Here is a 211,545-nt window from a genome sequence, read left to right as displayed (position 1 = left end):
TCTCCTTCAGACTCAGACCAAAACGCTTGCAGACAGGCTAGGGTAAAACAAGTCTGCTGTTGCAAATACACCAGCCCATCGATGCTGAAATTAGAGGTGCTCCGGGTGCAGCAGAACCTCCTGATTTGAAGTAGTTTCCATCTTATCCATGGTTTACAGTTTTGTTGAATATAATAGCTCTCAACACCCCCCACTGTATGCATTGTTCCAGCAGCTCTGCACCAGCCAACGTCAACCGATGAAAAGTAGGGGAGAGGTTGCTGCAAGGTTTATATTTGATGAGCTAGCAGCTGTGTGGCGCGTCTGTTTAGATGGCTGTTTAACGTTCAGCTGAGGGGAAGGACCCTGGGGCGTGGGCAGCGCTACGCTCCGTGCCTGCTCCCGCGGACATGAGCCGCTCGTACTAGTCCTCGGCGGGCCCCGATTTCTCAGCACAGCCCCCTGAGGGAGCGCATCCAGCTTCGGGTTGTGGGGGGCAGCAGCCTCGGCCGGGCTGCTCTGACGGGACCCAACGCGCGCCAAAGCCAAAGGAGGGGTTCGGAGGGAGCCACTCCCCCATTGCTCATTCCCCGCCTCGCGCGCCCGCAGCTGCGCACTCCAGTCCACTCAGCTTTGGCTCTGGACGCAGCCGGCAATTGGGCGGATGCCGCTGAAGCCGGCCCGTAGGGCAGCCGCTGTGCGGGGCAGAAGCGCGGTGAGTGTGGGGCGGGCAGCCTCTGCTCGTTCCGTGGTGACGGGCCGCGGTGGGGACATGGGCCGAGGGGGGCCGGCTCGCTCTGTGCTCCCAGGGCCCGGACAGCCCGCCCCATGGGCCCCGCGACCGTTACCGCTCCGGGACCACAGGACGTCTCCGCGCGCTGCGCCCGCGTCTGAGGCACGTCGCGAGGCGTTTGAGCTGGGTGAGGGGCCCGGGGTGAGGGGTCCTCCGTGCAGGGAGGGACGGGACCTTGCATCCCCTCATATTTAGCACCCCCTTCAGCACGGAGGTAACAGTGCCAGCATGCGACAGATCCTTTCCCCCAGTGCTTTTGAGGTTGAGGCAACAGGGCCTGGCATATAACGTACCCTTTCTCTACTTCAACATGGAGGTAGGTGTGATCTGCACCAATGCGAAGGTAGCTTGACCCAGTTTGTGTCATGCCCTTATCCTTGATGTAGTATGTGGGGTGCTACCTTGAACAGTGCATCCTCTTCTGCCTTTAGTATGAGAGTATTGTGGTAATGGGACTTAGCACATAATTCACCATTTTTTGGAATTATTAATATTAATATTGGAGACCATCAAACATTAATTTAAGCATACATTCCTTTAAATCCAAAGGCCAAATGGTATTTTATACAGTAGCTTTAAAATCCTAAAGGCTGAGCAGTTACCATATCCAATACCACAGTAGTTCACAAACTGTGGGGCATGCCCCCTTTGGGGTGGGGCGTGCACGGCAGGGCCTGGGCCAGACCCCATGGAGGGCGGGGAGGGAGCACTAACCAGCCCAGCTCTGCCCTTAGCCCAGCCCCAGCTCCACTTCACCCCTGGCTCCGTGACCAGCCCAGCTCTGGCCCCAGCGACACCTCTTCCCCGCCTCCAGCCCGTTTTTGCCTTCATTCCCTCTCTGCCCCTAGGCCAGCTCTATGTTTAACCCCAGCTCATTCCCCATCTCCAGTTCTGCCCCCAGCTCTGCCTTCAGCCCAAGCTTCTTTGCTGAGTCAACTATGTGGGCAGGGGGCATGGACAGATTCCATTAATCGTAAGGGGGAGCATGACAGGAAAAGTTTGGCCATCACTGCAATACAGTAACAAAATATTCATAAGCATGTGATTAATATATTACAAATAGGCTGAACCTAGCCAAACTGTTTCATCCTGGTATGCTCAAGCATGATCAGATAGAGTCTGGCAAAGAACTCTAAATTCATTCTTTTTTGTACCCATCAACAAATAAATGAAGACATTCCCAATTAATAACAAGCTAAATACCAATTTGGGCAGTTAGCCTTTATTTCTGGTCTTAATCCAGATAAAATTTACCATCTCCTTTTTCACCAAGGTCTTTCCTCTTAACTCCTCCCATCCTTCTTGCAGACCAACAGTTTTTCTGTTGCGTATGTCCCAATTGTGAGGTAACACTGATATGTGGGGTGGGAAAGTCCATGTTGGCTGCTTCTAAGACAGAGTCTTTGTCTTATTTAAAACCATCTGCAGTCACCCCTATTGGTCATAGGTCTTCTTTTAAAAACTTCCCTTTGTCGTTAGTTACTCTTTGAACCAGGCATCCTCCCTACTTCATTCCTTCTGGGCTTATAGCTCATTATTCTGAATGCCTTCCTTTAAAATACTTATATTTCCTAACCAAACTTAAACTAACTCTAATTCTTTACTTTCATATATATTCTACACCACCTTGATTTAAGTCATGTGCATGCCCTTCAGTGCATAGATTTTTAAAGCAAGAAAGGACCATGCTGATCATCTAGTATGACCTATGTAACAGAGGCCAAAGAACCTCACACAATAATTTTTGTATCAACGTAGCGGTGCAGAGACCCTAAGTATTATGGTGTGATGTGCTGTCTTGAACGGAGGAGGCCCTTGCTTGATGTGTTCTGGTATATAGTGTGTTATCTTGAACTGTATTTCTCTCCTGCCTTCAGTATATCAGCACACGATAGGTCCCAGTGTGCGACATCTCAAAGCATACAAACACGTTGAATATGACAGAATAAAGACACAGGGTCCCAGCATCCAGTATATTGTTTCAAACTATATCCAGTACTGATTCAGCTAGCTGTCAACTGTAGTAAACACTTATCCTCTTATGTTAAACTATCAACAAAGACTTGCGCTCTGTTGGTGTGAGTTACATATTTCCCTTGTCTGAAGATACTCATCCAAGGCTTCTGAGTTCTGTTGGAGTGCAAGCCCCATATTGATGTGCCACTGTTTTAATGGATCATTCTCAGATTTTTGAATCATTTGAATTCTCCATTTGAATCATTCTCAGAGTTTGATTTTGGGGCCTTTAGTGCTCAAACCATAATTCTGTACTGCTTGAGCTAGAAGAATAACTCCATTAGCTGTAGCTATTAGAGGGGGATAAAGATACAACTAATTATTGATTGGAGATCTGGCCCCACACAGACATATTGTCTTGATGTGAGAAGCCTATAGAAAGATAGGCTTCTGCATGTAATACTTCATCTGAGCAGCTCCCTTGGTAATACAGATCAAAGCATTATATAGTGGGATATGTTGTTTCAGAGGGTCATGTCACTGTATTAAAGGTGAGGCTACATTGTGGAATGTGGTGTGCCTCACTCTGGATACTTTGCTAGATGAATAATTAGGGACCTACCAAATTCATGGCTGTGAAAAATGTCACAGACCATGAAATTTGATCTCCCCCATGAAATCTGACTGGGGTGGGGGTGCCCTAGCCAGGGATTCCTACCATGAGCTGGGTACCATCTGCTAGTCCCGGCTCAGGCTGGGGAGGGACGGGACTTGCTCTTCCCTTGCAGGGGCTTCTCTCAGAGCTCTGTCAGACCCACTTCTTGGAACCTCCCTCAGCTGCAGGAAGCTGCACTGCTGCTGGCCAGGACACTCCCAACCCAAGTGGGAGGCTGCAGGTCCTGACCCAGGCGGGAGGCTGTTGGGAAAGCCTGCAGGTATGGTAAACATCCTCCCCCCGCCCAGACCCTGCGACCCTCACTTCTGTGCTGCTGCTGGCGCTGGCTTTAGAGCTTGGTGGCTGGCCAGCAGTCACTGCTCTCTGGCTGCCCGGCTCTGAAGGCAGTACCCCTGCGACCAGCAACACAGAAGTAAGGGTGGCAATTCCCTGACCCCCTTTTGGTCAGGACCCCGATGGTTACAAGACTGTGAAATTTCATGTGTAAACATCTAAAACTGTGAAATTGACTATTTAAAAAATCCTATGACTGGGAAATTGACCAAAATGGAGGTTGAATTTGGTAGGGTCCTGTTAATAATTAACTGTGCTAGAGGTGCATTTGTACCGAGAAGCAGACATCTATGATTGAGTTGTTTGGATTCACTCCTATGATGTTTAGTTTTATACAGTGCTGTTGCTTATCTTGATATTGTTTACCTATCTATGTGCCTTTCTTCACAGCTTCCACCTTTACTTACATGTGCTGCGTTCATTTCTTTACATTACTTAGGTTACTTCAGTTCAATGTGTATTATGTGGAACCATAAAATGTCATAGAGTTTAGGCAATCCTATTGTACTATCATGGTAATTCTGGTTCAGATGAGTTCTGTGCTGAAACGTACTAATGTTGCTTGGTATTTAAACATAGGGATAGAACAGCCAAGGTTTAGCTAAGCATATTTAGCCTACATTGATTATATAGGTTTCAGAGTAACAGCCGTGTTAGTCTGTATTTGCAAAAAGAAAAGGAGTCCTTGTGGCACCTTAGAGACTAACCAATTTATTTGAGCATGAGCTTTCGTGAGCTACAGCTCACTTCATCAGATGCATACCGTGGAAACTGCAGCAGACTTTATATATACACAGAGAATATGAAACAATATTGGGAAAGCCTGCAGGTATGGTAAACATCCTCAATATTGTTTCATATTCTCTGTGTATATATAAAGTCTGCTGCAGTTTCCACGGTATGCATCTGATGAAGTGAGCTGTAGCTCACGAAAGCTCATGCTCAAATAAATTGGTTAGTCTCTAAGGTGCCACAAGGACTCCTTTTCTTTTATTGATTATATACTTTGTCAACCAAAAACCAAGTTGCATGTTAATACTATAAAATGGGCCCAAAAGTTAAAATGTATTTCACAAATGCAAATAATCCACAATTCAAGTTTATTTTGATAATAAAAATGCTTGGGAATTATGTTTGTGTTTTATGTAGTATGTGGAAATTAAAAATTGTGTTCTGAATTTATATCTTTCAAAAACTAAAATGAAAACCAACATATTTTTTTTCAATCTTTTACAGGTATGTTTGCAGACAACCCTCCAGTCTTTTTTGACCTGTTGTGATTACTGGGAGTGCTAATAAGCATGGAGATTAAGTTAGACGTTTTAATTTCTACATGTATCAAACATAGGAAACCTTGGCCTCAAATCTCGTGGCTGGGACAGGTGAGAGTCTGTAGATTTTTATTTAAACCTAACTGTACATTAAACATAGTTTTGATTGTGGCAGTTATTTAGCAACTCAGTTTACAGAAGTTAAGAAGTGCCATACTGGTTATTAAGTTAGGAAGCACCAAGACAAATCACTGGATTTATTGCTGCCATTTTACTTCATTCCTAAGTTTCAGTATTGCTCACAATACCTGATGGAGAACATCTTTTGATAGCTGTATGCTTCACAAGAGTTAACAATTTTTTAATTCCTATTTGTGGTGTTTGGTTATATGCACTGAAAAATATACAGTGTTTGAGATTTTATTCCTCCCATGGGACAAACATAACAGAACTCAACTATTCTGACCTATGTTCAGTATCTGACATTTTTGTAATAATGGGCTATGGGGGATAGCAAGGGCCTGGAGCCAGGAGTGGAAGTTGCTTATTTTACTTTAAAGATTTCTTTAGTTATACATTTACAAGAGTATATACGTGCACAGATATGGGAATGTATACTTAACCTGCTATAGTGACAGACACTATTGCCTTTTAGCCAGCTAGCACCTGCACAACAAATACGCAGTATATTAATGACTTTTTTTGATGGGCACAAGTTTACTGCATCCTTTTCTTTTAAAACAACTTAAGAAATTATGTAAAAAACTAAGTTAAAGCAGTATCAATATTGCATGGTTAAGCATTTAGTAGCCAGGAAATGCTGTACGCAAAATTAAACATATAGCATTAGCTCTCCTTTCTTGCATATATACATTACAATACAGTTTTTACACATATGTTCAAATGTTATCTAACATAGTAGAATTTTTCTTTCTTTCATTTGAAGTGAGCTGTAGCTCACGAAAGCTTATGCTCAGATAAATTGGTTAGTCTCTAAGGTGCCACAAGTACTCCTTTTCTTTTTGTGAATACAGCCTAACACAGCTGCTACTCTGAAATTTGAGAGATAGTATGTAATCATTTAGGGCCTAATTCTTCTTCGATTGAGCGATATAGCAAAACTCCCATTGAATTCAGAAACATAGGATAAGATCTTTAAGGCCTAATCCTGCATTTTCTAGGCACATAGTCTTATTCGGGTAAGTGGGAATAAGGATTGTGGGATCAGGCTAATTAAAAATGATGGGCCAAATTCAACCCTGGCATGAGTGAGTGCTGAATTTGGCCCTGTATTGTAATGGATATGTGCAAAAAGGCAGAGTTAAAGTTTCAGCGCTACATGATTTTCGAATGCTTAACTGTGAATTTCAGTTTAGCCTTTTATATTTACTTAATAGTTCCCCCCCCCCCCCTTTTCTGGTCTTAACACAGTTATCTATATCTGCATCAATTTTCAGGCAAAAATAGAAAATAAGTATTTTTGAAAACTGAAATATTCCTTTTTCCTTTTAACAGGAAAAAGAAGCTATTTATCTTTTAGATGATAAATGTATAAGTGAAATTAACCTGTTATCAGGAAAGACAAAGAAGAAAATTCCTCGACTTCAATCACTGTTGAAAAATGTTGTCGTCTTAGCAACATCAAGAAATGGTTAAGTATTTTCTCAAGTTCCAATTCAAATTTTTGTTTTCATTTAAGATTGCAACAATTTGGAAACATACAGTACTGTAAAAGGCTCTGATACTGTAGCTGTCTCCACACAAACACAGGATCTGCTAGTTCAGAGACACTTGAAGGATTGGGGACAAAATGGGGGAAGATAATTTTAAATACTTTATAGTAAAACAATTTAAGAAGTCTTTCCCCTATGAAAACAGGTGCTTGGTTGGCAGGAATACTTACAACAGGAGAACTATTTCTTTGGAATAAAGACCAGGACTATCTGAAAATTGTACCAGCAGTTGAAGAAACTAGTAAGGTGGTTACAGCAGCACAAGGTAGGACTCTCCAGTTTGTCTTTTTTATTACAATTAAAAGTAGAAAACAAATGCTGACAAGAAAGATCTTCCTCTTAATGATTAAATTTTATTTAATAAATAATGACTAACTTTTATTTGGCAGAAGAGAGAGTTGTAAATCTAATTAGTATTTTGGGTATGCCAAGCTAACCCTTAGCAAACCTTAATTTTTTATTAACAGAAATGTTAATTACATTTTGGATTTCCAAACTCTTAAGATTCTGTCTTAAACAGAATAATTTTTTTTTTTTTGATGGTTGGATGGTGGGGATGAAGGTAAGATAGATGTGCATATAGATCCTTTAATGTTTTAAAGTGCTTTGTTCCTGCTGTTAAAATTAAACAACACTTTGGTTTGAGAGAGCTGTCTAGTCACCTGTGTTAACCACTGGTCACATGCTCCAGAAGGGGAGACTGGCTGAATAATGAAGGTTGATACACAGCCCAAGGCCTGATTTAAGAGTGGATGAATTGTGGGATTCCACCCTAGGAGAGGTGAAGACATGAGCCTTAACATCTGGGGTTGTGCATTCAGTGAGACCAGAAGAGGGGACAGAGTTGCCTCTAGCCCTGTAACCATGACAAATGTAATAAGTGTTTCCAGGGGACTGCATCCTGAAGGGTGAACTTGAAGAAAAATGCCCATTTTGAGGAATTGTGGGTGAACTCAGAGGCAACCATGGGGGTAATGGTAAAGGTCAAGGTAAGGTAGTAAGGGAGACATCTGTGCTTCCATTGAACCTACCACTTGATCTCCTGTCCCCGTGAAATGCCCCTTTGGAATCTCCCCCATTCATCCCCATCCTATGGATGGCCATGAGGAAGGGGTTCCACTTCCCAGCAGTAATGTTGTGCCAATATGCTTAAGGGATCTGCCAGTGCAGTATCTCTTCTGCTGACAACAGGATCTTTGACAGATGGCATATCTTAGTCTGAGATGGGGCTGCTATCTCTCTTTTTCTGCCTGCATCAGGAGCAGCTTTCTGGCTGTCCCTGCCTCTTCACAACAGGGATCAGACAAGAAGACTCAATGTTGTTGCTGAAGTTGGCTTAGTTACACAGATACTTCTGTTCCTGAGCCAACAGCTCTCTAACAAAATGCAACATCTTTTCCAAAGAGATCTAGATCTTAAAGTTCTTCTCTTCACCTCTCTGTAGCAGCCACTCCCACGTCTCGCAGCCAGTTCTCTCCTTTAAAGGCAAAAGAGAGAGGGAAATATTCTTTCTTCAATTAAAACTAAAGATTTCTTGGTGTCATTAGGGTTCATTTTTGTATAACACTTACGAATAAAGTTGTTGACTTTGATTTTGATAGTTTCCTCGGTATTTGGAAAGCTCCTACCACATTTTGGGTGCTATCATTCAGGCAAGATGATCAAGCAGAAAATTGACAGAATGCATTGTTGTTTTTTAAAAGTTAAACACATTAAATTCTCTGTACACAGTTCAACCTCATCTTCCCCACATCCCAGTTTTTAGCTTCAATTCTCGTATCCTTACATCTCTCTCCCAGCATTCAAGCCTGTCTTTCCATATAAAGGAGCAGTTCATTCATGAGATAAGTGAAATAGGGAAGTAGAGGACTTAGTCCTCATAAAAGTGGGTCTTCAGGAGGAATTTAAATAGTGAGAAACCAGTTCAGGTAGGGCATTCTATGCATTGGGGGTGGCATGTAAAATTAAAAAGGTTGTAGCGGAGTTTTTAAACTAAGGGTTGGTGGAAAGCTGACAGGTGTGGAGGAACACATGGTTATGAAAGACACATCCCTTAGGGAAAGATTTCTTAAAGGGGCTACTCTATCATCTTCTATCCTCTCCTCTTTACTATAAAGTTACAAGTAAGAGCTGAAGAGAAACAGTCAAAGGAAAAACAGTACCATTCAATTACCTTCACATGAAGGTAGACAACTAAATATTGACAAATTTTATAAGTGCTTGTGTACAAATCCAAGAAGTCTAAATATAAAGATGGGTGAACTTGAATGCCTGGTATTAAATGAGGATATTGATATAATTGGCATCTTAGAAATTTGATGGAAGGATGGTAATTAATGGGACATAGTAATATCAGAATGCAAAATATATAGGAATGACAGAGTAGGTCACGCTGGCTGGGGCATGGCATAATATGTGAAAGAAAGCATAGAGTCAAAAATAGTGAAAAAAACTTAAACAGTATCACAAAATCTCTATGGACAGAAATTCCATGCTTGAATAATAAGAGTATAGCAGTAGGAACATACAACCAGTCACCTTATCAGGATGGTGATGGCTATTGTGAAATGGTAAGGAGATTAGAGAGGCTACAAAAACAGAAAACCCAGTAATGAGGGATTTCAACTATCCCCGTATTGACTGGGAATATGTCACCTCATGATGGGATGCAGAGATAAAATTTCTAAACACCATTAATGATAGCTTCTTGGAGCAGCTAGTCTCGCGTAAGGGGAGGGACAGTTCTTGATTTAGTTCTAAGTGGCACACAGGATCTGGTCCAACAGGTAAATATAACTGATCCACTTGGTAATAGTGACCATAGCACAATTAAATTTTAACATTTTTGTAGGGGGATAAATGCCAAAGAAGCCTACCACAATAGCATTTAACTTCAAAAGGGGAACTACACAAAAATGAGGAAGCTAGTTAAATGGAAATTAAAAGAAACAGTCATAAAGGTGACATGCCTGCAAGCTGCACAGAAACTTTTTAAAATCACCATAATAGAAGCTCAAATTCAATGTATATTCCTAATTAAAAAAAATAAAATAAATGCCACCATGGCTAAACAACAGAGTAAAAGAGCTGCTTAGAGGCAAAAAGGCATCCTTTAAAAATTAGAAGTCAAATCCTACCAAGGACAAAAGTTTGCATAAACTCTGGCAAATCAAGTGTAAAAGTATAATTAGGCAGGCCAAAAGAGAATTTCAAGAGCAACTAGCAAAAGACACACAAACTAACATCATTTAAAAAAAAAAAGTACATCAGAAGCAGGCAGCCTGCAAAACAATCAACTAGGCTAGTGGGCAATTGAGGTGCAAAAGGATCACTGAAGGAAGACAGGGCTGTTGTAGAGAAGCTAAATGAATTATTTTTCTGTCTTCACTGCAGATGATGAAGGTTCCAGCTGTTCTTTTTAGGTTCCAGACTGAGGTGTTGGTAGAGGAGGTTTTGGAAGAAACAGATAAATTAAACAGTAATAAGTCACCAGGACCAGGTGATGTTCACCCAAGAGTTCTGAAGGAACTCAAATATGAAATTGCCAGACTAACAACTGTGCTTAATTTATTACTGAAATCAACCTCTGTACCAAATGACTGGTGAATAGCTAATGTAACTCTGATTTTTCAAAAAGACTCCAGAGGCGATCCTGCTAATTCGCAGACTGGTAAGCCTAACTTCAGTACCAGGCAAATTGGTTGAAACTGTAGTAAAGAACAGAATTATCAGATGCATAGATGAACCTGATTCGCTGGGAAAGAGTCAACCTGGCTTTTATAAAGGGAAATCATGCCTCACCAATCTGTTAGAATTCTTTGAGGGGATCAACAAACATGGACAAAGGTGATATAGTGTATTTGGACTTTCAGAAAGCCTTTGGTAAGGTTCCTCACCAAAGGTTCTTAGGCAAAGTAAGGCATCATGAGATACGAAGGAAAGTTTTTTTTCGTGGACTAGTAACTGGTTAAAAGATAGGAAACAACGTATAAGAATATATGGCCAGTTTTCACAGTGGAGAGTGGTAAACAATGAGGTAATCCCGCAAGGATCTGTATCGGGAGCAGTGCTTTTCAACATATTAATAAAAAGTCTGGAAAAAGGGGTGAACAGTAAGGTGGCAAAGCAGATGATACAAAATTACTCAAGATAATGAAGTCCAAAGCTGCATGCAAAGAGTTAAAAGGGATCTCACTAAACTGGATGACTGGGCAACAAAATGGCAGATGAAATTCAGTGTCGATAAATGCAAAGTACTGCACATTGGAAAACACAATACTGTGCTAGATAGCAATTGATCTGACTCAGTATAGCCATTATTCTGTTCTTATGGCATGAAGGTTAATGCAGAGATGGTCATAGAGGAAGCAGATAAATGGGACATCAGGTCTGCCATCAGTGGCAGAATGGAGGGACCTACAGTTATGAAGATGGAAATTTAGAGTCTTTAGAACCGTCACTATAAGGTTGACATTGTGATGGTGGAGAAGAGGGTAGCCAGTGGACGGGTTTACATGGTCACTTGAGGCAAGTAGACTTAAAAGCTGTGTGTTGCATGGATTTTGGAAGGGGTGATAAGTGAAGGGAGAAGGGTGAAGATGAGATTACGCTAATCAAGATGAAGACTCTCAAATGTAGCCCAATCACGATAAAGCAATTCCAAAAGAAATTTTAAAACAGGTTTTTCTCTTGCCCCATGTTCACACAGGACATTACTGTATGGACTGATGCTACTATGAAGCTTTTTGTGTCTGCAGTTTACACTGAGATGTAATGTATGCTGCCTCCTTTGTCTTTGGAGGCTTACTTCAACAACAAAGATTGTTTCAATTATTCCACCACTCTTACTTATGCCTCACATACACTAGAGTTACACTTGGTACATATTGTCACAGTTTTAGGCTCTTTGAGGGCACCAACCTAGGGTTTTTGGCTCCTAGCCATCACCTCTCTTGTGTGAAGTGGACCATGGAGGGAGAGAGACCCATGCCCTGTTACGTTTAACACTGCTTGCTGTTCGTGTGTGTCTTCCTTGTATGAAACTCACTAAATGTTCTTTAAAATATTTTTTAAAAACTGGTTTGATTTCAGTTAGTACTCAAACTTTTTTTAGTAAAATCTCTTCATGCACATCTGTGGACGGTGGAAAACCGTCACTTTTCTGACACATTATTTTTCCAGAGTGCTCCATGAGATTGTACCTGTATGTCTCAGGAGATGGGAACAAGGTGCTACTCATTACTCCTACTGCGTGTGTCTTTCTGTGGGAGAGCACAGAATGCGAAAATATATCCTCTCCTAAAAATACTTCACTGGCTGGGCGTTGGTCACAAATTGTTCCTGAGGAATCAGTTATATTGCCTTCCTCTGAAGATAAAGAAACTGGAATGAGTGCTGATTTCATCAAAAATGAGGTAAAAAAAGTATAAAATAGCACTGCATGCTGTGTGCTTTTTGAAAATGTAAAAACAATTAGAATACTTACACGTATTAATATGAAATAGTAACTTCCCTATGTGTGCTTTACAAAGCAAACTGAGTTAGATACTGATTGTGGAGAGTCTTAGCAAACATGGCAATGATTTTGAATTGAACAATAGCTGTTCACAGCCATGAACTTTAGAGTCTGCTTTACGTAGGGCATTTTGGAGTGGACCCTGAGATTCTCTTCTGGTCTTTCAAAAAAGGTGCTGAGGGATATTTTAATTCTTCGTCCCTGTGAGTATTCCACTGTGGGTGTGCACGCTCTCCATGCTCCTAAACTGGAAGATTTTTCACTAGCGGCATTCGTTGGTCCATGCCTGTGCCGCCTCGTTGTGCCAAACCAAGGGCATAAAGGTAGACACAGACTGTCTACCTTTCCAATTCCTTTCTACATTTCATGACCTGAGAGAGAACCCTGAAGTGTTGGCAGCTTCACTGTAATTACTGCTTCAAATCAGGTTTTTTTGTAAATAGTTCTACCTTCTGGATAGTTTTAGTAGTTAGTTAACATTTTGGAATCCCAGAGTTTCCCCTTCCATTCTCCCATGCTTAGTATGTCTAAGATCCCCAGTTCAAGTCTTCCATGGTCTGCCCCCTGTCTTCCTGATGAGTGATTCCCCATGACTTATTTGTATATTGGCTTGGAGAATCCCACATTCCCTCCATATGCAATATTTGTAATTCTTTTCCACCCTGAACCCAGCAATACTGAAAATTCCAGTTCCAAAGACACCTGATGGAGCAGTCGTTGAGAGCGCAGTCCAAACCTGGGTCATCTGCTTCCCGTGTATGCTGGCCAGATGTACTTAGTAGCACCCTTCCTCCTGGATTCTCCATAACTCTGAACCATCAGAAACTAGGCCCAAATACTTTAACCTGCAATGGGAGGAGGGTAAGGACAAATACCCTCATAAGAAGTGGGAGAAATTCCCTCCTGAGGCCTCTATGAAGAGGACTGCATCCCCTCTTCTTTCCAAATCTAATAAGACTCTGTGTCCCATTGTGGATGTGTCAGGAATTCATGGGGTGCATGGATCCCAACCACCAGCACTGAGGTCCAAGAGTGCCCCAAAACCGATAGAGAGAGAGAGGAGCGATTGCCTGCTGCACCAAAGATACCACGCCACAGCAGGAGGAAGGAGGTTTTGGTGGCACCAACATTCACCACCCAACCTAAACTGGCACTGTCTGCTTCATCAAGGGGTATAAGCCCTTCATGTCCCCCACTGTTAGATCCTGGTATATTATCTTTTACTACAGCCTGGATCTGTACTCTGACCCGGAGTTGCGGATAATCCCGGAACTGGTAGTCTCTAGGGGAGATATCCACATCATCAGTGCACCATATGCCATTACTGTATTGCAAGGGATACCGTACCAATGGCTCAGCTGGCAGAATTGAATATTTATTTTTACTTATCTGGTGAGCTAGAAGTTGAGACAGCGACTCCTTTGCCTCTCCAAGGCATGCAGTTAGCCCCAGCAGGGATTCCAGAGTCTCCTGGGCACTCTTGCACTCCAGCAGGGCACACTACTGTGCTCAGGACCAATGAGGAAAGCTATGCTGGAGCCAGCCAGGATGGCCTGGCATACCCTAGCTATTTGTGACCCCATTCTTCCCCCCCGCCCCCCAAAAAAAAAAAAAAAAAAGACAGAGGAAAAAGTAAGGGGGCAGAATATTTGTGTTCACACCATGCCCCAGATTCTTTGATGGTTCAGACCATCACTGAATGTAACAGACTGCACCAGCCTAGGTCTGTTCCCTCTGAAAAATACACCAAATGATTAGATGAAATAAAGCGTTCTTCCTCTCCCAGTCTTCAGTTTTGCATTGTGAATATCATATATTGATTTCTAAGTATGACTCTAACTACAGCACATTGTCTGCATTCATCAAAAAACTTCCACAGGAACTCAAATAACAATTTCAGGCCATCATCGACAAAGGTAAATTGACAGCTAGGTCATCCCTTCAAGCTTCAATTAACACTTGTGACACTACTTCACATGCCAGGTCAACTGTGGTTGTCATGAGGCGGGCTTCATAGCATTGCTCCTCTGGGTATCCCAAGGAGGTTCAAGATACTGTGGAGGACCTCCCCTCTGAGGGCACCAATTTTCTTGGAAAAAAAATTGATGAGTCTGTACCCCTTAAGGACTCATGTACAATCTCTGCATTCCTTGGATATTTATACTCCAGCCTATTGGAGGAAGTACTCCAAACCATCTCCTTATAAGAAGCATTCTGCTCCTGAGCCTTTTTACTATCAGAATGTCAGCCTTTTTACTGTCGTATGAGCTTCTCAGGAGGAACTAGAGCAGTGGTGAGCAAACGTTTTGGCTTGAGGGCCACATCTGGGTATGTAAATTGTATGGCGGGCCATGAATGCTCATAAAATTGGGGTTTGGGATGTGGGGGTGAGGTGTGAGGGCTCCGGCTGGGGTGCAGGGTCTGGGGTGGGGCTGTGTATGAGGGGTTGGGGATGCAGGAGGGTGCTCCAGGCTTGGAGGGTGGGACCGAGAGGTTTCGAGGGTGGAAGGGGGATCAGGGCAGGGGGTTGGGGCATGGGAGGGGGTCGGGGTGCAAGCTCTGGGCGGCACTTAACTCAGTCAGCTCCTGGAAGCAGCGGCATATCTCCCCCACACTTACCACACTCCAGCTCCTATGTGTAGGCATGGCCAAGCGGCTCTGCGCACTGCACCGTCCACAGGCACCGTCTCTGCAGCTCCAATTGGCCTTCATTCCCAGCCAGTGGGAGCTGTGGGGGCGTCGCTTGGGGCAGGGGAAGGGTGTGGAGCCCCCTGGCTGCCCCTACCTGTAGGAGCCGGAGAGGGGACGTGCCTCTGCTTCCGGGAGCCGCGTGGAGCCCTGGCATGCACAGAACAGGGCAAGCTGCTTACCCTGCTTCATGGCTGGAGCCGGGCATCCCCAGCTGGAGCTCGAGGGCCAGATTAAAACATCTGAAGGGCCGGATGTGGTCCCCACGCTGTAGTTTGCCCACCCCTGTACTAGAGGGTGCAGCACAGCAGACAAACTGCCTCATCGTTGTCCTCTTCCCAATCCCAGCCTCCTGCCAAGAGACCGTTTTGATGGGACTCCCCTGGAGTTGCCAAGGCTACACAGCAGAATTTCCTTTCATTCTTCCCACAAAACCCCCTTCCCTGTCCCTCTTCAGGGATCCAACTCATGAGAGGATCCTCAGACAGGAGGTAGACTCCCTAAAGTGGAAACTAGGTCAAATTATGAAGGATGAATATAAACAAACATAAGCATGTAGGGACAAAATTAGAAAGGCGAAGGCCCTTAAAAAGATCACACTATCTAGAGACCTAAAGGGTAACAAGAAGCCTGTGTTGCACGATCTGCTAATGGTTTAAGAAACGGACTCCGTGACTTGGGCCCTTAGTCTGCAGCAATACCTGCTCGAACAGGTCATATGGTCGGCTTTGGAACTGAGGCCATCATCAGGTTGGAGATTGCCCTCAGGTTCTGAGAGTGCTGCCACTTCATGCTGTGGAGCAGGCGCTCCTCTCTCGAAACAGAGGAGCCATTCCCCATCAACTTTACCAAGGAAAAGGTCACATGAGCCCAGTTGACACCACTCCAGGTTTTGGGGTGATTCTTCTGCCTCTCCCAGGAAATACATGGATTGGCATTGAACTGGTGCTGGTACAGGCGCAGACTTCCCCTCTGCCCCATGGGTGCTCGACCCCGCCGCCCCGACCCCGCGTCTTTACTGCCTCCTCTCCCGGGCGGGCCGTGTCCACACTCCTCCCCCTCCCTCCTGGAAAGTCCTAAGCACGACCAAACACCTGTTAGGTGGCCAGGGGGGGTGGTGTGTGTGTTGGGAAGGGGAGGAGTGGGGACGCAGCAGGCTCAGGGGAGGGTGGGGGGGCGGGGAGCTTGGCCGCCAGTGGGTGCGGAACACCCGCTAATTTTTCCCTGTGGGTGCTGCAGCCACGCAGCACCCATGGAGTTGGTAACATTTCCCTGGTAACATAAGAATGACCATACTGGGTCAGATCAAAGGTCCATCTAGCCAAGTATCCTGTCTTCCAACAGGGGCCAATGCCAGGGGCCCCAGAGGGAATGAAAAGAACAAGTAATCATCAAGTGATCCATTCCTGTTGCCCATTCCCAGCTTCTGGCAAACGGAGACTAGGGACCCCATCCCCGCCCATCCTAGCTAATAGCTACTGATGGGTCAATCCCCATGAACTTATCTCATTCTTTTTTGAACCCTGTTATAGTCTTGGCCTTCACTACATCCTCTGGCAAGGAGTTCCACAGGTTGACTGTGCGTTGTGTGAAAAAATACTACTTTTTGTTTTAAATGTGCTGCCTATTAATTTCATTCTTGTGTTATGAGAAGGAGTAAATAACACTTCCTTATTTACTTTCTCCTTACCAGTCATGATTTTATAGACCTGTATCATATCCCTCCTTAGTCATCTCTTTTCCAAGCTGAAAAGTCCCAGTCTTATTAATTTCTCCTCATATGGCAGTCATTCCATACCCCTAATTATTTTTGTTGCCCTTTTCTGAACCTTTTCCAATTCCAATACGTTTTTTGAGGTGGGGCTAATACTTACTGAGTCTTTGTCTCGCTGTTCTTTTTTGACTTTCTTAATTATATTTTTACACTTCATTTGCCAGAGTTTATGCTCCTTTCTATTTTCCTCACTAGGATTTAACTTCCACTTTTTAAAGGATGTCTTTTTGTCTATCACTGCTTCTTTTAGTTTGTTTAGCCACGGTGGCACACTTTTTTGGTTCTCTTGCCTTTTTTAATTTGGGGTATACGTTTAAGTTGAGCCTCTATTATGGTGTCTTTGAAAAGTTTCAATGCAGCTTGCAGGGATTTCACTTTTGGCACTATATCTTCTTAAATTGCTCATTTTTGTGTAGTCCCCCTTTCTGAAATTAAATGCTACAGTGTTGGGCTGCTGTCATGTTTTCCCCACCACAGGGATGTTAAATTTCATTATGGTCACTGTTATTGCCAAGCGGTACAGCTATAGTCACCTCTTGGACCAGATCCTGTGCTTCACTTAGGAGTAAATCAAGAATTGCCTCTCCTCTTGTGGGTTCCAGGACTAGCTGCTCCAAGAAGCTGTCATTGAAGGTGTCAAACTTTATTTCTGCATCCCGTCCTGAGATGACATGTACCCAGTCAAGATGGGGATAGTTGAAATCCCCCATTATTATTGTTTTTTATTTTTATAGCCTCTAATCTCCCTAAGCATTTCACAGTCAGTATCACCATCCTTTCTGTATAGGCTCCCCCTTTCCCAAAAGTTTCCCCAATTTCTAATAAATCTAAACCCCTCCTCCCTATACTGTCATCTAATCTACACATTGAGACCCTGCAGTTCTGCCTTTCTAACTGGCCCTGCGCGTGTAACTGGAAGCATTTCAGAGAACACTACCATCTTTTACTTAACAGCCTAAATATGGTCTCTAGAATCTTTCTCCTATCCTTCCCTTCATCATTGGTACCTACATGTACCATGACCACCTGCTCTTTCCCAGCACAATACATAAGTCTACCTAGATGTCTCGAGAGATCCGCAACCTTCTCACCAGGCAGGCAAGTCACCATGCGGTTCTCCTGGTCATCGCAAACCCAGCCATCTATGTTTCTAATGATCGAATCCCCCATAACTGTTACCTGTCTCTTCCTAATAACTGGTACGCAGTAGGGAGTTTAGAAACCCTACATTGTTGATGCCAGCTCTGGCCTCCAGGAGTCCGGTACTGACGGGGGAGATGCTGGTACTGATTGCTTCCATGTCGGTGGCATACCAGGCAGCTACAGACCTCCTCTGCCTTTCGGTCCCAACCTCTCCTTAGTTTCCAGGATTTTGCCAGGGCTGCGTCAGCTATAACCCCTTTGATTGAACAAACTGCTGAATGCTGGGATCTATCTGGACCACACCCCAGTTTTTCAGTTCCAGAGGTTGTGGAAGTAGGATTGGTACAGGGGACCTCAGTACTGGGAACCTCCTTGGCACTGATGGAGTTGGCACTGCAAATGCTTCTGTGGCAGCTTTCACCGTCCTCAACACTGGTACCATCGGACACTCTGGTACTGCTGTTCACTTCAGGACTGATACTGCTTCTGGGACCAATACTGTTTCCAACGGCAGTGCCTAGTTCTGGTGATGGATGAGTCAGACCTCCTATTTGCTCCCTCTACTCTCATTCTGCTCTTATCTCTGGGATCTTGAGGTTCCTCTGCCTCACTTGGTATGTAAGTGGAACTCTTACAAGAGAACACCCACAAATTGATGGACATTTTACAGCTGTCTTCTCCTGGGAATGTTGCCCTCCCTATCAATGCACTCCTTGAACCGGCTAAGACCCTCTGGAGCACGCTGGCTTCAATAGTGCCTGTGGCTAAGTGCCTGGAAAAGTGCTGTTTTGTTCTTGTGCAGGGATTTGAGGGGTTTTACTCCCATCCTTCTCCAGATTCCTTAGCTGTAACTGTGGTGAACAGCAGTCCACTCCTGAGGATAGGGACTCTAAATGATTGGACCTTATGGGCAAGAAGACTTACATCTCCTTACAGATGCAAATAGCTAGCTAGCAAACCTTGCCGTCCAAGTATGATTTTGTTAACTGGACAGCGATGTAAGTTTGCAGAACAGCTGTCCAAGGCCTTGTGGAGAAATTTTGGCATTTGTCACTGAGGGCTGCTTGGCGGCTAAGATGTCCTTGCAGTCCACACTTGATGTCGTGGACACCTTGGCCAGGGTGATAGCCTCTGCAGTCACCATGAAGAGGGCTTCCTGGCTGTAGAATTTGAGCATTGCCCCTGATGTCCAGCAAGCCATTGAAGATTTGCCTTTCCAGGGCAAAAGCTGTTCTTGAACACAGCTGACAAGATGCTGCACTCCTTCAGGAACTCCAGGGCTCCTTGGGGGCGCCACTACAGAGTCCAAAAGCAGCAGTATCTTCCGTAGTGTATGTTGGGCCAGACTTTCCCTCCTCCAAGGCAATGGGACTATCCCAGAAAGAGAGGTAAGTCCCACCAGAGAAAGTAGCCGTGGTTGGGTTTTGGCCAGTCCACACCCTCTTCCCTGGTGCCTTCCAAGTGCCCATTTTGACTCCTGGGTCCAGAGCACTGTTCCAGTTGCCGGTCCTCATCTCCCCCCTTTGGGGACAAGCTAGCCTGCTTTCACAATGCTTGGGACTCTGTCATTACTGACAGTTGGGTCCTAAGCATGGTCAGATTGGGTTATGCCATCCAGTTCCTCTCCATCCCTCCTCAGGGACTCCTCTCAGGAGTTGCTGCTCCTCAAGCAAGTCCACTCTGCTGGCTTTGAGAGTGGTGGAGAGGGTTCCACCGAAACACCAGGGTCACAGCTTCTACTTCTGTTACTTCCTGATGCCCAAATCCAAGGGAGGGAAAAGACTCATCTGTCGTGCTGTTTAGACTGGCTCATGACCGTGAGTGCCTACATCAGGGCAACCTGTCAAAAGTAGGGCAAACACGCCAAACTGAGGGTGTGTTCTGTAATTAGATTTCACCAAGCCAGTAACAAATGTGAACTCCTGGATTATTGTAACAGTCTTACCATGGAGTCACAGACAATCCCCTTAGACCAGTGGTCCCCAAACTTTGTACCTCACGCCCTTCTTTACCCCTGTCTGTCCCTCCCATGGAGCCAGGAGCAGAGTAGCAGCTCTGGGGAGGGTGGGGCAGGGACGCAGGTAAGAGGGTCGAGGCTGGGGCCACAGCTGGGGGCGGGAGCGGACCCTCGGCCAGGGGCCGAGGCCTGCAACCGCAGTCGGGCATAGAGTCCCAGCTGTGGGATGGGCAGCTGGGGTGTGGGGCGGGAAGCCTCTCAGACCAGCATCTGAGCCTGAAGCCAAGACCCCACCTAGACAAACCTTGCCACCGCACTCTGCTCCGCCTCTTTCGAGCGAGAAGGCTAAGGAAGGGCAAATAGTCTCTCCTCCACAATCTCCTTCCCACCGAGAGCCGCTCAAAACAGGACCCCCTCAGGGGGCATATTATACTGATCCCAGAAATCCTGGGGCCCAGCGATGCCCTTGCCACCCCATTGTGTATACTGGAATCCGTGGGCAACATACTCACCCCCCCCCCCAACAAGGACTGCCTACCATATCTAAACTGAGAACACAGGAATCGCCTTTACCCCTGAGTACAGCACCCTCGGTACCAGCAGGGGAAGGGGATGAAGAGGAAGAAGAATCCTCAGACCAGGAAGGGACACCACCTACGCACCTGTCATTATCCTCCCCAGATGACACTGTCATGCCTCCTCCCCCCAGTATGGGGAATGATTTTAAACAATTTCAGGACCTATTTAAAAGGGTGGTGAGTTTTCTAGACATCTCTCTGGAAGAGGTCCTGGTGGCACAGCACAAACTTGTGGACATTCTGAACATATCCTCCTCTTCCAAAATCGCTCTTTGCATGAACGATGTGATAATGTAACCTGTCAAGTCCATTTGGCAGACCCCTGCAACTGTTCCACCAATATGTAAGAGGTCTGACAAAAAATATTGTGTGCCAGTTAAGGGCACAGAGTTGCTCTTCTCCTATCCAGCACCCAATTCTCTGGTAGTCGATTCAGTCCATGAATGGGGCAACTTAAGAATACAGTTGTTATGATAAGGACTGGAAGAGGCTCCACCTTTTCCGCTGCAAGGCTTAATCCACAGCTACACTGCACCTGCGGATAGCCAACTATGAAGCCTTGCTGATTAAATATGATTATAACTACACAATATTTTGAATTAGTTGACTTTTTATTTCTGATGAGAAAAAAGAACAATTTACAGTACTTGTATCAGAGGGTCAACTAATATCTAGAACAGCCCTCCAAGTCGCCCTGGACTCTGTGGATACAACAGGAAGATGAGTGGTGATGAGAAGGGTTTCATGGCTCCATCTTTCTGGCTTCTCTGGGGAAGAGCAATCCACAGTTGAAGATTTACAATTCAGGGGGTCCAAACTCTTCTCTGCAAAGATTGAAGATTCTCTCCATATGCTCAAAGACTCAAGGGTGATGCTGCGATTCCTGGGTATTTATATACTGTGACGGGGCAAGGCCAGATGGCTATAGACAAGTAGTGGGAGATAGCTATATTAGCTCCAGGCTAAACAAATCCCTGGTACCAGGATAAGTTAAATGGCAGCTGCTCCAGGTCAATTAAAACACCTGGGGCCAATTAAGAACTTTCCAGAAAGCAAGGAGAATGCTAGGTTGATTGGGATACCTGAAGCCAATCAGGGGCTGGCTGAAACTAGTTAAAAGCCTCCCAGTTAGTCAGGTGGGTGTCGATGTCAGGAGCTGTGAGAAGAAGTTGTGTTGTTGGAGAGACTGAGCTGTACACACCGTATCAGGCACAAGGAAGGAGGCCCTGAGGTAAGGGTGAAGTGGAGCCTGAGGAAGTGGGGGCTGCTGTGGGGAAGTAGCCCAGGGAATTGTACGTGTCATGTTTCTAAAAGGTCAGCTACCATAGCTGATACTACTAGGGTCCCTGGGCTGGAGCCCGGAGTAGAGGGCGGGCCCGGGCTCCCCCTTTTGCCCCCACCCCCAGATTAATCGCGGAGACTGGGAGACAACAGAGACTGTGCAAGGAAGGATGGCTTCTCCTCCCCTCCCTCGCTGGCTTATGATGAAAATGGCTCAGTAGACTGTGACCCTTGTCTCTAGAGAGAGAAGGGTTATGTGGAGGGTTACAGTTAGCCTCTGAGGCTGGCGAAATCTGCCAGATAACGCGGGACTCATGGAGACAAGGACAGAGCTCTGTCACAATACCGAAGCTCAAGAAGTGACAGAGGAGTTACTATGTCCCGCAATGCTACCGCCACACACTGTATTCACAACAACAACGGCAGTATGAACCACAGTGTTGAAAACAGAGACCAGTGAGGAGACAATAGCCTACTCCTGCTGCTGCTGCATCACAATCATTGATGTCATAGAAGATTACGGTTGGAAGAGACCCCAGGAGATCATCTAGTCCAACCCCATGCTCAAAGCAGGACCCAACCGCAACTAAAGCATACTAGCTAGGGCTTGGTCAAGCCAGGCCTTAAAAACCTTTTAAGGATGGAGATTCCACCCCCTCCCTGGGTAAGCCATTGTAGTGCTTCACTTCCCTCCTAGTGAAATAGTTGTTCCTAATATCTCTCCTAGACCTCCCCCACTGCAACTTGAGACCATTGCTCCTTGTTCCGTCATCTGCCACCACCGAGAACAGTCTAGCTCCATTCTCTTTGGAACCACCCTTCAGGTAGTTAAAGGCTGCTATCAAATCCCCCCTCACTCTTCTCTTCTGCAGACTAAATAAGCCCAGTTGCCTCAGCCTCTTCTTGTAAGTCATGTGCCTCAGCCCCCTAATCATTTTCGTTGCTCTCTGCTGGACTCTCTCCAATTTGTCCACATCCTTTCTGTAGTGGGGGACCCAAAACTGGATGCAGTACTCCAGATGTGGTCTCACCAGTGCTGAATAAAGGGGAATAATCACTTCCCTCAATCTGCTGGCAATGCTCCTACTAATGCAGCCCAATATGCCATTAGCCTTCTTGGCAACAAGGGCACACTGTTGACTCATATCCAGCTTCTCGTCCACTGTAATCCCCATCTTCAAAAATGCCGCTTAGGTAGTCGGTTCCCAGCCTGTGGCAGTGCATGGGATTCTTCCGTCCTAAGTGCAGGACTCAGCACTTGTCCTTGTTGAACCTCATCAGATTTCTTTTGGCCAATCCTCCAATTTGTCTAGATCATTCTGGACCCTATCTCTAGCCTCCAGCGTATCTACCTCTCCACACAGCTTAGTGTCATCCGTGAACTTGCCGCGGGTGTAATCCATCCCACCATCCAGATCATTAATGAAGATGTTGAACAAAACCAGCCCCAGGACTGACCCCTGGGGCACTCTGCTTGATACTAGCTGCCAACTAGACATTGAGCTGTTGATCACTACCCCTTGAGCTTGACGATATAGCCAGCTTTCTATCCACCTTATAGTCCATTCATCCAACCCATACTTTTTTAACTTGCTAGCAAGAATACTGTGGGAGACGGTGTCAAAAGCTTTGCTAAAGTCAAGGTATATCACGTCCACTGCTTTCCCCATATCCATAGAGAAAGCCATCTCATCATAGAAGGCAATTAAGTTGGTCAGGAACGACTTGCCTTTGGCGAATCCATGTTGACTGTTCCTGATCACATTCCTCTCTTCCAAGTGCTTCAAAATGGATTATTTGAGCACCTGCTCCATGATTTTTTCAGGGACTGAGGTGAGGCTGACTGGTCTGTAGTTACCTGGATTCTCCTCTTTCCCTTTTTTAAAGATGGGCACTATATTGGCCTTTTTCCAATCGTCCGGGATCTTCCCCCCAACTGCCACGAGTTTTCAAAGATAATGGCCAATGGCTGTGCAATCACATCAGGCAACTCCCTCAGCACCCTTGGATGCATTGCATTGGACTTGTGCATGTCCAGCTTTTCTAAATAGTCCTTAACCTGTTTTCATCACTGAAGGCTGCTCACCTCCTCCCCATACTGTGCTGCCCAGTGCAGCAGTCTGGGAGCTGCCCTTGTCTGTGAAGACCAAGGCAAAAAAAGCACTGAGTACTTCAGCTTTTTCCACATCGTCTGTCACTAGGTTGCCTCTCCCATTGAGTAAGGGTCCCACACTTCCTCTGACCACCACCTTTTTCCTAACATACCTGTAGAAACCCTTTTTGTTACCCAATATTTTTAAACTGTATTTATAGTCTTCTGTCCAAGTTTCCACTTCTTCTAAGCTTCCTTTTTGTGTTTAAGGTCACCAAAGATTTCTCTGTGAAGCCAAGCTGGTTGCCTGTCATATTTGCTATTCTTTCTGCACATCAGGATGAGATACCTCCAGAGTACTCAGAGATCCTTACTATCTTGGACTACCTTCTTTCCTTAAAGAAGTCAGGTCTGTATCTCAGCTCACTGCCTGTGCAATTGTCAGCAATCAACACCTGCCTGTATTCTAGCCAAGGCCTCACGTTGCCAGGGAAGACAGAAAATTCCATTCTCTGGGTGTCTGTTGAGCCTTAGCTTTCTGCCTGCAAAGGACAAAACCCTTCAAGCAATCTCCAAGTTCCTTCATTTCTATTTCTGGGTGGATAAAGGGAAAGCACTCTCCTCACAGACATTCTAAATGGATCTCAAGTTGCATCCTGCTTTGCTATGAGCTCCTCAAAATATGCGGGCTCATTCAACCAGAGCCCAGGCTGCCTCATGGCTTCTCTTCAGGGTGTTGTCCTGGAGATGGGTAGAGTGGCTACATGAGGCTCTGTGCATATCTTTACTAGACATTACGATATGGTACAAGCTTCTTCAGCAGATGCATCCTTCAATACAGCAGTCCTGCATGGTTCCTTGCATCCTTCTTGTCAATGAATATTGCTTGCAAGTTACCCACAGTGGAATAGCCATAGGGATCACCCCTCAAAAAAGAAAGGAAAGCTATTTATCTCACAGTGACTGAAATTCTTTGAAATGTGTGGTCTCTCCTACACCACTTCTTTGGATCCTTTTCTAAGTCATTTGTGGTAGAAAAGGAACCGGGAAACAGGTCGGTCCATATCTCCCTTTATGCCTTGAGTTAAGAGCACAAGGAGACACAGGGTGCAGGTGTAGACCAGTGGACATTGCTAGTGAAAAATCTTTTGGTCTTAGGGAGACACAATGTGTAGGCACCTGTCTGACAGTGGGGATTACATGCCTCACTCACTTAGTGTAGGTCTACGCTTACATTGGCATGTAGAGTACAGACACCACTGGTATTTATGCACATGCTAGCTGGGCATGCGAAGATGAGAGGGCACTGCTTAGGCAAGTAGAGTATAGACAAGCTAAAATCTTAAAGTATCCTTGTGTGGCTCTCTACGTGCCAAAGCAGTACCTCCCACGCCCACACTGCTGTTTTTAGCAGTGTAGCGTCCCTCTGCAAGCGTCTTTCCCTGTTGCAATGAAAGGCTCTCGGGTGCGTGCGGGGGGGCTGGCAGGGGAGAGGCAGCAGGGAAAGGATCTGTCGGCTCCCTGTTGCTGGAGTCTTTCTGCACTGCCTCCCCCTTGCCGGAGCCTTTCACCGCCACATGTTGCGGCACACCTCACTGTGGGCGCAACCTACCTTTCACTCCCTCTGTAGCTACATGTCGCTGCAAGTGTAGACAAAGCCTTAGTAAATTCTATTAGATGCCTATCTTTAGGCACCTAAATATCTTTATAAATCTGACCCCTCGTTTGTGAGACTAATTGCTGGCTGCTTAAAAACACAATGCTAAAGGGTGCTGCAGTATGTCAACATTTTCTAGAGGCTGGATGAAGTGTTAATTATGTGTTTGGATTTCGAAGTTTGTCTCTAGACCATGGGTTCAAAGCAGGCCTACATCAGCAATGACTGAACATTCTGTGTTTAGTAGCTATGTGAAATTACTAGTTGTGTGACACAAGTAGAAGACAGTTTTCCACATCACAGGCACCAAACTGGTACTAAATATTAGTTAGGCAAAAATAGATACTTAGCAGTAGACTGTTGAAAAATAGCAAAATGATTTTAAAAATAGTTCTGAAGTTGTTTCCATTTCACAAGGTTCTAAAGGGACCCATTTTTTGCAAAAAAATTTTTTTGCAATTTGTCTCAATTTTTTAAATTACTGAAGTTTTTCTTTTTTTTCTGTGAAAACTGGGTTTGTGGTAAATGAGACACTTTAAAATAAATAAATAAATTCAGTCCAGGGGAAAAAACCTCTCAAAAATGGAAAATGTTGATGTCCTCAATTTCTCATGATGACACTTGCAGCACTGTTTATTTAATCTAATTTTCATTAATCAACACTAGTGTAACTATATCAGTGGTACAGAATGTGCTTACATACGAAAGATTAAACAATTGGAGGTAAAACAGGTCATGGCAATCCAGCGCTGAGCATTCCCACAACTTGCAGAAGGCACATAGTCCGCAAAACTGACAGATACAAATCTCCCTTTTTTATTTTTTTAATCAACTGAAAAAAAGGTCTGCAAGCCATAGACTCTCTAGCATATAATCCTAAAATTTAGAGGTAGTTGTTTTGCTGTGTTTAGTGTGACGTTACACTCCATACTCTTCATACAAATATTGTTATGATATGAATATGGCATAACTAAGATGTTTTTATGCAAGACGAGTCATGTGAGATCCTTGGGAAGGTTATGATTTACTGAATATCCATAGGGACCACATATATCAAAGAACTCCAGTTACTATAAAGTAAGTAACCTTCCTTTCGACTAGAGACCAAGAAGAGAGACCTTACTTTAAAGTATTATCAAAATGATAAGACATTGCTGCAACATACTGTTAATATTTTGCTGTCTCAACTTTTGTTATGAGAACCCAGTTTTGGGCCTCAGTCCTGCAATCTCATCTGCACTGGTGATTTCTTGTACCTGCTGATAACTCCAGTTATTTCAATATGGCTCTGTGCAGGCATGGGGAACTGATTCGGCAGATCTGATTGTAGGATCAGAAACCTGGAAGGCCTTTTCTTCTGGAATCCAGCCATGTATTTATTTATTCTTGATTGAACTGGAAGGGGTGATTACTTCTGTGTGTCTCAAAAAGCTCTGAAGATCTCCCCACTACCCTTCTTCCTGTTTTTAAAAGCGTCAATTTAAGGCTCTGCATTATACATCCTTCTGGCTAAGGGAGACTAGATGGGATTCCAGTATCTGTGGAAAAACTGTGTTCTAATTGTCCTCTCTCAGTTCATGCATCATATATGTATTTTTCCAACCAATTCTTTTTTTGTCTGTACAAATGTAATCTGTAGGATTTATTGTCAAATTAATAATAATTCAAACCAGTCACCTGCACTGTCCTGCTAAAGTGCTTACATACGTGTTGTTATATTGCACTACATGCATAGAATTTTGCCATTTTTTGTTTTAATTTGTTTACTATTTTTCTAGTAAGACAGCAGAATAGGTGTAGGTGTGGTGGACTTGCTCCTATGTAAGGATATGTATGTAAGGATTCATGGAATTTTATCATGTTACCTGCAGCCACCATTTTTAGTTCACTTTTCTGAGAAAGAGCCCCCCGCAATTCCTTTTTAATAAGTATGGAAAGTTTTGGTAGCAAATGAAGATTTGAGTATAGGCAACTCTCAAATACGCTTTTTTAACAGCTAAAACCCATAGCTTTTTAAAGTTTCGGAAGTCTACTGTGGAAACTTACTTCTCAAAGTAGTAAACCTACGAGGGGGAAGTGTGGGACCCTGTAGAGGCCTGTAGTGCTTTCTAGTTTAATTGTACAAACAAAAAATGAGTAATTTGAACTATAACCTCAACTGAATACTAATTCAGTGTGACAAGGTAAATTGCCTAGTAAGATTGATTTATGTAATCTATTACCTACTCAGGCTAGTCTCATATTCAGTTCTTAGGCAACCAAAATGTTGTATCTCGTAAGATACTGGGATAGTTTAAGCGAGGTTACAGCGTGGTTGGCAAATTGCTTTTATTGGTTTGTCCTAACTTCTAAATCTAAGTGAAAAATATTTGTATTACATTTAATTTTAATTGTAGTAATAGGATTGCACTGATCAAGTAAGTTTGAGAGAGAAAAAAACGTTTCTTTTGCAGATACTAGGTGACTGCTGCTTGTGCTCTTTTGTGTTTTGTTCTGGGGAATGCTTGATGCTGACATTTTTGGCACTGCGGTGGCATGAAAACAGTTTCAAATTCATTAGGTGAGTTCAAAGTTATTTGAAATTTTGCCAGTTTTACAAGGAATAGTTGATTTATTTTTGATCAAGCATTTTGAAGTCAAGTTTTCAGAGTAATGAATGGACAACCTTGGACACTTTTATGTCAAACTAGTTTATGAATACCAATACTTAAGGTGAATGAACAAATCAGGTATTTGCAAGCACGCATGGCTAGCCTGCATTGCTTATATATACACATAAGCTAGTCATGCACAGAGATATAAACAACAAATGTACCTCCCTAACTTGGAATACAGAGCCCGTAATGTTTAATTTAAAAAAACAAGCAATTTTATTTCAGAGCAAATTATAACTATATACGTTGATCTGTTTTTACTGTTGATTTTTGGCAAGAAGCTGCTCAGAGGCAATGTCAGCTAATTTGCATAAAGCATAGGAGTTCTGAGCTGAGGTTTTCTGCTCCAATCTTATCTTTTGTGAAAGAGCAACTGCATACACTTAACGAGAGAGAGAGTTGGGGGGGAATTTCTATTTAGAGCCTAATGATTTGGATGTGTGCCATAAACTTTTACTCGTGCATCTCCTGACCTGGAAATGAATGCTGTTAACATGCCTCTGTGCAGAAAAAAGTCAAGGAAAGTGTGGGCCCCTTACTGAATTAGGGAGGCAACCTAGTGACAGAGGATGTGGAAAAAGCTAATGTACTCAATGCTTTTTTTGCCTCTGTCTTCACAAACAAGGTCAGCTCCCAGACTACTGCACTGGGCAGCATAGCATGGGGAGGAGGTGACCAGCCCTCTGTGGAGAAAGAAGTGGTTCGGGACTATTTAGAAAAGCTGGACAAGCACAAGTCCATGGGGCCGGATGCGCTGCATCACAGAGTGCTAAAGGAGTTGGCGGATGTGATTGCAGAGCTGTTGGCCATTATCTTTGAAAACTCATGGTGATCAGGGGAGGTCCTGGATGACTGGAAAAAGGCTAAGTGGTGCCCATCTTTAAAAAAGAGAAGGAGGAGGATCCGGGGAACTACAGGCTAGTCAGCCTCACCTCAGTCCCTGGAAAAATCATGGAGCAGGTCCTCAAGGAATCAGTTCTGAAGCACTTAGACGAGAGGAAAGTGATCAGGAACAATCAGCATGGATTCACCAAGAGCAAGTCATGCCTGACTAATCTAATTGCCTTCTATGACAAGATAACTGGCTCTGTGGATGAGGGGAAAGCAGTGGACGTGTTAGTCCTTGACTTCAGCAAAGCTTTTTATAAGGTCTCCTACAGTATTCTTGCCAGCAAGTTAAAGTAGTATGGACTGGATGAATGGACTATAAGGTGGATAGAAAGCTGGCTAGATTGTTGGGCTCAACGGGTAGTGATCAATGGCTCCATGTCTAGTTGGCAGCCGGTATGAAGTGGAGTGCCCCAAGGGTCGGTCCTGGGGCCTTTTTTGTTCAATATCTTCATTAATGATCTGGAGGATGGTGTGGATTGCACCCTCAGCAAGTTTGCAGATGACACTAAACTGGGAGGAGAGGTAGATAGGATACAGAGGGACCTAGACAAATTGGAAGATTGGGCCAAAAGAAATCTGATGAGGTTCAACAAGGACAAGTGCAGAGTCCTGCACTTAGGACGGAAGAATCTCATGCACCGCTACAGACGAGGGACCGAATGGCTAGGCAGCAGTTCTACAGAGAAGGACCTAGGGGTTACAATGGACGAGAAGCTGGATATGAGTCAACAGTGTGCCCTTGTTGCCAAGAAGGCCAATGGCATTTTGGGCTGTATAAGTAGGAGGATTGCCAGCAGATCTAGGGACGTGATCGTTCCCCTCTATTCGACATTGGTGAGGCCTCATCTGGAGTACTGTGTCCAGTTTTGGGCCCCACACTACAAGAAGGATGTGAAAAAATTGGAAAGCGTCCGGCGGAGGGAACAAGAATGATTAGGGGACTGGAACACATGACTTATGAGGAGAGGCTGAGGGAACTGGGATTGTTTAGTCTGCGGAAGAGAAGAATGAGGGGGGATTTGATAGGTGCTTTCAAGTACCTGAAAGGGGGTTCCAAAGAGGATGGATCTAGACTGTTTTCAGTGGTAGCAGATGACAGAACAAGGAGGAATGGTCTCAAGTTGCAGTGGGGGAGATTTAGTTGGAGAGTAGGAAAAACTTTTTCACTAGGAGGGTGGTGAAGTGGAATGTGTTATCTAGGGAGGTGGTGGAATCTCCTTTCTTAGAAGTTTTTAAGGTCAGGCTTGACAAAATCCTGGCTGGGATGATTTAGTTGGGGATTGGTTCTGCTTTGAGCATGGGGTTGGACTAGATGACCTCCTGAGGTCCCTTCCAATCCTGATATTCTGTGATTCTACGATCAGAAAAGTTTGAGATATTAGACATATTAGATCGTCCAGTCCATTCCCAGCCAAAACTATATTGTTTCCTACAGTATATTGTTCAGTGTTTGGCTAGTGTTTTGTGCAAATCTCAAGAGATGAAGCTTCTATCACTTTTTTTGGGAGATTAGCCTAGAATATAGTGTAACTCACTGTCAGGAAGTATTCCTGACAGTTTTCCTATATTTTCCCTGTCTTAGTTTCTTCCTATTAGTCTGTGATACACCCCCATACACACCTTAGGTAACTCGTCCTCCTCTCTTGCTTCCTTCAAATATTTATAAATTGTGTTTTTACTGTACCCCTGTTCGTCATTTCTAGGCCTGGTCTACACACAGGTTGTGTATTAGAATAACTGTGGTGGTTGCTGGAACGGAGACTTTTTACTGATATATTTCAGAGTAACAGCCGTGTTAGTCTGTATTCGCAAAAAGAAAAGGAGTACTTGGGGCACCTTAGAGACTAACCAATTTATTTGAGCATAAGCTTTCGTGAGCTACAGCTCACTTCATCGGATGCATACTGTGGAAAATACAGAAGAGGTTTTTATACACACAAATCATGAAAAAATGGTGTTTTATCACTACAAAAGGTTTTCTCTCCCCCCACCCCACTCTCCTGCTAGTACCCGCATGGCCCCACAGTACGCTGACGTTTTTATGGCTGACTTAGGGGACGAGAGCTGAGGAAGCGTTGTTCTAACGCCCCTACTCTACTTGCGCTATATTGATGACATCTTCATCATCTGGACCCATGGAAAAGAAGCTCTTGAGGAATTCCACCATGATTTCAACAATTTCCATCCCACCATCAACCTCAGCCTGGTCCAGTCCAAGGTAACCTATTTCCCCTTGTTTTCCTAACCAACCCCCCCCACCCCCCCAACACACACGCAGACAAACCCACTCTCCTGTTGGTAATAGCTTATCTAAAGTGATCACTCTCCTTACAATGTGTATGATAATCAAGGTGGGCCATTTCCAGCACAAATCCAGGGTTTAACAAGAACGTGGGGGGGAGGGGAGATAGGTTACCTTGCATAATGACTTAGCCACTCCCAGTCTCTATTCAAGCCTAAGTTAATTGAATCCAATTTGCAAATGAATTCCAATTCAGCAGTCTCTCGCTGGAGTCTGGATTTGAAGTTTTTTTGTTGTAATATCGCAACTTTCATGTCTGTAATTGCGTGACCAAAGAGATTGAAGTGTTCTCCGACTGGTTTATGAATGTTATAATTCTTGACATCTGATTTGTGTCCATTTATTCTTTTACGTAGAGACTGTCCAGTTTGACCAATGTACATGGCAGAGGGGCATTGCTGGCACATGATGGCATATATCACGTTGGTGGATGTGCAGGTGAACGAGCCTCTGAGAGCGTGGCTGATGTTATTAGGCCCTATGATGGTGTCCCCTGAATAGATATGTGGGCACAGTTGGCAACGGGCTTTGTTGCAAGGATAGGTCCCTGGGTTAGTGGTTCTGTTGTGTGGTATGCGGTTGCTGGTGAGTATTCGCTTCAGCTTGTGGGGCTGTCTGCAGGCAAGGACTGGCCTGTCTCCCAAGATTTGTGAGAGTGTTGGGTCATCCTTCAGTATAGGGTGTAGATCCTTGATAATGCGTTGGAGGGGTTTTAGTTGGGGGCTGAAGGTGACGGCTAGTGGCGTTCTGTTATTTTCTTTGTTAGGCCTGTCCTGTAGTAGGTGACTTCTGGGAACTCTTCTGGCTCTATCGATCTGTTTCTTCACTTCTGCAGGTGGGTATTGTAGTTGTAAGAATGCTTGATAGAGATCTTTTAGGTGTTTGTCTCTGTCTGAGGGGTTGGAGCAAATGCGGTTGTATCGCAGAGCTTGGCTGTAGACGATGGATCGTGTGGTGTGGTCAGGGTGAAAGCTGGAGGCATGTAGGTAGGAATAGCGGTCAGTAGGTTTTTGGTATAGGGTGGTGTTTGTGACCATCGTTTATTAGCACTGTAGTGCCCAGGAAGTGGCTCTCTTGTGTGGACTGGACTAGGCTGAGGTTGATGGTGGGATGGAAATTGTTGAAATCATGGTGGACTTCCTCAAGGGCTTCTTTTCCATGGGTCCAGATGATGAAGATGTCATCAATATAGCGCAAGTAGAGTAGGGGCGTTAGGGGACGAGAGCTGAGGAAGCGTTGTTCTAAGTCAGCCATAAAAACGTCAGCGTACTGTGGGGCCATGCGGGTACTAGCAGGAGAGTGGGGTGGGGGGAGAGAGAACCTTTTGTACTGATAAAGCACCCATTTTTTCATGATTTGTGTGTATAAAAACCTCTTCTGTATTTTCCACAGTATGCATCCGATGAAGTGAGCTGTAGCTCACAAAAGCTTATGCTCAAATAAATTGGTTAGTCTCTAAGGTGCCACAAGTACTCCTTTTCTTTTTACTGATATAGTTATACTGGTACAGTCCTTTGTGAATGCAGTAGAACTGGTATAAAGATGCTGTATATTGATATAGCTTATTCCCCTTCCCATGTGGGAAGCACATTAATAGGGGTATAACTGCATCCACACTATGAGGGTTGTACTCTCATGTTAACTATGGGAATTAAAGTGGTACAACTTTTATGTATAGACAAAGCTTTGCCTATTTAGCCCTTCTTCAGAAATCAATCCCTCCCACCACCTAATCATGAGCATTGCTTTTCTCTGACCTTGCTTCCATTTGTTAATACTATTTCTTCAAGTGATTGTTCATGTTGATTCCAATCAGGTCTGCGCGTGCCACATGAATGGTCGTTGGAAACTTTTTCCCTCAGCAGCTCCTGCTGGGTTGGCTAGGGAGCTCCCTGGAGTGCTGCCCTGATAGCGCTCAATATATAACCCTGCCAACCCGACCCCCTTTCAGTTCCTTCTTACCATCTGTGGCGGCACTGGAACTGCATTTCACTTGCTTGCAAGTGTTCCCTTAGCTGTTCCTTAGTCCTACCCAGTTCTTGTTTTGTAGTTAGTTTATTATTATTTGTAGTTCTTCCCTCATCCCATGTTGGGCTTCGGGGCATGTCTCAACCACAAGAATTTAAATCTTGCAGTGTATGCAAGAAGCCTATGCCCAATAGCGGCCCCACGACTCGTGCCTGTGGTGTCTATGGGAGGCGCAACAGTGTGAGCCCTGCAAGATTTGTCGGGCTTTCAAGCCCAGCGCTAGGAAGAAATGCGACTTCCGTTTGAAGCAGCTATTAATGGAAGCCACACTCCATCCAGCAGCACCTGACTGCCAAGTCCCAGGCCCGAGGTCGGTGCGGAGCACCCCCGGCGTCGGTCCGTGAATCGGTACCAAGGAAGGACTCTGGTGCTAGATGCCCTCGGTACTGGAGATCCCCGGCACTGCAGTGTGGAGCGGCCCCCTGGCACTGGTCAACATCACCGGTGCCCCACAAACACCATAAGAAGGTGGACAGAGGATGTTCTCCTCAGAGAGCAAGACCATCCGAGAAGACTTTGCTCCTCAGAGGAAGGACTCTACTTCCAAGCAGCAAGAGCTCGTGCCGTCGACTCTGGCACCCCAGTTGGCACCGTTGAGCCCGGCACTCAGTGACTCTCTGGCGGGGCAGTGGTTGGTGGAGGAATTGGAACCCCCCTTCCCCCCGCCACCCCAAACACTTTTGAGGCTGCAAAGGAACTTATAGAAGGTACTGTGCCTCGGCCCCTTACTGTTAGAGAGAAGCATCCAGCACTGTCCAGACAGGTGCCATCTAGAGGCAAGCCCACGATGATGCTCTCCATCGCCCGACCGGCACTGTTCCCGGTCTCCATCTCCGCAACACCCCCCAGCACCGGCCCCAGTACAAGATCGCCCAGTGTAGGGAGCGTGATGATCTGTGTCTCCAGCACTGAGGGGTCGGTACTGATCACGGTCACCCTCTCTCGACTGGCACCGAGACACGGCACAGGAACACAGGAGCTGTTCTCGATCATGGGACAGCCGGCACTGATCCTCTACATGATCATTGCAGCAATGATCCCTGACTTCCTCTTCCTGGCACCTTCCGCCAGCTCAGGAATCATCGACACCGCCCTGGTCGTCGTCCTCGGACTCTGAGGCAGACTCCTACTACCTGCGGCGCAGTAGGCACAGGTTGGATAAACGTCAGACACGCACAGTCGACCTGGCAGCCACAGTGGCCACCTGCTGTGCAGTGGCCCTTCTGAACCCACAGGGCTTACTATCAGTCCCTGGCTATCTCTTCCAGGGTTTCTAGGTCTGTAGCATCGGGGCATCCTCCTGCACGGTCACCGGCGGACAGACCTGCCCTTTGTGCTACAGAGGCGACCCGATCGAGACCTCCCCGTCGTACTACAGAGTGGGCAGCAGAACCGACTCCAGACCCACCCATAGCCCGGTCACATCTGACTGTGCTGAACCACTGGACGCCAATGCTACCCAGAGCAACCTGAGCACATAGTGGATCTTGAGGACCCTGTACCCCCACTGGCTTTCTTGTCATCTTCGCCTGATGAGGCAGTGGCAGGAGCGTCCGCTTCAGGTTCTCTGCCCATTGACTACAGGGTGCACCAGGATCTGCTCCGCCGCATTGCCCATAACATGGGCCTACAGGCAGAGGAAGTAATCAAGTCTAAGGACTTGATGGTGGACATTCTCACCCTGGAAGTTCCTTCCAGAATGGTGTTGCTAGTCATTAAAACTATTTACAACTATTATAATACCCTCTGGCAGACTCCAGCCTCCATTCTGCCCACCGCCAAGGGTATGGACAGAGAATACTTTGTTCTCTCCAAGGGATATGAATTCTTATTCTCCCACCCACACCCTTGCTCCCTGGTAGTCTCGGCCGTAAATGAGAAGGAGTGCCAGGGGCAGCACGCGCTGGCTCCCAAGGCTGAAGAGGCCAAATGTATGGACCTCTCTGACAGGAAAGTTTATGCCGTTGGGGGCTACACCTGAGGATGGCTAACCAACAAGCTATCCTCAGCAGGTATAATTTTAACTCATGGGACTCTATGTCCAAAAAGGAGTTGCTCCCCACTGAGTCGAAGGCTGAGTTCTCAGCCACTGCTTTCCCCTCCTTGACCAGAGCCGAGACATCACTGCAGGTTTCCCTTGACTTGGCTGACTCTGCGGCACATACCATCTCCTCTGGTGTGGTCATGAGAAGAACCACATGATTCCAAGCTTCCGGGCTTCCCCCGGAAGTTCAGCAGACCCTACAGGACCTTCCCTTTGGCGGTGCAGGGGCTGTTTTCAGACCAGACGGACTCGAGGCTTCACAGTCTAAAAGACTTGAGGGCAATTATGAAATCTCTGGGGATGAACACTCCTGCTACCCAGAGAAAACCCTTCAAGCCTCAACCCCAACAGCAGCAGAGGCAATACCAGCCCCTCCTGAGGCAGGATTCATACCGCTGTAGGGGCAGGAATAATAGGCGTAGACCTTCCAACCCTTCCTCAGCCAAGGGCAGGGCCCGACCAAGCCATCGTCAGGGTCCAAGAAAGGATTTTCAAGGGATGTCTGAGGATGGCGTACCAGTCACTATCCCAGATCCTTCCTCCCGCTTCTGAACCATCTACCCCTCTTCTACTGTGTGTGGTCCCATATAACATTGGACCACTGGGTTCTTCGCATGGTAGAAGTGGGATATTCTCTCCAATTCTGCTGCTCCTCCCCACTGTCCCACCACCCTTCCCCATCTCTTCTCTCAACCTTTCCAGGCTACTATACCCCTTTCAAGAGTCTGATTTGTCTTGTCTACCCCCAGGTTTCACCTCACTTAAAAACTACTTGCTTAGAAAATCAGACATAAGAATACAAAAGTAGCACAGCACACTATTACTGAAAATTGCTTATTTTCTCATTTTTACAATATAACTATAAAATGACTGGAATATAAATATTGTACTTACATTTCAATGTATAGTATATAGAGCAGTATAAACAAGTCATTGTATGTATGGAATTTTAGTTTTGTACTGACTTTGCTGGTGCTTTTTACGTAGCCTGTTGTAAAACTAAGAAAATATCTAGATGAGTTGATGTATGCCCTGGAAGACCTCTGTGTACCCCCAGATGTACAAGTTCCCCTGGTTGAGAACCACTGATCTAGACAACCCCTGGCAGGTGTTTGTCTAACCTGCTATTAAAAATCTCCAATGATAGAGATTCCACAATCCCCCGAGGCAATTTATTACAGTGCTTAACCACCCTGACAGTCAGGAAGTTTTTCCTACTGTCCAACCTAAACCACCCCTGCTGCAATTTAAGCCTATTGTTTCTTGTCCTATCCTCAGAGGTTAAGGAGACCCCCCGCTCCCCAGACTAAACAAACCCAATTTCCTCATAGGTCACGTTAGTTTTCGTTGATCTTCTCTGGACTTTCTCCAGTTTGTCCCCCAAATCCTTTTCCACAGTACGCTTTCATAAGCAGTCATTGCCGATTTTGTAGATGTACAACTGATTGTTCCTTCCTAAATGGAGTACTTTGTGTTTGTCCTTATTGAATTTCAACCTGTTTACCTCAGACTATTTCTCCAGTTTGTCCAGATCATTTTGAATTTTAATCCTATCTCCAAAGCACTTGTAACCCCTCCCAGCTTGGTATCGTCCATAAACGTTATAAGTGTACTTTCTATGCCATTGTCTAAATAACTGATGAAGATATTGAACAGAACCGGACCCAGAACTGATCCCTTTTGGGACCCTACTCGATATGCCCTTCCAGCTTGAGTACAAACCACTGATAACGGCTCTCTGGAAACAGTTTTCCAACCAATTGTGCACCCACCTTCTAGTAGTTTCATTTGGTTGTATTTCCCTAGTTTGTTTATGCACCATTATTTATCATTTAATATAATTTTTTTTAACAGTTCTTTACCTTATCATATCCACTGGGCACAGCAAGCATGTTCTCTGCCCACTCTGGTTCCAGTGTGTGAGTCAGTAAAGTCGAGAGGAGCTTTGCTTACTGCATTTTCAAGGGATGGACTTTTACTGGCAGTAGCCGTTAATCAAAATGATCCAAAGGTATGACTGGTAGAAAGTAGAGCACTAAAGCTAATCTTGCAAATAGAATACAGTTTGGCAAAAGTGACCTTTATTAAATTGTTTTAGAATTGCCTCTCAGATAGGCTTTCTATTTAATCATAACCGTATTTATAGCTAGGAAGTTCTTCAGAAAAGCATGGCTCTCAGGAAGATGGATCATCTGTTTGACTCTCAAAACACCAAACTTTATATAGAAATTCTCTCCGACTACCACACTATATCTGACCTCCCATTTCTAGGCAAAGTTATTGAGAAAGCAGTGACAACTAAGCTGAAGCAACATGTTGCATCTGCCATTATCCTGAATGCTTAACAGTCAGGCTACAGCCTGAAGCACAGAATCAACACAGCCCGGCAGGAACTGTTCTTTGAGTAATGGTCCCTATTGTATTCCATTGTGGGAGGTTATGCATGTGCACCATGTGCCCGCAGCTGGTGAATTTGAAAAGTGTCTGTTGGTCTGTGCGTGTGACCTGGCTCACCTCATGCCTCCATCTGACAGGATAAAGGGCGGGGCAGACCGCCTCTGCATTTCCTTCTCACCACTACATACTCCTTTTCGTAACGACCAGCGTCCGTAGCTTCAGCTTTGTCCTGCAAAATAAGAATTAGTTTTGTAAATAGTTTTAACAGTTATACAGTTTTTATAGTCTACAGTTTAGTGTTTTATAGATGTATTATAGATTTATTCTCTTTGACATATTGCTCAGTAGCTTTTCCATCAGAGACCCTATGAACGACCTCACAAGAGACAGAAGGTTCAAATGACGTGCTTCCCCATAGCAACAGGCTATGTATCTCCATCTCAGCCCCTACCTTGATGTTGTTTTTAATGGGCGCTTGAGAGCTGCACGTCACTAAGCCCAACACTTCCTGACCCCTACACACTGTTTGGGGGTTGTTTAGCACTCTTTTCAACACCTGAAGTGCAATAACAATGGACAAGTGGGTGGTGAACATCATCCAATCTGGCTAAATCCTAGAGTTTGCATCCCTACCTCCCCCCAAAAACCCTCTCCACCCCTGTTCAGGAACCACTTTCACAAGAGTATTCTCAAACAAGATGAACTCCCTGTTGTAGTGAGGATTGATAGAATTCTTCCCTATGCAGTACAAAGGGAGTGGGTTTTTCCTCTCCTTGCTTCCTGTTACTCAAAAAGAAGGGCAGTTGGAGACCTATCCTCAACCTCTGCCATCTCAACTGCTTCATTCACAAATTCAGATTTCTCATGATCACGTTGGAATATGTATCGTCCCCAGAGTCTTGATCAAGATCTTCTCAGTAGTAATAGTAGCTCACATCAGAAGTCGTGGTCTCATTGTCTTCCACTGTCTCGCTGACTTTCTCCTTGTCACCAGGAAGCCTATGCATCAACTTTTATGATGCTGCACCTCTTCTCTTCACTGGGAGTCAGAGTAAACGCTGAAAACTCCAGTTCCATGTGGCAAACTCCAGTTGCATGTGGCAAACTACCAAGCCCTGTTGGTGAAGTATGACTCTAACCATATTCTGAATTCACTCATTTTGTTGAACATCTGCCACAGGACCAGAGGGAACAATTTCATGCTCTCATTTTGGAGAGGAAATTGCTAGCTAAAACCTCCCTCCAAGGTACCCTAGATTCTACGGACATGGCTTCTAGATCCCTAGCCAAAGCCTTCACAGATCTTTGGACTGTTAGAGGAAATCTAGACCCCAGAAAAGGGAACCCCACCCCCTTCTACAGCTACTTTATCTACACCTCCCTGTAAGAAACTGTTTTTATGTCCTGGACAAGGACCTCAATCTACCTACCTTCCCAGATCATGTGCTGAACAATTCCATCCAACCCCCTTTTGGACATCAGGTATCCCACTTCCTCACTGCCTTGGAATAGATTACCTCAGACAGATGGATTTTGGAGGTGATCCATGTGGGGTATTCCATCTTCTTTCACTGACTGAGATCTCTTGAAACAAGAGGTCCGGTCTCTTGTACTCTTGGGGGCAATGAAGTCATTTCCCCCAGAGTTTGTCAGAAGGGAATTCTGTTCCAACTATTTCCATGTTTCCAAAAGGGATGGAGGTTGGAGACTGATCCTCAACCTAAGAAACCTGAATCCTTTTCCAGGACTACAGGATGGTGACACTAGCCACTATAATTCCATCCTGAGATTGGTTCGTCATCCTCGACCTCAAGGATGCCTAATTTCATATAGCTATCCACCCTTTCAGAAACACAGCCTGCAAACAATTGCAAGGACCTGCCTACAACTTGTGGTCCACATGGCAGACTCCACATTCATCACACTTTAGGCGAGGCTGCACCTTAGGTGCTTTCAGATATGGCTAAGGTCTGTGTTCACTCCAAACAGATACAGTTTTTCCAAACATGTCACAGTACCTCAGAAAGTTCTAAACTCTCTCAGGTGGTGGTGTTGGAAGGTCTGTGTTGGAACCCCATTCTCACATTCCCCACTCTGAGATCCTTATAACAGATGTTTCTCTTCTGGGATGGGGAACTCGCCTCACAACCCAGAGCAAGTGGTCTGCACAAGAGGTCACAGTCCACATCACATCCACATTCTGGAGCTGAGAGCAGTTCATTATGCTTGTCAACGCTTCCTTCACCCCTCAGTCAGTTTAATGCTGGACAACAGAGCAGCAATATAGTCTATCAACCCACAGGGCAGAGCAAGATCCCTATCCTTATGCATATAGTTACTAAGGATATGGTACTGATGCATCACCCATCAGACAGACTGCTGAGATTTCTATCTCCCAGGCCTCCAGAATACAGTTGCAGACTCCCTAAGCACATGTTTTCTTTAGGACCATAAACAGTAGCTCAACAATTCAATCTTCCACAGCATTTGTCAAATCTGTGGTCTCATAAAAGCAGACCTCTGCCAGTCCAAACATTAAATGTCACCTTTTCTGTTCCAATGGAAGATACGGTCTCAACTCATTGTGAGATGTTCTGATAATACCATGGCCTATTGTTTGCTTATCTGTCTCTACCTCAAGACCTTACTCAAACTTCATCAGGAAAGAGTGAAGGTTATTCTCCTAGTGCTATCCTGGCCAAGACAAGTGTGTACTTGAATCTCCTCTACCTGTCTGTGTCAACACTTCCCTGACTTCATCTCAGGAATCATCTCTTATTATGGAACTCTGGGACCCTGATCCATCCCAACCCTTCCTCCTTGAACCTGAGATCGCGGTTCTGAAATGGTTCTCATGCATGGCACTAACCTGTTTGGGTAAGGTCCAATCAGTTCTCTTATCTATCAGGAAACTTAGTACTTGCAAAACTTACCTTCAAAAGTGGAAATGTTTCCACTCCTACTGTTCCGTTCACTCTTCCCAAGCCTCAGAGGTTCTGCTTTCCAAAATCTTGGATTATTTGTTGGATTCAAAGTTGCAAGGCCTTTCAGTTGAACTCAGAGTACATTTGACCATTATCGCAACCTTCCATTCACCCATCAGTGATTTCTCAGTCTTTGTCCATCCAACAACAGTTAGATTCCTCAAGGACTCACACATCTTGTTTCTGCCTGTATGGAAGCCAGCCCATAGTGGGACCTAAATTTGTGCCCTCAGGAAACCTCCCTTTAAACCACTGGCCACCTGTTCTCTCTTCCAATTCTCACCCAAGACTTTGTTCCTCATAGTCATCACTTCAGTTAGACAAAGGGAGAGCTCAGTGCTTTTATGGCTGACCTGCTATGTACTACTGTCTATAAGTAAAGGTTGTACTGCATCCTCATCCTCACTTTCTCCAAAAGGTTTCTTTGGAACACCACGTTAATCAAGAGATTCGCCTGACAGTGTTCTACCCAAAACCTCATGTCTTTAGAGAGACCAGCCTGCATACACTAGACATCGGAAGGGCCCTCACCTATGTTGAAAGGAAAAGCCTGGAAAATCTGCTACCTTCTCGTTGAGTTACTGGTTGGGAGTCTTGTGCCGTGGATCATCAAGAGTCCTACTTGAAGAAGGAGTAGAGATTACTTTGAGATGTTTTGTTTCTGTGGGTGCTTCTGCCCTCCTTCCCTTTGGCTGTGGAGGCTCTGCTCCATGGTTGAGAAGGAACTGAGTGGTGGTAGGCCGTGGCTCCCTATATGTTGTTCTTTGGAGGCATGAGGTGCTGTTCTGCGTAGCCATGAGCCCGTGGACACCTCTTTGCATTCTCCATTTGAGAGCACACACATGTGCATACATCCTACAGTGGAGCACCGAAAGGGACAAACCATTTTGAAGAACTGAATTATTCTAAGATAAGGAACCACTCCTTCCATTCCAAATTCTTGAGGGGAGTGTGCTGTATTGGTCACAGACTCTTCTGTCCCTGTTCCCTTCCAAGCCTCATCCATTATGCCTCTATCCCTTCCAGCCTGTTCCTGTTTCAGTCCTGTCTTTTCCCTCCTCCTTGGCTCCTTGTTTCAGTCCCAGCCTCCCAGCATCCATTCTGCGTGGGACTGTTGTTCCCTGTCTATTCAAGTCAGTCGTCTTCCTTTTTCGTGCCACATGGGAGCCAGCTCTGGTGTCTGGAACCAGAGAGGACTGCAGCACCTGGGAGCAGCAATTAGAGGGAAGTCCAGCTCAGCCCCTATAACTGTGGGATGGAACATGCTCAATTCAGATGGAATCTTTGGAGAACTTTGCTGCCAAACTCTAACAAGTCAATGCTGAGAATATAATGAGATTTTGAAAGGTTTCCAATTTGGCCAAATTTAAGTACTTTTGCATGGGAATAGCAAAAGGCACATCCCTGACACACAGGCAAGCTGCTGCCAAATTTCAAATCCTTGCTACAAAAGTTGGAGGTTCTAGAGCTTTTGAATGAGAGAATTTTTTTATTGTGGGCAAAAGATTCTCAGATATTTTTCCTGGATGTGGCTGTATTGTTTTATCTGAAACTTTCCAGAAAAATTCAGTCTGCGGCAGACACCAGATAATTTCAACCCAAGTGATTAAAGTTTGCCAGACTTTCAAGCAACTGAAAACAAGGTCTTGTAATGGAAAATTTGGGCAGCCTAAGTATAGGCTGCACTGCCAGCTCTGCCTATGATTAACCTCTCTGTTTAACGAATATTGATATTATATGCCTAAATAAAGACATTACAAATCACAAGTTGATTTAATTTAAGTTACAAAGGTAAAAACGTACTTGTGTATTAATAAGCATGACTTATTATTTCTGCATATAGTAATGCAGACAAGATTTCAGTATGTAGTAATGTTTTCAGTACAACAAATCTAAGGCATAACTTGGTATTAGAAGTCTTTATTATGGTCAATTATTTAATTTTTTTTGTGCTTTATTTTTTTCTTCCCAGGCAACTCAGATTTTGTTTATAAATACACTGAATTTTGTTACTGTTTCTGGTAGCCTTAAAGGTTGTAGTAGCAAGAATCATGTGGTTCCATCCAAGTTTGTCAGGTCAGTATCTGAAGAGTAGAATTTAAGTTATTCTAAGAAGTAAAATCATTGTTACCTTGATTTGATAGGAAAGTAGACTTGTAAAGCTATTAATTTTTTCTATCTTTGTTAGGTCATACTGGGTAGGTGACATGAGCTGGACTCCCGACAGCCTTTTTCTGGCTTGCATGTTAAAACGTGGCTCCTTGATCTTACTGACTTGTATGGGTGAATTGCTGACCTTGGTTACTTCTGGTTGCTCTATAGAATTTGGACCAGCAGAGTTTATTCCCTTTCATCCACTAATAACATACAGGTGAGACAACCTGAAAGTTCAGATTTTTTTCTTTATCATTTGATCATATCTTCCTTTCTTACATGTTTTCTACTATTTAAAATAAATTTCATCTTTCAAATTAAGTCTTTCGGTTTCTCTCTTTTTCTCAATATCTGTTTCTCATTCATAGTTCTCTTCTAATTCTTATAATGGCTTTTGTCCTGATGAAAAATTGGCATTGTGGCAATGTAAGTATAAATTATTTGTGGCTTTTAGGGCTGGTTAAATTTTTAGATATTTCAGAGATTAACATTACCTAAAACCTGCATGTTGTTTTGTGATGGAAGAAATTCACTTTTTGTAAATGTTAAAAACTTGGATTAATTTTTAATGCAAGGATAACTTTGGTGGCTGAAGAATTAATTTACTGTAATTTTCTAATTGTGAGAGTTCCAAGATGGAATACGAAATTATAGCAATTGTATGTGAAAATAGAGTGTCTAAACAAAGCAGCTAGTTATATTTAAATAGCCTTTTGCAAGCCCAGAACCTTATTTTTCACATGCAATTTCTCACTCATATAAGAAGTACAGTTGTGCGTGCATTTTTGTTCAGTAGTGTGTATCGCTATTGGAAATTGCTTCTTGAAAATGAACAAAAGGCACTTCTAATATGTTATAACAAGAAATCACACGTACAATAGAAAATTTTATTTAACCTTAATTATAAGTTGCAGGTAGTTACAAAATGTCAATACATACAAGAATCTTTAAAATACTTTTTCTGTGAATCTGATTAATTTAATTAAAGATCGTGACTGTTAGCACTGATGGATTATCGCCAGGTATTGTCTCAGACTACTCTGCCAGTGCATTTAAATCCTTTTCTACATTAATCTATGTATAGTGTTTCAAAATGCCTGCCATCATCATATGTAAGACAGATCAACTGTGTTGTTCCAGTTTTTGTCGTTATTTAAGCAGTGTGTCTGTTGTGGCAGGATGTGAAGCATTTTTAGTGATTCGTTTGAAACCAACAAACTCCTTTTCTCTTGTGACCTTAACTTTGAACCCACAGATCTCCAGAGATGAAAAGATAGCACATTAATTCACCACATTACCGAGCTCCCTAATGCTAAGTCCTCTAGTATCTTACTACTGGCTTTAAAAACCTCTATACTAACCATTAAGTTTCAGGCATTCTTGTAACTTTGTACATAGAGATGGAGAAAAAAAATTGCTGGCCAATAACTTAAAAGAATTTGAAGTTACATGCTTGCAAATGGTATTGCAGTGCACACTTTCGTTGGCTGATTTAAAAATCAGAATTTTATTTTTTATATAGGGGAGGCAGAGTGGCCTACTGAGTAGAGTACACCTGGGTTCTATTCCAGACTCTGCTACTAGACTACTGAATGACCTTGCGCAAGTCACTTCGTATCTCTGCCTCAGTTTTTCCATCTGTAGTATGGGAATAGTGATATTGATCTCCTTTGTTGAAGCACTTTAAGATCAGCTGATGAAGACCTATATAGGAGCTAGGTGGTATTATGATATGTGAAAGACTATTTGTAATCGTAATACAACTGTTTGTTCACACATTCAGCTATTTACATTTTAGAGAACTTCTTAACATTTTAACTGTCAAGAAATGGAAATAACCAAATGTTTCACTGATAATTTGGAAATGCCATGGATCCAATCTTACAATGCATGTGCAAATACAGGGCCCATGGACTTCAATGGGAATCTTTTCTGTGTAAGGACTACAGAACTAGGTTCTGTGCATTGTATTTAAAAATTGTTGTAGAATGGCCAAGGAGTTTATTTTTAAAATAGACACAAAATACTAGTGTTCTTTATTACTTAACATACATGATTTTTATTAGTAGTCATTTAGAGCCCCATCCTGCAAAGATTTATCATGGACTCAACTTGATTAGTCTCCATGATAATGCGTAAAGTTAAGTATTTGCGTAAATCTTTGCAGAATTGGGGCCATATAGAGGACCATAAATTGATATGTTACTATATGATAGGTCTACATAACAAAATTCAAGATGTCAATATTTTGCTGTAGTAATTAGCAAGTAGCTAATTAAGGTTAAAAAAAGGCCCGTTAGTATTTGCACATTTTTCTGTTAAGCTTAACTTCTGTATTATGTCACGTTATATTATAACTTCCAACTTGGTGTTAAATTGCTTACACTATTACTTTGCCATCTTGCATTTGTGCACTTTTTGCTTAAATTTTCCCCTTGGAGAAAAATTGTATAAATTGCAAAAATTATTTTTTAAAACAAAATATGTATGTTTGATATTTTTATTTAATAGTTTTGCATATATTTGCTTTATTTTTTCTGATATATTTTTATTTTATTTGCTAGACCGCAACAGTCTGTGCAAGATTCTAGTCATTCTCTTGGTTCATCTGCCTCTGAAAGTGATCTTATGAGACAGAGATTTTCTGTAACATCACACTCAAGATTACCCTACCTCATTGTCTCTGATGGGTATATGGTTACAGTACTTAGGTTTTCTGATAATCTTTTACCATCTGGAGTTATGAGGTCACTTCTACTTGATTCAGCCCAAAGGCTTGAAAAGATACATCAGAGTCTGATGACACCTAAGGTACTGTTGGGTTGAGTGGTGGTGGTGGTTTTGTTTGTTTGTTTGTGTGTGTGTGGGTTTTTTTACATTAGAGGTTTTTTTTTTAATGATGAATTTTTAGTCAAAAGGAGAAAATAGTAAACACTATAATCTCTTTCAAACAGAGTATTACAAAATGCTTTCAAAGGCAACTGTGGAGTCATGTGCCTGTTTAGTCTTCGAAAGAACAATCATGATATATTCCTTTTAGTGCTCTGTGGAGGAAGGTTTTGAGGCAGACTTAGAATGGCAGTGATTTGAAAATCAGGCTCTGAATTTAAGTGAAACTGGATTTTCTTATATGCCCATGGAGAACAAAAAATGGTAGTACAGCGACTTGTTATACCTCAACCCTGTTCTGCATAGGCCACCTCTAGTGAGTAAGAAGGTAATTTTGCTTCCTTGTCATTTTAAGTCTTTGGTCTCTGTCGAGACAGTCAACGAAGTTTCTGGTTGTACTGTGAACATCATCACTCCATTGAACTCCATAGCAACTGGATTGAAACCAGCAACTCATTTCACATAGATCAACAGCTATTGGAGGGTAACAGTTTTCAGTCACTAGCAACTGGGGCGAAGTTTGAACAAAAAACTTAGAGCTGACAGACCTTTCAGCTCTATTTCCAGCCCCCCACAGAGACTCATTCAATGTTAAGCGTAAAATGGGATTTCCATATATCCCAATGGAAGCTGAAACCAGTTTGCATCACCACCACTTTGCAGGTGCCAGCAAGTATACTTAGTTTATGGAGATGATCTGTTTACTGGGATAAATTGGAACAGTGGGAGAGGATGTGAGAATTTAGGGGTGAAATTCTCTTAAAAGCCTAAGAAGGGATGGAATTGTAAGTATCAGTAAAATTATCTATGGGATCAACTGAGAGATCAAGAGGAGAAGGATTCTTTGAACGGGGATTAAAGGCATCATGTATGTTAGCGAACGAAGAAGACCGTTTAGGAAGAACAAAATCAAATAGGATGAGAGAATGATTGCTGATAGATTTGGGGTGGGAAGAGAAGACGAGTTTGATATGAATTAGGTTGAATACGTGGCGATATAGGTCCATTGCAGTTTGATAAATTGAGAGTATCCAGCAGGGAGATGAAGTTATAGGCAAGCTGATTGAAAGGCAGTCAGCCTGGATGTAAAATTTCCCAGTGCTAATGAACAAGAACATATCTGTCAGGGTATAGATATGTCCAGATTTATTAACACACTGCACCCAAAACCATAGAGGCATAGAAAGCGAAGTATTACATTACTGTGACCTTGTAATTGATCATGATTTTTTTTTTTAGTATTTCAGTTTACATTTGTTGAATAGGAAAACATATTAAAAGAAGTGAATCAGAAGTAGAGCCCTTATTTGAGATCTTAAAAACTTAATGCAGGGTAACACCATGAATCTGAAGATCATCTTTGACTACTTATTCTCCATTTTCCCACTTACGCAAGCTGTACAGAAATCCTGCCAGTTATTCTTCAAAATATCTATCTGTTCCAGGGATCTGATCTCTTCCTTCTATCCTTACAGCTAAAACATTTGTTCAGGCTATCTGATGATCTTCCCTCTTGATTATTGTAACATCTTCCTCCCCTCGGAATACTGATACCTCCAGTATTTAGAAAATACAATTACCAGAGTGGTTTCTTTGCTTGTTATTCTAACCATGTTATCCATCTCTTTAAATTCCTCCACTGGCAGCTTCTCCTATATTACATGAAATTCAAGCTTTTTTCCCTATTCCATCCAGGTGCCTACATAACCTTGTCCTTCCCAACATACTAGTCCTTGTCTCTTTTTTCATTGCCCCCATCTTATCTGAACTGCCAAGGATGGCAGCCTTAACACACTACTTCTCCCACAGGTGTTTGTCTATGTGGAGAATGTGGGAGATTTCTGTATTATTTCTATGAATATTACATGTGTCTCAATTTATCTATCTGATATTAGTCTGTATGACTGCATGGATTTAATCAAAACGGGAAATGAAACAATGACAGAGATGAGATCCCTCCAGAGGGAATGCCAAGGGTCTTCAACAGAACTGTGGGGGAGCTTTTCAGTGGGAAATCTTCACCTGCCTGACCCAAGGCGGATGGCCAGGTTTATTTTCCCAGGCTTGAGCCTAGGATCAAAGGGACTCTAATCCATTAAAGACCCCTGCCTAGAGAGGAAGCGATGGACAGGGGAGCAGTGGCTGAAGGTTAGTCTCTGACAGAGAGAGACTGAGAGAATGCAGCAGTGGTTGATTGTCTGTCTCAGCCCAGGAGTAGGAATGTCCAAAGATGTAAAATTTCACAACTTACTCTGAAACCTGTCATTCTTTCCTTGTAACAGCCATGTTAGTCTGTATTCGCAAAAAGAAAAGGAGTACTTGGGGCACCTTAAAGACTAACCAATTTATTTGAGCATAAGCTTTTGTGAGCTACAGCTCACTTCATTGGATGCGTACTGTGGAAAGTGTAGAAGATCTTTTTATACTTGGTATGTGGTTGCTGGTATTGTGTTGCATACAACACAACAGAACCATTAACCCAAGAACCTATCCTTGCAACAAAGCCCGTTGCCAACTGTGCCCACATCTCTATTCAGGGGACACCATCACAGGGCCTAATAACATCAGCCACACTATCAGAGGCGCATTCACCTGCACATCCACCAATGTGATTTATGCCATCATGTGCCAGCAATGCCCCTCTGCCATGTACATTGGTCAAACTGGACAGTCTCTACGTAAAAGAATAAATGGACACAAATCAGATGTCGAGAATTATAACGTTCATAAACCAGTCGGAGAACACTTCAATCTCTCTGGTCACGCGATTACAGACATGAAAGTTGCGATATTACAACAAAAAAACTTCAAATCCAGACTCCAGCGAGAGACTGCTGAATTGGAATTCATTTGCAAATTGGATACAATTAACTTAGGCTTGAATAGAGACTGGGAGTGGCTAAGTCATTATGCAAAGTAACCTATTTCCCCTTGTTTTTTCCTACCCCCCCCCGCAGACGTTCTTGTTAAACCCTGGATTTGTGCTGGAAATGGCCCACCTTGATTATCATACATCTTGTAAGGAGAGTGATCACTTTAGATAAGCTATTACCAGCAGGAGAGTGGGGTGGGGGGAGGTATTTTTTCATTCTTTGTGTGTATAAAAAGATCTTCTGCACTTTCCACAGTATGCATCCGATGAAGTGAGCTGTAGCTCACAAAAGCTTATGCTCAAATAAATTGGTTAGTCTCTAAGGTGCCACAAGTACTCCTTTTCTTTTTAAGGAAAGAATGAAGTTTGGTTAATAGTTATGTTTAAACCTTCTTGGTTATTGTAACCCATTTCTCTGAATACTGTGTTCTTGTTGGCTAATAAATAATACTTCATTTTGAAGAGGCTGAGCTGTGTCATTGCATATATTTTCTTGTTAAAGCTCCTGACAGAAGACTTGTACAAGAAGCCAAGCAAAATAGGCCCTTCTGAAGCCTAGTATGCAGTCTGAGTGACAGAATTGCAGGACTCTCTTTTGAGGGAAGTGGACCCCCAATCGTATTACTAGGAATGATGCACTCACAAGGGACTGTGAAGGGGTACAAGCGCACACTGTGATCTGTGGTGATCCACTTCTCCCACAAGCATTTCTGCACCTTCTTCCCCACTGCCTTGTATGCATAGAATATCCATACTATGTCCGTCAGTCTGTTATTTCCATGCATTTAAATCCCTCCTGAAGACCCGCTTCTGCCATGATATGTAGGGGAAAAAAACAATTGACTGGTGGTGTTGCCCCTTTCCCATAGCCCTTTGTATTTGCCTGTTTGGCTCTCATATTGTAAGTTCTTTAGGTCAGGAATAATTTTTTATGTTTGGAAAGTATCTAGCATGTTGTGGGTGTTACCAGAGACAGACAAATATGTAATAATATTAAGGTAGTTTCTCTTACTTTTTGTCTCCTACAGTCGAAAGGGAAAAGGCTGCAGTTGCGATCATTGTCTTCTTTAAAAGCTAGCCTACTGAAACAGCATCGAAACCAAAATTCTACCCTTTCTACCATTCCAAAATTCCTGCAAGAAGAAGAAACAGCAGAACTGAGTGAGAAAGCAGCAGATTTACAGGTATTTAACAGCACTTTTGTATTTACTGTATAATTAATGCATCTGATCTAATTTCTGAATATGGAAAAAAAATCTAATTAACCTGAGCTCTTTTTTAAGTCATATTCTGAATATTCTACTCTTACTAAATTTGCTTAAATGATTTTACATTAAACAAATTCTTAGGAAGAATTTTAATTTTATTTTGGCTTATAGGGTCTAGAAAATGCACTGATTTTCTTATCAGTCATTTTAGCAGGATGTTAATGGTTTTCAAACGTCTTCTTAAAACAAATGATTTTTTTCAGAAATTAATTTACTTTTCCAGAAATGCATGCTAATAAAATGCATATTGTTTAGTCCCTTTCTGTTGCTGTTCAAAATCTAGTTCAATTGGGAATTGCACCTTGAACTGTAACAAAGAAATCTATTCTGAGTGTTAAGCTTTGACATGTATTGCTACTTGTGTACTTCATAGATCTTAACATCTCTTTAGGAAAAATGGCTGTATGTCAAACTCACCATGCAGCCTTTCAAATCTGCTGGATACTTTTTTTGAGGATATCTTCTGTAGAAGCAAATTCCTCTTTACCAGCATTCTGAGCCACCATATCTTGTGCTTTGCAGAATGGTTCTTGGACCATTGGGTCAGAGAGATTATATAGCTCCATCCTTATTATTTGGGGCAGCAAATGGAGTGGGGAGTAGAGTCCACAGGCAGAGACACAGACACACACTCTGTGCTAATTGCTTTTTGAATGTTAGGTTATTTAGAATGCATAGAGGTTTCGTATATAAGGCCTGTTAATCTTCACTGTGCCCCTTCATTAGCCTTGCTTTCAAGAAAATAGACACAAATCAGATTACATGTGTGTTTTTTCCTTTTGATTTAGGATTATGAAGAGGAATCTGATGATGACAAGCAGTTTCAAAATAACTCTTCTACTTTCTGCAGCCAGGGACCAAATTCATTTTTCAGTAGAGCTGATCAAGGCCGGTTGGAATTTGCATCAATGTTCGACACTGTTCATGCGAAAGATGATACTGATGCAAAAGATGATTTATCTATGGAACTAAATTCAATTCAGAAAAACCTTCTTGCAGCCTGGGGGATAGGGATTTCAAAAAATGTGCAAGAAAAAGATATGCTGTTGAATTACACAGTAGGCTGCATTACCCACCTTTTCAGCATTCTCCAGTTCAGTAAAAGCTCTTTACTAAACCATGATGCATTTTTAAACCAGTCTGAAAAATATAATCTGTGGATGCATTGCATCTTAAAACATTTTCAACAGTGTTTAACTGTCCTGTACTGGGATGTGAGAGACAGACAGACAGTTGGGCATTTGGTAAAGCTGACATCACAGACTGTAAAACTGATGCTTATTCAGCTCCAAGATCAGTTGTTCTCAGAATACCTTTTGGGGTGCTTCTGTTTGCTGAAGATGGTTGCACATAGTCTAAATGGGAAGTTCACACCTTGTTATGAGATAATGTCTGCATCCTCCAATGTTAACACTACTATAGAGCTTGACTCCCTGATTGTGCCTATTTTTCAAGTTCTTGATGGGAGCAGTGCTCAGAAATTTCGCTCACTGAATTCTCTGCTTAAGATACCTCCTCAGACAGTAAAACTCAATGAAAAGCCAGAAAACAGGTATGATTGTTAATGTGCGTTAAAACTTTTTAAAAATGGGATTTAATTAGTTTCTCATTGTTTTATTAAAGAAGAATTACAGCAGCATTTTATCTCATCACCACTCTATACTCTGAAAAGATTGTGGTAATTTGTTCAAGCAGGCATAGTAATTCCATGCTATTAGAGTGAAATACAGTGTCATATATTTGTTTATTTGACAAAGGTACTGTTATGTTTGTACTAAGTTCAATAAAACAAATAACAGTGTGGGAGCAACACCTGGGTGCATGAGTTAGTATGATTCTTCTGAACACTAAAAGCTGTAAATTATTAATCAACATTCTGCACAATAAGTTTAGTGAACAAAAGGAAAACAATACATAAAATATGGTTCTTAAGAATATCCAAGAAAATATATGAACATGTTAATGAAAAAATTATAATTGGGAAATATAGAGCTGAAAATCAAATTATGGTGGAAACATTCAAGAAAATATTACTTTAGCTGTAATATAATATACAAAATAACAAGTAAGTTTGAGGAATAAGACAGAATTATCCCTCTGTTTCAACTAACCTGTATTTTTTGTTAGTGATAGTGTACTACTTTTTGATCTGCAGGTTGATGATATTGTGGCGGTTATTATATAAACAAGTGCTTTGGTATCGGACTCAACTAAACAGAAAAATATCTAAGGATGGCAAACCATTAACTGAAATGAAGATTGCACATGAAGAATCCATTGTTGCACAACTTCTAGGTCATATACAGGCAGTCCTGCAGTCTTCAGGAGAGACCTTGGAACAAACCCAGAAGCTCAATTCTGTGATTGGTTAGTACATTGGAAGGAACTGTAATCAGATGACAATTGTATGGACTGAATTTTAGATTAGGTACAACTTATTTGTAATTAATAACTGACTTGATCTGTAATTTATTTGCTGAGATAATTATAGTTGGAATTCATCAAACTTCTGAGGACTCACAACTGAAGCATCGTAATATTTTATGGCTAACAATATTTCTACGTATAGTTTAGTGGCTTAATCCAAAACCTGTTGAACTCAATGGAAAAACTCCACTGACTTCAGTTTGCTGAATCAATTTGAAATACTTAGGCATCCTGGTACCACAAATCTGAATCCTGACAAGGTTGAGACAGTTTTGTCTCTTCTGAAGTAGATAAATGGAGTTCCGGCACTTCACTGTATGTTTGTTTTTCAGCTGAGATCTTACAAACAGAGATTGTATTCAAAGTTCCATGCCACTTTCCTCTGGCGTAGGAGTTTGCTGATAATGGTGTCTTTGGCAAAAAGGTTCCATCCTCCCATTGTTATGCTGGTTGTTCACCTGGCTTTCACCCATTACCTCCCAACATTTCATTTATGTGTAGATAGGGCGCTATAGTTCTCATGCAGGCAAAATCCAGTTTACTTCAGTGGGAGATTTGCCTTTTGGATTGAAAGGGAATATTATATAAATTTGAGCTGCTATTATTTATTACTAAAACAACAAAGCAGGTGATGTGAAAGTTGGAAAAAGTAACGGGAAATGCTTATCACCATGAATAAGATATTATATGTTTTTGAACCATAAAGTTTTTAATTACACATACCACAGGGGCGGCCAACCTGAGCCTGAGAAGGAGCCAGAATTTACCAATGTTTATTGCAAAAGAACCACACTAACATGTCAGCAGCCCCCCATCAGCTCCCTCCACTCCAACCTGCAGCGTCTCCTGCTTGCCGACAGCCCCACCAATCAGTGCCTCCCGCTCCCTCCCCACACCTCCCTCCCACCCAATGCGATTAGCTGTTACGCGGTGCACAGGAGGCTGTGGTGGGGAGGGGGAAGAGCGAGGGCATGGCAGGCTCGGGGGAAACGGTGGAGTGGGAGCAGGGCCTGGGGCAGAGCAGGGGGTTGAGAACTCCCCAGCACATTGGAAAGTTAGCATCTATAGTTCCAGCCCCGGAGTCAGTGCCTATGCAAGGACCCGTATATTAACCTATGAAGAGCTGCATGCGGCTCCGGAGTCACAGGTTGGCCTCCCCTGACTTAGCATTTCTGAATTTACTGTTAGTATGCTAAAAAGTTAGTTTATGAAAGCTTTGTGGAAAGAGGTTGTAACCAATTTTAATTCCACTTTAATAGTGATTTAGCAGTCAAAAATGTTTAACCCAAAAAAGTCTGTAATTCAGAATTATTATTTTCACCCCCCTTCTCCCAAATAGTCACTTGTCTGGAATAAGAGTGGTTTTCCAGCCACTGAGAAATTTGCACATGTAGTAGCTGCTGTGGAATTGTGTTACCATTTATGACAGCTTCTCTGATATAGTGTTTAAAAATCATATATTTAATAACAGGCAAAGATTTGAACTGAAATAGAAACAGATATATATTTGTGTGTTTGTATGTGTGAAAAGATGTGAATACTTCACATACTTTGTTGACTATATTGTATTTTTTTTAAAGGTGAGGAACAGTTTCTTCTAGGCTCATATGAAGAATCTGTGAATCTGTGGAAGAGGGCTCTTCAAGAAACCAAAGCAAAAGGCAAGGGAAAAATGGTGTCGTGTTCATCTTTTCAGTTTTCAGATGTTTGCACAATATTCTGACAAGGCTGTTCATACTTCTCTGCTGTAGTTAACACGCTGCTAGCACTTTTTGTAAAAGATACCTATTTTCCAGAGTTATCCTGAAATCAAAATTTGCTCAGGAATAAAAATTGAGTCCAAAAGACTTTTAAGTACTTTTGAAAAACCAAAGGACAATTACTACAGAAGTTGTAAAGTTAAAGGGGGAATTTGTTTTAAATAAAAAATTCTAGCTGAAAATCCATTTGGTGAGCGAGTAGACTATCTGGAATGGACTTCCTGGTTCATTGAGTGCAGTTCCCAGAATTGCAGACAACCCCATTGGATAATACTGTTCATAAGGTTATCAAGCTCTACCTTAAAACTAGCTAGGTTGACCCCACTATTCCTATTGGAAGGCTGTTCCAGAACCTCAAACCTCTGATGGTTGGAAACCTCCTTCTGATTTCCAGCCTAAACTTATGTATGGCCCATTTATATCCGTTTGTTCTTGTAGCAGCACTGTCCTCTAGATTAAATAGCTCTTCTCTTCCCCTGCTGTTTACCCCTGTTGTATTTATAGAGCGTAGAAAGGAGGAAAGAAGTGCTCCAGAATCTTTACATGGCTACCTTTTGGGGACAGCCACTCATATCTTAGGAGAGGAATAGTTCTCAGGTATGCCGAGTGGACAGCGGTTATATAGGAGGTTTTATGATTTTTTAAAATTAATTTTCCTAAAGAAACAATAAAAATGCAAAAAGGTAGATTACTTGCAGCTTGTATTTGTCACCAAATACTGCACATTTCACAGGATATCCAATAAAATTATGCAGTTACACAACTTCACACTTGTCAAAGCTTCAAGACCAGCTAATACAAAGTCAGATAGTATTACAGAGATGTAACTTGTTAGAGTAGGGGTAAATATAAAAATAAAAATAATAATAGCAAAAAACCATATACAAATATGCAAAAATGGAAAGGAGAGGGCAGGGCTGGAAGAGGGAAGGAAAAAGCAGAGGGGTCAGGTGGAATGGAAGTCTGACATGATTTGAGCTATGATAGAATCATATAAAGGTAGAATTGGAAGGGATCTCAATAGGTCAACTAGTCCAGTCCTCTGCACTGAAGCAGCACTAAGTATTATCTAAACCATCCCTGATAGGTATTTGTCTAACCTGTTCTTAAAAACCTCCAATGATGGAGATGCCTCAATTTCCTTAGCTAATTTGTTCCAGTGCTTAATTACCTTTATAGTTAGGAATTTTTTCTTGATGTTTAATCTAAATCTCCCTTGCTGCAATTTAACCTCATTACTTCATGTCCTGTCCTTGGTGGATAAGGAGAACAATTTGTCACTCCTCTTCTTGATACAAACCTTTTACACTCTTTAAGACTGTTATGTTCCCCTTCCGTCTTATCTTCTCCAGGCCAAACAAACCAATTTTTTTCATTCTTTCTTTGTAGGTCATGTTTTCTAGATCTTTAATCATTTTTGTTGCTCCACTCTGGGCTTTCTCCAATTTGCCCACATATTTCCCAAAGTGTGGTGCCCAGAAGTGGGCACGCTACTCTAACTGATGCTTTGTCAGTGCTGAGTAGAATGGAAGAATTACTTGTCAAGTCTTGTTTACAACACTCCTGCTAATATACCCCAGAATGATGTTCACTTTTTTTGGCAACAGTATTACATTTTACTTCAAGGAGGAGAATTAACTCCCATGCAGATTTCTGACTGATAATGCACTGGTTTGCAATAGGATCTCATCTTCTAGAATGTCTGCCCTCCAGTTCTGCTCCCTCTATAACTTATGGATCCTTAGGTGTATCATGTTTACACAGAGGCAATTTCAGGTGAGGGGCATCTGCTGTGTTGAGCCTTTCTGCATCTTTTTTTATGCTCATTTGTTTTTCTGCATACTGGATTACAGCTGCAACTCCCTCTCTGGGAGTGTGTGTGTGTGTGTGAGACTGACTCTTTGAACCTATATTTATCTTCCTTTGCTTTTGAATATACAATTCTGCATTTGTTTCCTTTTATAATGTAGGAGAAAAGAGGACACAGTTTCTTCAAACTAGGTATTATCTTGCTATATTATATTGCCACCTGTATCACTATGACTTAAGTGAGGCTCAGGGGCTGAGCGATCATCTTGTGAGAGAGATACTAAGACGATCTCGGCTGTCCGTAAGGCAGAGAGAAGATTTTTCTGGTATGTTTATCACGTTTTAAAAAAAAAAAATCTGATCCGTTTACTAATGTATGTTTATGTTCTTTAGATAACCTGGTGTCTAACTTGTATGCCCCTGTAAGAACTTGACTCCATGATTCCCTTCAAAAAATTCTAAGAGCTCCCTGCAGACAGAATACATCTTTTTTTCTTCAGGGATGGAAAATGGGTTTTCTGTGTAATTCTGACAGAAGCTGAGAGTTTCTTAATTATTTCCATTCTTCAGCCTCTAATTCCTTAATGCCCCACTTCTGAATCAGTATTTCTGTCTCTCAAAAATATTTGACTGCAGAACGTCTGTCTAATCTGTAATAATTAGAGTGAGTGTTTGGAAGACAGCTTTAATTGTATAATTTTATAGTTTGTGTGTGAGATGATTAAGTTCCTTTTTTTAGAGCCTGATCCAAAATCACAGAAGTTTGTGGGAAGACTTCTTTTGACTTTAGTGGACTGTGTGTGTGGGGTGTGTGTGTGTGTGTATGTATGTATGTATGTATATTATGTGTTTGTGTGTGTGTGTGTAATGTATTAGATCAGAGTTGGTCACAATCCTAAATCCAAACACACAGACTTTGGAAACATTTTGTATTCTTATATGGATAAAAATTTTGTGACTAAGCCCCTTGCTTTATAAAGGGCTGAATCAGAGTCCTAGATCTGAATAATCAAAACTTTGGGAAAGTTCAGAGTCAGTCCCGGATCTAAACTTAGTGGTTTGGGCCCATCTATAGTTGTAAGAAATCTTCAAAGGGAATTGTTACTAACTAGTCATTAGTAGTAAGAGGCTTCTATGTTTTCTGTTTTAAAAGGCTCAGGAATACCGTCAGGGGAAATGAGTAGGACCACAGTTTGTTTATTCAATAAAACAGTTGTGTTGGCTATAATTAAACAGTTCTAGCGCTACATTTTTATAGCAATTTTTTGTTATTGTCAAAAACATTTTAATTAGATATCTCTCTCTTAGATGCTGAACATTCTCAATATGAACTGTGGATGATAAGGGATGTTCATCCTGAAGCTGCAGTGGCAGTAATACGGTCCATGGCACGATTCATGGCTGCCTACTTCACTAATCAGCTGCTTTATATACTTCCCCCACATAAAGTTGATATTCTACCTCCACTTCACATCAACCAAGGTATTCTGTTAAACAAAAAATATTTTAACTGGCTCTGATTCAGTGTTATGATTTATGTTTTTATTTATGTGTTAATGTTGCCTAACTTTAAAAGGGTAAGTATTTTTAGATATGTGATTTTTATTTTTTATAATTACTAGTATTCAGGATAAAATTATACTTTGTTTTAAGATATTTTTGCAAATATTTTTTGTGCTAGCAAAACAAATATTTTGTAGCTGTGGTAATTGCTGAGAATATTTTCATGTTTAAATTATTTAAACTTTCATGTCATAGTTAAAAACTATAGTACAGAGTATTCTCAGTTTATTCTATAATCCATATACTTACTTGGATTGTTTTGCAAATTGCTGTGCCTCATGGATATCCAGAGTAGTTAGTGATCCAAATTTGAGGTTGTTTGAACAAGGGATTCCCAAGATACAGCCCTCCCTAAAAACTATAATAATGTGACATCAAAATTTTACAGTTCTTGCAATGCCTTTTTTTACACACATCTGGGGCTCAAACTCTGGTTCTGCCCCTCCTCAATTTGATATCCCCCAATCAGGATAAATCTCAGCTATTGTCTGATACACACTACCCTTTTGGGGAAAGAAGCAGTATATTAAAGTTTATTCAGGATATAAATTGAATCTACAGTGTGGCTTGAGAAAATAATTTGTGCATGTGCAAAAGGACTGGGGCTCTGTTGCAAGCTGTGGTGTTCCAAGCAGCCTGACATTAGAGTAACTGGCTGACTCAAGCTGACATGCTGTGGCCATTAAATCCAAGCAGCACCTTCTAGGGTGAGTTTTAGTCCTGCCCTTGGCAGCTTTCTGGGAATGTGTGTTTGCACATTAGGTACTCTCTGCCTGCATTCTGCAAGGGTTTTTTTGGGAAGTTTTGCCCTGAGAGCAGAGTTTCTGGTTTAAGACCTGATATTTCAAAGTGCTCTAACATCCACATGCATTCTCTGTTTTCACTTTGGAAGTATTGTCAAGGAAAATAGTTTTAATTAACTAAAGGGAAGATGTAGTAAGCAACATTAGGGTAATGTAATCATACCATATGCTCCTGATGTTATGAGCTTGTAATTTTAAAAATACTCTAACAGTCATGTGCATAGTGATATTATTTAAAGTATTGATTTGCCATGACATTTGCAGGGGTATGCTTCTTGGTGCTACTTTTGGGGTTAGTTCCTCAGACGCATCCCTCACAATAAGGAGCTGATTTTTATATTCACATTGCTGTAAAGCTCACATGCCTTGTCTCGAAAATAGGTACTCCACAACAGAGGATGGGGTAGACTTTGGGAGAGTGGAGAGAAGAGCACCCCCACAAGGTGAATGGATCACTTCACACCTGTCAGGTTGAGTCAGTCTGTATTCAACTCCACATGGTGTTCTGAACACCTTGACTGGAAACACCCAATTAAGATTAATGGGCAACTTTCTACTTCTGCAATCTTCCCCTGATGCTGTGGGTTGTGCGGAGCCCCTTTCTCTTATGCTACAAATCTCCATGGCAAGACTAGACTTGTGGCTTGCACAATCCACTTAACTCAGCACAGAAATAAGCAGTGCATGATACCTTTTGGGTGCAGATATACCTCTCTTCATCTCACAGAGTGAGCTATGGCAAGTAATCCCTGCACCAGTCAATACAGCTGTCTCTCACACAGTGAAGGGCAGTTGGAATCTATGGAAATGAATGAGAGAATACAATCGATGGGACACTTTGCACCAAATAAAATAACTTATTAACATAGTCATTCCTTATGCCTGCTCATTATAGGGCACCCCTTGCTGAAATGTACTTTCCGTATATCCCCAATGGCTCTTGTCTACTGTAGGGAGTAGAGTAAAAGTTGCAGGGGTAGGGGTGGTGTGTATCTTAAGTTATTTTCTTGTTTTTAGAGGCTTAAGTATACGTGCATTCTACATTCTGGAAGGGTACAAGACACGGTTAGTCAACCTGAACTCTCTGTTACAATGACTTGGGGCACTGAATTTAGCTCAGCAAAGAGAAGGTTAAGAGGCAACTTGTTCTGTCCATCTGTAAGTGCTAGACAGGGAGAGGATACTTGATAATAGAGGAAAGCCTATGGGGGCAGATCCTCAGCTTGTGAAAATTGTCATAGTTCTGAGTTTAATGGAGCTATGACAACTTTCCCCAGCTGAGGATCTTCCCCGTATTATTCTTTTAAAAATCATATACCATGTTATAAAGGTAATAAAAGATCAGTTACACAACAAGGTGGTGTGATCAAATGCCACACTATAAACTAAAAACTCTGAATTTATTTTAACTAACCTGCAGGGTATGTAATTAACATTATTAAAAACATATTTTTCTTTCATAGACCGGTTCCCTCGAGTTGTTCCACTACAGCACTCTGTGGTCGCCAGTGCTGTTAGAGACCAGAAACTTTCTTCTGTATGGACCGCTGAATATGCTCTTGATTTGCTCTTTGTTGGTGGACTGATTCCAGAGGCTGTGTGGCTAGCACACAAACTTGGAGACTGGAAAATGTCCGTTTCAATAGGTGTGGCCTATAATCTGTACTGTCAAAGTGGTGGTGACTTCTTAAGGTGAGTTATGCTTTTTCAAATAAGGGAACTCAGAATTATCATCATGCATTATTATATAGTATCATGTATTATCGAGTATTTTACTTAGCAGAGAAGGTAGTGTCCTTCCCCTAAGACACTTCCAGGTTAATAGATACAAGATTTAAATAGATGTGCATTTTAGCCAGTGTGCCTCAGATTAATAATTTTATCTATGGAAGGTTTTGGTTTTTTTTTTTCAGAAAAAGGAAAGATGTTTCCACAGAATTTCCTTAGTTTCTCCACAGATTTTTTGTTTTGTTTTGTTTTTACTTTGTCATTAATTAATAGTTTCTTGATATGCTTTCAGGTCAGAGAAAACGGAATTCCATCTGCCTTTGAACTTGACTCCAAAACAAATTTTTCAGGAAAAACTACAGTCTTTCTTGGGACAGCCAGTCAGTTTTGAAACATCAAATGAAGGAAGTACTAAATATAAACAGTTTACAGGTACATTTAAAATATAGTTTCATCCTATTTACTATCAACTTTATTCCAGTTGATTCCACAAATCCTAGGTGTTCACTTTAAAAATAAATGTCTTTAGCATTATGAAGATACACTTATTATCACCACATACGCAGATAGCTACTGTAAGTGCCTAGAATCCTATAGAGAGACAGGGTGTATGAGGTAGTATCTTTTATTGGACCAATATCTGTTGGTGAGAGAGACAAGCTTTCGAGCTTACACAGAGTTCTTTTTCAAGTCTCTGTAAGCTCTCAAAAGTTTCTCTCACCAACAGATGCTGATCCAAAAAAAGATACTGCCTCATCCATTTGTGTCTCTAATATCCTGGGACCAACAAGGCTACAACAACACTGCATAGTATCCTGTTGCTCTTTTGGCTTTTCCCATGCCCAAGATGGCCCATATCTTCCTTCTTGTTTGGGGAGGAAGATCTAGACATATCAGATAGTCACTTCAGTTTGGTTTGACTATAAAATACTTTATTGGCAAATGTACATATTTAGAGCATAATAAAAATAAGACACATTGAAATAAATGTGAATGTATGAACAGTATAGAAAACATCATTGCAAAGGCACTAGAGTTACAGAACACGCAAGTATTACTTTGGCCTATAGCAAGACAAAAAATGTCATCTTTTTGCACTACGCCAAAGTTGGCTCCCATAGCCAGATCAGACTGCCCTTGGTTCAATGTCCCAGAAAATCTCATAGTAAAATTATCCGTATCCCTTATTCTGCTCTGCTCTTTGAAGTCCATATTTCAAGGCGTTGTTTGCATTTGTGATTTATGGTATTCTTTGTCTTAGCCATTATCACGCTGTTTGGAGTGATTCACGACCATGAGTGCCAACCTTAGGGCAGACTGTTGAAAAGTAGGGCGGACATCTCAAACTGGTGCTATGTTCTGTCATCAGATTTCATCAGCCCAGTTACAAATGTGAACTCCTGAAGTACTAGAATAGTCTTAACATGAAGTCACAGACTGTCCCCTTGGACACTCAGTCTTTCTTGCCACCCCAGGCAAGCTTAATGATAAATGGTCATTTACAGCAAAATGACACAATATTCAGATTGCTCCCAGTCCCAAGAGACCAGTCACTTACCCCATGTCAATTTGTACCCCAGATCTCACAACAAAGACAACACTTGTAGCCAGTCCTGTAGTAAACTAAGTATTAATTAGGAAAAAGAAATGAGAGTTTGAATAAAGGTTACATCAGGCAACATATACGCACACGAGTTATAGTCTATGTTCAAAAAGGTGACAGAGCTGTAGTAAATTGTCAGCACTGAATGTCTTTTAAGGCTAACCCAGGTTGACCCTGGGGATCTCTGGTTTTGGTTCCTAGCTCCAGCCCTGTGAGAGTCCAAACAGCAAAGAGATGAAAAGTTTTCATGTCACTTATAGTCATGAATATAAAGGGAAGGGTAAACCCCTTTAAAATCCCTCCTGGCCAGAGGAAAAATCCTCTCACCTGTAAAGGGTTAAAAAGCTAAACGTAACCTCGCTGGCACCTGACCAAAATGACCAATGAGGAGACAAGATACTTTCAAAAGCTGGGAGGAGGGAGAGAAACAAAGGGTCTGTGTCTGTCTATATGCTGCTTTTGCTGGGGATAGACCAGGAATGGAGTCTTAAAACTTTTAGTAAGTAATCTAGCTAGGTATGTGTTAGATTATAATTTCTTTAAATGGCTGAGAAAAGAATTGTGCTGAATAGAATGACTATTTCTGTCTGTGTGTCTTTTTTGTAACTTAAGGTTTTGCCTAGAGGGATTCTCTATGTTTTGAATCTAATTGTCCTGTAAGGTATCTACCATCCTGATTTTACAGGAGTGATTCCTTTATTTCTATTTACTTCTACTTCTATTACAAGTCTTCTTGTAAGAAAACTGAATGCTTTTTCATTGTTCTCAGATCCAAGGGTTTGGGTCTGTGGTCACCTATGCAAATTGGTGAGGATTTTTACCAAACCTTTCCCAGGGAGTGGGGTGCAAGGGTTGGGAGGATTTTGGGGGGAAAGACGTGTCCAAACTACGTTTCCCAGTAAAGCCAGTTAGAGTTTGGTGGTGGCAGTGGATATTCCAAGGACAAAGGATAAAATTAATTTGTACCTTGGGGAAGTTTTAACCTAAGCTGGTAAAAGTAAGCTTAAGAGGTTTTCATGCAGGTCCCCACATCTGTACCCTAGAGTTCAGAGTGGGGGAGGAACCTTGACACCTATCTATATTTTCCTCTTCCAGAATTCAAGTTGATATAGGACAAGCTTCCTCGCACCTTTATGGGTGTGAAAGGGCTATTAACCTATTCTTTAAATCTTGTTGCTTCACAATGGCTCACTTAGTTTTGATAGTCCTCCTTGGTGGGCAGGGGGTACCACTCTTCCTGACAATTCAGAAGTTCAGAGCAGGCATTTTTATAATTGTAAAGCGAAATTTACATGTTACCTTACAATATGGGATACGGACATTGCAAGTTAAGATTAATGCATGCAGCAAGTGACAAGCATCCGATGAAGTGAGCTGTAGCTCATGCAAGCTTATGGTCTAATAAATTTGTTAGTCTCTAAGGTGCCACAAGGACTCCTTTTCTTTTTGCGGATAGACTAACACGGCTGCTACTCTGAAACCAAGCATCTTATAGAGTCTAAACACATCCTTACAAGTCTAACATCTATCTTAAACACTACTAGCATACAGATGAGCTGGTCTGATTTCCAGCTATGAATTTGTCAGTGTTCAGCTGATGCCTCCAGCCTTGGCAAGACCTGGCACCTGGTCTGCCAGCATCTCAGCACTAAAACACTGATCCACCTCCATGAGCTGCAGAGAAAGGAGAGCAGTCCAGATATCCAGAATTGTGGGAGACGTTGAATAGCAAAAAACAACCAGAGTTAATTATTAAGCATTAGAAGCAATTTTTTTAACACTACATTTATTCACTTTTTCAAATCTTATATTAAAGAAAGTAAATAGAGTTATTCATAAATTCTGGAAAAATGAATGTATATATATAGTAATGTAATGTAATGTAAAATATGTAATGTAATGTAAAATATAGTAATGCTACTTATTAATTTCAGAAGAAAACATTGCATCAATTGATGCATTTACCTATCCGTTTAAATTCTTGGTATTTTTTAGATCCCATTGAAGAGGAAAATGCAAATGTTCTGTTTGGTTCAGTGCAAGAAATACTGAAAGCAGCTGTTATGGCAGATGCAGACATTCTCTCAGACACATTTCAACTTTTGATAGACTCTGCCAAGGACCTCAGCAGAAAATTGTGTGGTTTAGTGCCTGATGGGCTATATCTTCCTGCACCACCATTATACTGTCCTCAACCAGCTTCTCTCAGTGAAGTAAGCGTATTTAGTAGAAGTTGCATGAATGTTAGTTTGAACCTTCTAATTCAGTTTTTCTTCCAAAAAATCTTCAGCCAATTACTTGTGTGGCACCCTAACAGCAAGAAACCTCTTTGAAAAGCTCCTTTCAGTTTTTCCTTCTACTTAGTGAAATCTCTGCTCTTAAGACTAAGAGAAATGTTCTGAAGAGTAGATATTTCATGTGTAGCTCAATTCCTTCATTCTTTATGTCCTCTCAAACTATTGGGCTTATTGTCTTGTACTTAAACTTTGTATTTCTCAGAAAGACTACAATGACTCTCCTTTAAAAATTGAGAGAGATTATCGTCAGAAGGTGTCTGGGGTCCTTCAGCGAATTATGCTGCTCTTCCGGGCTGCTCGTTGTTCCTGCCCTGTGGCACAGTGGTATATTGTACAACTGAAATGGGCAAGAAAAGTAATGCAAAAGGTAAATGATAAACTTGTTTACTTTTAACTCCATTATCTGTAGTAAATATTAGAGGGTGACTCTTTTGAGGGAGATACCCATATCCACTTTAATTCCTTCCTAGTCTGATAAAAGTCTCAGTCTCAGATAGCTGCTGTCTATATTCTTCTCATAGTTTATTCCAGAGGAAACTGGAGCCTAAACAAGTGGGGGGTCCAATGTTTTGGCCTCACAAATAACTAGTGCTATTACTGGAGGTGGGAAAGAAGTGACCATTCAGTTCCAGACCACTCGGGGCTTTAGAAATAATTAACAACACCTTATGGATTCATATAGTTTCCAGGGCCAGAAAGGACCTTTATGATAATCTAATCTGATTTCCAGAATAACAGGCCATAGAAGTTCCCCACAATAATTGACTGGCAACTGGCTGCAAATTTTCAGCCATCTAGAGCACAAAGTACACATGTAATAAGACTTTTAATCTCAACTATTTAGATTTCATTGACTTAAAATTAAGCCTTATAATATAATGATAAAGATTTTGAAACAGAGCAACTCAGGTTTTTCTTAGCTGTTTTATACAGTAGTTATACTAAAGTTCTATCACCCTGGTAATTCACTCTATCATATTAAATAGAGCATTGTAGTTGTCATAGCTTGTACATGTATTAGATGAAAATTAAAAAAAATAAATAAATTTAAAATTCCTTAAAAAAAATTAACCTGGGTTTCAGGTCCATTGCATTACAGGAAATAGAAAGCAGGCCTTTGGAAATATAGTTGATTGTGGCAATATTCTGTCAGTAAGTTAAAGGGGCCATTCAATCCTGATATGAAAAACTTCAGGTGATTTCATTAGGATTTTCACCTACAGATGAACTGAATAATAAAATTTCTAACTAGTAAGCACTTACAAAGGTAATTTGCTAATTTCTAAATTGTCACAAATAAAATTGCTCTCAGTTTATAACATTTTTGTTTTCTTTTCCTGCCTATAGATTCGAATGAAAGGCACTCTTCCTTCATTAAGTTCATTTCCTAAAACTTTGCTTCATTATTCCAAATTTAGTACAATATTCTTTAGACCTGCATCTTCTGGAGACCATTGCTTTGATGATATTTCTTGTAAAACAATAGGTATGTGTATAATAAAATTGAATAAGTAACTTATGGTTGGAAAATAGAACAAGGGATGAGAAGTTGCATGTGCAAGGGCACTATCTAGGTAGGCTTTATTTATTTACTTTTGCATTTGGTTGAAAGTTTATCAAGATACAGTGTCTTCTGCAGTGCTGTATGTTATAAATCTTTCAAAATTTGTGCAGTTTTTGATAACTCAGAAGGATATTTATATTTTTGTATAATTTTAAAATATTAGTATATTAAAATATAGGTTGTAATTATATATTTACAGTTTTTTAGAAAATGATTAATCATGCTTGTTTTTTAAAGACTACAAATGAATTAGTAATGTCGGTCCATTTATTTTAATTTTTTTAACTAAAATTCTAGAGACTGATATGTATACTGGGCTATACTGCTTTGCAGCTCTTATTCCAATTTCTGTGTGTAGTTGTGATTATTTTGAGGGGGGCGGGAGAGATGGCCTTTTTCTCATATTATTCAGAGAATGTACTAACTTGAAGATTAAAAAATTTCATAATGTCAAATTACTAGAACAGATCTTATGTTAGAGACTTCTTTAAGTGTATAAAAATGTGAGAAAACTTTGTCAAGGGCGATCTGTGCTACTGAAAACCAAACTGTAGTGTAGTGTAAAGAAATCCATAGACAATAAATTGGGGCAAATTAATGTGAAAATAATCAGAATTGGTGGTGATGACATTAATTCCTTCGAAGCAAGCTGATCTATGTTAGAGCTCTCCCAATTCTTTAACGCTTACAATCTCTCTCCTTAAAGATTCCAACTGATTAGGAAATTTTACTATGTGAATACAAAGATGCCAAGATCTCTGTTTTCCTTGATCTATGTTTTGCTACGAGACAAGTGAAATGAGAATCTGACCCTATAAAGAAGAATCTATATTAACTTGTGAATAATTATTGACAAATTCTTTTGGCAGAATTGAAAGGCTAGATTCTCAATCCTAATTTTACAAGTGCTTGTCCATATGTATTGCACTTCTGGTGCACATGCACTCAAGTTCAGATTCTTTTGGCCAGCTATGTCTGTTGGGGCCACACTGTGCCCAGAGTGTCCACCTGCTCCCAACCTGAGGGCATAAAAAACAGAGCAGGCCCAACCATTGCTCAATTCCTTCTTACTGCCAAGGGCAGTGAGCTAGAACCCTAGCGGCTTAGACACCGAGCAGCTAATTTCTCCCTTGTATATAAATATTAGTTGGTAGTTAGTGTTAGTTTAGTGTTGGTTAGTTGTTAGGGGCTTTTTCCCCTTTAAAAAAAAAAGGCAATTTTTTGGGGTAATTTGGTAACTAGCCCTTATGACTGACCTGAAGTCTCCTAGTTTCAAGACCTGCCCTTCTTGTGATGCGGTGAAGCTGTTTAATGGCACATCAGTAAGGTGCACATTCCTGATAAATGTGCCATTTGCAGATTATCCATTTATTGAATGCAAACTCAGGCACAGCCCTCAGCTTATGCGTGTAAGTGTATGTCTATACAACAGCTGGAAGGTGTGATTCCCAGCTCTGGTAAATGTACACGTGCAAGCTCTGCTTGAACTAGCATGCTAAAAATAGCAGTGTGGCCGCAGCGGCTCAGGGTAGCCATCTGAGTACACACCTAGGACCTCAGACAGGGTTATACTCAGGTGACTAACCCATGCTGCTACCTATGCCACTGCAACTACACTGCTATTTTAGAGCACTGGCTTGAGAAGAGCTAGCACATGTACAACTACCTGAGCTGGGAATCACATCTCCCATCTGCTGTGTAGACATAATCCTAAGAGACTGAGACTAGTAAAACCAAGAGAGTTAGCAAGAAGAAAGTGGTCCTAGTGTGAAAAGGCAGAAATCTCATCCTGCCTCTTTAAAAGGTAGTTCAAGGCCCAGAATGGGTCCCACTGACACCCTCAGAAGCACCAGTCACTGTGCTTGCACAATACCATTCCCTTGGTACTGAAGTTCTAATTACCAGTACTGATAGCCTCAGTTAGTCCTCCCACAGTACCATCATTTCTGGTACTGAAAACTTCTATGGTTCTGAGCAATCTTATGATTTCAACTCAGCCCAAATCATCGCTGTGGTGAAATTATCCTCCGTCATACTGATAGCAGATAATGTTATAGTACTCAGCATTTCATTGGTGCTGGTCAGGGCAGAGACTGTGACTCTTCCTGAAACTCCAGTTAACATAGCTCCACATCTAGAAGAGGAATACTCATGCTCTTCTTCCGCCTTGGAGCCATTACCTAGCTGCTCTCCAAGGTCCCGATCTCGTGATCCTTTATGTTTCAGATAATGATTCTAGTACTCATAATTTTCTTAGATCCAAAGAACTGCTGTAACTGTCTAAATCTAAAGAACATGGTGGGGCGAGGCTGGCACCGGTTTTAGACTTGAAGCTGCTAAATGCCTTCATCTACCACTTCAAGTTCAGGATGATAAAGCACTGGCCTCTCTAGTCCTCTCCTTGGCTTCCCATGACTAGTTTACGGCTCTCAAACTCTAAGCTTTTTATTTTCACATAACAATCCATCCATCTCACAGGACATACCTGAGATTTCTTCCAATACTGAGAGGACTGACAGTTTAGAATTGTCAAAACGTGATAGACTATACCCCATCTGCCCAAGAGAGAGGAGAAATACAGGCCCTTCAGGCTGATCCACTGCATGCTGTATTTCATAAGGACAAGGTGCTCCTTAGGCCTTGCCCTAAATTCTTGCCAAAAATAATCTTGGACTTCCATCTAAATCAAGTAATCTTCCTTTTTCCTAAACCCAACTCCAACTAAGGGAAAGCCAGGCTGCACACCTTGGATATGCTTAGGGTATCATTCTATCTATAGAGGACTAAAATGTTCAGGAATTTCCCAAGATTATTTGGAACTTTTGCAGATATGATGATGAGTCAGGCAGTATCAACCGAGAAGTTAGATAACTTGATTTGCAATTGCATCAGAATATGCTACGAATTAGCAATGTAGATCCACTGGTAAAGATTAGAGCCAGCACCATCAGTACCCAGCCAGCTACTGTGGTTTCTTTAAGAAACTTGTCAGTTTCTGAGATCTGTAGGGCAACTATGTGGGGTTCAGCACATAAGTTTACACAACATTACTCCCTTGTAGAGGCATCAAGGTCTGATTTGGCAGACCTGTCCTAAAGTCACTGTTGAAATAAACACCAACCACCCACCCCTTATGCTCCAGGTCACCAGAAGTGGATTACATATGGACAATCACTCAAACTAATTTACTCTGCAGTAACTGTGGTTCTTTGAAATGCATTGTTTGTATGTATTCTGCAACCCATCCTCCTTCCCTGCTACTGCAGAGTCCTATAACTCCTGCATTTTGTATTGGTAAAGGAACCGAGGGACACTTGGGCCTGTTCTTCCCTTTATGCCCTCATTTGTGGGTGTGTGAGGACACTTAGGGCATAGGCACGTACCCAGCAGATGCTGCTAGCCAAAAAAAATCTGAGCTTAAGCACATGGGGCACATTCATGCTAGAAGTAAATCTCCTGTGTCAACTTCCCAACATAGAGGACTTACTGAGGAAAAAGTGGGGCATTAAGAGGGAGTGGAGAGGGCTGGGAAGGGGAGCAGAGTGACCATATACAACTAATGTGTTCCATTAGTGACTGACTATAACCAGCAGTTTTAAATTAGAGCATCCACTAGGCTGCCTTAACCTGAATCAGGGTCAGGGCTGTGATTGTAATAGCTTGAGGATCAGGGAAATGTACATGTAATTGCACCCTGATGGTCCTCCTCATGCTCACCTGTCCTGAATCTGTTTTAGTATAGAAGAAAATCTGGCCGAAAGTTCTATTCCAAGATGTTGAACATATGTTTTTATAGATCTAACTGAGATATTAAAACTCATTGCTACAAAGGGTACAAAAATTGCCTACAAAAATCTGACTACTGGTCATTCTTGAAAAGTCAAGAATTAAAACCTTTCCTCTAAGTTACTGTTACCTGTAGTTGAACATTTTAATTAACAAGCTGTTCCTTTTTTTCACCTTTAAGTAACAAGTTATATTGTGTTATTTCTCTTGTAGGTTGCTTCAGAGAATTATGTGCATTGTGTTGGATGCTTCATGTTCGTGAAAGGTTGTCTGACAGTTGCAGATGCTACCAAACTGCAAGAGAAAGTGTGGGTAGTCAAAAGGTAATAGAGGCATTACAGTAAAGGTTTACTGCAAGAGGATACAGTTCTTTGAGAAATGGTCCCTGTGTGTATTCCACCTTGGGTGCACATGTTCTCCATGTGCCAGAGACCAGAAGCAGTGTCCATTGGTCTATGCCTGCAACCCTTTTCCTCATCACGATCTGAACCGGGAGCACAGGGGGTGGTGCAGACCAACCGCCTCTCCACTAACCATGGTCTGAGATGGAGCCTCTTCAGTATCCGCAGCATTATCTAGATTCTTCTAGATCTGACTGTAATTTTATGTAACTAGTTTTTATAGAATAGTTTTAGGCCATTTTTATACTTGTGTAGTTTTTAGTAGTTAGGAGCTGGGTGTGGGGGGGTCATCTCCTACCCCCACCATTGGTCCAGAGTTCATAAGAAAGGGGAGTTGCTCACCTGTATCCTATACCAGCCAGGGAATAACAAGGCCCCCACATATCGACAGCATTTTTCATGGAATTTGAAGCCGCCACCTCCTCTGAGTCAGATGTTAGTGGGAAAGTGTCACCACACGCATCAAGACAAGGGGTCAGCCCAGACAGAACATCCAGAGTCTCTTGGGTATTGTCCAAATCCGCTAAAAGAGATTATGAGTAGCTTACTACTCCGTGAGGACTGCCTTAATTTCCATTAGGGCCTTACTGGGGGTCCAGGGGACCCATACAGACAATATCCTGAATCTACACAGTCAATCCAGACAAGCCTACCCTTGCAAAGAGGATTTTGAACTTCCTTAAGAACTAATGGAGGAATCGGAAGAACTGGATCAGGCAGAACCACCAGCTCCAATGGTCCATCATTATCCCCAGATGAAGTGATCGCACCAGCCTCATCTTTACTTCCTGATGACTATGGGCAGTTTCAAGACCTGCACAGGAGGAGCGCTGATGCACTCTCTGAAGGAGGTAAAGGACACCTCATAAACCTCTGGACATTCTCCAGAGCATTGGTCCCAGTAAGGTGGCACTTCCCATTAATGAAGCTATCTTAGAACTGGCCGAGACAGTCTGGCAGACTCCAGTCACTTATGCCCCCATTCCGAAAAGAATGGAGAAGAAATACTTCATGCCAACTAAAGGAGCAGAATGTTTTATTTACGCATCCTGCTCTTAATTCATTAGTAGTTCAGACTGTCACTGAAAGAAGGAGACAGCCTAGATCCGCTACCTCCAATAAGAAAACTAAATGTTTAGATCTCTTCAGGAGAGAAAAAATGTGACAGCTAACCATTCTGCATTACAAACTATCAAGTATTATTGTCAAAATATGATTTTATTAATTTTACTAAGTTAGCGGAATTCACTCTCAAACTCCCACAAGAGGATAGGCTCCAATTCAAAGCACTCATTGAGGAGGGTAAATTGCTAGCCAGATTGTCCCTCCAGGCCTTAGTCAATGCAGTGGATCCAGCCTCCCATTTGGTGATGACTTCTATGATTGTATGTTTGGCGTTCTGGCTCCAGTCCTCTGGATTTCCCAGAGAAGTGTAATCCATGGTGAAAGATTTGCACTTTGAAGGAAACAATTCTTTTAGTGAAAAGACAGGAGTCATTACGTTCCTTAAAGGACTCAAGGGCAGCCCTCTGCTCACTGGGCATCTACACTCCAGTGCCAATGATGAAACAGCACAGATCTCAGCCCCACAAGCAATGATCAGCTCCTCAATCCTTTTATCATTAGAGGGGTTATGAGCCACCCAGCAAGCAGCAGAGCGTGCAGCGTAGCAAGCATAACATCCCCCACAACCCCTGCCCCATCATCCTTCCAACCCCAGCATCCCACAAAAAAACATGTTTGATAGGAGCTTAGAGAACTGCGAATCAGTCCCTCTACCATATCCATCTGGTACCCAATTTGGTGGCCGCCTAGCCTACTTTTCACAAGCCTGACATCTTAACAGACAAATGGGTTCTGGAAATTAGCACTAGTGGTTACACCATTATTTTCGCTGCCCCTTCAAGAGCTGCCTCTCCCCAACCCCCCGCTGTCCCTCTTCAGGAACCCCTCTCACAAAAGAATGCTCTATCAGGAGGTAGATTCATTGTTGCATCTGTGGGCAATAGAACCCATACCTCCTCAACAGAAGGGAAAATGACTTTACTTGAAAAGCTTCCTCACTCTCCCCAAAAAGAAGGATGAAGACCCACTCTGGATCTCAGATGGATGAACATCTTCATCCTTAACTTAATGTTCAGGATGATTGCCCTGACCTCCATAATTCCCTCATTTTTGAACAAAGGCAATTGGTACACATCTCTCCATTTGAAGGACACTTATTTGTATGTAGCTGTGCATCCTGCACACAGAAGAGTCTTCTTCGAGTGTTTGCTCATGTCCATTCCATATTAGGTGCATGTCCTCGCCACATGAACTGATGCCAGAAGTTTTTCCCTGAGCAGTATCCATAGGGGACTGGCTCTGGTGCCCCCTGGAGTAGCACCCATATGGCATGGTATAAGGGGCACTGCCGGCTCCCCGCACCCTCAGTTCCTTCTTGCCACCAGTGACTGTGGTGGAACGTCTGCTGCTTCGGCAAACGTTGTTTTGTTTTCTGTTCTTGTGAACTTTGAAAACCTGAAATATAGTTGCATATAGTTAGTAGTTTCTTAATTATGAAATCATCCCCAGCCTTAACAGTTCTCAACTTTTACTTAATCCCAAACAGGACTCATTTGGGGGGATGGGGCATCCCCCCATCCCCAGGCTCTAACCTCTGCGATGGCTGCAAATGGCTTATGCCTGTCAGCGATCCACATACCAGATGCTTAAGCTGCTTAGGCAAAGGGCACGTAAGTGCCATATCTGCAAGTTCTTCAAACCTAGGATGAAAAAGGAGCGCAATATCCATCTGAAAGTGCTGCTGATGGAGTTGGCACTCACTCCAGTACCATAGCAGCGGTCCGACTTGGCACCGAGCACCGCACCCTCTGCGCAAGCCGGCACCAGTCCCTCTCCACAGTTCCGGGGAAGAAGTTGAAAAAGACCAGGAGAGGAACGGAGAGGGCTGGGGATGAGCCACAACTTGTGCCAGGCAGCTCAACACCCTCTTTGGGAGGTCGGGCCCCAGCTCAAGTCGAGTGGTGCAGCCCATCCCAGGCTTTGCCTGCGACCCCAGATAGTGGTGCAGGCCCTAGCCAGCTTCAGGAGCCATCGATGCCCGAAGCTCTTTGAGCAGCTCAAGCAATCTTGATGCTCCCGGTGCTGCCCACGCTGGCTCTCGTGGTACCCCGGTCTTTGGGAAAACCCATGTTGGGACCTATGCGTGTGTCCCCACCTCAGTGGTACCAATTCCCATCGAGAGGGACGTCCCACCACTGTTCGCCCGCCCAAAGCCATCACGCCTCAGGACTCGAGAGGCAGGCTCGACGGAGCCCTCTTCGGTCTCCGCACCAGGGGCACTGATTGTGGGACTCGAGGCGTACCTTGATGGTAGATTGGCGCAGACCCTCTAAGGCATGCACCACCCTGCATGAACTCCGGGACTGGCTCCGACCGTCTTCAAGATCGGTCCTGGGACTGATCAGACACCAGAGACTGCTGATCATTGGGTCATCATCACTTGTCTCCAAGAAAGAGGTCCAGGACAATCCTCCTGGCAACCAGCCTGTAGTGGCTCCCAGTCCCGTTCGATGTCCCGGAATTGGTTGAGTAGTGTGAGGTGTGGATTGCTGGGTATCCGATGCAGATCGCTGGGTAGCCACTGAACGCTGTCAGTCTCCAAGAGCCCAACCAAGACAGTTTTTTGCTCAGACAGGTCGGCCTCAGGATGCAGTGACCAGCACCAGTTGGACAAGAGCCACTGTTCAGCCCAATGCTGGTTGCCCGGGACCGACTGACTGCTCCGCTGGTAGCTCCTGCTTGGAGTGAGGTTCCCTGACTGCAGGACAGGTCCCAGTATCAGCAGTGCCGACTACATTATCGGCACCGAAACCTGTCCCATGGCCCTAAGCGCAGTGGCTTGCGCCATGGTATCTGGGGAACCCTTGGGGATTCACCTACCCTTCTCAGGCTGCCTGATCAGTGTTGGGAGCCTTGGAGAGGCCAGTGGCCTTGGTATCGCATCCCTCTCCCGTACTCGAGGCTTAGGAGGGTAAGACCCCGCGAGTCCAGGAGGACCCGGGGAGGAAGCTGCTAGACCACCAGTGGACATGGAGGTTCCCACGGCACCGGCATCGTCCTCATTGTCACCGGATGAGGCTGTTGTGGGGGCCCCCTCACCCAATTCCTTAGGATGATGCCAAAGCGCACCAGGAACTTTTGAAGAGGGTTGCTTCTAACCTGGGGCTTCAGGCAGAGCAATCGGAGGAGCCTTTGACTCTGTTTGACGTCCTCTGTTCCTCGACTCCTGCCCGGATGGCTCTACCCCTTCATGAAGGGGTATCCAAGATCACTAAGGCCCTGTGGCAGACCCCCTTTTCCTTGGCCCCATCTCTAAAAGGGCCAAACATGAGTACTTTGTGCCAACCAAAGGGCATGAGTACTTATACTCACTCAGCCCCCAATTCCCTTGTGGTTGAGGTGGTTAACCACAAGGAGAGGCAAGGACAACTTGGGGTCACCCCCAAAAATAAGGATTTGAGGAGGCTGGATCTCTTTGGATGTAAGGTTTATTAGTCTTCCAGCCTTCAGCTGCGTGGCCAACCACCAAGCCCTCCTTGGCCAATATGACTTTAGTATGTGGCAAGCCATGGCCAAGTTTGAAGGGTTGCTCCCCGAGGCTTCCAAGAAGTTGTTACGAGCGATCCTTGATAAGGGTACGACTACAGCCAGGATGGCCCTCCAGGTAATGTCAGATGCTGCTGCTCGCACCATGGCTTCCGCTATTTCCATGTGTTACCCGGAGTTCTTTCAACCCAAAGCTCTTGGTAACTTTTACTCTGTGCAAGGTGGTGTCAGGAAATAAATTGGGGAGACATGGCCATCCGACCAATAGATGGCTGGCACAAACAGGACAACGCAAGAGTGCTTTCACTTAAAGCTAAACTTTACTTAGTCTCAAGCACTAACACATGTTCGCAAAAGGTTAGTAAAACACCCCCAACCCTTAATAATTACCAAAGCTGAGTGTGGCTCTCGAGTGGCACAGTGGCAGGCTTCCGGTGGCCAAATCTTACGTCTGCCAGTGGCGACTGCAAGATCTATCCAGAGGGAGAGTCCAAAAAGAGTCCAACTACCTCAAACTTTTCCCCCTTATTTATACATTAGTAATAGAATGACATGTCCCTTAAAAAGAAAAGGAGTACTTGTGGCACCTTAGAGACTAACCAATTTATTTGAGCATAAGCTTTCGTGAGCTACAGCTCACTTCATCGGATGCATACTGTGGAAAGTGTAGAAGATCTTTTTATATACACACAAAGCATGAAAAAATACCTCCTCCCACCCCACTCTGTTGCTGTTAATAGCTTATCTAAAGTGACCACTCTCCTTACAATGTATATGATAATCAAGGTGGGCCATTTCCAGCACAAATCTGCATGGCCCCACAGTATGCCAACATTTTTATGGCTGACTTAGAACAATGCTTCCTCAGCTCTCGTCCCGTAACGCCCCTACTCTACTTGCACTATATTGATGACATCTTCATCATCTGGACCCATGGAAAAGAAGCCCTTGAGGAATTCCACCATGATTTCAACAATTTCCATCCCACCATCAACCTCAGCCTGGTCCAGTCCACACAAGAGAGCCACTTCCTGGACACTACAGTGCTAATAAACGATGGTCACATAAACACCACCCTATACCGGAAACCTACTGACCGCTATTTCTACCTACATGCCTCCAGCTTTCACCCTGACCACACCACACGATCCATCGTCTACAGCCAAGCTCTGCGATACAACCGCATTTGCTCCAACCCCTCAGACAGAGACAAACACCTACAAGATCTCTATCAAGCATTCTTACAACTACAGTACCCACCTGCGGAAGTGAAGAAACAGATTGACAGAGCTAGAAGAGTTCCCAGAAGTCACCTACTACAGGACAGGCCTAACAAAGAAAATAACAGAACGCCCCTAGCCGTCACCTTCAGCCCCCAACTAAAACCCCTCCAACGCATTATCAAGGATCTACAACCTATCCTGAAGGATGACCCAACACTCTCACAAATCTTGGGAGACAGGCCAGTCCTTGCCTACAGACAGCCCCCCAACCTGAAGCAAATATTCACCAGCAGCCACACACCACACAACAGAACCACTAACCCAGGAACCTATCCTTGCAACAAAGCCCGTTGCCAACTGTGCCCACATATCTATTCAGGGGACACCATCACAGGGCCTAATAACATCAGCCACACTATCAGAGGCTCGTTCACCTGCACATCCACCAATGTGATATATGCCCTCATGTGCCAGCAATGCCCCTCTGCCATGTACATTGGTCAAACTGGACAGTCTCTACGTAAAAGAATAAATGGACACGAATCAGATGTCAAGAATTATAACATTCATAAACCAGTCGGAGAACACTTCAATCTCTCTGGTCACGCGATTACAGACATGAAAGTTGCTATATTACAACAAAAAAACTTCAAATCCAGACTCCAGCGAGAAACTGTTGAATTGGAATTCATTTGCAAATTGGATACAATTAACTTAGGTTACCTTGCATAATGACTTAGCCACTCCCAGTCTCTATTCAAGCCTATTTCGCCTTGTTTTTTCCTACCCCCCCCCCCCCCCAGATGTTCTTGTTAAACCCTGGATTTGTGCTGGAAATGGCCCACCTTGATTATCATACACCTTGTAAGGAGAGTGATCACTTTAGATAAGCTATTACCAGCAGGAGAGTGGGGTGGGAGGAGGTATTTTTTCATGCTTTGTGTGTATATAAAAAGATCTTCTACACTTTCCACAATATGCATCCGATGAAGTGAGCTGTAGCTCACGAAAGCTTATGCTCAAATAAATTGGTTAGTCTCTAAGGTGCCACAAGTACTCCTTTTCTTTTTGCGAATACAGGCTAACACGGCTGTTACTCTGAAACATGTCCCTTAAAGAAAACTTGTTAAGTAAGCAGTTTCAATAGTCAAGCAAGAGTTTCCTTCTGATTATCGATTAACCAGTTGTGGGTTTTTCTAGAGTTTGCAGCATTGAGGCCCCAATAGACATTCCTGGGGCACATCCTGGTCTTCGAAAATGCATGTATCAGCCGCTTCAACACAATTCTTATCAGGAAGTACGCGGGCTCAAGCTGCCCTTTCTGTGGCACCCAAAACTCCTGCTTTGGTCAAACTGAGAGTGCTGAATGGCTAATTTACAGCCTGCTGACTTGGCTGCTTTTAGCAATAAGCCATAGTGGTTTCAGGCACTTTCCTGGTTTGCCAAAATCTCCCCGTACACATGTGGCAAGTCTCTGGGCTGCTCCTCTCTGGGTTGTCCACTGAGGCCAACCGTCATTGCAGGTCCTGCCCTTCGACGACAGGGCCCTATTTGTGAAGCAGACAGCAAGTTGCATGGCCTCAAGGACTCCCGCTCCACCCTGAAAACCTTGGGTCTCTACGTCCCAGCCTTGGTGCATAAGTGGTTCAAACCGCAGCAGCCTCAAGGCCAGGGGAGCCAGCCTCAGCAGGACCAGCCCCATACACGAGCCAAGGGTTACAAATGCCACCCACCTCCACCCTCTGCCCAGTCGGGCTCGACCCGTAATAAGCAGGGGGCCAAACAGTCATTTTGAGGGTGTGCCCGAGAGTGATCTATCAGACTATTCCCCAGATCCATCTTTCCCAGTATTCTCTGACTGCCTTTCCTTCCAACATGAACTGCTATAACTTCGGATTGCTGAGTCCTCAACACAGTGGAACGTGGTTACACCCTCCAGTTTCTTTCTACCCCCCCTTCATAGAATCCTAGAATATCAGGTTTGGAAGGGACTTCAGGAGGTTGTCTAGTCCAAACCCCTGCTCGAAGCAGGACCAATCCCCCACTAAATCATCCCAGCCAAGGCTTTGTCAAGCCTGACCTTAAAAACCTCTAAAACCTTAAAAACTTCCCACCTGCCTTCCCCTCCCTCTTCAGGGACCCCCTCACGAGATTCTCCTTGCGCAGGAGGTAAAGGGGTTACTACAGCTGGGTGCGGTGGAAGAAGTTCCTCTGGAGTACAGGGACAAGTGGTTCTATTCCTGGTACTTTTTAAACCCAAAAGCCAAGGGCAGTCTACGGCCCATCCTGGACCTGCGAGACCTCAACAAGTACCTACAGAGGCTAAAGTTCCACATGGTCTCTGGCTTCTGTTATCCCCTCCCTGGATCCAGGAGACTGGTATGCTGCCTTCGACTCGAAGGACGTGTACTTCCACATAGCGATATTTCAAGGGCATAGACGCTTCCTCCGGTTTACGGTGGGACTCCACCACTGCCAGTTTATGGTCCTCCCATTCAGCTTGGCAACAGCACCGAGGGTGTTTACCAAGTGCATGTCAGTGGCAGCAGCTTACCTCAGGCGCTGGCATATCCAGATCTACCTGTACCTCGAGGACTGGCTCATCAAGGGCGGCTCCTGGTCTCAAGTCTGAAGGGATGTTGCGGTGCTTCAAGCCATGCGCCGCTCTCTGGGCCTACTGGTGAATGACAAAAAGTTGACATTGGTGTCAGTGCAGGGGATAGAGTTCATCGGAGCAGTCCTTGACTCTACCTGCTACAGAGTGTTCTTCCTGCTGGAAAGGTTCCACACGATGGTGAACCTCATTGCAGATGTCTCCGCGTTCCGTCTGTCTACGCCTTCTGGGCCACGTGGCAGCATGCACTTACGTGGTCCGCCATGCCAGGCTCCGGATGCAGCCCCTGCAACAATGGCTGGCGACAGTTTATTCCCAGTCCAGAGACCCCCTGGAAAAGATCGTTACCATTCATCAGGTGATACGTACCTCGCTGAGTTGATGGACCTACTGCAGGACAGTCCCGGAAGGAATTCCATTTGACAGCCCTCCTCACTCCATCTAGTTGGTGTTGGACACTTTTGGACCTCAGCTGGGGGCACATCTCAGCAACCTCCAGACACAGGGGATGTGGTCCCCGGAGGAGGAGCGGTTAGACATAAACGTCAAAGAGCTTGGAGCAGTCCGGCTGGCATGTGGAGTCTTGCTCCACCAGTCGGGCAAGGTGATACGAGTCATGATGGACAATACAGCCTCGATGTTCTACATCAGTAGGCAAGGGGGCGCATGCTCGTCGGCTCTCTAAGGAAGTCCTCCATTTTGGGACTTCTGCATCAGCTACAAAATATACCTGGAAGATTGTCACCTTCCCGGCATCAGGAATACGCTGGCAGACCAGCTCAGCAGGGACTTCTCCTCTCACCATAAGTGGTCGCTTCATGCAGAGGTAGCCTGCATGATCCCCCAAAGATGGGGAACTCCCTAAGTGGACCTGTTCGCTGCAAGACAGAACAGGAAATGCCACCAGTTTTGTTCTCTAACAGGGTCTGAGCAAAGACTCCCTCTCCGATCCCGTCCTCCTGTCGTGGTCAGGGAGCCTGATGTACGCATTCCCTCTGATTCCACTCATTGGCAGGGCGCTGGCAAAGATCAAGAGGGACCAGGCACAGGTTATGATCACTCTGGCGTGGCCTCGCCAGCATTGATTTGGCACGCTCGTGAGCCTGTCAGCGGCCCCTCTCTGGACTCTGCCCAACCAACCAGACCGGCTATTGCAGGACCATGGTTGGCTCTTACACCCTAATCTTGGGTCCCTCCACCTCTCGGCATGGATGCTGCGTGGCTGAACCTGGAGGAGTGGATCTGTTTGGAAGGAGTCCAAAGGTTCTCCTGGAAAGTAGGAAGCCCTCAACTAGACTGACTTACCTGGCCAAGTAGACAAGGTTTTCCCGCTGGGCATCCAAATGGGGCATTTGTCTCTTGCGTTTCTCCTTACAGGAGCTGGACTGCCTGCTCCATTTGAGAAACCAGTGCCGGGCACACACTCTTCCATTACAGTGCATCTTGCTGCCATCTCTGCTTTTCACTCGCTGATCCATGGACAGACGGTGTTTTCCCATTACATAACGGTCAGATTCTTGAGAGGGCTGGAGAGACTCTTCCCACAAGAGAACAAGAAATGAACAAATGACTGTTCCGGGGGACTCAAGGTCAGGGCTCCAGAGGGGCCTCATTTCTAGTTCTATGATTGGGGCAAATGACATATGCCTTCCCACGCGTTCTGCTTTTAGCTGAGGTTCTGAGGAAGATCAAGCAAGAGGGAGGGAATGTTGGTGAGCCTGATTGCTCCTGGATGGTGCAGACAGTTGTGGTTTCCAAGCGTTTTATAAATATCACCATGCCTGGGCATCCATATCTTGCTCTTCCTGGACCTGCTGACCACAGGACAGAGACAAGATCAGACATCCCAATCTGGCATCTCTCCACATCGCAGTCTGCTATTTCGGTGGATGACCAACCTAGAAAAGACATTCTGGGAAGCAGCACAATCCATTCTTAACAATAATTGAGTCACGGAGTATAAGGCCAGAAGGGAGTACCAGATCTAGTCTGACCTCCTGTATATCACAGGCCACCAACATCACCTGGGATCCACACATGAAAAACTCAACCCAATAGGAAGAATTCCATAAAGAAGTGCCACACAGCAAAATGAAAAAGGTTTTCTGTCTGATTCCAACAGCGTCAGATGTCATCAGGATATTGGCATCCCTGTCATTTTGGACTTTTTCCTTAAAGATTTCACAACTATCTTTTTGTTCCCTATGGGTGGATTTAGCAGTTATCAGTGCCTGTAACCAACCACTTGATCTTCACCCATTCTGTGTACAGTACATTTTCTAGAAGGTGTCTATGATGCCGGCAGACCAGGTGCCAGCTCATGCCAAGGCCTCAGGCCTGACTGAACACTTACAAATGCATAGCTGGAAACCAGTCTTGCTTAGCTGTGTGCATTATTGAAATAGATATTAGATGTTAAGTTGATAAGAATGTGTTTAGTCTGTATGAAATGCTTGTAGGATGCTGCATGCATTGGTCTTATAACCTCTAAAGCCTAATGTATAAAGTTATTGAGTATTTGCATTGTATACTTCTGTAATTGCATAACTCACCAAACAGGAAAATAAGCATTAATTAAGATAAAGTGCTTGTCCTGAATACAAGATAGCCCGTTGAAGGCAAATAAGGAATTGTATAGCATCAAAGGACAGAGGCCCTGTTGAATGCATTTCTAACTCCCTCCGGGAAGGAGAGACCTACTCCTGAGCTTATCCCATCAGTGTGGACTCTGGGGTGGAGGGAATAAAAATACCTGACAAGGAGAAACTTTGCTCTTTGGCTGTTTGGACTCTCACAGGGCTGGAACTACAAAACAGAAGCAGAGATCGCTAGGGTCAACCTGGGTTAGCCCTAAAAGATATTCAATGCTGATGATTTACTACAGCTCTGTCACCTTTTGGAACCGTAGGCTGTAACTCATTTGTGTATATGTGTTGCCTTCTTTAACCTGTAAATAACTCTGTCTTTTCCCCTAGTTAATAAATCCTTAGTTGGTTTACTGTAGGATTTGGGTATAAGCATTGTCTTTGGTGTGAGATCTGGATTACATATTGACTTGGTATAAGTCTCTTGGGACTGGGAACAGTCTGAATATTTTGTGATCTTTGGTGCAAGTAAGTGTTTATCACTTAGTCCAGTTTGCTTCGGTGGCAAGATAGATTGGAATGTCCAAGAGGGCTGTCTGTGACTCCACGGTAAGATTGTTATAGTGCTTCAGGAGTTCACATTTGTTACTGGGTTGATGAGATTTAATTATAGAACATACAACCAGTTTGGGATATGTGCCCTGCTTTTTGACAGTCTGTCCTGAGGTTGGCACTCATGGCTATGAGTCATTTGGGGTAGCGTGAGAGTAATAGTAGAACCTTTCCTCTGATGATGAAGTCTACCCCAACATGGGACCTCAGTCAAGTCCTATCAGCATACAGAGACACTTAACTTTGTTTCTTAGTCCACCTCTAATGAAGATTGCCTTTCTGGTTACCATCCCATCAGCTAGAGGAGTAGATAGCTGGGGGCCTCCATGGCCAATTCATTTTACACTATCTTCCACAAAAGCAAAGTTTTCCTGAGATTACTTTCAAAATTCACCCCTAAAGTAGTCTCAGAATTCCACCTAAAAAAGGCCATTCACTTACCTGTCTTCTTCCCAAAGCCATATGCCACCACTGAGATAGGCAGCTGCGCACTCTAGTTGTTTGTCGAGCCTACAAAGGACTAAACCTTTTATGAAATTATCTAAATTTGTATCCTTTATGGAACATAAGTGAGGGAAAGTGATTTCTTCTGAGCGACTTTCCAAATTTTGGGCTGCATCTTGCTCTGTTATGAATTAATGGTGACTCCTACCAGACAAGATGTTGAGGGCCAATTGACGAGAGCCCAGTCTGCATTGGTCGCCTTGCTATGAGATGTTCCTCTCCTGGAAATCCGTAGAGTGGGGCTCTGTTCAGACTTTCACGAGACATTATGCTCTGATGCAAGCTTCTTCAGCTGATGTATACTTTGGCAGAGCAGTCCTTCAGTCAGTGATACAGCCAGGGTTCTTGCGTCAACCTTTTCAATGAATCCTGCTTGTGAGTCACTCACAGTGGAATACTCATAGGAACCATCATTCGAAGAAAGAAAGGTTACTTACCTTACAGTAACTGGAGTTCTTTGAGATGTGTGGTCCCGAACTATGACCTTCTACCCACCCTCTCTTCTTCCCCTATGCGGTGGAGTCTTATCCTAGGGCTGTTCATGGTAGAAAAGTAGCTGGAGAAGCAATCGGTTCATGACGTCCCTTATGCCCTTTCTTTGGAGTATGAGGAGGAGAGGGGCACGGACCAACAGACCTTGCTACTAAGAATCTTTCAATGTCAGGTGCATGAAGCGCACGTGCATCCACCGTGGGCTACAGACAAGGACCACTCATCTGAAAAAACTCCAGTTACTCTAAGATATGTAACCTTTCTCCCATAAAATGATCTCTGGAGATTTGTTATACACTTTTTATGACCTCTTGAAAGAACTCCATTTCACTCAGTAGTACAAAATGTTACTCTAGGATACTGTAAGCTCATGAGACATCTTGCTGTAATTATGCTAGTAATATATGTTACCAAGAAAAAATGCTGTCCATGTCTATTATGCTGTACATATTTAAAAATGTTAGTAATGTTATTTTTCCTGGGACCTTAGTTTATTTTTAATTTGAATTAGAGACGTACATCACAAGAAATATAGCATTTTCTGCATTTTTGTAGCAATTACAATAATACATTCCATGCTTTTTTATTACGTATATTTAATGAACTCATTAAACATGTATATCACAGATGGGTTGAAAAATATCCAAAATTCCTTGTTTTACCAGTCCATGAAGCTAATCTGGTACATGAAATTAATATAGGTTAGGTCTTAATGGTCAAAGAAACTAGGATGGGGTGGGCAAACTTTTTGGCCTGAGGGCCACATAGGGGTATGGAAATTGCATTGCAGGCCATAAATTCTCACGAAATTGGGGGCGGGGGTGAGTGCTCCGGCTGGGAGTGCAGGCTCTGGGGTGGGGCCAGAAATGAGGTGTTGGGGTGCCGGGGGGATGAGGGCTCTGGGGTGGGGCTGGGGATAAGGGGTTTGGAGGGCGGGAGGGGAATCGGGGCTGTGGCAGGGGATTGGGGTGGGGTGGGGGGGCTCTAGGTGGCTCTTACTGCAAGCAGCTCCCAGAAGCATGTCCCCCCCTCCAGCTCAGAAGCATGGCCAGGGGGCTCCACCCACTGCCCCATCCTCAGGTGCCTCCCCTGCAGCTCCCGTTGGCCAGGAACTACAGCCAGTGGGAGCTCGGGGGTGACACCTGTGGACGGGGCAGTGTGCAGAGCTGTCTGGCCACGCCTCTGTGTACTACGTAGGAGCCAGAGGGAGGGTCATGCGGGCTGCTTTCTGGGAGTTGCGTGGAGCGGGGCAAGCCCCAACCCCGCTCCCTCACTGGAGCTGAGGACCAGATTAAATCATGAAAATTGCCAATAAGTATATAGTCTAGCTGGAATTTTTCATGTATATCAATTAATATATATCTGACCATTTATTTTTTAGGACTGCAAGAAGGCTGAATATGATGCCTCTGTAGTTGAGCATTGTCTCAATGCAGTGGAATGGGCTTGTCGAATGCTCCCTTTTGCTAGGTTTATGAATGTTGAAGAACTTGTTCAAGATATAATTCTGAGCCTTGTTGGAGAATTACCACCAATCAGAAAGGTAAAAGAAGCTAAAACCACAAAAGATATTGAGAATGACAAGGTTTTAGCTTTCTTGCAAATGTTATTTTTAGAGCTATGAATAATACAAGTTTTGCTGGGAGTTTTGCTATAACTTTTTTCCATCAAAATTAACCCTGAAACTGATATATTTTGTACAGGTGGCAGAAATTTTGGTGAAAGCATTTCCTAATTCTGAAGATGTAAGAGTTCCATTAAGGGATAAATATCATGCTCTTCAGCAGCGACTTAGACACTGTACTGTCAGAGGTAATGTACATTCTTCCTCAGGGAATATAAAACGGGCTTAGTGACTTCATTGCTTTTTGGGTTTTCTTATGAACAATAATACTGCTAACATTTCTTTAGATGAGACATTGAATTATTGGCTTTTGTCTAGGTAGAAGCTATGGATATCATGGTGCTTTTGAAATGAGAACTGTAGTGTTCTTGCCAACAAATCAAGTTCAAGGCTGGAATTTTCAAAAGAGCTCAGTGTTGGTTTGACTTTTCTCCCACTGAAGTCAATGGTAAAACTCCTATCAACTTCAGTGGGAGCAGTGTTAGCCAAACACTGAACTCTTTTGAAAATTCTACCAAGGTTTGAGCTATCATTGAGTTAATGGCTGCTCATTTTGTGTACGTGATCGTTGGGCTATCAGTATTCATCTCCTTATTTTATATTTATAAACACTTTCAGATATCATGAATTGAAGGGTGCTGCATAAGAACAGTAGAAGGAAAGTACTATTCCATTATTCTGTAATGTTTAAAACAAAAAAAAAAACTTTTTTGGTATGATGGCAGAATAATTAAATCAATTTTTACAGTACTGCATATAAACACTAACACTTTCAAATTTTTTTGTTGGTGGTTTTTAAGAATTATCCTTACAAATAATGGCAAAAGATATTACTCCAGATGAAGGACTACAAGCTTGCCTTATTTCATATTTAGAACTCAAGTTCAATATCCATCCTTTAAAAGCACCTAATTTAAACTTAGTGTTTTCCTTTGAGTGATGGTCCGTACGTGTATTCCACACATAGGTACACATGTGAAGCATGCACCTTAGTTCAGAGATTTTTAGTAAGCAGTGTTCATTGCTCTGCACATATGCAGTTTTATTCCTCATGCTCTGAAATTAGAGTACAAGTATAAGTAGTGCAGGCCGATGCCTCTCCAGTTCCTTCTTGGTGCCTCATGTCCTAAGTTGGACTCTTTTGTCCACAACTTCTTCTATCATTGCTTCAATCTTTAAATATATAAATTTTAAATAGTTATTAATATTTTAGCATTTCACTCTTAGATTTATAGCCTTTAGAACTTAGTTAGTTCTCTTCCCGTCTTGGGGAAGCTCTCACCAAGGACAGGGTCTGTGCATTAAGAGTCTTGGGTATTAAGAATTGCGTTTTATGCCCCTACTCCTTTTGACTGAGCAACGAACACCAACGTTGCCTTTACTGCCTTGGTGAAGCTTGTGTCTCTGTGCTGTGCGTGGGTAGTATAAATAGCACTGTGCAGTCTGACCGCCCTCAGTTCCTTCTCTGCTGCAGAGCCCAAATGTTACACTCCGAAGCAGAGGGGGGTAGTTGAGCACATCTCAAAGAACCTCAGTTACTGCATAAGGTTAGTAACCCTCTCTTCTTCTTTGAGTGATGTCCCTATGGGTGCTTCATTGCAGGTGATTATAAAGCAGTGCCCCTAGCTGAAGGGTTGGGGCTTCAGAGCGGCTGTTATCGCCGAGGATAGGATCATATGTCCAAGGATGGTGTCCGTCGAAGAATCCTGCAAGACGGCATAATGTTGGGCTAATTTATCAGAGGACGCCCACGTGGCAGCCCTGCATACATCTATTATGGGAATGTTATTGAGGAATGCAATGGAGGTTGAGAGCGCTCATGTGGAGTGTGTCCTGATAGAGGCAGGTGGTTGCTTATTGTGAAGTTCGTAAGACATGTGTCACACCTGCTGCTCTGAAGTCTCATTTTGGTGTGGGAGAATTTATCCCCACAACCAGTGCGGTGTTGGGAAGCTGAGAAGCACTCTCATGAGCATGAGACTCAGTCTTTCTCAAAGTCCACATCAAAGAAGTTGGACTCACTTGTAAGCAAGCCTTCCAGCTTGGCTTATGAGGACTTGGTATGTTCTAAGCCCCAGAGGCATGAGAAGAAAGCCCATAAGCATTGGGCTCTGTTGGTACCAGACCATGTTCCATTGGTACCGTCATCCCTAGCTCCTCCCAAACCTTGGGAACCATCAGCACCAAGAAAGTCTGATCATCACTGACTTCAGATACTATCGTCCTCACCAGCTCCAATGACGCAGACAGGCTGAACTCCTCTCACACTAGGGAGATATGAACCTATTAGCACCTGACAGGACATTTTTGCTCTTCTGGCTGTGGGATCCCTTCCTCGATTGGGCCCCTCTCTTTCCAGGGAGATATCACCTCTGAGAGAATTGATTGCTGGAAGGAGCTTATCACCCCTCTCATATACAAAATACACATCCAGTCCAATTGTAGTGCCCTACATATCCTTCGCTGCCCAAAAGACCCACACAAGTTTGAAACCAGCCTCCACCTCATCTAACTTAGAGCCGCTGATACCCCTTGACATGGGGGCCTCTGCAACCACCTGTCAGCCTCTGCTACGGAATATATTGGGGGGATTGGGACCCATGCAGTATCAATCCAATCTGCCAGGAAGTCACCCCTTGCCTCCCCTCTACGGGGATGCTTAGATCTGCTCCCAGAGCTGACAGAGGAAAAGGAATATTATGCTCCAGATCCGGCAGCTCCATCAGAACCAGCAAGACTGCTATTGTCATAACTGGATCAAGTGGTGACTTCTAAATCCCCTTCTCCTGCCAGTGACTTCAGGCAGTTCCGGAACCTTCTCCACAGAGTTGCTGCAGAGCTTCAGATCCCCTTGAGAAGATCCAAGACTCCCAGCACAAACTTCTAGACATCCTGCATGCTTTTGGACCCAACAGAACAGCTCTCCCCATTAATGAAGGCATACTGGAACCAAGTAGAACAGTTTGGCACACCCCTGGCTCTACCCGCAAAAGGCCGGAGAAGCATTATTATGTGCCAGCCAAGGATGTGGAATTTTTGTTTTCTTATCCCAATCCCAATTCACCCGTGGTCCATGCTGCTTCTGAAAGAGCTAGAGAGCAACATCTCTGGTCTGCTCCTGCTGGCAAAGAGGACAAACACCTAGATGTGCTGGGAAGAAAGGTCTTATCATCCAGCCTCCAGCTCAGGATAGGCAATTACCAGGTGCTACTGGCTAAATAAGATTTCCTGACCTATGCCAAGTTTGTGTCATTTACTGACAGCCTTCCGCAATGGGACAGAGGGTTTTTTTTTCAAGTTCTGATTGGCGAGGGCAAACTGATAGTGAGGATTGCCCTCCAATCTGCAGCTGATGCCGCTGATGCCTTCTCTAGAGCTATGGATACTGATATCATGCGCAAGGAGTCATGGCTCCATGCATCAAGGTTCCATAGGGAGATCCAGAATACTATCGAGGAGCTCCCCCCACCTTCAATGAATTGCACTTTTCAATCAGAAGACTGTCCCCCTCCATATCCTGAAGGATACCAGGGCTACCCTACATTTGCTGAGGATATCCATGCCTGCCCCTAAGAGGAAGTTTCATTGCCCATGGGCCAAATCTAAATATACAGCTCAGTAGTTCTTTCATCAGAGGCCTTATGAACCACCATGTAAGAGACAGGGGGTTCAAAAGTCCTGATTCCTTATGCCGTCTGCAACAGTCTCGGCATCTCAATCCCCAAGAGCTTATTTTTGATGGGAGTTTGAGAGCTAAGAAGCACTAAGCCCAACACCTCCCGACTCCCACACACAATTTGGTGGTCATCTAGCAGTCTTTTTCAACACCTGGAGTGCGATAACAATGGTCAAGTGGTTGCTGAACATAATCTACTCTGGCTAGATGATAGATTACATCCCTACCTCCTCTAAAACCCTCCTCCTCACCACTCTCATAAGACCATTCTTATGAGAGTATTCTCACGGGAGGTGAACTCCTTACTGCAGCAAGGATAGAACATGTCCCTCTGTACTACCAAGAAAGAGGGTTTTACTCAACTTGCTTTCTTATGCCCAAAAAGAAAGGTGGTTGGAGACCAATCCTCAACCTCTGCCATCTCAACTGCTTCATTCACAAATTCAGATTTTGAATGGTCACATTGGCAGTGATAATTCCATCTTTAGAAATGGGCATGTGGTTCACAGCTCTCAATATGAAGGACATCTGCTTTCATAGACATTCATCCCGCCCACAATGCTTTCTCAGATTCATGGTAGACTCTGGCCATTTTCAGTGCAGAGTACTCCCCTTCATAATAGTGACTGCCTCCAGAGTCTTTATCAAGATATTCTCAGTAGAGGCAGCCCACATCAGACGTTGTGGTCGTATTGTCTTCCCCTACCTCTAGGGTGCGAAATCCCACCAGAAAGCTTGTGTGTCAACTTCCAGGATGCTACACCTCGTCTGTTCAGTGACAGTCAGCATAAACATAGAAAAATCTGTTCTCACCCCCACGTAATCTCTGGATTTCATTGGGGCCACCTTAATGCTATCACTGGAAGAGTTTACCTGCCCAAGGACAGGTTCCAGACCATAAACAAAATTATAGCTCATGTCACAAGCAACCCTTGAGTGCCAGTCAAGACATATCTGTCTCCCCTAGGCAGGGGTGAAAGTAATTTAAGGGACTTACTAATACGCAGGGCTGGGGTTCTGAGCAAGAGGGAGGGGTGTGTGTGTGTGTGTGTGTGCGTGCGCTAAACCAGAAGGGGCAGGGCCTTTAAATCCCCGGGCCCTTTATATCACTGCTAGAGCTGTGTGGTAGTGGCGTCGGGAGCCTTGGGCCCTTTAAATCACCGCCAGAGCCTCATGGTAGAGGTAGCTGTGGCCAGGAGCCCTGAGGCTCTGGCGGCAATTTAAAGGACCAGAGGCTCTGGCCGCTGCCGGGAGCCCAGGGCCCTCTGGAATTGGCAGCCTGGAGAAGCTCCCCCTGCCGGTGTGGTTGGCTCTGAACTGGCTCTTGCCAGTACGCTGTACCAGACTGGACTGGCTTACTTTTACCTCAGCTCCTAAGTCATATGGTCTTGTGCACCTATGTCATCCCATTTGCAGGACTCCATTTTTGTTGCCTTCAAGCTTGGCTGCAATTGGTATATTCCCCAAGCTGTCATTCCATGAACCTCCTGGTGACAGTTCTAGCCAAGTTACTAACTTCCCTACTGTGCTGTACAAATCCTTGTCAGGTATATCCCTTTCTCATTCCCTCTCTGGACAGTACCATCATTATGGATGCATCCCTATTAGGTTGGGGAGCCCACATGAACTGCCACACAGCACAAGGTGCCTGGACATCTTGGAGGCCAAGATGCGCATCAATATCCTGGAGTTGCAAGCAGTATTGTAGGTAGGTGAGTACTTTCTCCCGTTCATCTGCGCTCATCATGTCCTTATAATGTCTGACAACGTTATGACTGTTATAGATCAACAAACAAGAGGAAGTGAGAATCTGCCTCTGTGTGTGTGCAGAAGCAGTCAGCCTGTGGAACTGGTATATCAGCAATCAGATCACGGTATTGGCACCTACTTTCCAGGGAAGCAAATCACATTAGCAGATTCCCTCGGCAGACAGTTCAGTCAACCACAAGTGGGAGCTACACGGCTCCGTACTGCACAATATGTGAAAGTTCCTCACATTCGTCTTTTGGAAAGACCATTATCAATTCATAGTCCTCCCATTTGGACTAGCTACAGCACTAGGGTCTTTACAAAAATCCTTTAAGTGGCAGTGGTTTAGATTAGAAGAAATGGCTTCCTATCTTTCCATGTCTCGACGACTGGCTCCTGATGGGCAGATCCAGCAGGTAAGTCCAGTAGCAACCCTGTTCCTACTCCACCTACTGTCTTCCCTGGAAATCTGCGTCAACCATAAAACGTCCACTTTCAGTCCCACAAAGACTATGATTGTGTAGGGGGGACCCTGGACTCAACTACTGCAAGAGCCTGTCTCCCAATGGAGAGATTCTGTGCTATGAACTAATTGATAAAACAGATCACCCTCCGACCTTGGACTACAGTCAGGATCTATCTGTCCGTTCTAGGGCATGTGGCCTTATGCACCTATATAACACCATTCGCCAGGATCCATCTCCACTGCATAAACCTGGTTTCAGTCTGTCTACTCACCATATAAAGATAACATCAGTGCCAGAGTAACATTTCCGGCCAAGATTACAGTTTGTCTCCTGGTGAGCAAACCCGGAGAAGGTTCAGGTTGGAGTTCCTTTCCTAACACCCAAAGTGTCTATCATTACAGATGCTTCCCTCTTAGTTTGGGGAGCCCATATGGACAATCACACTGCACAAGACACTTGGATCCATTGGGAGGCCAGGAAGTATATCAACTTTGTGGAATTAAGGACAGTGTGTTGGGCCTGCAATCTGTTCCTTTCTCTCATCTGTTCCAACATGTCCAGGTAATGTCAGACAATATAATGACTGTCGTTTACATGAACAAAAGGAGGGAGCAAGATCTTTTCCCCTGTGTGTTAAGACAGTCAATCTGTGGAATTGGTGTATCAGAAACCACATAATCTTTTTGCTGGCATACCTGCCAGTGTGTAGAATTCCCTAGCAGAGAGTCTTAGCAGACATTTTTCCACACACCATGAATGGGAGATTCACAGTTCTGTCTTGAACAACATCTTCACCCAGTGGGGAATGCCATCATGGGACCTCTTCACCTCACAGGTGAATAAGAAACTACCTCTGTACTGCTCCAGAGCAGTTCTGGGACAAGGCTCAAGGGGTGATGCCCTTTTGCTAGCCTGGATGGACCACCTCAGATATGGCAACCCTCCCATTCCATTAACAGAACAAGTCCTGTGAAATATTTGAGACAACAAGGTTTGGATCATCCTCATTGCACCCAACTGGCCAAAACAGTTTTGGTTCTCAGACTTCAACATCTGACCATTTCTGGATCTACTGATGTAACACAACAGTATAACCAGGTACTCCAAATGGGGACCACTACAATTCAATGCCTGGTATTTGGAAGGGCATTGGCCATAGGGTGCTCATGCTCAGTAGTGATCCAATTTGTCCTAACCTAAAGCGGGAAGAATTCTACTAGGAGATGCTTTTTGGCTAAATGGAAGCCTTTCTCCCCTTGGTCACAATAGCACCAGTTATTTCTATAGTCTGCTGAAATTCCTATTATTTTAGATTAATTACTTACCCTTAAGATGTTAGGTTTCTCTGAGTTCCCTACACGTCTAGTTCACAGCAATCAATGCTTTTTATTCTCCAGATGAGGGCCATCGCGTCTTTCCTCCAATGATAGTGGATAGTTATCCAGTGACAGGTAGATTCCTGAAGGGATATATTAGAACTTTCCAACCAGTGGTGTATCCAATACCACACTGAATTCTCAGTCTTGACCTTTCAGTTCTCACCAGACCGCCCTTCAAACCATTAGCTACCTCTTCCATGTCCCATCCGTGGATGAAGGTTGCCTTCTGAGTTGCCATCACATCAGCCAGAAGGGTAAGCGAACTGAGAGCTTCCATGGCAGATCCATCATATACCATTTTTCATAAAGCGTCTCTCTGTGCCTCCAAATGGAATTTATCACTAAAGTAATTTTGGAGTTTCACATGAATCACTTACCAGTTTTCCCCCTAAAATCACATACTTCTGATGAGGAGAGAAGACATCACTCCCTAAATGTCTGGTTGGCACTGCCATTCTATCTAGAGAATGAAAGCAACTAGAAAGACTCCTAGACTATTTATCACCCTGAAGAGCGATCAGTGGGTCAACCACTGTCCACGCAGTGACTCTCCAAGTGGATGTCAGGCTGCATCATCCTTTATTACCAACTAGCACACATCCCACCTCCAGAGGGAGTGGGAGCCCGTTACATCGGAGCACAAGTGATCTCTCTGACATCTCTGTGAGACTATCTTTAATAGATATATGCAGGGTGGCTAGCGCGAATTCCGTCCACACCTTTACATATTGCAGACTACTACTGCAAAAACAGCTGTGGGGACGGCAGTATTAGAGATATCCATAGCACCCATCTCCTCATGTCCCCTCCTGATTGACTTCTGCTCACTAATCTCCCATGTGTGGAATATATATAGGGACCCTCACTCGAAGAAGAAATGAAGGTTACTCATCTGTAACTGGAGGTTATTTGAGATGTGAGGTCATTATCTGCATTCCACTCCCCATAGGTGGAGGGTATAATAGGCATGGGGAAGTTAAATCTCTCCTGGTGCAGCCGCTGCCGCCCCACTGCTGGATGCCTGGGTCGTGGTGGCCTCGGCTGTGCTTTGCGTCTTCCTGTCCCTATTCTGCCCCTTTCCTGATGCCCCGCTGCTGCCTGGTGAGTCCCTCTTTTTGTCCACTCCACCTCCCCCGCCCAGGCCTCGTGTGTGGCGGGGTGTGTGGGTGGAGAAGAGGAGGGATGTGGGGAGTGATGGGAGCCTCGCGGGGGGCAGGGGGTGGAGGAGAGGAGGAACGTGGAGAGTGGCGGCGTGGGGCACGGAGTGGTAGGTAAAGTGTGGGCAGGGCTGCAGGCAGAAGAGGCAGGACGGGGAGCTAGTCTCTCCAGAAGAAGCTTCACCTGCTGCCCATGCCACTACCCGCACTCTATTCCTATTGCTGTGGATCATGACTGCATTCATAAGAGAAGGAACTGAAGAGGCATTGATCCACATTGCCCCTTACACCATCAGTTCAGAGCATGAGGAGAACAACAGCGCATGCACAGACCAATGGATGCTGCTTACTAAATATTTCCGAACTCTCATGCATGGTACTCATGCATACCCACTATGGCCGAAACATTAAATAAATATAATTATTTGAGACTTGGTCTCTATAGTTGAGACTACTCAACTTTTTGTTTTTGGTGTGGATCCAGTGTACAAGGAACTGGACTGAGATCTGTTAATTTTGTATAAGTTAACAGGTGATAATGTCTTTTGGTGTCTATTCTAGTCCCCTGAGTCTTCCAGAGCCATATTCCATCCCTAAAATTTGATGATTCAGTGATTTTTAGGGCAGCATACTAAATAAATTAATTACAAAGCTGTAAAAGGTTCGTTTGATGGCACTTAACTATTGCTTTACATTTTTAAATGTACAGCCATTAACTAATGTCCCTAAGAGATGGTAGGTAAAATATTATTATTAATTTTATTTCTATTTTACAGAAATTCAGAAATGTTAAGTGACTTTCTCATTTAAAGCTGCACAGTGAGTCAACATCAGAATTGGGACTAGAATTGGTTCCTTGTGGAATGCTTAACCTCTAATTCACTGCATCATTGACAGCTAATATTCATTAGATTTTACAAAAATTGTAAATTCATTAGCTTTTCAAGAATGAATGGGAGTTCAAAGGCAATTACTCATTTTTGGTATGCATTGTATATTTTGTATGCATTTGTCATTTTGAATATTACCTGTTTTGCATAAACAGTTACCTGTTTGTGTCTGCCACTCATATTTTGCATGTACAATTTTGGGTTCTGTGTTGAAAACTTGTTCTTGAGAGTGTATTTTTCTAAAATATATGAAACGTAACCAGGGAAACAGTCTGATGGACTACTTCTATAGAGGAAATAAACTGATTGTCCACAGAGTGCTGTCATAGTGTAAGCAAACTTGACAATGGGGAAGAATAGAGATTTTTCTTCTAATCTCTTTAGGTTCTAGTAATCTTAATTGTGACTTGAACCAAAAGTAGATAGAAGTGTTTCTGGCAGACATGCAATTTTGAAAGTGATGGTGTTTCTTCAGTTAGAAAATAAATAGTAACTACATGAATCAAAACAGCCTACATTTCTTTATAGCTATATAAATTTACAAGTTGTAATTAAGTAAAAATTATTCTAAAGACCTACTGCATAAGTAGAGTCCCAAATACTAAATAACTTCATCTTTGTTCTGGATATAAGTTGGAATACACTTTATGATTGATTTATGTCCTGCTAATCTTAGAGAATGTGAAATGTATGGACTCCACACTCAAAATCCCATCTCTTTGTCCCCTCTCTCTTTTTTTTCCTTTGGTTAGGATCCAAAAGTGAAGAAATGATGTCTGTTGTTATCCAGGCCACCCACAAAGTGAGGCTGAAAGCACTGAAACGTGTAATAAGGAACATAGGTCCCATTGAAATGAGTATCTGGGAGCCATCGGAAGAGGAGACACCAGATGATGAGGCACATTGCTATGATAGATTCTCATTAGGGACCAGTCTAAGCAGAAGTACGCTCTCTGATTGTGGAAATCCTCAAGTATATAGTGATGCTGAAGCAGCAGATACACTCTCTGAAGCTTTGCTTACAGAAGAAACAAGAAATCAAGCACCTTCACCTCAGAGGTATTAAGAAAGTAACGAATTGAGTTCAGTCAAACAAAACATAAAGCTACTGTCAGATTGTTTTTCAGTACAGTTTCACCACACCTTTCACCTGCCTCCCAGCTACTTAATACTCAACTGAAACCATTTATTACCTTTTTTTCTTGTCTTTATTATTGCATTTGTTACAGTCAACAAATACAGACTGAAGGAAAGGGCAAACTTGCAGAGCCAGGCAATCGGTGTGCTGGCAGGGAGTGATGGTGGGCCTGTGCAAGGAACTCTGGAATGGGAAAGAACTTTTTAAAAAAGTGAAGAGGATTTGTCTGACTACTACTTTTGAACCTGAACCTTTCTTGTCTCTTACACATACACAATTGTTTTGTGTGATAATTAGATTAAGCTGTTAATCCATTTTATTTATGCATACATGCATACCGCTCCAGTCAGCAGCCAGTTTTATTGGTAGCAGGGAATCACAGATGAATATTGGTTTATTATCTTCTCTCTTGGTCATCCACCAGACCCACTGGCAGCTGTTCAAGGGCACTAGGCCCCAGTAGCTCTCACTGTCTTCCCAGCTCCCTGGCTTAAAACTCAACTGATAGCAGATTCCAGGTAGCCTACATATTGCCCTGTCCCCTGACATTCCTACAGACAGGAGCTGCTGTCTTCCTAATGTCAGTGAAAATCAACAATCTTGGACTTCTTTTCAAGTATATGTCCCTATGGGTGCTCCACTGTAGTGTGTACGCATCCCCGTGTGCACTCAACCAAAAAGCAGCGTTTGTGGGCCCATACTTGTGCAGAGCAGCTCCTTGTGCTCCCAAATGAGGGCATATAGGGAGGTCCTTGTTGTATCCCACAGCTGTACAGAGCAGCTCCTTGTGCTCCCAAACGAGGGCATATAGGGAGGCATGGACCCATTGCCACTCAGTTCCTGTGGCTCACGTCTGAGCATTTGTGTGTCTGCTCTTCTCAGCTTCCCACTCTTCTTATCTAGCTAATTTTATTAGTCCTTTTCTTTATGTAGTTTGGTTATTTTTATTTTATTTCTCTTTAGTTCCGGGACGGTTGTGCTTCAAAGAGGGTTCCTGCCGTCCCTCTGAATTTTGGTGCTTTAGCACTCTGAATTATGCCAAAGACCCTAGGCTTAAAGCCCTGCCAGACCTTCCACAGGTCTTTTCCCCATAGTTCTGAGTCATCAGTACTGCACACAAAGCAGCGTGCAGAAATGTCCTCCAGTAGACAGCACAGAGATGCGTACAGGGCTTCTACTCACTCTATGGTACCATTGCCGCCCTCTTTGAGTGATGGTCCTTGTTGTATTCCGCCTGAGCCAGAGCTTTTCAAAGTAGTAGTGTCTATCGGTCCATCTATCTATTTGTGCTTCCTGCCCTCACTCGTTTTTGCTCAGCAGCAAGCACCAAAGCTGTCTGTACTGCTTGGGGGAAGTCCATGTTGCATCCAGGTGCAGTGTCTGCCTCTTCTTCCCTGCCCATACCTGGGAAGGCTGGGCCCTGTGCCTTAAGCAACCCTCCTGGAGGTCACCATGGGACCATGGTTGAATCCTAGCTGGGGAGCCTTTCTGTACATCAGCCTGAGCAGTCCAGGAGTGTGCCTCCTACTGTGAAGTTCCAGTCTGTTTCTGCCAGTACCAGGGCTCAGTACCCCTCACTGCACCTGGCTATGAACCACGGAAGCATGCGCATAAGCATGGTAGTGAGTCTTCCTCCGGATCCAAGAAAGACATTGCACCATCCATGAGTTCTTGTCCACAAGAACAAGAAGAAATCATTGTTAACTGGATCTGCCAGTCCCTGTTTCTGAACCACGCATCACTCCTCCATCAGCTCTACCGGCACAGCATGAATAGTTGATCCCAAGGCAGGCCCTCTTACCAGCTCCGGTTCAGTCCATGGACCAGTACCAGACACCGAGGAGAATCGGATGTGCTCCTAGTCCTTATGAACTGTGTGCCCTGGAACAGACGAGGTCTCCCCATGTTCCGGTCCATTCACCTGCAAAGAGGGCTCCTTCTACATTGGATCAGCCATCCTCTGGTTGTGTTCCTACAGCACACTCCTTTCTGTCGGCGCCCCCATTCGTATAGGACTCCAGTTCCTCTGAGGATTTGGATACTATGCATGACTACCAGAGGTTTCTGACAGTAACGTGGCAGTACCCTTCTTTGCCTAAGCCCATGAGCCACTGGTACCTGGCTCCATGGACACCACCACAGCATCAGCAGGATCAACCAGGTTGCCTATATTGGAGCCCAAGGAGTCTGAGTTTCTGTACTCCCATCTTCCACCTGATTCCCTGGTTATCCTGGCTGCTATGGAGCGGGCCAAGCAACAGCACCCACGCTCCACCCCCTCTGACAAGAAGGGCAAGAGGTTAGATCTTATGGGTAGAATGGTCTTTTCCACAGCCAGCCTCTAGTTCCTTATTTCAAACTACCTAGCACTGATGGCCAAATATGATTTTCTGAACTGTGGGCAGATGGCAGATTTTGGAGATAAACTACCTCTTCAGGATCATGCCCACTTCCTGAATCTGGTTCTGAGTCATTGGTACTGCACACGAAGCAGCATGTGGAAAAATCCTCCAATAGACAGCATAGAGATTCATAGGATTGCCTTCCTTGAACTAGAGCTCTGAGGTCAGAGAAGTTCTTCATCAGACTTCTCTGGTACCATGCACATCTCCATTGGACTGACCTATGTTCCAGGCCCTGATACCGACCCAGACTTCTGGCTACTAGAGTCTTCGAACACTATCCAGATTTTTTTCTCCAGAGAACTTTTCATGCTGGAATAACTGGAGTCTCCCCTCCTACAGTAATAGTAATGCTAAGGTTGTTGGGAATTTACGTCCCTGCAACAAAGGGATGGTTTAGCAGATCCCAAATGGGACAGTACCACCCACAACAGACCTTTCCCAGACCTTCAGAACTTCCGAGGAAGAGCGGCAGACCTCAGAAAATGGAATTGCCTCCTTTTACAACTGCACCATTGGCATCTCCCTGTAAGAAACAGTTTTGACATCTTGGTCCAGGACCTAAAGCAACCTATTTCTCCAGATCCTTTGCTGCACGATTCTACCATCCCCACCCCCTTTGGAGACCATTGTCTCACTTCCTCCGAGCCTGGGAACACGTTACTTCAGACAAACGGAACTTGGAGGTGATCATCATCCACTTCCACTTTATCTCCACTTCCCTTCACCATCCCTCTTCAGGGATCCTTTTTATAAGGAGCTGCGGACCTCTTGCTTTAAATCTCTCCTGCTCTTGGGGGAGATTGAACTGGTTCCCCAAGAGTTCATTGGAAGGGGATTCTATTCCAACTATTTTCTAGTTCCCAAGAGGATGGAGATCGATCCTCAACCTCAGAAACTTGAACCCCTGTGTACTTTTGCTGCACTTCAGAATTTTTACACTAGCTACCATAATACCAGCCCTAAATCTAGGGGAGTGGTTCGTTGCCCTTGACCTCTGGGATGCCTACTACTATCATGTAGGTATCCATCCTTCTCACAGGCATTTCCTATGTTTTGTAATAAGCTCAAAACATTACCAATATCAAGTCCTATCCTTTGGGCTCTCCATAGCCCCAAGGGTCTTTACAAAGGTCTTCTCAGTGGTGGTGGCCCACCTGTATCAGTCAGGCATCACAGTAATTCCATATCTGGATGACTGGCTCCTCAGAGGTCACTTGGCTCTAGAGGTCCAATCAGCAACCTCCAGAGTGCTAGCCCTATTTCAGTCTCTGGTCCTTTGCGTCAACCTGAAGAAGTCTACATTAACCTTTGTCTAACTTCACTGGAGCCATTGTAGACTCCATAACTATCAGAGTCTACGTGCCCAGGGAAAAATTTTCCACTTTGTCCAATCTCATATCTACTCTACAGCATGGTCTGCAAACAACTGAAAGGACCTGTCTGGAACTCCTCAACCATAAGTCAGCCTTTATGTGCATTGCACTATGTGCGAGACTGCACCTCAGTACCTTCAGTGCCCCAGACAGACACAGTCTCTCCAAACAAATATTACCTCTGGAAGTTGTAGACTTGCTAATGTGGTGGACAGACCCATTGAAGGTCTGCGTGGGAAACCCATTCTCACATCCTGTACTATCAAAAATCCTAACAATGGATGCCTCTTGGATTGGGGGGCAAGCAGTTCCCACAAGAGATTATGCTCCACATTAATGTCCTGGAGTTGAGAGCAGTCTATCAACACTTTCTTCATGACATGCAGGGCTGCTCTGTCAGGTAATGCTGGATAACAGGGCAGCAATGTTATATAAACTGCCAAGTGGGAGCAAGATCCCAGTCCTTATGTATACTATCACCAAAATTGTGGAACTGATTCATCTCCTACCAGATAAAAATCTTGGTGGTTTATCTACCAGGCCTCCAGAATACAGTTGTGGACTCCATGAGCAGAAACTTCTGTCAGGACCATGAATGGGAGCAAAACAATTCTTTAACATCATCTGTCAAAGCTTATGTCTGACATCAGTGGACCTCTTTGCTACCCCGCCCTCCGCCCCGCCCCCCAACAAATGTGAAGTTGTCACCATTTCTACTCCAAGGGACAATGTGGTCACAACTTCTTAGGAGATGCTCTGATAGCACCACAACCCCATCTCTTGCTGTATGCTTAACCACCTCTACCTCTCATTCTCACTACCTCACTCAGATTGAGACAGGAGAAAACAGGTCATTCTCCTAGCACCATCATGGCTAAGACACGTTTTGTATTTGAACCTTCTTCACCTCTCAGTGGTGACACCGTCCTCTCTGCCTTCCTCTCAAGAAGGATATCCTTTCTCAGAACTTAGGCACCCTGAACCATCTCAACACCTCTGAACTTCAGGGCATGGCTTCCAGGTGCCTCTTGGGCATAGAGATAACCTGTTCAGATAGGGTCCAGTCAGCCCTCTTACGTAGCAGGAAAGTTACTACTTGCAAAACTTATCTGCAAAAGTGAAAACGCTGGAGTTCCTGGTGTTCTCTTCACTCCCTCAATACTCAGAAGTTCTGTTTACCAAAATGCTAGACTACCTGTTGTACTTAAAGACACAAGATCTGTCAATAAGCTAACTCAGAGTTCAACTGGCTGCTGTCACAGCCGTCCACTCACCCTTTGAAAGCTTCTCCATTTTTTCGCCCATTCTACTGTGGTCAGATTCCTTAAGGGGTTTACGCAATTTGTTTCCCCCACTATGGAATCCTGCTCCGCTGTGGAACTTTATTTTGGAGCTCAATGCCTTAAAGCAGTGGTCTCCAAAATGGGGTGCGCAAGACCATCCCTGGGGGTGTGCGGCAGGAGGAGCGCTCCTGGACCTTTGATTCTTCTGCGGCACACCGGAGGCAGCTCTGCTCTCCCCACTCTCTTTGATGGCACACTGGCGGCAGCTCTTCTTCTTCTCTTCTTGCCACCCTAGAACTGGCCCCGGGGGGTGTGCGATCCAAAAAGTTTGGAGACCACTGCCTTAAAGAAACACCCTTTGAACCAACAGCTACCTGTTTTCTTCTCCTCGTCTCCCTCAAGACATCATTCCTTATCGCTATCACTTTGGCTAAGCAAATGAGAGAACTAAGTGAACTCATGGCAGACCCATCATTCGTGACCTTCTCTAGAGACAAAGTCACACTATGTTCCCATCCTCGCTTCCTCCTTAAGGTGTCTTAAGAAGGAATACCATATTAACCAGGAAATTCATCTACCATTGTTCTACTGAAAGCTTCGTACTTCTAGAGAGGAGGCTAGCCTGCACACACTAGATGTCAGAAGAGCTCTTGCCTTCTTCATAGACAGAACCAAGATCTTTAGGACCTTTGCCAGATTGTATCCTGTACTGGAAGGATGATGGGTCACCCTATTTCCACACAAAGACTGTCCAAGTGGGTTTCGGGTTGTATTTTAACATGCTATGAGACTGAGGGAAAACAACCACCTCAAAGAGTGTCAGCACACTCCACTAGGGCTCAGTCTACATCTATAGCCCTACGTTGAGGTCCATGGGTTTCAAACCGTGGTCCAATGGGCTTTTAGGAGCCAGTATGTTCCAACCACCACTCAAGTGACCTAAGTCAAGTCACTATAACTTGAAGCTTAACTTCAGTTGAGTATTTCAGTCCTGGGATCTGATTTGGCAAAACTCCAAGGGTTCTTATTGGTTCTCTGTTTCTATTTAAACCAATCAGAGGAACAGGAAGTTGTCTGTGCAGCTGGGTTTTTGTCTGCTTAAGACTGCCTCTGCTGCACTACCTTCTGCCTGACTCTGACCTGGCCTGCTTCTTGACCCTGACTCCCAGTCTCTGCCCTCTGATCTCCTGGTTACCTTACTCTGCCTGACTTCTGACTCTTGGTTTCCCCTTGGGCTCTCAGATTCCCTTCTCCTGTTATCCACACCTGATTCCCGACCCTGCCTCCTGATTCCCGACCCCCGCTCCAACCACTATGTCACACTGCCCACAACCCGGTCATGACACTTTATTGAAAAATATGCCCATCTGCAGGACTGCAGCTTGTCCTCTGTTCACGTGTTCATCAAGCATTACACCATCTTACCTACTTCCAGTGTTTGCCAATGTGTTTGCGGCTCAAGGATTGGACCCTTCAGTTACCATACAAAAATAAAAACCTGTGGAAGAGATCATCTTCGACCCCGAGGGATCACTGCCGCTGGGTGCTTCATCTGCTGTCCTCCTTCCCCTCTGTGTGGCGGTGGGTTCATGTGTCCCTGTATGCCCTCACAGAGGAGCATAAGGAGCTGCTTTGCGCAGTCATGGGCCTGTGAACACTGCTTTGTAGTCTCTGGTCAAGTGTGCATGGGCACAGGCATGTCCTACAGTGGAGTACCCATAGCTACAAAATATCTCAAAGAACTCAAGTTACTGTACAGGTATGTAACCTCTGCTTTTTGGACTCCCACATCAGTTTCTGTCACTATTCATGATCCCTGTCATCTAACTGTTCATCATCCATCAGTCCCTCATCCCCGCTGTATCCTCCCTCCATAAATACTTTAATCCTCTATTATGTCCTTTGTTATTCCTGTGACCTTATCCCCTCTGCACAATGTCTTATTTCCCCTTATACTCCCATTCTCTCACCCTAAAAATGTAATAATTATCCTGTATAATTTACCAAAGTAACCATACAATCTTAAAGTTACTCCGATCCTCCTACCCTACCATTTATTTTTTCATGTTTTCTGTTCTTAGATTGTAAATTATTATTAGCAATAAAAGTTACTGTGATACTTCTAAGTTAATATTGGTTTGTGAGTTATGACTACTACATTTTGTCTATTTTGCCACCTTTACATTGCATTAATGTGAATTTTTGCAATTAATTTCCTATTTTTATTTAACAAAAGAGAGAAGAAATTAAGAGAACTGTTGCATTAACATACTTTATTGAATTTAATTTTTTTTTTAAAGAAAGTATTAGTTAGCCTTCTGATTTTTTTCTGTTTTCATGTTTTGCTGTATTGTAGGGAGACACGGCCTCACACAGAAGAACAAACTGGTAGTAAGAAAACTGCATATAAGATAAAATATCTTAACTGGAAAGCAAAACATAAAGAACAAAGTAAAGTTTTGCCAAATCAACATACTTTGCCTGTGGTAGGTGCATGGGAATTTGAACGTGATGATGATGAATATGTTAAGTTCTTAGATCTCTTTTTGAGTTACATGCTTGAAAGAGACTTTAATTGCAGTGATCCTGGGATTCCTTTTCTGACCAGCTTTTCTGAACTCCTTAGAGAACATGAACTACACTCTCTCCTTTTTGATGTGCATACAACACTGAAACGTCGACAGGGCAGAACTAGTAGCCAGAATGTGTTTAGAGCTGGTTGCTGCTATGCTGTTACTCTTGCATCTTGTGATTCCAAACCAGCTTCCTTGTGTAATGAAAAGAAAAAATATTTGGAAAACCAAATGTCTGTTTCAGTTCTACAACCAGCAGACTCCTTGCTGTGTGACTCAGTGAATGGAGTAAAAAAATACATGGGAAAGAAAGGTTTATTTGGTCTAAACCACCTGTCAGTTTACAGAGCACAAGATAACAAGCAAGAAATAACTATTACACCCATAACGCAGACCTTGTCTGACCATGCTTGCTCTAGTCTACAAACTTCAGTGACCTGTAAATATACGTACAAAACAATTCATGTGAATGATGTTATTCCAAGAGAGGAACTTTGTCTAGAACTGAAGAATAAATTTAGCAATATTGCAAGACTGCTTGAATGGATGATCAGATGGTCTGATAGGAGATTGCTATATGACACCAACAAAATAGAGTCATTTCAAGAGAGCCGCCCAATGATGCATGTGAAAACATCAGCAGCTGCTATACTTACATCATTATGGCTTCTAGGACGACCCTATTGTGATGAATCACAGGCTAGGATCACTAGTTTTAAGGTAAGGGGATTGAATAAGTATTTAGTAGAGAGAGCTAGGATTGTAATTAATTAAACTTAAAATATTATGCATTTGTGTATTTTAATTCCTTTTTACATGCATGAATTTAAAAGTAGATATTTTAAAATGCAGTATATAATTTTACTTTTTCCCATGCCTTTTTAAAAAATATTCATCTAATATAGACACTAATCCTGCAAGTTGTTCCATACACATGGACCCCAGGCATCTGTGCAGAACCCTTTTTAAATAAGTGGAGCTCCAAGTAGCAGCAGTGGTTTGCAGGATCATGGGCTTAATTTTGACTGGGTATTTATTTATTTGGTTGGTTTTTTTGGCTGTTGAAAAATAATTCTCTACAGACATAGAATGGGGTGCAACATTTGAATATTTTAATGTCCTTTTTTCCTGTCACCTAAACACAGGTTTTTTGTTTTGGTTTGGTTTTTTTGCTTAAGAGTATTTTAAACATGCTCAAAATATTAAGGATGTTAATTCATGTTCAGTGTCACATAAGTAGTCAGCACCTTGCAAAAATGGGTGCACAATGAGCAGAGCTGTGAATATCGTAAAACAAATAGGAAAAAAGTGTGAGTAATTTCCATTACTTGGGAAGATTGACAGCAATTTTAGATAACTGAAATCCATGTTAAAGATTTCATATGTATGTTTCTGTAATTTCCTAAATTACAGCTGGAATGCCTGTAACTTGTACATATTACCTTCTAAAACCATAACAAGACAGAGGGGACCAGAATCCTAGGGGATAGCGAATTGACTCATAGGAAAGCACTAAATACCATATGTTCGACACCTTGTTGAGGAACACATTTTAGATAAATGTTGACAACCAGGTTATATTTTATCTCAGTGAAAAGATTTGCCATGTCAAAGTGACTAGTAATAGCAAAAAACAGCATCACATAGTCTTTAAAGCAACAGAATTACTGAACACAATGTGAATGCTTGAGACTTTTACCTTCTAGCTGCATTCCAGGTAAAGATTAGAATACTGAGTATCAACCTCTCTATAAGGAGTTGCTAGGAAGAGATAAACATTCCAAGAGTGCTGGAGTTCTTTCTGTGAGGTATTTTTATGGGTGAGAAGACTTGCGTTGTAGATATAGCTCTATCGTCTGTTGTGAGATCTATGTAATTTATCTAGATACTATTGTATTTGAGTAGACGCTTGAAAATTTTGGCTTTAAGTGTCCAGTTTTGGTCGTGTTGTTTGAAGAAATGTATAAGGTTGAAAAGAGTACAGCAGAGAGCAACTAGATGTATAGTCAAGAGAAAAGGCTCATATGAGGAGAGACTTGAAATTAGGCTTATTTAGCTTTGAAAGAGAGGATTAAGATTTGACATATTTAAACTGGCTAAGTGCTATTATAAAGTTAATTTTGCATTTCTGCATGATGTTACTGGATAGGTGAGAACCAGACATTCTAGGTTTAAAATAAAAGGAAATATATATAAGAATAATTTGATGTAATTGTAAATGGTAAATAGGTACAGTGAAGTCTTGTTCCCAAACTCTTTCACAGTGTGAGTCAAGTGTGAACATTTTTAAGCAAAGTTGAATGTCTGTGGAATTTAACAAATAACAAGATTAAGGGTGAATTAGTTGTTTTTGAAGTTAGGAGTAACTAGGGTGACCAGATGTCCCATTTTTAAAGGGACTTTTTCTTATAAAGGCGCCTATTACCCCTCACCCCCTGTCCCGTTTTTTCACAGTTGCTATCTGGTAACCCTGGGAATAACTGAATCACATTTTGGATTTATGAGGATTTTTTTTCTTTTTGTTGAGCATTCTTTCCCCTTCTAGATAAAGTAGATTGTTTTGTTTGTGTAGTCTCTTCTCCTCTGACACAAATTGTATATAATGCACAGATGACTAAGGTATCACCAGAATGTTCCAGACACCAGAGATGTTTCTGAATGCTTCTGGTTATACACAATATTGGAACTGTTTTTTCTACCTCTGACATTATTTCTAGTAATAACTAATCATTTGAATTTAGCACTGATTTTATTTCTGATGCACAAAACCAAATGTATTTTTCTGCCCATTCAGTTGTATGTAGTATGAAACAATTTTTAATTATTACATACTATTAATGATAGTGACTATATAATAACTATAGTGACCATATATTGACTATTTAATGGTCCCATACTGTTTTGCACAGAATTCTTTGCCTCATTCAATGCACAGGTTGGATGTGAAAGGATGCAAAACTCAGATTGCACAGGCAACCATAAATCGGGCTTTTTTTTAAGTGTGTGAAATCCGTAATACCTTCAGCCTGTAAAATTTACATCTGGAGAAAAGGATGTGTAGTTAAGCAGAAATGCAATGCATACATCTGAAGTAGGAGAGAGATTCTTAAAATTCAGGTGTTGTTTTTAACTAGAAAGACTTCTGAATGTGTGTTTTGGGTTTTGTTTTATTAGAGTCCAGATTATCAATACCTAATGAACTCTGCATCCCTACCAGAAACTAGATCCAAGATACAGAAAGAAAGCAGTATGGGTACAGGCTGTTCTCCATCAACAGAAACGCTACACGCTGTCCAGGATGTAAATGCTTACGATGAAGTTTGTGAAAATGTTTTAGGGTAATATTTTAACTAGAACACTCAAGTTGATGTAATTGCTCAGCTAAGCGGGAAACATTGGCATGCTACATACAAATCGTATCTTCTTGATTTACAGCCAAATTCTGCTTTCATATATATTCATAATTGTTTAAGGCAATTGGAGCTGTAGGCAGGTTGCAAGGGAGTGTAGTGGGAGATGCTCTTATGGAGCAAAATTTCATCCTTATTTGTTAATTATAGTCTTTACTCAGCAGAGATTTCTATGCAGATATAAATAAATAATTCCACTGAAATATAACTGAACTTGTTCTTTTTTATAATGTTCTAATATGTATCAGTTTTGTAACCAGATCCTTTCACATTCCATTGTGCAGTTTACACATTCCTATTTGTTTTTGCTGTCTATATCTATTATTTGTGTTGATGTACTTCTGTCTGGACATATTCCATTTGACAGGCTATACCATATAATTAATTTTGAGGAAGCTCAAAACTACCTCAAAATATATACAGAACAATGAATATTCCTCATTTTTTGTTTATAAAAAATCCAAACAAAAAAATATTAGACTTGAACATTTGTTCTCATCAGAGATATGGGCAGGAATTTAAATTTGACCGCTTTTGGAGGGGCACATTAAAAACATCATATGAGGACACCCTCGCTATAACAAACCCCTGGGGATCAGAGCCATTTGGCTGTTATAGCCAAGGTTTTGTTATAGCAAAAGAGAGGGGGCCACAGCTTCTCTGGGCCCAGGGCTGTTGGGGGTGGGGACACACAGCTCCTCTGGGGCTAGAGGAGTTCTGTGCCGTGGCCCCGGGCGCGGAAGGCGCTGTTAGCTCCCACCACCACTCTAGGCTCACAGGAGCTCCGTGACCTTGCTGATTATTGGGTGGGCCCATGCCCATGCTTGGGCTCCCCCCTACCTTGTGCATGTCCTTGGTTTGCATGACTGGAGCCAAGGTTGTGTCGTACTTTTGTTATAAACCTTGATTTTCAGAGATTTAGAACTTGACTGTGTAAATTTACACCAATCTGGAATTTGGCATTTATGATCATAGCAAAACTGTATACTTTTACTAAATTATAAAAAGAATAGTTCATGTAAAAATCTCACCAATGTATAGGAAATATCAGATAGTTTTAATGATTTGTGTGCACTTCAATACACAAACTCAAAGATAGAAAAAAATGGATGATACTTACTGGTCAAACTAACAAAAAAAAACCAATTGTTATAGGTAAAATAAGCACAACTTATTAAATAATGAATGCATACAGCATATAGCCTCCCTATATACTTATGTCATACATAAATGCATTATTCACTTATTTTTTGTAATTTGATCTGTTATACTAATTTACAGAATATCTACAAAAACAAAACATTCTGAAAAGAATGAAATGAATGAGAGTTATTCTGTAACTCACAGTACTGAAGAAGGAGTAATAGGTTTTGATGAAGAAGAAGTGGGAGCATTCCTGAAGAAGGAAATAGATGCAACTTCAGAAACTGAAGGTTTGCTCCTTTAGCAAAAATATTCTTTTTTTTATACCATATCCCTTTATCTTAATAAAGTTGTCAGCCACGTAGTTTACTGATTGTATGCACTTTATTTTCTTTATGAATTACATCCCTTTATTTCATAGAGCTCTTTGAAGAACCATTTGGAGTTCCAAAAAACCCCAGTATTTCTGTCAGCATTAAACCTGTACAACAACAAAAAGAGGAGGCAAGTTACTCTCTCAGATGAATGAAACAATTACTTTTAAATATTATATTCAAAATGCATTATTCCCTGTTATATATAATGGGGGGGGGGGCTTAAAGCACTCAGTGTTCACCAGACTGCTCCCCTTAAGTCAATGGTACAATGCCCATTGATTTTAACAATAGTAAAGTTAGGCCAACACTGTGCACTTTTGAAAATCTTACCCAATGCTTATAAAAAGAACTATGGGGTGGGGAGGGGTGGGGGGTGATTCTGGTTTAACATGCTGCTTGTACTGAATACTGTCTATTTTTACATTTAGCTCTTTGACTAACAGTAATCTAGTATTTCTCTTCATTATAATGCAAAGTAATGCACATTGGAAAACATAATCTCAACTACACATCTAAATTATGGGGTCTAAAGTAGCTGTTACCACTCAAGAAAGAGATCCTAGAGTCATCATGGATAGTTCTCTGAAAACATCTGCTCAAGTGCAGTGACAATCAAAAAAGCTGAGAAAGTTAGGAACCATTAGGAAAGGGATAAAAATAAAGCAGAAATTATCATAATGCCACTGTGTAAATCCATGTTATGCCCATACGTTAAATACTGCGTACAATTCTGATGGCCCCATCTCAGAAAAGATGAATTGGAAAAAGTACAGAGAAAAGCAACAAAAATTATTAGGGGTATGGAGCAGCTTCCTTATGAGAAGAGATTAAAAAAAAATTGGGAGTATTCATTTTAGAAGAGACAACTAAAGGGGACTATGGTAGAGGCCTATAAAAGCATGACTGATGTGGAGAAAGTAAATAAGGAAATGTTATTTACCCCTCCATATAACACGAGAACCAGGCGTCACCCAATGAAATTAATAGGCAGCAGGTTTAAAACAAAAATAATGAACTACTACTTCTCTCAATGCACAGTCACCTCAAACTCATTTCCAGGAGATGTGAAAGCCAAAGGTGCAACTGGATTCAAAAAATAATTGGATAAATTCATGGAGGATAGGTCTATCAATGGCTATTAGTCAGGATGGCTAGGGGCACATGCTCTGAGTGTCCCTAAGCCTCTGACTGCCAGAAACCGGGACTGGACAACAGAGGATGAATTACTCAATAATTGCCCTGTTGTTTTCATTTCCTCTGAAGCATCTGGCACCAGTCACTGTTGGAAGACAGATTACTGGTTTAGACAGACTATTGGTCTGACCCAGTATGACCATTCTTATGTTCTTATAATACATGATGTTGTCTTTTAAGTAGCCAGAGCGATTATGTAATGACTTCAAATCAGTTTCATTCAGTTTACAAGTACACAGATACGTTTCTTACTTCCACTTTGAAAACTTAACGTGGGATCTGTAAATAAGCTCTATTTTTTTCTGGCTCATGTATCACCTAAATTCGCTGTAAGCTGCATGGCTGCACAGCAGCCTATTTTGCGCCACGCAGGTGTTTAGGGAACCCGTCCCTCCCCGAGTCCCAACCTAGCCCAGTCCCCAACCTGCCGCGGCTGGGGTGGCGTGGCCTTCTGCTGGCCCCAACTCCGCTGCAGCCCGGCTCTGCTGTGGCAGCCCGGCCCAAACCCAGCTGCAGCCAGGGTGTGGCCCAGCTGAGTGTGGCCCCAGTTGCGGTCCAGCCTGGTTGCAGATGCGGCCAGGGCAGTGGAGCACAGACCTAGGTGCGGCGCGGGCGTAGACCCAGACCCAGCCTTGGCTTGGGCACCCCTCAGGGACCAGGGAAGGGGCACCTATCCTGCAGCCCCAGCCCTGGAGCTGCCGCGGGGGGAGAGAGCTGAGGGGTGGAGTGGGGGGAAGTCCTCTCTCCCTGCCATAGCCCCGGAGCACCCTCCTGCCCCCAAACCACTCATACCCAGAGCCCACACCCCCAGCTGGAGCCCTCATACCTCTGCACCCCAAATCTCTGCCCCAGCCCTGAGCCCGCTCCCACACTCCAAACCCCTCAGCCCCACCTCCACCACATTAATTTTGTTATGTGCACCAATATGAAACTGATGTGTCATATATCACCTCCATATTGGTGCATATAACAAAATTCATTCCGCGCATGGGTGGGAAAAATTAGAGGGAACACTGATCACCACCAGTATCAAAGATTCAGTACTAGGAAATTGGTCAAGAATTCTTTTGCTGATGTGTGAATCAGAATAGAATCTGGTTTACCTTCATGTAGCACTTTAGAACCAATGCAACGAACAGGATTAAAAATATGTACTATTGTCCTCAATTCTGCCATGTGGCTTACTAGGGTTGGACCCTTGTGCCTGGTGCAAAATCCTGGGCTTTGCTACTCCTGGAAATAATTATTCATAGGGTCAGTCCTTTTAACTTGTAATCATTTTGTTTGTTTATTTTTTGTTTTTTTGCTTGTTTATAATTGTTTTGTTTCCATGCTACCAAGGGGAATAGTAATAGGTGGATGCCTGATTAGCAAGGTGATACTGCTGCACAGGCCTGATTCTATGGCAGTCTAGTGAACTGAATTTTAGAAATAGTTGAAAACTTATGATAGATATGATTAAATTTAGTTAAAGAAGTCATTAGGACACCTCCTTGCATTTTCTATAGTTCTGTAGCTATGCAAAAACTAGGATGTTTGGATTATTACAAAAAATAATCTGAATTTGACCACATGGATGATTAATCAGAAACAGTCTAGGATTTTCATAATAATCTATTTAGGCAGAAGTATGCTGAAGCAAATATATACATATTCATATGCATCTTTTTAAATTGCAGCATATCTCCACTCTAGATATAGAATTTCCATGGGAAGAACCCATGATGGAAAAGTTAGAAGAAAAAAAAGCCAAACAAAATGGGTAAGAGAAATTGATATCATTAGCATTTCAAAAGAATTAGTTTATTACTACCTTGTTAAATTTATAAAGAGAGAGTATTATTCTTAATTAAAAAAAGATTTGTTCTTGGTCATAACAACATACTTATAGTTTGAAGCTAAATTCCAGCCCCCCTTCCATTTCTGGTGCGTGCTAGTGTATTATTGCAGGGTTGGCCATGAGAAGCTTGGTATCTACAACTGAGTGTTTATCTTAAGAACAAAGCAAATGTGTTCTTCAGTAATTGAAGAATACAATCAAGTCGCTTCAATACATTATTTCAGGATTTTTACAGAGAACTCCCATTTCCTTATATTAATTAAAAACATTTTTAAAGTTGTTGAAGCATTTGTCTTTTCAATGAAAAACCATATAAAGAATTACAGGAACTCTGCACAGACCATCTCTTGAGTGTCTCTCGTGGTCTTATGTTTGAATTGATAACTTATGTGGCTTACTTGTGTGATTCAATTGTGAGTTTCTCAAAGAAAGATATTTGTATTTTTCTGCATGTTTTTTTTTTAAAATGTCACGTTCGCTGTCTGGAATCTGGATCCCCAACTGCTGGTCTGATATTTTTCTTGATGATTGGAGGAGAGCAGCTCAACTCCTTTCAAACTGGCAAACTTGTACCAGTCACTCCCTCCGATCTGTTTCCCTGTTTGAGACTACTTCCTTTATCATTAATTATTTAAAATCTTCACCTGGATTTCAAGAAATCCAGACAATGTCTTACCAGTTACGATGGCACGTGAACTGAATCAAACTAGCTAGGGACATAAAGAGTAACAAGCACATTAGAAGCCAGAGGAAGACCAAGGACAGAGTAGGCCCATTACTCAATGATGGGAGAAAGAAAATAAGAGAAAATGTGGAAATGGCAGAGGTGCTGAATAACTTCTTTGTTTCGATTTTCACCAAGAAGGTTGGTGGCGATTGGACACCTAACATAGTGAATGCTAGCGAAAATGAGGTAGGGAGTCTAAAATAGGGAAAAAGAAGTAAAAAATTACTTGGACAAAGTTAGATGTCTTCAAATCACCAGGGCCTGATAAAATGCATCCTAGAATACTCAAGGAGCTGACTGAGGAGATATCCGAGCCATTATCTTTGAAAAGTCATGGAAGACTGAAGACGTTCCAGAAGACTGGAAAAGGGAAAATATAGTTCCCATCTATAAAAAGAGAAATAAGGACAACCTGGGAAATGACAGACCAGTCAGCTTAACTTCTGTACCCAGAAAGATAATGGAGCAAATAATTAAGCAATCAATTTGCAAACACTGAGAAGATAATGAGGTGTTAAGTAACCGTCAGCGTGGATTTGTCAAGAACAAATCGTGTCAAACCAACCTGATAGCTTTCTTTGACAGGGTAACAAGCTTTGTCGATGGGGGGAAGCAGTAGATGTGGTATATCTTGACTTTAGTAACGCTTTTGATACTGTCTCGCATGACCTTCTCATAAACAAACTAGGGAAATACAACCTAGATGGAGATACTATAAGGTGGGTGCATAACTGTTTGGAAAATTGTTCCCAGAGAGTAATCATCAGTGGTTCACAGGCATGCTGGAAGGGCATAACGCGTGGGGTCCCGCAGAGATCGGTTCTGGGTCTGGTTCTGGTTCTGTTCAATATCTTCATTAATAATAGAATCATAGAAGATTAGGTTGGAAGAGACCTCAGGAGGTCATCTAGTCCAACCCCCTGCTCAAAGCTGGACCACTCCAACTAAATCATCCCAGACAGGACTTTGTCAAGCCGGGCCTTAAAAACCTTTTAAGGGTGGAGATTCCACCCCCTCCCTGGGTAAGCCATTGTAGTGCTTCACCACTCTCCTAGTGAAATAGTTGTTCCTAATATCCACCCTAGACCTCCCCCACTGCAACTTGAGACCTTTCCTCTTTGTTCTATCATCTGTCACCTCTGAGAACAGCCGAGCTCCATCCTCTTTGGAACCCCCCTTCAGGTAATTGAAGGCTGCTATCAAATCTCCTCTCACTCTTCTCTTCTGCAGACTAAATAAGCCCAGTTCCCTCAGCCTCTCCTCGTAAATCATATGCCCCAACTGCCTGATCATTTTTGTTGCCCTCCACTGGACTCTTTCCAATTAGTCTACATCTTTTCTGTAGTGGGGACCCAAAACTGGATGCACCAGTGCAGAATAAAGGGGAATAATCACTTCCCTTGATCTGCTGGCAATGCTGCTACTAATGCAGCCCAGTATGCCTTTAGCCTTCTTGGCAACAAGGGTAGACTGCTGACTCATATCCAGCTTCTCATCCACTGTAATCCCCAGGTCCTTTTCTACAGAACTGCTGCTTAGCCAGTCAGCCCCCAGCTTGTGGCAGTGCATGGGATTCTTCCATCCTAAGTGCAGAACTCTGGACTTGTCCTTGTTGAACCTCATCAGATTTCTTTAGGCCCAATCCTCCAATTTGTCTAGGTCACTCTGGACCCTATCCTTACCCTCCAGCGTATCTACCTCTCCCCCCAGTTCAGTGTCATCTGCGAACTTGCGGAGGGTGCAATCCGTCCCATCCTCCAGATCATTAATGAAGATGTTAAACAAAACCGGACCCAGGTCTGACCCTTGGGGTGCTCTGCTTGATACCGGCTGCCAACTAGACATTGAGCTGTTGATCACTACCCATTGAGCCCAACAATCTAGCCAGCTTTCTATCCACCTTATAGTCCATTCATCCAATCCATACTTTTTTAACTTGCTGTGATGAATATTGTGGGAGACCATATCAAAAGCTTTGCTAAAGTCAAGATATATCACGTCCACCGCTTTCCCCATATCCACAGAGCTAATTATCTCATCATAGAAGGCAATCAGGTTGGTCAGGCATGAATTGCCCTTGGTGAATCCATGTTGACTGTTCCTGATCACCTTGCTCTCTTCCAAGTGTTTCAAAATGGTTTCTTTGAGGACCTGCTCCATGATTTTTCCAGGGACTGAGGTGAGACTGACGGGTCTGTAATTCTCTGGGTTCTCCTTCTTCCCTTTTTTAAAGATGGGCACTATATTTGCCTTTTTCCAATCACTCAGGACCTTCCCCCGAGCGCCATAAGTTTTCAAAGATAATGGCCAATGGCTCTGCTATCACATCAGCCAACTCCCTCAGCACCCTTGGATGCATTAGATCTGGACCCATGGACTTGTGCATGTCCAGCTTTTCTAAATAGTCTTTAACCTGTTCTTTCACCACTGAGGGCTGCTCACCTCCTCCCCATACTGTGCTGCCCAGGACAGCAGTGTGGGAGCTGCCCTTGTCTGTGAAGACTGAGGCAAAAAAATCATTGAGTACTTCAGCTTTTTCCACATCTGTCACTACGTTGCCTCCCCCATTCATTAAGGGTCCCACATTTTCCCTGACCTTTTTCTTGTTGCTAACAAACCTATAGAAGCCCTTCTTGTTACCCTTCACATCCCTTGCTAGCTGCAACTCCAGTTGTGTTTTGGCCTTCCTGATTACACCCCTGCATGCTCGAACCATATTTTTGTACTCCTTCCTCGTCATCTGTCCAAGTTTCCACTTCTTGTAAGCTTCCTTTTTGTGTTTAAGCTCACCGAAGATTTCACTGTTAAGCCAAGCTGGTTGCCTGCTATATTTGTTGATCTTTCTCCACATCGGGATGGCTTGTTCCTGCACCCTCAATAAGGCTTCTTTAAAATACAGCCAGCTTTCCTGGACTCCTTTTCCCCTCATATTAGCCTCCCAGAGGATCCTGCCCATCAGTTCCCTGAGAGAGTCAAAATCTGCTTTTCTGAAGTCCAGAGTCTGTATTTTGCTACTCTCCTTTCTTCGTTTTGTGAGGATCCTGAACTCAACCATCTCGTGGTCACTGCTGCCTTGGTTGCGACCCACTTCTACTTCCCATACCAATTCTTCCCTGTTTGTAAGCAGGAGGTCAAGAGGAGACTGGCCCCTGGTTGGTTCCTCCAGTAGTTGCATCAGGAAGTTGTCCCCAACACTCTCCAAAAACTTCCTGGATTGTCTGTGCACTACTGTATTGCTCTTCCAGCAGATGTCAGGGTGATTGAAGTCCCCCATTAGAACCAGGGCCTGTGCTCTGGAAACTTCAGTTAATTGTCTGAAGAAATCCTCGTTTACCTCATCCTCCTGGTCCGGTGGTCTATAGCACACGTCCACCTTGACATCACCCTTGTTGCTCTCCCTTATAAACATAACCCAAAGACTCTCAACAGACTTTTCTCCAGTTTCATACTGGAGCTCTGAGCAATCATACCACTCTCTTACATCAATGATTTAGATAATGGCATAGAGAGTATACTTATAAAGTTTGTGGATGATACCAAGCTGGGAGGGGTTGCAAGTGCTTTGGAGGATAGGATTAAAAATAAAAATGATCTGGACAAACTGAAGAAATGGTCTGAAGTAAATAGGATGAAATTTAAAGACAAATGCAAAGTTCTCCACTTAGGAAGGAATAATCAATTGCACACATATAAAGTGGGAATGGACTGCCTAGAAAGGAGTACTGCAGAAAGGGATCTGGGGGTCATAGTGGATCAGAAGCTAATTATGAGTCAACAGAGTCACACTGTTGCAAAAGAAGGCAAACATCATTCTGGGATCTATTAGCAGGAGTATTGTAAGCAAGACATGAGAAGTAATTCTTCCACTCTACTCCGCACTGATTAGCCTCAGCTGGAGTATTGTGTTCAGTTCTGGGTGCCACATTTCAGGAAAGATGTGGACAAATTGGAGACAGTCCAGAGTAGAGCAACAAAAATGATTAAAGGTGTAGAAAACATGACCTATGAGGGAAGATTGAAAAAATTGGGTTTGTTTAGTTTTGAGAAGAGAAGACTGAGAGGGGACTTAAGTTTTCAAGTACATAAAAGATTGTTTCAAGGAGGAGAGAGAGAAATTATTGTTCTTAACTTCTGAGGATAGGACAAGAAGCAATGGGCTTAAATTGCAGCAAGGGCAGTTTAGGTTGGACAGTAGGAAGAACTTCCTAACTGTCAGAGTGGCTAAGCACTGGAATAAATTGCCTAGGGAGGTTGTGGAATCTCCATCATTGGAGATTTTTAAGAGCAGTTTGGACAAACATCTGTCAGGGATGGTCTAGATCAGTGGTTCTTCCCTGGGGGTGCGAGACATGCCAAGTTTTTTTAGAAGGTAAATCATCGAAAACACAAATTAAGCACAGGGACGTAAGTACAACTTCTTTGTTTCATCAAACCTATGTATTTATTAACATTATAGATTTTTTTAATGATTACCATAATATACAAACAAAAATATATCTAGGTTTAAAGAACTGACCTACTTCAACAATTTTTGATAAGAACATATTTTGAGAACCAAAGGGGTGCCGGCTGCAGTAAAGGTTAAGAACCACTGGTCAAGATAATACTTAGTCCTGCCTTGAGTGCAGGGGACTGGACTAGATGACCTCTTGAGTTCCCTTCCAGTTCTATGATTCTATGTAATTATATTGTAATAATACTAGATTATATATATATATATAGATAAAACGTCCTCAATATGTGTACAGTTTGTTGTAGTCTTTAAAATCTACATAGCTTTATAAAGTCTTCATTAGTATTTCATTACCATTTTAAGGCAGTATAATTTTTCCTTTTTGTAAAATAGGGCATATAAAAACTATCCTCAGGAGTTGCTGCGTGACATTAACTTTTCCTTTTAGAAATGCACATTTCAATCATGTTCAGTGTCCCTTAAATGTGGGATTTTAAGGATTTTCACATTTAAGGATTTTCCTTTGTTTTGCCAAGTCAAATCAGTCCTCAGCCTTTCTGTTGCCTAGTATTTTGTGTGAATAATCAAAATCTATTCAACCATATTGTTTGTCAGTTACTGATTGCTATGGAGACCAAGCATAAACAATCAACAATTGTGTACTCAGCTGCAGTGTTATACAGTGATAGAAGGTACTCAATTCAGTATGTCTTGGATTAAATTTACATGCATATTAGGTAAACAAGCTTGTATTTTACATACAAAATCTTTCAAAAATGTTCCATATAACTAAAAAAACAATATGCAACATATTAAAGGTTGAAACATTTATAATAAACTTATATTTTTGTCTTTCTTTACAGTATGGCTGAGGCTGTTTCCAGCACCATTCCTCATTCATTCTGTTTAGAAATGAATGCAGATGCTCCTACGTAAGAGAAACTGTAATGCATTATGTAGTAAATTATGGATTATTCCTATTAAATCTGCAGTCTTAATATTCTGTTCAGTGTTCCTTTGCAGTAAATGTATAATGTTTGCGTTTACTGTACATTGTGGTATAAGACCTACAGCCACACCACTTTGTGCTGCGATCCTGTGAGATCACAGAATCTAAGCAGGTCTGGCCAGAAATCTACTACCCATTAGAGAGGGGAAAAAATGGTTCTAATTTTAAAAAATGTGTCTTTTTACTTTTTTCCTCCAGAAAATTGATTTTGTTTAAAAAAAAAAAAATTCAAATTTCCAGAGGGGATGAATGCACACTGAAAACCTAAAACAAAGTGTCTCTTATTTTTGCTAATGGGTATCATTTTTCATTTAGCATTTTAACTTACCAGTTGTAAAGTTTTGATACATTTACTTCACTCTGATTCTCATCATCAGGTTCAGTGTTCAGAATCCATATCTTTTGGAAAGTGTCTAAAAATTACTATTTTTATTCCCAATACTTCAAGTAACATAGAGATTTGTGCATGTGATGATCAACCTTCTTTCACTGGTGTATCAAGTGTTCCCTATAATCGTCCGGTGTGTTCAAAGAAGCAAGAGGTCCAGGATGGAGAGCAGATATCAGAGCCATTGAACGTTTCAGAAGCTGTCAGACAGATGCTCCAAGATGAAATGTTTAAATTAGTTCAGGTAAGAATCTCTCATTATTAAAAATAATGAAACACAGATTAAACTGTTCAATTTTAAAAAACAAGCAATATGAAAAATGATTGCTTTCAAGGTTATTCTATGATGCTTTTATGCAAATTTCTGGGTTAAAGGTAACTGAAGGTAGAAACCAATTATTTTAGGCATAATTCATGACCTTTTGACTTCTTAATCAGAAGGTTTGTGAATTTGAGGAGCAGTACAGTTTGAACAATTATATTTTTAGGAGGATTAACTGTTAACCTTCTCTTAATGTCCTTTATTCATATAAATTAGGGGACATTATGAACAAACAGTAACTGTATAGTTAAAATGTTAATGAGTTAATGCTGGTACATTTGAAACTATTAATGGTATTATTCAGGTTTAGATTTCTTTGCTTTGAAATAAAGAATGCAAAGGACTATACGTTGTTGTAGGATAACATTATTATTTCACATAGCGTATTGTATCACGAAAGAAATATGGATTTAGTGTACTTGTTATTGAGACATTGGGATGTTGTTTCTGTTGCTGTCTATTTTAATAGGATTATCTATAAATTTTAGGATAATCTATAGGTCTGTAAAAAGTTTTAACTAAGGATTTTGGCCAAGACCCATTTAAGCAACTTTTATAATGTTAGCTTTATTTTTGTTTACATTCTAGCTGCAGCAAGTCAACTTTCTGAACTTAATGCAAATGGTGGGATCATCCTTTGCCAGCTTGCCAAATATGCAGCATCTTCTGCAGCAGTCTCAGGCTATTCAGTTGGGAGGAAGCCAGGCTTCACACACTGTAAGAGGCAGTGGTGCTGACACATCCCTGCCTGTGCAGTCTGCAGACATTTCTCCTGAGACTCAGCTGCCCACTAAAGAAAATGCTGGAAAGTCTAATAAGAAGAGCAGCTCTCCTTCTCAGGAAAGAAATATCCTAAATGATCAAAGCAGCAAAGAAAGTATACAAGTAGGTAAAACCAAGCATTACTTTTTAAGAAAAAGCATATCAGATGTTATTCCATTTGAAAAATTAGAGAACTTTCTTGTAGTAATTGCATTAGACAGAATTACCAAGTAATAGAGACCACATTTAGTAACGATTTATTGTGATCTTATACATAGTTTAAAGTACTATTGTGTGTTCTTTTTTCATTTAGAATCATCCAGATGTGAATATTTCTTTAAGCCTATCAGAGAGCCAGTCCAATGGAACAGGATTTATTCCAGCATCTCAGGACTTGCTTCCTTCAGCTCCAGCCACAGCACTTCATCTGTTATCTCGTTCCCTAGATATCCAGAAGACACCCAAACTTATCCCAGTTGCAAAAACCTTAAATTATGAAAATGGCTTTCCTTTGCTTAAACTTGAATCTGATCATTTAAAACCACTCAATTTATATCCATTAAAAGTTTCACAAGCTTTCATCGGGTCACTCCCCCAACCAAGGGTAGTTTGGGATCCATCTAATTCTTTACAGAACCCTCCGCTGTCATGTATGCTAGGAGACAAGACTATTTCAATGACACACTTGAATTTGAATAAATATGATCCTGAAATGATAAGGCAAGTATATGAGGAAAAGAAGAAGTGGGCAGAAGCTGAAAGCAAGAGGCCTCCTAAACTACTTAATCTGGATCAATATGAAGGAGAGCAAAATTTTGCACCTCTGCAGCACCTTCCTACAAATGTGAGTGCAGAGAAGCCACGGAGTGCTCAGCATGCTTCCTTCTATGGAACTTACCAGCATTCAGCTGGAATTCCTTTACTGCACCTGCAGCTTGACCCAGCACCTAGATTTCCACCAATTATAAGACCACCAGTCCCTGGTTCTTTAATACCCGTTAGACCTATAACTGAGGAGACCAACTGCAGAGACACATTACAGCACACAGGAATACCGATTCTTCACACTAATTTACCTCCAAAAAACAAGGTAATGGATTTTAGGAATATATTTTTCTATGTTGCAATTAAATAAGCATATTTCCTGTTACATAGCTTCAGTCCTCACTAATGGGATAATGCCCTCACTTGTGTAATTTGGAGGAGGTCCAGCATTGTTGCTTGAGGCATCAGCACTAAGCCATGCCTTCAGCTCAGGCCACCAGATTTTCTGTCTCCAGCAGAGGAACAAGTTGGTGGTTTGGTTTCTCCCCATCATTTTGTTTTATAACTTTAATTTTTATTCATTTTCATATGGTAAAGACTTATAATCTTTCCTCCTCCTCCTCCCCGCAACGCCCCCCCCCCTCCCCCCCGGATCAGGTTATTTGATAGCATGTTTGTTTCAACCACTTGGACCCGCCACTGCAGTGCCTCCTCTCCAGGATTTCTCTGCCCCCACTCTGGGATGGTGGAGCTGTTCTGCAAACACTGGGCTAAAGTGTTGCCTGTGTGAGGCAGTATTTACAGGCTCTACAGAGGGTGAATTACAGCCAACTCTCACAGTGAAAGGACAGAGTGTTGGACCGGCATGTTGAATCCCTTCTTCCCCAAAGAGCCTTAACTCCATTACAGAAAAGCTCAGGAGCATCTGAACATTTCAGGGAGAAAGTATAAGGATGAGAAGGATCCTATCCAGTTAGCTTGGGGTAAGACACACAACAGACTCAGGTTGGAGGGGGAAGATTTTCTGACTACTCTCTGGATACTGAAGGGGGTCCACAGCTCCATAGGGAAAAAAAGTAGGGCTTCTAAAGACCTCTGCTTCCTCTCACTGTAAATTTGGGGGCTGTCATGATGCTCAGGAGTGAGTTATGCAAACCCCAGAGACTTGGTCCCAAAAATGCAAAAGCAAGCATCATATTTGTAAGGCAGCAATTCATAACACCTCCATATAAGGGAGTGTTTGCTAGAGCCATTCTCCTATGCAGAGGCTCTCACAGTGCTCTGTAACACTGTGCTCTGCCCCTTGCCCTATGACGTGTCACTCCAGGCATGTAGAGAACCCGTCTATTCTGTGAAGCACTCCCTCAGGCTACAGTTAATGGGAATTGGGTCTATCTGGCATACAGCCCAAGGACCCTGACTCTAAGGAAAGGGGCTCAGATTTCAAGCACCAACAGAATGTGATTTGTGCCTTCTACATCTCAGCAATAAATCCTTGCCCTGTCAAAGAAAAGGACTCAGGATCATGAAAGAGTCTCTCTCCACTCCACTCTTGCTCCACAGGCTGGCTCTATATTAAAGCATAAGGAGCACTTCAGGCAGTCTGTGACCAGATCAGAGTCACATGCGGATTCCACTCCCCATGAATGGTACCAAGCTGGGAGAGGTTGCAAGTGCTTGGAGAACAGTATTAGAATTGAAAATGATCTTGACAAACTAGAGAAATTGTCGGAAATAAATAGGACAAAATTCAATAAGGACAAATGCAAAGTACTTAGGAAGGAATGCTCAATTGCACAAATACAAAAATGGGGAAATGTCTGCCTAGGAAGGAGTATTGCAGAAAAGGATCTCAGGGTTATAGTGGATCACAAAACTAAATATGAGTCAACAATGTAATAGTTTTGCAAAAAAAGAACCTAATTCCAGAATGTGTTACCAGAGTGTTGTAAGCAAGACACGAGAAGTAATCACTCTACTCAGCACTGATAAAGCCTCAGTTAGAGTACTGTGTCCAGTTCTGGGCACCACACTTTGGGAAAGATGTGAACAAATTGGAGAAAATCCAGAGTGCAACAAAAATTATTCAAGATCTAGAAAACACGACCTATGAGGAAGTATTGATTACAGCACACTATGGAATGTTAGTGTGCTGGTAGCAGGGTCCACATAGCCTGTTAGTCCAAAGCAGGCTAGAGCACTGCAGATTTACACCCTAGTTTACTGCACAGTTACTCTTGTTGTTGACATACCCTTATAAAAAAGCCAGTCGGTGCCCTATCCAGAGAAACAGATCTATTTATACGTGGACAAATGCAGGAAAGAATTCATATCCACCAGTTCAAAATCAATAATATTTTTCGAACTTAATGCGGAGACTTGCTCACCCAGGGGTCAAAACAAGCATGGCTTTGGTTACCGTTTTATTATGGTAAAGATTTGCCAAGAGCCAAAAATTCATTGCATCAGTAATTTCCTGGCAATGATCATCTATAGGTCTCTATCTCCAGAGGTTTGCTGGTGCCTTGTTTGGATTGCTGGTGCCATGACCGGCTTCATTTCCTGGATAGGTTTATTAAAATGCACCTGCAGAAATGCCTTCTGAGGATACAGAACCATGAACCCAATACAATGCAAAATGATTTGTTATTCTCAGGTTATATCTGAATGTGCCTTTGTTGGCAGTTATGTACAAACAACATACAGAAAGCTGACCCAATTTTCACTCCAGATCCTTGTATACACACTATGAATGCAAGCCTCACAGGGTGGTAAAGTTTGCGGACAATACAAAATTACTCAAGACAGTTAGGTCCAAAGCTGACTGCAACAAGTTACAAAGGGATCTCACAAGACTGTGTGACTGGGCAACAAAATGTCAGATGAAATTCAGTGTTGATAACTGCAAAGTAATGCACATTGGAAAACATAATCCCAACTATATATATATAAAATGATGAGTGGTAACAGATAATTTGGAACCCAAGAAGGAGATTTTGGAGTCACCGTGAATAGTTCTCTAAAAATCTGGTCAGTCTGCAGTGGCAGCCAAAATGCTAGCATTGTTAGGAACCATTAGGAAAGGGATAGACAATAAGACAGAAAATATTGCTTCTATATAAATCCATGGTACACCCACACCTTGAATACTACATGTAGTTCCGGTGGCCCCATCTCAGAAAAGATGTATTAGAATTGGAAAAAGTACACAGAAAGGCAAACTAATGTGTTGGAATATGGATCAGTTTGCGTAGGATGAGAGATTAAGAAGACTGGGATTGTTCATCTAAGAAAAAAACAGTTAAGAGGGGATATGATGGAGGCAACCTAGTGACAGAGGATGTGGAAAAAGCTAATGTACTCAATGCTTTTTTTGCCTCTGTCTTCACAAACAAGGTCAGCTCCCAGACTACTGCACTGGGCAGCACAGCATGGGGAGGAGGTGACTAGCCCTCTGTGGAGAAAGAAGTGGTTCGGGACTATTTAGAAAAGCTGCACGAGCACAAGTCCATGGGGCCGGATGCGCTGCATCAGAGAGTGCTAAAGGAGTTGGCGGATGTGATTGCAGAGCTATTGGCCATTATCTTTGAAAACTCATGGTGATCAGGGGAGGTCCTGGACGACTGGAAAAAGGCTAATGTAGTGCCCATCTTTAAAAAAGGGAAGGAGGAGGATCCAGGGAACTATAGGCTAGTCAGCCTCACCTCAGTCCCTGGAAAAATCATGGAGCAGGTTCTCAAGCAATCAGTTCTGAAGCACTTAGACGAGAGGAAAGTGATCAGGAACAATCAGCATGGATTCACCAAGTGCAAGTCATGCCTGACTAATCTAATTGCCCTCTGTGACAAGATAACTGGCTCTGTGAATGAGGGGAAAGCAGTGGACGTGTTAGTCCTTGACTTCAGCAAAGCTTTTGATAAGGTCTCCTACAGTATTCTTGCCAGCAAGTTAAAGAAGTATGGACTGGATGAATGGACTATAAGGTGGATAGAAAGCTGGCTAGATTGTTGGGCTCAACGGGTAGTGATCAATGGCTCCATGTCTAGTTGGCAGCTGGTATCAAGTGGAGTGCTCCAAGGGTCAGTCCTCGGGCCGGTTTTGTTCAGTATCTTCATTAATGATCTGGAGGATGGTGTGGATTACACCCTCAGCAAGTTTGCAGATGACACTAAACTGGGAGGAGAGGTAGATACGCTGGAGGGTAGGGATAGGATACAGAGGGCCCTAGACAAATTAGAGGATTGGTCCAAAAGAAATCTGATGAGGTTCAACAAGGACAAGTGCGGAGTCCTGCACTTAGGACGGAAGAATCCCATGCATTGCTATAGACGAGGGACCAAATGGCTAGGCAGCAGTTCTGCAGAAAAGGACCTAGGGGTTACAGTGAACGAGAAGCTGGATATGAGTCAGCAGTGTGCCCTTGTTGCCAAGAAGGCCAATGCTATTTTGGGATGTATAAGTAGGGGCATTGCCAGCAGATAGAGTGACGTGATTGTTCCCCTCTATTCAACATTGGCGAGGCCTCATTTGGAGTACTGTGTCCGGTTTTGGGCACCACACTACAAGAAGGATATGGAAAAATTGGAAAACATCCAGCGGAGGGCAACAAAAATTATTAGGGGGCTGGAGCACATGACTTATGAGGAGAGGCTTAGGGAACTGGGATTGTTTAGTCTGCGGAAGAGAAGAATGGGTGGGGATTTGATAGCTGCTTTCAACTACCTGAAAGTGGGTTCCAAAGAGGATGGATCTAGACTGTTTTCAGTGGTAGCAGATGACAGAACGAGGAGTATTGGTCTCATGTTGCAGTTGGGGGGGTTTAGGTTGGATATTAGGAAAAACTTTTTCACTAGGCGGGTGGTGAAGCACCGGAATGCGTTACCTAGGGAGGTGGTGGAATCTCCTTCCTTAGAAGTTTTTAAGGTCAGGCTTGACACAGCCATGGCTGGGATGATTTAGTTGGGGATTGGTCCTGCTTTGAACAGGTGGATGGACTAGGTGACCTCCAGAGGTCCCTTCCAACCCTGATATTCTATGATTCTATGATAGAGTTCTATAAAATCATGAATGGTGTGGAGGAAGTGAATAAGGAGATGTTGTTTACCCCTTGTAATGACATTGGCACCTACCTCTCACAAGCACCCCCCTCTCTGGCTGATAGTGCCTGCAATCATTCATTTTTGAATGGGGTAGCACCCACCTCTCATGGGTGCTCCCTTTCTGGTCAAGTGTGAATCTGCTTTTTTTCAATTTTTACAACAGAGTAGGACCCACCTCTTGTGAGGCTCCCTCTCCCCCGATAGTTCTTTCAGTGGGTCTTCAGTGACTCAGACCTCTGGCTGAGTCACACGCACACTGTCCCCCCTTCCGGGGTATACAGTTTCTACTTCTCTCTCATGGCCTTGGGATGGGGCCATAGCACCAAGGCTTCCTTCCTGGAGACACTATCTTCTTTAACAGCCCAACGGGCCCATCTTGGTACCCTCAGCTGGTGTCCTTTTGCCAGCACTCACCTGGGCTCAGCCTTCAGTTAGACCAGCAGGGCCCATCACGGTACTCTCGCCTGATCTGGCTAGGTCCAGGGCTCAGCCTCCCTGCATTGACCTGTCCATAATCCTACTGCTCTTCCAGCCAGTCAGGCATCTCATTCTTCCTCTTCAAGTTCCAGATAGTAACTGACTACATTTCCTCTGCTGGTCCCTTTATATATGGCCTTTCTAGCCCTGATTGGTTGCTCCAGCAGCCCCTCTGATTGCGTGCTCCCATGCAGCTCCTCTAGGTTGCCTGGAGGACTTTCTCCTCTTCTCTTTTCTGGGGTGGGGTGAGGCAGTGCTGCGAGGCCTCCAGACCTAGTCCACCCTGTCACACCCCTTCAGACTAGAACCAGGGGTCACCCAATGAAATTAATAGGCAGCACTTTTAAAACAATATAAGGAAGTACTTCTTCACACAGCGCACAGTCTATCAGTGGAACACGTTGCCAAAGGATGCTGTGATAGCCAAAAGTATAACTGGGTTCAAAAAAAAGAATTGAACTTTCCCTTTTCTTCTTTTCTATAAATGATGGACCTAACATCCATGAATTTATTCAAGTCCTCCTCCGGCTTTGCTAGATTGCCCAGGAACCCACATTGCACATGCAGAAAAGACAAGATCTCTTGAAGCAGGATGCCTTCATCTGGACTTGGAAAACTCTCAGTTAACGTAGGCACTGGAAGAAAAGTGTAGTTCAGTATGGATTCTCTAATAGCGTCTGACACATTTTGGTATCCAGCACACAGAAGCCGGCAAACAGAGCTGTAAACGGGAGTTTTAGGGGGAGTTGGAGAAAGGAGTTTGGTGTTCTGGATTTCTTTTGGTTTGTGTTTTGGGTTATTTTTTTTGTTTTGTTTCTTTTTCCTTGACAGGAGGTTAGGTGGGAAGGAAATGACAGCTACAGAGGCACCAGTGATAGTGACCCAAGCAATGGAAGAGACCATGAAGATGATCAGATATGGAAGCTGTGGGATATACATGATCCTAGAGTGGGTTCCTGAAAAGAGCTTCATTTGTATGAAGTGGTGCCTGATAGAACTGATGGAAGAGAAGATCCGAGGCTTGGAGCTGCAGGTGGAAGCTATAGTTGAGTTTCAAAGGGGGTTGAAGCAGATGATGGATCAAAGGCAAGAGGAGGCTGAAGGGAAAATTCAAGACTTATGGATGCAAGCTGGACTGAAGAACTGATAGGGGAGACTGCTAGGTGAGGGAAATGGTCAGTGGAGGCATGCAACTACAAGAACCAGTCAGAGAAGAAGACTGGCTAATGAAGGAGAAATAGAGCCCAGGAACAGGTTTGCTGGGTTGGAAAATGAGGAAGGGGCACATCAGGCTGTAACTGAAGGAGGGAGGGCAAGGAAAAAGAGAAGAGCGGTTAGTCCTGTAAGAAGAGGGGAAGAGTCAATGGAGATAGCCAGAGTTCACAACCCCAGGAAGATGCAGGATGACTTGCAGAAGATTGCAAGGGAGAATAAAAGACAAGAGAACTTGCAGTCGAAAAGAACATGAAACACCATCACCAGGAAAAGGCAGGTGTATGTGATTGGGGACTCCCTACTAAGAACAACAGATAGGCCTGTCACCAGTGCAGAACAGAAGGGTTTGCTGTCTGTCAGATGCTCAGAAATGGGATGTGGACCTGAAGCTGAAGAGGATCCTAATGGGAGCAGGAAACAATCCATTGATTGCCCTTCATGTGGGAACAAATGACACAGCTAGATTCTCAGTGGAACATATCGGGAGACTATGCCAGCCTGGGAAAGATGCTTAAGGAAATGGAGGCTCAGGTAATCTTCAGTGGGATTCTGCCTGTCCCTAGAGGAGGAGAACAAAGGTGAGAAAAGATTATGATGATCAAAGATGGCTCAGTCAGTCGTGCTATAAGGAAGGCTTTGGGATGTTTAACCACTGGGAGGCGTTCATGGACAGAGGATAGTTCTCATGGGATGGACTCCACCTCAGTAGGGAGGGAAATAGACCTCTGGGATGGAGATTGGCACAGTTCATTAAAAGAGCTTTAAACTAAGAACTCGAAAGATGGTTGGGAGATGTTCTTAAAATCAGGCATCGAGATTATAACATTGAGAGGGTTAGAAAATCAAGAAAGGATACAGCAATAGAGATGGGAACAGCAATGGGTAGCAGAATGGACATTAAGAGGAAGGATTGTGCTGATACCAGTCAGATGGGTGATACTGGCAGTAGAATGCCTGTACCCCTTTGGGCAAGGAATGCGGATGAAGCTGAGCAGGAACTATTAACATGTTTGCACACTAGTGCAAGGAGCCTGGGTAACAGAATGGAGGAACTAGAAGTACTAATGCAGAAAGTGAAACCAGATATTATAGGAATAACAGAAACATAGTGGAATAGTAGTCATGACTGGAGTACAGGTATTGAGGGGTATGTGCTGTTCAGGAAAGACAGAAATAAAGGCAAAGGTAGCAGAGCAGCATTGTATATTAATGATGAGGTAGACTATAAAGAAATTAGAAGTGATAGAATGGATAAGAAAGAGTCTGGGCCAAAATCACTTTGAGGAAGAAAGCTACTAGAGGTTCCCCTATAGTGGTTGGGGTGAGCTACAGAACACCAGGATCCGATTTGGATTTGGATAGAGACCTCTTTAATGTTTTTAATGAAATAAATTCTACTGGGAATTGTGTGTTTATGGGAGACTTTAACTTCCCAGATAGAGATTGGAGGACACATGCTAATAATAATAGTAAGGCCCAGATTTTCCTGGATCTGATAGCTGACAGATTTCTTCATCAAATAGTTGCTTTCCTTGATTTCAAAAGATTTCCTTAATTTCAAAAAATTAAGGCAGTGATTTTCAACCTGTGGCCCACAGGCCACTTGCAGCCCAGTCAGCACATGTAACATCCTCAGGGCCATCCAGGTAATATATATATTGTGTGGATGCAGCCCACATAACACAGAGAGCTTTATGTGTGGCCCACAATGGTAAATAGGTTGAGAACCACTGAATTAAGGGAATTAATTAGGGAAGTGGACTGGACTGAAGAACTCAAGGATCTGAATGTGGAGGAAACTTGGAATTACTTTAAGTCAGAGTTGCATAAGCTATCTGAACCCTGCATCCCCACCAAGGGACGGGGTGGTGAATTTGTAGGGAAGGGTTGCAGACCAACCTGGATCAGCAAGCATCTCAAACAGGTGATTAAGTAAAAAGGAGTACTTGTGGCACCTTAGAGACTAACAAATTTATTAGAGCATAAGCTTTTGTGGGCTACAGCCCACTTCATCGGATGCACAGAATGGAACATATAGTAACAAGAGTATTATTCTTTTTTTATATATATATACATACATACATACATACAGTTTGTATGGCAACTTCCACCTTCTATGTAAGAGGCTAATTAGTTAAGATGAGGTATTATGAGCAGGAGAGAAAAACTTTTGTAGTGATAATCAAGATGGCCCATTTAGACAGTTGACAAGAAGGTGTGAGGATTAAGTGAAAGCAGAAAGCCTACAAGGAATGGAAGGATCAGCAAGGAAGACTACCTCTTGAAGATCAGAAAGTGTAGGAATAAAGTGCAAACTGCCAAAAGCCAAACAGAGTTGGACTTCGCAAAGGGAATTAAAAACAATTAATAGGTTTTATAGCCATATAAATAAGAAAACAAGGAAAGAAGAAGTGGGATTGATAAGCACTGAGGATGGGGAGTGGAGATTAAAGATTATCTAGGCATGGCCTAACACCTAAATTAAATACTTTGCCTCATTTTTTAGTAAGGCTAATGAAAAGCTTAGGGGCAGTGGCAGGGTGGCTAGTGGCAATGAGGATATGGAAGTAGAAATTACCACATCTGAGGCAAAAATCAAACTCAAACAGCTTAATGGGACTAAATCAGGGGACCAGGAGAATCTCCATCCAAGAATATTTAAGGAACTGGCACATGAAATTGCAAGTCCAAAAGCTAGGATTTTTAATGAATCTGTAAATGGAATCATACTCTATGATTGGAGAATTGCTAATATAGTTCCTATTTTTAAGAAAGATTAAAAAAGGTATCCAGGAAACTACAGGCTTGTTAGTTTGTTCTCAAGTTTATGCAAGGTCTTGGAACAAATTTTGAAAGAAAAAGTAGTTAAGGACGTAGAGGTGAACAGTAATTGGAATAAAATGCAATAAGATTTTACAAAAGGTAGATCATGCCAGACCAACCTGATTTCCTTCTTTTGAGAAGATAAATGATTTTGTAGACAAAGGAAATGCAGTAGATTTCATCTATCTGGATTTCAGTAAGGCATTTGATACAGTTCCACATGGGACATTATTAGTTATATTGGAGAAGATAGGGATTAATATGATGATTGAAAGTCAATAAGGAACTTGTTAAAGGGGAGAAAACAGCATACTGAAAGGTGAACTGTCAGGCTGGAGGGAGGTTACTAGTGGAGTTCCTCAGGAAGAGTCTTGGGACCAATCTTATTACTGACCTTGGCACAAAAAGTGAGAGAGCTAATAAAATTTGCAGATAACACAAACTTGGGAGGTATTGCCAATACAGAAGAGGACTGGAATATCATACAAGAAGATCTGGATGATCTTGTAAACTGGAGTAATAGAAATGGGATGAAATTTAACAGTTCAAAGTGCAAGGTCATGCATGTAGGGACTAACAACAAGAATTTTTTCTATAAGTTTTGGACTTCTCAGTTGGAAGCGACAGGAGCAGAAAGACGTGGGTGTATTGGTTGATCTCAGGATGACTATGAGCTGTCAATGTGATGGAGCCATGAAAAAGTCTAATGCAATCCTAGGATGCATCAGCTGAGGTATTTCCAGTGGACACAGGGAAGTGTTAGTACCATTATACAAGGCACTGGTGAAATCTCATCTGGAATACTGTGTGCAGTTCTGGGCTCCAATGTTCAAGAAAGATGAACTCAAATTGGAACAGGTGCAGAGAAGGATTACTAGGATGATCCAAGGAATGGAAAACCTATCTTATGAGAGGAGACTCAAAGAGGTTGGCTTGTTTAGCCTAACCAGAAGAAGGCAGAGGGGAGATATGATTGCTATCTATAAATACATCAGAGGGATAAATACATCAGAGAGAGAGAGAGAGAGGAGGTAAGTTAAGCGCAAAAGTGGACACAAGAACAAATGGATATAAATTAGCCATCAAAACTTTAGGCTTGAAGGTTTCTAACCATCAGAGGAGTGAAGTTCTGGAACAGCCTTCCAATGGGAGCAGAAAACCTAACTGGCTTCAAGACTGAGCTTGATAAATTTACGGAGGGGATGGTCTAATGGGACTGCCTACACTAGCACATGGTCCACTGGCAACTGCCAGTAGCAAAAATTCCCAGTAGCTGGAGATGGGACACTAGGTGGAGGGCTCTGGGTTACTACAGAGAATTCTTCCCAGGTATCTGCCTGGTGGGTCTTGCCCACACGTTCATGGTCTAACTGATCGCCATATTTGGGGTCGGGAAGGATTTTTCCCTCGGGTCAGATTGGCAGAGACCCTGGGGATTTTTCCCCTTCCTCATGTGCAGGTTTAAACTGGTGTTAATGGTGAATTCTCTGTAAATTGAAGTCTTTAAACTATGTTTTGAGGACCTCAGTAACTCAGGCAGAGGTTATGGGTCCACTACAGGAGTGGGAGGTTGAGATTCTGTGGCCTGCAATGTGCAGGAGGTCAGACTAGATGATCATGATGGTCGCTTCTGACATTAAAGTCTATGAATCTCTTTCACTCATTGATCTGATCAATTTATGTTTCCGGTGCAAGAGGAAACGGAAAGCTCTTTGGGGCAGGGACTGCCCCTTAGTATGGTGCCCAGTGCAATGAGTCCCTGACCTCTGGATGCTATTGTGATACAGATATAGTCACAAAGGTCTGATGATCTCAGCTAATTAGAGGTTCACCAGAATGGTTGATTGGAGTTCTAAAATCAAACACCATAGAAACATATGTACCTTCCCTAATGGCGTCATGTATGTAGACACATCAGTTTCTCCCTTTGAATATGCTCAATTGCCAACATTAATCAGATTACACAAGACTATGGCTGGCCTTTCTAGTTACTATTTGGAATTGGAAATATATCTCCTATATAGACAAGAATCACACAACTATTGTCATGAGGAAAAGGTTATTCTTATAGCTCCAGGAAACCTTTATGTTCAAGGTAAGTTCCTCTTTCCACAATTCCTGGGAAATAGTTCTGTTACTTTGTGCTAATCCTTAGTACTCCTTTGGAAGATTGTGGCAGAAATGGGCATTCCTACCAGTCTAAAGATCTGTCTCAAGCATATTGAATACATATACTAATTTATATTCTTTTCATCTCATTCTATCCAAAACGTCAAGGCCTTGGGGCTTCAAAGTTGCTGCAGGCAAGATGTTAAATCCTGCACCAGTTATCATGCTAGGATTTGGGAACCAATTCACAGAAGTCCCTAGGGTATTGGAGAAAAGTGTATGAACCCCATCTATGGAAGATTTACAAAATAAGTTTCCATTTCTCTGCAGTCATCCATTGATAGGAGAGTTATACTGGGTTGGTTTCCACACAATTCCTTGCTTTATATGGGAAGAACTTCCATTCCTGCCTATTATTCTACTATAAAAATAATTAAAACTCTGCTTATCTTTCCCCCTACCTCTATGATTCACTTCTTGCTATTTCCCATTAGAGATGAATGAGGAGAGAAGCTGTGCAACAGAAAGAGATTTCTTTCATGATAATTTTCTTTTTATTAGCAGCTTCTTTCCTTGTTCAACACATCCTGGTAATCTGGTAAATGATTGGAATACAAATGGAAATTTTCCTCTAAAGGAAGACTTAAATATATAACTGTGTTAAGGATAATTACCACATGATATCAAGTGATCTTAATGCTAATAGTCGGTTGCTGGAGTGTTTCTATAGCTTTGGAAGAATCCTGGTAGCCTGAGCTGATGGACAAGGGGCTTACTCGTGCAGCCTCCAGCAATAATAATGGACTGCCTCAGAAATTTCAAAGCCAGGGTGGGGGCATTAATTTCTTAGTGTTGAATTGGACAGAAGCTGCTAACAAGGAAAATTATCGGGTAAGACATTTCTCATTCCTTGGTAAATACCTTATTATTAAAGGAAAATGACATTTAACTTTAGAATATAAAATGTTGTAAATTTCCCCTTTGTTAAGGCAAATGTATATCAAAAGATAAATAATTCCTGGGAGCTGGAGGTCCTCCTACATATATATGTCGCCCATTTCCTAACTTCATCCACAGGAACATGCTATAGGAATTTTAATATGTTGGAGAATAACAGATGGGAAAAGATTTTGCAAGAAAAAATGGATTTTTCTTAAAATTTGGACAAATAAAGTAATGAAGTGGTTTTGTTGAGCTCTAGTAATAAACCAACAACATTTCTATATCCTCTTCTGTTTTGTATTGCACCTTTTTGTTTATGGTATAACCACCTGTTTCTGTCTCTTATGTTGCCTCTGGGTGATAATTTATAAATGTGTTCAGTAATTGGGTCTGATTCTACTAGTAGATAGTTGCCTTTTGCATTGACTGCATTAGGAGTTGTACCTGTGTAACTGAGGTCAGAGTTGGACCTACTCTGTTCAATAGAGTCTGTACAATTTTTGGTTTCCTCTTCTATAAATGTCTCATTCTGCTTCTCTTTCAAACAGTTCCAACCACCAAAACTCATCCCAATTCAAAATCTCATTGCATTTGAGCAAAGCCGCCAGCGTACCAGTGCACCACACGAGTTCAGTGGACAAGACCATTCTGGTCAGATTGAGTTGTTAAAAGCTAACATTGAACCATTTGACGCAGGACACACGTGGAATAATACAAAAAGGCAAGGACAGATTTTCAAAATTGGTCTTCATTTGGAGAGGCTTACTAGTAACCTGAGCCTTCTCTGATTGATTACAATGAGAGTTTTTGTACCAGCTTCATTGAAAACAGGATTGAATGCTTAATAATTTGAGGAAATGGATATTGAGATTCAGAGCCTTGCACTTGTAAATCTCTGGTATGAATTGTTGTTACCATGTATCGTGTTCATTCCCTACTCTGGTAAAGGATTTCATAGTCACAGTTTAGTTCTTAGTGGTCTGCTGTCCACATCACAAAATAGTCACATTGCTAGTGCATGTATTCCTTAAGAGAGCATGTTGTCTGACCTCTGGAGGAGTTTAATTTAGGTCAGGGTTCTAGGCTCATTGACAGGATGATAATTTCCTTGTAAAGTCATTGATCCTGATTGTGAACCCAGTGGAGTGAATGGCAAAACTCCCACTGATCTGAATGAGTACATGATTGAGTTATTTACTTAGCTAATTCTGTGGTACTGGCTGTATATTTCATGACTTTTAAACTGCTCTTTGTTATTGCACATTAATCTAGAATTATTTTCATTACATGGTCAGTACAAACTAAAGCAATTCCTATGTTAGCCCTTGAGCTGCATCTACCTTGCCCATGCAGTTCTTCTTCAGCATTAGTAGATTACTGTCATGACAGTTCAGAGTTCTGTGTTTCCCTTGAAAGAGTTAATGACATCAAAGCACCTAAAGTAGAGCACCCCCACTTGTGATTCTGATGCCTTCACTTGTGGTTAGAAACACAGAATCCTGAACTTAGTTCTTGATAGGTAAGTAAGAGTAACTGATTTGATTTTCAGATATCTTGCTTTAAAATGTTATAAATTATAATGTTTAAGGCAATTTGTGGTCTTTTACTAATCTGATAGTAAATATTTTTAAACAAAAGCTTTGCAATTCTTTTAGGAAAACAAGTTACAGATTAGGGAGAGTTTCATTCATAGCAACACGGATTTATTTCTTGCTGCAACATTTCTGTGTAGACCCCTCTGCCTTGTGTAATATTTTATTTTCATTGTATACAAAAGATAGCAGTCGTAATCATGTTGTAAAGGATACAAAATAACAGGTTTACAATAATTTAGTTAAATGAGGTCTTAGATAACCAATATATTATTTTGATTCGAATATGTGAATAAGTTTGTGTTACTATTAAATATTTTATGAACACCTTAAATAGTGTAGATACTTACGTTTTTAATTAGTTTAAATGGAACAGCAGTTAACTCTCTTTACTCAAACACCTAATATATTTCTTAAGAAGAAGGTTATTGTGTTCTTTCTTGCTTATTAGAAAGAATGATTGATGTTTCTATTATCAGAGTGAAGTTAAATTGTGATTTCTCACTGATATGTTGACAGGCAAAAGAGACGTGCTGAAAAACAGATAAAAGAGAAGGAGGACAAGAAAAAAGCAAGTGTGACATTCCGCCCAGATGACTCCATTATTGGTACTGATGATATAGAGAAAGTTTTTGAAACTGAGATACAGGTATAAGAAAATAATTATTTTCTTCCTTTTTTTTTATTGATTTTTAAAATAATGATACCAGAGAAGCAACAAGCAAACACAATATAAACCAAACTCTGCTAAATACCTCCTCCCACTCTTTCTAGCACAGAGGTGGGCAAACTATGACCCGCGGGCCACATCCGGCCCGTGGGACTGTCCTGCCCGGCCCCTGAGCTCCTGGCCGGGGAGGCTAGCCACTCCCCCGCTGTCCCCCCTCTGCCTCAGCCATGTCACTATGTGAGCAGTGTAGCTTGCGCCCATCCATCTCCCAGGCTTTCCAATAAGCCTGTCGTGCGGCTCTGAGTGGCATGGTAAGGGTAAGAGGGAGGGGGGGTTGGATAAGGGGCAGGAGGTCCCGGGGGGCAGTCAGGGGACAGGGAGCAGTTGGATGGGGGAGGGTTCTTGGGGGGCAGTTAGGGACAGGGTCCCGGGGTGCACTCAGGGGACATGGAGCAGTGGGGATTGGATAGGGTGTGCACTCCTGTGGGGAGCAGTTAGGAATGGGGGGTTCCGGGAGGGGGTGGTCAGGGGACAAGGAGCAGGGCGGGTTGGATGGGTCAGGAGTTCTGAGGGGGGCAGTCAGGGAGCGGGAAGCGAGAGGGGGTTGATGGGGGTGGGAGCCAGGCTGTTTGGGGAGGTACAGCCTTCCCTACCCAGCCCTCCATACTGTTTCACAATTCCAATGTGGCCCTCGGGCCAAAAAGTTTGCCCACCCCTCTGCAGTGATCTCATGTACCTTTTTTTACTTGCACACTTGCATTTTCCTTTAAACCAGAGATAAAGCCCTCTTTTACCAAAAGAAATTCTTCAGGGTATTTTCATTACTCCTGTCAGGTACCCACATGAAATAATTTCTGTAATGTTGACATACCAGTCCTATAAAATTGGGACATGAGCTATTCCTCTTTCTGAGGATGAGGGTTTTTTTGCACAATCAAGGGGAGTTGCAATCCATAAAAAAATTCTTTGTTGGCTTGTACTGATGAAAATCCCCATAGTGATTATAATTCTTATTTAACTGGTTATTTATTCCATAGCATTCCTATCACATTTATAATCACTTGTCCAGAAATTCACTAATGTTTTCTAGGTCATTTTTATTTAAAACTGTACAAACTGTAGATCTTGCTTAAGTGTGGTGGTACCATTTGCTATTTTATTATGCGTATTTTTAAGGCACGCAGCACTGTACTGCTGTGTGTTTCCTTTATATGATTTAGAAATAGAGCAGTTCCTCACAAAGAATGGGGGATAGCAAGGCTCTTCTCCACAATTTATTTAAAAAGCAGTCTAGTTCATATTGCTTAGAGTAGGGGGGTCTCAAACTTTTTCTCTTGGAGGCCCCCATCAACAGGCTATAAAAACTCCAGTGCCCAGCAGGGGTGCAGCCTTCAGGGCAGGGGCCTTGAGCATAGGCGTAGTTTGACTTCTGTTTTGCGGGGGCAGGGTCGAGAAGGGCTCGAGCCACCTCCACATGGTGGGGTCCAGGGATGGAGAGCCACCTCCACCCCCGACTCACCTCAGCTGGCCACCCAGCCTGTCTGGGTTTGGGTGTGGAGAGGTGCAACCAAAAATTATAACTTAAAAAAGTTTGAAAACAGCTTAGGTGGAGGGAGGGGGTAGCTCAAGGTACGGAGAAGGGGTAGCTGGGGCTGTGTGCACACGGGGTTGCTGTGGGTGCAGGGAGAGGGGTGGCTAGGGGCTTCGTGGGGGCAGGGGGGTAGCTCAGGATGCCGGGAGAGGGTAGCTGTGTCTGTGTGTGGGTAGGGAGGTAGCTCAGGGTGTAGGGAGAGGGGTATTAGAGGCTGTGTGCTAGGAGGGCTCCCCTGCAGTCCCTGTTCCCGGAGGAGTCTGTCAGCCACAGAGCTGGGTCTCTCCATACAGACGGCTCTTACCAGCTGCATCTGCATAAGCAAAAAGGGCTGGGAGCTGAGGAGCAGCTTCAACCTGGGGCACCAGCAGGAGAGGAGGAAACGTTGCGGCTGCCTGCTCCATGGCACCAGCTAGATCAGCAGCTGCCCCGCATGGCCTGGTGTGATGGCAAAAACAGCAGCCGGCACATTTTCCCACCAATAGCAGTTACCTTCTGAGCCAGCTCAGTTTGGGTGAGCATGCTCAGTACAACCTAGATAGGAAATTCTTCTGTCAGGGAGCTGTTTTTGCTACTACACAGGCTCTGGCTTCCGATCTCTGACCTGGCCGGGGGTGGGGAAAGGAAATTAGGTGGGAGGTGTGGAGCTGTCCCCGGAACTGCTGTGCTCTTGTGCTGCAGTTTTGTCGGGGAGGAATGCCCTCCATGTCCCCAACTCAGCCCATGGGCTTCTGCCCCACAGGGAGCACCAGGGCTCAGGGATTCAGTCCCGCACCTTCTGGCTTCAGCCCATATTGGGGGTTCAGCCCTGCGCCTCCCAGGAGTCCTGGTTTCAGCCTCGCGGGGCTCACTGGTGGGGATTGGGGCTTCAGCCTCCTGAGGGACACTGGTGGGGATCAGGGCTTCAGCCCTGTGGGGGGCCACAGACCCCCAGCTGAGAACCACTCAACTGGCTTAGAGCATTCCATAGCACAAGTAGGGGAAAGCCAGAGCAAAGAGAATTCTTGTATAGCACTCTGTGGGTGGTCTGGCCTAGCAGTCACGACTGGGCTGGTGTCTACATGTCAGGGACAGTAGTCTGTAAGCCCGGTTCAATAAGCAAGAGTCGGCTGAAGTCGGGCCAGGGTCAGAGACCACAGGTAGTACCTGGCTAGAATAAGGAGGCAGGAATCAGGGTCAAAGTCAGGCCAGAGCTGGAGACCAGAGATCAGTGATAGTACCAAGCTAGAATCAAGAGACAGGAATCAGGATCAGAGTCAGGCTGGAGTTGGAGACTGGAGATCAGAAGTAGCACCCAGCTGGAGTCAGGAAGCAAGAGTCAGGGTTAAAGTCAGGCTGGGATGAGAGATCAGGAGATGAGGTGAGGTCCAGAGTCGCAGCAGGCCCAAAGCCTGTGTGGTTGCTGAGACAATTTTTTGGGGCACCCTCCACAGTTTATTAGGATGGTTGGCCCATCAGAGGGCTTCAGTGTACTGTTACGATGGGTCCTTTGGGTGGTACTTCCTGTGGCGCCTGTTCTCCACAGTGCTTCCTGGGTGTGCTCTGCATGTCCTCCTGGTTATCCTCTGGGAACATTGGCTGTCCCAGGCTCAGCAGACCTGGGTTCTAGTCCCTGCATCCTTACCGTGGGGTGGGAAGACTTTGGCTCGGGTGAATATTAGTAAATAGCAAATTCTTCAGGAATGCTCTGCTCTTGGAGCTTACAAGTCCTGCCCTGGGGCCCAGTTGCTTCAGTGTCCATACCCAAATGCAACTGCCACTCAGGGTGCAGACAGAGAGAGAGGTGGTGTATAGCTCACATGTAAGGCTTAATAGATAAAAGACCAGGAGCATAAATTGTACCTAGATTTGAATTAGTAATCCGTGTAGATTTTGGAGCACTAATAAGATGTTCTCATTATCTGTTTTGCCTAGAAGCTAAACCACCTGGTATTACTGTTGTTTTAACTGATCACTACATTCATTAATTTAACCATTGTGACAGGATCGTTACGGTTAAAAGAAATTAGGAAGATGGATTAGGACCAGATTCTGCAAACTTTACTTTCCCTGAGTGGCACTTATTCAAATTGTCGTATTGAAATCAATGGGAGTATTTATGTGAATAAGTGCTATGTAGAGTGAATTAGGGTTGTAGAAAATGGCCCTTGGAGGGTAGTGCTTTGCTTCCATAGACCAAGGTCCAAGTATAATAATAATAATAAGTGATCAGGCATTGTGCAGACATTTAACAAAAAAGATAGTCCCTTTTTGCAAACTTAAGTATAAGATAAGAGACAACAGATGAGTAGAAACAGACAGAAGGGGCAGTACAAGGAAACAATTAAGCAGTACTGATCAGCATGGTAGGTAGTGGTCTCAGCATACCAGCAGCCTAATCTTGTCAAGTTTGGTCTCTGGATTTTTAATCCTCAGGCCAAGCAGAGGTTGGAAATGACATTGATGTAAGAATCTGCCTCCATGTAGGAAGGTCAGTTTATGTACCACTTTGACAGAACCCTCAATATTTGGTTGTAAGGATACATTGCAGCTTTGGAGAACTGTTGCATGTATGTGAGGAATGTGTAGCGATTGTGTAGCCCTGTCCTTTTGTTTTCAAATGCCTCCTAATGGCATTTAAAATTGATGACCGGCTGGTAGGCCTATATGTATGTAAAGATCTGTAAAGAACTATATTAAACTCGGATTAGTTAAAATGAAAAAAAATTGCCCAAAGTGACCTCTGTTGTTATGAGGAGCAGCCTAAATATTTCTTTCAAAAATCCCTAGAAGTTTTAAAATATAAATTTAGTTGAGGGAGTTGCATGGCTGCCTACTGCCACTTCAGTACAGGAATAATACCAGAATTAAAGAAGAAGAGTGGGGAAAGTATGTTTTCTAATGAGTTTTAAAATTATTGCTCAAAGGAAGCATAACTTTATTTAAAAGTTGACAGCATCAGGAAATCCTGTAACACTGGTTTGATCACATTTTTCTCATATTAGGATCAGCAAGCAGAATCCAGCCATTATCTTGGAGATGATTTTGTCATTTCACTTGGTATGTACATTCGTGTTTTAAAAAAAAATCATGTCTAAAGTCATGAACTCTATCTTTTTTTTTCAAAATGTTGTCAGATGTCACAGAAAGAACTAACTGGTTAAATTCTGAGTTCCTAGGTTGATATGTTTAACTCTTTGCCTTGCTGAGCATAATGAAGACATGACAACATCAAGATGCAACATCTCAAATCATGCAGTGTAGAGTAGCGAACACCATCATGGCTTGCAAGATCTCCCCAATAAAATCATGACAATCTCTATTAATGCATGATGAGTTGAAACCATAAGTCTAGTCCTCTTTCATGGCACTGGAGTTTTGAAGGGTACTCCCAAAACAACCAAACAAACAATGCCTCACAGATTTAGGGTCTGTGGGCTGGATTCTGACCTCGGTTACACATAAATGTGCACTCAGAATAGCTCCACTGAAGTGAATGGAGTTACTCCAGGTTTACATGAGAGTAAATGAGATCACTGTATTGTTTATAATTGTATAAATTGTCCCTGTATTGTTTCTGTCCTAGAATATTGCAAAAGAGAGAGAAAAAGAAAAGAATGGAAAATTAGGTGTTCATTGCAGTGATTACACTACCTGTACTTGTTGGGAAAAAACAGTTAGAAAATATATTTTTCAAGGTTTATAACAAATTTCTGTAGTTTAAATAAAATAGATATTACTCCACTTTTATTTAAATGAAAATTTTGATTACGTGGAATATAAGGTGCCTCTGGGAGCAAATTGCCCAGGTTATTCTGAAAATGATCTCTTCTCTAACCTGTCAAAAGTGCACGTGGGGGAAAATGTGGCTGATATCCTTCCTTCCAACTAACTAATTCAATATCAGACTTAGTATTGCTAGGAGCAAAAAGAGAGGAAAAATCTATTCCCTGACCTGGGGTATTGGAGAAATAGGTGATTGCCTTGTCGAAATACAAGCCAAAAATAAAACACACACACACACACACACACACACACTTTTTCTTTAAAACATGAGACAAGTACAAAATTTTATTATATAAAAAGATATCTCATTTAAAATTTACTAGGCCAAATTCAGGCTTGGTTTAAGTAGGTACAACCACATAGATTTCAGTGGAGTTGGATCCTTTACATTAGGTCTTAAATTGGGCACCACCAATATTTTTATAAAGCATGCTTACTGAAATAATAGTTGACTTTTTTCTAATTTAAAAACTGTAGAACAGATAAATACAATTACAGCAGTTATTTAGTTTGTTTCATTCTGAAATGGCTAGTTTATGGTATATTTTTCTTTAAAAATAATTCTTGCTCTAATAGAGGACAATGATTATGTGTTTCCCCATTTTAGACACAGTGGGAGAGGCTGTTACTACTTCAGCAGGTCTACACTGCATGGCTTCCACAAGGAAAAAACCCGCAGAAACTCAAGATGCAAGCACAAATACAGATCCGGGTAAAATGCCACCTATAATCTGTTTGTGCTATTTGTTTTACACTCTTGCAATCAGTTGTTTTCCAGATCTGCTTTTGTGTATTGCAGTATTTGCTCATTTTTATAATCAAAAAAGCTTAAAAATATTGACTACCTTGTTATATTTTTTGGTATTTTAATCTTTTCTTATTTTAAATAAATAATAAAACGATAGAAATTCCTGTTCCTACAGATATTCAAATAAAAATGCAAAATCTCTTCTTAACATAAAGCGATTGTCAGTTTTTTCCTGAGGACCAGATCCCAAAGTCTTTTCTCTGGAAATACTCCTGTTGATTTCATTTGGCATTTTGTCCACATTATGGCTTAGATTTAGCAGTTTAGAACTAAGATTTAGATCTTAGGCATTAGAATCTGGTTACTTCCTTTTTCTTATATAGTTTCTGTTAATGGATAGTAAGCAAATGTTTTCTGTATGGGTTTCTGCTCTCCCAACTGTAACATTTTTCCTGTTCTAGTAATCCATTTTGATTTTATTTTTTCATACCATTCAAGTTCTCAAGTCATATCAGGATATAGAAACTGGCTCTGAAGACATAGCTTCTGAACTTAGTAAAAACCAACGTATCGCCTCTGTTCCTTCAACAGGTGTGCCTTCTGCCTTTCTTTGTCATTCTGTGGATTGCATGGGTTTTCTGTATACACTTTTGCATTATATGATGTTTTCAGTACCTAGTGGAGAATATCATGAAGAAGACATTAATTTTAGTCCAATTGTTCTTAAAATCTAACTAAATAACAGTGATTCGTGATATGAAAATGTTGATTGAGACTGCATTTCATGACTCTATAGTCCACATTTTTGTTCTCCTGCATTAGCAGATACTTTTGTGGTTTTATGCATATCTGTCATTTCCCAGTCGCTCCATATCTGAGCAGGCTGCCTGACTCAGTTTTTCCACTTACTGGCAGGAACAATTTTTCCCCTGATCTGGCCGTGATTTTTCAAGCAAGATTTTTCTGCAGAATAGAATCTGATTTGTTCTTTATGATAAAAATACTTCTCTTTTGTGCAAATTGGCTCTGCAGGAGAATTTTTTTTATTTGGTTTTTGCCAAATATAAGACCTTGAAAATGAGATTTGTAATGGAAATATCCTTTTAGCCACAAAGCTGTGCTACATCTTCCATTAGAATTTACAGACAACAAAAGGATTATTGCTATAATTTTATTAATCTAGCCTAGACCCCTAGAAATTAGAGGTGGAAGAGATCCATTAAATTACCTAGGTACTTCCCCCTTCCAGCGCATGATTGTTCCCCACATGTGCTTAATTTTGACAGTGCCACTTTTCTCGCGAAACCATTCCACCATCTAATAATTTAATGCATTACGAAGATGCGTGCTACGGTTTTTGCTAACAATGTGTTCTTATGAGTTTTAGAGCAAGTATCAGGTTTGGGCTTTTTAACTATTTAATTGAAGAACTGTTTCTGGAAACTAATAGAAGTTCACAGTTTCTTTGATATTACTGATTTTTTAAATTTTTGTTGATTATCACCAAAATGAAAAATAATGTTGTAATAATCCGTTTTATTGTGAATAATTATTAAACAACAATATAGCATAGCATGTCACTTTATTCTGGTCAAAGGATAACAGAAGCTTTCCTTGATTGAGTTAGTGGAATCTGTTTCCAAATCGTTTTTCTAATATGCCAGGGATATTTACTGTATGTTGTATTCCTAACCATTATTTCCTTTCTCATAGAACATCTGGCTTCAAGAGTTCCTCAGATGTTGCCACCAGACATGTACTTAAACTTCAGGTTCCATACAGAAGTAGGGGAGAGACTTTTACCATCCTCTGGGTCTGATACTGCACCTGATTTGGTTAGTACTCAGAAATATTTTCTGATAATACAGTTATAACATGCTGTATGTAACCAGTTGTGTTAGTTTGGGTTCGTCTCATCAGCATGAGTTGATTGCATGAAACTTTATAGAAAAATGACTGTTATCTAGTCTTTGAAATAAACAATTATCTATTTCAATTCAAAAACCAAAGACAATGGATTAGAAAAGAGGACAGTTAGCCATAGTACTACCCAAAATACATATTGTATAATTCCTTTAAATTTTTTCTGCTGTGGTTCAGATTGGACACACATATATCAATGTGATTGACATTGAAGACAATGATCTCTTGAAGGATTTGCCTACTATAGCTGAGTCTACAGAAGAGATGGTTACCACACAACAGGAGAACTTTGAAGTTCCATCTTCTGCAAAGCTGCATCACATGGCAGCTTCTGTTACCAATGCAATTCCACCTAATGAATTTCAGAGAAAAGGTAACAATCACTTATTTACTCTTCTATTTTTATTCTTTTAGTTGAAAATAATTGCTCACAAAAATCCTTCATTATAGCACTTATAACATTATAGCATTGTTGCACTTCCACACAAGAGACCTTCTGTCTTTCCCCCACCTTAGAGGCCATCCCTCCTAAGAAATTCTGCAGAATTCCCCTGTGCTTTCTCTTTCTCTTCGAGGTCATGTCTCTTCCTGAGAGATTCTGTGATTCTTCACCATTCTCCATAATGCCATCCTCCTGCAGCAGAGCCACACTGCCATGATATTCAATACTGTAGAGGGGAAGGTGGCGTCTATCAGAAGGTTCATGCAGTTACAACCTGCATTATGTTTTTGCAGAATTACCACCGCTTGCCAGGGAGATGGGGACACTGTGCATCTCCCAGCCCTCCCTTCTAACACAGATCACCAGATCTTCTGCAGGTCCTGGGATGCAGGAAGTGGTGACTGATCCCATTCTCCAAGTAGGATGGGGGAGATTTATTCACAGAAGGACCATTTACAGTATGACTCCTATAGGGATGGACCCTGCATTCTTCCAATCCACACCAAAAACATCAACATAACTGATACACATGTACCCGTTATTGAAATATTTACAGTTCACTGTATTGTGTGTGTTCTTTTTTATTATTATTTTGAGATGACCATCAAAATGATCTGTTCCCAGTGCAAGAAAGGGATATAAAATCACTTGCTGGTAGACACAATCTAACCTGGAACCTGTTGCATGAGGATGTCAGGATCATTCACTCTACAGGACTATCACCCAAAATAATTAGCAAAGAACACTTTTGTAAAAAGCTGCAGGAAATGGATATACAATTGCAGGCACTACAAAACATAGCAGACAATATGGAGAAGGATTTCAGCAATACTAAATTGGTATGTTCAGACAGCTCTGTATTTTTTTCCTTCTTTCAATTAAAATTAGAATTTACATTTTGGAATGATTTTTTTGTATACTTTAAGAAAGAGAGAATAATGGACCATCCATTCACCCTTAGTGCTGGATCTCTTGGTTTCCATTGTTACTGTCAGAGGGCCAAATCTTCAGTTGATATAAATTGTCAGAGCTCTGTTCAGCTAAGGAGCTGGCCCAGCATGTTTAGGTACCCTAGAATTCTGTGGATTTTAAATGCCAATTGCTACAGGCTGGGAAGGAGACCTCTTTTTGGCAAGTTTTAGAAAATTCTTGGCAATTATAACTGCAGTTTTAGTTACAGATTAACTGAGTGACTGGATTTCTGGAAACCATTCACTATGACATTTACTTAGTGTGTGTTTATTTTTATAAATAAAAATGTTTTATCAAGGGTAATTAGATGCCCATTTTTATCATTTTTATAAATCTAAATATATAAATAAAATAAATACCATTTGATTATATAGTATATTTGGATTGCAGTGTATAAATTCTAGGAAATGCAATTTCCTATATGCCATGACAAAACATGAGAACTGAGAAACCAGCAACAGAGTTTTGCCTCTCTATGGTACATCTAGTTTAATTTTCTTATGAATTTTCCATCTAAAATGTGCCAAAGTTTAATCATCCTAAAAATGTGGAAAATAATATACTCTTGTAAAATGTTGCTTTGAGAACATCTGATGAATACTACTAAGTATTATTTATTATTTCGTCAATTTAAAAGTATAATTGCAATTTACTACCGAATGGAAGTAACTTTATTAACCTGAGCCAATGAATTGTCCTTTCAGGTGGCCAGATCCCCAACTGGAGTTTAATCAGCATAACTTTACTTACTTCAACAGAGTTATGCTGATTTACATCAACTGAGAATCTGACCCAGCATGTAGTCTGGAATCACGTCAAGTGATGTTTCACAGCCATCTACTTTGTATATTATCATGCAAGCTGTTAGCACATCCAAAAAGATAATGAGGCAGTAAAGCATAAAATAGCTGGGGTAGCAGAAGAAGTTGAAAGCATTTAAAAAATATTTTTCAGGGACAGTGACAAACGATGGATCAGATTTTAGCTTTATCAATTTTGATTTGATTTGCACAGGTAAATTTCATGCCTTTTGGAAACTCGTGTGTTGCTAGAATTTTGAAATATCTGACCTAGACCATTTACATGGAGAGTTAGTGTGTAGCAAGTCAGGGTGTGAAACTGTAGTGCACCTTGCTACTTATTTTAAATTAACCATATGAGAATAGTTCAGCAGCATAAAAATATGTATAAAAACTACCATATTATAAGGGTGCACTCCTGAAAACACGAAAGCTTGTCTATGCAGAGTGTTAGTTGAGCAGCAAGCCAGGTTATGAATCTGCTGCACACTAGCTTGTAGTGCATTAGCTGGTCGTTTGGACTTGGCTATCACACTCTTAAAAAAAAATTCTGTAGTATACTTTTATGTCCTGCTGTTTGAAATGGGTGTATGTCAAAGTGCACTGCTGAACATCTAGTGTATGATAGCAGGGTGCACTATAGTTCTTCAATTCTATTCTAGGTGTGGCACGCCCATGTGAACAGTTTGTTGGAGACTTTTGCCTTAGCTGTATCTGTAGGGTCGGCTGCAGCACCTCCTTTTTTTCTCCATCTGAGAGGCCTTCCGCGAGACCTCTCCGAGCTGCCGGTCTTCTACCAGGACCTCCTCCGGACTTGGAAGCTTTTCTCGGAGGCCCTGCTACACAACCTCGATCTCCGTGTGCAGGTGGCGGAGTCTCCCGCGGTGTGTCGGAGGTTGGTCCTGGCAGAAACCACCAGAGTCGGAGACCTCCTGGACTATGACGGGGGATTGGGTGGAGCCCCGCGTGCTCGGACGACGCATGGAACTTTCCACCCTTCCGACCCCTAGGCGCGTACTCCGGGAGGTGAAGGCCGCCTTGTCACCTGATTCTCTCGCTTTCCTGCGGCGAGCCCTGTGAGAGGGCGCTCCCTGCCCACCTCTCACCCCTGGCCCTCCGGACATTTTTCTCGGGCCCCTACTCCGCGAGCCGCCCCGGCCTCCCCGCTCCTACACTCCGAGCTGGCTGCACACCCTGCAGCTGGTCCGGTTTCGAACCGCGCCCAGAAACCATCTATACATGCTCGTGCTCCATACATTACATTTCCTCACCCTTTTGTCCCGCCCCGACACCAAATGGCAGGACTATCTTCCACCTAAAGAGGGTGAGGAGCCCCAGTGGGCCAGCCTTTATTCCACCTTGGTCCCACGGCCTGCCGGGGACATTAGTTGGCGGCTCCTTCATGGAGCCGTGAGCACAGGTGTGCACCTGGCGCGGTTCACCCCTATACCTGAGGCCTGCCCCTTTAGCGGCATGAGGGAGAACCTGGCGCACGCCTATCTTGAGTGCGCCAGGTTGCAGCCCCTATTCCGGCTCCTCCAGAACCTCTTGTTGAGGTCATGAGACCTGCTCGTCAACCTCCTCCTGGCTCTGGCCAAAGTCTCCATCTACAATACCAGGAGGAGGATGTTGGACGAGGGGATGCTCTGCGACTGCGGGGCCTATTTCCGTTCCTCCCTAGTTTCACGCATCCGGGCAGAGTTCCACTGGGCAGCGTCCGCTGGCTCCCTCAACAGCTTTGAGGAGCAGTGGGCACTGTCTCGGGTTCTCTGCTCGGTGTCCTCATCCGGTATCCTTATTTTGAACCTTTGACCGTCACTCCCATGCATGTTTGTCATTAGTTGTCCCCTGTAATCAGTTGGTCCCTGGGTCCAGTGGTCCCTCCCGCTAGGCTGGGGGAGAGGCCTTTAGCAATGGGTGGGCACCCACTTTCCCGGGATTTTCCAATATGAACCCCTTGAGTGCCGCGCTCATGCATCAGTGTATCGGGCGCCGCTGACCCTACGCACTCTCTGTTCCTTCTTACTGCCTGTGACGGTTGGAGCGCCTTGTCTTGCATCGCAAGAGTATTAGCGGCTCTTTCACCCCATTGTTGTGTCTCCTTTGTAGTTAGTTGTTAGGTACTTAGTCTGGCTATTAAGTTAAGTGTTAGCTAATAGTTTCAGTAGTTAGAGTCCTGGCTGGGACTTTGCTGTGGAACAGGGCAGGCCCTGTTCCACAGGCTTTAAGCCATGTTCATCATGTACCCAGCCGATGCCCATTAGTGACCCCCACGATAGCTGTTTAAATGTCTGGGGGAATCCCACAGAAAAGGCAAGTGCAGGATCTTCAAAAACTTTCGCCCTTGAACTCAAAAGGAGCAGGATATCCACTTGAAGGCCCTCCTCATGGAGACTCTGCTTCGTCCTGCCTTGGAGCACTCCCGATCGGACTCCACACCTACTATTTCGGCATCGGTGCACAGTGCACCGCCGGCATTGGAACCTGCCTGGCACCATTCCCCCTCGCTGGCGCTCAAGAAGCGTCTGAAGCCCAAGGGCCTGTCAGCACTGTAGGACAAGGGGGCTTTGGGCAAAGGACCTGTGTTAGGCCACGTGCCCACCCCAGAGCTACGCTAGGGTACTGCTGTGGTCGGACCCCCTAGTCCAGCTAGGGATCTGACTCCTGGGGGCTGCAGGGGATCCCGGCTGCTCGTAGGGCCACCTGTGCCTGAGGTGCCCCCGCCAGCCAAGGAACAAGTAGGCCATCCAGCACTGCAGATGCCAAGCCAGGTGATGAACTCAGTTAAGGCCCGGACCTCCCTCTAAAGCAATGGAGCGTCCCTGGACCACAGGTGTCAATCCCTGTCATCGTGGCCTAGGACCCTGGCACTGCAGCCTCAGTCTCTGGTTAGAAGACCCAGGTCCCTAACACCAAGATTGCCACCTACAAGGCATGGGACACCCGAGTCGTGATGCCAATCCCCTTACCCATGGTACTGCCAGGCCTCCCACCAGACATTGCCATGGCGCAGATCCCCATTGCCTAGGCCGTCCCCCTGGCATTGATCCCCCATGGTGCGGGATCGTTCCTGGTCGTGGCACTGGTCTCCGACTCACTGGTACTGCTCTTTGGGCAGGCACCATTCCTTGCCCTTTCCTTACTGGTTGCTGACGAGGGTCAGCCGACAGACTCAGGTATCTATGGCTCTGCTCTGGTCACCGGAAGGGCAGTGATCCGAGTCGGAGGGAGAGTTCAACCCATCACCTAGGAGACAGGCACAGCTCTGGCAGCAGCAGCAGGGGCAGTGGCCCGCAGTGGCAGTACTGGAGTCCATGGAGTGTACCTGTCATGCCGGTCCTGTACTTCCACCATTCCTCTCAGGCCTCATCAGACAAACTGCCTTTGGACCAACCAGCACGGGTATCAGAGCATGGTGCTGAGTCTGTTGCGGGAGTGTCGCAATGGGCCCCAATGCCCAAGGAGCCGTCCCCAGGCAGGCAAGAGGAAGCTGCCCCACCCCCTGCTCTATAGTCTTCTTCGTTGTCTCGGTGAGGCGGTGGCGAGTCCCTCACAAGCAAGCAGCCCCCCCTGATGACTTCAAAGAGCACAGGGCCCTGCTCAAAAGGGTAGCTGCTAACCTGAACTTGGAGGTCGAGGAGCTAGCAGAGGAATCCAGTGACCTCTTCAATGTCATACCCTCCTCCACCCTAGCCGGGGTTGTAATGCCCATTCTCCCAGGGGTCCTGAAAATTACCTCTTCCATTCAGTCTACCTCCAAAAAAGCAAAAAATAAATATTATAGCCCGGCAAAGGGATTTGAATATCTGTATACCCACCCTCCAGCAGGGTCCCTGGTAGTATCTGCTGTCAACAAAAGGCCAGTGGCATACCCAAAAATAAAGATGCCAAGAGTTGGACTTGTTTGGTAGGAAAATTTATTCGACAGCCAGCCTGCAATTTTGGGCGTCTAACCATCAGGCCCTGCTAGGCAGGCCCCAACCCAGCCCTGACCCGGATCTGTCACGGTTGAAGGAGAGGCACCCCTCCCCCACAGCCCAGGTGCTGCTGCATGGAGAGAGAACTGGGGGGGTTCTCTCTCCCCATCACAGCCCCGGGCAGCATGCAACCCCAAACCCCTCATCCCCAGCCCCACGCCAGAGCCCGCCCCCCCAGCCGGAGCCCTCACCCACCACACATCCCAACCCTCTGCCCCAGCCCTGAGTCCCCTTCCACACTCCGAACCCCTTGGCCCCACCCCCACCACATGAATTTTGTTACATGCACTAATATTGAGGTGATGTGTCCCTGTCCTCTGCACCTGGGGCTGTGCTGGCCGCTTCCTGGAGCAGCGTGGGGCTGGGGCAGGCAGGGATCCTCACTCTGCTGCTGGAGATCGCAATCGACTGGTTGGTGAGCACTGCTCTAGACTGTGAACTCTGAGCCCACCTGCAAGGATACTGCTTGTGAGTCACCTAGAATGGAATCAACATGAGCAAGCACTCAAAGAAGAAAAAAGGCTACCTACGTTGTGTAGCTATTATTCTTCGAGATGTGTTGCTCATGTCCATTCCATAATCGCCCTCCTGCCCTCTGTCGGAATTGCCGGCAAGAAGGAACTGAGAAGACGTAGGATCGGTGGCGCTTGATATACCGACGCATGACTGCAGCAGTCAGAGGGTCACTGCAGCCGACCCTATGGATACTGCTAAGAGAAAAGTCCCCAACGACTGTGCACGTGGGCGCGCATGCACCTACCTAGAATAGAATGGACATGAGCAACGTATCTCAAAGAACAACGGTTACAGAAGGTGGGTAACCATTTTTTTCACACCCTGACTTGCTACGCACTAACTCTCCATGTAGACAAGCCCTTAGGCATATGAGTAGCATGAGCTTAATGGGACTACTCATGTGAATAGTATTGTAAACGTTAGCAGGGTATGTTTTTTAAAGATTTAGCTGTTTACGTGAACCAATTGAACAAGACTCAATTAGGGCTCCTTTGGCTCCTGTCTCAACCAAATTATTTATTTAGTTGAAAATGTTTTGAATAATAATATATTTATTAAAATGTTAAATAGATATTTCTGTTTAAAACAATCCTTTCATGAATATTTGATATATAATTGTTTCAGTTAAACAAAACATTAATCAAAAATACTTTTATCAAGTATGTGAGTTCTTTTCTTAGATAGTAAAAACAATAGAAGATTTAGGAATGGCTGCCAGTCCAAACTTGGGTGCAGCTTCCTTGTTCTCTGAAGGTGTTGGAGTTATTGATGAAGGTATGTGTCCTGCTAAATGAGGAGTGTTGGGCCCTGTGCTGAATCATGGAATTTTGCAAATTTATTACCACTTAAAGTAATGTTACCTCAATTACAAAATTGGGAAAAGATCAGGTTACCAATCAAGAAGAGGTAACATGAAAGGTAGAAAATTAGAGTACTGATATAAAGGGAATTTACTCAACCACATTGGACTAGAAATTACTGATATACTTTTAATTGTTTCTACAACTAAGATGCAGGACCTGATCTTGGGTTTTAGAAATAATGGTTTTTATTGCAGTTATTTTGTAAAATCAAATGCCGTGCTTGCATTGGCTTCCACACTAATTTTGTAAAACATGATAATTTGCCCTCTGAATGTTTTCCCCATGTTGTAATAAAATTACATTATTCATGCTGTTTTGGTGGCTAAAAGGATATAATATTACCCTTTAGCCTGATTTAATAAAAGGTCACATCAATTAAATTGGTTTCTTAGTAGTGAGGTATTGATTATGTAATTGATTATTTTTGTCTAGAAAATGGATTGAAAATACGTATATGGGTAGCTCTGCTGCTCTGTATTGATTAATTGGGGCTAAGAAGGATCATCATATAATTTCATATCAAATATACGGCCAGATCATGACTACATTCTGTATTGATACACAAAATTGATGGATGAGCCACAATTTAGTCCTCCACATGGGCAGGCTACCATGTACCTGGCAATTCCAGGAGCCACAACAACTCCTGGAGCTCAGACTGGGGCAGTATGGCTCCATACTTGAACTGGTTAACTTTCAGCAGCACAGTGATCTGAATACATTGGGTTTGGGGTTTTTTTGGTTAGAAGGGTATATTAATCAATCCATAACACAAATTCATAAATATATTACTATTTCACTGCATTTTCTGGTTTTGTTTGGATTTTTTTACTTTGTTTTACTTACTGTGTCTATTAATTCTTCCGTTGCATCAGCCCATTATGTGAGCTCTGTGGACTTTGAAGATCTTATGGATGAAGAAGAGGAGGGTTCAAGACCTGAACATTCTGTAACCAGTTATACAGCCTTGCAAGCTCACTCTCTTTCCCCTGCAAATTCATCTGCTAACCTTCTGGGTCGTATAAAGTCATCATCCGGTATCATTCTTTAATTTACCTTTTTTCCCCTTTACTTGTTTAAAAGCAAGTTGACGCATTTCTTTGTGTTGCTGAAATCTTTCTTTGTCTGGCTAGGCTGGAAGGAGGAGAGGAGACACTGGATGTGGTTTAGTTAGGCTGCAAATTTTATTCCTAAATGTCTGGGAGTACCCAGCAGATAAAAATGTACAGTGCAGGTAATTCCATAATCATTTACATATACCCAAGGAGGCTGCTAGGACCTTCCCCTCCCCACCTCGACTGAGGGTCAATGGAGCTAAAGGGGGGAGGGGTTGATTCCCTGCCATACCCAGTCATAGGAGTCCCGACCCCACAGCAGCATGCCCTCCCACAGTTTCTCCTCTTTCAGTGAATACCTCCTTTAAATCTTTTCCCAATCCATTTTATCTGATCACTGTATCTGTTCCCTATGGAGTACCTGCACTTACATAATGAGTTGTGACTTCATAGCCTAATCCCCTCCTTTCATTCTTCCCTTCTCCCCCAAAACTCCAGTCCACTGTGGGAAATGCAAAAAATCCCCACCAATCTGGCAGTGAGGAAAAACTCCTTCCCAGACCCCCAAAAGGAGCAACTAGCATAATGCCCAAAGTGGATCATAACGAAAACCTGGTATTTCAACTACTTACATTGCTGAAAAGGTGGGTGGTGCTCTGCCTGACAGACAAAAAGAGGCCTTTCACTGCCCAGATATGAGCATAAATAGTTCCCCGCTCTTCCAGTCACCTCAGGGAGGGGGTGTCAAAGACTCATAAGTTGTGCCCACGCTTGGCCCTGTGCGATTTGTGGGGGAAACCCCCTTCAGTGAGACAGCCCTTCTCGGGGGTCCACTCTCTTTCGGGGGTTCAGCCTCTCCACCTCCTGGAGCTGCACCTCTCCCTCGCCATGGGTCCCCTCAGGGAGTCCAATCGCTGTGGACCCCCAGGGCCTCCACTTCCAAAGGGAATAATGCCACCCTGTTCTCTAGACCAGAGCGACTCTCAGCCAGCATAAAACAGGAGGGTTTATTGAGCGTTTGAACACAACATAGGAAACTCTCAGGGCCCTCAGGCCTGGCCTCCCTCAGCATAGCACATCCAAGTCTCCCCTGCATCCAGGTGGGCCCTGCCTGCTCTCCCTCTCCAGCTCAGAGCCCCCCTGCTTCCCAGCTGGGCATCTGATATCACCGGCCCCATGCCCCGCCTCTGTCCATTGTCTTCTCTCCAGGTAAACAGGGTTGCCTGGGCCTCCTCTCCCCTCTTCTGTCCTCTGGCCCCCTCTGGCTGGAACCAGCTGGTTAGGTCACCGGTGTCCTCTCTTCACAACCCATTGTCCTCCCACTAGCCAGAACCCGCTGCGACTCCTGAGCTGGGCCTCCAGGTCACCAGTCGCTGGGGTATCCATTCTCCAGGCCATTGGCTGGGATCCCAAGTTCCCTCGCTGGTCCTCTGTAACAACAAACTTCCTCTCCCAGTAACACCCAGGGAAACTGAGTTCCACCCCCTCTGCATGCAAACCATTGGAAAACGAGGAAAAAACAAGAAAATCCCCACTTCGTCACAGGGGTTAATAGGTCAGCATCCCCATGCTGACCTGGGATGGAGCTGCCTCCATGTTGCAGGTAACTCTCTGGCTTTCTAACCACCCTTAAAGGAGCAATACACCTTCTCTGCCAAGCCCAACAAAGGTCCCCACGGCTTAGTGTGCAGTGAGATTATTAGCATTATGTGAAGTATCATGCCACTTTTCTCGGTTGCTTGATTTATGCATTCAGGAGTGTAGAAGCACTGTTTTTGTAACCCATGCACACACATTTAATGTACAGATGTACATTTAATGCTTGATGACAGTCCAGAGGGGTATTATATCCTGTGTTATGTCCAAAGATACCTCCATTAGAATGTTGTTGAAGAAAAGTAAATAATTTTGGGTCTGATTCCCTCCTTTTTATCTGCCCAGTGACTTGAGATGAGAATTTAACTCCAGTCAACCACATGACAATGAAATGTGTTGCTATATGTCACTAATACCAGTTCCCCTGGCTGTATCCTAGCCTGAATGCTCATTTTATTTCATCTAGCCTCATTTCAATGTGCAAAGTAAATAGCTGTACTGACATTACAGTTCTCTTTGGCGGTATGTGCAATGACAATTCTCTTGCATTTCTCTTCTTTCACATTCTTAGCTATTATATGTACTTTTGGTGAGTGACTAGGAATCTAGCTCTCAAGCTGTAGCAGCCTAGCTAATGGTTTTAAAACAGTGATCCCCAAACTGTGGGGCATGCCCCCCTGGAGGCGTGCGATGGGGCTCTGGCCAGCCCCCATGGAGGGCAGGGAGGGAGAGCTACCCAGCACTGCTCTGTTCCCAGCTGTACTCTGGCCCTGGCCGCAGCTCCACTCTGTCCAAAGCCCCGGCCCCGGCTGCAGCTGTGCTTCTGGCCACTCCTCCACTCCCAGGTCCAACCCCAGCCACAGGTTGGGCTCAGTTCCTGGCCCCAGTCCTGCTTCCCCTCCCTGCTCCACTCCTGCCCCCAGCTCCTCTCACTCTCCTGGCTCCAGGTCCAGCCCAGCTCTGCCCTCATTCTCTCTCTCTCTCCCCCCGCCAGGCCTTGAGCCCCGGCTCCTCCCTTATCCCCAGTTCTGCCCCAAGCTCTGCCTTCAGCCCAAGGTCCTCTGCTGAGCCAATTGTTCAGTAATGGTGGGAGGCATGAACAGATTCCATTACTGATAAAGCAGGGCACAACAGGAAAAGTGTGGGCACCACTGTTTTAAAAGCTCAATTCCCAAGTGAGATCTGCTTATAAGCAGTGAACATCAAATGATATAAAAAGCCAGACTGATCATATAATTGTTACTGAATTGTATTTAAACAGAGAGCTGTAACTTCCAAGCTAAGGGCCAAGATTGATATTTGTTACATTGAATGTCTCTGACCACTAAGTAATAATAGTGATGCTAAATGATTAGGGCACTACCAAATTCATGGTCCATTTTGGTCAATTTCATGGTCATAGGATTTTTAAAATAGTAAATTTCATGATTTCAGCTATTTAAATCTGAAATGTCACTGTGTTGTAATTGTAGGGGTCTTGACCCAAAAGGCAGTTGTGCAGGGGTCGCAAGGTTATCGTAAGGGGGTCGTGGTACTGCTATTCTTACTTCTGCACTGCTGCTGGTAGATGCGCTGCCTTCAGAGCTGGGCAGCTGGAGTGCAGAGGCTGCTGGCCAGGAGCCCAGCTGTGAAGGCAGCGCTGCTGCCAGCAGCAGTGCAGAAGTAAGGATATCATGGTATAGTACTGTCACCTTTAGGTCTGCGTTGCTGCCTGCAGAACTGCGCCCTCAGGCAGCAGCTGCCACTGTCGGGCTGCCCAGTTCTGAAGGCAGCAGCACCAAAGTAAGGGTGGGATGGTATGGTATTGCCATCCTTACTTCTGCATTACTGCTGGTGGGGCACTGGCTTCAGAGCTGGGCGCCCGGCCAACAGCAGCTGCTCTCTGGCTGTTCAGCTGTGAAGGCAGTGCAGAAGTAAGGGTGGCAATACCACGACCCCCTTGAAATAACCTTGTGACACCCCCCCTTTGCAACTCCCTTTTGGGTCAGGACCCCCAATTTGATAAACGCTGGTCTCTCCCCCCCCACCCCCCGTGAAATATGTAGAATATAGGGTAAAAGCACAAAGAAGACCAAATTTCACAGGGGAAGACCACATTTCACAGTCCGTGGCACATTTTTTCATGGCTGTGAATTTGCTAGTGGCCTATAGATAATGTATTCCCAAATCCTGTCATGAGCACAAGGTAGTTAAGACTATACAATAGTACACATATTCATTGTAATATGAACATATCCAGTTTGGAAAAGTATATTTCATCTAACAAATCTGTATGTCGTTACATTTGCACAGAAATTAGATGTTAATGCATGTATTTACGTTTTAATTGATTAAAGCTATTTCTGTTTCAGACATTCATATAAATGAAGATTTAGGTGATAAGTAAGTATTTTGAAATAATCAGATTTTGTTAAATTACATTGCCAACATTGTATTTCTAAAAAGCCTACTGGAAAATGGAGTATCAAACTGGAAATCTTATCTATATAGAAATCTAGGCATATATGTAATGCTTTTCTAGTCAGGCAGTTGTATACATGTAACGTGGATCAGAATAACCTTAACATTCACTAACAGGATATGAATAAACATGTTTTATATAAGACACCCTGCAGTCCGCTGAAAATTGTTTCTTTTGCACATTTTGAGCATTTAAGTAAGACATTACGAGTGTTTATGCATGGTTTTTTATGTTACTTTTATCGGCTAATTTTTTCTTTTGGATAAGCACACACAACTTCCATTGAAATACTCATATTAAAAGTCAGAATTAACACAATGAAACCATTACAAAGTTATTGAATAAAAATGCAACCCGGCAGGCTGTAGTTATGTATTGAAGAGGTATTTATCTGTTGACTAAAAATGGATTGATGTGTGTCACACCTAGAATATTGTTCTGTGTAACTCTAACTATACACATGTAGAAATATGGGCAACTTGGTAGACAAGAGTATGAGTAACTTGCTCTTGAATAAGGAGAATATTCTTGCCCACCTGAGCTCAAAAGTGAAGATTTTAAGATATTTTAATTTTAGTTTTTCTTGGAAATATATTCCTGTTTTAGTAACGACATTGTTTTTTCCTTAATTTGAGTTTTATAGACAATCCCCTGCAAATTACTGGACTGAGTGGTATTACTGATGTTATTGATGATCTTGTAACAGAGGGTGGCGTTTCCACTACAGAACGGAGCATTACAAAAACACAGGCTAGAAAAATCTCCAGGTAATAATATAGCAGTTGTCTTTATTTCTGCTTTGTATGGAGTAATGGCCGCTACCATATTAATTAATGTAAATTAAATTGTTTAAATTCACTAGTGTTTACAACTCTAATAAAACAAGCAGCTTGTTGGTTAAAACTAGCTTGATTAAATAAATGCTTTATAAAATGTCATTGTCTCTTAAATTTAAGCCTACAAAACACCTCCACACATGCTTAACTTTAAGCATGAGTGCACTTCCATTGACTTCAGTGGCACTAATATTCGAACAGTGAATACAATCTACTTAGCCTCCACAAAATATGTGTTTAACGGGGAGATATAAATTTCCATAAGGAACAAATTATTTTGGTGAAAAATTTCGTAAGTGTCCACTAACTCTTTAAGAGATTTTCAGAATGGCCAGAAGGGACCATTATGATCTGTTTCTGACCCTTTGTGTAACACAGGCCATAGAACTTCACCTAGTCATTTTTTCAATAATTCAGTAATCAAGTCCAATCATTTGTGGTTAAACTAGAGCAAATCTTTTAGAAAGAAATCAAGTCTTGATTTGAAGGTATCAGTTTTATTTGGTTCAGTTTGGAAGTGCTCAACTTGAGGCCTTATTTTTACAGGTACTGAATACCAATAGCTTCTGTTGACTGGTCCTAAATGTCAGGTCCTAAATGTCTTAAAAGGGGAGACCTGAAAAAACGATGCACACAAATTAGAGGCCACATTTGAAAAAAAGTTTTAGGACTTGTCTGTAGGGGGACATCCAGGAAAATTAATCTGAATTAACCAGAGGTGTGCATTTGAAGTGGATTAGTTACACTAGGGGTAGTCAATAGGCAGACTGTGGGCCAAATTCAAACAGCCAGACGCTTTGCAATGGACCACAAAGGTAAAACGGGCTGAAGCCGAGCCAGGACTGGAGCCATGCCCACTCCCCACTGCAGGACCCACTCGGGGGAATGAGGCTGAGGTGGGGGATGACTTCAAGTGCTTGTTCATGTCAATTCCAATCAGGTGTGTGCGTGCATGGCAGCCAAAGATTTTTTCCATAGCAGAATCCTTCAGGTCAGCCTGGGTGCCCCCTGGAGTCACGCCTTCATAGGGCTCAATACAGAGCCCTGCCAACCCACCACCCCCTCAGTTCCTTCTTACTGCCAGTGACTGTTAGCTGGAACATTCCATAGCTCTTGCCTGGGTAAACGCTGTTCACAGTGTTCCTTGTATATAGTTCTTCATACTGTTAGTTACCATTAGTTATTAGTACTTGTAGTGTAGTTATTTTTAGTGGTTAGGTTTTCTTTGGGGATTCCCCCCACCCGCAATGCTCCCAGTCCCATGGTATGCCTTGGTCCCCAGGCTTTAAGACTTGTGAGGCCTGTGGCAAGCGCATGCCTAAAAGTGACCCGCACTCCTAATGCCTAAGGTGCTTAGGGGAGAGTCACCAGAAAGACAAGTGAAAGATCTGTCGTGGGTTTCGCCCTAGGACTTTGAAAGACCAAGACCAACGTCTTAAAGTCCTTTTTTTATGGAGGCCATGCTCTGGCCCCAGTCAGACCCCAGATTGGGGGATCCTGCGCCTAGCACCACCTCCTTCTTAGCGCGGAGCGCTCTGGCACCATCTACAGGGGAACTGGTGCTGAAAAAGGACTTTCAAGACTCTTGGCACTGTCACAGCTCCTCCCACATATAGGCTGTGGGTAGGCACCGGTCACAATTGCTGGTGCTACAAAAGAAAAGGAGGCCGGAAAGGGGCCACTCTCCCTCAGCCAAGACCAAGGAACCAGCCACTGTGAGATCCCAGTCGGGCCACACCACCTCGGCCCCTTCGCCTGCCAGGGTCACATCGACTCCTGCCCCAGTGGTGATGCAGTCGAGTCCAGACCCTGTCCACTCATGGGGCCCACGGAGTCCACAGCTGCAGCTCCCATAGACTCCGGAGGCATTCTGGGTGGCCCAGGACTTGTTGCGCCTTACAGCGCCATTTTCCCCTCCCAGGAGAAATGAATCACTGGCACCATCCTGTCCCTTGGTGCCGTCAAGGGGAAAGCCTGCTGTGATGTCAGGGTGTTCACCATCCCCAGAGCACCCCACAGCACCAACAGCCCAGGTGTGGGAGCCACGCAGGTCCCCTAGCCCATGCTGTGAACTGTCGGTGCCTTGCAGTACAGCATCTCCGTGGTCCTCCTTCTCGGAGAACTCTAAGTCGGAGTCTGACTCTGTTCACTCTGACAGGAGTAGGAGATCGAGGTCATGGCGGGATCATCATGCTTACCCAGCACCGTGGCTGGCGCAATGGCAACACCTGACACAGTGGCCCTTCTGGACACGCTAGGCCTTCCACCAAAGCCAAGGGCAAAGCCAGGGGTCCCATTCCAGAGTGGCATCGGTAGCTTCGGCTAACTTTATACCACCTCCGGCTCCGTCGGCGCCAGCAGTATCAGGAGTGGCTCCACGCTTTTCGATGCCAGGTTACCACCACTCATGGCACTGACATCGGCTCCCACGGTACCACCGCCTATTACAACGATGCCGTTGGCATCAGCACTGTCACCAGTACCATTGGCACCGGCAGTCCTGACACCGGCACTGACTCTTCTGGCACCAACAGTCTTCTGTAGTCATGGAACTGAAGGTCATGGCAACTGCTGGGCTCGACATCAACATCCCGGGAACCCAAGGCACCATGAGACCTCCCTGGGCACAGAGGGAAGGGAGTAGCCACTCTTTCCGGGGCTTTCTTCCTCTTCCTCTCCAGAAGAAGTGGTGCCGGGCCCTTCTGTAGCCCCGGCTCTGGAGGACAAGAAGTTTCTGCAGTAATTGCTGCAGCAGGTTGCCCAGGGCCTAGGCATCCAGGCTGAGGAGGTTGTGGAGGATGCTGATCCCATGGTGGATATTCTTGCCCCATCTGGGCCTGCACACATTGCCCTGTCCCTCGTAAAAAACATTTCTGACACCACAAAGACTTTGTGGCAGACTCCAACCTCATTGCCCCCCCCCGGGCTAAGCAAAATGAAAGACGCTATTTTGTGCCATCGACAGGCTACGAGCACTTGTATACCCATCCTCCGCCAGATTCCCTGGTGGCGGATGCTGCCAACAAGCATGAATGCCAGGGCTACCAGGGACCCTCCCCGAAGAACTGGGAGGCAAAAAGACTTGACCTCTTCAGGAGAAAGGTCTACTCGACCGGCAGCTTGCAGCTCCGCATTTCGAACCAGCAGGCCATTGTAAGCAGATGATACTCTAATACTTGCGGAGCAATGGCTAAGTTTGTGGAGCTGCTGCCACAGTAATTCCCATGCCAAGTTTTTGGCTCTGGTGAAGGAGGGCAAGCTTATTTCCCAAGCCTTGCTGCAGGCCGCTCTGGACAGGGTGGTTGTGGCTACTCGGGTTATGGCCACGGGGGTTGCCATTGACAAGGAGCTCCTGGCTACAGGTCTCTGGTGTGCCATATGAAGTCCAGCAGACTATCCAAGACCTCTCCTTGGAGGGCTCAGCTTTCTTTTAGTAGAAAACAAAAAAAGTCTGCATAACCTAAAAGACTCGAGCCACTATCAGGTTGCTGGGCCTCCACACTCCTTCCATGCAGCGGAAGCACTTCAGGTCGCAACCTCCTCCTTGGTTTTACGAACCACAGAACCGACAGGACAGTTCTCGGAGGAGGAATAGGAGCAGCAGAAAGAGACCACACCTGTCCTGAGGCCAGGACCCTGGTCAATCTAAGCTGTCGTCAGGTCAGAAGCAGGCCTTTTGAAGGCACGCTTGAGGACAGCACACCAGTACACAGGCTGGATCCAATCTCACTTACCTTCTCGTCCCGACTATCCCCTTTCTACCCTGCTTGATCCTGTATCACATTGGACTGATGGGTGCTCTGAACAGTAGAAAGGGGATACTCACTTCAATTCTCGGCCCTCCCGCCCTTCCACCCCCTTTCCCTGTCCCTCTTCAGGGACCCTTCTCACAAGCAACTCCTTATACAGGAGGTGCACTTGCTGATATCATTGGGAGCAGTGGAGGAGGTTCCTCAGGAGCTGAAGGTCAAGGGCTTCTATTCCTGGTGTTTCCTAGTACTAAAAGCGGGCTAAAGTCCATTCTAGACCTGCGAGAGCTCAACAGGTTCATGAAGAAACTCAAGTTGCGCATGGTCTCTTTGGCCTCCATCATCCCTTCCCTGGATCCAGGGGACTGGTATGCTGCCTTTGACTTGAAGGATGCATACTTTCATATAGCAATTACACTGTCCCACAGAAGGTACCTCAGGTTTGTGGTGAACAACTACCACTATCCGTTCGGCCTGTCAGTGGTTCCTCAAGTGTTTACCAAGTGCATGGCAGTCATAGTCACGTTCCTGTGCAGGGACAGGTACAGGTGTTCCCGTACCTTGATGACTGGCTGATCAAGGGCTGCTCCAAGGCCCAAGTGGAGGCACAATTCGACTTCATAAAAATGATGTTCGACAATCTGGGCCTTCTCCTGAACGTGGTGAAATCTACGCTGTCCCTGGTTCAGTGGATAGAAGTCACAGGGTTGGTACTGGATTCAACACAGACCAGGGCATACCTCCCAGAAGCAAGGTTCTGGGCCCTGGGCGATATCATTCGAAGTCTCAGGCAGTTCCCCACCACCACATAAAGAAATTGCCTGAAACTTCTGGGACACATGGCCACTTGTACCTATGTGGTGCAACACACCTGGCTCAGACTCCGGCTGCTCCAATCATGGCTAGCCTCAGTGTATTGGCCAGTTCGGGACAGTTTGGACAGGGTCGTGACTTGGCCTTGCCCTGTCCTCGACTCCCTCCTGTTGTGGCTCGACCCGCAAGTAGTGTGTGCGGGGCCTCCTTCAACAGTCCTCATCCATCCCCCTTCCTAGTGGGGGCCTTGGGCTGGGGAGCACATCTGGGAGACCGTAGGACATAAGGCCTCTGGTCTCAGGCGGAACTCACTCTCCACGTTGTCAGAGAGCTGAGCGTGGTCCGCCTAGCATGCCAGACTTTCCGAGCCCACTAGACCAGGAGATGTGTATCAATTATGACAGACACCACCACGGCAATGTTTTATATCCACAAACAAGGGTGCGTGCTCCTTTCCCCTGTGCCAGGAAGCCGTCAGGCTTTGTGACTTTTGTGTAGAGCATTCAATACATCTTCAAGCATTGTACCTCCCTGGAGTACAGAACGAGTTGGCGGACTATCTCAGCAAGTCATTCCACAGCCATGAGTGGTCCCTATGCCTGGATGTCACAAACTTCATCTTCCAATGGTGGGGCTTTCCCCCGATACACCTGTTCGCCACACGACACAACAGGAAGAGCCAGCAGTTTTGCTCGTTCCTGAATCACAGCCCAGGCTCTGTCGCGGACGTGTTCCTCTTCCCTTGGGTAGGCCATCTCCTATACACGTTCCCGCCTATCCCTCTTGTTCACAAGGTGCAGAGGGAAGAAGCTTCAGTGATATTGACAGCTCCAGCCTGGCCCTGCCAACACTGGTATGCATCTCTACTGGAGATGTCTGTGGAAGCCCCAGTCATCTTGCCTCTCTTCCTGGACTTAATAACTCAGGATCATGGCCATCTCCGGCACCTGAACCTCGAGTCATTGCACCTCATAGCATGGAAGCTCCATGGCTGAATCTGTTGGAGCTCTCCTGTTCGGACCTGGTTAGGCAAGTTCTCCTTGGCAGTAGGAAACCCTGCACTAGGGCTACGTATCTGGCCAAATGGAAGAGATTTTCAATCTGGTCGCAGCAACACTCTCCGCTTCCGACGCTCACCTCTATACCACTTATACTGGACTACCTTCTCCCTCTTAAGGAGCAGGGGCTGTCCGTGTCATCAATAAAGGTTCACTTGGCTGCCATCTCTGCTTTCCATCCAGGTGCGGAGGGCCGGTCAGTCTTTGCCAACCCTATGGTCAGCTGTTTCTTGAAAGGTCTTGACAGGCTATACTCACTCGTCTGACAACCAGTCCTGACCTGGGACCTTAATCTGGTTATTTCCAAACTGATTGGGACACCCTTTAAACAGCTGGCGACTTGCTCTCTGCTCTACATCTCATACAAGGTGGTGTTTCTGGTAGTGATAACCTCAGCCAAGAGGGTGTCTGAGCTCAAGGCCTTAACATCAGAGCCCCCATACAGGGTGTTCCATAAGGATAAGGTTCAGCTCACGCCACACCCAGCTTTCCTCCCAAAGGTGGTCTCCCAATTTCACATCAACCAGGACATCTCCCTCCCAGTGTTATATCCTAAGCTGCACTCAGGTGGCAGGGAACAGAGGCCTCACTCATTGGACATTCTCAGAGCTCTAGCCTTTTACATCGAGAGAATGAAACTGTTCCGGAAGTCAATCCAACTGTTTGTGGCTGTGGCAGACAGGAGGAAAGGGCTTCCAGTCTCCTCTCAACAAATTTCATTATGGATCACGTCCTGCATCCGAGAATGCTACAACCTAGCAGAGGTGCCTGCCCTTCTCTCACAGCGCACTCCATCAGGGTGCAGGCTTCTTCAGCAGTGTTCCTGGCGCAGGTTCCGACCCTGGAAATATGCAGAGCAGCAGTGTGGTTCTCAATACATACCTTTTACATCGCATTATGCGATCACCCAGCAGGCCCAAGACATCATGGCCTTTGATAGAGCGGTGCTCCAGTCAGTGAATATCTGAACTCTGACCCCACCTCTGGAACTTGGGCCTGGGAGTCACCTGATTGGAATTGACATAAACAAGTACTCGAAGAAAGAATGGTTACTCTAATGATTCTATGATACTCACCTTCTCGTAACTGCTGTTCTTCATAGAATCATAGAATATCAGGGTTGGAAGGGACCTCAGGAGGTCATCTAGTCCAACCCCCTGCTCAAAGCAGGACCAATCCCCAACTAAATCATCCCAGACAGGGCTTTGTCAAGCCTGACCTTAAAAACCTCAGAGGAAGGAGATTCCACCACCTCCCTAGGTAACGCATTCCAGTGTTTCACCACCCTCCTAGTGAAAGTTTTTCCTAATATCCAACCTAAGCCTCCCCCACTGCAACTTGAGACCATTACTCCTTGTTCTGTCATCTGCTACCACTGAAAACAGTCTAGATCCATCCTCTTTGGAACCCCCTTTCAGGTAGTTGAAAGCAGCAATCAAATCCCCCCTCATTCTTCTCTTCTGCAAACTAAAAAATCCCAGTTCCCTCAGCCTCTCCTCATAAGTCATGTGTTCCAGTCCCCTAATCATTTTTGTTGGCCTCCGCTGGACTTTTTCCAATTTTTCCACATCCTTCTTGTAGTGTACTCCAGCTGAGGCCTCACCAATGTCGAATAGAGGGGAACGATCATGTCCCTCGATCTGCTGGCAATGTCCCTACTTATACATCCCAAAATGCCATTGGCCTTCTTGGCAACAACGGCACACTGTTGACTCAAAGATGTGTTGTGTTCTTTGAGATGTGCTGTTCATGTCCATTACAGTACCCACCCTCCTACCCCTCTGTAGCCGGCAAGAAGGAACTGAGGGAGTGGTGGGTCGACAGGGCTCTATACTGAGCACCATGAAGGTGCGACTCCAGGGGGTGCCCAAGCTGACCTGACGGATGCTGCTAGGGGAAAAATCTTCCGGCTGCTGTGCATGCGCGCACATGCCCTAATTGGAATGGACATGAACAATACATCTCGAAGAACAGTTACAAGAAGGCGAGTAATCGTTCTTTCAGGAACCGCTTGGGGGCGAGCAGCTGGGCTGCGCTGCGGGGCGCAGGGTATCCCCAGGCAGCTGATTTGGCAGGGGAGGGGATGCTGAGGGAGAGTCAGATAGCCTAAAGTGTCACTCTGCTACACCCCAGCCTCTCCAATCAGAAAGTGATGGGGTGTGACTTGCACACTGTGCAGCCCCATCAGAGGGCAGTTCTGTTGGGGCACTAATTCAAACTCTTTTCTGGTTTCCCTGGAGATGGTGGTGCTGTCTGGGCTATGTAGCCCGTAATTCATGGGCCCTGGGCCCTGCCAGGCAACCCAGTAGGGTTTCCAACCCTCCAGGATTCTCCTGGAGTCTCCAGGAATTAAAGATTAATTTTTAATTAAAGATTATGCTATGTGATGAAACCTCTCCAGGAATATGTCCAACCAAAACTGGCAACCCTACAACCTGGCTGGTAAATGCCCAGCCGAGTCTCGTAGCATCCGCTTGTCCTGGGGCACCGATCACTGCACACCTCCCACCACCCTCTGGCTATATTAAACAGCATTGTATGTGTTTGTTGAACAGGGACACTTGCGGTGTGAAAAATGTTTCTCTGGCATCTGGACCTTTACTGTACATTGACCAAGAAATTTGGACTTTGACAGAAATTAATTGGCTTCGCTGAGTTAAACCACAGTGAGCCCCTGTGTGTACATCCCCATTCAGAAATAAAGTGACTTTAACTCAGTTAATATTAATTCACTTCCAGAGTGAATTAACCTAAATCAAATTAAGGCCACTTCAATTCTGAATAACAGTTTTCACACAGGGATTTAATGCTATTTAATTAATCCACTTCAAATTGACACCTTTAGTTAATTTGGATTAATTTTCCTGGATGTCCTCATGTAGACAAGCCCTTAGTTTCTCTTAGTCAGTTTTTCTGTTTATAAAAGGGAGATAATACTTATCTACCTACTTACCTTAAAGAGGTACTGCAAGGATTATTTATTTAGTCTATTTCTAAAGCACTTGGAAGGCAAACTGCTATATAAATCCTAAGTAATGTTACTAATATTTATTATTGGCCATTACACTATCATTAAAAAATTCAAAAAGGTATTCACATATTAAAGAGAGTCTTAGTTAAAGTTTATGATGAGCATCTTAAATTAACATTACCAATTGTTCTACAAAGGGTCCCATTAAGATTATATTGTTAAATATGAAAAAACCTTTTCCTCTATTTAAAACAATCTTTTAAATCTTAGTCAAATGTTCTCGTTTAGGTGACCCTACGTAGTGGCATGGGAAAAGATAGATGATGGTATCTATCTAATCTAGTTCTCTAGGTTCTTATACCATTACTATATATTTAAAGAATACTTAAAAACTCTTCTCTTTTTATCTTTTCCCACCTTTGTACCAAGAACAATTTTTTATTTAAAGCTTTGATTACAGAGCATTATTTGTATGTAGCCTAAATACACAATCAAAAAGAAAAGATACCTTTAGAAAACCCCGTGAAAAATATTTGCATGCCAGGATTTCTAGTAAGTTACACTTTATATAATAAATTACTATTCCAGTTGATCATTATTTAGGCTTTTTGTGTCTGAATTTTAGTATATCATTATATATCTGTGTTTTCATGTAACCCTCATCACTATAATTTAAAGGACACATACTGAATTGTTTCACGCTTATACCTGTTCTCAGAATCCATGATACTGCAGCTGGACATTCTCCAAAAACAGAAAGAGAGAGAAAAGAGATACAAGCATGGATGAAAAGAAAAAGGAAAGAAAGACTGACAGAATATCTTAAAAAACTGGATGAACAAAGAGAATATAATCCATTTAATTTGAGAAATAATATGGTAAGATTACTGGGTGTCTGGAATAGTCACTGTTGCATTAATATAGGTTAGTGTGGCAAAAAAAATATGAATTTCTTTTAATGGATTGGTATAAACCAGGGGTGGCCAACCCGTGGCTCCAGAGCCACATGCGGCTTTTCAGAAGTTAACATGCGGCTCCTTGCATAGGCACCGACTCCGGGGCAGGAGCTACAGCTGCCAACTTTCCAGTGTGCCGGGGGATGCTCACTGCTCAACCCCTGGCTCTGCCACAGGCCCTGCCGCCACACTACCCCTTCCCGCCCCCTCCCCTCAGTCTGCAGTGCCCTCCCTCCTCCCCAGAACCTCCTGCATGCCATGAAACAGCTGACTGGGAGGTGCGGAGAGGAAGGGGGAGGTGCTGATTGGCAGGGCTGCTGGTGGGTGGGAGGTGCTGGGAGCGGGAGCGGGGGGGTGATGGGGAGCTGCCGACATATTACTGTGGCTCTTTGTCAATGAACATTGGTAAATTCTGGCTCCTGCTCAGGCTCAGGTTGGCCACCCCTGGTATAAACTAAGGCTGAGTTGGGTAGTGCAAGTTTGGAGAAATGGTTAATAATCGGTGAGTATTTGGAAAACTAATTGGATAACTGTGTGTTTACAAAATTTCCTACATTTAGGTTGTTGGGGACTGTTGAATTTTGAGAAAGATGATGACTTGAGAAAGATGATGAATACCACCCTAGTTGTGTCAAGGGTGGTAGGTAGTTAGTTGAAACTAGTAAGCGATAGGATGTTTCTAACTGTTCCTCTCACTCTTCCTTGTTGGAGGTGACTAAGGTCAGAGGCAAATGTGCTATTCTCATGATATGTCACCCCCTGTCTACAATGGAAGAGGCTGTGATATCTTTAGATGAAAAGTTTCTTTCAGCTTTCATTAGGAGATACCTGTCTTTCAAGAGCAGTAAAAGTTTGTTGTTAGGAAGGCCTGAACCTTTATTACTTCTGTCCTCAAAGGGAAGCAAGACTGATTTAAAAATCTGAGCTCTTATGTGTGAGGCCAGTCAGATCTTGACATCCTTTAAATGGTGCTGATATGGCAGTAATGGAAACTGTCCTTGACAGTGATGCATTCAGACATGCATGGCTACATTCAGTTTTACACAGAGGTTCAGTAGAAACTTGATGACTGGCATGTGTTAGAAGGAACCTTTCCCATCAAAAGATGAAGGGGTGTGTCACAGAGACTCAGACAATTCACTGTTCAGTTTGAAATCATAAGTGCTCAGTTCATTCAGAATCCGGGTTCTTGGCTTCCCTACTGGCAGAAACCAAAAGATTCCAAGTCCCCAACCACAAGCAGTATAAAACCTAGAAGATTTAGAAGGAGATTCCACCACCTCCCTAGGTAACCCATTCCAGTGCTTCCCCACCCTCCTAATGACAATTTTTTTCCTAATATCCAACCTAATATCCTCCCTCACTGCAACTTGAGTCCACCTTGTTCTGTCATCTGGTACCACTGAGAACAGTCTAGATCTGTCGTCTTTGGAACCCCCTTTCAGGTAGTTGAAAGCAGCTATCAAATCTCCCCTCATTCTTCTCTTTTGCAGACTAAATAATCCCAGTTCCTTCAGGCTCTCCTCATAAATCATGTGCTCCAGCCCCCTAATAATTTTTGTTGGCCTCCACTGGACTTTTTCCAGTTTTTCCACATCCTTCTTGTAGTGTGGGGCCCAAAACTGGATACAGTACTCCAGCTGAGGCCTCACCAATGTCGAATAGAGGGGAACGATCACGTCCCTCCATCTGCTGGCAATGCCCCTATTTATACAGCCCAAAATGCAGTGAGCCTTCTTGGCAACAAGGGCACGCTGTTGACTCCTATCCAGCTTCTTGTCCACCATAACCCCTAGGTCCTTTTCTGCAGAACTGCCGCCTAGCCGCTCGGTCCCTAGTCTGTAACGGTGCATGGGATTCTTCCGTTCTAAGTGCAGGACTCTGCACTTGTCCTTGTTAAACCTCATCAGATTCCTTTTGGACCAATCCTCTAATTTGTCTAGGTCCCTCTGTCTCCTGTCCCTACCCTCCAGCATATCTACTCCTCCTCCCAGTTTAATGTCATCTGCAAACTTGCTGAGGGTGCAATCCACGCCATCCTCCAGATCATTAATGAAGATATTGGAGAAAAACGGCCCTGGGGCTGACCTTTGGGGCACTCCGCTTGATACCGGCTGTCAACTAGACATGGAGCCATTGATCACTACCCACTGAGCCCGATGATCTAGCCAGCTTTCTACCCACCTTATAGTCCATTCATCCAGCCCATACTACTTTAACTAGAATGAACAATGCAAGCTCATATTAATTAGTTCACCACTTCGTCAAAGGATAGTGGACATGCACCAGCCCTTGTAATCTGAGCAGATTCCCCAAGCATTTTGGACAAACTTACTTTAATGTTTTATCCTTATGAGTAAGTTTATTAACTACAGAAAGATAAATTTTAAGCGATTGTAAGTGGTAGGCATAAAGGTCAGAGATAGTTACCTACGAAAATAAAAAGTAATGCATTCTAAATCCTAAGCTTTCAGACTAAGCAAGGTTTGAATCAAACAGGTTTTCTCACCCCACTGGATGTTGAAGGTAGGTTACAGTTGTTAATACACAGGCGGAATTTCCTTCTCAGCTTGGGACCAGTGTTTCTTCAGTCAAAGTCTTTGTCTTCCCAGCGTTCTTTTTGCCTGCAATGTAGGTAGGGGAGGAGAGAGGTGGTCTCATGATGCTACTGTCAGGTTTAAGTTCCAAGGAAGAATTGGGTCGCGAACTTATGGGTAGAGCCTTTCCAACTCTCTGAAGAACTTATCTCATGGGCGAAGACCGATCTGCCTTGGATCGGAGGGTGGAATGCTGAGATGGCTGCCAAGTGGACCTTGAGTGGTGATGATGATAGACTTTGGTGCTTCAGACCAAGGAAATAGTCTAAGATTGACTGCAGAGAAGCTTGAGTCAGGCAGAGGCTCCACTCGGCTGCCCAGCAAGAGAAATGTTTCCACTTAGCCAGGTAGGTAGCTCTGGTAGAGGGTTTCCTGCTACCTAGCAAGACCGGTGGGATTTGTTCCAAGCAGGCCCTCTTGTCCAGATGCAGCCATGCTGTCAGGTGCAGGGAGGCAAGCTTTGGATGAAGAAGCTGTCCGCAATCTTGTGAGATTAGGTCCAACCTGAGTGGGCGCATCCACGGGGCTGCCACTGCAAGATCTAGAAGCATGCAGAACCAATGTTGATGTGGCCATGCTGGAGCAATTACAGTAACTCGTCCCTTGTCGTCTTTGATCTTCAGGAGGACCTGAAGGAGAATCAGGAGGGAAGGTGTCCAGCAGGTTGTTGTTCCATGATAGCAGGAAGGCATCAGACAGGGAGCCCTTGCCTTGACCGAGCCTCAAACAAAACCAATGGCATTTCCTGCTCTCTGCAGTGGTGAACAGGTCCACCTGGGGAGTCACCCACCTCTGGAAGATGAGGCCGGCAACTTCCAGGTGGAGAGACCACTTGTGGTGAGAGGAAAAGGACCTGCTGAGGTGATATGCTAACCCATTCCAGACCTCAAGGAGATACGATGCTTCCAGGTGAATGGACTGCTTCACGCCAAACTCCCAGAGTCTGAGGACTTCCTGGAAAATGATCCCGGAGCAAGCTCCTCCTTGCTTGTTGACATAGAAAACTGCCACTGTGTTGTTCGTCAAGACCTGCACTGACTTGTCTGAGAGTTGCGGAAGGAACACCTTGGAGGCCAAGTGTATCGCCCTGAGTTCTTTTACATTTATATGCCTTGATAGATCTCTGCGCCCAGAGACCTTGGATCTTGATGTTGCCAATGTGGGCACCCCGCCCCTGATCTGATGCAAAGTCATCATGAGCTGTGGGGTTGCAAAGGGTACCCCGGTCAGCACTAAGTCTGAATCTAACCACCACATCAGGGATGCCAGAACTGGCGATGGAATGGTTAGAATCAAGTCTAAACGGTGTCTGCTTAGGGAGTAGTCCGATGTCGGCCACATTTGAAGTGGCCTGAGGTATAGTTAAGCATGCTGCATGACATAGGTGCATGCCACCAGAGTGACCTAGAAGCTGTACACACACATGGTTAGCTGAGATGATTAGGTCCTCCATAGCTGTGAACCTGGACTCTGGATGGAAGGTCCAGGCCTGAGATGCATTGAATTCTGCCTATAAATGCTATTTTCTGCACCCGGATGAACATTGACCTTTGTTCCTTTTATTTAGAGTTCCTTAGCCAGACAGATGGCTTGAATGACGTTGATACTATGCTGAACCTGAGCCTGTGATCAGTCTCTTATCAACCAATCGTCTACATATGGCTAAATCTGTATACCTCAATATAGCCTGATATAGGCTGCAACTACTGCCATGCACTTTGTGAAAACTCAGCAGGCCAAAGGGAAGCGCTGTAAATTGGTCATGGCTCTGACCCATCACGAATCTGAGGAATCTCCTGTGTCCACGGAAAATGAAAGATGTGGAAATACATGTCCTTCAAATCGAGGGCGGTGTACCAGTTCCTTGGAGTCAGGGAGGGGTTGATGTAGGTCCAGGGAGACCATTTGGAACCTCAGCTTCTTGAGATATTTGTTGAGGCATTGCAGGTCTAGGATGGGCCAGAGGCCCTCTTTTGCCTTGGGAATCAAAGGAAACCCCTCTTCCCTCTCAGTTCTGGAGGAACTATTTCCACAGCCCCTGCCCGCAGGAGGGTTTGCACCTGTTGGACGCGAAGTTGCTTGTGAGAAGGGTCCCTGAAAATGGACAGGGAGCGGGGGTGAGGTGGAGTGATAGAAATTGAAGGGTGTGCCCCTTTGCTATGCTACTTAATACCCAATGGTCCGATGTGATTGGTGACCATGCAGGGAGGTAGGGCGAAAGCCGGTCTGAAAATAAAGGGGACAATGGATCCGGAATAATGACTGGTAAGTCATCCTCAAGCATGCCTTCAGAAGGCCTGCCTGTTCCCACTTGTGAACTGGCTAGTGTCCTGCTGGGATGTGGAGGAAGATGGTTGGCCCTGATGGTATATGTAACCTTTTCCTTTCCTCCTATAGGGCTCATGTCTGGGGGGCCCCTGAGAACCTGGGCAGCAGCAGTGATATGATGTGTTTCCTCAAGGTTGATGGTATATAAAGGCCTAAGGATCGCAGCGTAGCCCTAGAGTCCTTGAGATCATGCAGTTTGGAGTCTGTTTGCTCAGAAAACAGTGCAGCTCCCTGAAAAGGGAGCTCTTGTACCAACTGCTGAATCTCATGAGAGAACCCCAAAGATTGCAACCAAGAGCTGCGTCTCATCGCCACTGCTGACACCATTGTCCTGGCTACGGAGTCTGTCACATCTAAGGCGGCCTGGAGAGAGGTCCTGATCCCCACCTTCCCTTTGTCTATGATGACCAGAAACTCTTGCCTTGACTCCTGTCAAGGTTCCTTCCCCACTCTGAACTCCCAGGATACAGATGTGGGGACCTGCATGAAAGATCCCCTAAGCTTATTCTTACCAGCTTAGGTTAAAAACTTCCCCAAGGTACAAACTTTGCCTTGTCCTTGAACAGTATGCTGCCATCACCAAGCATTTTAAACAAAGAACAAGGAAACAGCCCACTTGGAGACGTCTTCTCCCAAAATATCCCCCCCACCCCCTTTCCTGGGGAAGGCTTGATGATAATCCTCACCAATTGGTACAGGTGAACATAGACCCAAAACCTTGGATCTTAAGAACAATGAAAGATCAATCAGGTTCTTAAAAGAAGAATTTTATTTAAAGAAAAGGTAAAAGAATCTCCTCTGTAAAATCAGGATGGTAAATACTTTACAGGGTAGTCAGATTCCAAACAGAGAATCCCTCTAGGCAAAACCTTATAAGTTACAACAAGACACAAAAACAGGAATATACATTCCCTCCAGCACAGCCTATTTTACAAGCCATTAAACAAAAGAAAATCGAACACATTTTCTAGCTAGATTACTTACTAACTTAACAGGAGTTGTAAGGCTGCATTCCTGATCTGTTCCCGACAAAAGCATCACACAGACAGACCAAACCCTTTGTCCCGTCTTGGCCATTTTGGGTCAGGTGCCAGCGGGGTTATCGTAGCTTCTTAACCCTTTATAGGCGAAAGAGTTTTGCCTCTGGCCAGGAGGGATTTTATAGCACTGTATACAGAAAGGTGGTTACCCTTCCCTTTATATTTATGACAACGCCTGAGGCAGGGAGTCCTTAAATTTTGTCACTGAGTCCCAGATATTAAATTCATATCTCCCCAGCAGCTTAGCATCAAGCTGCTTAACATCTTTATTTTTGGGTGTGGCACTCGTCTCGCCCTGTCTGTCCCACTCCTTAGCCGCGGAAACTGCCAAGGACCTCAGGGGAGGGTGAGAATACATGTACTTGAATCCCTTGGTGTGAACATAGTACTTTTTCTCTGCCCTTTTGGATATTGGGGGCAGACATGATGGGGTCTGGCAGAGTGCCTTCACCAGCTTTACCACCCCATCATGAACTGGCAAGGCCACTTTGGAGGGGCCCACTGCATTCAAAATATCAAATAGGCTATTCATTGGCTCCTTCAATTCCTCTGCCTCCAGTCCCAGGTTGGCAGCAACTCTTTTAAGTAGTTCCTGGTGAGCACCAAAGTCACCTGGAGGCAGTGGGATCATGGGGCCCATAATCACCTCATCTGGGGATGATGAGAATGCCACCACTACTGGAGGGACTGGCTCTTCCACCTCTCTGGGCATGGTCTCTACCGGGGGTACTGCCGAGGATTCAGAGCCTTGGTCAGAGCCTGAGTCAGCTTCTAGAACCTGCTTAGGTAGGGCTTCAGCTTATCTTTGGGAGATTGCAGAAGACAGTGGCTGAGAGAATGGTCCGGGTAATGCTGGGAACCACGCCGGGTTCCAATATTGCCATTGAAGTGCCCACTGCCCTGGAGGCCAAACTCCCATAGATAGTCCTGCACTGAAATCCAGTGCATAGGCAGAATGACATTGCCTCTTTTGTGGGGGAGTTGACTCACCTCCAGAGCTCTAAAAAGATGACTCCATGTCCAAAGGCCGAGGAAGGGCCGTTGTCTCTTTCTCCTGCCAGCCGTGGTGAGCCCGGGGAGCAGTCCCAAGGTGCTGGGGAACGATGTCGAGGGTACAGTGACTGGCATCCTTTCACTGGAGACCGACTCTGGGATACTGGCAACCGGTGCTGGGCAGATGGAGACTGGTGTCTCAACATTAGAGACCAACATGGAATAGACATGAGCAAATACTCAAAGAAGAAGAATAATTTACATTTAATACTGTTCACAATGTTTGTGGATATATTTGGAATATTAAATAATTTTTAAAACAAAAGCTAATAGCTATTAATAGGCAGTAGGTTTAAAACAAACAAAAGGAAGTACTTCTTCACACAACACATATTCTGAAGGCCAAAAATATAACTAGGTTCAAAAAAGAATTAGATAAGTTCATAGATGGCTATTAGCCAAAATGGTCAGAGATGCAACACCATGCACCAGGTGTCTGTAAACTTTCAACTGTTAGAAGATGGGACGGGACAACAGGGGATGGATCACTCCAAATTGCCCCGTTCAGTTCATTCCCTCTGAAGCTTCTTCTGGCATTGGCCACTGTTGTGCTAGAATGGACCATTGGTCTCGCCCAGTTTGGTGGTTCTTAAGTTCATGGGTAGTAAAGCCACCAAAGTATTTCCTACACTCTAAACTCTGCCTCTGTTACTGTATACATTCATAGAATGAAAGTTTGGTTTGAAATATCTGCACTACAGTGTAATTTCAGCATAACCTTTGCATTTCTGTTCTTTAGCAGACTCACATATAAACACAATTTCCCCCCTCAAATCTTGTTTCAGAGACTATTTCTCAGTCTATCGAGTGATGTAAAATGTGGTGATGTCACCTGGGATTTTTCAGGGCTTGGAAAGAAATTGCAGTATCTCAGTTGTCACCTCCTCTCCCCTCCCCCCAAATAAATAAATACAAACTGTTGCCTTGTCAGCAACCAAAAATCTGGTGGCTTCTTGCTAGCAGCATTTGTCTGTTCTTAATAAGTGAAGAGCTCTCTTCAACTTAATCGACAAGAAATCTGTAGCTAAAGCTCTACAGGGGTTGAGACCTTGCCCAACAGCAAACACATCCTCTGTTCTTGTGCTGATCAGCCAGATCCACAGAGCTGTCAGTAACTCCTGTATTGTTAACCTCCCCTGTCTTTGAGCTATGATTGGCTCAGCTCTTAGGTTGCAACTATGTAAGCCATGGGAAAACTGCCTACCCATAATGGTGACTTTCTGTTCACATTCAGAAACTCCTAATGATCATGTCTAGTAACTACCACGCTCTTCTTCTGATTGTTTCTTGGCAGTTCTGAGTTGCTCTGATCCGTGTGCCAAAACAGATAATTCAGACAAATCCATGTTCCCTCCCTGCTGCTTTCTTGCCCTTTCCCATGTGCCAGATCTCATGATTTTGTTGTATCACAATATTTGGTGCTTTTCTTAAAGCTTCTGCTCCTGGAGTTATGTGATGGTGAGAGAATACCTATTTTAATTTAGAAAAAAGTTTCTGGACCTCAAAAGATTGGAAACATGTTCTCTAGCAGCTCAAGAACCAAAGGGCACCCCCCAAAATTATTTTGTAAAAAAAAACCCCTCACGATTGTTAAGTCAATCTCTTGATATTTTGACTCAGGAGCTTTGATGCTTGGGGTTGGCAATTACAACCTTTCTTTGAAAATAAAATATGTTGCAGTTTAAAGCATGTGGTTTACACAGTCAGGAATGGTGACTTGGCAGAGTTTGTGCCATATGAACAAGCAGTTGGGCTCCCGGGGGTTGGGTATGTTTCCTGAGTTTGGGAGAACTGAATGCATAATATTAGCCTGAACTCCTGCTGAGCCAGTACAGTTCCACTTTGCTCCTTACTCTGGGTAATGCCTCAAAGACACAGTCTAACCTCAAAAAGAGTAGCTATAATAAATAAGATCTGATAAGATTTTTAGGAGGTGAACTAAATGTATAGCAAGTTAAATGCTTGTTTTCATTTTCTTTTATAGCAGTTTGGTCTCTCTGCAAAGGAAATCAAATTGAGCCAGAAAAAGAAAGATGAAAAAGATAAGTAAGTTACTACGAGTGTCATTCTGGGACTTCTTATGTACTTTTAAATTTAACCATTCTGCCAGTCTCGGTGCCTAGCTAATTATGTCTGTCTTAACTCTGGAGTTTCAGATATTAATAACTTTTGATGTAAAAAGCATCAACAGTTTGTGTCATAATTCTCATTAAATTGTATTTGGGAGAAAGTTGAATATTTAACTTTTTCTGGTCCATATCTTTGTATTCTATTAACTATTTTTAATGTAATGTTCTGATTCGTTCTATTGAGGCTGTTAATTGCACCAATTATCTTAATTTGTGCAACTGAGTTCAGTGATCGCAGAAAGTATTTCAGTAACCATCATAAAAGGATGTTATGAAAGTGGACTGAGGAATCCATAAAACAGCTCTAGTTAAAATAAATAACTTTCACTGAATGATATAATGAACTAATGTATAACTTTTGCCTTACTCTTCTCTCCAAAGAGCCCTGTTCTCTGAACATCATAATCTTAGAGTCTCACAAGCGCTTTCCCTAATGAACGAGATGTTATCTGAGACAGTGCAGCTTCCTGCAAGTGAATTGAGACCATTGTCCAAAACAATGAGATCCCCTCGAGATTTCAGAAAGCAGCACCCCACATCTGCTAGAGGGTAACATATTTACAATTCAAACATACTTTGGTGTACAGGCCTCCCAAATGCACATCAGATTTGCTAGTTGAGATGTTTCAGAGTAACAGCCGTGTTAGTCTGTATTCGCAAAAAGAAAAGGAGTACTTGTGGCACCTTAGAGACTAACCAATTTATTCTGTGTGACATGGATTAAGTTCAAATGAGTTAAATGTAATGGCAGTGGGCAAAATGGCTGGGTCTCTCTAGCTGATGTTTAACCTGGTGTTTGGAAGTCTCCAGCTGGCACACAGCTAGCATAGCTAGCTCCTACACCATCCTCTGGCAAGCACCAGAGAACAGAGCATTGAATGCTGCTGTTTTGGCATGGCTTGTGGATTACCCCTTGGGGATCATAGCCAGATAACCAGCTCCTTCAAATCCACCCCCACTTACCTGCATCCAGGAGATACTGAGCACAGCCGAGAGAATCTGGTGGCTCATGAGTCCATGAGCCCTGTAACATCTGATAACAATCACCAATTTTTTTTTAAAAGTCCTAGACTAGTGAAAACTGAGCAATTTACCTGAACCTACTTGTAGTTGCATGTGTAACACTTCTGCCATGTGGAACTGGCAGCAACAAGGTCTAGGGGTTTCTTTTCAGCAATACAACACCCTCTCGGTGCCTCTAAGAGGCAATAGTTCCCCTCTTGCAAGCATAGAGTCTGAGTGTAGAAAAGAAAATTTTAATAAAAAAGGGGGAAAGAAACCCAGCAGGATTTATAAGCAAGCAGGATTCATAAGCAAAACACCCTCCCCCAAGTAGGTGGGGCAGTGTATTTTGCCTCAGGTTCTAAAGTCCAACAATTAAATGTTCCTTTAATGTGCCCGTTACTTCTCCCTCCACTGCACCCCACTCACAGTTGTTGTCCTTGGTCAGTGAAGATCCAGAGTGAATCCAGGTGCATTCACATGAGTTCACCTCCCATCTGGGGGTGGAGGGAAGAAGGCATTTTGTTTGCTCCCTGGCTGCTCAGCTGGCCACTCCGCTAGCTGCACTGGCCGCCTGACTGGCCGCTCGTTGCTCTGCCGCTCCTACTAGGATTTCTTGAGGTCCTACCACTTAACACAGCTTTATGTTCTCAGTGTGGGAGCCTCATTGCCAGTGCAGGCTAGGCAATTGCTTTCACCAGAGATTCTGTCTCATCACAGGTCAAATGTTTAGGCCTGGTTATTAGTGTTTTCAGCTCTATTGATACACAACAAAATAATCAGCTGTCATTACACAGTGGAGAGAGAGGCTAGTCAAACGGTGGCTAGGATTCTTAGATGGCACCCACGCCACCAGGTACAAACACCTGTCCCCACCCTCTCTCAACTAAACTGGGCTTTGGCCCTCCTGTCCCCTGCGTAACGAGTGCAGTTCAGTTGAGGATGAGTCCCTCAATCAGGGTATGCCAAGCACAGTTCTGCTATCCTTGATTCACACAACAAGGATAACAACACTTTATTACCACTGCCCTCAATAACAAAGTGCCTTGTGATCCAACACCAGCCAAAAGTGATCTTTTGGGCAAAGCAGCCCCATGATGCTGCACACATAGGCAGAATGGGCATGTCTATGCAAACAAGGTTGGTTCCTGAAGTCTTCTTCCCCAGCTCATCTGTAGGTGTCAGAGGAGAGCTCATGCAGACCCTGCTTACATATGTATTGGTTTTCAGCAGAGCCTCCTGAATTTATACCCCTTCTCCTTTTCTAGACAGAAATACTTCCACAGAAGTGACTTACATCACCGAGATAGTTAACTCTTCTTTGTTTTGTACTTTGCTGCTTATTGCCTTGTAGAAAATAATGGTATTTCATTTAATGTTACAAATTATTAAATATCCTCCCCTAGATATTATTGTTTCAAACATAGTTTGTTTTTATTGCAATACATTTGTACTAGTATAATTGTATATTGCTAGCAGTGGTAAATATGTATTTTTTTTTTTTTAATTCTTGCTTTAGAAGTCGTCCTGGTAGTCGCAGTCTATCAGCAAGTCAAGCTGAAAGGAGCAGAACTGCTGCCAAACCAGACTTTGGTAAAGCAAGATCCCATTCCACTCCACCTCAGGGTTTAGCTCAGTCTGCGGGTAAGAATTGAAATTCTGCTCTCTCCCCCCTCACGCACCTCCCCCCCCCTCATTTGTACATGGAGGCTAACAAGCTTATGGTGTAATGCAGGCTCCAGACCCAAGATCTGGATTGTTCTTTGAAGATGAGAATGTCGCTCTTATGATGACTTTAGCCTCTCAGATAGGATGTCAGTTATTTGACTGCTTCACCATTCCTTTCTGTATTCATGAAGGTCTTCATGTGAAATTTGTCCAGAGTCCATAATAAAAGGTAGTGTGGAACCCAGGAAGCAGGCACTTACTTGACACTCTCTCTCTCTCTTCCTTTTTGAAAACCCACATATATTACACACAATACTAAAACTGGTTGCAGTAAAACTGGTTTGTATGTGTTTTTTTAGGAACTGCCACTGTGGTATTACAGAAGAATATATCCAAAGGGAGGATTAGAAATGCAAGACATTATCCTGTTAACTCTAGGCAAGGTAAGCTATACAGAACAAAGAAATGGTGCTTTAAACTAAAAGATTAATATAGTGCTGTGTTTTACAAGACCTAAAAAACTCTGAGGTAAGTAACTATTTAAACAGTAAGACAAAATTATTGCATTTCTGAATTATTACTGCACATTTCAGGTGGTATTTTTGTATGGCACAGTACTCAAGACTAGAACTGGTTGAAAAATGGGGGGGGAAGGTATCCCCCTTTTTTTTACTGAAAATTTTTGAATTTTTAAATGTTTTGACATGTTCTACCAGTGATTGAACGCCCTTTAACAACCTGAAAAGTGCAGTAAGTGCCTTGAAATGCATTGTTTAGCTCATCATTTCTATGAAATGGAATTTATGAATTGCAGTAGGAAAATAGTAAAGCTCATACATTTATGAAGCAGTGTACGGGAGGCAGCACAGGAGAGAAGTAGCGATTAACTGGGTTCAGTTCCCAGCTTTACTACAAATTAGTATTGTGACCTTGAGCAAGTCCCTTCATCTCTCTGTAAGGCTGTTTCCCCTCAATTAGGGCATATAGGTAGTACTGCAGTACAAACAATAAATATATCTATGATAGGAGAGTGGAAGCAGTCATATGGTACTACTCAAAAAATTAGGAAGACCTAATTCGGCCAGACAAGGTTTGGAAAAGGAATTTAGGATATATTGAGGCCTAAGTCTCCTTTCCATTACCCATGTTTATGCTAGTCTCACTGGTGTTTAAGTAGTGTAATGGAGTAGAGACCCTACTCGAACTAGCCTCATGTGGTGTGACTCTGTTTGATTGTCCTGTCTATTTGCTATTTCTGTATGAAGTTACTATTTTTCTAAAATGGTTGTTTATGAACTTTTGGGTTATGTGAGCTCCAGCTGGAGTCTCCTTTTGTGTAATTAGGTCTACTTATCATATCTTAGAAGTAGTTAAGGCTTTTACTAAGGGTTCTAAGAACATTTGGAAAGTGTCCTCATAATCTCACAGCCTGCCCACAAGCTAGGCAGGTGAATGGGCAGGAAACCAAGTAGATTTCCCTCTGAGTTTCATCAGAATCAACACATTCCCATGAAACATTTCAGTTTTGATAGGAAAACGTTACATTGAGAAATTTCAGACCAGTTGTCGTAGCAAGATCCAATTCCAATTGTCAGTTCCTCAGGAGAATATAAGAAGCTTGCTGATTCCTGCCTAAAAAGTTTAAATGCCACTCATTGTATTGGAGTCCAGTGGCACCTTAAAGACTAACGGATTTATTTGGGCATAAGCTTTCGTGAGTAAAAAACCACTTCAGTTGCATCTGATGAAGTGGTTTTTTACCCACAAAAGCTTATGCCCAAATAAATCCATTCGTCTTTAAGGTGCCACCGGACTTCTTCTTGTTTTTGTGGAAACAGACTAACATGACTACCCCCTGATACTTGACTCGTTGTATTGCATATATTGTATTATCTGTAGCTTTTTATACTGTGAATTTTTATACTGTGTCACCATAAAGTGTGAGTGCCTTCCAGTCATGCATTAAGCAATGTTACTGTGCATGTCACATTGTCCAATCACTCATCCTCAAAGGACAAGCATAAGCAGTGGAGTGTCTTATTTTGGTAGGTTTTTCAGGTTTTTTAAATATACATGATGATAGGCATTTATAAGGAGGCACGTTAAAGAAATTTCCCTTGCACTTGTGAGGGAAGGTGGTAAGGTTTGTGATGGCCCTTAGTTCTTGGGGGAGCTCATTCCACAGTCTTAGACCAGCCTCTGATAAAGTTCTGTCTCCCACACATTCAAGTTTTTCCTTATTATAGAGTTCCATTGTGCCAGAGGAGTGAAGTTGTTGACCATGGTGTTAATCCTGGAGCTTTAGTGGTCTTTTAGATATATCCTGGACCCAGACCATGGAGTTCCTTTAAGATAAGGACTGAGACCTTGAACTTGATTCAGAGTTTTGTTAGGAGCCAGTTTAGAGAGCGGAGAACAAGTTTGATGTGCTCACAGTAGCCTGTGTTGCTGAGGAAATGTGCTGCAGCATTGTGTACTAGTTGGAGTTTCCCAAGTGCTGAAGGCTTCATGCTCATGTATATCATGTTTCTGTAGTCCAGCCAAGAAATGACAAAGGCATGAATTACTGAGGCCAGGGCATCTTCAAAAAATCACTTCATGTTGGGAGTCTAGACTGTCCTCCAATGTCCTTGATTCCAAGGTCGAGGAAAGTATGACATCTGCTTCAAGAAACTGAACTGCAGCAACATCACTTATGCATGAGTCCAGAGTGAATGTCAGAGAATCTAGGGGACTATAAGGCACCATATGCTACTGAGCTGGTGTAACTAGAAGAATCAAAGGTGGCATTTTTTATTACTGTATTATTGTATACCTCCAAAATCCAGGGTCTTGGGATTATTTTCATAGAAGATAAATTCAAAGGAGAGTCTCTAGTGGGACTATATTTTTTTTTAAATGGGGGATTTAGTGAGTTTTGGAATATATTCTATAAAACAAACTTCTAGCCTTGTCTCTGACTGACATAATTTCCATCTTTTTGTTTAACAAAAATCTTAAAATTGTGCATTGTTAGTCATTGTAGGCTGCTGAATACAAGAGGAGAAAACAAATTTAGCATTTGACCTTTTGATCAGTATTGCTAAAAGTAGTTGATATAGTTTAAACATTAAAGTGCCCTTCTGAGCTACATGATAAGAAATTTGATTCTTGTTCTTTTTGGCCTACTGGTTACACAAAACAACCTACATTTGAAACTCGACATTTTAATTTACAGAACTGTATTAATTTCTTCCATGAAGTGGTTCTGTGGGGTTATGAGGCCTCCAGTTTGTGGGGGGAATGGTCATTGGAGTTCACCAGATCTATTTATCAGTCTTGAGCCAAAAAAATTACCTAAGCAAGTACACTGCAGTGTTAGGCTGCTGTCTTCTTTCACCACAATATTCTCTCTTAGGCACATTCCACCCAGTTTAACAGTGTCCTAATTAATATAGTAATGAATTTGCTCCCATAACAGTTGTTTCTATGTTCTTGAGAAATCTGTGAGGCTTAAATCTTAAAATTAAGAACATTTACAAAAAAGGCTTTTCACAAAAAGCTATTTATCCTTTTGTGGAGATCCAAGCTCTAAAACCATGGAATATCCCTGGTCTCCACTCCCAGTCAAGGACATATGCTGGAGTTGCTCTTATTTTGAAATAGGTTCTGAAGAGATTAGGCCATTCTAAATGTATTTAGCCATGACTTTCACCCATTCTTTGTTCAAACATCCCCTTTTTAATAGTATTTGTAACATTCATCTGAGGATTTGGAGATTTGTCATGTTGTGGCCAGTTAGTAGCAGGGTAAGCAGCTCATTTTCCCTATCTTAGGCTTTGATTTTTTGAATAGGATTATGTTACAGCATCCATTCCCTGATCCTGAATTTCGTTTCTGCATGCTAGTTTTCTGGAAGACAAACACTCTGTGCTCTGACTACATAAAGACAGCAAGAAATATCTGCTGATCTGTGACTGGACAGATGAGATCATGAAGTTTCTGATATACTCTGAGTAGGGGGTGCTGCTAATATTTTAGGGACAGTGAGGGTACTGGGTATTTAGCTAGAAGTATTTCAACAGAACAGCTATAAAGGATACTGATTTTTATTTTATCACAAATTCATAAACAATGGCATGATTTCTTTGTGTTCCCCTATTCAGCCTCTGATTATCAAACACTCAGCACAAGGAATCTGAGAAGACCTACACCCTGTGCAGCTGCAATCCAGAGAGAAGAGACCGGTCTTGATTATGAGTCTGAGCGAGATTCAATAAGTCCTTGGAGTGTCCCTGATGATATCCAAAGACTCCTTCATGACAATTATGATTCCCTATTTGAGGTAAGGAGTCAGCGCCTATCTTGTGTCCAAAGGACAGGTATTTCATATGCCCTTAATTACCTCTTTTGCATTTGAAATAGATTTCACATCCAAAGTGTGAGAGTGCAGGAGGTGGAGGTAGTAGCTGAGGATTCTTGTTATAAATATTACAGCAGCAGTTTAGCGGAGCCTCATGTTCTCATTATAAAGCTGTTGCTACTGCCATGTCTTTACTGGTGTAGCATGGACTGGGAAAACAAACTACCTTATAACCTTGCAAGTGCATACTGATTTCTTGTATGCTGGGGGCTCACTTCAGTTGCTACCAAGTAGCCAACTGGGACACAATTGTGTAATAGCCTTGTTGCTTAGGCAAAAGAGAAATTAGCTTCCCTTTGGCACAAGCATGTCTTGTTCTCAAGATATTTTATAGAAAAGTCTAACTAGATGATTGTTTAAATCAGGACAAAAGTTTACGACACCAACACGATGAGCACTTCAGCTATCTGTATAGGGATTTCTAGAGGCCTTATACGTACCTTGGCTCACTGTTCACCCTCTTTTTCCCTCATAGGTCTCTGTGCCTCATGAAGAGGATTGTTCTCCTCTTAGCATTAATGACAGTGTATCTGAAAGCACAGGAAGTATCCTGAGCAAACTGGACTGGAACGCTGTTGAGGCTATGGTAGCGAATGTGGAAGAAAAGTGAAGAGAAGATGTCTCGACCTCTGTGCGGCCCTACCATTCCATTGTATTTTAAACAGAACCCTTCATTGAAACCCTTCAATTTGCAGTTATGCTTAAAACTCAATAGTGGATTATGACTCTTGTACCATGGAAAGTGTTTGAATCTCTTTGAAATAGGTTCCTTAGTTTCCTGGTTAAAGACCATATACTTTGGTGTTAATGTACATTGTCTCTTCAGCTTCTCTTATGCTCAGGACAGACTCTTGTAATCTCGTAAGAAAAATATCAGTTAGTTTAATGTAATTCCAAGTTAGGTTGATAGATGCTTTACAGACTTTGTTATAGAAATACTATTGACTTGTAATTGTAAACAGGGAATCAAGATGTCATGCAGTACCATGTTGAGACCCACCAGTTTTTAATCTTCCATTGAGCAATGCTGTAACTGAGTGGGTAAGGGAACTTGTGTGCCAATATTGACTTTATTTCTCAAAATAAGTGTACAGACAATTTAAAGAGTTTTAATGATCAGCTTTTCTCCTTCAACTACTTTAATATCAACTCGGTAAAAAGTTTCATTTTATACTTTTAGAGCAATGCAGTTAGTGTTAAGTATATTAACAAGTGTGATATTTTGATTTGGTTTTAATAAAATCTTGGTTTTGTCTGTTTACAGTGATATTCCTCCCAATACATCAAAAAACAGTAGAGAGTTTGCTTTTGCATTTTTATATTAGTGCCTTCTATTCTAAGTCATAGGTGGTGACCCTAAGCTAAAGTTCTTCCTTTCTTCTTCAGAGATTTTAAGGACCAGTCTGACTGCTGTTTCTTACTTAGCAGCATGAACTACAGCATAGCTTTGAGAAAGATACCTGAGTCCTTAAATCGTAACTTTTTTAGATAAGTGTTTAGCATGCAGAGACCATGAGTATTTATTCATTAGATTTGGTGAAAAGATGGCAGCGGGAAAGACCAGCAAATGTGGATAGTTTTCACTTTTAGCATCAGCTGCCTTTAGTAAAATATTAATTCAGGCATTTTATACAGCTACTTTTTTACATCCATCTATAGTTTTCCAGAGCACAACTATTTCCTAGAACTGATCAATTTTAAGCAGTGAAACTGGTTGACAGTACCTTCCTAATGAAACATTTTAGTTTTCAAGCTCTTTTTGTCCTCGAGCAGACACACCTTTATTGCTGTGCAGGTCAAAACCTATTCCTGTCCTTTTCATACTGCTAACAAACAAGTGAGTAGCCTAGGAACATCACCTCTTAATTTTAATCTGACACAAAAGTGTCAGCGAATGCCCTCAATAAAATAATAATGGCAACTCATGTAGCAAGTCTTAACTTTATTTGGTATATGCATAGGCCAAAAGCAGTAGGGTAATTACAGATAGACATTTTTAGGGTCAGCAATGTGGGAGGTAAGTGATGTATTTGATGAGCCAGAAATTAAGAGCAAGCATTCACCTGCTTATTGAGATGAAAAATTGTTGTTCATTACCACCTACACTATGAAGCCCATTTGGTCAATTACTAGGGTAGAATTGTAAATAATAATGCAGAAGTGTTCAATAAATGTTTGGGTTTTTTCCCCCCCTATGATAACTGAAAATAAAAAGGGACAGAGCTTAGGTCATTCTGATTGCTCCTACTTGGCCAGTACAGACCTAACACCCTTACCTGTCACAGCTCGCAATGTGTACACCACTCCTCCTCTGGCCATTCTGCACCGCCTCTCACTGAACAGAGGATGTATACTACATCCCACCTTGGGGATTCTCTGCCTCAAGGCATGGCTCCTGTTTGGTTTGAACACATAGAAAGCCCCTGTTCAAGAAAGGTACAAGAGGTTCTGTTATATAGTAGAAAGTCCTTGACATGACATACTTACTGCAGAAATGGTCCAGGTTTCAGATTTGGTGCACATCCCAACAAATCTCCCCAACATTTGCGAGTCTTCCACATATCATAGAGTATGCATTGACCCTGAAAAGGTCATGTTTACCTCTCAGGGTCCATGTAGCAGCTGTAACAACTTTCCATCAGCCTGCAGAGGGATACTCAGTGCTGTCACACCCAACCGCTAAGAGGTTCCCCAAGGGTATAGTAAACCTCTTGCCTCCCTAAATCTGGTACTGAAAGGATGACTAGGCCTGCCTTCTAACCCATGGCCACCTGTTTGCTGCTGTACCTATCAATGAAAACAGCCTTCCTGATAACAATTATTTTCACCAGAAGAAGAGGAGAGATAGTGGCTCTGATGGCACATCCTGTGGTGATGGGGGTGCCACCTGGAACTGGGGTACCACTGAGCCCCCTGACTCACCAGTCTGGGCTCTTGCTCACGCTATATTGCTGTAACAAGCTGCAAAGCCCTCCAGCCTGTACTTTCACCAGCATTCACACATGTAGGGACATATCCAACTGCAGGCTCTCTAACCCCCAGCTTCCCAGCCTAGGACCCCAGAGCAGTATTGTCCCGCCCTGGTCAAATCGGGCCAGTACATGCGTTTAATACCCACTCCACTTCTCCCTCAATGTGAAGAGAGCAATGCACACTTTTGTTGACCCAGCATTTTCCCCAAGCACACCAGTCAAAGGTTACTGATTTAGATTAAAACGAGTTTGCTATCACTTCAAATCTATCTTTTGTAGTTAATAAACAGATCAAAGTAGATTACCTAAACAAAAAAATGCAAACTCAGCAGAATATACTAAATAGATGGGATATGAATAGCAGATTCTCACCCTAACCAATGGTGCAGGCAGACTTGTAGATTTTTAAGGCACAAGCTACACTTGCTTTGCATCTTGGAATCCCCAGATGTTTCATGCACAGGCCAGAAATCCCTTTAGCCTGGGACTAGCACTTCTCCCAGTTCAGTCTTAGTTCCTCAGGTGTTTCCAGGAGTGAAGAACCACAGATGATGTCACTCCCTACCTTGCTTTTGCCGATGGCAGAAACCCTTTGTTCCAAAGCTTGGTTCCCAGACCAGTCTGTGGAAAAATACTGACATCCCAAGATGAAGTCCAGCATCATGGAGCCTAGTCACATGTCCTTGTAGAGTCATAGCAGCCATCACTCACAGGCTGGCGCCTTCGCAGGAAGGCTCACCAAGTAGGAGATAAGCTTCTCCTAAGGCCTGTTGTTTTCCCTAGATTCATTGTCCTGAATAGGCCCAACCAGTTATCTAGACTGAAAGCATCTTGTCTAGTGGGTGTTACCCAGGTGTAACTACATGTGAAATACAGATACATTGTCTATATTCATAACTTCAGATACAAAAATGATACATGCATACAAATAGGATAATCCTATTCAGCAAATCATAACTTTTCCAATGACACCACACATCGAATATTAGGGATGGAAGAGCTCAGGAGGTCATCTAGTCCAATCCCCTGCTCAAAGCAGGGCCAATCCCCAACTAAATCATCCCAGACAGGGCTTTGTCAAGCCAAACCTTAATACGTGACTTATCTTGTACAAAATGCATTATAATTATTCTATAAACCTATCATCATAATATCCCTGTGAAGAATATGGGGTGCAGTGTCACACACACACACACACTCCCCCCCCCCCATGATATTTTTTTCCCAGACAAGGTTACACTCAGCCCCCATCCAAAACTCATCCCTAAGGTAACCTCCCCCTTTCAAATGAATCAGTTGATTCACCTTCCAATCTTCTACCCCCAGTGTCACCAAGGGAGGCTATATTACATATTCCAAAATGTCAGGCGAATCCTGGCCTTCTACCTGGACAGGATAAAGGCCTTCAGGAAGTCCCCTAGGCTTTTCCTTTCCATTGCAGAAAGATCCAAGGGCTTAGCAATAGCAGCCCAAAGGCTCTCCAAGTGGGTCTTGAATTGCATCAGACAGTGTTATTAATTTAGTCGCATGACCCCTCCAGACTCTATTCATACATGCTTCACAAAGTCGATCTCCTCATCCGTTGCCTTCTTCAAGCATGTCCCTATTTCAGAGATCTATAGAGCGGCGACATGGGCATCGGTTGACACCTTCGCGGAACACTATGTGATCACTGGAGACTCCGCTCTGATGTCATCTTCAGCTCCACAGTGCTGTCATCTGTAACTGACCAGACTCCAAAGTCCCAGCCATCCAGAAGGGGTACTGCTTGGGAGTCATCTACAGTGGAGCACCCACAGAGACACTACTTGAAGAAGAATTTACTCCCCTTGTGCTGTAATGGTGGTTCTTTAAGATGCATGTCCATATGGGTGCACCACAACTCACCCTCCTCGCCTTTATTTCGGAGTTCTTATCTATGACTGCGGTAGAGAAAGAACTGAAGGGGGTTAACCCAAATGTGCAGGCTAGCCTCATGATGCAGCACTAGGAGAAACCTTGGATATGTGGGCCTAATGGACACTGCTACCAAAGTTCTCCCATCAGCAGCACAGGGACGCAAGCACACCTACAGCGGAGCATCCATAGGAGGACACATCTCAAAGAGCCACCATTACTGTACAAGGTTCTTTTTGGCCCAGCCCTATTTAAAATTTTTATCAGTGACATAGAAGAAAACAAAATTAACACTGATAAAATTTGCAGATGACAAAAAATTGGGGGGAGTACTAAATAACGAAGAGTACAGGCCATTACTAGAGAGCTATGTGGAGTGCTTGGCAAATTGGGTGTGAGCAAACAACATGTATTTTACTACAGCTAAATGTAAAAGTACAGATCTAGGAACAAAGATGTAGAACTGCACCCTACTGATCTAATCTTGGATCTTGCAAAAACTCAGATGACCTCTATCCAACAGAATAGCAGTCCATGTGGAGTCTCTATCACCAAGCAAAGGGTCAAGTGGCAGGAACTCCCAACCATGGAACTCAATCTGCTATTCAGCATGTGAGAACAGAAGCAAAAGCCTGAACCAACCTCCATCCACATTGCTAGGACAGCACAGAGCAAGATTACTGTAATTACTATAACCAGGCTAAATGGTCCCGTGGCCTCAAGACAGGAAGTTCTCTAGTGCTTCCCCTAATCCCAGGGAGAGCAGATGAGGCAGAGGAAAGGCAATCTTAACCTTTAATGGGCAGGGGAAAAAAAGGGCCCTAAGGAGTGTGCGCGCTCAGGAGAAGGAATGCAACTACCAAACCTAAGCAATTCAAATATCATAAATCAGATCCAAGAAATCATGATTAGTTTAAAACAGGGGTCTCAAACAACGTGACCCACAGAGTTATTTCCTGCGGCCCACCAACCTCCCCTCACCCCCCACCCCCCAGAGCATGCCATGTCCCTGCTCCTCCGCCTACCTCCCAGCACTTTGTTTGGTAGAACTTAGGACTTTCCAGGAGGGAGGAGCAGGGATGTGGCACTCTCAGGGGAGGAGGTGGAGAAGAGGCGGGGCTGGGGTGGGGATTTGGGGAAGGGGTTGGAATAGGGGCAGGAAGGGGGTGGAGTTGGGGGCGGGGCCTTGTGGACTAGGCAAGCAGTCTGAGGTATGAAGTTCAGCATGTAAAATTCTTTCCTGTCAGTAGTTGGGAAGAATGTTTGTTAAAAGTGGCAACGTATTTTGTATGAATAGTTACTTTAAAAAGTTCCTGCCATTATAGCTATGTTGATAGACTGTTAGTGTAGATCACCATCAGTGTTATTGACCACATAAGGAACAGTTACTGGTGTTTATATTTTATTAAAACTCTTCTTCGCATTACAGTGTTAAAAAAGTTAATACATTGACTTTTTAATAGCATACTCTATTACACTTCATTTTTTTCATTTTTGACTATACTTTTGTATTGTTGTATGAAAAGGTTTCAGTGATGCAGCCCTCGGGCCAATGTACTAGTCCTCATGGACCCTCGTGGTGATTTGAGTTTGAGATCCCTGTTTAATACCATATTAAACTCCATCCCTCCCCCCAGAAAAACAACTTTTTATCTTGCTATGTGATTTTTCAGCATTTAATGGAAGCTGCCCACCTGTGTGCTTGTGGTTTTCAATTTGAAATGCCCCTGTAAATGCACACACAAACACAGGCCTCCTCTATGGGGCCTTCACTTACCATCTGTTAGCCCCTGAGACAGGAGAGCTGCTATTCTATTATTGATATCCTTAACTCCAAGTGGTCACAAATCATGAAACTTTTTTTAAAAACTGATACATTTTGGTACTCTGATTTGCATCCTTTTTTGAGCCCACAGGGTCACATTTTCAAACTTTTTTCCACAATCACAAGGACTAGAAGCTTTATTTTAAAATTAAAGCTGAGATGCTCACATAATCACAGGGCTCCAAGAGCTGGAAATTTAAGAAAAGCACGAAATATTGCAAGTCTCACAATGAAAATCCCTTAAGTTAGCAATACTAATTCCTACCACTGCCCCTACTAATCCTCCCTGCTCCCTTCTCTCTCCCATACACATTCTCCTGTTAGCTGATCTCCAACCTGCCCTCCATCTTTGGTTTTCCTTTCCCTTCAGTCTCTGAGCTGTCACACATTCTCCTTCTCCTTCTCTGTCCCCTGAATCCCCCTGAACTCCACATTATTTTTTACCTTCCTCAGACTCCCTCTGTATCCCTCACATGCTCCTATGCCCCTATAGTCAGCTTCCTTCACTCAAGTCTCCTTTCTCCCACATATTCCCCTCCATCACCTGACAGCACAGGGGGACATCTTCACTGAGTCTAACTTAGCTTCAGTGCCTTGAATGCACTGTGAGGCCACAGAAATTTGTGCTAAGGGCAACCTCACTACAACCGTCTCTTTTTTAAGTTTGGAAATCATGGTCATGTTATCTACATAGGACCTGTGCCTACAATGCTATTAAAAGTAATCGTGGGTGGCAAGTGTATTGAAAAAAGGCAGATTTCATGAGTTTTCTCCCCAAAAAAAGAAAGGACAGAACAGGTCATGCTGGTGGGGGAGTGGCACTGTATGTGAAAGAAAGCATAGAATCAAATGAAGTAAAAATCTTAAATGAACCAAACTGTACAATGGAATCTCTATGGATAGTAATTCCATGCTCTAAGAATATAGCAGTAGGGATATATTACTGACCACCTGACCGGGATGGTGATAGTGACTGAAATGCTCAGGGAGATTAGAGAGGCTATAAAAATAAAAACTCAGTAATAATGTGGGATTTCAACTATCCCCATATTGACTGGGTGCATGTCACCTCAGGACATGATGAAGAAATGAAGTTTCTTGACACCTTAAATGATTGCTTTTTGGAGCAGCTAGTCCTGAAACCCACGAGAGGCAATTTTGGATTAGTCCTAAGTGCAGCACAGGATCTGGTCCAAGAAGTGAACATAGCTGGACTGCTTGGTAATAGTGACCATAATAATGTACTCAAGGTCCCTCACCAAAGACTGTTAAACAAAGTAAGCTGTCATGGAATAAGAGGGAAGGTCCTCTCATGGATTGGTAACTGGTTAAAAGATAGGAAACAAAGGGTAGGAATAAATCATCAGTTTTCAGAATGGAGAGAGGTAAATAGTGGTGTCCCCCAGGGCTCTGTACTGGAACCAGTCCTATTCAACATATCCATAAATGATCTGGAAAAAGGGGTAAACAGTGAGGTGGCAAAATTTGCAGATGATACAAAACTACTCAAGATAGTCAAGTCCCAAGCAGACTGTGAAGAGCTAGAAAAGGATCTCACAAAGCTGGGTGACTAGGCAACAAATGGCAGATGAAATTCAATTCTGATAAATGCAAATTAATGCACATTGGAAAACATAATCCCAACTATACATATAAAATGATGGGGGTCTAAATTAGCTGTTACCACTCAAGAAAGAAATCTTGGCATCATTGAGGATAAAAAAGTTCTCTGAAAACATCCACTCAATGTGCACCAGCAGTCAAAAAAGTGTACAGAAAAGACAGTTATCTTTTTCGTAACTGGTGTTCTTCAAAATGGGTTGCTCATGTCCAGTCCATTGTAGGTGTATGTGCTCGCCACATGCACCCATGCCGAAAGTTTTTCCCTCAGCAGTATCTATAGAGGACTGGCTCTGGTGCCTTCTGGAGTGGAGCATGTATGCTGTGTTATAGTAGGCACCGCCCACACTCCCCACCCTCAGTTCCTTCTTGCTGGAAACTCCAACAGAGGGGAAGGACGACAGGTCATGGAATGGACATGAGCAACACATCTTGAAGAACACCTGTTATGAAAATGGTTACTATCTTTTCTTCTTTGAGTGCTTGCTCATGTCCTTTCCATTGTAGGTGACTCCAAAGCAGTACCACCGGAGGTGGGTAGGAGTTCATGGACATGTTAATTGCAACACAGCTCTGCCAAATCCAGCATCATCTCTGGCTTTCTGGGTAATGGTGTAATGCATCATGAATGTGTGCACTGAAGACTATGTGCCAGCCCTGCAGATGTCCTGGATGGGGAGTTGCACTAGGAAGGCCACCAAGGACGCTTGAGCTCTGGTTGAGTGGGCCTTCAATATAGGTGGCAGTTCGGCCCATGTTAACTCATAACAGAACCAGATACAGGAGGTGATCCAGTTTGAGAACCTCTTTGAGGATACCGGGAGGCCTTTTATCCTTTCCACTCTTGTGATGAAGAATTAGGTTGACCTGCAGAAGGGCTTGGTGCGCTCCAAGTAGAACACTAGGGTTCCCTGGGTATTAAAGGTGTGCAGCTGCTTCTCCTCCGCGATGGAGTGCAGTTTTGGACAGGAAACTGGGAGAAAAATATCCTGGTTAACATAGAAGTGGGACATCACCATAGGCAGGAATGCGGGGTGTGGTCACAGCTGGACCTTGTCCTTGTAGAAAACCATGTAAGGGGGCTCCGAGTAAGGGCTTTAAGTTTGGATTCCAGCCTTGCCAAGGTAATGGCTACAAGGAAAGCAACCTTCCTTGACAAATGTGGAACAGAACAAGAGACCAAGGGTTCAAAGGGAGCCCCGTGAGCCTCGAGAAGACAAAGTTGAGGTCCCACTGTGGAACCGGGTCCCGGATGGGTGGGAAGAGTTGCTCTAAGGCCTTTTAGGAACCAGATGGACATGTGTGAGGAAAACTATTTGTCCTGAACATGCTGGCGTGGAAGGCTGATATGGCTGCCAAGTGCACCTTGATGAAGGAAAGCGCGAGGACTTGATGCTTAACGTGCAACAGATAATCTAGGATAAACTGCAAAAATGACCTTGTTGGGGAGATGCCATGCTCCTCCGCCCAGCAGGAGAATCACTTCCACGTCACCAGGTAAGTGGCTCTGGTGGAGGGCTTTCTGCTTTCCAAGAGGACTTGCTGTACCTGACTGGAACAGGCCCTCCCTTCCAGGTTGAGCCACGTAGCAACCAAACTGTTAGGTGAAGGATGGAAGGTTCAGGTGCAGGAGCCGCCTGTCGTCTTGAGAGAGGAGATCTGGACGGTTGGGCAGTGGCCATGGGGGAGCTACGGCGAGATCCATAAGCATGCCGAACCAATGCTGGTGAAGCCACGCCAGAGCGATCATGATGACCCGTGCTTTGTCTATTTTGACTTTTGGCAGGACCCTGCTGACCAGTGGAATCGGCAGGAATGTGTACATCACATCCCCTTCCCACGATACGAGGAAGGCTTCAGAGAGGGAGTCCCTGCCTAAGCCATGGAGGAAGCAGAATTGCTGGCACTTCCTGTTCTGTCTGGTGGCAAACAGGTCCACTTGTGGAGTTCTCCACCTTCAGAAGAGCACCTGGATGACCTCCAGATAAAGGGACCACTCGTGAGGAAAGAAGTAGGACCAGCTGAGGTGATCCACCAGTGCATTCCAGATGATGGAAAGGTGAGACGCCTTGAGGTGGATGTCATGCTGTGCGCAAAAGTCCCACAAATGGAATGCTTCCTGACAGAGAGCTGATGATCGGGCTCCCCCTTGCCTGTTGATGTAGATCATAGAGGCCGTATTGTCCGTCAGTACCTGTACCACTCAATCTGAAAGATGTGGCAGAAAGACCCTGCATGCTAGGTCGACTCCCCTGAGTTCCCTGATGTTTATGTACAACGTCAGTTCCTCTGGGGACCATGTTCCCTGAGTCCGCAGCATGCTGAGGTACCCCATATCAGAGATACTGAGGGTCGAGGGCTCTGGAACAGAATTCCTTCCACAACCAAACTTGAGTTGGTCCACCACTGCAGGGACACCAGTACATTCAGTGGGATCGTGATGACCTCGTCCAGATGATCTCTGGACGGGGCGTAGACTGTTGACAGCCTCCATTGGAGGGGTTGAAGCCTGAGCCTTGCATGGTGGATGATGTAAGTACACGCCACCATGTGGCCTAGCAGCCTGAGGCAGACCCGGGCTGTAGTGAGGGGATATGCGGAGACACTGGCAATCAGAGCTGCCATAGTCTCGAACCTGTCCTGCGGCAGAAATGCTCTGGTGCGAGTAGAGTTGAGGACAGCCCCAGTAAACTCTGTTCTCTGAATGACTTTTCCTCATATATTAGCAGGTCCAGGGCATGACTTGCAGTACTGAGACGTTGCACTGGACCTGAGACCTGGAGCAGCCCTTGAATAGTCAGTCATCAAGGTACGGCTAAATCTGGATACCCCGATGCCTGAGGTAAGCAGCCACCAACACCATGCATTTGATGAACACCATTGGGGTTGTGACAGGGCTGAATGGGAGCACCACAAACTGATAGTGAGTGTGACCCACCGTGAACCACAGGAACCATCAGTGCCTTTGGAACGATACGTGGAAGTAAGCGTGCTTCAGATTGAGGGTGACGTACCAGTCTCCCAGATCCAGGGAGGGAATGATGGAGGCCAGGGAGCGAAACATCAACTTCTTGAGGTATTTACTGAGGTGTCGCAGGTCCAGGATGGGTCTCAGACCCCCCTTTGGCTTTGGGGATTAGAAAGTACCTGGAGTAAAACCCCTTGCCCCTGTACTCTTCAGGGACTTCCTCCACAGCCCCCACTTGCAGAAGGCCCTTTACCTCCTGCGTGAGCAGGTTCTCATGAGAAGGGTCCCTGAAGAGGGACAGGGAAGAGGTGTAGGAAGGGGGGACAGAAAGAAAAACTGGAGGGTATAACCCTGTGCCACGGTGTTGAGGACCCAATGGTCCAAAGTTATGGTGGCCCATGCAGGGAGGAAAGGTGCTGGTTGGAAAAATGTGGGGGAAAAAGATCCGGGATACAGACTGGTAGGTCTCCCTTGGATGCACGCTCAAAGTGCCCGCTTGCCACCCCCCTGGTTATGGGTGGAGCTCAACTGAGCAGAGGATGCTAGCTGGTGATCTTGCCAGAGTCTATAGCCTTTGCCCTTCTTACAGGCAGGCTCTGATCTGGGCTGGATCCCAGATCCCTGGCGCTGTTGTGGCTTAAACCGCTTTCTAGCTGGGCCCAGGGTATAGAGGCCCAGGGACCTCAGTGTCACCCAGGAGTCCCTTAGCCCATGTAACTTCATGTTTGTCTGTTCAGCAAACAGAGTTTGGCCATTGAAAGGGAGATCCTGTATTGTTGGACCTCTGTCGACAGATCTGATGAATGCAGCCAGGAGGCCCTCCTCACTGAGATGGCTGAGGCCATGGTTCTGGCTATGCACACGCTAAATAAACAAATGGTTCTGGCTGCAGAGTCCGCCACGTCAAAGGCTGCCTGGAGGGCTGCTCTGGCTACCGCTTTGCTCTCTTTGAGGATCGCACAGAACTCTTTCTTGGGATCCTCGAGCAGCGAATCCTCGAACTTGGCCATGGACTGCCACATGTTGAAATCGTAGCGGCCAAGCATGGGCTTGTGGTTGGCCTCTCGCAACTGGAGGCTCAATGATGAATACGTTTTCCTTCCAAATAAATCAAGCCTCTTTGAGTATTTGTTTTTGGGGGTCGCTGCTTGTTGGCCCTGTCTCTCCCATTCATTAATGGCCGCAACCACCAGGGAACTTGGGGAGGGTGTGTGTAAAGGTATTCATTACCTTTAGTGCGCACATAGTACTTCCGTTCCACCCTTTTGGAGATAGGGGCCATGATGAAGGTGTCTGCCACAAGGATTTTGTGATCTTTGCCAGCCCCTTGTGCAAGGACAATGCAACCCTGGCTGGGGCCGCCAAGCTGAGGACATCAAATAGGGAGTCCGAGGGTTCCTTTAGCTCCTCGGCATGAAGCCCCAAGTTTGAGGCAACCCTTCTTAGCAGCTCCTGACGGGCCTTAGCATCATCCTGCAGGACTGGATGAGGGGGCCCTGTGATCACCTCGTTGGGTGAGGAAGAGGAGGAAGCAGGCACTGGAGCATCTGCCACCTCCGATGACTGCTCAACTGGCCCCTCGATGGGGCCCGGGTGAATATGAGGTCTTTTCCACAATCACCTCCGTGTTGGGAGGCTGGCAGGAGACCATGGTCGAAGATTTATCTGAAGCCCCTGTGGCTGACCTGAGCCCTTACGACGGTTGCGGAAACCCCCAGGGATTCCAAAGCTGCCAGAGAGTAGGCCACTGGTCCTGGGGCCACGACGCAATGGGTGGTGCCATTGGTAGAGTGGGTATCCCTGACACGGGATCCTGGCCCGCTGGTAGGGATTCCTGTTCGGAACCCAAGTCCGAGGCAGAGGGATCACGACTGGGATTCCAAGATGGTGCCGACTGTCCATCCTGATCGCAATGGTGCTGATCCCAATGTTGCGACAGGGATCTGTCAGAGCATGACGACTCCCCACATCAAGATCCTGGAGACTGATGGTGCTTCTTGAGTGGTGTCGGTCCGTCAAGCGAGAGCAGGAGTGGGTCAGCCTGCTGAGATGAGGAACGTCAGCCCAGCCATGGTGACCCATACCGGTGCTCCTGTAGAGAGGCTCTCGGGACCATTGGCTTGGGTCCCCGGAGTGGTGCTGAACACTAGGGGAGTGGCTAAGTCCCGGTATCGGGACTGCAGGGACAGGCGCACCTGCATGGGCCTGTACGAAGTCACCAGTGATTGGCGTCTTGAGCCGGATGAGCGGTGACCTGAATCCAGAGACCTATGGGGGCTCCCTGGCCTCTCTGTGTCTGAGGCCTGCTGGCTCCGTGCAAGCGAGCACTGGTGGGAGCGGTGCCGCACCGATGGGGGCTGCTGAAAGGATCCCAGGGCAGGTTTACCCCTGGAATGAGGCACCGCTGTGGGCGGCACCAGGTGGGATGTCCTGTGCTGTCCGCGGGGCCTCAGATGTTGATGACAGGTCCAGGTGCCAGGGGCCGACATTGCTGTCCAGGGTGGCAGGCACGTCTTGGGATGGACTAATCCGCTCGACCTGAGCTGAGGCCTGACTCCCGCTCAGAGGTAAGGAGCTACCCTTCTCAGTCTTTGCTCCCCTCCAGTCCTCTCCTTTCCTTTACAGGATGTAGAAGATCGTCCCCTCTGGGCCTTTCTTTGCTTTCTGTCTGGTGCCGGGGAGGGGGATGCCATGGTGCTGGGAGCAGAGTCTGACCTGGACGGCTCCGGCGCTAGTACCAATTCCATAAGGAGCGCGTGGAGACATATGTCCTGATCCTTTTTTTGTCCGAGGTTTGAAACCCTTACATACATTCGACACTTGTCGCTGATAAGGGTCTCGCCCAGGCACTTCTGACAGTGATAGGCATCCTTTTTTTTTTTTACAGTGGTCACAGGGTTTGAAGCCTGAGGAATCTGGGCATGCCCCATCCCCAGGCTGAGTCCCGTCTGGGGCTAACTAACTACACTAAGGGAAACTACTAATAACTTTAAACTATTTACAGGGAAAAGTTCATAAGAACCATCGAGAAGGAATAGGCTTGCCGAAGCAAGAGGACGTTCCAGCACTGTCACTGGCAGTACGAAGGAACTGAGGGCGGGAAATCTGGCGGTGCCCATTATACCGCAGCATATGCGTGCCAGTCCAGAGGGTGCCAGAGCCAGTCCCCTATGGATACTGCTGGGAGAAAAACTTCCATCACTCGTGCATGTAGCGAGAACATACACCTACAATGGAGTGGACATGGGCAAGCACTCAAAGAAGTATGTTGGGAATCATTAAGAAAGGAATAGATGATAAGACAGAAAATATCATATTGCCTGTATATAAATCCATGGTACACCCACATTTTGAATACTGCATGCAGATGTGGTCGCCCCATCTAAAAAAACCCTCAAAAAACAGTTACCTACCTTTTTGTAACTGTTGTTCTTCGAGATGTGTTGTTCATGTCCATTCCATTCTAGGCGTGCACATGCCCACGTGCGTTTTTTTGGAGATTTTTGCGTTAGGGTCGGCTGTGGCGTCCTCTGGAGCGCCGTGCTCATGCGGCGGTATATCAGGTGCCACTGGCCCTACGCCCTCTCAGTTCCTTCTTGCTGACAACTCCGATAGAGGGGCAGGAGGGCGGATAGTGGAATGGACATGAGCAACACATCTTGAAGAACAACAGTTATGAAAAAGTAGGTAACCGTTTTTAATTCAAGTGCTTGTTCATGTTGATTCCATTCTGGGTGACTCTCAATCAGTATCCTCAGAGGTGGACTAGGAGTTCACAGTCTTGCAGCTTGCAGTACAGCTCTGCCAAAGGCCACATCATCTTGAGTTTGCTGGGTAAGTGCATAATGCAATGCGAATGTATGGACAGATGGTCTGGTAGTAGCTCCCAGATTTCTTGGATTGACACCTGTGCTAGGAAGTCTGCTGATGACGCCAGCACTCTAGTCAAGTAAGCCGTCGCGATAGCCAGCAGAGGCGCCTTTACCAACTTGCAACAGTAGTGGATGCAGGCCGTGATCCAAGATGAGATTCTCTGGGAAGATATTGGGCAATCGTTCATCCTGTCTGCGACAGCAACCAACAACTGTGTCAACGTGCGGAATGGCTCTGTTCTATCAATGTAGAAGGCCAGCGCCCATCTGAAACCCAAGGTATGTAGCCTGCATTCCTTGTCTGTGGTATCCAGCTTTGGACAGAAGACCGGTAAGTATATGTCTTGACTGGTGTGAAACTGGGAGACAAAGTTGGGCAGAAAAGCCAGATACAGATGCAGCTGGACCTTGTGCTTATAGAAGATCGTATAAGGCGGCTCCAATGTGAGCGACCTGATCTCAGACACCCTGCGGGCCGAACTTATAGCTACCAAGAACAAAACCTTCCAGGAGAGAAGCAGGAGGGAGCAGGAAGCCAAGAGTTTGAAGGGGGAACCCATGAACCTTGACAGTACAAGATTCAGGTCCCAAGGGGGAACCAGGTCCCGGGCATGCGGGTAGAAGTGCTCCAGATCTTTCATAACCATGCCATCCTGGGATGGGCAAAAACTGTCCTGCCTTGAAACGGAGTGTGGAACGCCAAAATGGCCACTATATGTACCCTTACCAAAGAAAGCAACAGGCCATAGAAATTAAGGTGCAGCAAATAGTCCAGGATGACCTGCAGCAGGGTCTCCTCGGCACAAAGGTGCTGATCTGAGGCCCAGCACATGAACTGCTTCCACTTCGCCATATAGGTAGCCCTGGTGGAGGGTTTCCTGCTGCCCAGCATGATTTGTTGGACAGCAGCAGAGCACGTCCACCTGTCCATACTTAGCCACGTAGTAGCCAAGCTGTCAGGTGCAAAGTCACCAGGTTTGGATGCAGTAGATTGCCAGGGTTCTGGGACAGCAGATCCGGCCGAAGAGGCAGCTGCAGTGGGGCGGCTGCCGAAAGACTCAGCAGCATGTTGAACCAATGTTGATGAGGCCAGCCTGGGGCTATGAGAACAACAGTCGTTTTGTCTTGCTTCCCCTTTAGCAGGACCTTCTGGATCAACGTCACTGGTGGGAAGGTGTACATCAGCGTTCCCGACCACGGAGTCAGGCGTCTGACAGGGAGCCCTTGTCCCTGCCCTGCAGAGAACAGAATACGTGGCACTTCTTGTTCTGCCTGGACACAAACAGGGAAAAGTTCATAAGAACCACTGCAGAAGATTAGGCTGACCACCTTTGGATGGAGCAACCATTCATGGTGAGGCAAGAAGGTCCTACTGAGGTGATCTGCCAGGATGTTCTTGGTTCCAGGCAGGTGGGCGGCTACAAGATGAATGCATGCCATGCACAAAAGTCCCAGAGGCTGAGTGCCTCCCGACAAAGGGCAGAAGACCTGGTGCCTCTCTGCCTGTTGATGTAATACATCACAGTGGTATTGTCTGTCAGGACCTGCACCATCTTGCCTTTCAGGTGGGACAAGAAAGCCTGGCAGGCCAAGCGAACCGCTCTGAGCAACCTGACATTGATATGAAGGGCTAGATCATTTTGTAGCCAGTGGCCCTGGGTGTTGAGCTCACCCAGGTGGGCTCCCCAGCCCAGATCCAATGTGTCCGAGACCAGGGTGAGCAATGGAGATGGGGTCATGAAGGGAACTCCTTGCAGCACTGACTTGGGAGCTAGCCACCAGTCCAGGGACAAGAGAATGTGGCTCAGCACCATGACCACTCGGTCCAAGGCATACCTGCTGGGAATATAGACCGAGGCCAGCCACGCTTGTGGAGGCCTCAGATGAAGTCGGGCATGGCTGACCACGTATGTGCATGCGGCCATGTGGCAAATCAGTTGCAGGCACATGTGGGCCGTGGTGAACGCATGGCTCTTTATATGAGAGATCAGGTCCAACATGGCCTGAAAACACGCTTCCAGAAGGAAGGCCCTGGCCTGCATGGAGCAGAGAACCACTCCGAAAACTCTATGCATTGGATTGGCATGAACGTGGACTTTTCTGTGTTTATTAATAGGCCCAGATTGCTGAAGGTGGAATGCACCAAATCAAGGCTCCTTTGCACCTGCTCTGGAGACCTGCCCTTGATGAGATAGTCATTGAGATATGGGAAGATCTGGACTCCTTGACATCTCAGGTAAGCTGCTACCCGTCCCATGCATTTCATGAACACCCTGGGGGCCGAGGACAGGCCAAAGGGTAGTGCCATGAACTGGAAGTGGTGCCCGACCACTATGAAACGCAGGAAATGCCTGTGTCCCAGGAATATGGAGACATGAAAGTAAGACTCCTTTAAGTCCAGAGCAGCATACCAGTCCCCTGGATCCTGGGAAGGGACAACGGAGGCCAGGGAGACCATGCAGAAGTTTAACTTCTTGAGAGACTTGTTGAGGCCACACAGGATGGATCTGAGGCTGCCTTTGGCCTTCAGGATTAGGAAGTAGCGGGAGCAGAGTCATCTTCCTTCCCTGCACCGAGAAACCTCCTCCACAGCTCCCAAGCCCAGGAGCTTCTTCACCTCCTGAACAAGGAGTTGCTCGAGAAGGACCCCTGAAGAGCAACAGGGGAGTGGTAGGGAGGGGCGGCCAAAAATTGCAGGGTATAGCCCTGAGCTCCTATGTTCAGAACTTAGCGGTCTGATGTAACCCATGACCAGGCTGCGCAGTAGGTTGAGGAAAAGGCGGGCAGGATCTGGGTGGCTGACTGGGGCGCTGCTTTCAGGTGCACCCTGAAAATGATCACTTTTGGCCCCCTAGATGTTTGGTGGGCCAAGGCTGGGCGGGTGAGCAGGAGGAAGAAGGGTGCCGACGACTAAAACTAGCATTTCTTTCTCCTTGTAGAGCCCTGACGGGGTTGCCTCGGGCTTGGCAGCAGTCGGAAGGGCCCTCTGGCGGATTGCCATGTGTGCATGTCCAACGAGTGAAGGGTAACCCTAGTGTCCTTCAACCCATGCAGCCTGGCGTCCGTTTGTGTGGAGAAAAGACCAGCTCCATCAAAAGGGAAGTCCTGAATCGAGGTCTGCATTTCCTGGAAGAGGCCTGCCATTTGGAGCCAGGAACTGCGTCGCATGACCACTGCCAAGGCGACCACCCTAGCTGCTGAGTCCGCCACATCCCATGCCATCTGCAGGGAGTATCTGGCTGCCACAGTACCCTTCTCTACCAGGGTGCCCAACTCTTGGGCTAGCCCCTGAGGGAGGGATTCCTGGAACTTTTTGGGACCATCCCAGACATTGAAACTGTATCTGCTGAACAGGACCCGATGCTTTGCCACCCGGAATTGCCGGCTGGCAGTTGAATAATTTTTTCTCCCAAATAAATTGAGCCTCTTGGCCTCTTTTTTTCTGGGAGTCAAGGAGGTGTGACCCTCTTTGTCCTCACTGGCCACAGACACAACCAGCGAGCCTGGGGGTGGGTGGGTATAAGGGTATTTGAAACCTTTGGCTGGAACAAAATACTTTTTCTCGGCCCATATTGATGTGGGAGGGATGGAGGAGGGGGTCTGCCACAGGGCCTTGGCTATCTTGAGAACCTCTTCATGCACGGGCAGGGAGACCTGGGTGGGCATAGAGGCAGAGAGGATATTGGAGAGGGTGTCCTCCTGCTCTGCCATCTCCTCATCTCAAGCCCCAACTTTTCAGCCATGTGCTGGAGAAGGGCTTGATGCTTCCTGAAATCACCTGAGGGGCTAAGCTCTTGAAGGTCCCGTGACTGCCTCATCCGGGGATGATAAGGAAGACTGGACCACTGGGGGAGGTCCCAGGGTCTGGACCCCAACGTTTAAATGGGCTTCTGGTACCTGGCCCGGCAGTGCCACTGACTGATGCTCTGATGCGGCCACCAAGGAATGCAACAAAAGGGACATCATCATGACCAGTATGCCCTACATACTCCAATAATGCCACTACGTTGGCCACTGGCCATTGCAGTGCTGCAGATGAAGGAGTGGGTTCTGGTACCCAATTTCACCGATGGGACCTGGGCAATGGGCTGAACTGGCCCTTCATACTGGAGGAATCACCTTTTGGCGACCAGGGAGGGGCTGTTGAAGCTTGCATTTGCTTACTGGTCGTGGCTACTGGCAACCGTTGACCAGTGATGGTACTGGGGAGAGCGGTACCTGTGCTGGGGAGATCGGTTCCGAAACAGGGAATGTTCCCACTGTGCTGGCAATTGGGATTGATGCCTGGAGGATGACCGGCACCGGGAACAGTAGGGGGAGTAGTGCTGAGGGGATCTGGACATTAGCCTGGGTGACTGATGACGTGACTCGGACCTGCCCCAGGATCCTTGACGCAGCAGAGAAGATCATCGTATTCTATTGGGTGAGCTGTGGTGTTTCCCTGCCCCCTGAGAGGTCTTAGCAGCTGGCTTGCCCTCTTGGGGAGCCTTAGCCGGGTCCTGCGACACCGAAGTCATCATTGGAACAGGTGGAAACTTGTGCTCTCGCTGTTCCTGGGGAGCCTGGGATGACGACAGTGCAGGAAGGGGTGTGGATTCCATACCGCTCCTGGGAGTTGGTTACGGACTTTTAAGGGGGCCGGGAGCCCCAACTGGGGAGGCACGATCGCGTGGCTCCAGGGTAGCCTAGCAGCCAGGTCCAGGTCCCTTAATAGATGATCCCTCGGCCTTCTTGCTCAGTGCCGGAGAGTGCTTCTTGACCTTTTTCTTTGGCACCAGTGATGGTGAATTGTGCTGGGAGGAGCTGGGTTCCAGTCATGCACTGCACACAGAGGTCAAGAAGCTTGATGCAACCTGCCTGTGAAGCTCAGAAGCCAGGCAGAGGGTGAAGTCCATCAGGAGAGCTCTGCGGCGGATATCCTGCTTCTTTTGGGTGTGGGGCCAAAAGTTTTTGCAGATCCGGCACTGATCCTTTATGTGTGACTCTCCCAAGCACTTAAGGCAGCTGCAGTGGGGGTCACTTACAGGCAAAGGCCTGTTGCAGTCGGAGCAGGATTTAAACCCGGGAGAACTTACAGGTAGGGAGGACCTCTAGTTAGTAGAGGACTTCTAGTTAGGGTCCCAGAGGACTACTAAAGCCCCGGAGGACTTAAACCTCTGGGACCCTAACTAACTAACTTACACTAAACAACTACTTAATAACTACTATATGCAAACTATGTACAAAGGCCTTAAGGCACAAAGTTCAAAAAGAAAACACTACCTATTGTTAATCAAGAAAGGCACTCCAACTGACCAGCATGGGCAGTAAGAAGGAACTGAAAGGGAGTAAGACTGGCAGTGCCCGATATACCGCCGCATGAGCGTGGCACTCCAGAGGGCACCACAGCTGACCCTGCGGGTTCTGCTAAGGCAAAAATCTCCGATGATCATGCTCACAGGCATGTGCACACCTAGAATGGAATCGACATGAGCAAGATATATTGGAATTGGAAAAGGTTCAGAAAAGGGCAACAAAAATTATTAGGGGCATGGAATGTCTTCCATATGAGTGATTAATGAGACTGGGACTTTTCAGCTTGGAAAAGAGACAACTAAGGGGGGATGGGACAGAGGTCTATAAAATCATGATTGGTGTGGAGAAAGTAAATAAGGAAGTGTTATTTACTCCTCCTCATTACACAAGAACTAAGGTCACCAAATAAAATGAATAGGCAGCAGGCTTAAAAAAAATGAAAGGAAGTATTTTTTCAGACAACGCACAGTCATTCTGTGGAACTCCTTGCCAGAGGATGTTGTGAAAGCCAAGACTATAACAGGGTTCAAAAAATAACTAGAAAACTTCATGGAGGATAGGTCCAGCAATGGCTATTAGCCAGGACAGGAAGGGATGGTGTCCCTAGCGTGTTTGCCAAAAGCTGGGAATGGGCGATGGGATGGATCATTTGATGATTACCTGTTCTGTTCATTCCCCCTGGGACACCTAGCATTGGCCACTGTCGGAAGACAGGATACTAGGCAAGATGGACCTTTGGTCTGACCCAGTGTGGCCGTTCTTATGTTATGCTCAATTATCCAGAAATCACAAGAAGCTGCAAAAAAGTTACTAAGTATCATGAGACTCATAATACCATGAAAGTTAGTTACCTCCCACCTTCAGAGTTGCCAAGGGCAAATACAGTAGAAAGAAAGCAAACAAGACCAAGTGTATCAATGACAGAGGAAATGGGCAGAAGCTCCAGTAATTCATATAATATTCTCTCTCCACAGATGAAGGACAAACCGACAAATCAATCTAAGGAGGCTCCTGCCACAAGGGCTCACTACTGCTAGTTCACTTGGGAACCAGGAAAGCAACTTCCCCAGTCTTAAACATGCAAACCAAACACATTAACATTAAACACCATTATCTAGATCAGCAATAACTGGGCCCATATATGTGTTGCCTCTAAGGCTATCAAGCGATTAAAAAAATTAATAGCGATTAATTGCTCAATAGAATATTATTTATATACATATTTTGGATGTTTTCCACATTTTCAAATATATTTATTTCAATTACAACACAGAAAAAAGTGTACAATGCTCACTTTATATTTATTTTTATTATAAATATTTGCACTGTAAAAATAAAAAATTTATTTTAATTCACTAATATAAGTATTGTATTGCAATCTCTTTATCATGAAAATTGAACTTACAAATGTAGAATTATGTACAAAATATAACTGCATTCAAAATTAAACAATGTAAAACTTCAGAGCCTACAAGTCCACTCAGTCCTACTTCTTCTTCAGCCAATCGCTCAAACAAGTTTGTTTATATTTGCAGGAGATAATGCTACCCACTTCTTGTTTACAGTGTCACCTGAAAGTGAGAACAGGAGTTCGTATGGCACTGTTGTTGCAAGATATTTACGTGCCAGATGTGCTAAAGATTCATATGTCCCTTCATGCTTCAAGCACCATTCCAGAGGACATGTCCATGCTGATGATGGGTTCTGCTCGATAGCTATCCAAAGCAGTGCAGACAAATGCATGTTCATTTTCATCATCGTGAGTCAGATGCCACCAGCAGAAGGTTGATTTTCTTTTTTGGTGGTTCGGGTTCTGTAGTTTCCACATTGGAGTGTTGCTCTTTTAAGACTTCTGAAAGCATGCTCCACACCCCATCCTGACCCGATTTTGGAAGGCACTTCAGATTTTTAAATCTTGGGTTGAGTACTGTAACTATCTTTAGAAATCTTACATTGGTACCTTCTTTGCATTTTGTCAAATCTGCATTGAAAGTGTTCTTAAAACGAACAACATGCTGGCTCATCATCCGAGACTGCTATAATATGAAATATATGGCAGAATGCAGGTAAAACAGGAGGTGGGAGACATACAATTCTTCCCTAAGGAGTTCAGTCACAAATTTAATTAACGTTTTTTTTTTTTTTTTAAATGAACATCATCAGCGTGGAAGTATGTCCTCTGGAATAGTGGCCAAAGCACAAAGAAGCATGTGACTGTTTAGCAGATCGGGCATGTAAATATCTTGCAATGCGGGCTACAAAAGTGCCATGCAAATCTCTGTTCTCAGGTGACATTGTAAATAAGAAGTGGGCAGCATTATCTCCCATATATGTAAACAAACTGGTTTCTCTTAGCGATTGTCTGGACTTGTAGGCTCTAAAGTTTTACATTGTTTTGTTTTTGAATGCACTTATGTAACAAAAAAAATCTACATTTGTAATTTGCACTTTCATGATAAAGAGATTGCATTATGGTACTTGTATGAGATGAATTGAAAAATACTATTTCTTTTATCATTTTTAAAGTGCAAATATTTGTAACAAAAATTATATAAAATGAATACTGTACACTTTGTATTCTGTGTTGTAATTGAAATCAATATATTTGAAAATGTAGAAAAACATCCGAAATATTTAATACTTTTCAACTGGTATTCTATTGTTTAACAGCATGATTAAAACAGCAATTAATTTTTTTAATCGTGATTAATTTTTTTGAGTTAATCATGTGCGTTAACTGTGATTAAATGACAGCCCTAGTTGCCTCATCTATTGATTGTTCATTAATTATGTTGAACCCTGAAGAATTCCCAACTAATAGGGATCTTGTACTAAGATCAGGCCCAATATTATTGGAATTGTTGTTCAGTTGGGAAACCCAAGATCTATGGTTGCAACATTCACACTTGGGGGAAAAAAATCTGTATTTGTAATAGTTTAATTAACATACTTAGCAAAGTTACAAACACTCCAAACTCGCAAGGTAGACAGAGATACTCATCAGAGTCACCATCACCAGTGGTCACCATCCTAGCATCTCCCTGGGCACACAGACCGGGATAAAACTTTTATAATATGTTATGCTGATGTAACCATGCCCAGTGCATATTCAGTAGGGGTTTCATCCCCTTTTCCTTATTTGTATTTGCTCACCCTACTAATCTTCAGTTTCCCTTCTCCTCTCAAGCTTATTAGCACATACATCAATTAGTTACCATGGTATTCTTGTAGTCAGATATCTACTGATGTCCCTCACTTTAAGATATGCCAAGCTGGTAGAAACTAGCATGTTGTGATTGCAGGACAGCAATTTAGTCGTTACAGTATTCTATCTTGTGATATCTTATGATCTAGGGTTACTTCTGGTTAACTGCTTATGCTAAGACTTTTTGAGCCTTAGGCCTTGTTTAGCTAAGCTTATTGTCTTGCAGGCCATGTAGGCTCATTACATTACTGCATTCACTTATACCTATGCCTTAACCTAGCAAATATTTATACCTACAGGCTACATATGATTTCTGGAAATGTTTTCACAGTAACCCAGTTGTACAGGTGCAGAAATGTCCCTTTTCTGCAGCAAATAGCACCAATAGTCAATGTCCAATGAACTCTAAATGGAAGCAATGATGTGTCCAGTTAGGGAAAGGAATAACAGGTCTTGCAACAATATAGATGAAAGTTACCCATGAGACTAGTATACACTTTCAGCAGAGGATTAGAGAATCTTCCAGGTGACACTACAAATCTCTTCTTAAAGGCTACCTCCTTTCCTTCCAGAAGGCATCCAACTCAGATCCTTCCACAGACATATGCCTCAAGGCTCACTGAACAAATTCATCCTGAAATTCTTCCAGTGCTTTGAGACCTGCTTTGCCATTTCATGCTTTTTTAAACAAAGAGGCACTCAGATGATCTGAGTGTTTTTGTCCTTTCCAGGTAGAAGTAAAAGCCCCAGCTATGCTAAGAGAGCGCAGGAGTCTCCCCTTCTCATATTCCAGGCTGGAGTTGATAGAGACCTCATGATTGATGTAATGTCTGGAATTTTTTCTGTGGAACAAAGTCAGTCAGTTCTAAGAACCACATGTCAGAATGAAAGATAACAAATGGGAATTAAAAAAAAAAAAGATGCATTTTCTTCCCATCTAGCTGAGGTTAGTTGCAAACAAAAATGTCACAACTGATCAAAAGAATTTAACAGGACAGCGCCCATAAAATCAAAAAGATAGAGGCAGAGACTTTTAATCACCAGATTCCAACATGGAGTGATTTCACAGAACTTGTGCTGCAATGGCTTGACTTTCTTAGGAAACACCTTACTAAAGGAAACAGTCAATAAGTTTTTAGAAGCAGGAGCTTGTCTCTCTAAAAAAGTATCAGGACAGATTTTTCTCTTTAGGCCACCTTGGAGAAAATAAGAATAAAAAATTTAAATACCCAAAGTGGGAAATGTCCTTATTAGCAATACCTCCAGACAATGTCATCCTGGTCAGTGACTACTTATCTCTGAAGCTTGAGAAGGCTTTAGACAACTCAGTCTGATAGACAATGGCTCTTCAAGTTCAACCTCTTATGAAGCTATGTCAGTGAGGACAGACTATTGAGATTGCCATGGCAACTCAGTCCCTGATGTAACAGCCAAGGAAGATGTGGCTACGATAATCAATTTTATAACCTCTCTGAACTTTTCTCAGTACTGGGGGAAGGAGAGAGAAAAAGGAGGCTTCTTGTGGAGCTGCCTCTTCCATCTGGTTCAAAGAACACTGCATGCATCTATCCCCAGTGCTACTGGATTATTTCATCTGTTGTAGAATAGACATATTTTTAAATTGTTGTTCGAGGTAAACAAGTATCATTGGGGCTTCCCATCTCTTGATAATCTGGAGAAATTCATGTGAATTGAGACATCATTCTCCAAGATGCAAATGGAATGGCTGAGTCAATTGATACTGATGAGTTTTCCAAGCCACGTGGATGGCTTTGAGAGAGGAACAATGATGCCTTAATGAGTCGGACTACTACTGTTGATCAGGAAGTAAGTTGCTAGCCTGTATAGTTATCCAAATGGATTAGGACTGGTTTCTGTAAAATCCGAGTCTTGAAACATAGAAGTGTCAGGTGAGTTTCTTTCCTTTACAGTCCGTTCATATGAAGATGTTTGTTTCTTTGAACTCTTTACACTGCACAGACTTCTAGTTTATTTTGGGCCCCATATGAGGAGACTAGCACCTGTAATTAAAATAGTGGCACTCCTGATAAGATGAATAGGTAGGATCCACTATGCGAAAGATTTTCTGACACACTCCAGAATGAAGTTTCTTCTTCAGACCATGAAGTGTTTTGGTTCCATTGTGAGAGCAGAGGGGATAAGCAGGTATCTGTTGTGTCTAAATCAAAGCAAGAACCATTAATCCAGGGTCTGTAATACAAGGCCAAGATAAGATGCATTTCACCTTGACAAGTTTCTGGATCTATTCTTGAAGCAAATACACATGGGCCTTCTGAGTGTTTAAGTGAGCTTACAAGTGGACTAAAATCCGTTTATGTTTAATATTGTTATTACAATAGTACTGAGAGGGTCCAATCAGGAACAGGGACCAATTGTGCAAAGGTCTATGTAAATATATATGAAGATATGGTTCCTATCTCAAAAGACACTCATGAAGATTTATGATAAAACCAATGATAAAGGAGGAAACACACTTTTAGAACTAGAACTTGGTCCTTTGTATTTTTATGATCCAACTGGCCAAAAAAAATGGCAGAATTTGAACCACTTATGAGTGAAGAGCTGCCAGAAATACAATCAGAGTACGTGAGAAAATTCACGGGGCTGTGGTGAGAATGCAAGGCACTGAAGAGTCTGTTTGCAATTTTCAGTTATTTATAATGAGATGCTTTAATAGGTAGTGAAACTGTGTGTCTTGCAGATCAATGGCTGCCATAAATCCACCTGTCCTGTTGTTCAGTGGTTATTGCAGACCAAAGAGATTCCATCTTTTATTTCTTGTCCTCCCAAATGCAGTTTAGCTATTTGAATACTAAATCCAGTTGAAAACTCGAGCACCAGGTAGAAGAGAGAAAAAAGGCTTTCCTTTACCTGAGTTGAAAGGGCAGGAAGAATAGCACAGATATCTTGGCAGCGCTGCATATGCTTGTGTATGGTATTTTTGGGGAAGTCGAAAGAATGAGGTGAAGAAAATTTACTGAGGACAATGGAAGTGAGACATTCCATATAGTAACTGATTGAAAAGGCAAAAAGAACATTTGTCTGATGTTATGCTTTCTCTGATTGAAGGGAATGCATGATGTTGCCTTCCTTAGGAATGAATGGAAGGGAAACTGCAAGAAATTAAAATTTGGATTTGTTGGGATTGAGCATCTTCTCTTGAATTTTTAGTCTTTTATGCTCAGTAATATATTCTGAAGAAGCTTTTTGCATTTTGATCAGAATCAGACTGAGCTTGGGAATCGATATGGTCTTTGCTGGAGGAAAGGGAAGTCAGAAACTTTAAAGTGCTTTATCTAGACTGTCACCAAAAAGTCCCATGAACATAGAAACAAAAACTTTTGCTTATTGTGAAACTCAGTGAACCCACAGGCAAAGCCAGAAAGTTCTGCAAGCCACCACTCCACTGGCTAGAGATTTAGCAAGAATTTTGAAAATTCTCCAACATTGCCTCAGGAGTGGATAAAATTTCTTTTAAAATATTGTTCTGAATATTCTTACAGGAGAATAAAACCTCCTCAGCCAAATATTATGAGCTGTGGGGACAAAAATGCATTTAGAACTGCCCCCAAATCCATAGTTCTCTCTCCAGTGCTACTTCAATTCTCCTGTCTGACGCCTACGATAAAAGATGCCTTTTCAAAGAGAACACAGGATCTCTTAGATCACCCTCCAATGTATGCATTTATTTTTAATTAGGAGTCTTCAGGTATCCTTTTTCTCCTTGTGGAGCCAATATAAAATTTAGCACCTCTGGGCAGAGAAGATTCCTCTTCAGGGTACTTCCAAACACCATTAATCCTTTTCCTCGAGAGTGGAAATTGCCAGTCAGGTGAAAATTCTCTCTGTAAGACAATACAATATTGTACCTTTAATCAAAGGAGCAGTACTCAAGTGGCTCATGTATTCTGGATTAAGAATCCACATTCTTCAAGAGCCAGGTCCACTTGTAAAAAGGATGACCATTTTCTTCTTCCTCAGAATGCTTGACATTACTGGTATCCTTTTTGGCCTCTGACAAGAGGAAGAAATGTTCAGCCCCCTGAGCATGACAGCAGAGCCCTTTGGTAGGTGAATGAGAGCACTTTCTCCTCCTATGAGGCTTAGAGGGACTGACCTCTGCCATTAAGGGGGCAGCCGCAGACAATGGCTTCGATGGCTTTCATTTTCTAAAGGCCGGGCTGAGATAGTCCACCAACTCGCTATCCAAGAAGTTTAAAGGAAAGCAGGGACATTGACTGTCGAGAGAGGACAGGAGTGGCAATACTTTGAGAGACATCCTCGATGGTAGCGGAGCAAGTATCCAAAGAAGGTCCTCCCAGAAGTTAGAGAGCATGTATTTTTATGAGAAGAGACGGTACTCATACTGTCTGCAGCTGGCTGGATCTGATCCCTCACATCTCACGCACACTGTACTCTCTCTATATGGCAGGAGTTGGAAGTGGCCATCTTTTCCCTTCCCCATCTTTTTCAGATGTCTTCTGAAGATTGCTGCAGTTAGCTTCTCTTCTGCCTGAGTGAGGAGCTAACACTAGCAATCATCATTTTTTGGGGGGGAGAAAACATTTTTGATTCGCCTCTCAACCAACCACCTTTGGACAGAATAGAGCCTATTAGTATGAATTATAGAAGAGATGTGCTGCAGGAAGAAAAAAAAATCAAACAGTATCAAAAAGGAAAGAAAATACATATGGCAAACATATGGGAGAAAGGTAGGAAATTAGATATAGAATTGAAAGACTGAAGGAAAAAAGGAATGAAAAAAAATGATGTTAGAAAAAATGGCCAAGATTTAAACAAGCAGATTGGAAGTTTTAAAAAGGCCAAAGTGACTTAGTAGCGCAAATCCCATTGATTTTCATTCTCCTACGTCACTTACAATTTTTGAAAATCCTACCTTAGATGCCTGAAGTTTGGCTTTTAAGTCCATATTTAGGAACCTAACAACTAATTATATTTTCAAAATTCCTGAATCAATTACAGCTACTGGAAGCTCAGCAATTTTGAAAATCAAGTCACTCATTAGGCCCCTAAATGGATTTAGGCCCCTAACTTTTCACCCAATTTTGAAAATCATGGTCTGTATTTTTTTTTAAAAGGTATTGAAAACTGACTGAAGCAACAAAAGAAACTGAAAATGATGAAAAAGGTAAATGAAAACATACAGTAGAAGGAATAAATTGGAAAGAGGGAAGAAAAAAAGAAAGACAAATAAAAGGTTATTTTGAAAAGCTATTTTATATTGTTTTATGTGAAAACCTTACTGTAGTCACATTTTACGTATATCAAGGGAGATATAAGTGGTAAATAAAGTTGTACTTACCTGTAATTTGTTTTCTTCAGATAGATCTCCTCATTTCTACACTTCAGAACAAGTCTGTGCTTTGGCCAGAGCTCTTGCGGTGTTATTTGAACAATGGCCTCCTGAAGATGTCAAATTATCTAAATAGAAATCCTAAGTTATGAAGGGCTGAGATCCACTTCCAAATACTGCTAAAGCAAACTAAAAGGAACAGAAGACAAGTGCACATTTATGGGGAATATACAGAAAGTAAGTAACAATTTCTGCATACTCTCTCCTCCAAAACATACCCATGTCTTCTGAAGGCTAAAGAGAATGTTTTCAGATATTGGGCCAAACTGATTTGAAAAAGCAGACTGTAAACCTCCTCTACCAGTCCAGGAATCATCCCTTGCTTTGGAATTAACCTTGTACAAACTGAATTCTAACCTACTATTTGTCCTAGCTCAGATAAGTGATGGGAACAAGCAGCATCAGCAGCTACCCTCAACTCCAACCAAATACATATGCTTCTTGAAGCCATATAACATAAAACTTTAATATCAACAATTCATTTAGACAGGCATTGTTTAGGATTAATCTAACCAATGTCTAAATGTCACAAAAGCATTGTAACTTGTAGAAATTCTTCCTCAAATCTAAGACCTATGGATCAATTACATCCAATGTGGCTAAAATAAAAACAATCCTGGAGAAATACACATAAGGAAAAACCCAGGAGATATAGAGTTGACTGGCTTCAGATGACTTTTTTTTTCCAAATAAGCTAATAAATGTCAAATATACTGGGTGTCCAGTACCTGTAGTGTATAAAACCATATGACTGAAATGAAAATAATTAAAAAGAAAGTTAAGTTCAGTAGATATTTATGTAGAGACTAAACCAACCCTTGTGAAAGAGAAACATTTTTGAAGTAGCCAAATATGTGCACCTATCCAAAAATATTGGAAAGGAAACCTGTGTACACCATGAGTCAAGACACCATTTAAAGAATTAGGCCTTTTGAGCACATGGGTCTCCCATCCTCAACCAAAAACGTTAAGATAGGGAAGTCTGTTTGTCTTCCTTGCAGCTGAGATACTAGCAGCATTCAAGCTGTTAGTTGGAGAGAAGCTAGGTACATAAAATGCTGCAGATAACTAAATGAAGGCTGAAAGCTGGGACTCCATTACAATTTTGCCCTGATTAGTTTATCTGGATTTCAAGTATGAGGGATATTGGGGAAAAAGGGGGACACCTTTCAAGGCAGCACAAAACTTTCAAATGAAGGATTTTTCTTCTTTCAGACAGTGTAGGTGATCTTTTTGTTGGTTGTTTGGCTCATAAATCAGTGAGTATGTGCACACATTAGAAGAAAATAATTTAAGGTTCAGTTTCTTAGAAGGGTCCAAATTGAACTTTTTGAAACATTTTTTAAAAAATAAAATACAAAAATGCTATGAATTAATTTTTATATAATGACACTAATATTTAGTAAAGGAACCATGACAAAATGAAAACAGTGACTATTTACAATAAATTCACTTACCCACTACAACACAGTACTTTAAAGAATATAAACTGAATTCCACAGAAGATTAAGAAAACAGTTATATGAATTGTTTGTGGTCCTACAATGAGCAGAAGCAAACAGACATTTAAGGCTTTTGTCTTGAGCCCTTACTATTTCTAGCATATGACTGAGGTTGGTGCATAAACAAGAGCTCAGGGCTCTTTTTTTAACTCAACTCCTCTGAGGTATGTGGGGCTCAGGCATAAAAGCTGTCTCTGATGTAGGGACAGATCCATCCAGCAAAATGGAACATCAAAATCTGAATTTAAGCAGCGCATCCTCATATTAGTGCTAGATGAATTATACCCAGATCTTTCCAAAACTGTGTTATACACACACACAGGCAATTTTAATGGTACAATATGCTTCATATTTTGGCTTAA

At 43.6% G+C, this 211,545-nt stretch overlaps 1 protein-coding gene across 1 annotated transcript; it reads left to right on the top strand.

Moving 5' to 3' along the window:
- Positions 1-605: 605 nt before the first annotated feature.
- Positions 606-181,894, top strand: CPLANE1 (ciliogenesis and planar polarity effector complex subunit 1). The gene is made up of 54 exons (XM_077816770.1): positions 606-694; positions 3,566-3,663; positions 4,974-5,119; positions 6,524-6,659; positions 6,887-7,006; positions 11,923-12,155; positions 27,880-27,986; positions 37,200-37,356; positions 42,699-42,802; positions 42,915-43,097; positions 45,445-45,691; positions 49,670-49,825; positions 50,698-51,461; positions 52,065-52,276; positions 53,917-53,997; positions 56,067-56,231; positions 57,214-57,387; positions 59,735-59,963; positions 60,292-60,431; positions 63,598-63,815; positions 64,102-64,266; positions 65,247-65,385; positions 69,463-69,572; positions 83,673-83,834; positions 83,995-84,103; positions 93,986-94,292; positions 101,789-102,725; positions 105,180-105,343; positions 106,697-106,848; positions 106,980-107,062; positions 109,809-109,891; positions 116,013-116,081; positions 116,607-116,790; positions 117,457-117,753; positions 117,944-118,720; positions 131,609-131,781; positions 133,172-133,301; positions 137,898-137,952; positions 139,286-139,390; positions 139,925-140,017; positions 141,140-141,261; positions 141,527-141,722; positions 142,389-142,630; positions 148,737-148,830; positions 149,795-149,956; positions 153,922-153,952; positions 154,667-154,798; positions 164,177-164,336; positions 173,417-173,478; positions 173,943-174,110; positions 176,083-176,207; positions 176,591-176,674; positions 180,377-180,555; positions 181,109-181,894. Exons 3-54 carry the CDS (start codon positions 5,039-5,041, stop codon positions 181,241-181,243), a joined length of 9,693 nt encoding a protein of 3,230 aa, XP_077672896.1. The 5' UTR covers positions 606-694; positions 3,566-3,663; positions 4,974-5,038; the 3' UTR covers positions 181,244-181,894.
- The last annotated feature ends 29,651 nt before the right edge of the window (positions 181,895-211,545 follow it).

Source organism: Eretmochelys imbricata, chromosome 5, assembly GCF_965152235.1.
Source record: "Eretmochelys imbricata isolate rEreImb1 chromosome 5, rEreImb1.hap1, whole genome shotgun sequence".
Lineage (NCBI taxonomy): Eukaryota > Metazoa > Chordata > Testudines > Cheloniidae > Eretmochelys > Eretmochelys imbricata.
The sequence above is the reverse complement of the archived record's forward strand: the minus strand, read 5'-3'. Positions and strand labels throughout refer to the sequence as shown.

Excerpts from the sequence above, each read along its gene's own strand:
- CPLANE1 (XM_077816770.1), top strand. The coding sequence starts at position 5,039 with ATGGAGATTAAGTTAGACGTTTTAATTTCTACATGTATCAAACATAGG. Across the intron at positions 148,831-149,794 it reads TGTTGGAGTTATTGATGAAG|CCCATTATGTGAGCTCTGTG; the intron begins GTATGTGTCCTG and ends CCGTTGCATCAG. Across the intron at positions 153,953-154,666 it reads AATGAAGATTTAGGTGATAA|TTTTATAGACAATCCCCTGC; the intron begins GTAAGTATTTTG and ends CCTTAATTTGAG.